Source organism: Lissotriton helveticus, chromosome 7 (assembly GCF_964261635.1).
Source record: "Lissotriton helveticus chromosome 7, aLisHel1.1, whole genome shotgun sequence".
In the NCBI taxonomy this organism is placed as follows: domain Eukaryota; kingdom Metazoa; phylum Chordata; class Amphibia; order Caudata; family Salamandridae; genus Lissotriton; species Lissotriton helveticus.
This window is the reverse complement of record NC_136068.1, coordinates 1,211,962,936-1,212,251,293: the sequence shown is the minus strand read 5'-3', so window position 1 is coordinate 1,212,251,293 and position 288,358 is coordinate 1,211,962,936. Positions and strand designations below refer to the sequence as shown.

The following is a 288,358-nucleotide window of genomic DNA, read 5'->3' as shown; positions in this document are numbered from 1 at the left end:
GTTCACTATTTTTTCGGTAATTTTACTGATTCTGGGAAGGAGGGAGATTGGCCTATAGTTGGCCAAGTCCGACGGGTCCAGTAGAGGTTTTTTGAGAAGGGCTTTGACGACAGCAGCCTTCCAGTTGGGAGGGACCATTCCCTGACACAGTGAAGAGTTGATGAGGTCAGCTGGGGGGGGCGATTGTGGATGCCACTTTTTTGAGGATGCGCATAGTCACCGGGTCGCTGGGCGAACCACTTTTAATTGTGGCGAGCGTTGTCAGGACCTCTTCTACTGATACCGGGCCGAATGTATCTAGGTAGATGTCAGGGATTTCCGGGTGAAGGTTTGAGTCTAGGACAGATATGGGAAGACCATTATCGTCTGCTCTGAGGCTGAATTGGGGTAGAGTGGCGAGGATCTTGTGGATTTTCTCGACGAAGTATTTTGCCAACTTATGGCATTTATCCTCGGAGGTGTTAGGAGCTGGGGGAGGGTCTGGGACTTTGAGTAATTCTTTCATGATGATAAAAGTTTCTCTGGCAGAGAAAGAAGACTTTTTTTTATTCTTTCATCAAAGAATTGGCTTTTGGTGTTGCGTAGGGCGGATTTATAAATTCTTATGGAGGAGCGGAAGACGTCTTTTTTGGATATGGATCCGTCCTTCCTCCAGGTGCGCTCTGTCTTTTTACACTCCTTTCGTAGCAGTTTGAGCTCAGGGGTGTACCAAGGAGCAGGGTTGACTCTTTTGGCTTGTTTCAAGGTGCTTGTTTTGGGGAGAAGAGGGTCGAGTGATTGGGTGAGCCAGGAGTTAAATTGCGCATCAGCAGTAAGTGGATCTAGAGCTAGGGAGGGAAGGGATTCCGTGAGCTTGGAGGAGCATTCTTCAAACGAGAGTTTGGGCCAGCGTCTATCAGTGACCCGGGTTTTGGGAACTTGGGGTGGCGGGACGTTGAGATGCCAGTCAATGGGGACCAAGAAGTGGTCAGTCCATGGCAGTGGGAGGGGGGTAGCGGTTTTGAGGTCGTTGATATTGGTAAAGATGTGGTCCAGAAGATGCCCTTTGTCATGAGTGGCCTCTGAATTCACTAGTCGAAGGTCGTAAGAGGTGAGGTCGAGAAGGAGGTCGGAGGCAGTTAGGTCCTTGGGGTCTAGTAGATGGAGATTGAGGTCTCCCAGGATTAAAAAGTTGGAGGATGTCGTAGCCATTAAGGTGACAGTTTCGACAAGGGCGCTGGAGAACTTGGTGGGGGGTCCCGGTGGGCGATATATGAGTAGCCCAGAGAGGGAGATTATAGGTGAGATTTGTAAGGCGAAGTGGCAGCTTTCGCAGTCTTCGATATTGCCGTTATTTGCTCTGCAGGTGAAGTGCTCCCTATGTATTATTGCCAGGCCACCTCCTCTGCCGAGGGGTCTGTTCTGAGAGTGGATTTGGTAGCCTAGGGGGAGAGCATTAACGATATCGGATTCAGAGTTGGGGGTGAGCCAAGTTTCCGTAAGGAACAGAATGTCGATTGAAAGATCCTGTATGAGGAGGTTTATCTCAAGGGAATGTTTAGGAAGGGACCTACAGTTAAGGAGGCCGAGCTGTAGGCCGTGGCGTCCTGCCTCGGTGAGGGCTGGGTTGCAGAGGGTTTCTCTCCTTTATAGGTGTAATTGCAGTTTCTGTTTTTCATAGGGTTAAGTGAGAGGAGCTTTCCTTGGGTGTAGGTGAGATGATTCTTGGAAGAATTGGGCAGAGAGGCTGGGCCTGGGGCCGGCTGGGCCCGGACGGGCACAGACGGGCTTGCCTTAGGCGCGCCCGCTGCGCCCGTCCGCTGCGCGTCCGAGGTAAACACATTTTTATAGGAAGTGGTAGGGGCGTGGCCTCGTGTGAGTGGGCGTGGCCTGTAGTCAGGTCCGATGATGGCGCCGAGGAAGGATTTCCCTCGCCCGCGGCAGCGTTAACCTCCGCTGCGCGGGGGTAGCTAAGTGAGAGTAAGTGCCCAGAAATGCAAGGAGCAGGTAGGAATAAGTTTTAAAATCAATTCAAAGTTTCAAAGTTACTTTTTTTTAAAATACAACAAACATTTGCTCCCGGCTGTGCCTCAGGAGTGTCAAGGTCCTAAGCTCGGGCTCGTATTCAGCCCGGCTTAAGAAGGCGGGGGGCGTGGCCCCGTGTGAGTGGGCTTGGCCTGTAGTCAGGTCCGATGATGGCGCCGAGGAAGGATTTCCCTCGCCCGTGGCAGCGTTAACCTACGCTGCGCAGGGGTAACCTCTGCTACGCGGGGGTAACCTCCCCTGCACGGGGGTACCTCCTAGAGTGTCCAAGTCTTAGATTACAAAGGTGAAGATGAGTATCACCATTTGCATTAAATATCATGACTCCCTACATTATGGAATTGCAAAGAAATCTGTTAGAAAAATCTATGTAAGATACGCTCCGCAACAATACTTAAATCGAGTGAGAAAATGATCCTATGCTAAAAATTTTCTATATTTATAAAATCCCAAAAGCAAACTAATGACACCCAACAGCACATCCTCGTAGAAGACATGACAAACCAATAAAATGGCAGTGTAAATAAGAACTTACCTTTGGGAGTCCTCGGGAGAGAAACCACTGTCACAAGATCAGCCCATCCAGCCTTGAGAATGCTGTGAAAAATAGGAGATTTCCTAAGACACAGGCTTGCTATCAGGCATGTGTAAAGAGTTATTATTAAATGCGGGCAAGAAGAGTGGGAAAACAACATAAGTGTCATGAATTGGCTATCTGCATAGAGTAACCTTAAAAGGGGTTAGCGTACCGAGTTTATAATGGTTTATTGCCACGGAATGTCGTCTGGAAGATTCACAATAAGTAGATCAGTTTATGCGGCTGAAAGGTACTGCGGGAAGAGAAGCAAAATGAAGTGACTACTTTGAGCCAAAGCTGGAGAAATAATGACCTCCAGTGAAGAACCATGGTTACTCACCCGTCCGACAGCCTTGCTCAAGGGCTACAGAATGGAGCGCAACAAGATGGGATTGTGCCTCAGTGTTCTAGTTAAATACAAACGACTGCGATTGTGCCCTGCGGACAGTGACTGCAGGACAAGCAATCAGGAGGACCTAAGCCTTAAAGACAAAAAACTTGCATATATAAATTGCAGAAGTGGTCATTTGGGGCCATGATACTGACGAATTGCAAAAATTAAATTTAAAACGGTGGTGAAATGTAAAGTAGTTCAATGCAACTTGTAAGAAATCAGGACCTGTTTGAAGTGTCCCCCTATTTTGATAACTAGGTGCTGGCTTTCTAACCCCGACTGCATCCTGAGCTCTTCAAACTAGACCCAGGGCCTGTGCACTGATTACAAGTATATTTGGTAATTAGATATAATTACAACAGACCCCTGTAAGTCTCTAGTATAGAACAAGGCAAGGAGGATTCAAACTACCTAAACGCCCTTAGTATATAATAGGGCAGGGAGGTTTAGAGGCCCACTAGATTTCTCGCACTGGAGTGTGCCCTGCTGTGTCACCTGCTGTCATTTTAAAGGTACCCCTGCTTTGCAGACTGTCTTTACAATTAAATTATATACAAATTCGACTTTGGAATTAAAGCTACTTCTAAAGCAGAAATCACCTTATTTTTACATATAAGTCACCTCTAAGGTCTTCACTATGTGCCCCAGTGGTAGGGTGCCATGTAACTATAAGCAGGGACGTTATAAAAGATGCTTTATATACTATGGTAAGGTAAAAACGGAAAGTTTCATTTTTCCTCCATTGTAGATAATTAGCTCCATAGGCTAACATTGGAATATTTTATTTGAGGATATATATTGACAGGAGTGAGCTAGCAATATCATTTAAGGACTTAAACTGATAGCTATGATGAATCCAACAACTTGCCACTGTTAGATGAATTATCACTATCACACAAAATAAGTTATTAAACTTTATTTTCTGTAAGCCAGGCGAAGCTGTAATGAGGAGTGTAGTGGCCTGCTAGAGAGACAAAGGATGTCCTGTGGGTGGGGAAGTTCAGCTGCAGAAGCAGAAGGAAGGATGAGGGAGGAGTAGCCAAACTGGTCTTCCAAGGGAGAATGACACATTAGGACAGCACAGGCACTCTCCCACATCCTGCACCACCAGCCACACAGAAGCCCCAGCAATTATATTAGTGAAAGGTCTGGAAGGGGAGTGTTAGGGAATCTTAACCTGACAGTGGGTTGGCTTAGCCTGATCTAACATCCAAGGAGAGACTTTCTTTATTTTGGATTTTGGAAGACGAGTGCTTTTCTAGGACAAGAATATGCCACACTTTGGAGTAAGTGGCCATACGCCTAAAGGGCACCCTGCATCCTATTGGTTAGGGGTGCCCCTCTCCTTCACTCCCAGGAACACTGGATAAATATGGAAGAGTTGTCAAGGAACTCAGATCTGCTGCCTGAAGCAAAAAGGAGAAGAAGGACTGCCCTGCTGGAATCCTGATCTGCACCTAAAGTACTGCACTCTGAAGGACTGCGTCTGCTGCACAATCTGATACTACAGCGCTAAAGGCTTTGCCTAGCTTCACAAGGATTAACCCCTTCCACACTCATGACGAGCTGGGCTCGTCATGAGGTAGCCTCCTGCTACGCTCATGACGAGCCCAGCTCGTCATGTAACATGTGTTTTTGTTGATTCCAGCACACAGCGGGAAAATGCATAGCATCGATGTGGTTAAGGAGTGGACCACCTGTAAGGTACAGGTTAACAAAGCCCACCTGCATCATCGTCACCAAGAAGTCCCCAGCCTGGAGTGTGTCCAGTGCACTTTTAAGGATTTGGCCAGGTGCATTGTGGGAATTGTAGTCCCAAACTTCAAAGGACTATCTCAGAGCTTCTATACCCTTGGGGCTCCATTAGGATATCGGGCGGATTGCCTCCGCCAGGGCGGCGGTGGCCACCGCCACCCTGGCGGAGGCAATCCGCCCGACAACCACTCTCGTTTTCCCCTCCGCCTGATTAGGATGGCGGAGGGGACAATGGCGGACGGAAAGACCGTCCGCCGCTTTACCGCCGGGGTCGCCCTGCGACCGCGGCGGTAATAGATTAATATGGTGGCGGTGTCCAATGGACACCGCCAGCCATATTAGGATGGCTTACATTAGGGGCCTTTCCGCGGCGGCAATGCCGCCACGGAAAGGCATGCGGTGATTGCTGCGGGGGCCCCCTGCAGGGCCCCCAGGTTGGCGCCACTGTCAGGGGGGCACATGGGGGGTACCTCTGGTACCCCCCCACATTTGCATTTGCATTTGCAAAGCGGCAGGCACCGCGCGGTGCCTGCCGCTTTGCATATGCAAATGCGAAAAAGCATTTTTTGCATTGTGGCGGGCGGTGCAGAGTGCACCGCCCGCCACAATGCTAAAACTACAGGATGTGCCCGCCACTGTGGCGGGCACATCCTAATTCCCCCCACGGGACCCCCGCCCTTATGGCGGGCGGTCCCGTTCTCCGATAGGGTGGCGGGCGGACAAGGTCCGCCCATCATCCTAATGGGGCCCTTGGTTTTGTGTTTTGGATACTTTGAACCCTCAAGAGGAACTTCAGGAAGAAGTTTCAGAAGTTTGGAACAAGTTTGGGAAAAAGCACCAAGAGGTGACTGACTTGACATCGAGAGTCAAGCTAACCACATCGAACCGCGACCTGGCATGAATTTCAGGTTCATCCTGCTTAAAGCTCCAGAGCTCAAGACTTTCATGAGTTGACCAGGGGCTTCTGCGGAACCAAGCAGACGAAGCCGCTGCAAATCCGGCCTGCTGGAGAGGCCTGCCCGACGTCAAGAGAAAATCCTCTGGAAATGTTTCTAAGTGCGGAGGTAAAATTTTGACCCAGGTCCCCCGCTTTGTGTATCTGACCAGGGCTCCATCGCTGTCTGCCTCAAACTTTGACTTTGTCCCAGTCAAACGTGATCAGATGTCCCAAATTGTCTCTATTGTTCTTTAAGCACTCAAAAGTGTTTATTCTTTAAACATTCACATCCCTGGGTTCCCAGTTTTTGTCAGTTTGATGTCTATTTGTTCATAAAAATATTTTTATTGTGTATTGTGTGCTACTTATTTAATGTATTGGTGTTTTTAAATGCTTTACACACCTGCCTCCTAAGTTACCCATGCCTGCTTGTTGCCAGCTACCAAGGGTTGAGCAAGGGCATCATTAATTATAACCCTTTGTTGTATAACATTTTAGAACCTTATTGTAATTTTCCTGATTCATGCCCTTATATAGGTATAAATCACCATATCCTTATATAGGAATAAGAATAAGAGTCATAACCATATTTAGACATAGCTCATGCAGTCCAAATACGGCAGGGCTACTTCCACTAGTTCCAAAAATCTACAACTATTTCCTGGAAAACTCGGCTTCAGCAGCTAGGGACTTCCCCTTGCTCGGAAACTGACTTTTGCCGTAGCAAACACACAGTAGTCCGGAGCAGTTTGACTACCTACTTGCCCGATGCGCCCTGCTACTGCAAGTGCCGAAGGAAGCCGACCCTTCAGCAGACAAACTGAGAGAGACGCTGTCTTTTCTCCTGCCGAGAAATCCAGCGCCAGTGTTTCCAAGCTACCCTTGCCGGTTGCTGGGAAATCGAGCCCTGAGCTTGACCTTCTTCATTCCAAATCAAGGTACACAGCTGATTAGACCCTAAGAGAAATCTTGGACAGATTCTTGGCAAAAGAATACTACATTTATGCTACACCTCACTTACTTCTTCCCACGTACTAAGCTTAGGTTAGCTACATCGGGGTAGTCGTATTTTAGAAGCACCAGTTGAGTACTTTTAGCCTCTGTTATTTATGTATGTATTTAGCTATGGTTTAGGAACCATACAATGCTCTTACAGTATTATTTTATTCTACTCTTTTTAGTGTATGCATTATATTTTACAACCAGTCTTACGATTGTAGCAGTTCATTTCTTATGCTTGAGAAAGAAGACTGTTCAATAAAACCTTTGATTGAAAAACGCCCGTCGATCTATTTTTCGGCACCTCTGGTGAAACGAAGCATGCACGATTGACTGAGTGAGATATCTATCTATTGTTTCCACGACTCTGAAGATCAGTTTATTCTTGGGGAAACAAAGTTGTCATGTTTATGCGGTTGTCAGAAACTAATCCAGTCTTGTTTATTCGAGAAAGTTTCTAGTGACCTCCGAGCTAGCTGGCACTCACAATTAAGTCTAATATATTCGATAGAGACCTAGTTGACCTCAGTCCTATGTCAAATCTATAGGATATATTATTCCAATGCGCAGAGCCTATTAGGAATATAGGAACTACACTACACCTTGACCTACCCTTTTACTGTGTTTCTGGTCTTCTTACTAGAGGTAGGTCCCTACTTATCATTGCTAATACCCTCTTTCCAACAGAACTACAATGGACATAAAGGAGATACTATGTTCATACAAATTGGCATAGGGGATGTGATGACTATCCACAAACATCATGCCTCTGGAATAGAAGCTGCATGATAAAATCAACATTTGAGCTGTTTATATATTATATTTATTATTATATGATGATGGATTAAGGGATGAACATGTTATACAAGGACTAATGTGTTGAAAAATGAGTGAAAATTGAGTATGTGCTATACCTCCATTAAATAGCAATAAATGAAAGCATGTGATAAAGCCTACCATAAATGAAAGGGTATAAAACAGATAAATAGATGATGAAAGAAACAATTGCAATTATGCAGGGGTTTACTTAGAAAAATGCAGCTTGTCTACAATTATCAGTGGAGTTGAGTCCTTGTTAAATCGAGTCAAATGTATCGATCCATTGTAGTTTCTTATATGATAGTATTGATGATTTGTCACCCCCGAGTCAGGTGGGGTAGATATTCTCTTAGAACTGTATTGTACCCTAATCAGTTTGTTTAGTGGTACCCTTCTCCTACTTAATATCCAGTTTCTTTGTTTTCGAGTTTTAAATAGTAGTGCTCCTGTGTGTTCAGCAGCTTTCCCACAGACTGGTTTTTTCTCTGCCTCCTGTTGGATTCTTCTGAGAAAGAAATACAGTCACAAAAAAGTAGGACATAAAGTACAGTTTGCAGTTAAAACTATACAAACATTGGTAATGGCAATATGTGTTACCTACATGATAAGAGCAGTCTATTGAGTCTTGAGCACACCAACTGAGCAACAACAAAGCGTCAGCAAGTAACAAAAATATGATCTGATAGAAATATACAGACACTAACATCCTTAGTTTATTTTTCCAATCAAAGAATAACATTTCTTATACTTCAGTAACGGCAGCAGTTAAAACGGTGATACATTTAAACCTAACACAATTCATGTGTATAACATTATGTGAAGCATTTAGAACAGTCCTTTGAAACATATGGTCTTCTGATGGTTCAAAATTTACAGCCTGATGATGTTTTGCAAATTGTCAAGAGTGGCCATGACCAGACGAGAAACATCTGGTGCATGTTTTGTTGATGCAAGGTTATGAAGACTGTAACGATATTTATGCAGAAGTTAAGATACAGACATTGTGTCTGAAAAAAAATAGTGAGAGAAACAATATGGCAAAAAAGAGAAGAAAGGGAAACATTTCCAGTAATATGCGGTCTGTAAGTCCCAGTAGTCCTCATATCAAATATTAGTGGGCTAGCAACAACATTGGCACATTTGTAGATTGCACCATGGTGCATTCGAACAAGATGTGAGTTGCTCTGTATAGATAGACCAAAAGAATATGAGTGCGATGTCCCCAGTGTTGCCACATGCAGCAAAAAACAGGAAGAAAAAAGTGAATGATATGTCAGTAAGTAGCGTAACTGCATTGTTGCATGTAGGAATAATCAGAATTCAAAATCTAAAGGGTTCCTAAAAGAAAGTTGTCAGCGACGAGTCAGCGGAATGAAAATGGAAGACAATATAATTGTCCATCTTCACTTCAAAAAGAAGTGTGACAACGCCATAACGGGATGTAGCCTTAGTAATATGGTATGATTAATTATTTGTTGCAAACATGGAACCTAATGCAGTATAAGAGTAAGTTATCCCAACAATTTCAGGTCATCTAGACACTGGAAATTAAAATATATATAATAAAGTAAAAAACAAACCATATTGCAATGTTAAAAAAAGTCCCAATTGCTATACTATGCCCTCAGTAGTCAATGTATGATGTCCTTCAGTGGTAACAAGGACCGTAAATTAACTTGAAACAATGTGGTAAGCCTCCTGTAAGTAAACAAAATGTCTCGCAAGTGACAGAGCATGCACTCTCTCAGGCAAGACTGAAAAAATGAAAAGCTAAGAAGTTACACGTTATGTTGCAAAGTTATATTTTGAAGTTAAGTTTGAGTTAAGAGAAAAGGTCAATAAAACAAGAGACGCTATAGGTAGAAAGCTTACTGGGGCCTTTTGGCACAGTTAAATAGGCATAGATTGACACAAATAGTTGGAGGGAAATCATAGACATGTAGGCAAGGAGGCACAAACATGCACAGGGAGATCCAGGTACAGGGACAAAGAGTATGATAGGCAGTGCTTAATTTGAGCCTGTGGTTTCCGGTGCTCCGCACCAACACTTAATTGGTTTCCGGTGCTTGGCACCGGCGCTTAATTGTCAACAGCACAGGTATGACAGTCTACCACATGGTGATGCTGCTCATCCAATTTAGATTGTTTATTAATACAATATATATAAAAAATTACTAATGCATACCTCCTCAGCCATTCCTTTAGTTATGGGCACCTCGAATAATCTGAACTGTTTCACTTGCAAGCAGATAGTTGCTTTGGTACCGTCATTGGCACTTACATTTTACAAATTAAGCACTGATGATAGGTGCAGAGGCAGAAAGGCCTAGGCAACTACAGGTAAGGATACAGACGCAGGTAGGCGGTAAAACACAGGCATGGGCAGGTACATTCAGACACAAGACTCTCACCTTCAAAATGGTCTGGCTGACGAGGCCTCTCATGGCTTCTACCAGTTTCACATAATGGACAGACAAACACTAACAGTTCTGTTTGACTGTGAGAAGGTTAGAGTTAATGATGTCAGAGTTAAATAGAGTTTCAATATTTAATTTCAAAGTAAAAATATTAAAAGTAAAGTTTACAGTCAAAATAGGCTACGGAAGGGCAAAAGAGTGAAGTTAAAAAGTAAGATTGTACTGCACTATTATATTCAGCTGGCAGAACCAGAATCATGGTATTGGTGCACCTTACTATTGTATATAACATAAGACGATGTGAAATCAAGAAATCAGATTAAAACCTGTCCCATAGTCCAGCTGTCGTGGTTGGTATTTCCCTTTCTTGTGTCGAGTTTGTCAACTCTTCAGCTCCAGCCAGAATCAGTCTAGGTACTCCTACCAAGCTTCAAAGCAATCTCCACCGCAAAGCCCCCCTACACCTCCATCTCTTATTTTGATTTTGACTCCAGTCTTACGTTCTGGTCTCCAAATTCAAAAGAGTAGAGTGCTGGAATGGCCAATCACAGACAGGCATGGCCTGGAAAGTCAGGCGTCTCATGCTCATGCTCTTCCTTCCATACTGTGTGGATTTCCTTTGAAGTATAAGATGCTGGCTCTCCACTTAAAGTATATATGGTGTTCAGAGCACACCTAAAATTAAACTTTTTATCAATCTTTTTATCAAAATATGTCGATCCATGTGCTGCACCTAATGGAGTATGACCTACTTACTCCATGATAACTGTGTAAACATGTGGTTCACTAGTCCCTCGACTAGCTGAAACTTAAGTACGCACTACCTATGTAGTCAATTTCACAATGATACTTCACTCTACAATACATGTGTTTAACAGTTAATCATTACGATTCATTTTTATTTTTATTTTTCAGAAGAACTGATGATCACATTCTTGATTTTTTGTGAGTTCACTGAGAACTTTGAAACAAAAACATTACGATGCGTTTTTTTCTTTTATTTTTGGATTAGCAATGTTCGTCGATCTTGTTTCAATGCTTTCAGTTGTGCTTCATCTAGTAGTTCCTTGGGGTATCCTCTTTTTTTATAGTTTGTTTTGAATTCAGAGATGTACTCCATGCTTTTTTCTTTATTAGATACAACGCGTCGAATTCTCAAAAACTGTGAATAGGGTAAGTTGTTCAGTAGGTTTTGTGAATGAAAACTACAATAGTGCAGTAAACTGTTTCTGTCTGTTTCTTTACGATATAATGTGGTCACAATCTGATTGCCTTGCAGTTCCACGCTCACATCCAAAAATGCTATTTTAGTTTTACTCGTCGTGAATGTTACTTGTATTCTCGGATTTCTTGTGTTCAAAGTTGTTATATTTTCCATCAATTGCGTGTATTCACTTATGTGCTTGTATATTACTATTCTTTTTAGATTACAACATTACCCCTGACGAAGGGACTAGGAACAAGTCCCGAAATGCATTGGGTTTCAACAACTATACAAATGTTGCCCATTGAAGATATTTATGAAGAGATACTGTATATGTATTGAATTTTCAAAAAAATGATGTCTTTATTTTGACTTGAAGCGTATTTCAGTTCTTCTGAAAAATAAAAATGAAAATAAATCGTAATGATTAACTGTTAAACACATGTATTGTAGAGTGAAGTATCATTGTGAACTTGACTACATAGGTAGTGCGTACCTAAGTTTCAGCTAGTCGAGGGACTAGTGAACCACATGTTTACACGGCTCTCCACTTAAAGGCATGAAAAGAAGTTTGAATGCCAGGCAGTTTGGCGTGAATGTGAAAGCCCTTTTATTGAACACCATTTAAGAGGAGTATATAGGGCGTTTCAAGAAAGGCTCCTGATCCATCGGAAGTGGTGTGATTTTATTATCAATGATTAATTTACTATTTTCCTAAAGACAAGGTTTGGGCCCACATAGACATTAGGTCCTCCAATAGATCTTTTAATAGAGATGATAGGGACTAGGCAAATAATAGACAGATGCTATATCCCGCATGAGGACCATCGATGAAGAAATAGCCTAACTAAACAGTTTTGTGATCATACATTTGTAATATTGCACATTAGTAATGACAGATTCAGTATTACTTATCAAGATACCTTTATCTAATATACCAAAATGTCTGAATGGTCAGTAACACAAGTATATTAGTATTTTTCAAACTCCATTATACATTAATACAGGTAATTCGAAATAATGAAACAATGCATAATCAAAATACATCAGTAACAAATGAGAGGGGAGAGAGAGAGAGAGAGAGAGAGAGACAGAGAGAGACAAAAGGAAAAATCATTGCAATATGAATATGCAATTCAGATTTCAGTCGAACCCAGAAGATTTACTAATGCACAGCATGCAAAAGTCAGAATATATCTAACCCTTCGGCCAAATGGGTATAGCTAGAGCAACATCACTAGCCAATGAAGTGCAAAGTTCTCAGGACAGTCATGTTCAGAAATTGCAAGGATAGCCAGCCAGAGTAGCATAGAGAGTACAACAGCAAAGGTATCTCTCCTTTTAGAATCAGCTACTACCAAATTCTTTCCTACAGTAATAGTGATACCCCAAATGTCAAAAGTCCAACCCCTTAAAGTTACATTTGCAAATTCTTCACAATCTCATTGGCTTTCAAAATGAGGTGATCATCATCCGATCCAGCTCATCCAAGTTTCTTTAAACAGTCCATTGTCAATACGAAAGAAGGATAAATATTTAGCACAGAGAGGGAATTCCTAAATATTACTTTGTGCACAACTAAACAAACAAAACAGCATTTCAGAAGTAGTGAAGGACAAAATACATTTATTTTTGGAGCCTACATTTTAAGAAAGAAAATCACTCCAGCAAAGTTTTGAGCCTTTCATAGGAAAACCATAAAATGTAATCTGACAGTTTTCCTAAGGAATAAAATACACTCCATTATAAAGGAAATATAAAGAAAATACATAAGGAATTCGTTATGGCTTTAGATTCATTATTCTGATTAAACTCATAAGCAAAACCTAATTAGGCGCATTATTAATAATTGTCTCGCTCATCTTATAAAGAAAAGATAAGCCTTTCATGAAACATTTTCCATAAGCATTTTTGTTATTACTATTTCATATTTCTACATTAAATCTTTTATAATGCAACATTTTATTCAGGTCACTCTCATAATGTTTTAGTACATATAAAAAACTTTATATTATTCATGCTTTCTGATTGTCTAATGCTACATTTATTACTTAAAGCACCGTGCTTTGTCTTGCACATTTTCACGTAATCTTCTAAAAAGCCACCCATGCTAGTAGTTTTCACACCATTAGTCACTTGTTTTATTAATAACACAAATATGAGCAGATTTGATCGAGCAGGATTATTTCACAAAAATCATGCTTCATCCCTCGAGGAGTAATGACAATAATAATCTGGCCACCCTCACTAATCTTAATATGCTATGCTGACCACACACTGCAAATTTGGTTTTGATAACACGTTGGAAGTAAACTTTACTGAATACATGTAGTACACGATTTAATGGATTACAAAAATGCTCAGAAGCCTGTCTGTAAAAATGTTTACAGGTTAAAGGGGCAGTGGAAATGGTTTCCCATCATCCCAGTATCCAACTACAGTTGTCCAGAGTGAATGCATGTGGGCATAATGTAAAATGATACACCACTTAACACCCACACCAATGTACTCCATGGCTAAATGCAGTCACAAAAATCAGGTTTTACTCTGGACCCTAGATCAGAATCACATCTCATGTTTCTGACTCTGACGTCTTAAGGTAGAGACCATAGAAATTCGGCCAACTGTTTCTAGCCTTCAGCAACGCACTATCATCTTAGCCCTGCTAAAACAACCAGGGCAAGTTGTTAATGTAGATGAGATGCCATGAAAGCACAGTTCTGCATGGTATCACTTAGCTCAACTATACAAAAATGTGCATTTGATGTGGTAAAACTGTGATGTTTAATTGAATTGAATTTGGAATTTATAAAGCGCTACTGTCACTCCCAAGGGAGAATCCTGGTGCTAAGTGGTATAAAAAGTCAGAGGAAGTACTTGTGAGTAAATCAGAGTCTAATACTCTGGGTCAGTGAAGTGGCATTCAGGGTTCTTCAGATAAGAGAGTGACAGATAGGGTCAGATTCCATAAAAAGCCATGTCTTCAGCTGTTTCCGGAAAAGGGGTTCTGAGACAGTATGTCTCAGCTCCATGGGGAGCTGGTTCCAGGCTTTGGTCCCTAAAACGTAAAAGATCTACCACCTTTAGTCTTAAGCTTGAATTGAGGAGGTTTGAGGAGATTTGGGGCTGAAGGTCTCAGAGACCTAGAGGACGTGTAATGTGTAAACGTGGCTGTAGGATAATTAGGACCCACGGCTCTGGCGGCTCTAAAAGTACGCAGGATGATATTAAAACAGACTCTCTTGTGAACTGGTAGCCAATGGAGGGCTTTTAAGGCTGCTGATGCAGAAGAACAACGTGATTGGTACAGTACTAACCTATCGGCTGCTTGTTGGACAACTTGCAGTTTATGAAGGGTTTTTATAATTATACCACAAACGGCCTGGTTATCCTGTAACATTCCACCATTTTACAAATTGAACACTTATCCATTTGATTGGACTTGGGGAAACTTCATAAACTATGCCTTTCTACCTAAGGTAAAATCTTAGATGAAATTGTGACACGAACCTTAAAGGGCATTTCAAACATGATCCACTTTTAAAATTACAATACTGAGATTCACAAAATAGATTAAGTTTTGCAGTTACATGTGAGTTTTGGGAAGGCCTAACTGCTAAATATGCTTGAATTGTGACACACAATCATTGCAAACTTCTAGGTGGCTTGAAATGAGGCAGCTATCTGCAGAGAAATTATTCTACAACCACATTAACATCTTGATTTTAAAACTTAGGGGCATATTCTCAAGGAGCTATCGTTGAGTTACCAGCACTTTATCGCAGCCAAAGTTGCAATAAAACTACCCCCCCATTCACAAGCTGGTGCTAACAGCCCATATCAGCAGTAAACCTGCAATAGCAGCCGCAAAAAAACATCACCACAGATGACCCCCGCAACTATCGCTAATGAGATGCAGAGTAGGCATTACTGTGCCAAAAGCCACGACAACACCACTCCGCAACATTCTCAACGACCAGCCAGATCGGCGATAGGAACCCAAAACAGGCGATAAGACGCATTAGCAACAGGAAAATAACACCTGCTCTGACCAGGTGTAAAGTCAGACAGCCTGCACCAGAAAAGGATACCCAGCCCAGAGCCACACCTGAAGGGCAACAGATGCCATGGAGCCAACGACCATGCAGCTGGGAGCAACAACTCCCACCGCCACCACCCCCAGGACCCCCTTCCCCGGGCACCCAACCGCCCCCAGGCAAAGACATGCCACCTCATGTACCAAATAATCCGCCTGATGTTGCATAATCACATTTGGTGACATGCATGTGTCGTCACAAAAATGAGCATCACACATACACATTCGAATTAACAAACGAAAATGTATTCAAATAAACACAGAACAGAAATGAAGACGCATGGCGATTCTCCTCGGGACAATCTTTAGGTCACAGCATGCAAGACAAAAATCCAGATGAGAAGGTGTGACTTGTGCTCATCAAAGGACAGAGAGAGAGCGAAGGAGAGAAAGAGATACAGAGAGAGAGAAATAGAGGGAGAAAGAAAAAGATGGACAGAGAGGGAGAGAGAGAGAAAGACAGACAGAGAGGGGAGAGAGAGAGAAAGACGGAAAGAGAGGGGGAGAGAGACACAGATGACAGAAGAGATGCACAGGGAGAGACACTGCGCACCCAGACCTTACTGCTCACCTGCTGACACCGGTGTGTCTCCAACCACGTGCCGGTATGTAGTGAAGTTCACCAGGTCCCACATCTGAAACAGATCTGTCATCTGAAACAGAGTCCAGATACATAAATGGCAAAGTACATACAATTGCACACAACATCATCACCTGTCTGCCCCCGCGCACCCGGGCAACTGCACCCCAGCCTCTCCCACCGCCCAGCAGTGCATGTCCGCCCCTGCACACCCAGGCAGCTGCACCCAGCCCCTCCCACCGCCCAGCGGTGCATGCCCGCCTCTACGCACCCAGGCCTCACTGCTCACCTTCTGCCACCGGCGTGTCGTAATGAGGGCCCACCATGTGCCGGTACAAGCCTCAAGCCCAGGGCCCCCGTACATAGCACCCTCCACATCATGCAGCCCCGCTCCACAGGCCACCAGGTCTCACTTTTGATTTTGGGTCCTGATTACACCATGGCAGAGGACATACCAGTGCACCCGGCATCAGGTGGAGGTGCCACTAACTCTACGATCCGAGAGGCGATGCCACGTGGCAGTAGACCCATGCTGCCCGCTGGCTCTGGCCTACACTGCGGTCCAGCAGGGCACACAAATCCTGGGCAGTCCAGACCGCCGGTACTGGGCATCATCGCAGGCTGCACACCCGCTCAGCACTTAAGGCGCCCCTACCTCAGTGCACCGAAAGTCACCGTCCCATGGTGGTGTGCCTTTGCCAGCCGCAGTGATCTTGTGCCACCAAGTCTGTGACCCGCAAGTCATGGACCCTGTATGATTGGGTATCATGGTGCGGACGCCATCATGTCACCTCCGGGCCGGGGAATGTGATGTTGCAGGGCCCTAGGCCCTCATGCATACATGAACACCACACGGATACACCCAGATAGAGGTTGGAAATGGCATCAAGCACATGCGCCCGGCCCTATTTAATGGCAGTGTCACATGTCACATGTCTTGTGACGAGGGTGCGGCATGAGTGTGGTGTCAGTATACACCAGCCCTGAGGGCGTGGCTGTGGCATGCTGACAACTAGACCTGTGACCAGCAGATCACTACAGGGTAGACCTGGGACATGTAGCGTTGTCGTCGCCCCCTCTGGCCGTAAGCAGATTCGGCTGGCCTGGCGTATGCAAGTCCAGGGTAAGGGTGTGAACAATGATCCCAGGGCTCTGGGCGTGGTTCCATATGGGGCTGGACAAGGAAGTAACGAATGCGTGTGTCCCTGTTGTTGTGTCTGCACCACCTGGACCGCATTCGGCAATGTGTCACCCTTTGACCCAAGTTCTACGACATGAGCCACATGGACGTAAGAGGAATTCACTGAGCCTACATTCATCCATAATTCCACACTTTAAAGACCATAGACATGACACATCTGTGTGATTAGGAATGTTTAATGCACATTCAGTAGAGTGTAGCATCTGGAGCAGTACAGGGCCGTGCAAACCCCACATGACGATGTTGGCCAGTGGAGGGCCAGCCAGAGTCTGTCAGGGAATGACAAGTCCAACAGAAGAGGAAGAGTTCAGTCAGCAGTCTGATTGCTGTGCCATTGGCAATCAAACATAATATGGCAGTCCATGTAGAGGTCCAAGGTGAGTGTCGCTAGATGCATCATGGGACAGTGTAAGGTGATGATGCAGAGGGCAGAACCAAGCAGAAACCCTCCATAAGGGGGAGAAGAATGCTACTGCGTCCTTCGTACCACGAAGGCAGGTTCATCCGCACCTTCTTCTACTGCTGTTGCATGTGCCTCACGCGTGGGTGGTGGTGTTCTGTCTCCTGCACTGTGTGGCAGTGACACCTCAGAGGCTGGAGGTGGAATGTCTGCCGCACTGTTTGGCACTGACACTTCAGGTTGCGGAGATGTGGATGTAGTGTTAGCAGCAGCATGCATCATGGCCAGGCCTTGTGGCAGGAATGCCATGAGAGTGGTCTTGGGGTCATTGAGGAACTCAGCTACCACTCGCTGGTGGCAGCCGCTCTTCCCACATTCACCCGGTCCATTGTCTCCAATAACCTCTGCATGTTTCCCAACTCCTGTGTATGTATGTATGTATGTATGTATGTATAACCTACTTATAGAGCGCTACTGTCACCCGACGGGCATCCTGGCGCTGTGATCAAGCAGGTCCCACACCACAGTTAAAAAGCCTTGTCAGCAAAAAGGAGAGTCTATACTGATCTAGGGAACAGATATGTTTTTAATTCTTTTTTAAAAGACAGAAAATTTTCAGCGCCCCTAAGTGACTGAGGTAAGTCGTTCCATAGCTTAGGTGCCGTAAAGCCAAAAGAGCGACCCCCCATTCGCTTTCTCCGAACTTTGGGAACACTAGCCAACGACGCAGAAGCTGACCGAAGGACTCTGGTGGGGGTATACCAGGAGAATAGCTCCTGTAAAGGTAAAGGCCCCAGTCCATGCAAGGCCCAAAAGGCCAAGCATAGAGCTTTAAACTCAATCGCTTGGGGACAGGGAGCCAGTGCAGGTCTCTGAGTGCCAAGGAAGACGAATCAGATCGTCGGCGGGAAAGTGCTAACTTGGCCGCAAAGTTCTGCACTTGTTGCAGCTTACCTATTGCTGTGGAGGGTGCCCCCAGAAGCAGTGCGTTGCAGTAATCAAGTCTGCTCAAGATGACGCTACGCACTACTTCTGGTCTCGCATGAGCCGGGAGCAGAGGGAGAATTTTCCACAAAATACGCAGCAGGCCCATACAGGTGGAAACTGTTTTGTCACTAAAACCATCTAGTTGTAGGGCCGGTCCCATTGTTACGCCCAGATTCCGAACTGCTGTAGCAGCAGCTGGAGTGCCTTGGAAGGACGGGGGCCAAAAATCCTGAGGTAATGGTCGAGGGACTCGGTCCACTGAGCAGTGCAGCACCTCGGTCTTAGTGCTGTTAAATTGCAGCGAGTTGTTACTCAGCCAGGTAGCAGTGGTGACCATGCAACGGTGGAAGGTCTCCCGAGACACCGCATTCTCCCCCTCAAAGGAGAAGATAAGCTTGGTGTCGTCAGCATAGTTGGTGACTGAAATGCCAAAGGATTTAATTAGCTTGACCAGGGGGCGGAGGTAAAGATTGAAAAGAATAGGGCTGATGGCCGAGCCCTGGGGAACTCCCTGCCCAACCCTTTTGATGGCAGATTTAAAGGGGGGCAGGGCCACCACCTGCTGTCTGTTGGTCAAGTATGATACCAACCAATCCCGAGCCAGGCCTGACACACCAGCTTCCTCCAACCTCCTGGACAAGATGGCATGGCTGACCGTATCGAACGCTGCAGACATGTCAAGCAGCACTAAAAAGGCTGCTTGCCCATGGTCTGCCCGCGAACGAAGGTCACTCAAAACAGTCACCAAGGCCGTTTCAGTTCCATGTGCTGGTCTGAACCCAAACTGCGCCGCATCCAGACAACCATTAGCTTCCAAAAAACTGGATAGATGTTTCGTAACCAGTTTTTCCAGACTCTTAATTGGAAAGGGAAGTAATGAAATGGGTCTGTAATTGGCGGGGCAGGAGGGGTCCAGTAATTCTTTTTTTAGCAATGGGGAGACGACCGCCAGCTTCCAGCTGTCTGGAACCTGTGCAGAGTCAAGAGAAAGGCAGCAAACTGCGTGGAGAGGAGGAAACAACTCTTCCCTAAAAGCCTTCCAGAGTTTGTGCGGAAGTACATCAAGTGGAGAACCTGATGAAACACTATCCGCTAAAGCACCAAACTCTGCAAAGGTCGGAAGAGGAAAGCTATCCAGCTTAGCTTTCCCAGTCCCCAACTCAGATGTAAGTGAGTGGTCGGGCTCTGTTGTCATGGGGCCCAAGTTACTCAAGATGGTCGCGATCTTATCTTCAAAGGCCGAAGCCAGTGAGTCGCAAAGTGACTGGGAGGCTGGGATAGCTGTAGTAGCACAGGCTGGTCGAGACATCTCATTGACCATTTTAAACAACGCCTGTGCCTTGTTCGAAGCCAATAGTGAAGTCTCCTCCAAAAACCTCGCTTTTGCACACTTAATCTGTGACTTATAAGCGGTCAACTCCTGTTCATAGAGGACCTTATCTGATTCCAGATAATGTCTCCTCCATCTCCGTTCTGCTCTCTTGCACTGATGTTTAAGTAGGAACAGTTCCCTTGAAAACCATGGCATGGCAATTTTTGTCCTATCCCGCGTTGTCCTTAGCGGCACCAACCTATCCAAGGTGGTTGTAATTTGTTGGATGATGGCATTGTAGCTATCATCCACATTGTCTGCCAGCTGAAAGGCTTCAGGGAGAAGGTTTGGGAGGTTTGTACCTCTCAACAATTTAGGCCATTGTCTCCCAATTTTAACTGGTCCCGTATTACCGATCTTAGGGTAATCCAACGGGAGAGCTACGGAGAAAAGGACTAGGGCGTGGTCCGTCCAGCATTGCGGGAGGATGTTATTAACCCTTACCTGACTAGAGTCAGCAAAAATCAGATCCAGAGCATGCCCCCTCTGATGAGTCTTAGAGAGGACCAGTTGCTCCAGATTAATACTACGGCAGGCCAGGGTAAGATATACAAAGGCGGAGTCCGTTGGTCCATCCGGCCATAGATTAAAATCCCCCAAGACCAACAGTCTGGAGTGGGAACTGGATAGCCCATAGATCAAATCAGTAAGGTCGGACACAGTTGATGTGCCTCCTGCCGGAGGTCTATAGCACAGGAGCCCAGTGAATAGTGCCCCCCCCTGTCCCTTCAGGGAGAAGCCCATCAGTTCATAATCCTTAATTTTCACAGTTTCCAGCTGAGAAAAATCCAGCGAGTCTCTGAATATCAATCCTACTCCTCCCCCCCTAGTCCCAACACGAGGAATATGTCTGATCCTATAGCCTGGAGGACAGGCTTGCTCCAGTTCTAAACCGCTATCTGGCCTCGTCCATGTTTCAGTCATGAACAAGGCGTCTAACTCATATTGTTCTATGAGTAGCGCTATCTCTGTGTGATGCTTGCATAGAGATCTCACATTTAGCAAGCCACAAATCAGAGAGTTGGAATAGTTAGCGGTGATGTTAGGCTGATGTTCTCCCGACCCAGCAGGATTAAAGCCTAGGAGTTCTTCTAGCGTGTAGGTTAAGGGTGTAGAAGAGCCAGGAGAGGTCGGGCCAGGCGCCAGCGCGTCCCGAGCGCGAACGGGCGCAAACGGGCTTACCTCCGGCGCACCTCCGGCGCGCCAACGCTGCGCGCTGGGCCCTCCATCCTATTTATCACCGTAGAGCACGGAAGACCACCTATGCGATCGTCTAGCCCGCCAACAAAGATGGCGCCTAGTCACCGGCCCGCTTTCCCAACCACTCACCCAAGATGGCGGCTTTCGCCTCGATGAAGTCCTCCCAGAGAGCCCTACACGCTAGGTCCCACAAATGTGGGTGAGTTTTCCACCATTTAATGTGCAGGTAAGCCTTACTAAATCGCCCCCCAGGCGGAAGCGCGACTGCGCGAATTAAAGCGCTAGCGTGAAAAGAACAGAAGCCAAGCAATGGCAATTTTAAAATAAGACGCGAGTTAAAATGCTGCCAAAAGCAATTCCACACGCGCAGGTAACAACAAGATCTACATGCCAAGGGACAGGAACACCTTAAATACAAAGATGAGAGGGCAGGGCACTGGAGACCGCCTATGCGATCGTCTAGCCCGCCAAAAAAGATGGCGCCTAGTCACCGGCCCGCTTTCCCAACCACTCACCCAAGATGGCGGCTATCGCCTCGATGAGTCCTCCCAGAGAGCCCTACACGCTAGGTCCCACAAATGTGGGTGAGTTTTCCACCATTTAATGTGCAGGTAAGCCTTACTAAATCGCCCCCCAGGCGGAAGCGCGACTGCGCGAATTAAAGCGCTAGCGTGAAAAGAACAGAAGCCAAGCAATGGCAATTTTAAAATAAGACGCGAGTTAAAATGCTGCCAAAAGCAATTCCACGCGCGCAGGTAACAACAAGTGTGACATTGCTTGAGCCATTCTGACTGGATAGTTATTCTTTTCTCTGAGTCAGGGCTCCAGAATTGTCAGAAATGGTCAGTTGGAGAGCATGGAGTGGACTGTGGGTGTCCGTTAGGGACTGTGAGCGGTCCCTGATGGGACTTAGACACCCATGTATGGCATCTAGTTTATCTGCCATGCAGTCAAAGCCCACCCACACCTGTTCTGCCAGATTCTCCTGGCACCCCACACATGGCGTTGGGAGGCCATGTGTTCTTTGTGGGGGTCCTAGGAGGCAGCGTGGTGGTGGGTGCTGCCTGCTGTGTGGTCTGTGCAAGAGGGCGGGTCTCCTCGTAACAGCTGGGATGCCCTGCACCTGGAGGTGGGCTGCAGAGGCTGTCCACAAGCTGTTGGAGGGCATCAGAGTCGAAGCTGTGGTAGTCCTCTTAGTCACCAGAGAAGAGAGGTTCGGGCTGCTCTGCAGGAGGTGTTGATTCTCTCTCTGCAATGTGAAGGGGAGATGCAGTTTAACAATGTGTCCACATGTATGTTGTCGCATTGTACATGTTTTCATACAGACAGCATGACTGTGTACATTGTGGCTGTTTGGGTGGTGCTGCCTATTTGATGGGGGACTGTGGACATTTCGACAACCTGACATGTGTGTGTTTGAATTTGTACATTATCAACTCACATTTTCCTGCAATGCCAAATGTGATTGGCCAGTGTCTAAACCCTGTCGCCACCAGTTGTGTCCTCTGTTCTGTTGTGGACGTGTTGCAGCTTGTACCACAACGTTGTCAGTGTTGATGTGCCCTGCATGTTATGTGTGTGTGCTGCATTTGAGGGGAGTCACCCCTACAGGTCTGGTTTTGCTGCCCCATCTCCATTTCATGTGATGTGCCCTTGACTTCTGTAACTATGCAGTGCTGAGATGTTGCATACTTGGGTGCATTGGTCTCTTGGTGGGAGTTGCGGGCTGTGGCATGGTTTGTCCGCAGATGTGCTCAGCTCAATTGTACATGTGTGCCATTGTGCCCAGCTCCCCCCATACCCCCAGTCCCTGGTCGTTACTCAGCCTGGTGCTGTTGTGTCCGGTCATGTTGAGTGGTGTCCGGTCCCGTCCCCCAACTCCTGCCACCGTCTCCCTACTGATGACTGTGGACACTATTTCCTCCATATCGTCCATCCCCTCCTGTGGTGCTGGATTCCCACCTCCAGTCTGCATTGCTGCCTTCCGGTTGTTGGTGAGTTTCAGCTTGGTTTTGCGCTTTACATCATTCCAGAGCCTCTTGACTGCTTCCATTGTCCTCTTCAGCACTCCCACTGCATTCACCTTGTCCACAATGGACAACCATAGTCAATTTTTTGTTGCCAATGACACAGTGGAGGTGATGAACAGTTGTTGTTGGTGTTCTACCACCTCTTTTATCATGATCTTGTTTTCCTGCGGACTGAACCTCTTCTTCCTACTCTTCTTCTCCTTGGCCTTCCCTGACCCCGAGGTCCCAGGCAGGTCCTCCGGGGGGCTTGTGGGATTATGGTTCTCTTCCGTACTTGCTCCAGCAACATCCATTGTGCTTCGCTGTTGTTTAGCATTTGTTTGGGTGTTTTTTTGGTACTTTTATGGTGATTTTTCCCACCTGCTGCATGTGAATTGCAGGCCTGTCACTGGTTTTTGCAGGTTTTTGTATTGCGATTGGCCTCATCAAAGCTTTTTTTGCATTATAGTTTCGCTCTTTTGCGGCGGCGCGTTGTTTTAATGCTGTCATTTGACGCATTATCGTGAGACTATCGCAAGGTACCGCCGTGTTGTGAATACTTAGTAGTAGTAGATAAGCTTTATTCGATAAAAGATTTATCACAAAAGCATAACAAAAAACATCCATTTTATATCCATGATAACATTTGTCATTTAAAAACCATCATAAATCATTTCTCAACCATTAAAAAACTTCAATATGTACAAATTAAAAATAAGAGTTATATACAATAGATAATGAAAAAGCACTGTGCATATAAGCAATAAAGAATAGGATAGCAGTTTTAGATCGATAATCATGGTCAACATTCAATTTACAGGTCTTTCACCCTAAAGTCCATCAAGTGTTGGGACCTGCTGCATTCTTGCCTGATACTTTGTTCGCAACTGCCAGGCGGAGCCCAGAAATTTTGATACTCCGCACACTAATGTCAAGGAGGAAGGATCCGTTTTCAGGATGCGTAGTGCAGCAGAGTAATCTGTAAGACCCCAAATTTTACATACTGGTTTAAGCCACTTAGCTCTGGCCCTCTCGTAAGCCGGGCATGCCAGAAAAAAAGTGGGCAATGGACTCAGTATGGTGTGCACAACATTGGCAAGGTGCAGGCACTAAATTAGACCCCTTCCATGATGCTATCACATTATTAAATGGCAGGGTCCCTAATCTCATCTTCATATATAGGGCCCTGTCCCTGAGAACCTGTATAAAGTCAAGATAGGGTTCCAATCTAGGGATATTTTTATGTTCAAAGAACCCTTCAGTAAGTTTCCCAGTTTTTGGGTTGGATAGATCACGCATCTGTACCCAATCCCAGTAAGCACGCTTTAATGCCTGCTTGGGAGGTGGGGTATGACATGCCAATGTCTCTCCAAGACCAATTTTGACCAAAAGCTGTCTAGTATCCACTATCCATTTTACTCTACTCCCTGTGTCAATGGATATCAACTCGTCAAGGGCGGCAGCATAATTGGACAGCTCAGTAGTTCTTCTTAAGCGTGCCCAAAAAAGCAAGGGGCGCAGGCGTGCAATATCTTGGATAGAACGCCTCCCCAAATCATAAAATAAGGGCTTCAGCGGAGTAGAGATGGGAAGCGAGGTGAGGTCTCTTAGAAATTTGTTCTCAGACTTGGCCAAATCGCTGGTGTTCTCCATGCCCCAGATTTCTGCCCCATATAGGGCCGAAGGTAGTGCTTTACCATCATAAATAGCGAGTCCCAGGGCGATTGGTCTGCTTACAGACCGATGTTGTTCTCTCACAATCACCCCGGAAACCCGCTTGTGATTTAAAAGCATCTTGGCCAGATGGAAAGACCAGATGGAAAGACCATTTCATGTTTTTCGAGACCCTGATTCCCAGGTAATCAAAGGAATCCACCACATCCAGAGGGGCACCATTCAGAGTGATGTTATTTCTGAAGCATTTTGAAGGGTTGATAGTCATTAATTTGGTTTTACTAGTGTTGCCTATTAACCCTTGTTCATTACAGAATGAGCTAAATCTGTTTAGGAGCTTCTGGAGGCCACCAGGTGACTTGGAGATCAAGAGAGTGTCGTCGGCAAATAGAAGGGTAGGTGTTTGCTCCCTCGCCAGGGTAGGGGCGTCTGTCGGCTCCCCATTAAGATGATCCACTACCCCATTGATCAAAAGTGAAAAAAGAGTAAGGGCCAACACGCAACCCTGGCATACCCCCCTACTTACCGCAATTCTCTCTGTCAACTCCCCTTGGGAACCCCATACTTAGTTAACATGATGTAATTGTCCTGCGATAGACTCCGATGTTGAAAGTTGCATTAAGCTAATTTTGCAATAGTTATCACATGGTCTTGAGAATATCTCTCTGAGAGGGCAAAACACTAAAGCCACGTATTTACCGAGCTAACAATTTGCAGAGCATATCTACCCGGACTGGGGCCAACAAATAGACTGCAGTCTGAGGCATTGGCTGCGGCCAAAGGAATCTCCCTGCATTCCTGAGAAGGGGTAAAAGCCTTTCACAGAAAGTATGGACAGTGAAGGTACTTGTATGAGTCTGAAAACTGTATTTAGCTTAACAGTGATCCAGTGATCTGGGACTTATAATTTTTTTAGAGTCAAGGCCCAATTTCATTACCCAACAAGTCCCTTCACTCTGAGTTAGCGAATTTTCAAATCAATACCAAACTTACCAAAATCCAATTTGTAATTTCATTTCTAGTATACCCGTCATGGCAATGCAATGTTTTTATAGTTGACAGGGTTAGGCAAACTAATCATTCAAAAAGTATACTTAAAATCTAAAATTTACACCTTCAATAAAAGACAGACTCATTGGTATATTTATAATGCTTTATCTAAATTAATGTGAAATAATGCTCTTCAGTACCAACATACAGTACAAATCATTGATCATCACAAGGCAAGCATTAGAAGAGAAAATGTCAAATTCACATCAATGACAATGCATAAAGGAGTGGAAAGGCGCAGAGAGAAAAGATTCAGAGACAAAATACATTTGCAAATAATTATGCAAATCCAGATTTCGGTCTATTCTAACCCAATTAGGAATAGGAAATCTACTCTCTGACCATGAGAGCAGCAAGGCCCCTCAAGAAGATTTGAAGAGGCAATGACTAAGTCAGGAATCAACAGACAGGAACAATCAGCCCAGGAATAGGAGACAGCAAGCAAGGCCTTCCTTCACACAGGTAAAGCAGCAAACTGACGACAATGACGATCTCCCAAATAGTCTGCCTAAACCCCTCCCCCAAGGCACCTCAATTATACCTTAAGATCCAAATGCCCAACCCACACTTGTACACTTTTATGTAAAGGAAGGAATATTCTACATTTGATTGGTTCAGGAAGGGGGTGTATCATCACACCACTCTCGGGAGGTCCATCTCACTAAATGTCCCATTGTTTTATTTGTTCATCATGTTAGCTTCCACCCCAGGAAATACAATTCAAACCACTATCAAAATGTTCTCTTCCTTCATACCGGTTATGTAGCAAACTTTGTATAACCTTTGTGCCGCTCTTGACTTTCCAGAGGAAGTGTTTCCTCCACTGGATTAATGAATTGTCTTTTCATGCAAACTCTTGGCAGGCACTCATGATTCTTGAAGGAAAACCATTGTCCACCTTCACCTTTGCTTTCGAACTTTTATTTTCAAGCATTTATTCTTTTATTTTATTAACTCCAAAACTTCATGCAGAACAGAAAACCATGCTTCTGTGGAAAACTACACAGACATTATTAATCACTTGAAATGCTTTTTCATTATACACCAATCCAGTGCTGCATCTATCCATGCGCAACCCATATTAAATATATTTTCCTAGCAAACATTAATAACGTGCACAAAACCATCATTAGTTCTTTTTACTTTCGTTATTCAAAAGCATTTGAGGCCTACTTCAGTACTTTAGTACGTGTTTGCGCAGTGGCATTTTGCCTCGCGTTAATCCCTTTTACCACATAATTTTTCACCGCACACTGTTTATAAATGTTATTGAGGGTTCAATTCGAGCAGGTTTTATTTCACAAAAACCCTGCTCCCTTAATCCCCCCTTTGATGGCGTTTTGAGCCGTCACCAAAATACCCACCAATATAAATTGTCACATTTAGAAAGCAGTTAATTCTCTCACGTTTCAGCATTATTCTATCTAAATCCTTCATGACTTCATAGTAATTTCCTTTCATATCCTCTAATTCTATCTCATCTGTCTTTCCCACTCGTGGCCTTCTTTTATCATATGACAAATCTCTCTTGCATCTACAATTTTTATAGAACAAATAAATCATTAGTATCGTTATAGCCACTACAATGATAGGTGTTAGTTTACTCTCTAATACACTATTTCCAAAGCTAGAAAACTAATTACTCACAGAGGAAAAACTCTTACCCAATTTCTCCCAAGCAGCATCAACCTTCAATTCAGCCAAATCTTATTGAAGATTTGTAATATTTTTAATATACCTCTCAAGACTCATACTCTTGTCAGGAATATAAGTGTGACATTGTTGTATTTTCAACATATTACAGACTCCACCCTCTTTAGCCAATAATACATCAAGGGCAAGTCTATTATGTAAAACTATAGTCCTATCGCAACCATCTCAGTATCAAACATTAAAAACCCAACAGCAGTATCTGTCAATAAATGATCAACCACTGTGGACAATTTTCTAGCTTTATGCGAATTCAGAATAACTCCAACTGAAGGTTTCAATGATCCAAAAATATCTCCTACTATTTCATAAAAACTCGCTCCCCTCTTATTACTTATTAGTCCATTCTTTACGTCACTGATTCTATGATTCTTATCCAAATGGTAAACGTTTGGAAATACTATGCCTATATAACAGCATCCACACCAATGTGCAGGCAACCTATAGTAGGCATGTGTGCCACACACATAATATATTCCTGGAAAAACAAGATCAGTTCCTCCTTTTAGTCCCCATCCTCCCGTAATTCGAAAGGTATGATCACATTCACTAGAACTAATGAAATAACTGTTATATTGAGTCTTTTGTCTAAGAAAACAAAGCTTCCCTCTATGATACCAGTCTAGGGTCATGGCAGCATAAATCTCATCTTTCATATAATCTCCTTCTCTAAAAAGCCCATGAAGGTACATGAGACTTTTGTTCAGCAGCTTTTCTCTGAAAATCTTGCCTTCTATCTTCTACCAAGTTAATGAATTCTATTTCTTCAAACTGTAAACAACAAGGGAAGTTGTGTCTAAATGCATATATTGTATCTATTGTATATTCTGCATTTCTAACACTATATATTCTATTCATGTTCTTTCTAATGGGAATTTCTGAAAATACTAAATTTATGTTAGAATAGAAATATTGCATACTTCCCTTCTCATAAAATAGTCTTGTTAATAGACTACTAGACACGCCATAAGTTAAGAGTAGGTGATGATAGGTCACCTCGTCTGAGACAGACGATGGTAATTGCATGCACCTGTCATAACCTCTCGCATCCATTGAATCGACATATTCATACAACAACTTTGTAAAGACATTTAATGAAAAGTCATTGATCGATTTATCATGATGATAGATGCTGTCATCTTTCATCCTCTCTGTTAGTATGTGAATTTTCTTTAAGACTTTTAGAATCTACCTTTTCACTCTTTACACCATTAGTATTATTTTTGTGATTAGTTGCCATTAAGACAGACACAACAACAATTAGTGTTAACGACACCAACATTAATAGTAAAATACTAAATAAGCAAGTATTAATACATCTGTGGTTAAAATTATGATTTTGACGATTTTGATGTCCAGTCTCTGCTGTATTTGCCATTTCTAAATGGAAACATTTGTATCAATTCTAAAAAATCAAACAAATTTAAAACTAAAAAAAACTAAGAAAAACTAAAACATCTATAAAACATCTATAAAATCTATCCAAAGTAGTGTATCCTCACACGTTATGCCTTTCTTCTTCACCCCCTCTTTTTTTATATGTTCTTCTTCAGATCTCTGCTCTGATTCTCTGTAATTCTTTCAATGAATTCTCAAATTTCTGCACCTTAATTTACACAGTTCTTTTAAGGTGGTTCAAAACCATTTCCTTCACTTTGCTCTGTACCAGTATTCTCTTTGATCAGATCTATGTGTTCAATTTCTTCCAACACCACATATGTCCATTCAGGAGCTGTGTATTTCTTGTTTGGAACTCTTATTCTTTTCGTTTTACGAACTGATTCTTCTTCTGACTCACTTTGCTCAGTCTGATTTGGTACTTCAATTATCGTGTCTGATGATTTTTGTTTCAGATTGCATTTCATTTTTTTACTGCTTTTGGCCATATATCACCCTTTCTCTCTTTCTTTTAAAAAAAAAAAAATATATATCTTTTTATTGTTTTTAAGAACAAACAAAGCTTATGTGGTCACACGAACAAGCTACGAAGGCGTACAGTAAGACACATGAAGAGCAATCAGTTACATTCATGTTATAGCAGTGGGATTTTAGCAACTCTAGATAGTTAAGCATCTACCTCAATCGCTGCCCGTCTTGGCTAGGGGGGTTCGCATATGTTGCCTCTATAGTCATTCCATTTACTCCATACCTCCCCCCATTTTTGAGGGCACCCCCGGGCTACATATACAGTTCTTTCTTGTAACATGCACCAGTCCATGTCATGCTTCCATTCCGCGAGACGTGGAGACGTGACTGCCCCCCAGAGTCTCACAATGTTACGTTTTGCCACCATCTGGCCAAGTGTGACCCACAGTCTGCCTCTAGCTGGTAGGTCCGTTGGTTCCCAAATATTCAGGATGCAGCGCTTCGCCTCTGGGTGCAATTCAGCCCCCCAAACCTCCTGTATACATTGCACCACCTTCACCCAATAGGCCTGCAACTAAGCATGAGCGCTAAATCCGCTCCGATCGCGGATTTTGCGAATTTTCGGTAAATTCGCGATCCGCGAACTCTCGCGAATTTGCCGAAAATTCGCAATCCGCGAGCGGCGGATTCCGGGGGCAAAAGTTCAACCATTCCTGGTCTGTTGTAACTAATTTACGATGGCGCCGGCAAGCTGCCAGCGCCATCCTAAGATAGTTACTAAATTAGCTTCAACAGGAAGCTCTAATAGATAAGATAAAGCAGGTCATCGAGCGCCTGCTTTATTTAATCTATTAGAGCTTCCTGTTGAAGCTAATTTTGTAACTATTTTATGATGGCGCTGGCAGCTTGCCGGCGCCATCGTAAATTAGTTACAACAGACCAGGAATGGAATAATACCGTTTTGGAGGCTTGGCAGGTGTGCCTTCTTCCCAAATATACCGTCGAAAATCAGCTGTGACGCTGGACAAAGGCCTTTGCATCTTTGACCTTCACGAGCGCAATCCCCGTGCTGTTATGTGACCAGGAGCTTCTGTCTCTACATCTGCTGCTCTGATCAGTCTCTGACCTTTTATACACACAAGAGCCATGTGCACTCGCTTGGAAGCGCCGTCCGTTTGGCCCCGTCCACACACTCGCGGTGTGCACCGTCTTCCCGCCATTTACCCACTATGATGGGCAGATCACTCAAGGGACCCCTGCGCCCTTCGGCGCGATTGCATAGTAACACACACCTGGTCGCTGTAGACAACTCTCTGGCACTTTAAGCAGCTGTACTGTAGTAAAAGCATTATACATTTACCCAACGAGGTAGCACTTACTGATTATCCAGTAGAAAGTACTCCAGTTGAGTAGAGGTATGGCACAAAACGGTGGCGTCTTCTTGAATAAATACGAAGGGCAGGGTTCAATCTGGCACGATGGTCCTGGCATGGAAGCCCCGCCCCCAAATCCGCCGATCCGCTAAATCCGCGGATTTTGCGGATCCACGATCCGTGAATACGCAAATTCGTGAATCGTGGATCCGCAAAATCCGCCCATGCTTACCTGCAACACCGGACACTCCCATATCATGTGGAAAAAGGAGCCAATCATTCCGCACCCCCTTCTACACCCGTCATCCTCACTCCTGCCCATTCCCTTCAGTCTGGTTATGGAGATGTATACTCTGTGTAAAATGTTTAGTTGAATGAGCCGTAGCCTGGATGAGATAGCAACCTCCTAACCACTTGGATGCTAAGGTACCTGATATTCTCCCATGTAATTTCCATTGAAATCAATGGAAACTCCATGACGAGTTACCCTTGTCATTAGCATCCAAGTGGTTAACCACTTGGATGCTAATGACAAGGGTAACTCTTAAGGGAGGCCAACGCACACCTCCACTCCTCTTCTTCAATTTCCAACCCATCCACCTCCCACCTCCCTTTGAGGCCCTGAAGTAAGTCGGGGAGGTTGTTTATCAGTTTCTTATATGTGAGTGAGATTGCATGTTCAGGCAAATGTCCATCCAACAATCTATCCTCCAGGGGGGAGGCTGGTGTGGGCAGTGTACCGCGTGGGATGTTCTTTTGCAATGCATGACGGACTTGAAGAAATCGAAAGTACTCAGTGTTCGCTAGCTCAAATTTAGATTGTAGGGATGGAAAGGATTTAACCCCGCCTTTGTCCCATAGGTCCCTGATCCGAGAGATGCCTATGAGGTCCCAATTTCGGAATCCCCGAGTGTGACCCAGGAGGCCAAGTTTTTCTGACACCCATAACGGGGTAGCCAATGTGAGCACGTTATGCCAGCCCATCTTCCGCTGCACAATGTGCCAGAGTTGCACAGAGTGGAGCGTCGGCCCCCGTGAGCGCGTATTTGACTGGCCGTGAGTAGAGCACAGCTTCGTAGTTTCCACCAGGCAGGAGCCACCTGTCCATGCCGTACCCCGGGTCGTTGCCGTTGCAATAGGTACCCTGGTTAATTGCCGAAAGATGCGCCGCCCAGTAGTACCTGCGGATGTCGGGTAGGGCTATCCCCCCATCGTATCACCCCAGAGTCAATTTTTGCAGGGCAATTCGTGGTGCGCCAGACCACAATAGGTTCCTCTGCGCCGCCTCTATGGCCGCAAAGTATGAAGACGGAACAAGGTCTGGGTAGTTCTGGAGGGCATATAGAAACCGAGGCAGGACCATAATTTTAAATAGCGCCACCCGGCCCAACAAGGAGATCGGGAGCTTCTGCCAGGTGGTAGAGTCGCGCTTAAGCCTCTGAAGGGGTGGGAGTAAGTTCCTGTCATACATTGCAGCCTTGTCTTTGGATATAAAGATGCCCACATACGTGAAGCCCTTAATGGGACAGTCCCGTGGGGTTGTAGGAGTACTACCTTGGAGGACGTACAGGAGAGATTTACTCCACTTAATACTATATCCGGAGTTCTTCCCAAAATTAGTGACAATATCAAGAGCTACGATCAACGTTCTACGGGGTCGTGAGAGATAGAGGAGGATATCATCGGCGTATAGCGAGATCTTGTCCTCCCAGCAATCTGCCCACCGAATCCCCTTCAGTACAACATCCTGTCTGATCCAGGTGACCAACGGCTCCAGGGAAAGGGCAAACAGAAGGGGCGAGAGCGGACACCCCTGGCGTGTCCCCCTCTCTAGGTTGAAGGCCTCCGAGACCTTATTATTAACAACCACCTGTGCCAGCGGTTTCGAATAGAGGAGTCGCACCCATGAAATAAAGCCGGGGCTGAAGCCCAGTTTACGGAGTACAGCCATCATGTACAGCCATTCAAGGGTATCGAAGGCCATTGTGTTATCCAGTGATACTACCACTGCATTTTCACGTAGTGTGTGACATCTCCCCAGCACCCCGTTCAGACGGCGGAGATTAAGTGCTGTGTTTCGGTGGGGCATAAACCCGGATTGGTACGGGTGGACCAAGGTGGCAAGGACCGGTTGGAGTCTGTTGGCCAAGATCTTCGCTAGTATCTTGGGCATCGCATTCAACTGGGAGATGGGCCTGTAGGAAGCGCACAGCTCCCTGGGCTTACCTTCCTTCGGAATAGCGACAATTGTTGCTAGTCTTTGGTCACGGGGTAACACTCTCTTGGCCCTACTCTCGTCGAACATTCATTTAAGATAGGAGCTGATGCCATCTGTCTTGAGCTTGTATAGCTCTATCGGTAGGCCGTTGGGACCCAGCGTTCTACCAGTGGTAGGTCCCCAATAGCACGCTCCACCTCTGCCGTTGTGAGCGGCGCTTCCAAGAGATCGCGCTCTGTGTCAGAGAGGGCCGGCATCCTCAAATCCGCCAATAGTGCGACCGAGTCTTCCTCCGGGTGGTCAGATCCCTTGCTATAAACTGTCTGGAAGTGACAGGCAAATTCCGTGGCTATGTCTTGTGGCTCAGTGATTACTGTGCCACCCACTGTTCAAATCTCTGCCACTACTCTACTTGCGTTTTGGTTTTTATCGAGCCATGCTAGGAGCTTTCCCGCCTTATCGCCCTGGTCATATATTTTATCTTCTCTAGCGGCCGCCATCTTTTTTGCAGACTCCGTGACCATCACCTGGTATTCCTCGGTTTTCAAGGACAACCTGTGGTGCGCCTCGGGTGTACCCTCACTGCGTACCGTCTCCTCCAGCATCCCAAGGTCAGCCTCGATTTTAACCAGCTGCGCTTCCCTCTCTTTACGCCGACCAGCGATTGCCGCTGAGGACCGTTTTGAAGGCCTCCCATAGAGTGATCGCCGAGTCCACCGAACCATCGCTGGTGTCGAACTAGTTAGCAATAGAGAGAGTCAATGCTTTACGGAGGTCCTCGTTGTGCAGATACCAGGCATTAATAGGCGCGACGCACCCCTCCCGCCTAATTCCTACGGTAATATGTACCAGGACTGGTGAGTGGTCAGAAATACCTCGTGCCAGATGAGTTGCTGCGCGCACCTCTGTGTCATGGTGCAGGGGGGTGAGGATATGATCCAGGCGGGAGAAAGAGTGGTGTGGCCCCGAAAAGAAAGTGTACTGTGTGTCCGCAGGGTGTGCAAGGCGCCATAAATCCGTGAGGCCAAATGTTTCAAGGAAGTCCCCCAGCCATCTCTGTCCCTTAGGCGTATCTCTAGGCGGATGCCTGTCCAAAGCCCCAGACACCACTGCGTTAAAGTCTCCTCCTATAAACAGCTGCCCATCCGGGAGGGCCTGGAGTAGGGTTCCAAGGTCAGTGAATGCCTGCAACTGGAGGCCAGGCGGGACATAGACGGATACCAGAGTTAGCCTGCCCCCTTCCCACTTCCCCGAGAGCGTGGCAAAGCGACCCTGCGGGTCAGTTGCAGTGTGATCTGAAAGGAATGGCAAAGTGCGTCCTTTCTCTCTTTCTTAACCTGTGTTGCCTCTTCTGCTTCAGTAGGTATATATTTACTGTATTGATCCATTGATAGAGCGCATGGTTACACCGCTGGTGTTTACCCGCGCTAGTAGCAGACTCTCAGATGGCAGGATTTGAAAGTAAGGTATATAATACTCAGCCCATGGGCATGTATCAGGAGGTCGAGGGAGTCTATTCTAATTTTCCGGTGGGGAAAAGCCATGTCTTCACCTTTTTTTTTGGAAGGTAACTTCACAGGGCTCTGTTCTTATGTCAACAGGTAATGTGTTCCAGTGCTTAGCTGCCAGGTATCTAAAAGACCGACCACCCATCCTAGCCTCCTTATTCTTGGTACATTTGCTAGTGCCTTTCCTTCGGATCTCAGGTTTCTGCTGGGTGTGTAGGCTCTTACCATTGTTTGAAGGTACTGTGGACCTTTTTTTGCCAAGATTCGGTGGCAGTAGCACATTGTCTTGAACAATATTATTTTCTCCACAAGTAGCCAGTGCAGGTTGGCTAGGGCTTTTGTCATGAATGTTCTTTTAGGGAGATTCAACACTAGGCGGGCTGCTGTGTTTTTCATTGATTGCAGATGCATTTTTTTAGATGAGCCTAAATATAGGACGTTGCCGTAGTCGATCTGAGAGGTGACCACAGCATGTACTATAGTTTTCCTGGCGTTGACCGGTAATAGGTTGAGGACCTTCCTGAAGACTTCAATGTCCGGAAGCATATACCTGTTACTTTTCGGATTTGACTTTCAAAAGTCAATTTGGAGTCAAGCCATACTCCAAGGTTTTTGACTTCTGTTTCAGGGGTTGGAAGTTGGCCAAGCGTCTCAGGCCACCATGCGGATGTCCAGACAGATGGAGCCCTTCCCACCATCATCACCTCTGTTTTGCTGCCATTTAGTTTCAGGCAATGATTGGACATCCATGCTGTTACCTCCTCCAGGCATTAGAAGAATTGGTGGGTAGTGCGATACGGGTTTTGAGATAGTGCCACAAATAGCTGAGTATTGTCAGCATATGATACAATAGACACCTAATGACCTTCCTCTATATCGGCAAGTGGCCCCATGTATAAATTGAACAATGTGGGTCTCAGAATTGAGCCCTGAGGGACTCCTCGTAGTAGGGGAAAACTCTCGGATTTATGTGTGTCTTGCGTGACCGAAACCAGAAGAACAGTCACCCAGGCCCTCGTCACCAGCTGACTGGACTACGGGAACGTCCTCTATGCCGGAACATCTAGAACCATCTCCAGCGCATACAAATGCCTCCGCACGACTCATCCTCAACATCCCCCGCCACAGCCACATCTCAACCCACCTGAGAGACCTCCACTGGCTCCCCGTCAGCAAAAGGATCACGTTCAGAGTACTCACCCACGCACCCAAAGCACTCCACAACTCGGGCCCGGAATACCTCAACAGCCGACTCACGCTCCACACCCCCGCTCGCCATCTCCGCTCAGCCAACCTGGCCCTCGCCTCCATCCCACAGATCCGCAGAGCCACCGCCGGAGGAAGATCCTTCTCCTACCTGGCAGCAAAGACCTGGAACTCCCTCCCCACCCACCTACGACTAACCCAGGACCACCTCAGCTTCAGGAGGCACCCCAAGACCTGGCTCTTCGAGCAGTAGCAGCCCCCCGACCCCCAGCGCCTTGAGACCCTAGCGGGTGAGTAGCGCGCTATACAAATTTTCTGATCGATTGATTGATTGACCTCGAAACCTTGTGACGTCAAGAAGGATACCACCCAACGTAGGGCCATGTTCTTAACACTACACGTCTCAAATCTTTGGAGAAGGAGGCCATGGGAGACGGTGTCAAAAGCTGCACAGAGATCCTACAGGATCAGTGCAGCTGTATGTCCTTCGTCCGCATGTAGTCTTAGGGTTTCTGTGGCTAGGAGCAGAGCTGTCTCAGTGGAATGTGCAGCTCGGAAACCTGATTGTGTGGGATGTAATAGGGCATTTCTGTTGATAAGATTGGTAAGCTGTATGTTTTCAACTTTTTCTGCAATTGTTGCAAAAAAGGGTAGAAGCGGGATGGGGCATAGGTTCTCTAGCACAAAATGACCTATTTGAATTTTGTTCCTTAGTGGGCGAGCCATAGCGTGTTTCCATTCATAGGGGACCTTTTCCGATTGGTAGGAGCGTGTGATTAGCTCCGAGATGAATGGCATAATGCAATTATCTCCCTGCATCAGGATTTCTTGGCATGCTGGGTCCCTTGGGGATCCAGATTTATTTCTGTTAGCTAGCTTCCTCATCTCATCTGATTCTAGCACCTTAAATTCATCTGGGGTTATTCCCTTAAATACTGTATGCAAAGTGCATTCAGTGCTTCTGCCCTGATGTGCTTTTGTAGGGAAGGTGTCATAATAAAATGTTTCCACTTTTCCCGCAAAGAAATCAGCGATTCTATTGCAGGACTCCTCCGAGGTAGTAGGAGGTTCCGTTAATTTTTCAGTTGACTGTAGGGATTGTAGTATGGCGAACATTTCTTTTGAGGAGTTTTTTGCCCTTTCAATCTTTCCGGCATAGAAATCACATCGAGTTGTTTTTATCATTGTGTGGTATATTTTATTTCTATTTTATACTCCTCCTTAATTTTGATACTGTAGTTCTTGCCCCATCTGCATTGCAACTGTTTACAATTTTGATTGGTCTTTATTGATGTCTCATTAAACCATGGTGCTGATGCCTTCGCCCTCTTAGTATTTATTGTGGTCCATGGCGCTACTTCATTCAGTGCTTCTGTTATCAATGTTCCCACTTGTCCATTAGCTATATTTATGTCCTTATCCATTTTGGGCTCATTATTAAGCAGTGCCTGTGTAAACGTATTAGGGATAAAATTGACCCATTTCCTATGAGTAATTATCTGTTTGGGCTTCTTGACCAATGGACCCTGAAACGGGATGAGGAAAGGGATTATATGGTGGTCTGATCAGGGAACTAGCCAAGATGCTCCCTCTTCGATATCTGTTACATTAGTAAATATTGGGTCTAAGATGTGACCCGCTTGGTGTGTTGGAGGGCTAACCTTTTGCACCAAGTTTTTTTTTTTTTTTTAACCAAGAGGCTTTATTCGATCTTTCTTTAGACTATAAAAGAACATAAATAAAACAATCATCCAAGTATAAAAGTCACAAACATGTACCTTGCTACAATTGACACATAATTATAGTGAAAAACAAATCATTTAAACATAATTTCCTATACCAATGTGAGTCTAAATGTGACTGACCATATAAAGTGCATAGTAAAGAAGGTTAGTCTCAATTGCTTGTATAGAGGAAACTCAATCCTATATCGGTCAGACACAAAGAAAGGCAACATTCAAGTGACAAGCGATAGGTACTACCCAGTCTCGCTGTAGAGCAAAAACCTTAAAATGGGTCCTCCATACTCCATGGCTGAAACCAGAGACCCTCCCTAGTCGGATCTATATAATTAAACTTTGATTAGAACTCTGAGTACCTATAAGTGATCTGCGTAAATGCATGTACCCCTTCACAGCATTTAGTGCAGAAATATCATGTATCTGGTTCAGAAACAACATGAGGCAATAAAACAACTTTAAATAAATACAATGACCCGTTTAAAGATGGGACATTTTAATATATTTACGTTTATTGAGGCTCTCCCCAGAAAAAAATTTCCTCAATTGTAGCACATGAATTAAAATGTTGGCTACAGAAAAGCATATCAAGTGTGAGTGCATTTGCTGCAAATTTAACATGGCAGGTCTACACTGCACAAAGGTTCAAATCTTTTAAAAGGGGAACTATAAAATGGAATTACTCCTTTCACTGCTCAGAAAAATCATCACACAGGCTGAATGACAGTGGTAACATCTCACAGTCTTGGGCCCTAAAGGCCACCAACAAATGAACTGTGTTTAATCGAAATCTGGTCAGGAGAAAGCAATGGCAAGTGTAGGTTACCAAGCTTAAAGCGGGCTGCAAACATTGATGGGTCAAAATACAATTGTGCTATAACACTGTCTGTTTCTTAGATTCAGCAATGGGAAATTCAGCTATTGGGGACTCCAAAAAAACTGATTAAAATCCTTTCTGCCTGCACTAGACAATGTTGATGGGTCCTGAAAGAATTGCCCCTTGCCCTGCTTGATACAAATATTATTAAAAAAAAAAAAAAATTATTGGCATTTCAAAAAATTCCATCACTTGCCAAACATGGCAATCATAAAACCATACAGAGCACTGCATTACAACATTCCTCGTCCACAGGTGCTTATACATCAACATATAAAACAATATTGTTATTCACTGTATGTGACATGTACTATACATCAACAGTTGTCGTCTTCAGATACTCAATGAGAAACACCCAATAGTCTCTAGACCTCGACCCCGCAGGCAATTCCTCTTCGTATGTATTCAGAGTGTCCTTGCAATAAATCAAATCTTGAATCCATGTTTTGATCTGCGGTACTCTTTTATCGCCCCAGTCTACTGATACTCTATGTTTAGCCATGAGCAGAGCAATTGCACAGAACTTACGTTTCAAAGCACGGATCCCTGGCATTAGGCCTAACAAACACGTGGGAATAGTACAATCAACATTCGTGCCTATCATAGTGCTCAGCAGTCTCGCCAACTGTACCCAATAATTTGCTACTCCTGCACAGTATCAAGCAAGATGTATGAAATCTGCATTGTCAGCCCCACAGCGTTTACATCTGGAATCCGCACGCTGCCCAAATTTGCAAAGTCTCACTGGGGTATGATAAGTTTGATGGAGATATTTAATATGTATTAGACGCAAATTCCCATTGGGTGTCAGTAAACTTGTCAGTGTCCCTGTCGTGGCCCATTCTTGTTCAGTTAATGGAGTGTCTAAACATATGTTCCACTTCTCTATTGCTTTATGCGCAGTATACGCTATAGTGTCGCCAGTTGCTGCGGTTCTGCTGGGTACGAAGGATATCGTTTTTTAATAGCCCCCTGTAGTCTATGGTAAGTGAATGTAAATAAAAGAGTCTGATTACTTATAAATGACAGGTCCTCCAGTGTTTTGAATACCCCATTACAGTACAGATCACCCATGGTGTCAATACCCACCTGTGTAAGGAGTCCCATTCCCACTTTCTCTTGTGTCACCGACAACTCCGGGTGGTAATTAAGTAACAAAGCAGGAGCATACAATGGCAGTTTATTTGCCTTACGCCCCATCATTTGCCAAGCCTCATTTGTTGTATCTATAGTGTTTATATCTTGGTTGTGGAGCGGTGGCCTACGATGTGTTAGGTCACATTCATTAGTCTCCTCAATCGGGACATCTAGCCACCGTTATCTATTCCACTGCAGCCATGTCACATGTTTCGAACTCTAGGAGTATGGCCTGCCATTCCATTGAGATGTGCGTTGTACGGAGACCTCTGTGCTCTTCCCTGTGCAGTTCAGCCCCTTCTGCCCTCCCCCAGCATATCACCTCCCCATGCCAGTCTCCAGGGTTCAGGGGCCTAGCAGATTTCCATCTCATCATTATCATTCTTTTGGCCAAGAGTAGAGCCAGGTCTACAAAACGGGTGACTGTGCTTTTCTTTTTTTCAGTAGGGCCCAGCCCCAGAATACAGTAAATCGGGGAGGAGTAAGGCCGTGCGGGAGCTATCTTTGTGAGCGTCTCATGAATTGTCCCCCAGTAATGACCCAGCCTAGGGCAGGCCCACATCATGTGCATAAGGTCAGCATCCGCATCCATGCAGCGGGGGCATGTGTCCGCTGTATCAGCGAACATAATGTGTAGGCGGTGGGGGGTAAGATAAGCTCTATGCAGAATCATCAACTGGATGAATTTAAATTTTGGGTTGCGAGACAGCTTTTTAGGGAATTTCCGTGCCTTTTCCCATTCCTTATCCCTGAGCGCTCGCCCCACATCTCGCTCCCAGCGCTCCCGAGTGGACTGTAGGGAGATCACCCTGCTAGTTCGTATGCCAAACGTTAACCATTTGGTTAAGTGGCTGCCGGTTCCCATTAAATATTGCAGTGGATTCGTAAGTGGTTCCGCTCCGTCTCTTGACCAGGTCATTGCAATGTAGTGTGTTACTCGCGCATGCATTAGGAATAAAGCTCTAGGGGTCCGGTGTGCTTGTGCAAAGTCCTCATGTGTCATAATACTGCCGTCTGCGAAGAAGTCACCAACCTGCACAACACCAGAGTCATGCCACGGTTGGAGTGGGCACTCTGTCTGTGTACCTGTCCCCAGGGGGAGTCCCAGTAGGGGTATCGTGGGCACGTAAGGGGTCGTCGTACCCGTGTATTTAATAGCACTTTTCCAGCACCTGATAGCGAGTCGTAGGAGGTGCGACGCCGTTTTTGGCACCATGATGTTTGGTAGTAGAAGGCGATGTATGCTGCCTCGGTCCCTATCTGTCACGGTCATGTCAATTTCATGTAGATTGCGGCCTGCCAGCCAATAAGCCAACCATTGAAATTGCCAAGCTTAGCTATATGCAGTCATGTCTGGGACCCCCATTCCGCCCTGAGAGGTAGGTAATTGCAACTTGGCAAGACTTACACATCTTCTGCCAGGTCCCCAAATTAGTTCGGTCAGCAGTGAATTTATTAATGTAAGGGTGGTCATTGGGATGAGGAGCGGTAGGTTTGTGAAGAAATATATGAGGCGGGGAGGACCACCATCTTGGTAATTGCCACTCTTCCCGGAATTGACAGCGGCAGAGCAGTCCAAAATTTTATTTGGGATTTAAGGGTAGTAAGCGTTTTGCCCAGGTTACCGTCTATTAGATGTTGCGTGTCGCGGTATATTTGAATCCCTAGATATTTGAATGTGGACGTCGCCATCTGGAACCTATATGGGGGGAATTGTAAGTAGGTGGCACCTGCAGTGTCCCCAAAACAGTAGCCATACGATTTTGATTCATTGATGGCGAGTCCCGATATTGTGCGGAATGTTTAGAAGATTTCAGGGATAGGGGTAAGATTGTCTTAATATATAATATTATATCATCGGCATAGGCCGATACTATGTGTGGCACTAAGTTGTGTAATACTCCTCGTGGTGTGGCCAGCACTCGATGCTTGTGCAGTACAGGTTCCTTCGCCAATATAAAGAGTAGGGGCGACAATGGGCAACCCTGCCGCGTGCCTCTAGCGATCCTGCACTGTCCCGATATGCATTTATTGGTGCGGACACGTACCGTCGGACATAGGTATAATAAATTCACCCACGCCAGATATTCAGGCGGTATACCGAATCTCGTCAGAGCCGCAAACATATAATCCCATCTTAAGGAGTCGAATGCCTGCTTCAAATCCAGGGATATGCAGCCCTCGTTCCCACCTCTGGCACCGTCATGTAATATTATTTGGCTCAGTCTTCGGAGGTTAAGCACTGTGCTCCGTCCGGGCACGAAGCCACATTGGTCTGTGTGTATGAGCGCTGGGATGTATTGATTCAGTCTGGTCGTTAGATCTTGCTAAGTATTTTATAGTCCGTATTCAAAAGTGACAACGGCCTGTAACTCGCCATCTGCAGTCTGTCCCTGCCAGGCTTTAGCAGGGATACTATCAAATCCTGCAGGGACGTGGATGGTAGGGCGCCAGACTCCAGTGACTGTCTATATAGGATATGCAGTTGTGGGGCTATTAAGTCAATATACACCACATAGAACTCAGTGCAAGGGGTTTTATTCCTAGGCAAAGCTTTAATCGCCTGTCTAATTTCGGCAGTCGTGATGGGGCGCGCTAGGTCGTCCTGTTGTTCAGGTGTAAGTCCTGTGATGGATAGGTCCTCCATAAAGGACTCAAAGGTCATGTCTGCCAGTGGCGGGTGCGGTGCATATAGGTACGTGTAGTAGTCTTTAAAGCTGGCATTGACTCCTGCCTGCGTCTCCGCCGATTCGCCCTTTTGATTCTGAACTTCTATTATAGGCGCGCTTATAGGTGTATTACGCACTATTCGCGCTAGTAAAGGCCCTGATCTATCAGCCTGCGTGTGTTGTCTAGCCGTGTATTCCCGATAGTCAATGACCCGCAGCTCTTCCAGTGGCTCTGCGTGTTGTATATGTGCCTCCTGGAGCTGTGTAAGCTGATCATTCGTGCCCGCAGCCTCGCTCTCCAGCATCGCCAGTCTACCCTCCACTTCCGTAAGTTTCTCCACTACTTCCTGTCTAATGCCCACCTTCATGCCCATTGCCGCCCCCCGTATTGTCACCTTGAAGGCATCCCATTCCAGCTGTCTGGAGCTAGCCATGCCGGCGTTCTCGCGGAAGAAAGCAGCTATGGCTTCCGATATGGTGGCCCTAAAAACCGGGTCTTCGAGTACCCCCGGCAGTAGCCGTCATGTCAGGGTTGTAGGGGTTGGGACCCTCCCCACTGTAATGTTAGTTCCACTGGGTTATGGTCTGATAGTGTCTTTCCCATATGAATAGCAGAAGTAATGGAGCCTAGGAATGTGTTAGAGCAGAAAAAGCGGTCTAGTCTGGTATGTAATATGTGAGGTGGCGAGTAAAATGTGTATTCCCTATGGTCTGCATGTTTGATTCTCCACGCATCTGCCATGTCCCAGCCCCCTGCCCAGTGTGCTAGTGCCTCTGCCTATTTTCTGCTATCAGTGGAGTGTAGTGGGGGATGGGACCTGTCCAGGGAGATATCCAATACCGCGTTATAGTCTCCTCCCAGGATCCATTCGTATTCGGCCCAATCCGACAATATTCCACTGAGGGTGCTAAGGAACTTTGTTTGCTCTGTATTGGGGGCGTACACACTTCCCAGCACTACAGGGGTACCGTCTAAAGACCCTCGGACAACTACATATCTTCCCTCTTTGTCCACCCGCTGCTCTATTGGTTTAAAAGGGATGGAGTTTCTCATCCATATGGCTGCCCCCCTAGAGAAGGCTGAGTAAGCGGTGGCGAATAATTGCCCTTTCCACTTTTGATGTAATTTGGAGCCTTCTGCCCCGTTTAAGTGGGTTTCCTGCAGACAGGCGATGGCAACTTTCCTCCTATTCAACTGTGCTAGTATTCTATGTCTTTTATGGATCGATCCCATTCCTCGCACATTCCAGGTGCAGAGTGTATACGTGTTAGGCGTCAACATAAGGAGGAGGACTTACTGTGAGTGTCATTCCCAGCCCAGCTAGTGCGTGATACATAATATATTCTGATCTGAGTGCTTTAACTATTCTGAACTTCCCAACTTCAAGGTCCTCGCTTATAACTAGCAGGGGACCAAACATCAGTTACCCAACGTGGGCGGAACTGTGAATCGCAACTGAGCCTTCACCTAGGGGGGTAGGGTCCGGTTGCGTTCACTCTATGGAGGTTCACTTAAAGTTCTTGGGGTTCACCCTGTAATGACAATTAATCCCCGTTCACCTGTACACACCTCCATTAATCTAGATATACAAGTACATACATTACCAATCGACAACTTCAACACAGGCATTTAAAATTCGTTTGCCATTTGCGCTGTAATGCGTGGAAATAATTGTAAGCTAGTGTCCGAGTCCGATACTTCCGTATGGGCGCCAGATTGTAGTTCCGCTCCCGGCTGTTCCTGGGCGTCGTGGGCCGCCAAGGCCGTTGTTGTAAGGAGCGCTGCTCCCATGCCTGTCTCTACCGCAGACAACGCCTGGGCCGGATCCGCGACCGTTGTGCCATTAGTGTGTCCAGCCTGGTTTGTGTGCAGTTCTATCCGGTCCGAGGGGCGATTTCCTTGCGGCTCCGCCAGGGGATCCTGGGAGCCGTTCGGCGCGAGCGTCACCTCCATCCATTCCGACGCCTCCTCCGGGGTGGCGAAAAAGTAGGCTTTGTGGCCATGCATGATTTTTAGACGTGCCGGGAAGAGTAGAGCATATTTCAGGTTGCGGTCTCGCAGCGCCCGTTTCACTCCCATGAAAGTCGATCTGGTTTTCTGCACTGCCGGGGTGAAATCCGGGTAGAGGGATATTCTCTCTGGCAGCCTTAAGGATTGTGTCCCTATCCTTGTAGTGGAGTAATCGCGCGATCAAGGGTCTTGGAGGCGCCCCCGGCCTGGGCGGACACGGAGGCACCCTGTGCGCTCGTTCCACACTGTAGAGTGAGGTAAGGCCCGTTGGTGCCACCACATTTTTGAGCCACTCTTCACTCTTCCACAAACTGGGTCGGGTTTGTCCCCTCGCTGCGTTCCGGAATGCCCAGGATGCGGACATTATTGCGACGCGAGCGCCCTTCGGCATCGTCCACTCTGTCCCTTAGTCCCTTTAGTTGGCGTTCTAGGTTCTCCAGACGTGTGGAATGTTCTATCTGCTGTGGTATCAAGTCATCAAGTGCCTGTTTGTGCTCAGTTACTTTCTCTGCCTTTAGGAGGGATAGCCCTGTGGACATTGAGTCCATGCATGCTTCCAGCGCCTCTCTGGAGGCTCTGATTTCGGAAAGGATTAAGTCCAGTTTAGCCTCTTGGGAGCCCATCCCCGTCGGTGGTATGACTTCATTATTGGATGAGGCCAAGGGGTCCTCCGATCCGGAATGCTGCATGGTGGTGTCCACCGCGGGGTCCGGCTGCCTGGTCCCTTTGCGCCCCATGGTGTTTCTCCGCGCCTGTTTTTGAGCTGCACTCGCGTGTGATGATCCGGTCCCCTCTATCGTTGATGTCACCCCTCACTCCTACTTCGCCAGGGCTTTAGGGGGCGTTCGTTTCAGGCCCAGGGGAGTGCTCGCGGCGTGTGGCGGCCACTGCCCAAGTCACGGGCGTCCACACGCGCCACTCGCCAGTTGCACTGCCGCTCAAGTACTGCCTAGGCGCAGTCCGTCATGGACTCTCTCCGGGTGTGCTCTCCCCACCACAGGGGGATGTGTGTTGGGAAGCTTCACCTGCTCACTGCCCGGATCGTGGTGGCTCCCTCAAGTACTGCCCTCAACAGCAAGTATATGGTGCTGGTGCGGCTCTCTCCTGCTCCGAGCCCGTGCCCCCTCTGTGTGCTCACCCGGTGAGGTGGCTCCACTACCCGCTTGGGTTTTTGCCATCTGTCTCCTAGGCCAGGCCGCTAGCTGGTGCTAGCCCGTTGCCATTTTCCGCCCCGGGGCTGTGCTGGTATTCCCCACAGTGGTGTTTCCTCATGATGTATCTCGTCTGGGGAGTGCAAAGTGAAAGGCTCCTTTTTACTTGTGTGTGTGGGTGCCTCTACGTGTAGCGCTGCCCCACGTTTTATCACCTGTTTTTGGCTCTCCAGGGGGGTTCACACAACCAGGCTGGTCTCACCTTCCTTGATCTCGTTGTAGACTTGATTCCTCGTTGTGCGGCACGGTGTCAGGCGCTTCGGTATAGGCATGTGCTTCCCTCTCGGTCGTGCTATGATGCGCCGGTATTGGGGGCGAAGGCGCCACTCACCCCGCATGCATGGCCAGTGCTGTTCTCAGGCCGCGCGCTCCGCAGGTCATGCCCCACGGACGCCCCTCGCAGCTGCAGTTTGCTCAGGCCCCGCCGTCACTGTGGGCCGTGGTTTCTATTTCGGCTGCAGGCCACACCAGGATCCTGTCTCGGTGGCGCCGATCGGGGCCCTGCCAGGTCCCGTCCTTAGCTGCTTGCCGCCTGCATGATGTCACTCGGCTCCGATTCGGAGGAAGGTGCTCTATGGGCCCGGGGAATACAGGATAATAAGCTTATTTCTAGGGTGGTAGACGGAGCAAACTCAACTCACGTCCGCCATGCTTGGCCGGTAGCCACGCCCCCGAGCATCCCCATACATTGCCACAAGATGCGGAGCTACCTGGTCCACAAAAGCTTTATAGAATTCACCCGTGAAGCCGTCCGGGCCAGGTGCTTTCCCGTTGGGAGGAGATTTATTATTTTGGTGACCTCTTCTACAGTTATTGGTAAAGAAAGATACTGCCTCTGTGCATCAGACAGCCAGACAAGCGCTATATCTTCGCAATATTGCGTGACTTCCTCCGACGAGGCCGTCACTTCCTCAGCATATAGCTTCCCATACGCGGACACAAATTCTTTCAATATTCCCTGAATGTCATGACGCAAAACACCCCCTGCATCCCGGATTGCACGAACCATTGGCGGTGGTTTCCCTTCACAGATCTTAGCTGCTAATGCTGCACCAGGTCTTCCCCCTTCCCCGTAGCATCTTGCGACCTGGCGTTTAGTGACATATCAAAGTTCCTCTCCTGCGCATGTCTGATAGTCCGACAGCGTGAGTCTGATGTCTCCTAATAGTGCCATGTTCTGTGTTTCGGTATACTCGCATTCCAGTTCCCGAAGTTTGGTCTCATGTCTAAGAATCTGCTGCCGTATATCTTTTAAAATACCCGCACTTGTCCATATGCAGATCCCCTTAATGGTAGCCTTGAAGGCTTCCCACAGGAGCCTTGGGTCTTCCATGGTGGGCGCATTCAGCTCGAAGTACTCAGTAATCGCCTTACTAATTATATCAGTGTATACAGAATCAAGCAATGCTTTCCTATTGAACCTCCAACTAAACGGGGGGGCACATAGTGTGGTATTTTGATCTGAAGTAACACCGGATTATGATCGGATAACGTTCTAGGTAGGTGTGAGATGGAGTCCACCCACATTGACATGTCTGAGGAACCCAACCAATAGTCTATCCGGGACCAGCTATTATGTGCAGCCGTTGTGTGTGTGGCCTCCAGCTTCGTAGGGTGCCTCGTTCTCCAGAGGTCTATAAGTTGATCGTCCGACATTGTATCTTTTAGTGTAGCTAGAGCCCGCTTATGTGATTCTACAGATGCTTTCGATCTGTCTACCTCTGCATTCAATGCTATATTAAAGTCTCCCCCCCAAATCAGTGGGACATCCGGTAATTCGTTTATTTTCTGCCTTATGGTAGTAAAGAATTCGGGGTCGTCTATATTTGGTCCATAAATATTCAGCAAGTTAAGCCTCTGCCCCCGAAGCGTCCCTGTTACTGCTACATACCGCCCCTCTTTGTCAGTGTGGGTGTTTTCTACATGGAAGTTTAAACCCTTCCTGATCAATATTAATACCCCCCTAGAGTATGATGAGTATGCAGACCCATGTATCGACTCCGCCCACTTGTGCCCTACTCGACTGTTTGTATTCTGGGCAATATGCGTTTCCTGCAGAAACGCTATATCAATACGTAGTCTTGTGAAGTAGGCCAGTATTTGGCGTATTTGTTTCGGGTCCTTAAGACCCCTAATGTTCCATGTTACAAATTGTAAACGTTCAGACATTATCTTCTCATCTTGCACCATCAATGTAGAAGTGTGGGAGACAACTGATCCTCTAATTCCCAGCGTATATTACCTATGCCCCACATCACTTTGACATCATCCTGTTTGACATTACACCCATGGCTCTGGCAATGTTTCTCAAATGCAGTAGTCCGTAAAACCTTTCCCCAACACCACCCCTCCCACCCCCCATCCACTTCAGCATCCCAAGCATGCCGAAGACACACCCCTTTAACAACAAGCCATGTTTCAAACCCGTAATTGGGGAACACCCTTGCGGGGTCCAACAAATTGGACGTTGCCAGGTGTACAATATCATAGCAAGTAACAGCCCAGTTATGCATAGAACATAAGGCCAAAGGACTGAGCCCAACTAAACAAGGCGTACTCAGCAGAGGTGTAGTACTGCGTCCCAACACATCCAGACTGATCGTTTCCTTACAATGACATTATTTACTATAAATGTTGTGAAACAGTGAACAACAACAGTCCAGTGCACGTCTAAACGTTATCCTCGCTCCAGATTGCAAATCACAAATCCATTCCATATCAGAGCAGTGCAGGTAACGTCTATTATACTTATTACTATATACTCATTATGAGCAACCCACATCAGTAGCTCTGCAAGCCCATTTACTCAGTCGGCTGTCAGTTCCGCACACTTGGTACCAAGGACTGGTTCCTGCATGTATTGGAGACTCTCCATAGCCCCGGCCATTAGTGTTTAGCCACAGCACCCTCCCGACTCCCGGCTGTGCAGTAACAACAATTAGTACCCGCAGCACACCAAACTGTACAACATGGATACTATCCAACCAATTGACAAGAAGCCAAGGTGTGCAATAGTCCCAGGCATAGTCCACAATATTGTTACTACTACATTACCTTACCAGGAACACCTTGTCACGACGTGAGTCCTAGACACTGAGGCACCTTCTCTTACCCATCTGCACTCAGTCTGAATCTTGCTGCTGTTAAGCACGTCTGAGGTCTCGTCTCCACTGTCCCGTCTTTTTAATGTATTCCTGTGCCTCTCTCGGGGATTGAAGAATCTTGGTTTTGCCGACTCGCGTTACCTTCAGTCGGGCTGGGTACAGCATCGCGTACTCTATCCCCAGTTCACGCAACTTTTGTTTCGCAGGTGCAAATTCTTTACATGCTAGCTGGACAGCCATGGTGAAGTCCGGATAAAACTCCAGTTTGTTTCCCTGATACTCAATGCTTTGTTTCTCACGCGCCATTCTCAGGATAACATCCCGGTCTCTGTAATTAAGAAGGCGAGCGACAATAGTCCGTGGGGTCGTACCGGCTTTGGGTCGTGGCGCAAGAGATCTGTGCGCGCGCTCAACGAGGAATACTGTAGATAGTTGTTCTGTTCCAAACACATTACAGATCAGGCCTTCCACGTAACTCTCCATCTTCCCTGTGTTTGTGGACTCCGGAATACCTGCGATTCGTACGTTATTGCGCCTGAACCACGCTTCCAAGTCCTCCATCTTGCTTTTTATTACATCTAACAGTTTGTCCATATCCGAGCATTTCTGAGTGGTGTCGCGGGATTCATCCTCAACTGCGGATATACGGGCTTCAGCCTCCACAAGACGTTCTCCATGCTTGTCCAATTTCGCCGCCATGTTGTCCACCCGCAGCGTTATGGTGTCCAACTTCCCATGCACATCTGGTAGACTTTTTTGAATGGTCTTGAGAACCTGCTCCATACCACTAGCCGGTTCTGAGTCATTGTCCATTTCATTATCAGACTGCGCTGTGGCCTCTTATGTGCTTTTCTTGGCATCAAATGTTAGTTCAGTTTGCAATCTATCAGGTTTACCCATGTTGTCGTGTTCACTGCACTCCGAGGCACTATTGGGCGTATATCTCTCTGCCCCACTATTACACTCCCACTGGCACGTCTATGCAGCTCTTGAACCGATCTCGCCAGCAATCCTGCCCGCAGTTGCTTGTCACAGGCCGCTACAGTGCGTAGGAGCGTCGACGCACATTACACAACCTGTCACTCCCACACTGACAAAAGCCGCATCCGGGTGTGCACTATTCACTATTCACGCGAGGTCCCGGCGCAGAGGACAATCATAGGCCGCAACTGGGGGTAGAGCTCCACGCAGACGGAGGTACGTGCGTGGAGCAGGCGCGCTGCAGAGACACTTACCTGTCGCCTCCCACGGACCTGTAGCAGAGACTGGCCACTAGTGGCAGATCAGACTGAAGAAAAGTGGGCGCTCCAGGCACTGTGCGCTGCGTGCCCCGCGTGGGTGCACCACGTGGCTGAGACATCCAGACAGCAGCGAGTGTGGTGTACTGAAGGTCTGGTGGACGCTCTGTTTGGCGTTCTTGAGGCACCAGCCGATAGCTCCCGGCTGATTGCTACAGGGTGACAGGCCTGCTTGGGGCGCGCAGTGCACTACTGAGGACCTTGGCGCATCCTGGGGGCAGCGGGTGGGGAGTGGCAGTAAGTCACCCTTGGCAATACATCAGGAGTGGGCACCTATTTCATTGCTGCGGCCCCCTCCAAAGACCGGCTCACATGGGGAAACTGGACAAAACACAGCCCAGACTCACGTTTGAGCTGAGGAAGGGGGGACGCCCAGGACACTCTTCGACGTCGGACACAGAACACGATGCTGCCGTGACGCCAAACTCCGCCCTTGAAAAAACTCTAGTTGCTATACAAAATAGTCTACAGTCAATAGACGGTAAAATCGAAGTCTTAACTGGACGGATGGACCCGTTCTCATCGAAACTTGATAAACACACAGTCCGATTAAATGAGGCTGAACAGAGGATATCGGATACGGAGGATGGCCTACGACAAGTTGCGGACAAAACGGGAGAATTCGCTAAGCTATTGGAGGTCATACAGACTAGGAGCGAGGATAGCGAAGCGAGATCCCGCAGGAACAACATTCGCATAATAGGGCTGCCAGAATCCATGAACGTAGGGAAACTGGAGGACTACGTTGAGGCTTTGCTACTGGAAATATGCGGCAAGGATGAACTGTCCCCATTATTCGCTGTCGAGCGCGCACACAGGTCGCAGGCGCGTCCTCCACCGGGTACGCCTCCGAGGCCCATAATCGCCAGGCTGATAAATTTTTGAGACAGGGATACAGTCCTGCGCATCTCTCGACAAAAAGGCTCCATTGACCACCAAGGGAACCCGTTATCGTTTTATCCGGATTTCACGCCCGCTGTCCAGGCAGCGCGCAGGAATACCAAAATGTTAAGAAGCTCCTGCAGAAAGAGCAAATACCGTATGCAATGTTATATCCGGCGAGATTGCGCATCGGAACATTCGAGAAAGGTAAAGTCTTCACGACGCCCAAGCAGGCTATGGACCATGTAAAGTCCCTGCGGCGCCAGCAGCGACAGTCCTCTGCCTCTCCAACATCAGACATTGACGAATGAACAGTAAGGTGGGTATGTTGATCGCTTGCGAAGGCATTACAATGCCCACACCTATACCCAGCTTGAGATGGCGTGTATCCCGAAGTAAGTGTCATGGTAGGCAAACTAACTTAAGGGTGGATACTCACCTGCCGGCACGGGAGAGATTTGGGGAAACACGATGGAATCGATGGCTCCCCTCCCTCTGGATCCCTCGGAGTGGTGGAAGCCGCCATGACCCCCAATGGGTAATCCCCAACCTGATTTTTGGGTAATTACGTTGTTGTTTGTTAGGGAGTTAAATGAGGGACATGTCTTTAGCGATTGGGGTGTGCTGAAGTGGGAGGTGGGAGGGGGGGTTTCTTTTTGTTCTTTCGGATCAAGGGCAATTGTTTCTATTACAATACAACCCAGACACATTGTGAAGAGTTGCACTCACATACAGACTCAAATGCTAGACACATTGCCTTCCACTGAAACCACCATGACGGGAACCACATATAAGGCTATATCGTGGAATGTACGTGGGCTTAACACACCACAGAAGATACGGCAGGTATTATCGTACTTGGATCGACACAATGTCACACTAGCACTATTACAAGAGACTCACCTCACTAAGGTAACGGAGGACACAGTAGCTAGAAAATGGGCGGCGTATAGACTTGCTTCCTCCTACTCCTCATATGCAAGGAGGGTCCTAATATTAATAAAGAGGGGGGTCAACTTCAAGATGCTAGACTTTGCTACAGATGAGGAAGGAAGATGGGCGATGGTACTGGGGAAACTGGGACATGCAACGGTGATGATTATAAGTTTCTATGGCCCAGTTGTGGACGATACAACGGCGTATGGGAACTTATATAGAACATTACGCACATGGCCGGACACAGCTATACTATGGGGAGGGGAACACTCACCTAGATCCTAAGATGGATAAATCAAACCCACACGGGGCTAGGATGGTCAAAGTGGCTGCGTGCGTAAAAACTGGCATGCTAGAATTTGGGCTGGTTGATGCCTGGCGACACAGACACTTAGAGACACTAGCGGGCACACACATCACGCCAGCGACGAACGGATGGTCTAGATTGGACTACTGGCTGGTTAGTGACGAGGTCAACGCTTGGGTGACAGATGTCAAGACACTGCCCAGAACGCTATCAGATCACAACCCGATATTGCTTACAATGACTATCCCTCAAAATCAGTAACCGCCTTTCACATGGAGATTTAGAGCAGAGGCACTTCTCGATTCCACATATGCAGACACGATCAGGGTTGCCATAGTGCGATACTTTGAGGAGAATGTTGGGTCAGTGGATAGCCAAGGGATACTCTGGGAGGCCTTCAAGGCCACGATCAGGGGAACTTGCATTGGCACGTCAGCGGGCATCTTAAAAGACATACGAAATAGGCTACATATGTTGGAAGGCAAGCTGAGAGAGCTGGAGAATCAATATGACACTGACCGTGGTACAGAGACACTAGCACGCATACATGAGCTCGTCGATGAATATAATGAGCTAGCAGACTCAGAGGTCAAGTACATATCAAAACGACACGTAGCTAGGCGATATGGAGAGGGAGGGAGACCGAGCAGATCACTGGCGTCTAAACTAACGTGTAGGACTATGCAACCTCCCATTGACCGTATAGTGGACAGCAATGGAGGGGTACCCCACTCCCCAAAGGCAATCGTGGAGCAATTCCGTACTTTTTATAGCTTGCTGTACACTTCTAGTGGGGGGACCGACAGGAAGGATTTGAATGAGTACTTGGATGACATTGCATGTGCATGGCTATCTGATGTGCATAGGAAATACCTTAGCTTGCCGATAGATATAGAGGATGTAGTGACGGCTATCAAATCACTCCCAAATGGGAAAGCACCGGGCCTGATGGGCTGACTGCAGAATTTTACAAGGCATACGCTACGATATTGCACCTCGCATACTGGCGATGTATGCAGAGGCTTATGAGGCAGGCACACTTCCACCGTCACTACGCCAGGCAATGATTATCACACTACTAAAAAAAGACAAACCCCCGGACGAATGTGAATCTTACCGCCCCCTGTCCCTTATCAACCTAGATGCCAAAATATTAGCGAAGATCTTGGCCACGAAGCTACAGCCGTTAATTCCCCTCCTGGTCCTGCCAGACCAAACAGGGTTTATCCAGACCGATCTACGTCTCTAAACTTACGCACTATATTTGCCATGTTACATGTCTTAAATCCGGACCTACCAGCCGTTGCGGTGTTATTGGATGCCGCAAAGGCGTTTGATTCCATAGAATGGAGTTACATGGTACAGATACTATATAGGATGGGCTTCCCCCCCATGTTTGCTAACTGGGTTCAATTACTATACACTGAGCCTACCGCTAGAGTTCGGATTGGCGGTGTCACATCTGAACCGCTGCGAATAGAACGAGGCACACGACAGGGATGCCCATTATCCTCGTTGTTATTCGCCATTGTGCTGGAACCACTGGCGTGCAAAATCCGTCAGCTACACAGAGCTGCGGCGCTCAATTTTGATAACAGGCCGGTGGGGATTTCACTTTATGCGGACGACATGGTCTTGTACGTCCGTGAACCGTCCGTGTATCTGTTTCCCCTTCTTCGAGAATATGTAAAGTTTAGTCTGCACTCTGGTCTCCACATTAATTGGAAATAAATCGGTGATAATTCCGTTAACCGCTGTTACCAAGTCTCCAATAGTGGAATACCCGCTTGTATGGTCTGACGAACCGGTGAAATACTTGGGAGTGTGGTTACACAGAGATCCGGCAGTGGTCATTGCTGAAAACTACGAGGCGGCCTATGCCTCCTTGGTCACTCATGTTGATAAGTGGCTAGGCTTGCCATTATTGCTAGCGGACCGGATAGCCATTATAAAGATGGTAATATTGCCTAAGTTCTTATATTTGTTCTGCAATGTCCCTGTTCCCCTGACAGTTCACTTCTTTAAAACAGTCCAAACGCAATTATTACGGCTTGTGTGGGGCACAAAACAACCGAGAATCAGCTGGCGCACACTATCACTCCCATACGACAGAGGTGGGTTTAAAGCGCCTGATATGTATATGTATTATCTGTGTTGTCAAGCTCAGTACGCTTACTACTGATTTAAACATCATGCATTCACGCCACACGTGGCGGTAGAACAGGGCGACGCTGCTCCTATACCATTGAAGGGCAATATCACACATTCCCGCAGACACACACCGAGAACAGAGATTGACACAATTGACCTCACCACGGCAGCATGGCAGGCAATTGGGCGGAAGACCCACAAACTCCCCCTTTACGCTCCTGCACTACCCATCGAGGGACATGCTGCTCTATCGGTTGCACAAGACAAGGGATCGATAAAGGCACTGAATGAGGTCGGGATTGTAACTATGGGTGACCTATATGTAGAGGAAACATATATATCTGGGGAGTTCTTAACCTATATAACGAACCCGATGCTGTTGTTTAATTTTACCTGTTACAGGCTGCGACGGGCGGTAAAAGCTCACTATACTGATTTCCCAGCAGAACCTGAAATGTCACTGCCACTCCAATTGCTAATCACGGCCCCTACAAAGAAGAAAATGGTCACTAAACTGTACAAAGCAGTTCAAGCTGACATGCCACACACTGTAGATACTAGCCTAGTGCGATGGAACACTGTACTAGATCCTCCTTTGACGGAGGCAGACTGGGAGCGAATATGCTCGGTCACAGGGCGGCTGACACCAAACAGTAATTTAAGGATTATACGTCTAAAGTTTCTGCACCAGACATACCACACCCCTCACAAACTGTGGAAAATAGGGTTACGCGAGGAGGGGAAGTGCAAAAGATGTGGTTTGGACCCTGCTGGCTTTCTGCATTTGGCTTGGGAATGCGGTCATGTGCATGCATTTTGGGACGATGTTCTGTCTAGTGTTGTAAAGATGACGGGGACTGTGCTGCAAAATACTCCGGCACTGTGCCTGCTGGGACATGCTCCACAGCTGAAAGGTGTCAGGGGGAGACTAGTACAGGTGGCCTTGCTGTTAGCGAAAAGACGAACTTTGTTCACGTGGGACAGCAGAAATCGCCCTAAAGTCGAGGGATGGCTGAAGGATATGGTATACTGCAGGGATCAACTGGAGACATATGCAGAAGAGCTACCCACTGCATCAAAACCCAGAGACATTTGGGCCCCGTTACGAGAATACCTGCTGGCCTGCAGCGAAGGACACTCTGAGTGTGAATCATGAATTATAACGGGGTGAGAGTAGGGAGTCATGCTCATCTACTGGTGTGTTGTTGGGGTATCGAATCCAGATGCACGATTTACGATGTGGTGATAGGCTGATGAGTCGTTGATGATTGTGATGCACTACTCGAAATAGAAATGTCTTGCCATTTGTTTGTGTTTCTGTTACAGTTCACTGCTTTCTGCTCATTTGGCTACCGGGAAATTTGACAAGTATATGTTATGCATCTGCTGTTCGATTCCTGTAAACTGCTGAGTCAGAACAAAAAACAAGAAAAAGTGTCGATATCGATGGCACCACGCCTGCTCCAACATGTATATTGAGTCAAGGTATTCTTTAACGGGAATGCACTCGTATGTTGTTGGTTTTCCTTAGTTTTATGTAGATATGGAGTTGCACGGAACAGCGCTTCATGGCTTGTATTTGCATCGCTGACAGTTACTTGTGACGCGGCCGGCCCATAGCGGTTGTAGGCGGCTTGCTGTGTTACTCTATACTAAGGATATGCCTGGTCCATAAGTTGAATGCTGGTGAAACTGAGGAGGTGCCGGCCACTAGTTGGTTGTAGGCGTCCAGCTGTGTAATATGTTAATGCTAATAAAGGTTTTGAAGACTCAAAAAAAAAATGTTTCTACAGTAGAGAACATCAAGTGACAATTTGTTTTCTTTGTCTCTGTTCCATTATTAATTGAGACGGAATTTTGTGCACAGAAATGAGCCACTTGGTCTGCATATCTGTTCCCACTAGTCACACAATCATTTCCTGATTTATGTGCTGGACATTTGACCACTGCAATCTCTTTGAGCAATTGTAATGCATTCAGCAAATCTTTCACATCTTTACTATTTCTATTTCTAATTGTGGATCCTGAAGAAGTCAGAAATCCACGTTGCATCCACAATTGACCAAAATCATGCACCACCCCAAAACCATATTGACTATCCATAAATATGGTTACTCACAAATTTTTGCCAATTTTACAAGCCCTGGTCAAAGCGACCACTTTAGAAATTTAGACTCAATTCATCCCTTTTGGACAAGATGCTTCAAGAACCATGGCCACTGTCCATACAGCATATGAAGCACACAAAACACCTTTCTCATCTCTCAGGCAAGAACCATCTACAAACATCACGCAATCTGACTCTGACAATGGTACATCTTTTATGTCAGGCCTTGGTTTAGTACACAACTCTGTCACATCCAAACAATCATGTTCTGCTTCATCTTTTACTTCTTCACAACTCGAACTTGGCAACAAAGTCGCTGGATTCTGAGTTGTGCATCTTGTTACTGTCACATTTTCAGCACCCAAAATCACTCTTTTGTAACTAGTCAAAGGACTACTCGTCATGCGTTGAGTTCTCGTACATGTCAAGAAAATTTCAACAGAATGTGGTACATACACTCTCACTAGATGTCCCATCACAATTGATTCACTCTGCTCTACACTCACACAAGTGGCAGCCACTGCTTTCAAGCAACCTGGCAACACTCCAGCCACTGAACCCAAAGTAGCAGAAAAATATGCCACTGGACGACATACCATTCCATGTGTCTGAGTCAGGACTGAAAGTGCACACGCATCTCTCTCACAACAGAACAATGCAAATTGTTTACTATAATCAGGAATATCTAATGCAAGTGCTCAACAAAGACTATCTCACAACTCAACAAAAGCCTTCGTGCTATTTTCATCCAATTGGATTGGATCAACTACATCTTTGTGAGTCAATCTCTGTAATAGCTTGGCAATCAGTGAAAAAAACACTAATCCACTGTCTACAGTGTCCAACCATGCCCAGAAACATTCAAATTTCTTTCTGTGTTCTGGGAGGACCCATTTGCAACATCACAGTAATTCAATCTTGTGATACTTTCCTAACTCCTTTTTCAAATTTGTATCCCAAATATTGAACTTCTTTTTGACAAAACTGCAATTTTTCTGGCGACACTTTATGGCCACCTACTGCCAAATGGTAAAGTAGAGCAATTGTATCTGTCACACATGCTTCTTGTGTCTTCAATGCCACCAATAAGTCATCGGTGTTTTGCACCAATACTGATTCTTCTGGCATAACCAATGACTCCAAACATTGTTTAAGAATCTGATTAAAAATTGAAGGACTCTCTGTATACCCTTGAGGAACTCGGCACCATGCCAAAACGCGGTCTCCAAACCGGAAAGTAAAACAATATTGGCTATCCGGATGCAGAGGTAGCGAGAAAAACACTTGGCACAAATCAATCACTGAGAACCACTACGCATCACAGTGAATTTGGTAAAGAATTACTGCTGGGTTGGGCACTATGGGACAACAAGATACCACAATCTTCCTCAAATATTGCACAATTCTATACTTACCACTTGGTTTCTTAATTCCCATAATAGGTGAATTACAAGGACTCCCTAGTATCTCTCTCAGAATACCCTGCTCAATCATTTGTTCAATTAGAGGAGTAACTCCCTCAATAGTCTCAGGACTCATTTTATACTGTGGTGTTTTTGGAAATTCTGTACCCTGTTTAACCAATATTTGGATAGGATCAACACCCTTTATTAATCCATTGTCTTTCCCTAAGAAATCCCACACATCAGCTGTCATTGTGTCTCTCAATTCAACAGGCAAATCATTTGCTGTATTTAAAGGATACAAATCATTCACTTCTGTCCCTTGCTTTGATAACATCAAACATCCTCATCCGGTGTTTGAAAAGCAATACCATCCGGTGTACAATGGATGGTTCAATTCATTTTATACAGTAAATCTCTACCTAAAAGGTTCACCGGACTTGTGTCACACACCACAAACTGATGCAAATCTCTGAACTTTCCAATATAAACCTCCATTGGTTTTGTCACTGGAGTCTTAATATGCTTATTTGAGACACCTACGACTTGGATAGTATCATTCGAGAAGGGTGGGTTAGGAATTTCTGCTTCTCTTACAGTGGAACAGGTAGCACCAGTGTCCACAAGGAATGAAATATTATTACCTTCCAATTTCCCATCCACAAAAGGACCTGACTGATCTACCTCTAGAGATGCACAAAGCACGCACTCTTCCTCCCCCCTCAGACACTGTCATTGAGATGAATCTGAATCACTCTCGGGACAGTGCAACCAATATTGTGAAACTATTTGCACATTTTGATTCTTACCAACTTGTTCACCCACCTGAAAACCAGCATCTGCACTGTATCTCTGTACTTGAGCATTCACATTATTTGGCATAGGAGCTTGAGGCACTTGTACCTGTGGTACCTGTGATGAAACTACCTGTTGCTGCTGCAGTTGTTGTTGCTTCACAACCACCTCATTCTGCATATGCGGATTGAAATTTTGAACTTACACTTGTTCTTCCAATGTCCTATTCTGCCGCATCCATGACACGGATATTTCTTTTTCATCTCTTCTTTATTACTCTTACCGCTCCCTTTTCTGGGTAATTGCACTTGAACACCACCATTCGGTACAATATTCATAGCCACCTGACCATTTTGAAAATTTGAATTCTGCCCTTTCATCTGAAAACCTGTTTGCGAGCCATCAACAACATTTCAATTTTTCTACTGTGCCACTTTCACCTGTGCCCACATCATTTTCTCTATCCATTTCTTATGTCTTGATTCAATATCATCACTACAGTTCTTTGCGTACCTCAAAATGCTGTCCACTGTCTTATTCTTCCAATAAATGAAATGCTGATGAATCATATTACTAATCGCCAGTTTTAAACCAAACACAAACTTATAGACAAAATGTCACATGTCTTTGTCAGTTATACTCTCAAAAGCACTATACTGTTTAAACACTTGTAAAAACCTTTCATAATAAGCATGTACTGATACTTTTTACTCTTGTGTTGTACTAACAATCTTAACCCAATCCTTTTCTTTTGGGGAAATCTTACTCTTCAAATAAGTAATCACTTGAATAAATGTAATCTATTCTTCTGATGGGGGTCCAGTTTTAACATCTCTGGGATATTCTTATTTTGGCCAACCATCTACAATCTTACACTTAGTCCATAAATCAGCTGGAACTACAATATCAAACAAACCATCCAAATCTTTCCACAAGACCTTTGAAACCTTTACAAATCTCTCTCTCCTGTTTGTACTATTCTACAGGCTTTTCTTTCAACCTGGGAAATTCATTCTTAAAAGAAAATATATCCTGTCTTGACCATGGAATGTGAACATATCCACCACCCAGAACTTCTCTCTTTGGATATATAATTTCAGCAGACTCTGTCTCTGTTGCGGGGTGGGAAGAACTGGACGGAAAATATGAAGGGTTAGTGAAGTTTTTGTTTTACTCAAGAACTGTTTTCTCCATGACACAAGAGAATCAGTGTTATTAGGGTTTTGTGCTTTTTTTTCCTCCCAAGATAGTCCTGTTCGAAGTCCAGACCGGTCTTCTTTCTTGCTTCACGGTCGTCTGGTCCCAGGGAACTCCGTGATGTCGTATGAAAGAGAAGATAGGAGAGCCGGTATGAGAGCGTGAAAAATATCGGTAATTTAGGGACAGGAGTGAAGGAGCACCATACAACGTGTCACACAACTATCAAAAAGTGAAAGGTGCTTAGGGGAAAGGTAGAGGTGGGTGATAGAGAGACCCGGCTGTTACACCATTTGTCTATCCCTCCTCCCGATCCATTCTACAAACTGTCTCCGTACCTTGGTTAGCCACGCTCCTCCTGGAGTGTGGCGGGATGTATCGCGGGGTAGTTCTCCTTTGGCCTCTGCTGAGACTCCAGGAACTCCCTCTGTGCTGACAGGAACTTCCTCCGGTATCTTCTTCTCTTCGAAGGACGCCGCTCCGTAAAACGCCGCAGCCGGGTTCCATGTGGTTTCTTTCACTCCGGTGTTTGTACACATCGACTTCCTGGTCTCGCTGTTCATGAACACTGGGAACTCCATGACATCAACCGGGGGCGGGGTTTCGTGTTCTGATGCTCCCCAATTATAGGGACCTTCCCGGTTATCCATGGATGTATCCTGTAGTGGTGGGGATGGTGAACTCCACTCGTCCTGCTGGGAAAGAACAAGAGGGGAAAAAGGGGAGTTTGTAGTTCCGCAGTCCATGTCATTATTGCATTCTTGATTTGTTGCTCTCACCTGGCTACAGTCTCTCTCAACCGAAGTAAAGGAGATGCAGTCACACACTTACTTGCAAGTGTTTCTTTTTTCTTTTTTGCCAATATACCTTTCCATCGTTCTAAAACACCCCACCTTTTCAGAATATTTATCAACTCCTTTATTTGCAATCGTTTACCAGATGCATTCAAACTATCTTGATCCTTATCACTAAAATCCAACCTATATGTCTTTTGCAAAGCTTTAGATTTTTCAATATCCACTACATATTATTGTGCAGCTTCTGCCAACTTCTCATGCAAATTTTCTGTCTTCAATGTAATATTCTTACACAAGAATAACAACTCTTCATCCTGATACTTACTCAATCTCTCAGGACTTATTGTACCGATAATCTTTTCTTCCAGATCTACTCTCAATCTACCTAAATCTACACTTGGTTTGGACTTATTAGGTGCCATTCCTCTTATAAATTCATCCAACTCCTCTGGCAAAGGTCCCACTAAACCTGAACCTCCTGATATCCAAGTTGTTTCTCTCACATTCAACAATAATTTTCTAGGGTCCATCTGTACACTCCTTTTTGGTGTTTCAGTCACATTTCCATTTACTGGAAGATCAATCAATGACGTTCTCATCTCATTTGACTCTAATCCATCAACATTCCTAAGATCATTCACCTGAACCGTCAATGCATACACTCTCAAAATGTTTTTACCCTCGCTATACAACGGAACTATAGGACCAATTGTCACTGGAACTGACAGCGCTTCTGCATTTAGGCTCATCTGAATATTTTCTGAGTCAACTCTTCTTTTGCTTTCTTAAGCATCTCAATTTCGTTTTCCTGTAAAACTCGCGTAACCTGTGAAGGCTATATAGCCAATGAAATTTGTGAAGCTTGTGAAACCTGTGGAAATTGTGGAACTTGTGAAACGTATATCTCAATTAATGGTGCACTTGGAGTAGTCCCATCCAGACTCTCCTGATACGGTGGACGTCTTTTCAATAACATCTCTTCTAATAACTCATCATCAATTTAATTTGAATCCATATCTAGTTCTGAAATCTCTTCATGATTCTTTTTCTCTTTACACTTTATACCAGCCTGATCCTCAGCAACTATTACTCGGTATAATCCATCTATGCTCACCTCTTTCCTAGATCTTTTCATCTGAGCATCCCACTTAGCCTCTGAATACCATCTCATTGTATTCTGGAATTCTATTCCATTACTATCTCTCTCCTTTCCATATGCCTCATGTTCCCATTCTTCAAGCGCCTCATACTGCATAGGTCTAGGATTTTGTTCAACTAATTCATTTGTCTCCTCAAATTCTCAAAAATTCTCACAATAAAAGTACCATGTTCTGAAAATGCTAAAACTCCATCATCCTCTGTATACCTCACCCAGTTCTCCAACCATGTACAAGTATCATACCCACGCTCTAACACCATAAAAGAAGCAGGCGATCTTAGAGGAGGTATAGGAATTCCCTCTCTAATGACAATCGGTTTATCCTTTTTAAAGAAATCCTGAATTGCTTTTACCAACCTAATTTTCAACTCTCTCTTTACGCTAAACATTTCAAAAATCAAGGATTTCCCTCCGTAATTCCGCTCACTCTATTGGCTTGAACTAGTCGAATGCCAGCGTGACTTTTCATGACATCAGTATTACTCCTACGACTGACCCTAACTTCACAAAATAATATGGTAAAGTACTAAAAAGTTTTTCGAAATAAATTCTTATTAGAAACGACACAAAACTCTGCTATTTTGTCTGCTCCACTAAATAAAGAGATAGTTCAATTACTCAAAGAGATTCCTTTTACTTCTAGTAAAATAACGACCAGCGCCACTCTACTCTCAATCATGTAAAAGAGGTCTTGGTACGCCTTTGGAGGTACTAGCAAAAGTTTCGTAAGAGGACTTTTTGGAAAGAGGTCTAGATAGTCCTTCTGGGATGTACTGGCCAAAGTTTCGGAAGCGGACCTTCACTATTTCATACAATCTTCTTTCAACAGAATAATTCCCTTAGAATAACATCAACATCATTTCACTGTTCGATATTACATCAACAGACAAGGTACTTCTGCAGTGTGATACTTTTCCACACTATTCCTCAGCCCCTGAGTCTAAATATACTTTCTAGGAACTTAGGCAACTCCGTACCGTTCTTCCAGACTTCATAAAACAAAGACACTAACTTTTCAAATTAGTAACCAAAATCAATAATTCAACCATTAATTTGCCAAAATAATCAATACTAACCATCACGCTGCTACCAAAACTGATCCATCGATCTTGAGCTAATAATTTTCTACAGTCAAGGCCCCAATTTCATTACCCAACAAGTCCCTTTACGCTGGGTTAGTGAATTTCCAAACAAATACCAAACTTACCAAAATCCAATTTGTAATTTCATTTCTAGTATACCAATTATGGCGATGCAATCTTTTTATAGTTGACAGGATTTGGCAAAATAATACTTGGTCCAAAAAGTACACTTAATCTAAAATAAACACCTATAATAAAAAACAGACTCATTTGTGTATTTATAATGCTTTATCTAAAATTATGTGAAATAATGCTCTTCAGTACCAATATTCAGGTCACAAGGCAAACAACATCAGAAGAGAAATTGTTACAATGCATAAAGGAGTGGAAAGGCGAAGAGAGAAAAGATTCAGAGACTAAATACATTTGCAAATAATTATGCAAATTCAGATTTCGGTCTATACTAACCCAATTAGGAATGGAAATCTACTCTCTGGCCATGAGAACAGCAAGGCCCCTCAAGAAGATTTGAAGAGGCAAAGACTAAATTAGGAATCAACAGACAGGAACAATCAGCTCAGGAATAGGAGACAGCAAGCAAGGCCTCTCTTCACACAGGTAAGACAGCAAACCCATGATAACAATGATCTCCCAAACAGTATGCCTACACCCCTCCCACCAGTCACCTCAATTATACCTTAAGTCCCAAATGTCCAACCCACACTTGTACACTTGTATGTAAATGAAGGATTATTCTACATTTGATTGGTTAAGAAGGGTTTGTATTGTCACATTACTCTCAGCAGGTCCATCTCACTAAATGTTCCATTGTTTTATTTATTCATCATGTCAGCTTCCACCCCAATTTAAACCACTATCAAAATGTTCTCTTATTTATGCAGGTTATGTAGCTAACTTTGTATAACTTTTGTGCCGCTCTTGCCTTTCTAGAGGAAGTGTTTCCTCCGTTCAATGAATGAATTGTCTTTTCATGTAAACTCTTGGCAGGCACTAAGGATCTTTAAGGACAACCGTTGTCCACCTTCCCCTTTGCTTTCAAACTTTTATTTTGAAGCATTTATTCTTTTATTTTCATTAACCCCATAATTTTATGCAGAGCAGAAAACCATGCTTCTGTAGAAAACAAACACAGGCATTAGTATTAACTTTAAATGCTTTTTTATTATGCACCAACCCAGTGCTGCATCTATAAATGCACAACCCATATTGAATATTATTTTCCTAGCAAACATTATTAACGTGCACAAAAGCAGCATTAGTTCTTTTTAGTTTCGTTTGTCAAAAGCATTTGAGGCCTTCTTCAGTACTTTAGTACGCGTTTTACTGCATAATTTTTCACTGCACACTGTTAATAAATGTTACTGAGGGTTCAATTCGAGCAGGTTTTATTTCACAAAAAGCCTGCTCCATCAACTGTTAAGCCATGTTGTCATTACCAATTACTCGCCACTTCTGTTTGCAAATTATTCCACCTTGTTTTATATCTATACATTGCATGCATTGATCTATATACATTACTATTTGAATGTCTTTTGTCCACAAATTTAAATGCTCTACATTGTGGTTAACAAAGGCCTGCTCGTGGAAATGTGTTCAGTGAAAAGGAAAATAAACTAAACAAAGCGATGTTACAGCTTTTGCAGTGTGGATAAAAGGGTTAGTTAAATTCAAAGTGATGTTGATGAGGACTAATAATCCTGCGTGGGTAGTAGTGCTACTACTAGTTTGAATAGGGTTACTTGACTTGACCAAGAGGCTCATTGTCACATGTGACATTTTCAATCATCAAGGCTTTGTTTTATAAAGTCTCCTTAGGAGCCAAAATTCACTGGACTAGAATCTCACAAAGACAGAGATACCCAGATGCTTCAGTAGGAATCTCACACTCTTACGAACACACACACACACACACACACACACAATTGTACACATACTACGATACATGCAAAGAGCCTTACTTGCAGAGTCATACAAACACAGACCATCACTCATGCTGTCTCACACACATAATTTCTCACAGGTTGATGGCGGTTCAGAGGATAACCCCTAAAATGCGACTCACTATATCATGGCCCAATTCTTCCATAAGGTAAATCTATAAAATATATATCGCCCTGCCCAGTTCTGTTGACTTCTTTAAAGATCATGACTGGTTGTGCACTAACCCTACTGAGCTGAAAGACATCCATGAAAGTAAGAACAATGCTGGCATAAAAAAGATCCATAACATTACTCTTTGTTAAATATAGTCTATGCATTTGAAGTGGACATTTATATCTCTCAGTCTCAGATACTAAAAATCGTAGAAGAAATGAAATCCTTTCTTGCAGCAGGTCCTGACAGAAGGCCACCAAAACTGTCAAAGTGAATGTCCTGTGGTGGACTAGACATCTTAGTGTCAAAATTCCCTGCATCTTTAAAACAGGTTCCATCAGTGATGTCCGTAAGGCCAAATGGAAATAGTTTTTATTCATAAACACATATTTATAAAATGCACAGGCCTGGCTTTGATTTAATAACACATGTAAACACTGGCACAAGGACATGCTTTTTCATCAATTTACCACATTGAAGCCATATGCACTGGTCTTGCCAGTGCTTGTTTTATTGCTGGTAACATACACACGTTTGTCAAACCAATGCTCAGATCACTGTCAAACATGCAAAGTTCTTATGCACACAAGAACATGTAGTAGTGGTAAAGATGTTAGTTGTAATGGCGCTTATGGTGGTCGGGTGACGGTGGTGGTCGTAATGATAATAGTGAATGTGGTAATGTTTGCGTTACTGGTGGTTCTAATGGTGGTTGTGATGATGCTGGGTATTAGGTATAAGGTTGTTCTTGGTAATGGTAGTGATGGTAACAGTGGTGATAATAGATATAGCTGTGCTCAAAGTGATGATGTTAGTAATGCTGGTAGCAGTAATAGCAAAAGTCATGGATATGATTGCAATGATGGCGGTGATAACAGTGATCATGGTGGGAATAATGGTGTTGATGGTAGTGGTGATTCCAATTATGAGGGTAGTGATAGTAGTTTTGGCAACGTTGGTGGTAGTGGTGATAACAGAGATGGTGGTAATGTTGTATTGTTGGTCAGAAGCGGCCCGTGGTGGGAGTGCAGCCGGGCATGGATGTGGGGCGGGCGAGGGGCAGAGTGGGGGAGTAGTAAAGTTCAGAATACGGCTGAATAGAGGTAAGTAAACATATAAATAAATAAAATGAATTTTGTTGCCCGCGCAGCATCGCCAAATGCAATGCAGCGCAAGCAACGAAATTCCTTTTTTTTTCATTTATGTTTACTTACCTCTATTTGGCCGTATTACGTACTTTACTACACCTCACCCTGGCCCTTCCCCGCCTCACGTCATAGCCCGGCAGCACTCCCACCACCGGCCGCTATTGTTGGTGGTGGTAACATTGGTGGTGGGAATTAGGGAAGGGCAGAACTCACGGAATTTCACTTCATGAAATTCCATGGAGTTACACAAAAACTCCTTTGCTGAGTTCCGCCATCAGGCAGATATATGCATGTTGTGCTGCTCGTGCTGCAATTTTGTGCCAGCAGCACTGAAAAATCAGCGTGAACTGCACCATATGGTGCACAAGAGTGTGCAGCCAATTGAGTTGATTATACTGCCACTCGAGTAGAAAATCTACTTGAGCGGCAGCAAATCTATTTGAGAAACAGCCCTCTGACCACTACCGATCACAACCACCCATGAATGCCCCTGTTGTAAAATGTCGCTAGAGGACTTCAAATGTTGCTCGCATTTCTGGAGCCTCATTGGGAAATATTCCGCCACACAGCGATTGGCGGAATTTGGGCAGAACTCTGCATTAAAAGAGTGACGATTAGTTGCCAGATTCCGCCAATTCTGCGTAATAGTGGCACTGGTAGTGGTGGTAATTGTGATACTAATATTGATAAAAGTGGAAGTAATGGTGGAGATGGTAATGGCGGTAATGGCAATGTGGTATTGGTGGTGGTAGTAGTGAAGCATAATGTCAAGATATTAAAAGGTCATGCAATGGCCCTGTATTTCCATTTGTCAAACATTATCCTGCTCGGTGGTTGATTGAAGCTCCACCTACAGAATGAGCAGACTGGTAATTGCATCAGAGTGGCTGGTAAGCAAATAGCATTATGGAGAAATGTTGCCTAGCATGTATGTCTCAGGATTAGCCAGACATGTTTCAGGCAGAGTCAAAGCCAGAAATACTGTGAGCCGCTTGCCATGAGACACTATTACAAGAATGGCAGGCTAGAGCAGGAGCTAATAGGGCTGAACCACCGTGAAGAGGTGAGAAGGAAGGCAATGCAGAGGAGAAGTTGAGCTCGTCATGAGCCGCAGTAACAAGGAGGGCAGGGTAGAAGCTAATGAAACAAGAGCTCAAGAGCTGTTGCAACTGATATTTTGGGGCCAGGCCTTGCTGATGTGTAAACATAAAAAAACAAATTAGGTGGCCATGTGGCAATGTTAAATTACCTAAATACTTGAAAAAGCCTTAACAAAAATACTGATGCAGTGAAAAAAATCCAACACTCATTTGTAAAACCAATAGTTATCTGCTGTAAAAGGCTGAGTTATTGGCTTTGGAAATGTTTTCGGCAACAGCATGCAAATAAATGCATCTAGATACATGCACATGCATGTCTCACATTTTGAAATGAGCGTCTTGTTAATGGAGCCCCATTTCAAGATGGTAGCCATACATCATGATGCATGCATAAGCATTCATCACAGCCCACACCTTTGCGGTGTCATTCTGGTGTCAGACAAATGCATTTTAGCACCACGCTTTTTAGCATTGTCTTTTCTGTAAGCATGATTTGACCCGCCTTACCACTAGTCCATAATGGTATGTTTCTTCAGAAATTACATGCTGTTTATGCAGATGGTCACTTGTAACTAGATCATATGCTGTACGCCTACTGAGGGCAATATCATTGGTAATTATGCTGAGACGAACACGCTATAAATTAACTTGGTCAAATGTTACTATTCACCACATCAAGCTACAAAGGTTATTGAGCAATTAATAACCACAGATTAAAAGAATTGGGATAAGTCCTTAAACCAAATGATAAAATATTACTCTCCAATAATGTCACCTGTGCTAAGATATGGATGCCTGGTGTGGCAGTGGTTCCTTGTCTTTTGTACATTGTTTGTGTTATTATAAGGAGCAACTTGGGGGCACTTTCTTGGTATGAGACTGGGAATGCTGTAAAATTAGAACTGAATGTAATTTGTATTTGGACAAGATTGAAGCAGATAATTTTAACTCAGTATTTCACAATTCCCACTCTAGTATTGCAGTACAGAAAAGTAAACATTTAGGGCCTGATGTACGACCCTTTTTTGCGGCTGCAAAAAAGGGTAACAGCATGTACAAATGCTATTTTGCGAGTCCCTGACTTGCTAAAGAGCATTTGCCACTCTTGCTATTAGAAAGGGGTGTCCCTTCCTAATAGCAAGTCAACATGCTATGTACTAGAGTTTTGCAACCGTATCTGCAGCCACAAAACACTCGCAGTTTACCACCTACTTGAAGTAGGTGGTAAACCACTCTCAAAGGGGAAGGGGTCCCCTTGTGAGTATGTTGGGGAAAAAAATTTAAGAGCAGGCAGTGGTCCCAGAGACTCAAAAAAGTTTAATTTTTCTTCCCTAAATGCATTTAATAAGAAAAAATGCTTTATTAAAAAGCACTCCCAGACATGGTGGTCTGCTGAGCCTGGAAGGGCTGTCATTCCTAATGGGCTCGCAAATTGCGAGAGACTCATTTATATTAATGAGCCTCGCAATTTGCGACCCTATTGGGAATCGCAAACAGTGTGAAATACACTGTTGTACATCGGAAATTGCACCTAGCTAATTGCGAATCGCAAAAGAGTTTCAGTTTTTTGATGCGCAATTTTCTTGGTTGTACATCTGGGCATTGATGCAGATGAAGTCTAAAATGTGCATACATTTTAGCCTGGTTCGGCACTCTTGAAGTAAGGGAGGCTTTGGAGTAAGGTGTCAGGATGCAATACATGATGAGATTAACCTTGTGCGCTGCTCCTGGCGTTGCATCACTCAGAAGCTCATGAGTACGATTGTCTTCAAGAGCAGAGGAGGATGCAATGGTGCTTCGGATGTAGGTTGGGTCTGGACTGATGCCTCATGCCCCAGAATGAGATGTTTCATAAAACATCTGAATAAAGAAAAGAAGGACTACATATCTATAAGCCCACAGGACTTTAACAAGACGTGTCAAAGGTGGCGGGCATCTTTAAAGCACAGGGTGCAAGTTCCCCATGAACTTAAACCCTGTAGGAATTCTGTATTCCATTCTATCGTGAATTAAACTAAAGTGATCTCGGAACCAGAGAAGTATCTTGCAAGGATTAGACTTGCACGTTTTGCAAGAAGTCACACAGTTACAAACAGTATAGTACTTGTTTGTTTGAAAAAAAAGGCATTTATCAGGATTATGAACTCTACTGCAGTATTTACTTCACAAAGAATCACCTCTGTGTGTTATGTGATATTTCCTTACGTTGAAGGTAGTTCTTGTTAGCAAACAAGTTAATGTTAATTCTGATAGTTATTCATTGAGTATATCAAAACATATTTATATTTCTACTAAGAAGCAAGACTGAGTTTCACATTGTAATGCAGAGTGGCAACACAGAAGGGGTCAGCAGATATATCATAGGCAATAATCTGTGCTCAAACAATTGGTATAATCACATCTCTCCTTTCCATTTTAGAAATCACACTCCTGTAGTACAGATTAATCCCAGGTGTGGAACAAGACATGTGAGGATAATGGCTTGTTTTCCCTCTCTTATCCTGTTGCCCCCTTCCAAGGCCTAGTGCATAACATTGCAATAGTCGTGTGGAGGTGCCTGCAGGTTTGAAAAAGTGTGGAATCTACCATTGCTCCTGTTTGATCTATCTTGCGAGGTTACGGCATCCTAACATAAGAAAGGCTTTCCATATTCCAGCAATTAATAGATTTTCATTTAAATCGATTCTACATCAGCGCATGGACCCTGCAAGGAATATATTCATGCAGTCATCAAACTATGTCCTGAACTATACTGTACCATCTGGAGCATGGACCACTCCATGGATGTGTCTGACTTTTTCACAGAGTCTGTATCATGCAGAAGTGTCATACAAATGAAGCTTGGACATATCCCAACCTTTGATGTGGAAGGACAATGGTTGAAGATAAATAGGTGTGTATTATTTGTGGTAATCTGTTATAAACTCTAAAGTTCATGTAAGTTTTAATTGTAAAATTTTGAAAGGTCTACCTATTAAGTACTTAAAGTGTTATACCATTGATTTGGAAAGTCTTGATGAGCAAAATGTTGCTTGTTTATTGAACAATGTATTGTTAACATTGTTACACTACTGCCTTTATAAGGGCATAATCATGCACGAATGCTACTCTTAACCAGCCCTACTCGTCGTTCCGATGCATCACTGAGGACTATGAATGATGCTTTCAAAGGTCATACCAAACTTTCAAACGCACACCTCAAACATATAACTCACAATACCCCAGCTCTTCGGGTCATTCAGAGGTCAATTATTTCTCTAATTCTATGTAGCTTAATCTACATATCGTTTTAGGGCAACATAGTTGTCGAATAGACCGCAGTCTACATTGTAAATGCCCTTTGCCATGGCTCCTTCATAAAAACAAGCATTTGCAATGCAATAGGTCTCGCATTTACGCAAGTTTGAGCTATTGGCATTATAAATGACAATGCTTTTTAGTTATGTTTTGGTTTTTAAAACAAAAGTATAAGGCATTGTCATTTACAATACCAATAGCTCAAACACGCGTAAATGCGAGACCTATTGCATTGCAAATGCTTGTTTGTTACTGGGGACTAGTTTTCTGCAAAACCGGCCCCTTGTCGAAAAAGCGCACGCATCAGCAGTTTTCCTGCCAGCACACTCCATCCACCCGGCCGGTTGGACATAGTTGCCAGGGCTGGTTTGGATCCCAGTCCGGCCCTGCTCCCGGAGGATACCTTAACACCCACCCCACACCTATTCATCACTGGCGTCCCCGGTCAGGTCACCGTTGTGCCAATAAAAGGCATCAGACGCATGTCCCCAAGGCCAGTTATACTCACCAGAATCAAGAGCGTGTGTCATTCATTTATCATCATGTGGGGCTAAAGCCCATGACTTTACAAATACATACATCTTCTTTGTGGAAAGAATACAAAGGAAAACGAGACCTATTGGCTATGCCGATGCTTGTTACACATACTCCCAGTCAGGATATACATGACAAAAGTTGTTAGTAATGGCCCATTAAGAAGTGACTTACTGCTGCTCATGTTTTTAACACTCAAAACAAAGCAGGATTCTTCTCTTGGCCAGAGACTGGCCCCTGGAATTACTTAAGTACCCCCTCGCCCCTTGTGGGGGTCTGCCCCCTATTATGAAGACATCTGCTCTAGTGTGTCAAATATCAGTGACCAGCTGGCTGAAACATATGGTGGACACTTTCCTACAGCGGGTGCAGTTGAAATGGTCAGGGTGGTAGGCATCGTTTCGGAAAATCAAAGGCTGTTCGTCGATGATCAGGTGGCATTTTTGGCAGATATACCTGCCAAGCCTCTTTGCCCTCTCGTGGTTATGGCAGGGACGACAAAGATGCCTATGAAAACTGGAGCAGAGGAGAGACAAGGAAAAAGAGTCAGAGGAGGTCCTTCCTGCTACCATGCTCACTTGGCTGAACGCAATCTTACAAGACATAGCCAGACTAACAACCAGTGCTAAAAAAAGTGTCAGTCTGGCCTGTAACGCAATGTCCTGCTCAGTCCCACCCCAGTTTTCTGGAACAAGATTTGAAATACCAGCTGGAGATTTAAAAACAAAAGCAGGTTCTTTATTCTTCTCTGCATCAGCCACCTCCGTAAGGAACTCCCTTCCAATCATAAGCTCCTCCATCATTATTATGTCTGACAGAACAGTTCAAAACATATGTTTTTTCTACAACATGCTACTATGACGTCCCCGTGACTACTCCATTTACCCTCTTTGCTTTTCTTGCACCATTTTCCTGCTCCGCCCTTTCCACAGTTTGCTGAGTTTGAATGTTGTATATTTCTTATTTAAATGTTCTATGTAACGATCCTTTATTCCACATTAGCAGAGATGATTTATACATTACTGTGATGCTGGTGATACTGTGATGCAGGGGCGTAACACAGGCCCCCGCAGCCCACGCGGTGCGGGGGGGGCCCTAGCTCCAAGGGGCCCCCTCGGCACTGCACTCTGGCCGGAGAGCTCCTGATTGAGCCCGGAGGGGGCCCCCCTAAGTACCGTGCAGGGAGGCCCCCTCACTTTTAGTTACGACAGTGCTGTGATGCTGGTGCTTTCCGAGGGGGACCAGCTAGCCCTGGTTATCGCAAGGACTAACTACTCACAAGCAGATGCAATGAAATCCTTAGAGTCACTCACGGACTTACGGATTCTACAACATGCTTATGGTTAGACCCAAGACATTATGTGTAGTGTGGCTAAACTGCTAACTAAGAGAACTGTTTTTTACTTTTTGCTTTCCCATCTGAACACAACTGTGTGAGCTTGGAGAAAACACTTATTTGCCAATGGCCCGATTCCCTAATTGGCAAACTGGGAACACTTAAAAATTGAATTAAGTTGGTATTAAAAAATATTATTTACATTTTGGGTTACAGCAATGTACTTCCACATTAACTCCCAGTTCAGACGGTGTACTGTTTCCTTTGAGTGAAGCATCAGATCCTAAAAGAGGGGGTGGTCACAGCTACACTCGGAGCTAAAAGGGTTGTTTCTCTGCCATTAGTCATGCCCTTATTCGGGGAGGATTCGGGGACCTCCACTTGCTCGATTCAGAGGGCCAAGAATAAGGAGAAACAGACACTGACTGGTGCAGAAAGGCCCTTATCTAGAATGACACAATCCCCCCAAACAAGGGTTGGGTGCCGGGGCCAAGTCTGGCACAGACCCAGGGTGGCGAGAGAGAGCAGCCACCTGCCATGGCACCCGGCCGCAGTCTCCTCCTCGGCGCCCCTATCCAAGAGCCATTTATGAATAGTGCCATTCTGAGGCCCATTTCCGGGCGTGGATCCGGTCCAGTGCCCCAGAAATAGTCCCTGCTGAGTACATAGAGTGGACGGGAGGCACAGCAGGCCTCCCCTCAAGAATGCAACGTTTCATTAATGGGCCAAGTGCGAAATATACCTAGCTGGGGCTCTCTGGCTGAGGGGTCTTTTAGAGGAGCCATTGTTGGATTTGGAATTGTGAGGGGACATGTGCCCCAAACCTACCAATGACTCTTACATAAGCGCTCGTGCAGCTGGAATGTCCCCTCTGCCGCAATGTAGGGATATGATAAACATCATGCCCCGAGCCATCCCCTTTATATATAGGAGGGACCAGACCAGCCCAGACAGTGCATCCTGCAGGATCTGGTGAAACATCTCGGCTGAGAGCAGGGGGGGAGTTCACCTGCGAGATGAAGCCCCGCCTCGAGCAGAGACTGCTGCTTCCGCCAGCTTTAGAAAGTTGCATTTACACAGCGCTTACTACCCCTGACGAGGCGCTACAGTTTCCCAAAGAAGACAAAACAACAAATAGACATGGACGACTACCCAAAGAATAAGCCAGTCCTGCAGCAATGTCAGTGAGAAGACAGCATAATTTTGACAAGAAGGCGTGCTTTCAGCACCTGCACCCGACAAACACCTGCAATGACTGAAACTATGATGATCTAGTCAATAGCGAGGAGATACCGTCCTACCCCGCTGAGGCATAACACAGTGCTGAGGCCCAGCATACGGGGCTCCATAGCGAGGACACACCGTCCGACACACTGCAGAGAGTAGACACAACTCTTCACCCCACACTGAGACTAGACGCCATCTTTCAGTGCACAGCGAGGGGGGCCTTCTTCGGACCACAGTGAAGTGACAGCACCCCAAGGGGCCAGTGACAGCGAGGACATCTCACCAATCACTCACAGTTAGGAGACCCACTCTACAGAGAGCAGCAAATAGACAGTGTCAGGTGAGAAGGGTGGGCACTGTGATTCTAGAGAGAGTGCGTGTGTTTCGCTTATGAAAGAGAGAGCGAAGAAGAGACAGAAACAGAAGCGGAGTGTCATTTACACAGTTCCGCTTATTCCTCCGTGCGTGCATCACAAGTGAATGCACTGCTGCTTTGGCAAGGTTTGTGTCAGGGCGGGAAAGGGGAAAATTACATGAAAAAAAGCTGGGGCGGGAAAGGGGGAAATAAAATGAACAGAATGTGAAAACAATCAAAGGAGCAAAGTAGGCTCATTAATGTAACATTTTCCACCTCAGCTAACACCTTGCAAAATCTACAACCGGCGCACAGACTTTGACATGCTTGTGAGAAGTCCTAATGTAGTGCCCTCCGGACCCTTCTTCCATATTTGCCAAGTGTAGCACCTGTTTTTAAGTATGAAAAAGAAAATGTACTCCAGAAAAAGAGAAAACATGGCATCTGACGCCATCTACTGGCATCTGCACGGAACATGCCCCTTAATTAATTAATACGGCAGCCTCGCGCTGCAGCAGGGGAGGGGCCCGCGTGATTCCCTTGCGGGAGCGTACGACCATATGGCGCCACCATATGGCGCCACGCGCTCCCGCAAGGAAATCGCCAGACGTGCACGCGTTGCCATTGCAAGCAATGCAACACATGCACGTTTTTGCCCCCAAAGCTGTGCCAATGGCATTAGGTCTCTCTCCTATACAGCGCATGCGCGCTGTGTAGGCGAGACCTAATGATTCAAAATGCCAGTCTTACATTCCTATTCCTGAATGCAACTATAATTGATACATTTCCAGATTGCTTAGCAAAGATGTAAAATAAATACATAGCCCTTTATTGTGAAAAACTCACAAATGATCTGCTGAGACCTGTGGTTGCAGTACGAGACGACCAGTGCAAGGCAGCTGCTGGAGTAGTGTTGCCTTGTGTCACCTCATCCTGTATTTTTTTGTTACAATCTGACAACTTCCCACGGCAGGAAGCAATGCTCACAGATCTGCCAAGTACCACACATCAGGGGTTAGACAAACACATTTTAGTTAAGCGTGGGCGTAAAATCCGTTCCGCTCACGGATTTTGCGGATTTTTGGCAAATTCGCAATCCGCGAACTCTCGCTAATTTGCCGAAAATTCGCAAATTCGCGTGAAGCGGATTTTTTTGCTTGGTCGCACTTGCCAAATAGAATACTATACAATTTTGCGGCGCGCAGCGTTCACTTACCGTCATTCAGCGTTTGAAGAGTTGTTTTTCTCCATGTTTGCGTGTGCTGCGCCATTTTGGATCTTGCTGCGGGATCCCGCGGGAGTTTGTCGACCGCGATTACGTCATCGCGGCTTGCCACCTTGCACAGCGAGAGTTTGTCAACGCGAGTACGTCATAAAGGCCCGTGATCACTCATCGCGGGAGTAAACACTTGCGAACACGTAGATGCGGCGGGCAGCGACAATCTCGCAATTGCGAGATTGCAAAATTTGCAATTTCGCACAAGAAATCCACCAGCAGGCAGCATAAACCTTGAAAATTATGATTTTTATCAGAATAACTCCTCAGGTTGACATTTGCCTGCACTTTTTTCTTGCAAAGAGTCCATTTTTGGGGGGGGGGGGAGGAAGGAAGTGCCCCACAGTCTCCAACTTCTTGTTCCTGTCCAGCAGGCTCCTCCCAGTGCTTTCTTTATGTGCTGGTCACTTTGATTTGGATCTTGACCTGGAAGGATTACTTTTTGTGGATGCTGCTGGATATTTGGATTTGAGGCCTTTTTGACTTTCTTTGGATCACTTTTGGATTAGAAATTTCACAAGTAAGTTTGTTTGGGGCATTACAGTTGCTGCAACTACAATTTTGGAACTTTTTCAGAACATTAAATAAAATATATTGTGGGTAGCCACAGTATCCAGTAGGATCAGGGTTAGTTATGGGTGCATGATGCAACTGTTTTGTTGAATTTCAACATCATTTAGGGCATGGATGGCATTGGATTGTGGTGATTTATGTGTGTTTTTCAATTTTTTGGGGTGTTGTTGGGCCTTTTGCCCAGGGGTACTCACTCAGTGGTGCATGGGCCTAGTCTTTCTGTGTGGTCTCTTTAATGTAAACATCATGGAGGGCATGGATGGCATTGGATTGTGGTGATTTTTGTGTGTTTTTCGATTTTTTTGGCTGTTGTTGGGACCTTTTGCTCAGGGGTACTCACTCAGTGGTGCATGGGCCTAGTCTTTCTGTGGGGTGTCTTGAATGTAAATATCATGGAGGGCATGGATGGCATTGGATGGTGGTGATTTTTGTGTGTTTTTTGATTTTTTGGGGTGTTGATGGGGCATGGCCATGTGGGTGGGGGCCATTTTGAGGCCTGGTCCAGGGCCATGTGGTGGGGGTGAAGGGGCCATTTTGAAATCAGGCAGCGTGCTTTGTGCCATAGGCCTGCATCCAATGTGCCTTGCTTTCATCCATTATGCCCAGGGGTATCCAGTGGTTCATGGGCCTAGTCTTTCTGTGTGGTCTCTTTAATGTAAACATCATGGAGGGCATGGATGGCATTGGATTGTGGTTATTTTTGTGTGTTTTTCGATTTTTTTTGGGCTGTTGTTGGGGCCTTTTGCCCAGGGGTACTCACTCAGTGGTGCATGGGCCTAGTCTTTCTGTGGGGTGTCTTGAATGTAAACATCATGGAGGGCATGGATGGCATTGGATTGTGGTGATTTTTGTGTGTTTTTTGATTTTTTGGGGTGTTGATGGGGCATGGCCATGTGGGTGGGGGCCATTTTGAGGCCTGGTCCAGGGCCATGTGGTGGGGCTGAAGGGGCCATTTTGAATCCAGGCAGTGTGCTTTGTGCCATAGGCCTGCATCCAATGTGCCTTGCTTTCATCCATTATGCCCAGGGGTATCCAGTGGTGCATGGGCCTAGTCTTTCTGTGTGGTCTCTTTAATGTAAACATCATGGAGGGCATGGATGGCATTGGATTGTGGTGATTTTTGTGTGTTTTTCGATTTTTTGGGCCGTTGTTGGGGCCTTTTGCCCAGGGGTACTCACTCAGTGGTGCATGGGCCTAGTCTTTCTGTGGGGTGTCTTGAATGTAAACATCATGGAGGGCATGGATGGCATTGGATTGTGGTGATTTTTGTGTGTTTTTTGATTTTTTGGGGTGTGGAAGGGGCATGGCCATGTGGATGGGGGCCATTTTGAGGCCTGGTCCAGGGCCATGTGGTGGGGGTGAAGGGGCCATTTTGAATCCAGGCAGCGTGCTTTGTGCCATAGGCCTGCATCCAATGTGCCTTGCTTTCATCCATTATGCCCAGGGGTATCCAGTGGTACATGGGCCTAGTCTTTCTGTGTGGTCTCTTTAATGTGAACATCATGGAGGGCATGGATGGCATTGGATTGTGGTGATTTTTGTGTGTTTTTCGATTTTTTTGGCTGTTGTTGGGACCTTTTGCTCAGGAGTACTCACTCAGTGGTGCATGGGCCTAGTCTTTCTGTGGGGTGTCTTGAATGTAAACATCATGGAGGGCATGGATGGCATTGGATTGTGGTGATTTTTGTGTGTTTTTTGATTTTTTTGGGGTGTTGATGGGGCATGGCCATGTGGGTGGGGGCCATTTTGAGGCCTGGTCCAGGGCCATGTGGTGGGGCTGAAGGGGCCATTTTGAATCCAGGCAGTGTGCTTTGTGCCATAGGCCTGCATCCAATGTGCCTTGCTTTCATCCATTATGCCCAGGGGTATCCAGTGGTGCATGGGCCTAGTCTTTCTGTGTGGTCTCTTTAATGTAAACATCATGGAGGGCATGGATGGCATTGGATTGTGGTGATTTTTGTGTGTTTTTCGATTTTTTGGGCCGTTGTTGGGGCCTTTTGCCCAGGGGTACTCACTCAGTGGTGCATAGGCCTAGTCTTTCTGTGGGGTGTCTTGAATGTAAACATCATGGAGGGCATGGATGGCATTGGATTGTGGTGATTTGTGTGCGTTTTTTGATTTTTTGGGGTGTTGAAGGGGCATGGCCATGTGGATGGGGGCCATTTTGAGGCCTGGTCCAGGGCCATGTGGTGGGGGTGAAGGGGCCATTTTGAATCCAGGCAGCGTGCTTTGAAATAGCAGAAACCGGTCCCCGGAAGCTTGTTTCCTTCCCAGTGTAAGAATTGTCTTTTGTAGTCTGGTCTGCCCTGTTCCCATGATGCACTGGGCCAGGGACAGACTAATTTGCATACAGCCGGGTTCTGAAACTGGGATGGTGCAATGAGCTAAAAAACGGTGTTGGATCTAGCCCTGATCTCTTGACTGGGTGAGAGTACTCTGCTTAATTCAGAGACTCTGTCCATCACCACCCCTTGTTGTAAATAATTTTGTCCACCCTAAGCGTGGAAGGGTATACTCAGATGTGAGTCCCTTGCTCATTGCACCATCAGGATTCAAACAAGCCGGGCCGAAGACGCCTGAAATGGCAGAAACCGGTCCCCGGAAGCTTGTTTCCTTCCCAGTGTAAGAATTGCCTTTTGTAGTCTGGTCTGCCCTGTTCCCATGATGCACTGGGCCAGGGACAGACTAATTTGCATACAGCCGGGTTCTGAAACTGGGATGGTGCAATGAGCTAAAAAACGGTGTTGGATCTAGCCCTGATCTCTTAACTGGGTGAGAGTACTCTGCTTAATTCAGAGACTCTGTCCATCACCACCCCTTGTTGTAAATAATTGTGCCATAGGCCTGCATCCAATGTGCCTTGCTTTCATCCATTATGCCCAGGGGTATCCAGTGGTGCATGGGCCTAGTCTTTCTGTGTGGTCTCTTTAATGTAAACATCATGGAGGGCATGGATGGCATTGGATTGTGGTGATTTTTGTGTGTTTTTCGATTTTTTGGGCTGTTGTTGGGGCCTTTTGCCCAGGGGTACTCACTCAGTGGTGCATGGCCCTAGTCTTTCTGTGGGGTGTCTTGAATGTAAACATCATGGAGGGCATGGATGGTATTGGATTGTGGTGATTTTTGTGTGTTTTTCGATTTTTTGGGGTGTTGATGGGGCATGGCCATGTGGGTGGGGGCCATTTTGAGGCCTGGTCCAGGCAGGGCCTGGCCATTTGGGTGGGGGTCTAGGGGCCATTTTGAAGCCAGGCAGTGTGCTTTGTTGTGCCATAGGCCTGCACCCAGTCTGTCATGCTTTCATCCATTATGCCCAGGGGTACTCTGTCAGTGGTGCATTTTATTGGTCTTTCCATTTTGGGGGGTGGGTATAATAAAAATGCTTACTTGCAAACTATTAATTGAAGCGCTACATATGCAACATTTATTTAACTGATGTTCCTCTGGCTTCGTTTGCTTTTAGGTGCAGAAAGACGAATCATCAGCCTCATCGTTCCTCATCAGTGCCAGGAAGAAGTCCTGCTGCGGTGTGTGCAGCACAACGTCACGTGTGGCCACAGACACCTCTGCAACTTCTGCAACTGCGGCCTGCTGTTCTGACATCTGAAGAAGATGGCCCCAAAAAAAGTTTCCCGTAGCTCCTCTAGCAAGAAAGTTGCCAGTAAGGAGCAGAAGAAGCAAGTGGTGCCACTTACCAAGGAGACTGGTGTGCCGACCGCCGCATTTTTTGGGGAAAAAAAAGTATGCCTGCAGCAGCAGCGGGGTCTGCTGGGGACCAAGCTGGGAGCAGCACCTCCACTCCATTGGGCTGAGTGCCACCACCACCACGCCAACTTAGGTCCAAGCCCTTGAGTGCTGCAGAGGCAGCCAGTATAGTTGTTCAATCACCATCGACCAGTGATGTTGGCTCATCGCACACAGGTTGTTGTAACTCATCTGACGAGTGTTCAACAACCACAGCCGCAACAACAACCACATGTGCAAGTACAAGCCCAAGTACATGTGGAAGGAGAGGCGGCGCAAGGAGAGGCCCAAGTACATGTGGAAGGAGAGGCGGCGCAAGGAGAGGCGCAAGCAGAGGTGCATGGAGCGGCACAAGTGCCCACAATAGTTGTTCCTCCCGAAGTAGGGGCACATCAGGAAATCGACATTCAAGCCGAGGTATCACATGAGGAAGCCACTCCTCCTGATGATTCATTGTCTTCCAGATCCCCGGCAAGGAAAAGATCAAGGATGGTGTCTACTTCTTCTTCAAGCCCCCTTGCTTCTGATGATATGGATGAAAATTGGGAACCACAAGTGCTGCCTGAGAGTGAGGCACACCATGATCTGACAAAGGTAGCTAAGCATAAAAGGAAGTTCCCCGAAAGTCTCAGAGTTATGGAGTGTGATGATGACGCTGAAGAAGAAGTGGCGTATACTCCTGCTGATGAAGACTCTCATGACGACGACGCAGTCATCATAGGCGTCACTCCAGCCTCAGCGGGCATGCAGCAAACAGACATTTTTACCCTATCCCGAAATGCTGCTGAGCGTGATGATGGCGACGTGGCAATGGGACCACCACAAATGTAGTTAACTAGTACACCACCACCTACAGCTTCCATATTTTCTCGCCAGAAGGGACCTCCATCCACCTCGACTTCCATTTCCTCAATTAGTGGTGCTGTAAGTGCACAACGTACTAAATTCCAGCAACACACATCCTCCAATTCATCTGGCATTAGCAGCATTCCCAGTATTGCCTCCTCCGCCCCCCACAGACATTTGAAGACCGCAGTTTGGGACTTCTTTAGTGTTAGCCCAACAAGGGAAAACATAGCCATTTGTACCATTTGTAAGGTTCGAATAAGTCGTTGTAAGCTTGGTACCAACTATGGTACCGGAGGCCAGAGAGGTCATCTTGAGAGACAGCACACTGTCAAATGGCATGCGCACCTAAGGGAGATCAAGGATGCCCGAATTGCAAGTCAACAAATTTTATCCGTTGATGTTTCATCTGCTGATGACGAGGAGGAAGAAGCGCCAAACATTTCTTCAGTTACACCCAGTACCCCTGTCAGCAGCACACCCCCTGCAAGATATATGAGCCACACTAAGAGTGTGGGAGAGAGTGATAAACCAATGCGAAAAAGTTCATCATCACTGAGCGTAACTGGGTCGCAGAAGTCATCATCATCCCGTAAAATGGTCCAGCCCACCATTAGAAACATGTTGTTTTCAGAAGCGCCATATGAACGCAACCACCCAACGGCGCGTCTGTATAACACTAAGCTGGCTAAAATGCTAGCGCTGGACCTTCTCCCTTTTTCTTTTGTGGAAGGGGTGGGTTTTCTTGAAATGGTGGCAACTCTCTGCCCTAAATGGAAGGTTCCTAGCCGGTTCTATTTTGCCAGAGTTGCGGTTCCAGCACTACATGAAGATGTGCTGGAGGTGATTGGGGCAGCTTTGCAGAAGAGTGCTGTTCACACTATACATCTGACAACAGACATGTGGACCAGTTGCGCAGCCAGTGATTACATGTGCATCACTGCACACTGGGTCTCTTTTTCAGGGGTTAAAGCAAAGATAAACGCAGGTGTTGACGAGGACAAAGTTTATAAAGCTGCTCGGAAACATGCAACAATAGCCATGTTTGCCATGGAGAAAAGTCATACAGGAGAAAACATTTTGCATGAGTTTAACACAAAGGTCTTTGAATAGCTGTCCCCAAGAAAAACGCATGATTGTTTATGTTTCCAGGGATAATGGTGCCAATGTAGTTAAGGCCATGGATATGGGTAACTATTTCAGAGTGCCATGTTTGGCGCACTGTGTAAACCTGGTTGTTAAAAAATTCTTGAGTGAAGTAAGTCCAGTCTCCGAGTTACTGACCACCTGCCGAAGAATGTGCAAACATGGCAACCATTCTTTTAAGGCCCGGAAGCAGCTGAGGTGCCTGCAACATGAACGTAAAGTGCCAGTGAAAGCACTCATCCAGGAGGTGGCAACACGGAACTCAATCTTCTTCATGCTTGAGCGTCTGTATGAGCAGTATGCGGTAGTCGATCAGTATTTCTTTAAACTGGGTACACCTATGATAGACATCAGGATACAGGTGGAGCAATGGGAGCTAGTTAAAAGCCTGACAGACATGCTTCATCCTTTTGAGGTCTTCACACGTGCTGTCAGCAGGGAGGACTGTAATTTGGGAAAAGCTATCCCATTGTTGCGGATGCTAGAGCACCAACTGAAGGCGGTGTGTTCTAAGTTTGAAAAAGATGGAAAGGAAGAAGCATTAGAGTTGGCGGACAAGTTATTAAACCGCCTACTTCGCGATGATCGTCTTGAAAGGATCCACACAGAACAGCATTACATGTGTGCTACTATTCTGGATCCACGGTACAAAAAGGCAGTGGCAGGCAGAGTATTCTTTCCTTTTGATGACGCAGATGTTACAAAGTACAAACATTGGCTAGCTGTGTCAGCCACTCAGTTTGAAAGAGAACGGCAGGAAATTGAAGGAAAAGGCAGTACATCAGCATCAGCAGGCCGTCCGCAGTCAAAAAAATCCACTTCTGCATTTGTGGCTGTGGCAGAAGTGAGTGATTTTCCCTCTCAGCCGTTAACAACACCAGCAACCGTATCATCTGCACCAGACACAACAGTAATATTGTGTGAAGAAGAGGATTGGCTAACTCAGCTTGGGTTTGCTTCTGAAATGGGCCAAGAAAAAAGTAAGCAAAGTGGAGGAACCCTGGAGAACCTTGAGTCGATGGTACAGGCCTATCTGAATGACTCAAAAGAGGTCCATCTTTCTCATGACCCATTGGCGTATTGGCATGGGAAAACAGATGTGTGGCCAGAGATCACCAACCTGGCTATAAATTACTTGTCTTGCCCACTCGCAAGCGTGTCTTCTGAACGTGTTTTCAGTGCTGCTGGTGGCATTGTAACTTCCAAAAGGACCCGTCTCTCGCCCAAAAATGTGGAGAGGTCAACAATGATCAAGATGAATCAGCACCTCATACCACCAGATTACAAAATATGAGAATGCACGCAGGAAGAAGACGAGGAGGACACCAACTTAGATGAGGGAAGTTCTTCTCTGTTAAGTGACCTACTCCCATCTGAATTCGCAGAGTTTGAGGACGAGCTCTTCTTCCCTGACACTGAGCCCTGAAAATGAGTCAATGAATCATTAACTTTCTTTTTCGCCCTTATTCACTTTTATTCCTGTGTGTCTGTCTTTCTTTGTTTTGCAAAATCTATATAAAAAAACTTTAATCACCTAATCACAGAAACAAGACCATCAGCAGAACTGTCTTCACCTATTTGCTTATTGATTTGAAGGTGCCGCAGTCTGCATTCCTCATGTGCACCAGTTCACAAGAACATGCTCCTCTATCCTCCTCCTCCTCCAGACTCCTATTTCCCTCAAAGCAGATTGCTATATTACACCCAATGAAGAAAGACTCTGCACTTGTGGGGGTGTTCTACTTCTTTGCTGGTGAGTTGACGGGTCTGGGGCATTGCTGTGAAGGTCTAATACCGGATAAAATTGGTTTGGAGAAAATCGGAGCAGAAAAAGATTTTGCGCTTTTGATCACTTGCCTGTCTTTGGGGTGCTGTTTGGCGAGCTTTTAGGTTATTGTGGGTGGGTTTTGGGGTCTGGGAGCACTGCTGGCACAGTCTAATGTTGATTGCATTTGTTTTTCAGGAAATCCATGGTGGAAAAGGGGAGTTAGGGCCTAGCTGCACAGCGTATTTGGACAGAATTGAAGGTAGTAGGCCCATTTTTGCTTTTTTGCCTGTTTGGGGGTGTTCTGCTTTTTTGCGGGTGGCTGTAGGGGTCTGGGGCCATTGCTGGGAATGTTTAATACCGGATAAAAGTGTTTTGGATAAAATACATGGTGAAAAAGTTTTTCACTTTTTATAGTTTTCGCTCTCTTTCGTGTTTTGGGGGGCCTGTTTGGGGGGGTTCCTGGTGTTTGTGGGTGGGTTTTGGGGTTTGGGAGCACTGCTGGGTATGGATAGTTTTGATTGCAAGAGGTTTGAATCAAATCCATGGTGGCAAAGGGGAGTTAGGGCCTAGCTGCAGAGCGCGCGTGGAGTGATTTTGGAAATTTGCCTGAAAATGTCTGTCCCCATTTTTGTAGTTTTGCTTTTTGGCTGTTTGGGGGTCTTCTACTTCTTTCCGCCTGGGTTGACGGGTCTGGGGCCATTGCTGGGAAGGTCGAATACCGTATAAAAGTGGTTTGGAGAAAATCGGAGCAGAAAAAGATTTTGCGCTTTTGATCACTTGCCTGTCTTTGGGGTGCTGTTTGGCGGGCTTTTAGGTTGTTGTGGGTGGGTTTTGGGGTCTGGGAGAACTGCTGGCACAGTCTAATGTTGATTGCATTTGTTTTTTAGGAAATCCATGTTGGAAAAGGGGAGTTAGGGCCTAGCTGCACAGCGTATTTGGACAGAATTGAAGGTAGTAGGCCCATTTTTGCTTTTTGCCTGTTTGGGGGTGTTCTGCTTTTTTGCGGGTGGCTGCAGGGGTCTGGGGCCATTGCTGGGAATGTCTAATACCGGATAAAAGTGTTTTGGATAAAATACATGGTGAAAAAGTTTTTCACTTTTTATAGTTTTTGCTCTCTTTCGTGTTTTGGGGGGCCTGTTTGGGGGGGTTCCTGGTGTTTGTGGGTGGGATTTGGGGTCTGGGAGCACTGCTGGGTATGGATAGTTTTGATTGCAAGAGGTTTGAATCAAATCCATGGTGACAAAGGGGAGTTAGGGCCTAGCTGCAGAGCGCGCGTGGAGTGATTTTGGAAATTTGCCTGAAAATGTCTAAGTCCCCATTTTTGTAGTTTTGCTTTTTGGCTGTTTGGGGGTCTTCTACTTCTTTCCGCCTGGGTTTACGGGTCTGGGGCCATTGATGTGAAGGTCGAATACCGTATAAAAGTGGTTTGGAGAAAATCGGAGCAGAAAAAGATTTTGCTCTTTTGATCACTTGCCTGTCTTTGGGGTGCTGTTTGGCGGGCTTTTAGGTTGTTGTGGGTGGGTTTTGGGGTCTGGGAGCACTGCTGGCACAGTCTAATGTTGATTGCATTTGTTTTTCAGGAAATCCATGGTGGAAAAGTGGAGTTAGGGCCTAGCTGCACAGCGTATTTGGACAGAATTGAAGTTAGTAGGCCCATTTTTGCTTTTTGCCTGTTTGGGGGTGTTCTGCTTTTTTGCGGGTGGCTGCAGGGGTCTGGGGCCATTGCTGGGAATGTCTAATACCGGATAAAAGTGTTTTGGGTAAAATACATGGTGACATTTTTTTTCACCTTTTTACAGTTTTCGCTCTCTTTCGTGTTTTTGGGGGTCTGTTTGGGGGGGTTCCTGGTGTTTGTGGGTGGGTTTTGGGGTCTGGGAGCACTGCTGGGTATGGATAGTTTTGATTGCAAGAGGTTTGAATCAAATCCATGGTGGCAAAGGGGAGTTAGGGCCTATCTGCAGAGCGCGCGTGGAGTGATTTTGGAAATTTGCCTGAAAATGTCTAAGTCCCCATTTTTGTAGTTTTGCTTTTTGGCTGTTTGGGGGTCTTCTACTTCTTTCCGCCTGGGTTGACGGGTCTGGGGCCATTGCTGGGAAGGTCGAATACCGTATAAAAGTGGTTTGGAGAAAATCGGAGCAGAAAAATATTTTGCGCTTTTGATCACTTGCCTGTCTTGTGGTGCTGTTTGGCGGGCTTTTAGGTTGTTGTGGGTGGTTTTTGGGGTCTGGGAGCACTGCTGGCACAGTCTAATGTTGATTGCATTTGTTTTTCAGGAAATCCTTGATGGAAAAGGGAAGTTAGGGCCAAGCTGCACAGCGTATTTGGACAGAATTGAAGGTAGTAGGCCCATTTTTGCTTTTTGCCTGTTTGGGGGTGTTCTGCTTTTTTGCGGGTGGCTGCAGGGGTCTGGGGCCATTGCTGGGAATGTCTAATACCGGATAAAAGTGTTTTGGATAAAATACATGGTGAAAAAGTTTTTCACTTTTTATAGTTTTCGCTCTCTTTTGTGTTTTTGAGGGCCTGTTTGGGGGGTTCCTGGTGTTTGTGGGTGGGTTTTGGGGTCTGGGAGCACTGCTGGGTATGGATAGTTTTGATTGCAAGAGGTTTGAAGCAAATCCATGGTGGCAAAGGAGAGTTAGGGCCTAGCTGCAGAGGGCGCGTGAAGTGATTTTGGAAATTTGCCTGAAAATGTCTAAGTCCCCATTTTTGTAGTTTTACTTTTTGGCTGTTTGGGGGTCTTCTACTTCTTTCCGCCTCGGTTGACGGGTCTGGGGCCATTGCTGGGAAGGTCGAATACCGGATAAAAGTGGTTTGGAGAAAATCGGAGCAGGAAAAGATTTTGCGCTTTTGATCACTTGCCTGTCTTTGGGGTGCTGTTTGGCTGGCTTTTAGGTTGTTGTGGGTGGGTTTTGGGGTCTGGGAGCACTGCTGGCACAGTCTAATGTTGATTGCATTTGTTTTTCAGGAAATCCATGGTGGAAAAGGGGAGTTAGGGCCTAGCTGCAGAGCGCATTTGGACTGAATTCCAGGTAGGCCCAAAGTTTTTTAAGTGTGGCTTTTCCCGGGTTTTTCCTTTTGGCTTGTTGGGGGGTTAAACTTGTTTTCGCCCAGGTTGACAGTTCTGGGGCCATTGCTGGAAAGGTCAAATACTCGAAAGAAAGTGTTTTGGAGGCAATCCCTGGGGGAAAAGTTTTTGCATTTTCTGAGATTTCGATCACTCTACCGTTTTCGGGGGGCTGTTTGTGGGGGTTCCTGGTGTTTGTGGGGGTGTTTGCGAGTCTTGGAGCAATGCTGGGTATGGATACTTTTGCTTGCTTGCAAGTGGTTTGAATACAATCCATGGTGGGTAAGGGGGGATTTGGGCCTACTTTACTTTCAAAGTACGTTTTGTCACCATTTTCTACTAGGCCTCGTTTTTGGAGATCTGATTGGGGTCTTCTACATTATTGCGACTGGGTTTAGTAAGGGTCTGGGAGCACTGCTGGGAAGGTCTAATTTTGTTCTAAAACACAGTTTACAGTACACCTAGCTTGAGGGGAAAGATCCGCTAAATTAATTCGCCCATACTTATTTATCCTTCAAAAGGAGACTCAGACAGAGTAGGCACTTACAAAAATATTGTACTGTCTATTAGGAAACTCAAAGTGTGACGTTTTGCACTACACAGCGTACATACCTTATATTTATTTGTCAGTGGTGTTCTAATATCACTTCCTGTTTTCCCATCACTAATTACAGGCCGGGTTTCAGCCTGTGCAATGGGAAAAAAAGGATGAAGTCAGGTTTCACATTAGCGAGCCGCAATTCAGCATCCGCCAGGCAGGCAGTGGACAGGGTGTCCCCTGGTCACCAACATTGATGGACGGAGCGTCAGATGGAATGGAGGAGTCCCGCTAATAAGAGGAATGGTTGGATGCATGCAACTTACCAAATTCAACAGGACAACTACAAAAACATACAGATACATTATCCGTTCTTTTCTAATTATCTTTTAAGTAATGTTAGTGCAGTGAACTTCTATGAGTGTGACTCTGCATTTCTTTGATCTCTGCTTCTAAATTCATCCCTACAGCCATTCTACAGGTTTTACTTCTGCTATTTTTTAAACCTAATTTAATGTAAGAAGTGTTTCTCTGAGTGCAGAGATAGGCAAGTGAAAACGCATAATTATTACTGCAGCCCTGTACTGTCGCATTCTTTCATTCACGGTTGTCGAAAGTACTACTTACTTTTCAGTAACCATGCATGCAGTAGTGCATGCACTTCCTTTATGTCACTTAAAAGATTTATGGATAGCTTTGTACCCAAAGATTTGTTTATCTTCAATTATTGTTTGTCCATGCTGTGCTTTTTTTTTCTTCTCTCAACAAAACTTTCCCAAAAACCCCCATTCCCATCCATTTTCCAAACCCGAACCCTCTTCCCCCGGGCTGTGTGGTTTTGATTGAAATGTGACTAAATTACAGCAATAATTCCACACACTTGCTGGAGAGGACAAAGTCATAGCAACAGGCTGGTGAAGGAATCCGAGGATATATTCTTACTCAGCTTGACACTGAGTCACTATTGGCAAATGAAAGCAGATTTTCATGTGCGCCATCAACTTGATTGGTCATCAAGAACATCCTCTTCCTAGATGTGGCAAATTATTACGCTGCTGTGTCCTTCACCTTCAGTACTATTTCTTGTAGTAGTAGCCAATGTCAAAGAAATTCAACGCAAGTACTAGTTATACTTTCAATACTTTACCATTTGTTCAGCTACATTGTGGCACTGTTCTAGTGTGCTGTCACCTGCTATATTCTCTATCGTACCGTTCTAATGCTACGGTAAGGACAAACAAGGTTTCATTTTCTTTTTTTTCAGATGCTGCAACTGCCACTGTGTAACACCACAAGTACCACCGCAATGATGACATTTCATCCTCCCAGGATTGCCAACCTTAATCGCCATTTCTCGTGCAGCCAGCCCTGTGCCTAGCCCTATTTCCAAACACAAATTACAGGTAAGATAAGCGTCTGGGGGGAGGTAGTATAATGGAGTATTAGGAGAGACGAGAGACTGACGGTCCTAGTACTATTGCATTCACTTACTCTGTGACAGGCACTTAGTTTTGAAAACATTTGGGCAATTACTAGTACTTACACAATTTGAATCAAGATGCCACTTAAGTTTCAGGAAAACAAACTTACTGTTAAACCCCCACCCACCAGCCTCAAAAGCAGTAAAAAACACGTATGCTAAGATAAAGTTTAAAGTATATTTATATATCCCTAACATAAATAATCTCCCGCAAGACCCAACCCACCCCCCTCCCAAACCCCAACCAATGTCCGTGAAAACTAAGTCCAAAAAAGTAGAAAACCCAACTCCCAATTCCCACCCCCCAGAAGTCTTTAACAAAGGGGCAAGGGACAGTCTCCTCCTACTGCTGGCTGCTGTTGACTTTTCGGGCCAGGTCGGCCTGCTCCTTGCGGAGGGTCTCGAGCAGGGTTTTGGTGTTGAGGAGCTCCTGCTCGAGGTACGACACCCTCAGTGAAAGGCGGTGCACGCGTGCCTTGCACCTGCTGTGGGGGGTAGCTGATTTCTTTGCTGCTCGGCGGTGGCGGGTGGCTGCGGTACCCCAGCTCCGTACCGCTGGAGACCTGCTGTGCTGACTGGCTGACCCAGGGAGCGCGGAGGAGGATGCAGGTGTCGCCGTGCATGTTGTCGACGTACTCTGCGTGTCCTCCTCCTCCTGGGCCACCAGCTGCCGATATTCGGCGACAGTGGCCTCCAGCCTCCGTTGCCGGGCCCTTTTAGCCAGCTCCTTCCGTGTTGGTTTAGAAGGAGCATCTATATGAAGAAAGAAAGACATAGTCTGTAACCAATGCTCTTTAAGATTAACACAAAATGATTCAGCAGAAAGTTGTGTCACAGTAGAACTAGCAACTTGCAAGCACAGTACATAACTATTGTGGCCAGTATCTATCTAACCTCCCACTTCTTCATCCTTGCTCTAACATTAGTGGGAGTTTAAGGAATCAATTCTACGAGCACTATTGACTCACTCCATTAGAGTCGACTATGACAGTACACCAGTCTTATTCTTATTCTTCTCTCTTGTTTAGCAAAATTGGTACGTGAACTTCTGCAAGCCTGCATAATGCCAGCGCAGTCAACTTGCACCCGAGAAAAACAGACGCCCGCCATGATGAGTGAGACAGACTTGCGTTACTGTACCAGTCCAGTACATGCAGGTGGTGATGCTCTTACTTTTCATTTACGGGTGGCACTGAGAATACTCTGTTACAAGGGCTACTGCTTAATTAATTTAACTTTCACCCTACAGTGCCTATGAATACTAGAAAAGGAAAATGAAGAAGATAAATTATCTGATAATCTATCACTGCACATGGTATGTATTTGCTTACATATGGGATGACTTTAGGTGCTTTGCTTTTTATTGAGTGAACAGTGATACATCCACACATGAATGACCGAGTTCTACTAAACTTATTAACAGAGGTAGTGAGTGGCCATCGTAATAGCCGGATATATGCTGTGCTTGCAATACAAACTACTGCTACTATTCATGGTAGTATTCGGACAAAATTACAACTTCTTTTCCTTGCCTTTCCTACACTGGGACGGACGTGCGGGTGCGGTGTTACATGCTCTTCAAAGTAACACGTAGTTCATCCAGTGACCGTCTACTCTCTCTAGATACACATATGCTATCTAAGAGTCAGATAGTACCATGATCCAGGCATCCATGCATTCAAACTATATGTCAATCATTCTTCTTCATGTCTCTCATCTGGACAAACCTTACGTTTTCTCACGGGAAAACAACCTTTTACATTGTATTTGGGAAACCGCAAGCCATACATCCGTGCTTGACTTGCATTTGAATTTCAACCAAAGCATATATTGCGCACACATACAGTTTCTGTTTCACCCACCCAGGCTGTTCTCCTTCCACCCATCCTTGCTTCATCCTTCACCCAGCCATGCATCATATTCCTTCCCAGCCACCTCGGGCACCAATCAAACACGTATCATTCTTCTTCAGGCCACTTTACATTACCTTGATGTTATGGTCAATGAATTATTACGTATATATATTATGTAAATATCCTTCCAGTGATCATTTAATCTTTTACATGTGTAATTCTGAAATGTATCCTGTGTCTTTTTATGATTTTTTTCTAATCGAATAAAAGTAATTGACTGACTGACATTCTTCTTTGTCAGTCATCATTACTTTTAACTTGCTCGTCCTTCCACACTTACTTACACCCTTCTTTCGCCTTTCATTCATCCCTTCCATCAAGTTCATCTCAGATCTGATTTGGATTCTCGAAAAAAAAATCACCGCTGAGTTGAAGTCAATTTAGGGGAGGCTACTACCTGGTTGATAAAAACTTTGTTCTAAATTTGAAAGTCTGCTTAATAGTACAGTAACTTAACTGTAGAACATATATACTACACCCGTGCAGAGAGCACACTATGCAGTCTGCAATCTCAATAAGTAAGGAATATAAGAGCTTACCACTGCCCGCTACTACCGTGGCAACCCGCACAGCAGTTTCGTCCGGCACTTGCACCGCCTCCTCCCCAGAAGTGTCCTCCTCCACCTCCGCGCTGGGCCCAGCACCAGATGTTCCACCTACAACGTACATTTAAGAATGTTAGATGTCATAGAGGTACACCACTCACTAGTATTTTGTCTAGGAATGAAGAAATGTGAATACAGAAACCAATCTAATAATTTGTGACTGTCTACTCTAAAGTAAAAATGTCCCTTTTTCCAGGGAAGGGTGTTGTCTTGTTGCACTTTTTGGCACAACTGATGAATGCTTGCTTTTTAACCCGCACCATTTTTCTCATAACAGACAGAAGCTTCACTTCTAAGAACAAATCATCATCACTAGGACGGAGTGACCAACGATTCAGCACCAAAAAGAAAATTAAAGTTCAAACCAGGTGAGGGCTCGGCTCGCCCACAATAAATGTGTGAAATAAATGACTAAGCACTTTCCCATTTTTAATCAACCGTTTATGTTTTATGACAAGCTTGATTTTAATAAATATTTTTACTTTAAATAAAGCTTTAAAACTTAAATAGACTCTGTGGTTTTTGGTCAAGAGTGGATGAGCAAAAGGTTTTGCAATTTCCAAGCATGAGTCCGTGCCTCTGACACTTCTGGACTCTGACTCTGTACTCTTGTCCTGCGTTGGATAATCATCATTGGGGATCAATCATCAATGAATTCGGGAGCTAAATGACTCTGCCACACTATCTAGTCAGTAAGGAGATTGGGGGTTCTTCAAAGTCTGATATCACTGAGGTATGTGGAAAGTCTACCTGTGCCTATTATAATTGATAAACAATGCACTATTTAGTGTCCATAGTTCTGTTTGTGCAGATTTGTCCCTGCAACAACAGTAGTAGTATGGATTGTCCTCCTATCCAAACCAAAAGTAAAGTAGTATCTTATTCTTTCTTGGTGGTCATTCACCTTTTTATTGTTGGTAATTGTCAAAGCATAAACATTTAGAAGACTTGAAAAGACATTATGGACAATCCCAGAGGACTGCACTCAGTGCATAGAGCTATTGCTGACTAGAATGGGAGTTTCGTTTAACACCTTTTGCCAAATGTGCAATCTTAGATAGCTACACAGACAGATTAATAAGAATAATCTAGTAATACCACAGGGAGCCATAGTAGAGGCAGGATAAGAATTTAGATACAGTCTACAAGAAGATCAAAGACGATTTAGAAAAAATCGAATGAGGAACGCTAGGAAAAAATAGGTACTCTATATTAAAATTAAAACTTACCGGGGCCAGCAAAGGAGCCCTCGCCTGACCGATCCTGGCCTTGAACAGCAGCAGCAGCCGATAACCCCTCCTCCTCTGTCCTCTTGCCCCTTGGGGGAGCTGATGTTCAACATGAAAGAAAGAAAGACCCGAAAACATGGATGATTGTTGTCAACCAAATCAAACATTTCAAAAGAACAATAACAAAATATTTTGGCAAAATAGCAAATAGACAACTATTCCACGGGATATATTGACCTATCTCATGTGGTCTACTATGATGTTAGTATCGCTTGATTTGCGGACCGTCAACTTGGAAAGTTATGTAACTCAATAAACAAACCACTAAAAAGGTTCGCCTAGGACTGGCAGGCAGCAGTCCGCAGCACGCGAAGTGACAGACAAACTCCATCGTGATTGCAGATCAGTGACAACACTAGAAAGTTTCCTACTACATTAACCAGTCATTAAAATACTCAAACTATCAATCCACCACCACTATTTCTTCTTATTGCCAGGTGTACAAAGGAAGGACTGGACTTGAGTCTTTAGGGGCAGATTTACAAGCCCCTTGCGGCTCTTTTGCTCCATTGTTGCGTGACTTTTGTGATGCAGCGGCAGAACAAAAGAGGCGCCATGGTGCGGCGTATATTAACAACGTGACGCATATGGGAGATGCATCACGTTGTAAAGCCCTGGGCCATCAGGGGGCGTTCGGGCGCAAGGGACGGCGTTCCTGCGCAGGAACGCATCCTAAATGTGGCTGAGGGAAATCTACAAGATTTTAATCAGTCACTTTTAGGACAATGATGCGTGACTCAAACCCTGCGCCTGCTTGAAGCAGACGTACGGCTTCACGCAGCATTGGGGAGATAGGGCACGCCAGAGCATTGCTGGAGCTGCGCCATCGTTGCGACGCAACTCCAGCAATGCGCCGCCTTTACGGCACAGATGCGTAACGCTTCGGTGACGTTATGGGCCCATGGTGCGCCGCATTGTAAATACGGCGCACCATGGGTGGTGGTGGCATGGCGCACAATTACTGGCGCATCCCTGCTACTTTGCAGGGATGCGCGGGTAATTGAAAATCTGAACCTTAGTGTCTAGCATTATGCAGTTCTTTAAACTACACTCATACATAATTTCTCAGGCCAATGAAATGAACACAAAATCGAAAACAAATAAGCATAGTAGCAACGCTACTGAGAAGGAGAGCAGTGCACCTGAAATGCACAGAAGATTTTGAAATATAATTTCCTACAATGTAATCGGCAGCATTATTGCTCTTGGTAAAAAACAAAAAATTGCAATATAATAATACACAGAGCAGGAGAAAACAGAGTAGTGATGAAATAGCTAGCTACTACTACTCACCAAGCCCGGGGATCTCGATGCCGAGCAGGTCGAGCAAGTTGCGTTCCCGGTCCAGGAGATCCGTCCAACGGTGGGTGGCCTGGTTGTAGGTGCGCCGGACCCGAGAGTGTTGAAACATGGCCCGGCACACCTTATCCCACTGCTTCCGGCGCTCCCGGAGCCCGTAGCCGCTAGCGATCTTGCCGCCTGCCATGATGGTCCTGTGGAGGCGGCGCTGGACATAAAACACTAGTGCGGCCACCTCCTCCGCGCTAAAGATCTCCCGGGCTGTGACTTGCTCCCCCCTCAAATGCCCGCACGGGAGCCGGGCACGGGGTGCGGGACCTTTCCCCTTCTCAGGCTGCTTCCCGGCTCCCTTTACCATGGTCTGGGCAGAAAGGAAGGTAAATAAGAAATAAGAAATAGAATAGGGAAGAAGAAAAGAAAAGAGTTTTAAAAAGTAGTTTAAAATTAACCTAAAGTAGCAGAAAACACAAAAATATAGAGCTAGAATAATAGAGGGATAGATAATAAGTAAAATAGATCCCAAAAAACTTCAAACAAGCAAGGGATGGCAGAGATTGACAGAGGATAGAGAAAGCATGCCCAGAACTATAGCAATGAATGAAAAACAAGATGGCCGCGCCCGTTCACGACCGCTTGGGTAAGTTTGCGCGAGATTTCCCTCGCGATCACACGCGAACTTGTACTAGCGAGCCGCACACTTTGCGAGATTACACATAGCGCCCGGAAACGGAAATACATCACGCAAACAAGATGGCCGCGCCCATGTACGACCGCTAGGGTAACTTCGCAACGTTGCGCTACAAGCGGCTTGCGAAAACACAAAACATCACGCAAACTAACACGCCGCAAAAAAACCAACTCCTATATTCGCACGAATTCACGGCTTCCGAATTCGATCTCGTGCGTATTTGCGCCCCGCGAATCGCGCGAAATTGCAGAAAAACGATTTTTGCAAAACTGAAAGCACTCAGCAGGTGCAAAAGTTCAATCTTATCATTAGTAACCATTCCCTGTAGTGCTTCCTGAGGGGCCCCTTCAGAGTTCAGTTGCCTACTTGCAACTATTCTATGACCCTGCTCTGACCCTCACAGCAGGCTCAGACAATAGCTACAAGTATGCCACAAAGGTCCTGTTAAAAAAAATTACACTGCAACAGAAAGCAATTACAGATAAGGAAGCAGGTGCAGACTGGAAGTTCAAATTCAGTGACACATTAATCAGCCCCTAATTCATTCATGTCAGTTGAGGCAGGGACAGTGTGCTTTTCCCCCCATAATCTACAGTGATGAACCAGAGGGTGGCATGGGTGAGCCAGAGGGTGGCAGTGGTGAAACAGAGGGTGGCATTGGTGAAAAAGAGGGTGCTGTGATGAACCAGACGTAGAAACAACATGGTCGCGACCGTTGTTACCCGACAAGTAAGTTTGCGTTTGCGAACTGGTAAAAAACCCTCGCTAAATGGCAGAAAAACACAAAAAAAATCAGCAAAATTCGAATTTTGCGGATTGCGAATCCGTAAATACGCAATTTTAAATTTGCCCATACTTAATTTTAGTGCTGGTGTCCACATCACCACACTAAAATGCATTAGTCACGTATTAAAGGTCCTCCGACTTCATGTGTATGAATGAGGCATGCTGGCTTTGAAAATTAAATTAAATTGCAACCAGTACAGGCTTTGCACTGAGCTCCTAACTAAGGGCCTTATTTGGACATTGTTCCGTCTGACAGTCAGGGTATCAGTCCGACCGTGGAATTACAATACAGGTAGTCAGACTGATTTGGGCGGGGGGAAGACCCCCACCACCTCCGCAGTCTCAAGAAACCCATCAAGGCAGTGGTCAGAGCCTAATCTCTACAATGGAGAGCGGTCCTTTCCTGGGGCGCTGCACAAGCTGCAATAGTACTGTTTTTCTACTAAATAGCAACATGATAGGTCATTAGCACATTAGTAGGTTAGGGGGGAATATAGAGGCGATGATAAGATGGGTTCCATGTTCAATGTTGAAAAATACAAGGAAAATGCTAATAAAGCTCAACAGAATTACAGTGTCAGATTAGAGTTTAGAAAATATTAGTTAAGATTGGTCCTGTTGGAAGGGGCTTTTTTTTTTTTTTTTTGTAAACCTTTATTTGTACAAAAAGGAAATACAAATCAGGGCCTACAACCAGACCGGCCGGCCACGATACAATAGAGCAATCCAAAAAATACAGAAGAAAAATATACAGATACAATCAGGATAATATGCAGTCAATACAGTTCGAAAAAGGAAGGGGGGGGGGAGAATCTGGACGGCCCACAAACAGGAAGAAGGAAGGTTAATTTTTATAATATTACAATAAGGAGTATAACAGGCTCGGACACAGTATAAATGAATCCAGGTTCCCAGAGCAAACTATTGGCCATAAGAAAACTAAAGGGGCAGCAATGCGGAAAATTATCACTACAGTCTACAACAGTACGAAAGCAGATGCGGTTAATTCAAATCAACATACAAGTAGACTCATCGTGTGCACCTCTACCACCCAATAGCACAGCAGAGATAGGACGATGGAACCGGAACACTAACATCACTAAAGCCAACCCGTCATACTAACCCTAGGGAGAGAGAGAAAGAGAAGGGGAGGGGAAAGAAAAGGGGGAAAAAGAAAAATACAGACTGAAAGAGAAGAGCGCCGCGCCGAGACAAGCATCCCGTAGTAAGGACACAGAAAGAGCAGGAGTATTAGCAACAAGGAAGGGGTGGGAGTCGGCACTGAAACGCAGCATAGCCACAAAAGGAGGGAAGCAGCAATCCAGACCCCATCCCTATAATACCACGGGAGGCAGGGACAGCCGCGGCGCTCCTATAAAGGGATACAAAAGGGCCATAGAACAAAGGAAAATAAACCGGGAAAGAAACCCATCCCACCCAGCACCCCTGCAGAAGGCTACGGCCTACCCCCCCAGCAGCGTGCCTGTCGCCCTAATCCCGAACCCGAAATGTAGGAAACACGAAAGAGAAAAAGAATAAGGAGACAAAAAGAAAATAAGAAGACAAAAAAGATGTGGGGGAGGAGTGAAGAAGTAAAAACAAAATGGTCGGCCTCAGCCCTCCGCCCAACCAGTCAATCGTAATACGTGTAGACGAAAGCGATACAACTCGAGCATCATAAAACGTACAAGGGGGTCACCCACCGCACTATGCACACGGGAAAGCTCGCCATGGATATGTATACCAGCAATCCATCGGAAGCAATGTATCTCACCCCAGGCCTTCCTTAGCTACATGCAACTCCCACCATACGACAGCGAGAGGCGAACAACTCGGTGCAAGGCAATCACACAAACAAAAAATAGTCCGATGAAGAAGTAGGCCAGGGAGGGCAATCCATAAGCAAAAGATCAAAAGTCCGGGTATACAGTGCAAGTGTCCCAACAATGTTAACAGGGGCAGGAAAAGACAGGAGTTCAGTCTCGCCGCTCGGGAAAGCGGGGGTTCCCCTGCAGAGCAGAAACACGACCTCATCAAGGCAAATAGATGTAGCAAGCCATCATGTTTCTCGGACACTCGAGTAGGATCCGACCCCAGAACGACATCCGGGCCCCCAAACTCCAAACAGTGAAGCGCAGGAGGTTCAGAAGCCAATCGTTCGCATACCTGTCGACGGCCAGTGGCAGTAGTTCTCAACGCGGCCGAGGGGGGTGAGGCAGAAGCATCATCGAGACGAGAGGGGACCGTGAGAGACCGGCCCTCTAAGATGGCGGCGGACCGCACCGATACCCCAGAGGCAATGGGGGTCAAGGCCGCATGCAAGGACCGCAGTGCTTCCAGAACGTCGCCGATTGTAGGATCGAGCACACATGTCCAGGCCCCCGTGCAGTCCAGTAGTCCAGGTCCGCCGTCCGGAGGATATCCACGGTCTATCTCGATGGCCGCCATTTTGTGGAGTCAGGCTCGTCACCACCTCCCATGACTCCCGGATCAGGGCCTCAGATGCGGACCTCCACAGAAACCAAGGGGGTCCCGCTATGGCAGCCTTGGTGCAGAAAGGAGAGCCGCCAAAGTTGGGTTGCAGCCTGCAATACCTTTGGCGTGGTCGAAGAGCAGATCCCGGGCGCGAGGCTCCAGGATGGATGGACGGAGCCGCGGCAGGGGGGGCCCCTTCACACGAGCAGCCCTCAGTGCACCGTGCCCCACACCAGCTCCACGGCCGCCAAGGCAAGTCCGGATCAGGACCACCGGAATGTTCGCACAACGGTCTCCCGCCAGCGGCTCACGCTCTCGGCCGGGGCCGACGCGTACAACAATGCCAGGCTGGGTCCAATAGGCGAGGCCCCGGCTTCATCACCGCGGAGGCCCTGGTTCCTCAGGGGGCACAACTTCGGAGTCGCGGCACGTAGGAGCCTCCAGGTCAGACGGTGAGTCAGAGCAACACGTTGCGTTTCAATCTCTGCTCGAGTGCATCGTCCCGGGGCAGGATATATGGCAGGATTTGCGAGTCAGGCCGGAAGGCTGACGGAGCCGAGCTACAGAGCGACCATTACGATCGCGAGCTTGGCTCCTCCCCCCTTGAGTGCATTTTTGAATGATGTTAACAGAGGGTTAGAGGAAATGTTCACCAGAAGAGGCTTCCAGAACAGAGGCCCCTATAACTAAGGGATCAGAACTTAAATGCAGCACACGAAGGTTTGGATTTTGCCAAAAGGTTTTGTCTGCAGACTCAGCGAGGTAGTTAGGGGAAGAGCCATTTCTGACTTCCCAAAACCAGTTCGGTAAAGTGTATTGATCTCTTGTTTTTAACTCACAGCCAACATGGTGGGTGGTGATGCTGTAAGGTAGGAGTACATCTAGGGGGAATGTAGAGAGCCCTTTTAGCAAAACCTAGAACTTTAGCCAGAGACGTAATCCTCCGGACCAGATAGTAGATAGTTAAAGTAGTCAAATCTGCAAAGGACAGGGCAGAAGATCAGGGTTGAATGGATAGAACTGATAGAGTGTATTTCCTGTATACTCAATGATTTAAATCAGGGTGATATGGCAATGTTTGTAATTACCATGTTCATGCTCATTGAGGGTTTTAAGGATACCCCAATGATTCTGGCTGAAGATGTTCAGGTCTACGGCCTAGATTACAAGAGCTATTTTAAACTGCATTATGCATGCAAACCCCACAATTACAAGTGGGTTGGAGTTTTTCGACCCTCTGAGTTTTACCTCAGTAAATAAAGGCATACCTATTATGTACAGGGTGGCTCACTATACTAAACTAAAATGCGATGCAGCCCGCGCTACGAAATTCGTTTTATTAATTAACCGCATGCGCGCTAGCGGTTTTCCCGCTGCGCGCTCGTCATCCGCGTAGCGCAGGTTACGCCCATGACGAGCTCAGCTCGTCATGAGCGTAGAAGGGGTTAAATTGTTTACTTACCTCCAATTATCCATACTCCGGTTTTTAGCATCCCCCACCCTGCCCCTCCCCCGCCCCACCTTTCGCCTCCCTCCACGGGCCGCGGCTGTACCTGTATCAGACCCAAAGACAAGACTCAGAAGAGATACTTTGACAATGTTTTCCAAACCAGAGACTGGATCTCAGACAGTGAGAAAGGAAACAAATGTATGTAAAACCGGAACTAAGCCTAGTATCTATGTGGATCTATCTGTTTGTGTCTACGTGTGCATGTGACTACATCTACATGACTGCATTTCTACACAATACATGTTTTGGGGCCAAATGTACAACCCTTTTCAGCTGTCGCAAATGGGATTTGGCCGATCGCAAAAAACTGTTGTGGTATGTAAATGTAAAAACCCATTTTGCAAGTTGGTAACCTATTACCATCTCGCAAAATAGGGTTTGTGAGTTGCTATTAAGAAGGGCCATGTCACGGGTATTCCTTCCTAATACCGAGACGCACTTGTGTGTACAATTATTTTGCAAATGCACCTACTTCAAGTAGGTGGTATGCCAGTTGCAAACAGGAAGGGGTCCCTAGGGGACCCCTTCTCCTTTGTGAATGGTTGCAAGAATATTTTTAAGAGCACTGCCTATCCTTAAAAAAGGAAAAGAAAACTTTTCTTTTTTTTTAAACACATCCACTTTTCCTTCAAGGCAAACTAGCTGCATTTGAAAAATTTAGTGGAAAACTATCAGAGAATACCTGGGAGGTTTTTAAGATCAAGGAAGCAGGGAAACGGAGTGACCATTGATGCAAGGATTTGCACCGTGCCTGCCTCCTCACGCTGCTCCCCTAGCCCTTTCCACTCCCCTTGACATACCAATCTCAGATCTATATGCTGAGGCTTGCCGTTGTAGCAATCATTTTGCTCTTTTGTGCAAGTCACAGGTCAAACGAAGAATCACCAGTGATCTTGCCAATGTTGTCAACAATGCTGTACATCAATCCTTTGATTTAGAAACGCCTGGGCACCCTACCACTAATGAGTCTCTCCTGACCGCCATTGAAAAATCTTTGAAAGGGGAGGTGGGTGTTTTAAAATACTTGTTTTCTTCCCTGTCCTCTACAGTCAATCTGTAACAAGGTTCAAGCAGGAACGCAGCAGCCCTTATCTCCCAACAGCACTCAATACCTCCGCTTGGGCCACCATCTTTAATTTATTTATTTTAGAGTTTTATAAACGCGAACCAGACCCGTGAGGGTATCAGAGCACTTTACAGGATTGACAGGTGGTATAAACATTCTTGGGACAGGTGTATACAATTGGGATGGGAACAAGTTGATGCATTATACAAGGAAAGAAATAATAGGCAATAACATATAGCAGATACAGGTGGGATAAAACAGGTAGATACATTATATGAGAGAGCAGCTGTCTCAATTCCCAGGTGGGATGCCCAGAAGTGCCGGGTAGGTAACATCCGGAAGAGCCTTGGGTAATACCGAATAGAAGGAGAAACAAAATCGCTGAGGTGATTGAAATGCAAGCGTTAAGCGAGGAATTTGCCCATAAGGAAAGGTTGGCCTCCTTTTTAAAATGTGTCAAAGATGGAAGTCTTCTGATGGTGGGCGGGAGTGAGTTCCATATTCTTGGGGCGGCCCCTGAGAAGGCATGTTTGTACAGGTTTTTTTTTCGCTGGTGTTCTGGTTGGAGCAAAAGGTCTCTGGCAGATCATAAGTTTCTGGATCCTCCGGATATCACGAGTTTCTGAGTGAGTAAAGCTGGGGTCTTGGAGTATAGCGCCTTGTGAGTGATGCAAGCCAGCTTAATTTGGATTCTGGCCTCCAGAGCAAGACAGTTTAGAGCTTTGACGTGGGGAGAGATATGGTCGAATTTCTTTGACCCAGTTAGGAGTCTGGCGGCGGTTTTGAGGGAGGCTTTCAATGGGGCCAAAGAGTTCTTGGGTAGACCTGCGAGGGTAGAGCACCCATATTCTAGTCTGGAGATGACTAGTGCCTGTGTTGCCATTTTTAGGTCGGTGATGTCAAGGAAAGGTTTCAGATGTCTTAGTAGCTCAGGTGAAATATGGCATTTTTGGCCATGGAGTTGATATGGCCATGCATATTCAAATTGCAGTCTAGGGTTATTCCCAGGGATTTAGCAGAGTCCACAATGGTTGGAGGGCAATTAAACGCTGTGATAGCCTTGATTCTTTCCTGAATGTCTGAATTGGTTTTGGGTGGGAGATAAGGAGAAATTCAGTTTTTTTGCATTATGTTTGAGCTGGTTAGAGGAGAGCCAATGCACCATCAGCTCCAAGGCCTCATTCAGGGAGTGAATGTCCTCAGGGGAAGTGATTTTAATGTAGATCTGTGTGTCGTCGGCATACATGTGACAGGCAATGTTAGTGGTGCGTAGCACCTCTGTGAGCGGTTCCAGGTAAAGATTGAAGAGGGTAGGGGACAAGGTTGATCCTTGGGCGACTCCAACCGTGATCGGAGAGGGTGCGGATAAGTTGCTGTTGATAAGGATTCTCTGTGAGCAATTCTGGAGGAAGGACCTAAACCATTCAAGAACAGTGCCATCCAATCCCATCCAGAATTTGAGGCAGTGCAGGAGGGTTTTGTGGTTGTTGAGGATAGGGTTAGGAGGATTAGAAGACAGGGTTTGCCTTGGTCATGGGCTTATAGGGCATCATCCACGTTGTGAAGGAGGGCGGTTTCCATGCTCTGCCCAGGTCTGAACCTGGATTCGAAGTCATCAAGTAGGTGGAAGTTGATAATGTGTTGGCTCAACTGCTATTGCACACATTGCTCCAGAACTTTCGCTAGGAGTGGGATGTTCAATATCGGTCTAAAGTTGTCAGGTGATGCAGGATCCAGGGTGGGTTTCTTTTAGATGGGGACGACTTGTCTGACTTTGAGAGAGTCAGGTATCGATCCCTGTAGTAGGGATGCAATAATTATTGCAGTCCAGGAAGGGATGATTGCCTGAGAGACGTCAGCTAGGCAGTTAATACAGATGCCTTCTATGAAACCACAATCCCGTCCCCTGGAGAGACTTTTTCTTTGCTCTAATGCAAGGAGGGCTTACTTACTACCACAAAAAACACTGGCAGCCTTCAGCACTTGTCCCCAAGGGAAAATCTGTCCAATTTTGCCTATGAACATGCGCATAGTGGTTTACATGGTAGTGACCTAAAGAACAATATATGTCTAGGTAGGAGGAAACATACGCCTCTCGGCCACATCATGATGACTAATGTTCCAAAGCTGACCAAACACTCAGCTGTAGAGACAATCAATCAATCAATCAAAGCATTTATATAGCGCACTACTCACCCGGAGGGTCTCAAGGCGGTGGGGGGTCCGCTACCGCTCGAACAGCCAGGTCTTGAGCTGCTTCCTGAAGGCGAGGTGGTCTTGGGTCAGGCGGAGGTGGGCCGGGAGGGAATTCTAAGTCTTGGCGGCCAGGTAGGAGAAGGACCTTCCTCCTGTGGTGGCTCTTCGGAAGCGGGGGACGGCGGCGAGGGCGTGGCTGGTTGATCGAAGCTGGCGTTTGGGAGCGTAGAAGTTGAGGCGGCTGTTTAGGTATCCTGGGCCTTGGTTGTGTAGGGCTTTGTGTGTGTGGGTGAGGAGCCGGAAGGTGATTCTTTTGTTGACCGGGAGCCAGTGCTGATCTCTCAGGTGTCCGGATATGTGGCTGCGGCGGGGGATGTCCAGGATGAGTCGTGCTGAGGTGTTCTGGATCCGCTGGAGTCTCTTCTGGAGTTTGGCGGTGGTTCCGGCGTAGAGGGAGTTGCCGTAGTCCAGTCGGCTGGTGACGAGGGCCTGGGTGACCGTCTTCCTGGTCTCGGTAGGGATCCACCGGAAGATCTTACGTAGCATGCGCAGGATGTTGAAGCACGACGAGGAGACTGCGTTGACTTGTCTGGTCATGGAGAGGGAGGAGTCCAGGATGAAGCCCAGGTTGCGTGCGTGGTCTGTTGGTTTGGGTGCGCTGCCCAGGACGGGGGGCCACCAGGAGTCGTCCCAGGTGGAGGGTGAGGATCCCAGTATGAGGACTTCCGTCTTGTCCGAGTTCAGTTTCAGGCGGCTGTTCGACATCCATTTGGCTACGTCTGTCATCCCTTCGTGCAGGTTGGCTCTGGCGGTGGCGGGGTCGTTGGTGAGGGAGAGGATCAGCTGGGTGTCATCGGCGTAGGAGATGATGTTGAGGTTGTGCTGGCGTGCGATGGCTGCGAGGGGGCTCATGTAGACGTTGAAGAGTGTTGGGCTGAGCGAGGAGCCTTGGGGAATGCCGCAGATGACTTCGGTGGCCTCCGATCTGAACGGGGGGAGGCGGACTCTCTGTGTCCTTCCGGCGAGGAAGGAGATGATCCAGTCCCGTGCCTTCTCCTGGATGCCGACGTTGCTGAGGCGCTGTACTAGGGTACGGTGGCAGACAGTGTCGAAGGCCGCGGAGAGGTCCAGGAGGATGAGGGCCGCTGTTTCTCCGTTGTCGAGCAGGGCTCGGATGTCATCGGTAGCTGCGATCAGGGCGGTCTCGGTGCTGTGGTTGGCCCGGAAGCCGGACTGCGAGAGGTCGAGGGAACCATACGTCTCGAGGAAGGCGGCCAGCTGCTTGTTGACGGTCTTCTCGATGACTTTTGCCGGACACGGGAGCAGCGAGATGGGGCGGTAGTTCTTGAGGTCGGTGGGGTCGGCTGATGGTTTCTTAAGTAGAGCGCTGAGTTCGGCATGCTTCCAGCTCTCCGGGAAGGTAGCGGTGTCGAAGGAGGTGTTGACAATGTCCCGCAGGTGGGGTGCGATGGCAGCGTCGGCTTTGTTGAAGACGTGGTGAGGGCAGGGGTCGGTCGGAGATCCGGAGTGGATGGAGTTCATCGTGCGGATGGTGTCTTCGGTGCTGATCGGGGTCCATGTGCGGAGGGTGGTGGTGGGGGGCTGTGGTTCGGTCGTGGCGTGCGTCGGTTGAGTGCTGAAGCTGTTGTGTATGTCCGCGATCTTGTTGTGGAAGTAGGAGGCGAGGGAGTTGCAGAGGTCTTGTGAAGGGGTGATGTCGTTGTTTCCGGCGTTGGGGTGGGAGAGCTCTTTCACGATGTTGAAGAGTTCCTTGCTGTTGTGTGCGTTGTTGTCCAGACGTTCCTTGAATGTGGTTTTCTTGGTGGTGTGGATCAGTTGGTGGTGTTTTCGGGTGGCGAGCTTGAGGGCAGTCATGTTGTCCGGTGTTGGGTCTCTGCGCCAGGTTTTCTCGAGTGCTCTGCAGTTCTTCTTGGAGCTCTTGAGTTCGTCGTTAAACCATGGGGCTTTCTTGCTGCCGGGTCTGCTCGGCGGGGTCTTCAGAGGGGCGAGGTCGTCTGCGCAGTCGCTGATCCACTTCGTGAGGTTGGTGGCCGCTTGGCTGGGGTTCGTTGAGCTGGCGGGAGGGTTCTTGCTCAGGGAAGTAGCGAGCTGGTCTGCAGTGATCTTGTTCCAGCTTCTGCGGGGAACCTGTTGCTGGTGATGGTGGAGCGTGGTCCTCCTGAAGCTGAAGTGGACGCAGCTGTGGTCCGTCCAGTGGAGTCCCGTGGCGTGACTGAAGGTGATGTCCTTGCTGGAAGAGAAGACCGGGTCGAGTGTGTGTCCGGCGTAGTGGGTGGGGGTGGTCACCAGTTGCTTGAGCCCGAGGTTGGCGAGGTTGTCCAGCAGGGTGGTGGTGTTGCGGTCGTTGTTGTTCTCCAGGTGGAAGTTGAGGTCCCCCAGGAGGATGTAGTCGGTGGAGGGGAGGGCGTGTGGGCTGATGAAGTCGGCGATGTCTTCGCTGAATTGGGTGCGTGGTCCCGGGGGTCTGTAGATGAGGGTGCCTCGGAGGGTGGTCTTGGGGTTGACGTGGATCTGGAAGTGCAGGTGTTCGGCGGGTGCGAGGGTGTCGTCGGTGTTGGTCGTGATGCGGATGGTGTTCCTGTGGATGATGGCGATGCCTCCTCCTGTCTGGTTGATGCGGTCTCTCCGGATGATCTTGTAGCCGTCCGGGATGGCGATGGCGATGTCGGGCGCTGAGGAGGCGTTCATCCAGGTTTCCGTGAGGAAGGCGACGTCTGGGGCTGTGGTGTCGAGCAGGTTCCAGAGCTCGATGGCGTGTCTGTGGATGGAGCGGGTGTTGAGCAGGATGCACTTCAGGTGGGTGCTGCTGGAGGTCGGCTTGGTGGGTGCAGGCGTTGCAGCAGAAGGGTCCGTGGGTGCGTCTCGGGGTGGCTTGGTAGCATCCCGGGGATCGGCCGGAGTTGAGTGCGTTGAGGGTGGCGGCGTCGTACGTCCGGCGGGTGGGCTGGGGTCTGCGAGGGCCAGGGGTCCTGGCACTGGGCGCGGTCCAGGCGCGGACGGGCGTAGACGGGCTTACCTTTGGCGCACCTTCGGCGCTCATTCGGTGCTCCCGCTGCGTGCGTCCGCTGCGCGGTCGCTCTGGGGGCGTCATAAGAAGGGGGGCGTGAGGGCGGGTCAGCTGGGCGGCGGCGGGAGCGGCTCGGCCAATGGGCCGGTGGTGGGCGGGGCCTGGGCGAGCAGCGGCGGGAACGGGCGAGCGGCCGGCTCTGCAGTGGCTGGGCCGCTCGTGGGACCAGGGGGGCGTCTGTGGCGGCGGGAAGAAAATGCGGGAAAAGATGCGGCAGGTAGGCTGGAGCAGGGGGCGGCAGGAGGAGCAAGGGGGTGACCCGGCCTGGTGAGAGGCGCAGCGGTCACTCCCGAGCACTCCTAGCTGTCCCCTTAAGAAGGGGGACGTGAGGGCGGGTCAGCTGGGCGGCGGCGGGAGCGGCTCGGCCAATGGGCCGGTGGTGGGCGGGGCCTGGGCGAGCAGCGGCGGGAACGGGCGAGCGGCCGGCTCTGCAGTGGCTGGGCCGCTCGTGGGACCAGGGGGGCGTCTGTGGCGGCGGGAAGAAAATGCGGGAAAAGATGCGGCAGGTAGGCTGGAGACAGAATACTTCTTTAAAAATAAGCTGATTTACTATGTTCGGGGTTGGCCGCTCATTAATCCGAGATGACATCATCTGTGCAAAAAGATCAGCAAACACTAGCCCTGGGTTCAATAACGTAGATTTAATCCTGTCCACCTCTGACCTGGCAAATAATTTGGGTGGTTTAAATGCAAGATCTTCCCTTCCAGGCCAATCAAAAATTCTGTTTATATATAGTAAATACCACGCCCACAGAAGCATTGATGGCCTTACTTCACCTCTTAGTCATATCAATTGACTAGAGAAGGCATCCATTGTACACATACATGTGACCAAGTTACTGCCATCTAGTGATAGCTGATCTAATACTGGTGAGGACAGTGGAGAGCTCGTCTCTTCCTCTTACGTCTGCCCAAAAAATAGTCTTACCAAATCCATCTTTAACTCAGCAAGAGACACCACATTGAACACTAATGTATTACTTTCTGGCACTTTTGAATCCTTTAATCATACTGTTCCAGCCATCAAACATGGACCTGCATGCATCAGCTTGTCTTGGTGCAGTTCCCATGAATGTTTTTTTTAGTTCCACCATACTGAATATGAGGGAATCTGTACGTTTTATGAAAGATGACCGCTCCACACCATAAAATCTTCACCAGCCCCATTTGTCCATCTCAAGAGATCCTATCCCATCGAATATTGCTTAGCGAACCCCTTTACTTATTTCATGGAACATCGCTGAGATAAGGGGAAAATTAGAGGACGTGGACTGGAGTATGTATGCAGACAGTTTTGATTTGTGTTTATTTGAGGAGATGGGGACTAACTCAATGTTTACAGGCATGGATTTAATTCACACAGCAACAATGCTATTCACTCTATAGCAGATAGGCCTGCGTGGCGGTTTATTATATGGGAAAAAATCTAATTGGGTGGTAGTTAGACCTGGCATCATTGGTGTGTGTTTCCCCTGTATTTTTGCCTTTTCCTCCTATGTTTTTGCTATGTGTTGGACTTCGTTTTGCTGGTCTAGATGCTTTGGGCACTTTGCCACTGCTGTTCAGTGCCAAAGTCCAAGTGCTCCCTTTGTAATTTGTTGTTATGGATTGGTGATTCCATGATTGGCATATTTGATTTACTAGTCAGTCCCTAGTACAGTGCACTGTGTGTGCCCAGGGCCTGTCAATCAAATGCTGCTTGTGGGCCTGCAGCACTGATTGTGCCACCCACATAAGCAGCCTGTAAATGTAGTTCAGGCCTGCCATTGCAGAGCCTGTCTGCAGTCTAATACTGCCATGTCGACCTGGCAAGTGCAACTACTTGCCAGGCCATAACCTTCCTTTTTCTTACATGTTAGTCACCCCTAAGGGAGGCCCAAGGTACCCCTGTGGGCATGGTGCAGTGTATACAAAAGGTAGGAAATGCCCTGATGTGTGAGGAATGTCCTGATAGTGAAATATTGCCACTTTCGTTGTTCACTATTGTAAGGCTATCTGTTCCCATAGGATAGAATGGGGAGTTTGCTTATAACATCTTATAAGCACAATTGCCCCTGGGAATCAGATAGGAAAATAAAGTTTAGTATGCCTGAACACAGACTGTTAAAATGGATCTTTTAGTGAGGGTAATTTTTACATTCTGTGTTTAAAAATACCAATTTTTAGAAAGTCAGTATTTTCTTGCCTAGCCATCCAGTGTGCCTCTGTTATGATGTGTATTGACTGTCTGGCTTTGGAGTGACAGGGGCTGGGGATGTGCTTTGGCTCCTGAGAGTCTGGATGAGTCAGTGCTAGTTTGAATAGGCCTGGTCTGCATTTGGAGTGGTGGGAGGAGTAGCGCCTGCACCTGAAAAGGGCTGTGCCTGCCTTCCATAATGATGGCTTCGCCCCCTGTGGTGTGTCTGGAGCCAGGGCTCACACTGACAATGGAGATTGTTAGGTTGTTGTGCCCATACAAAGTGCCCCCCAAAACTGGTTTGGATTGGGCTCATGGCCCTGGGCCAGGAGAGAACAAAGAGATTTACTGTATAAAAAGAGGGGCCCAGAACCCATATTTTTAGATTACTTCTGGGAAATCAAGAGGAACCTTTGTTAAGGAGAAGAGCTAGAGAAACTGAGGAGGAATACTGCCCCTGTACTGTTTGCTGTCTGGGGTTGTGGGGTTGGCCTGCAGTGGCTAATTTCTGCCAAAGAAAGGGAAAAATACTTTGTTGTTTGCTTTGTCCTCTGCTTGAAGAAGATCTCCGAAGCCCTGAAGAATAGTTTGCATCCTGTTCTGAAGTCTGAGAGACACAAAGACTTCATCCCAAGCTCCCCTGAAATTCCATGCTGTGAGTTCTGACCTGCCACGAGGTGCCTGTAGCTGTTCTGTGCCTCTGTTCTGGCTGTTGGGAGCTGGAAAAGAAATGCAACAACAAGAAGCATGACGCATCCGCACCTGTTTCAAGATGCGTCGTTGAAGAAGCTGTTGCAGCGTCTGCCCACAGCTTGAGAAATTGCTGCATACTGCATCGAGTGCACCGGTCTCCGAGGTCCGAGATAACCGCACCGATTCCAATGCAAATCCTGCTGTGCAGATGCAAGAATCCATGCATCGTCTCAGATTGTCGCATCGCATCGAGGTGCCAGGTTTGTCTCATCATTGGGGGACACAGTAAGAAACCGACGCATCACCTCCCCATGCAGTAAGAAACAGACGCATCACCTCCTCTCCAGTAAGAAACCGACGCATCACCTCCCCTGCACAGCAGTAAGGCACCTACGCATTGCCTCCCCCAGAGCAAGGAACCGATGCACCACCTTCCCTGAGTGTAAGGAACCGATGCATCACCTTCCCTGCGACCCTTTTTGTTTATGTGCGTGACGCATTCAAGGTACTTTGTGTGAAAAGTGTCCCATCTGCAATTTGCTTTGAACTGAACTAACTCTACCATTTGAAAGTCATATTTTTATTACTCTATCTGTTGTTTCGATCTTGTTTGGTTTAGCTAAAGAGTACTTTTTTTTCTAAATTGGTTCTGTGTCCATTTGTAGTGTTTTCACTGTATTACTGTATGTGTTCACAAATGCTTTACACACTGCCTATGAGATAAGCCTGTCTGCTCGTGCCAAGCTACCAAGGATGTGAGCAGGGTTTATTTTAGATGTGTATCCCCCTTACCCTGACTAGGAAAAAGGGTCTTTACTTAGACAAAGGTGCCTACCTGTGCCAACTGGAGACCCCGATTTCTAACAGTGGTGATATAAAAAGAAAATACATTGATTCCCCTGACATATTAGCCCTTAGTATATCACCTACGAATAGATCCCTTACCTGATGATAAATATTTATAACAGGTCTACCTCTATCTTCCAGACAACAAACACTTCAAGAATTTTAAACACTTCCCTCGTAGACCAGCCCCCTTCTCATAGAGTAATTGTTACTGGTGATTTACATTCCTGCTTTGAGCCTTGTGCGCCATATATGGACCTCATCAAGGAAGAGAACCACTAATGGGAAATCCCACCCCTCAGTTCTACATGTAAATTTTCTAAAATAAGTGCAGCTGCATTGCAGACCATAGATATCATGGTCTTGCATGGTTTAAGACCTGGGAATGGGCAATTTTCCTCAGACAGTGTCGCAAAGCCCACTTTCACTAGAGAGAATTATAGTAGTCACATCGATGATATCTGGCACCAGATATCAGACCTGTCAATAAGCGACCATTACAATAGTGACCATTTTCCCATTTTACTACTCTGGAAAAAAATTATAAACAATAGAAGAAGGGCCATAGAAAAACAAGACCCCATTGATCCAGTAGTGGTTACTAGCAACAATCACACTGTCAAATGTGAGGCCTTCCTCAGTTCCGAGGAATTATTGAATGTATACCCACTTGTATCATATGAATTTAATGCACAGTTACAAAAGTACTTACCCCAGGACAGATAGAGTCAGCTCATAACAAAATCGCTATAACAGACTGGGCCTCCTATTCGTAAAACACTGCAAAGGGAAAAATGAGTCCTAAACCTGGGTGGTCCAGTGGTTTAACCAAAAATAGCCAAGGGAGCCCTCATTAAAGCTATAAAACATAAGGATAGACTCCTGATTGCTACGGTAAGAAGAAAGTATATTAGTATCATTAGGGCAAGTAAGATCCAGTGGCAAGAGGAAGTCTAGGAAAACCTATAAGTGGCAACCAGAGAAAAAGACAGCAAGCGCTTATGGCAACAGGTATCCTAAAATGGGCGTTCGAATAAATAAAGGCCAGACTGCCACATCGCCCCTGAGGAATGGGTTTTACATTTTGGGGGTGTTTATGAGGTAAAACTCCAATAGCTGAAAAGGAAGTTAATTTAACAATGTTTACCGCTGATGATGGGGACACAGAGCATGAGGACATTTCTCTTAAAGAAACTACTGCAGCTGTACCAGCCAAGAAGCCTGGGAAAGCTCTATAGGAGTGAACCTCAGATTTGGGGCCCATACATAAACTCAGTGTCCAATGCCTTGATGGCAGGAGGCCAGATTCCAGGCTCCTGGTAGGGAGCAATGATAATACCGATCCACAAGAAGGGATATAGAGCTATCCTGAGCAACTACAGACTCATAAGTCTGATTGCCAATATACCGAAAGTCTTCAGCTCTCAAATACTTAGCAGACTATGAGACTGGATGGAGCACAATAAGGTACTATCCCAATTACAGGCGGGGTTCAAGCAAGAAATGAGTACAGTGGACCAAATCAGATGTTTTTTGGCTATTAAGGGTAGAAATGCTCACTTTAAGAATAGGAGACTATTTGTGGCTTTTATGGATCTTCAATACACGTTTGATCTTGTCCCAAGGGCCAAATTATTGGAGACATTGTGTAGGATGGGGTTCTAAGAGGTCTGTTGACCCTAATACAGGAGTATTACATTGTATGCTAACAACTATGCTAGAGTCAGGAGGGGACCTGTGGTTGAATTGTCAGATGAAATACTTATTCAAAGAGGAGTGAGACAAGGGTGCATACTGGCTCCCACGTTCTTCCTTGTATACATCAATGAGGGCTTACCGTGTCTTTTCAAATGTGAAAATGACTCCCCCAAAATTAATGGCTTGAAAATACCTTGATTATTATTTGCAGATGACACTTTGCTGTTACCTAAAAGCCCCTCAGGCTCTTCCACTCTCTTAGAGATGTTCTCGTTATATTGTAGAAATGATGGGCTGGAAATTAATAACAACAAAATGAAGTACTTGGTGTTCAGAGATCACAAGGGAAAAGTTTGATTATTCGGGCGTCCGACTGGAAGACTCGCCCAGATTGGTAGCCCAGCTGTAGAACAGCACCCTTTCCTTAAAACATTGTGCTGGGTCCATTATAAGATTTGCGAATAGGGCACATTCCTCCCCTATTATCCTTACCATGGAAATCTATAGAAGTCAAGTCTGCGGGCGGCCTTTTCTGGGACAGACATCTGGGGCATTGCAATTTTGCATATTCTGGAAATCGCAGAGAATACCTTTCTCAAGACATTACAACAATTTTCCCAAAGCTCTCCCACACTTCCCAACCGTATGGACCTAAACTTGAGATCTATTTCCGATATTGCTGCTCTGAGACCTATCAAGTATTGGCTAAGTATGTGCCAACAGAGGAGCAAGAGCCATACAGGAATGGCTCCAAGGTTTACTGGATGGCTCATGTGCTGACAGGATCCCTTAGTGCTCCCATTTCAAGAGTTGGTTATTCAAGTCAGGCTTAGGGGATTTTTGGTTATAACCCCTAGAGCTCCCATGCAATAATATTGAAAAACTCAAACAGGGATATTGGAATTCTATGTTGGTAGGGAAAATCTCAATGATAGCCTCGGGTAGCCTGACCAATGCTTTCCTATCATTCAAATGCGCTTTTGAGTTTGATATGTACTTAGACATGGTAACTAAACCTTTTGCAAAAGCATTCTATGTTAGGTTCAGACTGGGAACTCTACCATTAACAGCCTTCACTTGTCTAAGGAAAAAGAAGACAGATAGGTCAAATACTTGCCCAATGGGATGCATGGCTGCAGAGTCCATTGAGCATGTCTTATTCTTTTGTGTGCCCTACAAAATACAGAGTATCTGTTGGATTAAACTACTCAGTAAACTGATCCCCTTTAGAGATCATCAAACAGCATTGTGAGTATGTATAACAAACACCAGTGGCCCAGTTGTTTTTTCAATTGTCAATTTTTATCAGCAATATGGTATGTTAGGTCCAAGTAAATTCATGGTTAAGAAATAACGATTGTTTTATTTGAGAATCGCCCGGAGATGTTAATACATCAGAGCCGAGCTTGTTGAAGCTTGTTTTAAAATATTTAACACTTTATTATTTTTAAATGTAATTAAATGTATTTGAATATATGCATTTTATTTCTATATGATTGTATGTTGTTGCCTTTTAAGTTTTTTATGCGCCGAAATAAAGGAATATAATGATGATGCAGCTCCTCTGCAGCACAGCCCAGCCCCCTTCAGCTTGTTTTGTTCTACCTTAAATAGGTGGTGGGACAAAAACAACACAGATCTCTTCCTGCCCTATCATAAACAATCAGCCTTTAAATACAACAATTAGATTTATTTTAAATATAGAACCAAAAACCCTTTACATTACAGCAATCATATTTAACCAAACAAATCTTGGGCCTTTAAACGATAACTATCTGATTTAAGTGAAACAAACTCAAGTTTTCAATAATAACCTGGATGAGCCCTCTAAAAACAACAGTTACCTACAACATAATTGTTGGACCTGACCCTTTGTGCAGGGTTAACCCTGAACCTTTTGCCTTCCTCCTCCCCTTTTTAATTAATTTGTTTCTATTGACTTTAGTACTCTTTACCACTTCTAACCAATGCTAATGTGCATGTGCTCTCTCCCTAAAATGTGGTAACACTTGCTTATCAGCAATTTAACTATTTAATGTACCTATAGGTCCCTAGTAAAGTGCACTCCATGTGTCCAGGGCCTGTAAATTCAATGTAACTAGTTGGCCTGCAGAACTGAGAGTGCCACCCACTGCAGTAGGCCTTTAAACATGTCTTAGGCCTGCCACTGCAGAGCCTGCATGTGCGGTTTTAAATTGCCATGTCAACCTGGCAAGATAACCCTATTGCAAAGCCTAAACCGTCCTTCTAAGGACATATGTCACCCCTTAGGTAGGCCCTGAACAGCCCCATGGGTAGGGTGCAGTGTATTTAAAGAGTTAAACATGCACTTTAAAGTTTTACATGTCCTAGTACTGAAAATGTCTTACATTCGGTCTATCTTGCCATAGGTTAACATTGAAATTACCTTATTACTTCTTATAAGTGTCAGTTCCAATTGGGAATAGATAGGGCCACCAAGTTTGGCGTGTCTGGAATCACAGTTTAAAATCCTCACTTATGGTGAAGTTAGATTTAAATTGTAATTCTGAAAATGCCAGTTTTAGAAAGTTGAAATTTTCTTACCTTAACCATTTGGCGCCTTCTGCCTGTCTGTAAAGACACGTCTGAGGTTGGTGACAGCTGTGCGTTTCGCATTCCCTCCAGACAGTCACACAAAGTGAGCCTTAGGTGTAACTGATGGGCCATCCACATCCTGATGGGTAATCCTGGACAGGATGGGTGGGAGAAGCTGATGCTTACACCTGAATAGGCTGTGCCTGTCCCAATACAAAGCTGTCTCTCACCCTGTAGCAAGTCTGGAGACAGGGCAGGAAGGGCAGGGACCCTGTACACTCCAAAGGCCTCTCTTTGAAGTCTCCCTCACGTCAAAGTGACAACTAGGTATAACTACTGGACTTCTGACAAGCCAACTCAGTACACTACTGGGCCTGAGGATACTTAGCCAGGAAGGACTGTTGTGCTGCTGAAAGGGCTGCCAACCTGCGGGACTTTGCTGTGCCTGCCCTGCTGCCTGCTGCCCTCCTTGCATGGAGTGAGAAGCACTGGACCTTCATCACTACACCCCAGAACCATATTGACTCCAAGGGCTTGTTGGCTTGACTCCTGTTCTGAAGTTTCAGGGACATCAAAGACTTCTAACAACCCTGCTACAGCACCTGCATTCTGTCAGCTGTGAGTCCTGCCCTGCCAATGAGTGCCAATCCAGTCCTGAGCCATTGGAGGTGGGAATTCTGTGCTGTGTCCAATAGATTCCACGCATCGCCGTTGTTGCTTTAGACGGAACTGATGCATCTCTCCTCGATACTGATGTATTGCGGCTGCCACACAGGACAAAGACATTATGTCACCAGCTGCGCGGCTCAATGATCACCTACATCTGAAGGAGCCGATAGCAAGGTATCTCTATTTGCTTGGCTTGGAACCGATGCATCACATACATCCAGATGGATTTATGACAACACTTTGCCTTCTCTGCTCCACAAATCGGGCCCCTTCAATTGCGCAACATGATACTTTTTCAGCAGGGCAAGGTTGGTCCGTGCCTCCAACCCACACTACATCCCCGTTGGTCTCAAGGTTTGGATTTGACACCGTCAAGCGTGACCAGATAGCATTGGTTGACGCTTTATGCTTTTAAGGACTATATTTGCAGATATTCTGGGTGAATTCATAACTCTGGTTCTACGTATTGGATTTTTGTCGTTTTGGTCTTGTTTTGTTCATTACATTAGGCTCTATATTTCTAAGCTGATGTGGATTACTTTTGTGTGGAGGTTTCACAGTCTTACTGTATTAAGAGTTGCAGAAATACTTTACACAATGCCTCTTAAGTTAAACCTGACTGCTCTGTGCCAAAATACCTGAGGGTGAGCACAGGTTAATTTAGGATGTGTGCCTGACTTACCCTGACTAGGACCGCAGTCCCTACTTGGACAGGGTGCATACCTCTGTCAACTAGAGACATCATTTCTAACATTGATGTCAGCGGAAGTATAGGAGTTGCGTTTGTGGAGTGCCTTACAGTAATTTGGGGTAAACTACCTAGCCATACCTAAGAATAATTCAATTGAATTTCCCCTGAAAATAATTTTTAATTTTTCTGTCCTCTCTGATTGGCATTTTTAATGTGTCTATTCTCCCTGATTGGTATTTTTTTTTCAAAATCATGTCTCTGACTGGAGGTTCTACATCTGCATCTGCATCTGCAAACATTGACTTTGAACTGGTCAAACTTGAGAGTGAGGGGTTTGAGCTTTCTATTTGAAGATTTCACCAGGAAGGTGGACCTGCAAAAGGTGATGAGGGTCTGAATAGAAGCTTGTGAAGCAGTACCTGTGACCCTACAGGAGTAACTAGATGATGAGGAGGAGCTGGGCCAGGATTCACTGGAGAATTTGAGACTGCCTGTGATATAGGGGGCCAATATCCTGCTTGTGATAGTGGTTCCCATCAAGGCAGGGATCAGTGTATCTTCCAGAGGCCTGTCCCCAGAGGACCAAAACATTTCTTAAATCGAGTTTTAACTACTGCACGGCCTATCTTTCCCAGATATTAATATTGGGATTACCTTATTACATCTTATAATTGTAATTTCCAATTGTGAAGAGATGGAACCCCCAAGTTTGTTACCTCTGGAATCTCAATTTAATATCCTAATTTATGGTAAAGTTAGATTTGAAATTGTAATTCTGAAAATGTCGAACCTGGTATTTTCTTAATTAGCCAGATGGTGCCTTCTGCCTGTCTCTAAATACACATCTGTGGTTGATGATAGCTGGGCGGTTTTGCATTCCCTCCAGACTGCCACACACAACAGGAGCCTAAGGTGTGACTAATGGGCCATCCACATTATGATGGGCCATCCTGGAGAGGATGGGAGTGAGAAGCTGACACTTACACCAGAATAGGTTGTGCCTGCCCCCACAAAATAGAACTACCTACCCTTTGTAGTGAGTCTGGAGCCGTGGCAGGAAAGACGGGTCCTTAAGCCTGGCTGTTCTGTTCCAAGCTCACCGAGTGTGTGTATCTGAATTACCCTGACTAGGACTGTGGTCTCTATTTGGACAGGGTGCATACCTGTGCAACTAGAGACCCAATTTCTAATAATAATAAAATGTAATTCTGGTAACAATCAGAAAACCAGATACAAAGAGAAATAGTAGCATCCTTTGATGCAAACTACTACATTGCTAAGAGAACTTGGAACAATCAAATTATGCTGACTAACATAAATGCACACACAGCTACTAATATTTTAAACAGCAAGTCAACAGGTGGATACTCGATGTGTGTATCATTTGAAATTGCATGCAGTGACATATTATTTATATTGATCACAAAAACCAGACCTATAATGAGGAATATGGTCCACAACTATGTGGCCTCTATCTGCAGTGAATGAAGCAATAATGTCCATATCAAATTAAAGATCATGAAACCTAAAAGAAATGTAATGCTAACAAATAACACTCTCTATTTCTCTTCCACAAACTATTTCCTGCCAGGACTGCTCTTCTATAGCCCTTCCCGTTATACGTTACTCAGCAAACCTAAAACCAAAACCAAATGTGCACACTGACATCAATGCTTCATAGCAATACACATTATCTAAAAATGCACATCACATATCCCAATACCTGTGATCACTACATCCCACATCACATCGAGTTGCCACACTATCCAAAGCTAAACCTCCCAAAAGCCATCAAATATCAGTCTGCTCAAGTACCCTCAGAAAAAATTAACTCATCTCAACTCAGAGAGCAAGCTCAGAAACATCACATCAAAGCTGCCCTCCGGAACAGTGTGCATACATTCTGTAATGCAGCTTTCGTATTTGCACTCACAGAAACCTTGTTCTGCTAATCCTCTATGCCACTATTCTAACACTAATATTTCTGTATCATCCGCCTTGTTGGAAGAGTAAAAACTGGTGCAGTGGGTTGGTCTTTATCCACAAAGAGTCCCTTAAATGGAAACTGTTTAACTCAATGAATTCCTACTCATTTCCAATGCCTTTCTGTTGGTGGATGTAAATACCATGCTAAACGGCGTAGGCTGAACATTTTATACCACAGCAAAATAATTGTATTGACTATTTCCTTGATTATATCACTGATCAACTCACCTCCTCTCGTGATTAGATTTTACCGGGAGATGTTACCCTCCACTAGGAAAAAGACACAACTATCCAAACATCTCTCCTCTTAGGCCGCCTGTTGGGCAACAATTTAACATTCCATACCCACAATAAAAGCCCTTTGTTGGACCTAAAGAAATACCACATATAAACCTCCAATCCTCTCAAATTAAATAGATCAAATCACTTCCTCATTCATTTTAAAAACCTGTAACACATTCTCTCCATGATAGACCCGTGACAGGAATGATTAAGCCTAAAGATATCAAACATATTGATAGCAAACTCTGACAAAGCCACCATGTCAGACTTTATTGAGCTGATAATACAGGTAAACACAGGCATGCCAATGTGAGCTCTCTCTGTGCAACCTATGCCTTTCTGTGCGTCCTGTATATGTGTGCACATTTGTACATATCTGAGTTTGTCTATTGCCACGTTTTAAATCCAGGTATATTTAACTTTGTGAATTCTTATAAGATTTCAGGGAAATGCAACATTCCATAATACCATAAAATCGTTTAGATGAAGGTAAGAGATGGTGACTTGGCAGATTGTGTGAAGTAATATGTCAGGATTTTCATGCCTGAGATGTTTAGAGAGAGCTCATCTCAATTCGTTTTTCCTAATTATTATCACAGTGTGTTATGTCCTAGGATCCATGCTGCCAAAGCCGCCACTTAAGTCTATCCACATTTTCTATATTTCCTTTCACCTTTAGCTTTAATTGGGCTTTCTAGGAATAGTTGTTATTTCAAAATAAATGCAAGTCATTCGCAGCATTGTTTTCTGAGCTCTTTATTTGTGTTGGGTTTGTGAATTGCATACATTGTAAACAATTTCATGAAGCATGTAGTCAAACACGGGTAAACATATCGATAAGAGGTTTGACGTATAGCTATTGGGATTACAGTGCGTTAGCATATATATTCTAGCACTCTTTGCATACATGTAATACCTAGGTAATTCAATTAGATGTTAATAAAAAGCAATACTACAATGTACATCAATTTAATAGGTATATAGCTAATAAATCCAAATTGACGAATTTAGGTTTTAAGTCCACCTTTACCAGTAACTGATCTGTTATTTCGTTCCATTTTGCAAGCAGGATGTCACTTATTAGACAAATGGAATGGCACGAAGATTGTATAACACATTAGGTTTCAGGACCATACGGTACTATGTATATACTTATATTATCATGCAATTGAAAAGTGTTAGTAATCACACTCCTAATACGTTTTCCTAATGCTATGGCAATGAACAGCTTTTGATGTTTTTCCATCCGAACAAGCTCCAGAATGTTTCATCATAAATCAGCATGCTGATACCTGGAAAGGAAAGAAAAATTTTGTGAAGACATTTTTCAAGACAATGAAAAAATGCTGCTCTTAGTGAGTAACACTATTCGAATGGTAAGAAATTGAACATATATTGGGTTTTTTAATAGAATTTGCTTTTTGTATATGCTTTTATGGTTTCCTAGGAAGACATCGAATGAAGCTTACTTTGAATTGAATTGCACAAAGCTGCTCAACACTGATTTGTGGGGAAAATGCACATTAAAAAAATAGAGAAACGCTAAATTAACATGCCATTGGTTTAACAAGCCATCAGATTTCACAACTGTTGTAGTGGCAAATTAGAAATATTTTAAAAAAATGTATGAATACACCACTTAAAGTACTTTATCTAACATGCTAAACCTTCTTTATTTCTACGAATAGTATACAGCAAATTCACACTCATATGTATTATACTGCAATACATTTTTCTTAATGCAATACTTAATTTCTACACAAAATATACAAACTCAGTCATCTATAAAAAATACTGGACCCACAGGATTATAAAAGTAACAGGAAGAATTATATGGTTAGCTCGATATCCCATGAATGTTGTTTTTGGTAAACAATTCTCTATTGAGAGCTTTCAATGCAGTCATACAAAGAATACACAAAACGGATTCAGTTGGCAATAAAGGAAACTACAATACAGCTGAGGGAGTTCGACACTAGTGAACCGAGCAGGTGGAAGCAAAGGAATGATTATAGAAACATGTGATATAAAAGAAGAGGGAAAAAAGAGTGAAACAGGGCTGTCACACAGGAAGGAAGCTGGAATGTGGGATCCCACAGAGCAAACTGTAGTTGAAGCAACATATGAATGAAAGGACCACTGTTTGAGGTCCTACAGAGGGTACAAATGACGAATTATTCATTTAATTCTTGGTACCTGGAGTCTACGGTGCCATCTAAATCTATTAAGAATGATAGACTATTAGAGCAGTGAAACGGGTATGCTGTTAATCATTCTGCCATGTCTAAGAAACTGTTAAAGATGTCCGATTATCCTGTAACTCGGTATCTCATGGAATGATACATGCTAAAGTTCCATGATCCTTTCCTGCACACCAGGGTTTCAATTGATCGCCAGTGACGCAAGATTCATAGGGGGATATTCACAAAGAAGTGGCTGTGAGAGGCGTTAGTCTTCTTAGCTTAACGCCTCTCACCACCACTTTGGAAACACCAGGGGGTCGATTTGGATCCGGTAAAAAAACACTCCGAATAGTCGTTCGGAGCGTTTTTCCCATACGAATCGTACCCTGCAATGTCCGCCGTACGTACGTCGAAGTACGATTCGTACCAGGAGCCGGACTCCGCACGAATCGTACAGAGAGCGTACGACTCAAATCCCCGTACGAGTCTCCATCAGAACCCGCTGTACGCGAGATCTGTACGTCTCCCGGCTGGTTTTTATGACCCAGCAAGTACGATACGTGTCGGGTACGCACGTACGACCCTTTTTTTACAGGAGCTGTAAACAGCCGTAAAAGCAGAGTACGTGCCGAAACAGGTACGGAACGTACCCCCATGATTGCAGGGGTACGCACCGTACCCCGCGATCAAAGTGTGTGCGCACCGTACCCCATGTTTGCTGGGTGTACGGTGCGTACACCCCATGATCGCGGGGTACGGTGCGTACCCCATGATCGCAGGTGTACGGGGCGTACCCCTGCGATCATGGGGGGTACGCACCGTACGGTGTGTATGTGATTGTGTGCTTTTCCGTACGAATCGCCCTTACCTGACGTGGTCCGTACGGATCGCGTCCTGGTGCCTCGGTCCTGATCGTACTTGTCGGGTCGTACGGCGTGTGTACGAGTCGTACGGGGATGGCTCCGGATACGATTCGTACGGTGTTTATTTTACCGGATTGGAATCGACCCCCAGGCTGTGATGGAGCAAGAATTCGCATGTAAAGCGTCTTGCTCGTATTCAAGAACCTCGCATAACCCTAATAGAATATAACGAACATGTTTGTCTTACTAATTTCCCCTTTATTTCTGACATTTTGGGTATCCTAATGAAGCTTGCCTATGTGTTTACTAACCGTAATACATCTGCCACTAAAATGGCCGCTGCTTGGCGGGGTTTTCTTCTGCGCATTCGTTGGTCACAATCACGTGACGTGACGTACTCGCAGTTCTGGTGGGAATCTTTGCGCTTGTGCACTTGACTTAAGATGGCTGCTATGTGTTCTCACATGCCGAAGCTTGCACTGTCGCTTTCTGCAATCTTGTTCGTTTGCACTAATATTAATGCTATAAGTTAGTATAAAGTAAGGGGAGTCATTTAGGGATTCCTGGTACACAGTGTATTCATTTATTTTCTGTGTTGTAATTTGTTTTCGCTTACTTTTCATGTATCGAAATCTGTGGGCATGAGGGATGGGAATACTCCATATTGAACAGCCTTTCTGCGCATGACAGTCTTCTGCCAGTGGATGAACTCTATGGCATTGAACACTTGCCAACCCGATGTCCCAGCCAAGATGTACCTGGGAAGATGCACCTTCGCCTAGCAGAAGAAGCTGACATGTACTAAATGTATCATAATTCATAGATGCGCTATTGTAATATTGAGACCCAAGTCATGGGAACCCCAAAGTCAATAGGCGGTCCCAAAAGATGCAAATTGGGACTTGTAGAAGTTTATCCTGGTTGGTGTGTTGACCTGTCCTACTTGAGGACCAATCGAAATTGAGGATTCTTCCACTTGCAACATTTGGGGGGTGGTACACTGACCCGAAAACAGTATAACTAGCTTAGGTTTAGCTAGAGAATTTGTCCGACTTGTCCGAATTGCGGACCTGTCACTGACCCAACGCACTCAATAGGTGAATGATACAGAGAGCTGCGGAGCACTCTGTCCGTAATTTCCACAGACCCAAGCGGGGTTTTGAGAACCTTAAGTGCTGGCGGAGCACTTTGCCGGGGGATTCGATAACCCAATCGCGGTTCTGACTGATAGCTGCAGAGAGGGTGTAGCGTAGGCGTTGCTACCAAACTGAGGTGCTGGTCTTTCCTTGGTGGTCCTGTCCTGATCCTAATCTGGTTTCCTGGTCTTGTCTTGGGGTGTCCATTCTGCACCTGCTGTCCTACTGACGACTGTCCTTCCGTGGGGTTTCTCCTGTCCTTAACTGACCCGTGGGGACCCTGTTTTATAAGCGCACACGCTGGGACATTGCTTCTGAGGAGTAACTGTGTATTCAAAGCCTACCGCTCGCGGAACCCGCTTCGCGGAACCCGCTTCGCGGGTCCCGCTTCGTGAGGGAGCCGTTCTGTCATCATCGTGGTTGGCCTGCCTTTAATATCATCGTTTTCCATCCAAGGAACCGTTTGTGGACGATCGAGTGTGTGGGGCTGCGAGCGAGTGCGGGCACAGGACTTCAAGTCCCAGGAGCGCCCGCCAGACCCAATCTGCAGCACCTGGGCCGCTCTCCCTGCATGCTCCTCCCCTTTCATATTGGACACCATAAAACCACCTACGGAGGCCTGCGGCGCGGGAGCGTCCCGGGAGCGTGTCGGGAGAAGCCCGGGACAAGGGCGGGCCCTCTGTGGCCCTCAGAGGCCCAAAGAGACTGGACTTGGCATACCCCCTTGATTAATTGTACCCTACCTGTGTAAGTTGTGATTAAGTTTACCTTGCTTGTTCTGCCATATCTGGCTCTTTGTTATAAATGTCATCTCCACCCTTAAGTACGGGTACAGCCATGCTGGATAAGGCAGGGGGTACGTCTAATGGTACTCTGGACAAATATTTTACTAAGTCAGTGGGGGACGTCCCGAGGGAGATTACTTTAGCAGAACGACGAGCAGAACGCCGTCGTTCTGTAGAAAGTATGAAGATTAGGTTGGTATCACAGTCACCTGCTTCTGTTGCCCCTATTGATCGAGGGAGTCCAAATGGCAATGAAAGCCTATTACAAACGGATAATTTGCCTCTGGTATTTAGAGATAGTCCATCTACTCCCAGCACTTCCCCTAAACCAGATCAAATTGGCCCTTCGCCCATTACCTGCAACAGTACGCCCATAACAACTAAGGCACTGATTACTCCTGCACCCCCGCCCCGCATGAACATACGGAATAAGGCAAAAGGGATTATTCCGCCATCCAGAAATTATGGTCCACCCCCTACTAAAAAAAGGCGCAAAAGGGGGGAATTCATACAACAAAAGCTAAGTCACTCAGACTTTGGCAAAAAGGCAAAGACCATTACTGGGCATGATAAGGCCGTAAAAGCTGTACCAGAGACTACAAACGTAATGTTCCCACCGTTAGCTACTTTGCATTCAAGGGGGGAAGCCCGTACCGCTATCTGCCCAGATGCCATTACGTCCCAAGCAGCCCAAAACCCAGTCACACTGGAAAGTATTGAAAACTTAATAAAGAGCTACTCTTTAGTAATTCTAGAGAGACTGAACAAGGTCGAAGAACGACTTGGGAATTTGGAAAAGGAATTGGGGAAGAAGGATGTTCCTACCTTATCAGCTCCAAATATGGTTATACAAACTAATACATTGCCTGCACAACCCACTACATCTGCCCCTAGTCCTGCTATAAATAAGATCCCAACTACAATGAATTCAATTGATAACAAAGGTGAAAGACAACCATCGACCCTGCCAAAACCACAATCTGCCCAGACCTTGGCTAGTACAGTTTGTAAACCATCAAATGGGATAGGAGAAACATTACTGAAAAGACCATCAAGGGAAGCAGAAGGCACTAGGCACAAGCAGGGAAGACCAAATAGGGCCCCACTTCCAGAATTACCACCGGAAGCAGTACCCTTTGTTGTAGTCCTTACAGGGGTCCCCGTGCTAGAAGAAAACAAGCGGGAAGGCTACGTTCAATTGAAAAATAAGATCATTCATTGGCTCAGGCTAAATAGGCCAATTTCAAGTAGTATTAATGGCGACATCATACATGTTCGCCGAACTCAGTGGTTGGGTGGTAGACACAAGGACACTGAGGGTGATGTGGTGGTTGTGAACTTCAGGGACCCCAATGCTGTTCATTTTATACTAAACTGGCCTGCAGGCAATACTAATAATTGTATTATCCCCCGACCATTAACATACTTCTATCCCAGATCAGTGTTTTTTTCATCTCAGTACCATCCTCCCCAACCCATGCAAACACAAGCCCGTTCTTCAACCGTACATGGTGTTAGGATGAATCCATATGCACCATATCCTTCGTTGGCTTCAGATCCCTATGGTTGGAACCTTGTACCAATTAGGTCCACTTTTTCTTCCAATAGGAGAATGGACCACTTAAATCCATTCACGCCCCTAGAGACCACCAATAGGTATGATATTTTTAGTGGCCTAGACGATTGTGATTGACGCCCTGTGAGCAAAGGGAATGATGGAAGTGGAATCAGCCCCATTAGAACGGATGATAAAGTTGCTGGTGTAGAAGGGATGTGGAGTGTCGGGGTAAATTGTTCAACAATTGCAATACTCCCAACCAACCCGGCAGTAATTGTGGATACACCAGTTTCGAGATCGATCGACAACATCCAGCGACCCGTGCGGCGCGACGACGATCTCCAAGCTCTCACAAGTATAGATGGGGATGGCCGTGTTCACCAGACCTTAGCCACAGTAGTATCTTTAAGGGAGTTTGATGAGTTAGGATCCTTGGGATATCACCAAGATACAGTAACCGGGGCTGTCCCAGGGTGTACAAACGTATCGAATAGACCAATAATATTTACAGTATCGAGGGATGAAAACGCTAGGGTGGAGGACGGAAGAGGATTTGATGTACTGGGAGCTGCAGAAGAAGATTTGTTGAGACGTTCTCCAATGATCGAGGAGACAACATTGGTGGGTCAATCCGCGACCTTGGTCGATGTGACAGAGCCTCTAAGGTTGATCTCCTGGAACATAGCTGGCGTCTCAAAACATCTAAAGGACCCAGAATGGGCAGGATTCGTTGACACTCATGACTTCTGTTTTTTACAGGAGACATGGGCGGTGGTAACACCACATAGAATAGGGTATAAATCGTTTGGAATAGGCGCCACCCCATCTAGGAGTGGAAGGCCTTCGGGGGGCCTATTAATTTGGGTGAAAGTCAATTTGAGGGTACAAATTGAGGTGGTAGACGTAAATTCACCCGATATACTAGTGCTTAAGATCATTACACGTGAAGGGAAAAAACTACACTTAATAAATGTCTACAACAGACCAATACCTCTATCAAAAGTTTCACCTATATTAGCCAAATTAGATTCCTTTTTAAGTGGATTGGATAGTAAAGATGATCACGTTATTTTGGCAGGAGATCTAAACTGTAATTACGAACCAGTCCTGGGGCTCAGTGATATTTTTGAAGATGAGGATCATGCGAATAAAATCCCTGCACTAGAGAACGCCAAACCGACTAAATGTTCGACTTTGGCAGTTCAAATAACAAACATATGTGCGGAGTATTCTCTCAGGGCCTGTAATGGACGGTTACCGTCTGATATCCTGAAAAAACCAACTTTCACTAGAAATAATTACAGGAGCAATTTAGACTTTGTAATTGTTTCTATCCCTATTTGGCACAGTATCCAGGACTTTGAGGTAAAGGATAGATCAGAAAGTGATCATTTTCCCTTGAGTCTATTAATTGAAGCTTCGTTGTTTCAGGGCGTTGTGGGCACAATACTAGCAGATAATTGCGTTAATACGGAGACACATGTTAGTAATAACAGACGAGTCCTCAAATGGCCTTTTATATTGGACCATGGCGAGATCCTGGCGGATATATACACACTCTTTGCAGGGTCTTTTGTCTCTTTTATAGGTCCCAAAGCAATAGAGGGAAATCCTATTTATTTTATGTCATTGCACAAAAAAAATTTAACGATTTAAAAATGCTAGTAACCAAAATGCCCAAAAAAAACCAACAACTAACACAGAATCTGTCCCATAGCAAACCATGGTATGATGGAATCTGTAGGGAATCTAAAAGGGCTCTTATATTAGCTATAAAATCTAATATTTTACCTGATATAAAAACCGCAAGGAATAACTATAAGCAAGTACAAAAGGCCTCCAAAAAAGCTTGGGAGGAAGAATTATGGGCCGACATGTTGTTGGCTGTCAAAACAAATGACAATGTAGGCTTCTGGAGGCTAGTAGCCAATGGGAACCATGTAGGGAGAGTGGCTAAAGACGTCCATTTGGACGAGTTAACATGGGTCAACCATTTCACCAACCTCTACAAAAAGTATGAGGATATTGGAGCCAATGTGGATGCTCCATGTCTTGAATACCCCACAGATTGCATGGGCTTTACAATAGCCGAAACAGAGTCGGCAATCAATCTAGTAAAGACTGGCAAAGCCCCAGGCTTGGATAAGATCCCCGGCGATCTATACAAACATGATCTAACAGTCTGGGCACCATATATAAACTACTTGTGCAATATGTTATCCCTTTGCTTAGATTTCCCTGAAAGTTGGCGGGGGCAGAAATTGTTTTAATTTACAAAAAAGGGGATCGGATGGACCCCTCTAATTACCGGCCAATCAGCTTGATGGACATCCTCCAGAAAATGTATTCACAACACATATTAACTCGTGTCAGTGACTGGATGGATGAGAACTCAATTTTAACGAAATTCCAAGCTGGGTTCCGTAGTAAAGTAAGCACAATTGACCAGATTTTCAGATTCTGCTGCCTCTATTGGAAATATGTACACATCAAAAAGGGTCACATATACGTTGCTTTCGTTGATTTGAGAGCAGCGTTCGATTTAGTGCCGCGCAATCTTCTATGGAAAACACTGAATGCTGTAGGACTGCCAAACAGCCTATTGGTCCAGATAAAAGAACTGCACGAAAGGAATTTTGCGAAAATTCGATGGGGCCCAAACGGGGAATTATCTCAAAAAATCCAAATCGAGCGTGGAGTTCGCCAAGGCTGTGTTTTGGCCCCCACACTATTTTCACTCTTCGTAAATGACATCCCCAAACATCTAGAAGGATGTATAAATGATTCGCCAAAACTGAATGGTGAAAGGGTGACATCATTGTTGTTTGCTGACGACACTTTTCTGATCTCCCAAACAAAAAAAGGTCTCCAAGCATTACTCAATTCTTTTAGTAAATATTGTAGTAAGAAAGGTCTGGAGATAAATGGGAATAAGACCAAATGTATGTCCCTTAATCCACAAAAAACAGCCAAAGGATGTTTAACTTTGGATGGAGCTAAACTAGAATCGGTTTCGCATTTTTCATACTTGGGGGTTACCTTAGATTCCAATCTCTCTTGGAGAGCCCAAAGGGAAAAAAGTAAGCTAGCATTTATTCAGAATGTAAAGCCAATCCTTAGAAAACAAAGTTTGAGCACTAGTAAAGCGGTGTCCCCGGTAGTTGAGCTATTTAAATTCAAGGTCCAACCGACAGCGCTGTATGGCGCAGAAATCTGGGGGCCAGGGTCAAAAGATTCCTTTCGCGTTTTGGACAACAATTTTATGAGGAGTTTGGTGAGGGTCCCAAGAGGTACTCCCCTAGTTCCTCTTGAATTGGATCTTAAAGTCAAAAGAACTGACCATTATACCATTATCCGCCCACTGATGCTTTGGGTTAGACTGTGGAGAGTGCCCGAACTGCAGGATTATAGGGATGGCCTAAAGGAAATTATGGAGTATGGCAATTCATTAACTATCCCATGGCTAAAGCATGTCAAAACTTGGTTTATTGAAATAGGTTTAATTCATTTCTGGGAAAATCCGGAACTTTTACCACCCAACGCAAAATTAATATTAAAAAGGGCATTTTGGAGTTGCATGGTCAACAAGGTAACAAACATTTCGGCTGCTGGAACTCTGGTAACAAATTTTCTCAGCTTCAAGGATGAGCCGTTATTCGAGATTTTTCTCGATGAGATAGAGCCTCCCTTAGCCAAAACCCTTTTTCTAAAACTTAGATATGGCAATCTGTTGACTAAAACAACTTTAGCTCGATGGTCAAGGAGGACAAATGATCCACCCTTGGAGGCTGACGAATTATGTGCCATGTGTGACTGCAACCAGATCAAATCCGAGGCTCACATGTTTTTCTTTTGCCCCGCTTATGCATTACCCAGAAAAAGATGGATTAAACCACTATGCTTACTGTTAGGTTTGAGCTCATGTAACCAGGCTTTAAGAATACTCAAAACTAATACCAACCAAGTAATAATATTTAGTGTTAGCCGATTCTTACATTCAATCTTTTTCTTAAGGAAAAAAAAGGGACAACAGCTATAAATGAATGATGTATATTCCCAAAATTAGAATTAGCAGATGACCCTTTACAAAGGGAGGTTATTTGGTATATTCCAAAGGTGTGCTTAGTTTAGTCAAGATATGTATATTTATAGATGGTTAAAAATGTTTTTATTAATGTAATGTTTTGTGCTTGACTCTTTTATGGCATTTTTGCCGAAATAAAGAAATTTGACTTGACTTGACCCGTGGCCAGGGTTGGTCTTCACACCGTTCTAGGTAAATATAGTGCTGGGAAATCTATTCTGCATCTTTTATTCTTCTTTTGCTTTAATAATGACGTACTCTTGCATATTTGATTTTCCATGTTTTTCGCACTGCTAAATGAGGAGGTCATACATTATCGTTGTTATTCTAGCACCTTCCAATTTTTCCCCATCCCTTAAGTACACTTTTCCATACAGTTCATGATATATAGATGTTCCTTTTTCTTTTCCTTTTTCTTTACCCTCCTTTAGCAAATTGAAGTGATTGCTCTAAATTATTAGCGTGTTCCACTTTCACCCTCTGTTACTTTTTGAGTCTTTATAGACTAACTAAATTCTCGTATTTTGCTCTCTTTTGCCATAGTATATATTTTAGCATGTTCCTTATCTTTCCCCGTCCTTTAGTCACTCCACGTCTAGCTTAAATTCCTGAAATTCTTACTAGCATGTTCCTTGTTTTTACCTTTCTTTAGAATTCTAAATGGTTGGCCTGATTTATTTCCTATATGGATACGTGCTCTTTATAAATCTTAGTCATTGATAGCTTATTGGTTGTAAATCTAATGCTTAATGAAACTGATGAATTTTAGATAAAGGGTTTCAAAACTTCCCGAGTTTGTGGTTATTACATAAGTGCAAATTGAGAAAATAGATTAACTAGTGGTTGTATTTTTGTGTTTGCCTTTCTTTGACAGCTAGCTCCCTGATCCATTGTGGTCATTAGGTACCCGTAGCAGTGGAATGGTAAGTCGGGTACACTGGAAATAAAATAGGAAGGAACAAGGGTTACTGGTAATAGAGTGCAAGGTTACCCGATTAATAAATATGGGGTATTGAAAATGTGTGGGCCCAATGTGCATATGGTAAAATTATAGTCGGGTGACCTGCGCGCTCTAACAGCTGCACCCTATTCACAAGAATGTGGTGCAGACTGGCTTTTCCCCCATCTACGGCGCTAAATCTCATGACTTAATGCCAGAATAGGCACCCTTGCACCAGAGCGGAAGGGTGTCTGCAGGCAGCGAGGTTTGTTAATGCACAGGAAGGTGTCCCTTCCTGTACAATAACAAAACAAAAATGCCAGTTTGCCTTTTCCATGTGTGCTACTACATGCAGCACACAAAGGGGAAAAAATGAGGAGAAATAAAGGTTTTCTCCTCGTTTAGCCACATTAAAGCCTGATTTTTCTAGGTCTTAAGGTTGGAGCTGCCACTTATCATTGCTGCCCTTGATAATAGGTAGTAGCATCAAACTCAATGGGCGTTGCGGTGGCACGGCCATCCCAACACCCACTGCACGCCCCCTTTCAGGCTAAGTTTAGCATTAAAGGAGCCCTATTCTCAAGGCAGCGTTAAGCAACTTACCTTGGTTAAGGGCTTTAATGCTGCCTTGAGAATAGGGCTCTGGCCCTATAGCCACAGCAACGTCAAAAAAAGTGATGGTCCCAGGCCGACAGGGGCTTGAGAATATGCCCCTAGCAGGGTATGCTCAGACGTGAGTTCCTTGCTCACTTTGCCACTGGAGTCAAGCAAGCCCGGCTGAAGACGGCTGTAATGCCAGAAACCGGTCCTGGGAAGCTTGATTCCGGTCCAGGGAAGACATGGCTTTGCAGTTCGGGCTGGACTGTTCCCCTGAGGCACAGGGTCAGACTGATTTGCATATGGCCATGTCTGAACTGGGGTGGCGGAGTGAGCTAAAGAACGGTGATGGATTAAACCCAGATCAGTTGACTGGGGGTGAGTGTTTGTATTGTCAACGCTCCGTCCATCATCACCTTTGGTTTTTCTTTGTTCGTCCTAAGTTGGCAGGGTCTGCTCAGATGTGAGTCCCTTGCTCACTTTGCCACTGGAGTCAAGCAAGCCCGGCTGAAGACGGCTGTAATGCCAGAAACCGGTCCTGGGAAGCTTGATTCCAGTCCAGGGAAGACATGGCTTGGCAGTTCGGGCTGGACTGTTCCCATGAGGCACAGGGTCAGACTGATTTGCATATGCCCATGTCTGAACTGGGGTGGCGGAGTGAGCTAAAGAACGGTGATGGATTAAACCCAGATCAGTTGACTGGGGGTGAGTGTCAGTATTGTCAACGCTCCGTCCATCATCACCTTTGGTTTTTCTTTGTTGGCCCTAAGTTGGCAGGGTATGCTCAGACGTGAGCCCCTTGCTCACTTTGCCACTGGAGTCAAGCAAGCCCGGCTGAAGACGGCTGTAATGCCAGAAACCGGTCCTGGGAAGCTTGATTCCAGTCCAGGGAAGACATGGCTTGGCAGTTCGGGCTGGACTGTTCCCATGAGGCACAGGGTCAGACTGATTTGCATATGGCCATGTCTGAACTGGGGTGGCGGAGTGAGCTAAAGAACGGTAAAGGATTAAACCCAAATCAGTTGACTGGGGGTGAGTGTTTGTATTGTCAACGCTCCGTCCATCATCACCTTTGGTTTTTCTTTGTTCGCCCTAAGTTGGCAGGGTATGCTCAGACGTGAGTCCCTTGCTCACTTTGCCACTGGAGTCAAGCAAGCCCGGCTGAAGACGGCTGTAATGCCAGAAACCGGTCCTGGGAAGCTTGATTCCGGTCCAGGGAAGACATGGCTTGGCAGTTCGGGCTGGACTGTTCCCATGAGGCACAGGGTCAGACTGATTTGCATATGGCCATGTCTGAACTGTGGTGGCGGAGTGAGCTAAAGAACGATGATGGATTAAACCCAGATCAGTTGACTGGGGGTGAGTGTTTGTATTGTCAACGCTCCGTCCATCATTACCTTTGGTTTTTCTTTGTTCGCCCTAAGTTGGCAGGGTATGCTTAGACGTGAGTCCCTTGCTCACTTTGCCACTGGAGTCAAGCAAGCCCGGCTGAAGACGGCTGTAATGCCAGAAACCGGTCCTGGGAAGCTTGATTCCGGTCCAGGGAAGACATGGCTTGGCAGTTCGGGCTGGACTGTTCCCATGAGGCACAGGGTCAGACTGATTTGCATACGGCCATGTCTGAACTGGGGTGGCGGAGTGAGCTAAAGAACGGTGATGGATTAAACCCAGATCAGTTGACTGGGGGTGAGTGTTTGTATTGTCAACGCTCCGTCCATCATCACCTTTGGTTTTTCTTTGTTCGCCCTAAGTTGGCAGGGTATGCTCAGACGTGAGTCCCTTGCTCACTTTGCCACTGGAGTCAAGCAAGCCCGGCTGAAGACGGCTGTAATGCCAGAAACCAGTCCTGGGAAGCTTGATTCCGGTCCAGGGAAGACATGGCTTGGCAGTTCGGGCTGGACTGTTCCCATGAGGCACAGGGTCAGACTGATTTGCATATGGCCATGTCTGAACTGGGGTGGCGGAGTGAGCTAAAGAACGGTGATGGATTAAACCCAGATCAGTTGACTGGGGGTGAGTGTTTGTATTGTCAACGCTCCGTCCATCATCACCTTTGGTTTTTCCTATCAGTCTTGTAGCAGGTTTCAAAACATAGCCAGTGGCTATTCCCATGCTTTGTCACATTTCATTACAATACCAGGAAAGGCAGGGACATGGTATTGGATGTGTAGAGGGTTTCACTCTGGTGAACCACACCTCCAGTGAATCTAGTGAGGACTCAGGTGTGCTGCAAGCAGACAAGAGGGAGTCGAATACTAATTTTGCAGGATCTTAAAATGACAAAAGTTCAGTCAGGACTCCCTTAGGACTTTATCATGCATCATTATTCGGTGCTGCCATTTTCGTTGTAGTGTTTATTTTGCCTGTTTTGAGAATATTATCATAGTCTATAAAAACACCGAAGATAGTGCCAGTTAGTGCTCCCAGTTATTCATAAAGAACAAAATATCATCAGCTAGTGAGGCATTGGGCCTTGTTCTTTTTTTAGACAATGTGATACATGTATGTTTCTCCAGAATTGGTCCGGTATGTGGCAGACGGTGTCAGAGTGGTAAAGGTTTTTATTGAGACATAGAGATATACCATTGGACACAGTATAAAATTTGGACTGCCACTTGTTTTCAATGCAGCCGGTGTGTATTTCTGCCTCCAATCTGGAAGGCAGAGGTATGTCCTATGGATGCCATTGCAGTGTTACAGAATTACAGTAGAATGGTGTTGTATTATGTGGTGAAGCTGGTGAGGCTTCACCTTTCAATACACTTAGAATACTCCAAAGATGGTCCTTGGATTCACAATAATAAATCCTTAGTTCAGTCCAACTAGATTTGAAAGGAGCAGTCAGGCTTTACTAGAGGAACATGTGTTAAGCATTTCAGAGTACCAACATGGACGATAAGTAATTGACATGGCTGGAAAAAAATATGATACCAATTTGTAAAAATAAAGCAGATTTTAATCTAAATTTAGTCACCATAACAAACACGATTAGATACATATAACTGGAATTATACATTTTAGAAGAAAACAAAAAGCACAGCAATTCACTACTTTGTATTGCGGTCAATAGGAAAAAGTGTTAGTGACAATCGATCACTTGCAGGTCGAGTTGCATGTAAGTCAAGGTAAAGGGTAAAGGTGATTTGGGTCCAAGGACTATGCCTCGTCAGTCAGTTCAATTTTTCCTGGCTTAAGAAGCCCAGGTGCAGAGTTGTCCTGGCTGTCCTTACATGTATGTATTTTTATTATGTCCTTTAGCCAGACCTAAAGAGTCATTGAGCCTGCCATAAAACATTCTATTAACTCCTAAATCTTGAGTAATATTTACTTTTTACCTTTTCACCTGCTGAGGTGTTATTTGTATTTTTGTTTTTTTATAGAGAGAGTTTTGTGATGAATTCTAGGGCTTTTATGATACAAAATATTTCTTACTATACAGAAAAAAGGACAGCACCTTGCATCATTCACAGATGGGATATACTGGACCTCCAGGCAATAAAATGTCAAGGTGGAATTTGGATAATGAGGAAGAAATGATACATGGCATCATGTGCATGGTGACTGGTGACTTTCCTTACTGGAGAAGTAAGAAGCATCTAGTTTAATGGAGGGAAGAAGCAGTTTCTTATTGGTACTTCAGAGGAGAAAGGTTTTAGGGAGTTCCCTTAAGGTGCCAGGTGTAGTTAAGGGGGTGGTTGCCGGACTGGTAACCAATAAACCCTGGCAGCGGTAAGCACAGCAGAAAGTTTTTTGCGACGTCTGGAGGTCTTGTGGAACATTGTAGTCGTGGAGGTTGAGACTATGTTTCCCACAATGCACTGGACCATCTACTTCTGGGTGATCCCTTGGAGAGCCCGATGCCGATGGCCAGTGATTCTTCGGTTCCAGTATGTTGTTTTTACCCATGGTTGCCGGGGAATACTGCCACTGGTCCAGGAAAGTCTGGTTATGCCTTAGGCTCTCAAAGGTGTCTCTCTTTCTGGGAGAACCGTGCTTTAGTCCAGTACGAGCCACATGTACAGTTCCAGGAAGGGGGCCACAGGTGCAGAGTATCACACCTTTGGTTTGTGCAGTTCCTGTTGTTACAGACACATGTCTCTTCTTTAGTCCTTGTTGCAATTGATTGCAGAACATAGGTTCTGGTGTCAGGGGTAGTCCTAAAATCCTAGATTTATGGGTGTTGAGGGTGTGGGTGCATGAGGCTGATCCGCCCCTCAGGTGACCACATCTGGGGGCATAGGTCATCTTTTCTACCCAGAACCCACTATTCTACAATTTGTAAAAGTTGCAGAAGTCTTCCTTACCTATACAGATCAAGGAGCCATCCCTAGAGGTGGGACTAGCCTAGCCTATCAGGGAGGCAAGAGTTACCTCCTTCCCAACCAGGCCATTGTTTTGACTCCTGGGAAAGTTGCCACCCTCCTGTATTTATTCTGACCTGTTTTTGTTGGTTTTATGACTCTGGGCACTTTACCATTGCTGATCAGTGCTAAAGTACAGCTGCTCTCTCTTGTAAACTTGGTAAGGTTAGTCTACACCTGTTTGGCATATTTAATTTACCAGTAAGTCCCTTGTAAAGTGGTATACTATATACCCAGGGCCTGTAAATTAAATGCTACTAGTGGGCCTGAAGCGCTGCTTGCACCATCCACAGAAGTAGCCTTTCAAACCAGTCTCAGGCTTCTACTGCTGCATGGCCTACATGTGCAGTTTACTGCCACAGTGACATCCCATTTAAAGTGTTTGCCACATCTGAAACTCCCCTATTAGAACATATAGGTCAACCCTAAGATAGACCCAAGGTAGCCCTATGGGCAGTGTGCTGTGTAGGTAAAAGGTAAGACATGTGCCTTAGCTGTGTGGCATGTCCTGGTTGTGACAAACAGCCTATTTGGGTTCTCACTGCTGTGAGGCTTCCCGTCTCATAAGATTGCATTGGAAATTCACTGATATGTGTTTCAGTGGTAATATCTCATATGAAAGGGGTAACGTGGCCATGTTTGGTATGTTTGGAATAGTCACGATAAACCCTGTTTTCTGGTTAAAGCGGATTTGTTATCACTATTTTAGAAACACTTTTAGAAGTGATCATTTCTGTGTGCTTATGACTCCTTGTGCCCTGCCTGGATGTGTATTCACTGTCTGGTTTTTAAGTGACAAGAACTGGGGATGTGCATTCACTGTAGATAGTCACAAGTGGGGTTGAGGTGTGTCCTGCCTTTCCTGGGTGACTGCTAGTGAACTGAATAGACTTTGTGCACATTTAGTGGTGGGAGGAGTTGTCACCTGCACCTGAATAGGGCAATACCTGCCTTTTATCAATGCTGTCTCTGCACCCCTCTAGTGTGTCTGGAACCAGAGTTGGGTATTGACTGGGGGTGTTGGGCACTTCTAAAGGTGGTTTGAAGTGCCCCCAGAACAAAGACTTAAGGGGTATAAGTACAAGGGCGGTGACTCCATGAGTTAGACACGCTGCTGGCTCTACAGATTACCCCTTGCTAAAAGGAACTGTTATGCTGCCAGGAGGAACCGTCATTGGACTCCCTTGTTTGTTATACTGACTGCAATTATTAAAATTCAATACCACACAGGTAGAGGGTGCACAATAACAGGAATGTGTACATACACAAAATTATACCACTTTTTACCAGCACCGCGGGTGAGGCTGCGTGGGGAAAATCAATGTCTAGCGTAATGCTTTTCTGGCCAGTAATCAATGTATTGGGCTAACCGCCGTCCAGTGTCAAGAATCACGTATGGTTCCCTACTGTCACTCCCACACAAACACTCAATCTGCACCGCTACATGGTGCAACGTATATCGGACAGGTTCGTATGGAAGCACTCACACACACCTGCACTCAGCAACCTAATGTGGTGCAACTGATACCCAGGAGGTCAATTGGTTACGCTCTCCAGACCCCCTGGCCCCAAGCCTTCCTCTGCACTACTATCAGCCCCAACTATCCTACAACCACAGATTGGAGACACCCCGTTCTCACCCCGTGCACAAGCCCACACTTGGTTCAAGTCACTCTTAGTCAAGGTACCACGAAGCAGATGGGGGTAGGCAGCAGGGTCAATTAAGAGGCAGTCAGCAAAAGGGGTTTGGCAGCCACTTAAGAAGTTCACCCAGAGTATGCAGAGCAGATAAGGGCTTAGGGCAATAGACGGTCACACCCAAGGGATCCCCAAGGGACCGCCCACACCAGCCCAGTTCACTGAATCACAGGTGGGATCACAAAGTCTCTTGACCTGCTTCCGTTCTCTGAGGCATTATCCCAGCACTGTCAGTCGCTCTCACCACCCAGGCCAGGGTAAGCAATACTACCTGGTAACACTGTGTCATCGGAGAAGGCCGGGTGAGGAGAGGGCAGTTGGTCCGCAGAAATGAGGTCCTAGTAAGGGTACATTAGATAAATGGAGATTGAAGCAGGGGGGCTCTTGGAAGGTGGAGGATCTCCTTCAGGTACACGTTGATCAGAGTCACCCAAGCCACTCCGGGCACAGCATTGAGTGTGCATTGATACGGGTCACACCAGACCGTTCCTGTCACACAAAACAAAGAGCTGCAAAATCCATACTTCCTTGGAAATGAGGCACAACATCCAGTGCATGTGGATTTTGGCCTCACCAGACAGCTCCGGTCACTCACACAGGCACAAGTTCAGCAATGTCTCACAAGGTAGAATGAAGAACTACTACGGTTAAGCCCTACGTCTGAGGGTAGAAACCAGTGAATTTGACACCACATGCAATCAGCATGCAGTCGAAGTGTCGCACAAAAAAGATGCAGCACATTCGTTGAAGCGGGCCACATTGGGTCCTGCAACTGGTGAATCTGCTCACCTCCAACTAGATGCTTATGAGTGCCAAGTTCTCCACAATGCAGGGGCTACACACATTAGATGCGGGTCAGACTTCGGGACTCTGGTCTCCAGGCACAATTCTTAACTCCAAGCCCATGCAGGGCTACCAACTGGAATCCAGCAGATAATGTGAGGTCTTGAGAGGCCACCGCATGTCAGATGTCACAGGTAGATAGTGTGGGTCCCTCTTAGAAGATCTTTTATGTCCCTGAGGCCTCTGAGAGAATCAGGGGCAAGGTCATCAAGCCCTTGGACAGCCAGTTCAAGGTGCCACACAGCAACAGGTAGTCGGCCTGGGCAAGCCACTATTCAGGGAGAGCACATGGTCCCTTTCAATGGCAGTAATACTCCTTGTGTACAACAGAGTCCTCTGGCAATGTGCACCAAGTAGGTCCGGGTGGTTCGGTCCCTTGTCTCCACAAACATATCTCACCCTTTGCTGCAGAATAGCACCAGTATTTATACTGGAGTGTGTCTTGGAAGTTGGGGGTGGTTCAAAGGGCCTGCCTTTGAACCACAGATGTCTCCCCTAAATTTCAGTCCTGTCTGCCATGATGCCATGGAATGCAGATCTTAATCTTTAGTGGGGCCACGATCTTGTTGTTCCAATTGAGTGCCCAGTGTTTTATAGTTGTTGCTGGGGAATGCCCAAATGTGCTCCCCCAACCTCCAGTCTGAACTGGAGCAAAGCACCAAGGCACACAAAGAGTTATAGGACATAGAAAGGCTCACTTTCTTGTAGTGGCATTTCCATACAAATCATTACCAAGCCACCTTGACCAGAGGCAAGGAGTTGTCACTGTGAATCCAATGATACGAAACATCATGGGGCTGCTCCACTGTTATCCACTATTGCAGACTGAAATGATTTCAACCATTTCCCCAGGTTAGCCTATGGGAAGAGCAAACCTCATAGGTAGTAAAAACATACATGGTTGTTCCTCACTACCTAGACAGAGGACACACATGGTTACCTGGCCTGCCTTTGACCTACCACTCGCTTCACCCCTTAAGACATACTCTAGGGGTACTCGGTGGAAGTGAAAGGTCCTCTTAAGATGACTAGTGACTAACACAGGCCCTTCTGATGAAACGCGCAACTCTGCATATCAGCCTGCCATGGCATGCTGGACACATATTTAAGAGCACCATCGGTGAAGAATTGCACACTAGCATCCCATGGCAGGCTGAACAAGTATGTAAGAGCACCATCAGTGTAAAGCGCACCCCAGACTGTAATGGCAGGATGGACACGAATTTTAGACACAAGATAAGTACCACTTCCTAACGTGTGTAGGACGGCGTGTGCACTTTCACAATGTATTTACAGTGGGAAAGTGCCCAAGGCCCTAAGGCCACCACGAGAGAATCAGCAAAATCCAGGAGGAAAAAGCTCCCTCAAGGGTTCAGGTAGAACAGGCATCCCCCACCCAAAAGAGTGGAGAAGGGTTTTGCTCAGCTTCAATGTAATCCTCCTCACTAAAGCAGAAGAACCTAGACAGACCATCAGCGTTGGAGTGTTCGATGGCAGGTCAGTGCTCCACCCAAAAGTCCACCCCCTGTAGGGAAATAAACCACCTCAACAGCTTTGGATTCTCGCCCCCTCATCTGCATGAGCCAGCGGAGGGGTCTGTGGTCCATTTGAACCTAAAAGTGAGTGCTAAACAAATACAGCCTCAAATTCTTCAGGGCCCAGACCACCTCAAAGGCCTCCCTCTCCATCGCGCTTCACCTTTGTTCCCAGGGGAGTAACCTCCTGGAGATATAGGCTACCGGCTGGTCCAGGCCCTCATCGTTCAACTGAGACTGCACCACCCCATACCGTGTTCAGAGGCGTCCATCTAAGCAATGAATTCTGGAGAGAAGTCATGGGCCGGGAGCACAGGAGCTGTGCAAATGGCCTGTTTGAGGGAGTCAAACGCAGTTTGGCAAGCCACGTCCATATTAAATTCCGCGCCTGCTTCTTTGAGGTCGGCTCTGTTAAAGGGGGTCACAATAGTGTCATATCCCTTGACGAAGCCTTGGGTAGTACCCGGCGAGGCCCAGAAAGGTTCTGCCTCCTATTTGGGTCTCGGGGGGCTCCCAGGCTAGGACAGCTTCCACCTTGGCCTGGAGGGGTTGCACTTTACCACGGCACACTCGGGGTCCCAAGTACACCACAGATCCTGACCCTATTTGGCACTTTAAGGCAATGATAGCCAGGCCTGCTTGCAGTAGGGCCTGTAGTACTTCCTGGAAGTGAAAGAGATGATCCTCCCAAGTATTACTGAAGACGGTTATTTCGTCCCGATTTGCTGCCGAGAAGGGTTCCATACCGGCAAGGACCTGGTTCACCAACCTCTGAAAGGTGGTGGGGACATTCTTTAGCTTGAAGGGCATGACCCTAAATTAATAATACCCTTCCAGAGTGGAGAAGGCAGTTTTCTCATGCGCTGCCTCTGTGAGGACATTCTAGCAGTACCAGGAGGTGAAGTCGCTGATCCTTAAATACTGGGTCACGTACAGCCTGTCGATAAACTCATCGGCTTGTGGAATTGGATGGGCATTGATGGAGCGAGATAGAGAATAACTTTTTATTCCAACTCGTGAAGTCATACTTCCATAAAATAAAATAATCCTATTAATGATTTGTGATGTATTTGTACTAAATCAACTTAGATTAAACTTATACACGCGGGAACATTAACATATGTGCTCATAAATGTGCATTACTGTTGCCTCTTTTTGTTCGTGCAAAAATAATAAATTAATTTTGTCGTTCTGTCATGTCATAACTAACTGCAGCTGAATTTTAAAAGTGGCATGTGCTTATTTTGCCTTCCTTGTCTATGTGATGTCATTCTACTCTCTATAGGTGCATAAAGGATTTCGTGGAATAAAGAAGACTGGTAGATATAAAAATGCTGCTTTATTTGTTTGCTTTGTGCTAGGTAACATTAGACTAAGGGGTGGGTTAAATAATTAGCAAACAAAGGGTGGAAACAGAATGAATAATATTTCCTTCATTAATTTTTTTCTTGTGTTTGTTTATACACATTAGAGAAATTAAGTTGACTGCTTTGGGCCTAGTTCACTCGAGTTTACTAAAATGATGAATTTATTTTCTGCACGGAGCCTGAGATGTCCTTTCTAAAGTTTTCCATCGAAGTAACATTTGTTGAACTGCGATGAGGCTCTGACATTATTCTGGTCGGACGTGGCCAAGGTCAGGAACCGGCAGAAGGAACATTTGATAACTTGGCATCCGAGGAAGTGATATGAAACCAGTGAAAAACTATTACAAATTTGTTGCAAGCAAAGGAAGCCTCGGAGCACGTACAGTAGAGACAATGGAGTCTAAGAAAGTGACGGAACTGATGTTTTGAAATTATGGGGTGACATGTCACTTGTCACTCATGAGCCAATGGGACATCGACTTTTGCAGAAAAATGTACTTTTGCTTAGATTAGCTTAGTGCAGAAAGGATAAAGACCCATGCCCCGTGGATGGGTTACGCTGCTGCTTTCTAACCTTTGGATGAGGGTGTCGTGCTGTCGGACTTTACTTGGAGCACGTAAGAAACCCAAAAGACTTTACTTTATTTCCATTTATTTAGCTTATTTAGGGACTTAGGTTTTGGAAAATGCTGAACTTATAATTCTTTGCAAATAATCTGAATTTTATATGATGCTTACAAATATGCTTATAACAATTCTAATAAAATGCTTAAATAAAACTATATTCTTATAATTCAAATAAATAGCTAATAAATCTTACTTTTGAAAACAAGCTGGTCTTGTCATTTCGGGAGTGCAGGTTATCATTAGCTAGATGCCATCGCCAATGGTGGCCAATTAAATAGTTAGGATTTGTTTAAATAATGTCATTTATTTGCCGCGGATGTATATAAATCTATATAAGTTGTATATAAGTTTAATTAGGCCACATGATTCAGTTGGTCAAAATATGTCAGGTTTTGTTAATGGGTCCATGTTTTTAAGTGGTGATTTTTAGAGTGTGTGGTGAAGTTAGGTAGTGTATTTTATGACATATTTTCTATAGGCCGCTGGATCGATTCTTCTGGTAGCAGATTTTGATGGTTGCTATGATAATCAATGTATTTTGGTATAGGTATAGGATTGATGTTTAACACATGTTGAGTTTGTTTTCCGTGCTATATGTGAGTCGTACCGGTACAGATAGTGTGATGAGAAGGTAGTCACACAGTACATTTGATCCGTTTCAGTGTAGTGGTATCGCCGTGTATCACTAGTGTTGTGGCCGTGCAGGGCTAGGTGTGAATGTTGTATAGTGAGGATTATCTAAGAAATTTGAACAGCATGAGAATAGGGACAATGAGCCCGCTCTAAAACTCACTGTGATAAAAGTAATAGTATATATTCGAGCTTGAATGAAGGATAGGATAACGTCGGTACATGATTATCTATAAACAGGTGAGAGTCCTGTAGGGATACGTGTTTCATATCTATAAACAGGTGAAAGTCCTGTACGGATAACGTCGTTTATTTTATTAACGGTGCATGATATCTATAAACAGGTGAGAGTCCTGTACGGATTTCATGTGTGTTGGATTTTAGGGTCTTTCCGTTTGAAAGTGCGTGATTGTTTTGTAATTATGTTCAAGTTGAACTTTCGAAATAAGTCACTTAGTTGTGCATTCTGGAGGGAAAACGAGTTCATTAATTACTTGGTTGAAGGGTAAAGTAAAAAGATTACTTTACTAGCAAATGTATATTCTGTGAGAATAGCGTCGTCTATTCCACGAAAAGAATTTCTTGTGTAATTGAAATTCTGTCACTTATTAGAGAAACAGACAGATGAGTCTTTCTTGTCGCTGTTAAAATTAATTTTTTTTTCCGAAAAAGCGTTCTTAAAATGGCGCTGTGAAAAGATTTTGTGAAGGAGGGGTGAGAGTTGAGAGTGAGACGCGAGAAACCGCAGCTGCTGTGTACGTCACAGAGCCGCGCTGTGATTGGGCGACATACGTCACGAGCTGTGTTCTAATTGGTTCTTAAAACTCTGACGAGTTGTAAGCTGATTGGCTTTTCAGTAAAACTCTATTTCTATTGGGTGAGCAAAGTGGTGACGTAGCTCAATCCTGATTGGCTTGTTGGTGTGTTTCGCGCACGGATTGGCTGACTTTGCGGAACATCCCGGAAATATTTTACGAACAATTTTATTAATTGAATTTGACTTTTAAAATGAGTTATCATTTTAAACATGTGGAGAAAAAGCCTACGTTGCTTCAGAAACTTAAAAATGTTATTTCACCGGACAAGAAAATAGAAACGCGAGGTGGTAAATTACTTCATAAATATAAAACACCTGCAGCGTATATGGAAGGTGAATATGGTTATCATACTGTTTTGTGGTTTGATATTTGGAAACACTACACAAAGATGATGGTGTTTTGACTTGGCCGGACGATGGTTCTTTTAATGTAAACGTTTTAAGAAATTTAAGAGAAAAGATGAATGCTCTTGTACCAAAGCCGAGACCTACTCAATTTGAAGCTTTAGTTGAATGGGAGGATGAAATGTTTCAACTACAAAGAGAAGCGAGTGGTATTAAAAGACCTCCTAAAATACCAAGCTATAGAAGAGAAACACATGAAGACAGAATGCGAATGTGGAGACAGGGAAGCATGAGTGATGGACTTTATTTAATTAGAGAAATGGTTTTAGGATCTCCTATTGAAAAAAGAATTGAAAAGAAAATTAATGCTCCTGTAGAAAGTGAGACTGAAGATGCAGTTTTAGAAGAAATTTTCACTTCTAATAAAAGAAATGAGCCTTTGAGACCTCCTCAATCATGGTCTACTCCGATGGTTTCTACAGAAACTACACCGAGTGCACCTCCGGTTAGTGAATCTTCTAAACTATATCCAAATAATTCTGAATCTTTTGAAACTCCAGAAAAATTAGAAACTAGGACAAATGCTGATGTCTGTATTGGAGGTAAACATTTTTCGCTAATCCCAAGAGAAAGGGAAGCTCCAAAAAACTATATGAGAGAAGTTAAAATTGAAGGAGTTGAAAATTCTTCTGAATATTTCCGATCAAAAGAAGAATTAATTCGGCAAATGACAAAAGGCATGGAAGCTGTGACAGTTCCAGTAACGATTGGTCCTGTTCAGCCTGTTTTTGAACGAAATGAAATTAACAAAACAGGTTTAATAATTCCTCTAAATGCTGAAATTCAAAAGGTTGCTGAAAAACTTTACTCAGATATATCTGAAGTTAATTCGGGAAAAACGAGAATGCTGATCTGACTTTTAATGAAGGTTCTTTTTACAAATCACCGATGGGTGCAGAATCTGATACTGAAACTTCCGAAATTAGAAAACAAAATACCAAACTTGATGTAGCAAAATTAAAAGCAAATTTGGAAGAGTTAATTATTGGTACAATTGGTCCTGACAGTTTAAAATTTTATCGTGATGATGAACTCCTGTTCATCTGTAAGAGTATTCAGTGGAAAACAAAAAACAAATATGATCAGTTAGAAGAACTGGCAACAGAACTTGAAATTGATTTAAACAGGCAAAAGAATTTTGGAAAACATTATAGATTGGATTTTACAGAAAGGGATATTGAACACTTGAAGTCAATGGGAAGAATAATGCATATAAAAGAATTAATTGTTTACATCAAAAAATTAGGTGAGTTGAGTAAGTGGAGAGTGAAATGGACAAGAAAGAAGGAAGATGAGAAATTAGAAAAATTGTCAAAACAGTTTCCAATGAGAGGAATTGCAGGTGGAGGGTATGTTCATGTCCCTTGGTCAAGACAAGACATTCTATTATTTACAAATGACTTTCCTAGATTAAGAGAAAAGCCTGTTGAGTGGTACCGTCAGGTAGACAGGTTTATAAAAGTCTCAAAAGTTCTGTGGATTGATCTGGATGGATTCTTTGACATTGTTGTCCCATCAGATCTTTGGACAGAATGTAAAATTTCTATAAGTTGGCCAAAAGAGGAACCTGAACGAATTAAAGAAACAGGTGCTCCAGCTCCGATAGTAATGGATTTTTATGAAAAAGTGATTTACTGGTTAAAACAAAAAATTCCGCCAAAAGAGGTTGATTGGGTTAAAATAGATAGAACTAACCAAGAACCGAAAGAATCAGTTCATTCATTTTATGAGAGGTTACTGTTAGTTTTTAAACAATACAGTGGCTATGAGAAATTGGATGAAAAGGATATGAGTCATTTTATCTATAGATTCGTTTATGGTCTCAGACCAGAGGTTGGAGAAATGATCAGAAATAATATTGTTGGTTGGCAATCACTATCAGTTGATGACATTTTAAGAAAAGCTAAATACTGCAGTGATGAGTTAGAAGTGAAGCAGAAAAAGCTCAAGGAGAAAGCGATGTGGGCTCAAGTAAAGGTGGCTGAGCAACAAATTGCTAGTCTTGGAAATAAAAATACTAATTTTATTCAAACTCAAAATTCAAATCAAGGTCAAGGAAAATTTAAATTTAATATTAACAGAAAATGTAATCCTAAAGTTGAAGAATTAAAACAGAAATTACCTTGTTTCAATTGTGGAGAAATTGGACATTGGAGAGACGAGTGTAAGAAACCACCTAGAAATTTTAAAAGTCCATTGTTAAATCCACAGATGCAGAGTGATGTTGATCTGCAGCGACAGCTACAGTTGCAACATAATTTAAATGATTTGAGTCTTCAGCTACAGCTGCAAAACCAATTGAATCACCAGCAAAATCAAATACCGCAACATCCTTTCCCTAATTGTGGGGGAAGTCAAAAATATAATCCAAGTGTGGGATTTCAAGGAGATGATCAGGTAATAAGAACCCAAAGGCAAATTGTGCAAAATGCTTCAGGACAATTTTTGTTAGCTGAGCAACAAGAAAGTGATTCTGATGATTACTTCTGACGGTGCCCGAGAGAGGGGGAAGAGTGTGTTATTGGAGCCACTCTTGAGGTTGACCAGTCTGGTCCATTTGTAAATGGGAAAGTTAATGATGTAGACATCACTTTCTTAGTGGACACTGGTGCTACCCGTTCTACTGTTAGATCAGTGGAAATTGAAAACCTACCTCTCTCTGGGGAAACCATCCAAGTAGTTGGAGTAAGTAATCAACAGATCAGAACGGATCTAACTGATCCAGTACCAGTTGAAATTGGAAATTTTACAGACAAACACAGATTTGTGGTTTGTAATAGCAGTCCAGTGAATTTGTTGGGGAGGGATATATTGTGCAAGATGAATTGCAGAATATATTGTTCTCCTGAGGGAGTTGAACTACAAACAATGGAGGAAGATGGTTTGTATCGAATGACTATGATGTTGGTAGAAACAGAAGAATCGAAATTGTTTCCTACATTTGAAAAAGATAATTTACCAGAAGAGCTCAAACAAACAGTAAAAGCTGAAATTTGGGATTTGACTGGAAATAAGATGGGTCTGATGAAACATGTCGATCCAGTCAAAATTACTTTAAAGCAGGGAATAGAATTTCCAAATATTCCTCAGTATAAAATGAAAGCAGAGACAATTGAGGGAGTTATTCCTGTGATCGAAAAGTTCATTAAACAAGGTGTTTTAAAAGAAATTGAGAGCAGTCCTTGTAATTCACCGATTATGGGAATCAAGAAATCAAGTGGAACATATAGAATTGTTCAGGATTTGAGAAAGATTAATCAGATTGTCGTACCATGTTGTCCTGTGGTTCCAAATCCTGCAGTCATTTTGTACCAGATTCCACATGATGCAGAATGGTATACTGTTATTGATCTTTGCAATGCGTTCTTTACTGTACCATTACATCCTGAGAGTTAAGAAATTTTCGCTTTCAGATTCCAGAGTAGGACTCTCGCATGGTGTAGAATTCCTCAAGGGTATACAGAAAGTCCTTCTATCTTTAATGAGCTGTTAAAAAGATCTTTGGAAGATCTAGATTTACCTGGCAGGTCAACGTTGGTGCAGTATATTGACGATTTGTTGATTGCTGCGAAAACAAGAGAAAATTGTGTGACAGACACGATTATATTGTTAAATCATTTAGCAGATGAGGGACATAAGGTGTCTCCAGCTAAATTGCAGTTTTGTAAACAGGAGGTAAAATATCTAGGTCACAGAATTGCAAAGGGAAAGAGACAAGTGACAGTTGAGAGAATTAAAATGATTCAAGCAATGCAACCTCCAAGAACACAAAGACAGGTCAGAATGTTTCTGGGAATGGTTGGTTACTGTCGACAATGGATAAGTGGATTTTCGGTACTTGCGAAACCACTACAGAGATTGACAAAATCAGATGTAAAAGACCCAATTGTTTTAAACGAAACTGAATTTGAGTCCTTTGAAAATCTAAAAAGAAGCTTGTGTGAAGCTCCAGCTTTAGGCATGCCAAATTATGAGAAAGGTTTTGAACTATATTGCAGTGAAAGAGAGGGATGTGCTTTGTCTGTGTTAATTCAAAGACATGGGAATCTAAAGAAGCCCATTGCATATTTCTAGGCAGTTCTTGATCCAGTTGCTAAAGCCTTACCAGGTTGTTTAAAAGCAGTTGCTGCAACAAGTGTCAGTCTTGAGCAGAGTGAAGGAATCATAATGGGATTTCCTGTGAAAGTTTTTGTTCCTCATTCTGTTGAAATATTACTGACAAGAGGTAAAACTCAGCATTTAACTAGCAGTAGATTGACTAAATATGAAAAAATAATTCTGGGAGCAGATAATGTCTCTATTGCAAGATGTGTGAATCTGAATCCTTCCACATTGTTACCTGATTCTGAAATTATTGATGAAAACGATGTGGAACATGAATGCTTGGATGTTATGGAATACTGCACCAAGCCTAGGCAGGACATTAAAGATGTTCCTTTGCCTGAATCAGATTTCGTTTATTTTGTGGATGGTTCTTGTTTGAGGTCAGAAGGAGGTGTTTTAAAAGCAGCTTATTCAGTTTGTACAGTTGCAGATGTTGAAGAAGCATCATGTCTTGAAGGAATTTGTTCAGCACAGGTGGCTGAATTAATTGCTTTAATTCGTGCTTGCGAAATTTCAAAGGATTTGAGAGTTACCATAATAACTGACAGCCAGTATGGGTACGGAGTTGTGCATGATTATGGACAGCTCTGGTCTCAGAGAGGCTATTTAACTTCAGCAGGGTCACCAATTAAAAATGCAGTGTTTATAAAAAGATTAATTAACGCTATACAATTACCTAAAGAAATTGCTGTGGTTAAGTGTGCAGCACATACAAAAGGTGTGGATTTTATCTCCAAAGGTAATGCTTATGCAGACGAAACAGCTAAATACTGTGCTAAAAATTTTCGTGCTTACAATCGGGAAAAAAGCAAAGAATGTGATTCAAATTCATTGATGCTAACATCGGTAGTTGAAACATGGCAGGAAATCAGGGATTTGCAAAATGAAGCTGATGATGAAGAAAAGGATTCGTGGTTAAAGGCAGAATGTAGACCACGGGATGAGGATGGAGTATGGACTTACAAAGATGGCAGAGTAGTTTTACCAAATTGTTTAATTGCTGTCATGGCCAGATTATATCATGGCCCGGGCCATATTGGAAGAGATTCCATGATCAGACTTTTTAAAGAGATTTGGTTTAATACCAAATTTAGAACTATTGCTGAGTCTTTTTGTCAGAGGTGTTTAACTTGCCAGCAAATGAACCCAAACAGAAAGTCAATTGTGGGTACAGGAATTATAGGTCGAGAGGGTGGTCCTTTCACCAGATTGCAAATGTATTTCATTGAGATGCCCCTACACAATTGTTTGAAATATGTTCTTGTGATTGTTTGTTTATTTTCTAGATGGGTAGAAGCTTTCCCTACTAGACATTGTGATTCAGTTACAGTTGCAAAACTGTTGCTTAGAGAAATCATTCCAAGGTACGGTTTTCCTGTCACTATTGAAAGTGATGGAGGGAGCCATTTTGATAACAAACTTATGAAATTAATTTGTGAAGCATTAAATATTGAGCAGAAAATACACTGTGCATACAGACCAGAGGCATCTGGAGTTGTTGAGCAAATTAATGGAACAAAAACAGGATTGGAAAAATGTGTCTAGATACAGGTGTAAAGTGGACAGATGCTCTTCCACTGGTTCTTATGTCATTAAGGAGTACACCTGATAAGAAGACAGGTTTGAGTCCTCATGAAATTTTAATGGGCAGAGTCATGAGGCAAGCTTTTGTTCCAGTTGGCAAATTGTTGAGCATTAATGACAGTGCTATTTTAGAATATTGCAAGAGACTGTCTGACGTAGTGACTTCTGTGTCTAATCAGGTGGGAACTGAAGCACAATCAGATGAAAAAGTACAGACTCATGATTTGAAACCTGGAGATTGGGTCAGGACAAAAGTTCATCGAAGAAGAAATTGTTTGGTCCCTAGGTGGCAAAAACCTAGGCAGATATTCTAGTTACTACAAATGCAGTAAAATGTAAAGGATTGAAGAGGTGGATACATCCAAGCCACACTATTCCAATTCCTACTCCTGAAAACTCTGATGAAGAGAGTGATTCTACAGATGATTCTGATTCTGAAATAGAAGGTGAAAGAAATCCAGATTCTGAAGATCGACAGAGAGGTCGACATCTGGAAAATCTGCAAGTGAATAAAGACTTGAACAAAGAAGATTTGGGAATCATTGAAATAGACTCTGAAAGTGATGAAGATCTGATTAGAAGAAATTCAGCAGAAGAGTCTGCCAAGAAAGTGAATGGAGTAGAGACTATTGAAAATTTTGAAGACAGAGAAGCTGAATCAATTGAAATTTCTGACCAGGAGAATGTGGAAAAGCAGAGGATAAGCTCTGGAAGAAGGAACAATAAACTAGAAACTGGGAAGTTAAAGGTAATTGAAAGGAGGAGGAGAACGAATTGCCAAGTACCAGTGATGGAAGACAAAGTATAGTTCCTAACGGAGTGAAACTGCCGAGTAGAAAAGTTCCTGTGTCAAGAATCGAAATTTCTGACAGTGACTCTGGAGAAAGTGACGTGAATGATGAAGATGGAAAAGTAAAGAAAAGATCTTGGAAGTCAGAAACAAATGTTTCAGAACCGAAAAGAAAGATCTTGAGAAAAGGTGATTTGTGGCCAAGCGGAAGTGGAAGATTGAGAGTCAGGATAATTAAAAATTCTAAGGAGCAGGTGGATGAAATCACTAGTCAAAAAGAGCCTGAAAAGAAAGCTGAGAAAGGGAGGAAAATAGAAGTAGTGTCTAGAAAAACTAAGAGAGTTGTGAAGCCTAATCAGAAATATAGGTCTCCTGAATGGACTTATCTGATAATTCCTCCTGTTATTGAGATTAATAGTAGCAGCCAGGAAGATGAAATTGAAGAAATTAGTGACAATGATTGAAGTACTGATTTATTAAATTGGGTTTTTAATTTTATTATTTGGCAAAAGGCCGAAGAAATTGTGTTAGGTGACACAAGGTCGAAGAAAACTTGTTTAGCTGAGAAATTTTTTGTGACATAAGGTCGAAGATACATTGTTAGGGTAAAAAAAAAAAATTCTTTTAAAAGGGGGGTGTGTACAAGTACATTTTAGAAATTAATATTTTAAAATAATTTTTGTTTCTTTTTATCTTCTAAGACAAAGTTTAAAAAAAAAAAAATGCCTTACGTTATGGAACGGAGTACTTCGAAATGTTCTATATTCAAGAGATGCTGTAAGATGACTCTGGTGTGTGTGCTCGTGTTAATTCTGCTCTGGTTAGTTTTAGCTGTTGTTATTCCTTTTGAAATCAACAAAAATTTACATAAAGTCAATATGACAAGCAAAGCTTCAATTAGTCAAAACAAACATAGTGCAACAAGCAAAGTTATTGATCACAAACCTGAAATTCATCAGGACAAATCTATTAGCGATTTTTCAAGCAATACATTCACAAGGCTTTTAGGAGAATATGTTAAAGTGATGGATGCTAAAGATTGCTATGTTTGTGTAAAGTTACCTGCTTCTGTTTCTGAGGGAGTAACATATAATATGCTTCCTCTTACATATGGTATAACATGTAGTGTATTAGCTAGTTTGTTTTATCAGACTGGACGTTTAGAATACTATTATTCAAATTTTGATGAAATATTTGCGAACTTAAAAATTGAGGGTGTTTTGAATAAACATAAAAAAGCCAAACAGATGAGGGAATTTTTCTTAGTAACTAACGAAGTCACTTATGAGTATGCTTATAAGAATAATCTAACTTGTAAACTAAGTACTGAAGGAAAGAATTTCCTGAACCTTGTTGAGGAGAGGAGAGCAATTTATAAAAGGAATGAATTAGTTAAGCAGACTAAATCTAGATTCTGGCAAAAAGAAGATGAGAAGCTTAATGGCAAAACTTTTGATAATGTTGCAATTCACATAGATAAACCAGTTAGTGGTAAGCTTTGTATTAGAAGAGATAATACACTTTTTGATAATTATTTTGTGGGTGCTAGTAATTGTGAAGACATTTATCAGATTATGGGAGGTTGGGGATTCAAAGGTGGCAAGGATCCAATTTTTCCTGGGATTTATTTTATTTGTGGTGATAAGGCTTATTATAATCTCCCAGATCATTGGTATGGGACTTGTTTTGTTGGAATTGTTTTTCCAAAGATATTTCATGTTGATAGAAATACAGAAGGATTGTTCAAAATTAATAATCATGTAAATAGATATAGAAGAGAAAGTTTCACAGAAATTTTAGGAGATATTTTTGAAGCAGTGATACCCATAGTAGGTATAACCTTGAATGCAGGGAAAATTAGAAAATTATCCACAATTGTCGATAGATTGTCCACTGATACAGCAGATGGTTTCCAATTAGTGAATGTTGAAGTCATTGCAATTAGAACTATGGAGATGCAAGATCGCCTTGCTTTAGATATACTTCTAGCAAAAGAGGGAGGAGTTTGTGGCATTTTACATGTACAACATTGTTGTACCTACATACCTGACGAAAGTAAAAAAATTGATATGTACATTAAGAATATTACAGAAATGCATTCAGAGATAGTTCCATTAGAAGAGGAAGATTTCTCAGAGCGACTTTCAAAAAGGTTTCAAGCTATAAAAACCTGGTTTCAAGAAATAGGTGGTTCAGTTCTTGGCAAGATTTTAACAACTTTGATTGTGATAATATTTATAATAGTTCTAACAAAAATTGGTTGTTTATTACATAAGAGAAAGAAACAAATGAAAGAAAAGAAGAGAATTTATAAAATAAAAAAGGAAGAAGAAAAAGAAATAGAATTACAAGAATTACATAGGGTTCGTTATGAAAATTGCAGAGATTTTGCAGAAACAAATTTTTAGAATACTAACTCAAGTGAATTTGAATCATTTTCTATTTAGTTTAAATTTTCTAAAATTTGGGTATGGTGTGGTGATTTGTTAATCACCAGATGAGGGAGTTGATGGAGCGAGATAGAGAATAACTTTTTATTCCAACTCGTGAAGTCATACTTCCATAAAATAAAATAATCCTATTAATGTTTTGTGATGTATTTGTACTAAATCAACTTAGATTAAACTTATACACGCGGGAACATTAACATATGTGCTCATAAATGTGCATTACTGTTGCCTCTTTTTGTTCGTGCAAAAATAATAAATTAATTTTGTCGTTCTGTCATGTCATAACTAACTGCAGCTGAATTTTAAAAGTGGCATGTGCTTATTTTGCCTTCCTTGTCTATGTGATGTCATTCTACTCTCTATAGGTGCATAAAGGATTTCGTGGAATAAAGAAGACTGGCAGATATGAAAATGCTGCTTTATTTGTTTGCTTTGTGCTAGGTAACATTAGACTAAGGGGTGGGTTAATAATTAGCAAACAAAGGGTGGAAACAGAATGAATAATATTTCCTTCATTAATTATTGTCTTGTGTTTGTTTATACATTAGAGAAATTAAGTTGACTGCTTTGGGCCTAGTTCACTCGAGTTTACTAAAATGATGAATTTATTTTCTGCACGGAGCCTGAGATGTCCTTTCTAAAGTTTTCCATCGAAGTAACATTTGTTGAACTGCGATGAGGCTCTGACATTATTCTGGTCGGACGTGGCCAAGGTCAGGAACCGGCAGAAGGAACATTTGATAACTTGGCATCCGAGGAAGTGAAATGAAACCAGTGAAAAACTATTACAAATTTGTTGCAAGCAAAGGAAGCCTCGGAGCACGTACAGTAGAGACAATGGAGTCTAAGAAAGTGACGGAACTGATGTTTTGAAATTATGAGGTGACATGTCACTTGTCACTCATGAGCCAATGGGACATCGACTTTTGCAGAAAAATTTACTTTTGCTTAGATTAGCTTAGTGCAGAAAGGTATAAAGACCCATGCCCCGTGGATGGGTTACGCTGCTGCTTTCTAACCTTTGGATGAGGGTGTCGTGCTGTCGGACTTTACTTGGAGCACGTAAGAAACCCAAAAGACTTTACTTTATTTCCATTTATTTAGCTTATTTAGGGACTTAGGTTTTGGAAAATGCTGAACTTATAATTCTTTGCAAATAATCTGAATTTTATATGATGCTTACAAATATGCTTATAACAATTCTAATAAAATGCCTAAATAAAACTATATTCTTATAATTCAAATAAATAGCTAATAAATCTTACTTTTGAAAACAAGCTGGTCTTGTCATTTCGGGAGTGCAGGTTATCATTAGCTAGATGCCATCGCCAATGGTGGCCAATTAAATAGTTAGGATTTGTTTAAATAATGTCATTTATTTGCCGCGGATGTATATAAATGTATATAAGTTGTATATAAGTTTAATTAGGCCACATGATTCAGTTGGTCAAAATATGTCAGGTTTTGTTAATGGGTCCATGTTTTTAAGTGGTGATTTTTAGAGTGTGTGGTGAAGTTAGGTAGTGTATTTTATGACATATTTTCTATAGGCCGCTGGATCAGCATCCATCCTGGTCACTGAGTTCAGCCCCCTATAATCCACACAGAACCTGAGTTCAGGTGTGGTGCCTGCCGTTGCAGCTTTTGGTACCAGAACCACCGGTCTGGTCCTGGGGCTGCTAGAGGTCCATATGACCCCCAATTTTAGCATCTTAGATACCTCTGCTTTGATGCTAGACCTCAACTTATCTGATAACCTGTAAGATTTGCTGTTCACAGGGAGGTTGTCACTTGTGACCACATCATGGGTATACAGGTGGGTCATCCCCGGGATAAGAGAGAACAGAGAGGAAAAGTACTCCAACACTCATTGACACTCCCTCTGCTGGTCCAGAGTGAGAGTGGGGCCTAGGACTACTCCTTCGATCCATCCTTCTCCTTTGAGTCCAGAAGGTAGAGGAGAGGTTGGCTCTCCTCTTCCTCCTCCTATCCGTCACCATTCCTCAGACCTCTCAAAGTGTGGCTTGAGGCAAATGACATGCACTACTCGGAGGGGCTGCCTTGGGATCTTGAGATCCACCAGGTAGGTGGTCTCTCACTTCCTCTTCATCACCTCATAGCGCTCAGTCCATTAGTCCCAGAGGGCCCCCAATTCTACAGCCTCAATCACCCACACTTTAAGCCCATGTGTCAATTCCACAGGAGTGGCTTTCCTGACCTCCTGGCCAGCTTCTAAGTTGTGGGAGGCTTGCTTCCACAACTTGGGCGTTTGGCTCTGGAAGGCCAGCATTTAGCTTACTACATCTCTTGGAGTTCTCTTAGGAGACTTCTCCCAGCCTTCCATGACCAAACTTAGAGGTCCTCTAACTAGGTGCCTGATTAGAAGCTCGAAGGGACTCAAACCCACTCCCTTATAGTACCACATAGTAGCGACTTGTAAAGGTGTTAAAGTCCTTTGCCAATTGGGGATACCAATTCACACATATACATTTTAGGGAGAGAGCCCTGGCACTGGGGCATGGTTAGCAGGCTTCAGTGCACTGTCAGAGGAGAATGAAAACAAGCATCTAGTAGTCCCAATGGGGGCAAGAAGTGGGAGACATCTGCAAAAAGGCCTGGCTTCTTACAATTACCAAACCTCTAGATCTTTATTTTTATGCACTGCTCCCATGGATTTAAGCATGACATACGAGATCAGTTTAAAGGATTTTTGGGGTGCGTTTTATAGGCTCTATACTGGTTTCAGATATATCTGTGCCCGATGATCATCATATATATCGGGATGCCCTACTGTAATACCTTATGTTTATACTGTGACATCGGATGAGAATCATCCTTTTCACCATGTTCATAGAGACACTATTTCAGTCAAGTAAGGGCACATTTAACCTGCATATTAAAGATGACTTGAGTTTAACTTGTTTCTTAATAAAAATTAATAACACCCAATAGGGTTTTGGTGTTTTTACCTTGCTGCAGGGTTAGATCCCTGATAAATCATTCCATCGGAGATGCTTGCTTTTTTGTCCTGTCTCAGAGGAACATCTGTGTCCCTCATTATTTTCCCCTTCAGGAAGTCTTTTCTGCCACCCAAAAAATCTGGATGATTTTGATTTCTGCTGCTCCACTGCAATAATATTTAACATTCACTATTATCTTGCAGACTAGATTTTATCTAACTAGATTCCGGTTTGACACTGTGCCCTTTTTGCTGGCGTTCCCATCACAGTGTGGTTGGGCGAATTACCTCTCTCTTTGTCCAAGTGACAACCTCACAAGTCAAAGCACTTTACACTTTATTTTATTTTGCACTTCATATAAAACAACATGGAGTAGATTTATAATTCCTTTGTTCAAGAAAATTTGCCTATGTACACATGTTGATGATTTTAAATATTTGCAATCATTGGCCACCCCCGACATTTGTAGTGCAATAGCTAGTTACATAAAAGTATCTTTGGCTATTAGGAAAAGATATGAATTAGAACACATTGAGTTGTTCCAGTGAAAACTGTTTTACCCAAAGAGCTGCATGACTTTGGCCTTTTAGGATTTGTTTTTTAAAATAATGTCCAGTTGGCTTATGTATACTGTGATAATGTTTTTTTGTAAATTTGAATTGGTGTTATGAATCACTCCCAGATGCTGAATTTTAGGAAGTGTGTTTATTTGAAGCTATGGTTTTTTGATTAATCCGGAAATTATGGAGGTTTACTTAGTTGTTGTAAAGCCTACTAGAAATGCACCTTATCCTAGGTATTGACAAGATTTATGGATCTCTTATGTGATGTTTTTAAGGTGCTAAATGTTTTTTATTTGTATTCTTTTATGGCTGCTTAAGCCGAATAAAGATTTATTGCCTGACTGACTGACTGATTTCTGTAGTGTCCATTCTCCAGTATATCAAAGGCAGGAAAATGGCATATTCCTTGTCCCAGCACCAGGCTATTATTCATAATGCCTCCTTTTAGAATGTCACAGTGCTGTACATGTAATAAGGCACCGAGGTGAGGAAATAATATTTGATAATGTGCTGTTGAAATATGGAAAAGGAAGGTGACATTTTTCATTTGGATATGTCAACTTCTAGGTGTCAAGTAGACCTCATGTATGTCAAATATCTTTCAATAGAGCCCTGTCACAATTGTTGTACTTCTTCTGGTCATCCTGACTAGAAGGGGATCAAATGCAATTTTCCAATTGCCTCCATCCTCCACTGTGACCTGTGTTCTAATGGATGTCGGCCATGGATATAATCAATTTGGAACCCAGAGCATCTATTTTAAAGAAGGCATACAAGCTCTTATCATTTCTCCAGGTTTTGAGGTTCTTCACTGTTATCGTCTTTGTGAAAAGTCAGGCAGTTCAACAGTTTTTAGAGCGTATAGGTACATAGGCAGTCTGAGATGAAGTTCTTGCACTGCTAATCACTTTACCAGCTCTGTTTCTCTTTTGTTTGTCATATCATATGGGGGGGAATGAATCTTCTGCAGGAGTACTGTGTCTGCAGATGTTGTTTCAAAGTAGTAAGGACTTTCTTTCATTTAATAGTTTGACATTATCTTAAGATATATTAACAGTATCTTATGGTGCCTAGGTCATATGTGGGACCTGGTGCCAAGGGCAAAATTGTGGCAGGTTCTGGAGGCTCTGGGGGTTCCCATGGTTCTGCTGACCGTGATTATGAGACTTCATGAATTAACCTACGCAAAAATTCAGTGGGGTGGTTATGGTAAGGACACTGCTGAATTTCCTGTTGAGCGCGGGGTTCGGCAAGGGTGTTCAATGGCCCCAACCTTGTTTACCTTATTTATTAATGGTATTGTCCCACGCATGTTATCCCAGTCAGTGGATGCTCCCTCTCTTGCAGGTGTAAAAGTTCCTATTTTAATGTTCGCGGATGACACGTTAATTTTATCCAAAACCCCAAGTGGTTTACAACATGCACTGTCCATCTTTGATACCTTTTGTGTGGATCACGGTCTGGAGGTGAATGTGTCTAAAACGAAGCTCATGATTTTTAACCCACATCGTAGTTTTAAGTCCAAAATTGCCATGAGTGGTCGTCCTCTTGATGTGGTAAAGTCATTCACCTACTTGGGGATTCATATAGCGGATGACAATAGGTGGTGTCATCACATTGATATAGCAACTCTACGTCATAAACAACTAGCTGGTGTTATCAATCTGGAACATAGGAAGTCTTTGACTAAACCAGTTAAACTAGCTCTGATGATTTATGAAGCTAAGGCAATCGGGTCTGCGTTATATGGGGCAGAGATGTGGGGGTATGAAAATCTGAGTGCGCTTCAAATATCCGAGAATACATTTTTTAGGTCAATTACTGGTACCCCGAATAGCACTGCCATTACTGCCCTTGAGATATGATCTCGGCAGGAAGCAAATTGTGGACTTAGCCAGACTACGGCCAATCCTATACTGGCGTAGGCTCTGGACTACCCCCGAGCTTTCCCACTATGCGGAAGGCTTTACTGACGTTATTAAAGCAGACTGTTTCCATAAGATTACCTGGTTTAAATCGTTAAAATTGATGTTGTTTGAGCTCGGGTTAAGTGAGCTGTGGGATGACCCATCAGGAGCTTTATTTCCGTCCAAGTCAATCTTAAAGAATATGTTTTGGGAATATGTTGCTAATGTCAGTTTGCGCAATTCTAATAATGGGTCCATGGCTGTTAGTTTTCTGGAGGTCAAATTGTTTCCTGTATTTGAAATGTATTGGGATTCTATATCTAAACCCTTAGACAGGAAACTTCTATTCCAAATGAGAGCGGGTTCACTCCCTCTAAGAATACTAACAGCAAAATGGGGCCCCGGAGGGTCCACTATCTGCCCTGCTTGTGGCTTAGGAAGAGAATCTCTCGGTCACTTTTTGTTTTCCTGCAAAGCTTACAGAGACCCTAGACGAGTCTGGCTGGCACCTATGTGCAGGAACCTTGGTACCACATGCAGTAGAGTTGCGTTGCGTATTTTATGTTCAACCTCCCTCACATGGATTATAATTGCCACTGCAAAATACCTTGGCTGGGCTTGGATAATTAGGCAGAGACTGCTAGTTATGTAACTATTCTCTGCCGATATTAGGCAGAGACTGCTAGTGAATTGACTATTCTTTGCCTATGTATTGTATTAGTGTCTCCACGAAATGTATATTAATGTTTTTAACTTATTGGTTACCCAAAAAAAGATTTTAACAAAGAACTTTTACACCTTCTTATTTGCTTATTAATATTGTGGTTTATCGTTGTATAACTGTTCTTATGGATTTGTAAGTGCTCTGTAACTTCTGATTACTTGTATATTTAATCGTTTTTTAATATGTTTGTATGTCTTGCTTTTATGAGTAATTACTCGGAAAAAAGCACTTTTGAATTGAATTGAATTGCTATTTTAATGTTGCAAATTGAGGGGGGTAGAGAGCCACTAAAACAGTGGCATAGCTAGACCTTTTGAAGCCTGTGGCAGTCAGGGCATTTGCCACTTGTGGCGGCCGCAAGTAAGAGTGCCGGGGGGGTGGTTAAGGTCCCCACATTTGCTGCCCCGCGACGGCTGCTGGTAAGGGGGCGCCTCCCCCAAAACTTGTGCCGGCCAGGGTGGACCACCCCCTCACCCCACTTGCTATGCCACTGCACTCACGGCAATAACTAATTGCTGTGCATGAGTGCAATGATAGTCTTTCAGTAGGATGTGAAGGCACGGAAACATATGATGCATGAAGGAAAAAACAGGGGTCCAGCAAAGATACATTTGTAGAGTAGGACATTGACCAAAAAACACTGTCCCACAGGTCACCTACCAAGAAGCAGGAATGAGTAACCCAGTGGCACCATACCCTAGATTTACTTTTATAAGGTGGGAAATACTTTGTGTGGAATAACCAACTTCAGTGAGGTGGTCAATAATTGTGATCATTATTAAGCTCAAAAGGGTGTTTGAATCTTTGGGCACAACACAGAAAGTGATAAAACATTTAGAGGCTAGAGGCATTTTTAATGGGCCAATAAGGTTGTTATGTGTATAAACTAAATGTGACAAAACATGTCATCAAATGGCAAGGAAAAGGTAAGGCGAGTGTACCAGCATGTATCGATGACATATGGCAAATGTTTTGGCAGCAAGATATAAGAGAGGACACCTTAGTTGATAGTCTGTAGGCTATGGCTCTACCTGATGCAACCAGGTGAAAGTGACCAATAAGCAGTTGCTATCGTGAGACAAAAATGTTAAGGGTGAAAGGCTAAAACCTACATCAGCATAGGGCATTTTTATTTGTTTGTCCTTGTCTTCTAAAGGAGAACAGGATTTGTTTCTAATATTGGAAGTTGTCACAGGTTCTGAATTCTTTAGTTCGGCCTGCTTATGATGTACCTGCGTAGTGTATATTTTTTTGCATTGCACCAGCAACATATTGTGATCAGTTGGCCAGGACTCCTGGACATTGACAGGTCTGTCTGCTACAGACACCGATCAAGTTCACTAGTTTAGTATCTTCCCAAGGAAGTCAAAACTCAAGTGGCCCTTTTAATGCAAGGATGTTGCGGTAAGAATTTCCTGCATCTGATGTTTATTTTATGAGAAAAGTCAGCAGAAATATTCATTGCCTCATCATCAGAGTTAAACAGCCCTCTCTTATTTGCAGACTTCCGAACAATTCTGGACTAGTGATATAGAAGGAAGTATACTACTTCCTGATGTAGAAAGAAACCTGCTAAGATATACCTTAGAGATTTTCTTTTGGTGCGGTTCTGGGGTCAGATCTATTTTACTAGCAGTGTAAATGTGGTAGCCAACAAATGTTAGATTATGTCAGACAGGTATTGAACAATGCATTTTTTTCTACATTTGTCAGAGATGCCATAGAATCTCAAATTATCATGTTGACTTCTGGTCTATAGGTTCACATTTAATCTATTTTGGTTCAGAGTTCTCGACTCTAATCAGGTGTGAGCTGCAAGTCTGTTCCTTGGTTCAAATGCTGCAATGTCAGAGTTGATTGGAAAGGGGTGACCGCTCGGTCCCCCCGAACGTATGGATGGGTGCCCCGAACCCCCCGGAAACCAGTTTTGGCGGGGGGGGCGTAGCCCGGCTGGTATGCCCAAAGCGGCGTAGCCGGGGCGCGCCTTCCCCCGCCCAAGAGGGGTTGTCCTAGACACCTCAATGGAAGACCACGCCCAGTAGGCGTATCGGGGACGGGTACACGCCCTCCCGCAGAAGGATAAAGGAGCGGGAATCCAGAAGATCGGCCTCTTGTTCCTCGGATCGGAAGGCTGCACCCACTCGTTGCTCGTGAGCCCTCGACGGAACAAGCAGCAATTTTGAATGTGGTAATCTTGTTTTTTCTCTTTCAGTTTCGAGGGCCCATAGATTTCAGGACCTCGTGGATCGACCAAGGGCGGAAGACTCGAAACCATGCCTAGCAAGAAAGCGGGAAAGGGCTCCGAGACAGAGAGGATGTTACGCCTGTTGTCGAATCGGATGACTTGTATGGACCGAAAGCTCGGACAAGTCCAATCGCTCGGGAGAGGTTTAGCGGAGGTAAAGAAGCAAGTGGCCGCATTGAACGACCCAGGTCAGCCGAAAAAGGTTATAGGCCCGGCTTTGCCGGGAATAGTCCCCGGGGGAAGAGGGAAGCGGGTCAAAGAAAGGGCGGTTTCGGGGGGGGTCCCAGTCCCAGAGTTACCTCTCATCGCCCCCCTCGTACCGGTCGATAACCCGGTTCAGAACCCAGATGTAGGCCAGCCTATCCCGGTGGTGATCACCTCCGTCGAGGACGATGAAATACCCCCAGAATTGGCCGCACAGTTGACGGCATGGCTCAAAACAAAGGTGGGGGGCACGGCGACCCCGGGAGATCCGGCCGAAGAAGCCAGAGTGTTAATAAAGCAGTTGCGGCAATCGAGAGATGTCGCGAAGGCGAGTGTTCCTCTTGTTCCCCCACAGGTGGCGCCGGGAGTACCAGCAGCTGGTCAAGAAAAGATGGCGGCAACAACAGCCGATCCGGGTAAGCTTGCATTGCCGATGGTGGGGGAGGGCTCGATACCCTCAAGGCGGGAAAAGGTTGCACAGCACATTCCCTTGGCCACGAAGGAGTTAATATGGGGAGACAAGTATGTCAACATGTTTTCATTGTTAACGGACCATCGTGAGATGGAGTATGCTAAAACGCAGAAAGATTTGTGGCACCCTAGTGTCTGGCGCGCCAAGATGGCCGAGTTCAGGGTGACAGTGACGAACTGGGTTAAGGCCTTCTCTATATTTACCGCAGTTATGGGGGAACGTAAACCTGAGGTTATGACTGAGTTGGTTTGCTATCAGAATCGCATTATGGATTTTTATTCAATGTATGAGGGGGAAGAATGGAAAGGCTATGACATGAAGTTCCGTAAAGCAAAAGAATATGATGCTTCTTTGTCTTGGGATTGTTTGGACTCGGTGTCATGGCACAAGCAACTCCTGCCGGGGGCGACAGGTACGTCCTCGCCAGGCGGGAGCGGGTCCGGAGTGGTCCGCCAAAAACCCGGGGTGCCCTTTCGAGCAGGCACAGGTGGGGGCTATCAGCCTAGAGTTGGCGGGAATGGCGGAAAAGGAGGGGTCTGTTGGGGCTTCAATCGAGGCAATTGTAACAGACCGCAGGGGACATGCAAGTTTAAGCATGTGTGTGCCGGCTGTGGGAATTCCTCACACCCGGAAAGTGCATGTAGATCGAAAAATGGCGGGACGGGAGGAAAAGGTGGACCTAAGCAGGAGTGAGGTAGACCTTTGTAACCGATTGCCTACACCCGTTGATCTCATGGTTATGATTCCGTGGTTAAACAAATACCCTGATCATGTATCCGCTGGGGTGTTGAGGAAGGGATTCTTACATGGCTTCCACATCCCGGCTGGGGAAGTTCGGGGGAACTCCTTTTGTAGAAACCTGTTATCGGTACGGCACAACCCAGGCGTGGCAGAAAAGAGAATAGCAAAAGAAGTCAGTTTAGGACGAGTGGCTGGCCCCTTTTCCTGCCCGCCGGTGGCCGAGTTCATATGTTCCCCGTTAGGGGTTGTCCCGAAGAAGGACCCAGGGGAGTTTAGACTCATACATAATCTTTCTGCTCCTAAGGGTTCCTCGGTGAATGATGCCATTGACCCAGAAGTTTGTGCAGTACGATATGCATCGTTCGACGATGCCTTGGCCATGTTGAACCACCTAGGCCCTGGGGCGCTGATGGCGAAATGTGATATCGAATCAGCATTCCGGTTGCTTCCGGTGCACCCGCAGGATCAGCGCCTGCTAGGTTTTGCATTTCAGGGAAGTTATTACATGGATAAATGCATGCCCATGGGTTGCTCCATTTCATGTGCATATTTTGAGATGTTTAGCTGTTTTTTGGAATGGGCATTTACTGAGGCTACAGGGCATAGACATGTTATGCATTATCTGGATGACTTTCTGTTTTTGGGGGCAGCCGGTGATACGAACTGCGCACAGGCGCTGTATGATTTCTGCATCCTCATGAATGAATTTGGTGTCCCATTGGCACCAGGTAAGACGGTCGGACCATCTACTTCACTGGAGTTTCTGGGAATTGAGCTCGATTCTGTGGAGGGGTGTTTCCGACTACCAGTAGACAAAGTGATCAAGTTCCAGGCTTCCTTGATGCAATGCCTGGGTGGGGAGAAAGTGACCCTGCACCAGTTACAACAAACAGTGTGTCAGCTTAATTTTGCCTTAAGGGTGATTCCTATGGCCCGCCCGTTTTCGCGCTCTATCGCGCAAGCTATGGGTGGTCTCAAAGAGGCTCACCACCGTACGAGACTGTCTGGAGAGGTTCGCCAGGATATGCGTATTTGGTTGGCATTTCTGGCGGACTTCAACGGTCGAGTCGTCTGGAGCTCCCCGCCAGAGTATTCGGAGGAATTAGGTCTATGGACCGACTCGGCAGGGAGCGTGGGTTTTGGCGCCATCTTAGGTGATCGATGGTCGGCACAAAAATGGCCAACATGGTGGCACTCCAACGGTCTCACAGGTAACATTGGGTTCCTCGAGTTATTCCCCATCTGGGTTGCTCTGATGACATGGGCTGACGACTTCAGGGGCCGCTCAGTGGTTTTTTGGTCCGACAATATGACTGTTGTTGATTGCATTAACCAACAGGCAGCACGCTGCAAAATGATCTTGAGATTGTTGAAAGAGATTGTGCTGCTTTGCATGAGATTGAATGTACTGTTCAGGGCGAAACATGTGCCAGGTGTACTGAATCATGCGGCTGATGCACTCTCTCGTTCACATATACAGGCATTCAGGGGTTATCTGCCCACAGCAGACCTAGAGGCAGCACCATTCCCAGAAGCAATGTGGCTAATCGGTGCCTCGGATTACAAGACCTCGTGGCAGCGAGTCTAGCCCCCAGGACAAGGAAAGCATACGAAGGAGCGTTTCGTTCCTATTGCACATATTTAGGTCCCACGGGAAGTCCGAATTGGGGTCAGGAGGAATCCTTCCTGGGGTACCTGGTTGCACTACACAGGGAGGGCCGATCAGTGGCAACGGCCGGTAGGCATAGGGCGGCTGTTTCCTTCATGGCCCAGGTACACGGCATAAAAGACCCTACAGGTTCTTTTTTGGTGAAGAAAGCCCTTCGCGGCTGGCAGCGCCTTGAGGGTTGCAAGAAAGATACGAGGCACCCGATTGGCTTAGACAGACTGTCTCTGCTTTTAGCAAAGCTGGATGAGACGTGTTCCTCCCATTACGAAGCAGTTCTGTTCCGGGCAGCGTTCACATTGGCATTCCATGGGGCCATGAGGGTGAGCGAACTTGTCGCAAGGAACAAGAGAGATATGGAGGGAGGCTTGTGCAGGGATCACATCCAAATAAGGGGTGATTCAATGGTAATCACGATAGCCAGGTCCAAGACTGACCAGGGGGCTATGGGAGACAGTGTTGTCGTACAGCGCAGACGTGGGTCCCCCGTTTGCCCGTTGAAGGGTGTGGAAGACTATTTGGCGCTGAGAGCGGCCGCATGGGGGGGGAGTTTGCTCCGACACAAGGATGGCACCCCACTGACGAGATTTCAGTTTCAGAGGGTGCTAGCACTGGCAATCGCTGACGCGGGCATGGACCCGTGCGATTTTGGGACCCACTCCTTTAGGATAGGGGCTGCTACTGAGGCTACAGCCAGGGGTCAGAGTGCTGAGGAAGTGAAACAATTGGGCCGTTGGTCCTCGAACTGCTTCAAGAGGTACGTGCGCTTGCACATGTTGTAAGTGATCAATTGACATACACTCACGTTTTCTGTCTTTTGTTTACTTTGCAGTTTCGCGAACCTGCCACGCAGGGCGGAATTGGAGGTCGACCCTGCATCAAGAGACCAGCGGTCAGAGGTCACCGACTGGAGAGAGGATGGTATGGGTCGTGGGCCACTCATACGTGAGGCGCGCCGGTGACGTATTCAAGGAAGGTGACGCGATTCACGCACCTGGGGAATACGGGTTCAGAGTGGCCTTCCATGGGAAAGGTGGGCTCGTTTATGACAAATTTGAGTCATTTTTCGAGGGACTTTTAGGGCGGCATAGGTCAGCGCCATCATAGTACACCTGGGAGGCAACGACTTGGTGACACTGGGTAGACGAGTGTTACTTGAACGAGTCTTGTTGGCTGTTAGCTGGTTGGCTAAAAGAGTCCCGGGGTGCACGATTGCCTGGTCCCACATGATTCCTAGAAGGAGGTGGCAGGGGGGCCTTTCGGTGTCAGCTCTGAACCATTCGGTTAAACGGGTCAATAATAAGATTGGTAGATTGTTCCGTTCTGCACAGTTGCATGTCATTCCTCATGGGTGTATCCGGGGTGACCATATGTACCGGAACGATGGGGTTCACCTGTCCAGGGAAGGGAATGATTTACTCATAGGAGACTTTGTTGCATGGCTAAGAGGTTTGAGGAAGCATGACCTATAGGAGGAGTTGGGGGGGACCGGATCGTCGGTCAACTATCCGGTCTGTGGCGGTAAGGTCATGATCGGTGAGCAGTAATTTCAAGGTCCCTAGAGTGGGGCGCCACCCACAATGGATGGGAGTGCCCGGGGGAAGACGGCCATTGGCCCCTTCCACGGGGAGGCGGCACCCACTAACGATGGGGCGCCTAGGGGGAGATGGCCATGGGCCCCTCCCAGGGGGGGGAGGTGGTTATATGCCCCTCCTTACTAATTTCCCGGGGGCCGGATATCCGCGACGGCGGATAGAGAGTGTGGGGTTGGGGGGGAGAGTCCACGCTGTCCTTCCTACAGAGACCTCATACGGGAACTCGGACGACCCTTAAGATGGCGTCGAGTAAAAAGGGGGCCCCCACCACGACAAGGGAAGTTACAGTTGGCAATGAGGGTAGAGCCCTCTGCGCATGCGCCGCTCACACAGTGAGGGCGGGAGTTTGGTAGTAGGGATCTGACACCGGTTAGGACCTTGCCGTTGGCCCTTAATGCTAGGATGTACAATTTGAATTAGAGTATATGCATTTCCAGGATGTTAGCCAAAAGTACATGACTGCATCGAAATGTAATAAATGACAAATTGTACATAATGCATAATGATGAAACTTTTAATTAATGTTTTAAATTTGTTTCATATTTTAATAAATACGGCCGGGAGGGTGACTCCCTCCCGTCTTCCAAAAGTTCAACTATTGTCCGACTTCCCATCCTTGGGGATATGTGTTGGGAGGGGGTGGCGGGCATCCCGGCCATATGGAAAGGGGCGACCGCTCGGTCCCCCCGAACGTATGGATGGGTGCCCCGAACCCCCCGGGAAACCAGTTTTGGCGGGGGGGGGGCGTAGCCCGGCTGGTATGCCCAAAGCGGCATAGCCGGGGCGCGCCTTCCCCCGCCCAAGAGGGGTTGTCCTAGACACCTCGTTGGAAGACCACGCCCAGTAGGCGTATCGGGGACGGGTACACGCCCTCCCGCAGAAGGATAAAGGAGCGGGAATCCAGAAGATCGGCCTCTTGTTCCTCGGATCGGAAGGCTGCACCCACTCGTTGCTCGTGAGCCCTCGACGGAACAAGCAGCAATTTTGACCCACCCACCAGCCCCTGATAGCAAATGTTTGGAGGAAAATAAAGTTTTTCTGAGTGATGAAAGTTCAGGCCTTTTTTCCTTGGTACAGAGAATGAAGGAACTTTGAGAATAAAGATTTGGTTTGCATTAGAGAAATGCCTTCATGCAGGAAAGTTCAGTGTTAACAGTAAGATGATGTAAAAAAAAAATTTTTTCTTTTCATAGGTAAAACAACTGTCGTATTTATTTGTCGGGCGGTAAGGTCATGATCGGTGAGCAGTAATTTCAAGGTCCCTAGAGTGGGGCGCCACCCACAATGGATGGGAGCGCCCGGGGGAAGACGACCATTGGCCCCTTCCACGGGGAGGCGGCACCCACTAACGATGGGGCACCTAGGGGGAGATGGCCATGGGCCCCTCCCGGGGGGGGAGGCGGTTATATGCCCCTCCTTACTAATTTCCCGGGGGCCGGATATCCGCGACGGCGGATAGAGAGTGTGGGGTTGGGGGGGAGAGTCCACGCTGTCCTTCCTACAGAGACCTCATACGGGAACTCGGACGACCCTTAAGATGGCGTCGAGTAAAAAGGGGGCCCCCACCACGACAAGGGAAGTTACAGTTGGCAATGAGGGTAGAGCCCTCTGCGCATGCGCCGCTCACACAGTGAGGGCGGGAGTTTGGTAGTAGGGATCTGACACCGGTTAGGACCTTGCCGTTGGCCCTTAATGCTAGGATGTACAATTTGAATTAGAGTATATGCATTTCCAGGATGTTAGCCAAAAGTACATGACTGCATCGAAATGTAATAAATGACAAATTGTACATAATGCATAATGATGAAACTTTTATTTAATGTTTTAAATTTGTTTCATATTTTAATAAATACGGCCGGGAGGGTGACTCCCTCCCGTCTTCCAAAAGTTCAACTATTGTCCGACTTCCCATCCTTGGGGATATGTGTTGGGAGGGGGTGGCGGGCATCCCGGCCATATGATTTTGGACTTAAGAAATGTTGTCCTCCCCTGAGCTGATGGATATCTTAATTATCACCAGCAAAAATCCCACACCAATTCAGAATAGTAGAGTACAATGTAAATGATTATTTAACACCAAAATAACAAAAATCCAATCAGTAGAAATGTATTTATGATTTTTTTACTTTTAAAGTAGAATATAGCGCCTAATATATCAAAGCACCAACTGCAGCATCTAGTCACACATGACTGAGGCAAAGTTGAAAGTAATGGGCAACCATGATGACAAGGCCCTGGCTACATATAGTACCACCTTACTTGGGACTTACAAGTACAGTAAATGTGCCAATTGGGTGTATGCCAATTTTACCATGTTTTGGGGAGTGAGCACAAGCACTCTGGCGCTGGTTAGCAGTGAAAAAGTGCACAGAGTACTACTGCCAACAAAAACAAATTCAGCAACACAGAAGAGCAGAAGGCAAAAGGTTTGGGGACAGATCACCCTAAAGCTGGCAGGTCTAAAAGTCCGCAATATATTCCCACAATATTGCAATAGCACCACATATTACCAACAATATTTTAGTGGAATTCCTTACAAGGCTGCCATTAAACATGCATGCCTAGTAACATTTATATTCGTTTTTAAATTGGCTGAAAAAGGTAAAAGCAACAAATATCTTAGCCATGGGTAAGAGGGATCAAACTATTGTATATGCCAAATTGGTTGATGATTGGTTAAGGGGTTCACATATTAAAGCAAAGTGGATAAACCAATAACAGGATTTTTGTCTACAACATTTGACCACATTTCACAGACATACGAAGCTGACAAGTAAATTTCATTTTCTAAAATGTCTAAAAGTTTGGAAACACATTTAACTTCTCCAGTGATCATGTAAATTCATTTTAAAGCTCTCAGAATGGTAAGCTTTAGTTCTCATATACTGGTAAACGTCAAACTAACCTAGTACTTCTCAATAAAAAAAGGAGGTAAACCTAAACCTGAGGCTTAGATAGAGAAGTGCATTTTGACAGAATTAATTTCTACCAATATGCAATTTTGTATTTCATTATTATAAATGTACAATCCTTGTTTTAGTTTAGGTTTTATGACTTATTTAGATATTAGCAAACGTTTCCATCAAGACAGTGGAGGGGTGTAGCCCACTGCTCTGGTGAATTACAGACCACCAATTTTGTGTACTCCATCAGGCAGGCGTAGGTTTCCCAATGCACTGAAGCTTTGTCTTGGGGTACCATGTTCAATGCACCTGGCAGCAAAGTTTTTTGCTTTTCAAAAACAAACTACCAAAGTGGGAACTTCCTTTCCTTTTGAAAAACAAAAAATAAATGTCCGGGACATACCTTGAATTTTCGGTCACTATTTGGGAATTTATCTTTGTGTTTTAGAACTATGATTCATTTGCTGCCAACATTTGTATTCGAGATTTGTCATCAGTACACATCTTGTAAAGCAAAATCCACACAAACAGCAGAAATATATTACTGCAGAATATACCTCAGTGGACTGGATTCTAGCCCAGAGTAAATACAAGTGGCTGAGAATAATGAAACCAATCCATCCATCCACTTTTATGTTTACCTCAAGGTGCCACTAAATGGAACGGGTATGCTCAGGTGTGGGTCCTCACTATGCCACTGTACTCAAGCTCCACCCTTCTCATGAGGCTCAAATAGAATGAAACTAGTCTGAAGTTGTTTGTGTTCCCATCCAGAAAGGACCTGACATGGTAGTTCAAAATTGGCTCCTCCTATTGGATCAGGACCAAGGTTGACTTGCATATGGCTGATTCCTATCTGAGGAGACATTGTGGTCAAAACATAATGAACTGTATTGCAAGGTCTTAAAAGCTACTAATCTTATGGTGTTAATGTATTCACAGCAATGGTTCATTTTGCACCCAGTCTACAAATACTTTAGTCATAATTGTTTTTTGCATTTGAGTTCTCCGCCCCAATACATTCATTATATACTTTCATTTGTCATCATACTCTTCAATGCCCAAGTATTTTAACAGACTGCCAACTTTAGTGCTCCTGCATACATAGGCACAATGTCCTTCTTTTCAACATTTAATGGAGCTTGCGCTACAAACAGTTCACTTATGTGCATCTTCGCTATAATCATTCATCATCATCTACTACATCCCTCCTCATGCCAGACTTTTAATTGTTATCTCACCTGTCCATAGAAGTGTTATTGCTATTTTCACTAGTTGCATTTATATTTTCATACTCCTCCTGATTTTGCTTCTCATTAAAATACTTTACACATTTTCCATCATCCTATGTCCAATGTCTCTCATAATCCAGAATCCGTTCCCTACCATTGTTATGCTGGTCTCCAATATACTTGGCAGATTTTATGGGTATACATTTATCAATTCAGGGCTAAACGAATGACACTGCATTTGTAATGCTTTTCGAAAGGCCAAATGTACCTACACAATAAAGTTTTAAGTAACTTATGGGCGAAATATTATCATTTCTATAAATATTACACTACCTTCCGAATACATGCTATTTGTACTATGAAGTGTATATATTAGGAACATGGTGTCCAGGCGCGTACTTATAAAAGGAATCAGAAGCAGAAGCAGAACTAGACGAAAAAGGTTTTTAACTTTAACTTAAATATCGCAGGATCATGAATGCAGTGCAAAACCAGGGGCAGTGCGTTCCATGCCAAAGCCCCTTTCCGGGCAATGGAGCTCCCACCCAGCCTTTGGCGGTTGAACCTAGGGATCTGCGACAGAAGTTGAGAGGAAGAACGCAGATGTCTCACTGGGTTATAAAAAGCAAAGCAAATCTTTTCTGTAGGTAGATAGGTCCCAGGCCATGGAGAGCACTATGGGCCATAGCCAAAATTTTGCATTTTATTCGGGACTCCAATGACAGCCAGTACAGAGAACGCAAGTGAGCGCACACTCTGCACCTGCTAGACAAACCCAGCAGGAGTCTGGCAGCCACATTTTGAACTACCTGCAATTTATTCAATAGGTTGCCCGGGATGCCAACATAAAGAGCATTGGCATAGTCCAAACGGGACAAGATCAGAGTGTGGACAACAGTTTCCTTAGCAGGTCTTGGAAGGAGAGGAAGAAACTTCCTCAGAGCTTTCAGAGTGCCGAAGCAGGTCTCAGCCAGCTTTTTGACCTGGGTTGAAAAAGTCAGGTTTTCATTGAACCAGACCCCCAGGTTTTTTTGCAGAGTTTCCCCCTGCGCTGGGCATGGGGAAGCCCTTGCAGTTGTGTTAGCTTTGTTTTCTCCAAGGGCTAATGTTGTTCAGAAAATGTGATTTGAGACGGGGTGTCATACCAGGGTCATAGTCAATAATTCATGAGATCCTTCCTTTCACAACACAATTGAAAATAATTATTTTGCAATGTTTCCATGAACAATTCAGGGGACATAAACCATTACTGCTATTTCAGAGTGTATTTTTTAAAGAATTTAAAAATGGTGTGTGGCTTCCATGCTGAACAAGATGGCAGCAGAATGCTAAACTTCATAATGACTTAGAGCAATTTACTTTAAATAAGCCATCTTTAATCCGCACTTTGACAGCCAAAGCATTTTTTGAAGCTCCACAACATTTCAGCAACATTTTGAGCCAGCAGGTATCAGCACGGAGCGTCTGGTGTGCCCCGGAGTCGTGGCGGTGGTCTCCTGTCAGACTTGTGCAGCCACCATTTCACCTGCACCCCACTTGTGCTATCGGCTCTCCAGTATTTCATCTCGCTGTGTTCAAACTAATGTCCTAGCCGTTTCTAATTGTGCCCTATGCACTGATGCTGCATTTGCCTTCATTTTTAAAGTGCATGAAGGCTGGTTCTATTATTTGGCACTGCAGCTGTGCATGAACATATTCAATCAGCAGACACCATTTTGTCTATGCACTCCTTGTTATTCACATTTCTATTATCTCTACAATTACTTCTTTTCAACATGCTGCCTACTTGCCAGGATTTTCTATGGAATTCTTCCTAATATATAATACAATGGAGTGACTTTCCATTGCTGCATCTTTCTTCTGCTTCCTTTTTTCAATGACTGCATCTGTCCACCTCTCTTCATTAATTCATTGATGGACTAAATATTACATTTCAGAAGATTCCACATTGTTCCGGGCATTATGTCGAAATGGCCAGTGATCTACTTGAATCGTCTAAATCTACTTCTTCAGGCACAAAACCTAAAAGAGTGTAGAGTGATCCTTCATCACCCATTATGTCTTCTCATAATCCTGTTTTGGACACGATCCTTGATGAGGTGCATAGTCTTAAGTCTTTAATGAGTGCCACTAACGAAAAACTTCAACAAATTGAGGAGAAGTGGATCGCTATAGCGGGCAAGTTCTTTGAAATGGAAGAGCATGTTAGCGATCGTCAAGATGTGGACCCCAATAATCCTTTACTAGAGCAAGAGATCCAAAAGCTTAAACTCCACCCTGAATAGCTTGGAAATAGAAACAGAAGGAATAATCTTCACTTATATGGATTACCAGAGAATATTGAGGGTCATGATCATCTTGCTTTTGTGAAGTAATTCTTGCCCGGTCTTTTAAATCTTCAGAATAATCTATCTCTTCATAATCAATGGGCCTATTGCTTGGGTCATCTGCATTTTACTAGACCTAGAAGATTACTGAGGGGAGTAAGCACTTCCACCATGTACTGGTGAATGAAATCCCAGACACTGCCCTGAGAGATACCTGTGCCTGTCAGCCTGCTGTGCATGACAGGCTGGTACTCTCAATCCAGTATGTTCCAGGTGAGACAAAAAGAGTAAGGGTCATCCCAGGGGCAGTTACTGATAGGCTGGTGTCTGTAGTGCCCCTAAAAATAGCTGGTTCCCTAAGGTTGAGAAGGGTGTTAGTCAATAAAGACCTCCCCCTTGACTGTCTCTTTGAAAATGACCACCCAGAGGTTGGTCGCAGCCGAACAGAGGTACTTGCCCAGTCCCAGTCCTCACCAAAAGATTTCTTTTTGGTGGGGGCTGAGCCTGCAGCTAGTGCAGGTAAGCCCCAAAAGAAAGAAAGAGAAAGTGTAAAAAAGGTGGCCAACTGTTGGCCCCTGTTCCAGTGAGCCATGGGCATTCTACCCCAGTAGGGGAGAACTCCATTGGTGTTACTTGTGAAACCCTACCTGCCCCACAAAAAGTGCTGGCTAGTCAGGCAGCTGCTTAACTTTAGTTGTTGGCTCCTCAGCTGAGAGAAAAATAGTTGGAAGAAGGGTGATTGCTACAAGAGATTGTAATGCTCCACTCTAAAGCAGAACACAGGCAACCAGAAACCTATAATCTGGATCCTTCACCTGTCAGGGACGAGCTAAAGATGTGGCTCTGGGCACTGGCAGGTGTCAGTGGCCCTCTGCCTGGTGTTAACCTTCTTAGCTGCACTGTCCTTGGCATGGTGGGCTGACCCCATGTCAAATAATAACTTAGGGCCCCTGATTCTGTTGGCCATGGTGGGGGTTACTCAAGCTGTGGGTAATCTTTTTGGGTAAGATGTGTTGCCCTGGCTAAGACAGAATGAGCAGAGGTGGACTACTCTGCTACCAAACTAAAAAGATTGGATAAAGACACTAAAGAGATAGAAAATGGGCATTTTAAATTGGGTCCTGAAAATGTTGAGGTAGGCCAACTCCCCAGAGGAACTGACATGGACAGGAGGATATAAGGCAGAGTAAGCCCTGCAACACTCCAACCAGTTCCCCTACTCTTCTTTGCCTGTCAGACTAGGAAGACACCTCCAGGTTTGGCTGAGTCACCTGGCCTGTGGGATGTGGGGTGCTTGTGTGAGAAACTGGGTGTCTGTTACAATAACACCTCCCACTTTTTGCCTAGTTGTTGATGCAACTTTGACTGAGGTGTACTGGGTCCATGCCAACAAGGTTCCCAGTACACTGTTCTTTCCCTAAAAATGTCCCACAATTGGCACAACTTCAGCTGTGTTTGTAAGTCCCTAGTAAATCATACTCTGGGTACCTAGGGCATGGCTACTGAACAGGGTCCACTGGGGCTACAGCACGAATTGTGCCAGCCCAGGGAACCATCACCAAGACCATGCACACTGCCCTTGCAGACTGTGTTTCTTGGTGCAGGGAGATCAGAAGAGTCAACATGGCACACAGCACTGTGCCATGCCCTGACACACTGCATGAGATATATGTAAGTCACACCTACTGTAGACCGCACAGCCCTAAGGGAGGGTGCACTATATCCCATGCGTGGTCCTATGAGCAGATATTGCCCTACAATATCTGAGCCATTATTGGATGTTGTAAGGGCACAGGAAAGCCATAAAGAGTGCATGGGCTAGAAACTTGTCATTGTGAGGTTCCTCGCTGCATGATGAGTTCTCTGTACCTGGTACCAAACATATTGTATTAATAAATCCTCACTGAATCCAGTGTGGTATTTATCAATAAATGCACACAGGAGACCCTTTAGATGGTAAACCAAAAAGCACACAGAGAGGCAGCAATAAAGATACATTATACAATGCTTAAATACAGCCAATGAGACACATGTCCTTCTTTTGATATGAAAAAAAGTCCTTCTTTTTATGATCGTTATATCCTGTTGATAAAAGGATGTACAGATCGACAGCCAATATTCTTAATAAATGAAGACCAAAGAAACAGCTAACGTGTTTCGCCCGTAGGCTTCTTCAGGGCTAATCCTCAAGGTAAGCACAGCTAGACTGGTTTCCACTTGAGTAACTATTCAAGAACGTATCTGCTAGTAACAGAAACGATAAGGATGAAGCGTGAGATCACAGGGAAGAATTTGGTACCGAGAAACTGACGAGTCGTGAGACCAATACTGGATCTGCAGGAGTGGTACATATCATAGTACTAACCAAAAATATGCCTGAAATGTCGATACGCTTGTGAAATAGTGAAATATTAACAGGAATTTAGAAAGTATCATTGGGGCATAATAAACTGGAAGCATCTCCCTGTGTTCTCACGCTTCAAGAACATTGGCTGTCGATCTGTACATCCTTTTATCAACAGGATATAACGATAATAAAAAGAAGGACTTTTTTTCATATCAAAAGAAGGACATGTGTCTCATTGGATGTATTTAAGCATTGTATAATGTATCTTTATTGCTGCCTCTCTGTGTGCTTTTTGGTTTGTTCATAATTGTTTAGTCCTGTGGCAGTGGACTAGTGAGGTGGGCAGCATTTGTGGTCATATTCACTAAAAAAACCTCTTGTGTATAGTCAGGTGGTGCAACAGATAAATCCCTTACTGCCATTTCAGTGTTTTTCCACCCTTTAGATGGTCCCCTGAAAACATACCAGACACTGGTGTGTGCATGTTTTATATTTAAACTTATCTAAATATACTTAAAAATTTTCCATCACTTGTGACTAATTCTAATTAAAGATGAAAGCTCTCCCTTGTATTAGTACACTAGTTCACTGGTAGAGAAACTCCGCCAGCATATACAGTATTAAAGAGAGGACATCTGGAAACATCTTCCAGCTTTCTTATAAACTATTCCAAAGACTGAAAACAGCAGAAAACGAGGTGTTGGAAGAAACAATTCAAGCCAATTGCACACAAAGTGCAGAATTCTATCCTCCCTAAATGCAAATCATGAAAGTGCAAAAAAATACAGATCCAACCTCAGCCAGAGCTTCTTTTCATTGCAACCGCTGTCACTGTTATTTGATATCTGACATACAAGAGAAGAAACATTGCATTAATATATTTTACCCTAAGGAAACTCCTGGCCCGTATAATGTTTTTTGTGATAATATCTGGAGGTTATAGAATAGTTTTCTGACACCCTCAATGATGAAATGCAGAGCTCACCCGCAGATACTCAGACCTGTGAGAGCTCCATTCTTGTACACACACAGATATTAGGTGTCGATGCATTGGTACGCTCAGTTGTTTATATGTCTCCGAGTCGTCTGAACAACTTAATGTGTTTATTAATCCCACAGTGTCATCCAAATTTACACCATTCATGATTATTTATGGACAATGATAGCTCGTGATCTGAAAATAAAGATGTGATAGTCATCAGGGAGTTCCCCTCACATCATCTTCCACTCGCACCCTGATCAAAATATTGAAACAGAAAATGTTAATAATGGATTAAGAATAGGGAACACCTTTATTTTACACATCTATCGCTGGATATTTGACCGCTGCTATTCCAAAAGACACGATTCTGCAACCAAATGCAATATTATCGTGTATGCAAAAATCTTACTCTGCGGCCATGAGAGGCAAGGCAGGCGTTCTAAACAGGATTGGCGATGTTTCTGTTGCAGTGGGGCTGGCAGTGGGGGTTCAGCCAATGCTCAAGAAACTGCTCCTCGGATCTCTGCTCCAGTCGCTGAAGGTAAAGCATGTATTCCTGTTGGGAACAGTAACACAGTGTCAGGTATAAATCAGCGTCTAAAAGTATAAATCATAAGCAATTGAGAAACCAATCTTCGTAGACAAATTGCATCGTGTCTCCATAAAGAAGGTCATGTTGATTTACTCTGAAAATCTGACATGCTGTCAGGATGCTGAAAGCACATAGAAGGTATTTGAGTTTTTATATAAATGTGCGCTCATAGTTGCTTCTCTGTCAACATCTTGCCTGTGTTGTACACACCTCTGAGAAAGACGCAAGGTATGTTAGTAAAATCAATGTTAAGTAGAAACAGATCTGTGGGCTAAGTTTGTCTGAATTATAGCTTCAGAGATCATAGTCCCTCTGCTGCTTATTCTTGGAAGTTTCCAGTAATAAATTATGAGTAAAAAGTAGACATTAATATTTACATCTTCACGTGTTATTTTTTAATATGATTGTAACCTTTCAACTTGTCTTGGCTGGAATAGTTGTGTTTTTACGTGTCCAAAAGTATTTTAATGGCATTACAAACTGTAATTTACCAGTACAGTGGCAATTACAGTGCAGTAACTTCACAACCAGAGTTACAGACCACATTTATCCTAAATCTCGAGTGTGGTTTTACCAGAGGATTATAAATACTCCATAGTATAGTAAATACGATCAGTAGTGGGTGATACTACATAGATTTCAGTATAATATTACAGACTTCTAGGCTTTTTGCGGGAATATATTCTACCAGGTTTAGCCTTTTGAATGTGTCCAAGTTGCTACCTACAGCAAATTTGCATTGTGGAATGGTGCATGCAAAACATGCCTCAGTATACTGATTATATAAAAAAAAACTTCCGGTCCACCCAAATCGGCCCCCAGAAGCAACTTATAATATATAGATTTATGACATTCAGCAAGCTTCCACAATATGTATAGCAGATTTTAGAAGTTCTATTAAATCTCAATGAATTTCTTTTGTAGCCACCAGACACATGTTCAAATAATCTTGTGATCATATGCTGAATACTATCAAAGATTTCACCTATTCACCCATTATTTGTGTCGTTAATTTAACTTTGATGAAATATGATCCGGTTTCCTTAAATTGACCCCCTATCCTGTTGCCATATTTTGCACATATTGCAACCACTTAATCTGATTTTTAGCAAGGCAATTGAACAGAGCAGTCCATCTGTGAGGTAGTTAAAGTACCACTTTTGCTTTTCTGGTACTTTATTTTTATATATTTCAATGGTTTTTATCTAGCTATTTCACTGTCCACATAGCACGAAAATCCTATGCAGTTTTAGCGATGGAAGATTAAATTGTTTGGAATTGGAAGTTCTGGACGTGTATCAGTATTATGCACTTTTGGCACATCAGTTTCTTGCTCAATTAAATCTGAGGCCTGTACTATTCATCCTAAAAGACACAACTTCAAAACCAGTTCTTAGAGTTCTTTGAATATTTTATACTGAGATAAATCGTGGATCGTCTGCATGTGAGTGCTATTCAGGCTCTGGCCCTGATGATGGAGGAAGTAGTTTTATGTTCGCATTCAATAAAATCGGTGATTGTAGTGACTCTGTGAAGCCCCACGTTTAGTCCTCATTCCAGAAGATATGAGAGGAAGTCCCTCCTACCAGATCGCCCCAGGATGGAAAGAGTTAAACTTTACAAGTTTGGTGCAGTCATTGGATAAACCTAAAATCTGGACAGTTTTAAATACCAAATGATTTGAATTAAACCAAATTAATCACAGTAAACGGCATAACTCTTCTGGGTGCTCCACAGCATTGCTCAAAGGCATAATTAAGAACCTACAGTTTGATAGACAAAGGGATACAAATTCTTCCAGTGTCTCTACCAGCATTTTTAGATTGTTTATGCAGTAATGTAAATGGTCCCACTGCTCTAACGCAATTACTGAGAGTTCTGGAGCAAAGTCTCCCGCAGTAAAGAGTAGAAATCTGACTTGTGAACATGCCTGGCCAGAGATTACCGGTCCCAGGATGCTTGATTACGGTCCAGGGAAGACATGGCTTGGCAGTTCAGGCTGGACTGTTCCCATAAGGCACAGGGTCAAGACTGATTTGCATATGGCCATGTCTGAACTGGGGTGGTGTGGTGAGCAAAATAACAATGGATTAAACCCAGATCTGTGACTTGGGATGAATGTTTTGCAATGTGCATCATTCCGTCCATCATCCTGTGTGTTTTGCTGTGCACCCTATGTGGGAAGGGTAAGCCCAGACATGGGTCCCGTGCTCGCTACGCCACTGGAGTCAAGCTATCCTGGCTGATGACGGCGATAGCCAGACACCGGTCCTTGGATGCTTGATTCCGGTCCAGGGAAGGCTTGGCAGTTCGGGCTGGACTGTTCCCATGAGGCACTGGTTCAAGACTGATTTGCATATGGCCATGTCTGAACTGGGGTGGTGTGGTGAGCAAAATAACGATGGCTTAAACCCAGATCTGTGACTTGGGATGAATGTTTTGCAATGTGCAACATTCCGTCCATCATCTTGTGTGTTTTGCTGTTCACCCTATGTGGGAAGGGTATGCCCAGACCTGGGTCCCGTGCTCACTACGCCACTGGAGTCAAGCTATCCTGGCTGATGACGGCTGAAAGCCAGAAACCTGTCCTAGGATGCTTGATTCCGGTCCAGGGAAGACATGGCTTGGCAGTCGAGCTGGACTGTTCCCATGAGGCACTGGGTCAAGACTGATTTGCATATGGCCATGTCTGAACTGAGGTGGCGTGGTGAGCAAAATAACGATTGATTTAAGCCAGATCTGTGACTGGGGGTGAATGGTTTGCCAATGTGTAACATTCCGTCCATCATCTTGTGTGTTATGCTGTTCACCCTATGTGGGAAGGGTATACCCAGACATTTTTCCCGTGCTCACTATGCCACTGGAGTCAAGCTATCATTGGCTGATGACGGCTGATAGCCAGAAATCGGTCCTAGTATGATTGATTCCGGTCCAGGGTAGACATGGCATGGCAGTTCGGGCTGGACTGTTCCCATGAGGCACAGGGTCAAGTCTGATTTGCATATGGCCATGTCTGAACGGGTGGCGTGGTGAGCAAAATAACGATGGTTTAAACCCAGATCTGTGACTGGGGGTTAGTGTTTTGCTAATGTGCAACATTCCGTCCATCATCTTGTGTGTTTTGCTGTTCACCCTATATGGGAAGGGTATGCCCAGACGTGTGTCCCGTACTCACTACGCCACTGGAGTCAAGCTATCCTGGCTGATGATGACTGAAGCCAGAAACCGGTCCTAGGATGCTTGATTTCGGTCCAGGGAAGACAGGGCTTGGCAGTTCGGGCTGGACTGTTCCCATGAGGCACAGGGTCAAGTCTGATTTGCATATGGCCATGTCTGAACGGGTGGCGTGGTGAGCAAAATAACGATGGTTTAAACCCAGATCTGTGACTGGGGGTTAGTGTTTTGCTAATGTGCAACATTCCGTCCATCATCTTGTGTGTTTTGCTGTTCACCCTATGTGGGAAGGGTATGCCTAGACGTGGGTCCCGTGCTCACTACGCCACTGGAGTCAAGCTATCCTGGCTGATGACGGCTGATAGCCAGAAATCGGTCCTAGGATGCTTGATTCCGGTCCAAGGAAGACAGGGCTTGGCAGTTCGGGCTGGACTGTTCCCATGAGGCACAGGGTCAAGTCTGATTTGCATATGGCCATGTCTGAACGGGTGGCGTGGTGAGCAAAATAACGATGGTTTAAACCCAGATCTGTGACTGGGGGTTAGTGTTTTGCTAATGTGCAACAGACCGTCCATCATCTTGTGTGTTTTGCTGTTCACCCTATATGGGAAGGGTATGCCCAGACGTGTGTCCCGTACTCACTACGCCACTGGAGTCAAGCTATCCTGGCTGATGATGACTGAAGCCAGAAACCGGTCCTAGGATGCTTGATTTCGGTCCAGGGAAGACATGGCTTGGCAGTTCGGGCTGGAATGTTCCCATGAGGCACAGAGTCAAGACTGATTTGCATTTGGCCATGTCTGAACTGGGGTGGCGTGGTGAGCAAAATAACGATGGATTAAACCCAGATCTGTGACTGGGGTTGAATGCTTTGCCAATGTGCAACATTCCGTCCATCATCTTGTTTGTTTTGCTGTTCATCCTATGTGGGAAGGGTATGCCGAGACGTGGGTCCCGTGCTCACTACGCCACTGGAGTCAAACTATCCTGGCTGATGACAGCTGATAGCCAGAAACTGGTCCTAGGATGCTTAATTTCGGTCCAGGGAAGACATGGCTTGGCAGTTCCGGCTGGACTGTTCCCATGAGGCACAGGGTCAAGACTGATTTGCATATGGCCATGTCTGAACTGGGGTGGCGTGGTGAGGAAAATAACGGGGGGTGAATGGGGGTGAATGTTTTGCCAATGTGCAACATTCCGTCCATCATCTTGTGTGTTTTGATATTTACTTCTAAAGCGCACATTTACCCGGAGATGCCTTGGTGCTATCTCGACTGGAACTTGTAAAGAGTGCTTACTGTGACCTAAAAAGCCATGTTTCGAGGGCTTTCCTAAACTAAAGCTAGGAATTCATCAATTTTATATGAATGGGTATCCGGTTCCAGGTTTTGGATGCGCGTAGCACAAAACTTCTTCCTCTCCAGGAGGAGAGTCTACATTTTGAGACCACAGCATTTTTTGCTGAGGAGGAGCGTAATGTCCTGGGTGGTAAATACCATTTACATTTTACTTTCAAATAGTCTGGACCGATACCGTGAAAGGGCCTTAAAGGTGATGCATTGTGTCTTAAAAGTGGCTATTTGCCTTACTGGCAAACAATGTAGTGTATTTAGTGCCATGAAGGCACTTTGGGACTCCCAACGGCCAAAGTGTAGCCGAATTCTGCAAGATTTGCAATTTAATTATGTGTTGCTGTTGCATGTTTGCTTATAAGCCATTACAGTGGTCAATTCTGGACATGACCATATGGGTGACTACTGTCTTTTGTAGATCTGCTGGGATATAAGGAAAAGTTTTCTTTAAGGTTTTCAGGGTGTAGAAAGCAGTGGAAGAAACCACATTCACCTGGGACCCAAAGGTAAGTTCGTTATTAACGAGTACCCCCAATTTGTGAACTTTCTTGACTGGTGGAGGGGGGAACCCAGTCCCACCAGTTAGCACGAGGAGAACCAGAAGGAGTTTCGGGGACCAAACAGGAAGACTTCTGTTTTCCCTGAATTAAGCTTCAAGAAGTTCCTTGTCATCCAGATGCTAACCACCTGCATACAGTCATGGAATTGGGGACCCTAGCTTTGTTCTTTTTTTGTTAGAGAACCCATGATCTGGGTGTCTTTGGCATAGGATGCAAGGGAAAACCCAAACGATCTGCCAGGCTTGTGATGTAGATGTTGAACATCATTGGGCTTAACGATGAACCTTTTGGAATCCCACAAGGAAGAGAGAATGTCTCAGAAGTGTATTCATTCCGTGCCACTGATTTATCATGAACATAGCATTGGGAGTACCTTATTATATTTTAGAAGTACAACCTTCAATTGGGAAGAGATTAAACTCCCAAGTTTGGTGTCTCTGGAATCACAATTTAAAATCACAACTTATGGTGAAATTACATTTTAAGTTGTGTAATTCTGAAAATATAACTTATAGAAAGTTGGCATTTTCTTCGTTTAGCCATTTGGTGCCTGCTGCCTGTCTTTGGATACACGTCTGGGGTGCGTGACAGCTGGGCTTTGTGCTTTCCCTCTAGACAGCCACACACAATGGGAGCCTGGATGTGACGTAATGGCCTTAACGGGCCATTAACTGGCTTGATGGAGGGGGCACGGATGAGCACTGTCTCACTTACACCTGAATAGACTGTGTATTTTCCATACACAAAGGGCTGCCTTGCCCCCCTGGAGTGAGTCTGGAGCCTAGGGAGGAAGGACAGGGACTCTGTGAACTTCAAAGGCATCTCTTTGTAGTCACCCCCACTTCAAAGGCACAGCTGGGTATAAGTACTTAACCTCTGACACCACCACAGTAGACTACAGGACCTGTGAATAACTATGCCCGGTGAAGGTATGCTGTGCTGCTAAAAGGACTGCCACCCTGCTGGACTGCTGCTCTGGAAGAACTGCTTTTCTGCTGTGGTGCTCTTCTGACTGCTATCCTCTGCCTTGCTGAAGAAGGACTGGACCCATCTCACTTGAACCCAGAAGGACTGCAAGGGCATGCTGGCTTGCCCCCTGTTCTAAGTCTCAGGCACATCAAAGACTTCTCATCAACCTGCAATAGCACCTGGATTTTGCTCCCGTGGACAGAGCATCACCGAATGCACAGTGCATTATTTCCAGTTTCTGATGCATCTCCCACTTTGCACAGTCCTGCCCCAATGCATCGCCTTCAACCCAGCGGGTCAATGACAAAGCATTGCTCCCCACAACTTGACTCCATCAACAACGCATCTGAGGTACTTTTCGACATTCCAAGGCTGGTGCCTAAATCTGACACACGCTCTATCTAAGTCAGCCTGAACTATTAGATTTACCCTGGTCTAGTGCATCCAGATAGCCACAGTTGGAGCTTTATGCTTTTAAGCACTACATTACAGTTTATTAATAAAAAATTCATAGTTCCGGTTATACTTATTGGATTTTTCTCGTTTTAATCTTTTCTTGTTCATAAAAGTAAAAAAAAAAATTCTAAACTGGTGTGTAGTATTTTTGTGGTATTTTCACTGTGTTACTGTTTGAAGTGTTGCACAAATACTTTACATATTGCCTCTTAAATTAAGCCTGAGTGCTTTGTGCTGAGCTACCGAAGGGTGAGCACAGGTTAATTTAGGGTTTGTGCAGACTTACCCTGACTAGGAATGCAGTTCCTGCTTGCACAGGGTGCACACCTCTGCCAACCAGAAGCCCAATTTCTAACAATTGCCGAGAAAAGTTGAAAATCTCAGCAAAAAGCAGAACATCATCAAATAGCAGTCCATGCCCTTGTCATTTCTGGATTAGAATCCAAAAATGTAATTCTGGAAGGCCTCGAGTAAAGAAGTTCTCCAAGTAGGAACGAAACGCGTTGGCTGTTTGTTCTGGATTATAAATAAAGAAGAAAATTAAAAAGAAACTTCAAAATACTCTCATGTTTTGTTTTGTGACTATCTATCTGGTGCTGCCTCCACATTACTCGAAGTCTTTATCTGGAAATCCAGTGGGATCAAAGCACAGCAGGTCCTGGAGGCTTTTTGCACAGAATTTAAGATATTTGAGGGACTTTAAGATTGAGGTGCTCAACTTGTAGTCAGCTGTGGGTGCTATTTGTCGGTCTTAATTCTGGAAGGCCTACCACTTTTCTCACCTAATTTCACTCAGAGAAATTTTAACCTGTGTGTTAAGGTTGAATAATGAATGACCAAAAAGCTGAAAATTGTAATGCTTTTTCTGATCATCGGTGACTGCTCATTCCAACCAGAATCCAAATGAAACTTTGCATGATTGTTCAAAAGACATTACGTAAGAGGAATTTGCCATGCTTTACTAGCTTCTATCTCAGGAGGATCTAGAGGCCTCAGGGGCAAGACTTGTTACTTTTGAACATCCCGAAGCTCAAGACAGCCTTTGCCAGCAGACAGTCCTTCTCAACAGTTTCCATATCAGCATGGAAATGCTTTATAGCCACCCTGGGGAAGCTAACTCCACTCCTGGCATTCAGGAAACAACTCAAGACTCATATGTTCAAGTAATTCCTGTGCCTTTTATTTCCTTGCTGCTATCTCTCTCTCTCACTCCATAACTCAACATTAAACAATGTGTTGTCTCCATCATCCTCCTGACGCAAATGTTTTTTTAGAGATAACTGTTTTGTTGTCAGTTTGTTTTTGCTAAACTGCCCTATTCCACATCTGATGTAACTCATGAACTGTCTTTCTAAAATGGTCATGACTGTACATGTAAACCTCAGAAGCTAATGGTTGTTTCAAGTGAAAGTTCTTCTTATTGAATGGATATTCTCTGGATATCCCCTCCTTTGTTGTTCCCTTTAGTCCTAGCTGTGTCCATTAGTATCTGAAAACAAAGTGATACATTTGCCAGATTTCTGGCATTTTGAAGTTCATACAATGCTAGCTAGAAATCAGACAGTATGCACGTTTCCCAAATCGCTACCGGAATCAATGGTTCTCTCAAATTGTTTATAATATCCACCAGAACAGGTGCATGAGTGACCATTCATTCTGCTGTTTTGTAACTGGAAGTTAAGAGGTAGTTGGATGCCATTTAATATAACCTTGTATCACTTTCAGGACAGATCTTCAGTATAAAGCAGCATACATTTATAGATATCCATGAACTAAATGGTTTTTTAAAACACACTTCCATCTCTGACAAACAAACGAACAACAGACATGGCTAGACACATTTTTCTGTTCTAGCATACAGATGTCTCCACCGGCTAAATATCTATCTATACTGAAGATGTGTGTATGGTAGAAAACTATCCCAGAAAGTTGTATGTCTCTGTACTAATGATAGTTCATAGTTGTGGTTCATTAGTGCTTGTGTTTGCACTAGTCTCTAGACAAAACCAATAAATATGCTGAAAAATAAGGTTTCAACAACACAGACAGGTTAATGGTCTCTTTAAGAACAGTATCTAACAATATCAAAGCTCTAGTGGGAGCAGCGGTGGTGGCTGGGAGGGAATGGGAGTGGCGGGTGGGGGAACTAAATATTATTTTTAAAACACTTACCTCCTCACGGCCACCATCTCCCCTCCGTCATTGGTTTGCTTCCTGACGAGTCCCTGAAGCAGGAAGCACCCAGGCTACCCTAAATCAATCACAAATCTGCAATGCAGCATTATGATTGGTCTGTGCGCCATGGTTCGGCGCTCAGACGGGGACTGTGCATGCTCTCCACCCTGGCTGTGTATCACAGCCCATAGGAGAACATGCTAGTGCACATGACTGTTTGGCCGGCCCAAGACAGCCGGCCAAACCGCCATGCGTGCTTATTGTGTACAAACCACTCCTCCATTGGCTTAGACACCAGCCCTGCCTTGCTTAAATCAAGCTCCATACCTACAAAAAATAAAATGATAATAATTATGTTATTATTATTTTATTTTTCCTTTTCCCTGCTCTGAGAGCAGTGGGCGACGCTCCTCCGCATTAGCGGAGGTGCTGCCCCTGGGAAACAGAGTTGGTGTCTGAATACAGCTTTAAATTAAATTAATTGAGTCACTTTACAGATGAAACGATACTCGGGATGCACGATTTTCTTCTGGGGTTTGCTAAGCAGGCTGCCACAATTCTTCCAGGTCTCAGTACCTCTCACAGGCGCACAGGTGCATCTCCAAGATCTCGTCAGCTCAGTAGCTCAAGGGAGCCTTTTCAAACAGAAGGGGGATGGGAGCACACTGCCTCACCTCCCAGCACAGTTCGCCCCTTAGCATTGTGGCAAATGCTCCTTTGAGCTATGTAGCTGACGAGCTAGTGGAGATGCACCGGTGCCCCTGTGAGAGGTACTGAGACCTGTAAGAATTGTTGCAACCTGCTCAGCAAACCCCAGAAGAAAATCGTTTTTGATCTCTACTGATGAAGGATAAAATCCAGAAACACATGTGTCTAGGGATTTACAACACCAACCTGCACCAACTTTGGTGAACCACTACAGCTAAAATTCAAGTAAGAAATCACTGTAAACTGCATTTACCACAATGCTAAGGGGCTAACTGTGCTGGGAGGTGAGGCAGTGTGCTCCTATCCCCCTTCTGTTTAACATGCGTATGATGGCCTGGGGTTTTCTCTTCTTTTTTGCAGTTGTATCTGCCTGGATGAAAAATAAAGATGTAAAAAAAACACTCTAACGAGATATTGCCTCTGGACTTACCATAATGCTCTAAATTATGTCACCTGACCTGGTAGTAATGTTAGCACAATGGAGGCAGTACTGAGTTACCCCGGATTTATGGTCTAAGTTAAATTTGTGCTGGTGTAAATACCATTGTTGTCTCTACAGAATTTCACACATCCTCCTAGAGTCGTTTCCACTACGGATTATTGGAGATACCTCTCCTGGAAGATATTTTACCAAAATAGTTGATTTACAAACTATGGGAAAATCCATCTGAGGAATTGCAATGGGCAATCTCTGTGACGGAGTTTCTCCATCTATGCAAGGGCACTGAAAATGCATCTTTGATCTTTGGACCCATTGTTGGTGCCCACACTCCTTCCCATCCAAAGGACATGATGTGGGCATCCCAGGACATGATAGCATTCTCCTATTTATTATTTCTGCTATTTTGCCATTTTGTTTGTCGCAAACATATTTGGGAGATAATTTGCTTTTATTTTAGTGGATTTTTTAGACTGTTCCACATTTTGGCCCTCAATTAGAGTGGACTGGTAAATGTTGAGGTATTGATTGCACCAGATAAAATCTGACTCTGCCGAGTTGGAATTTACCAAGGGGTATATTCACAAGACGATGTGATAACTACCACAAGAGTAGCGTAACGCAACTTTCAACATCGCACCCCATTGCGGGAAAATAACCCAGTGTCAACGTGGAATTCACAACACAGCAGTAGCATGCGATAGTCTGCCGAAACCGTGGACAATGTCTGCGATACAACTACCTCGATGGAGACAAAAACACAAACCATGACACCAAAAAACCCGCGATGGGCCCAAGCGCGATGAGGAAACCAGCGATAAGCAGCACCAGGCCTGCAACACAAACCTGGCAGGTAGGAAAAATCACCATAACATAAAAGTAGAAAAAACACCCAATCACAAACTGACCAACACCCAAGCACCATGGAGGCAGCCAGGGTAGGCACAGAGGATGAGCGCAACCCCACAAACAACCCTGGACGACCAGCCCGGGACTTCGGGGACAGGGAAGGACAAGGACAAGAAGAAGAGGAAGACAACATTCAGTCTGCAGGCGAACAGGATCATAGTCATGGAGGTGATGGAACACCATCAACAACTGTTCATCACCTCCAATGTGTCATTGGGCACCAAGAACGGAATATGGCGGGACATCGCAGACAAGGTGAATGCTGTCGGGAGCACAAGAGGACAATGGACAAGATCAAGAGGCGATGAAATGACATCAAGCTGCGGACCAAGGAGAAACTCTCCGCCAACCGGAAGGCAGCAACGCAGACTGGAGGTGGGGGCCCAGCGCCACATCTATATCTGGATAACATGAAGGAGCTGGTGTCGACAGTCATCAGTGTGAAGACTGTGGCCGTAGTCGGGGGATCGGACACTGCTCGACAGGACACAACACAACCACAAACGGGTGAGTGACCACCAGGTACTGGTGGGATGGGTGGAGACGGGCACAATGGCACACATGCACAATCAAGCAGAGCACAGTGCACACCCACAATGACTCTGGGTTCTCGCTTAGATCTACAGACTGTCACAAAGCACAATGCCATGCTGTCTGAATGTCAACATGTACCATGCGGCTACATACATGTGGACACATCGTAATACACCATCTCTCCTTCAAATTGCAGGGGCACCATCAACACCTCCTGCAGAGCAGTCCCAGCCACACTTCACTGATGACAAGGAGGACAACACCAGCATCGACACCCAAGCCATCCAAGTCATCATGGAACTCACCTCCAACTCACCTCCAGGATCAGGGCAGGCCAGCTGCATCGAGGAGACCCCACCCATTACCCAAAGCACCCAGCAGGAGGCACCCACAGCAGGGGCGGTGGGTGAGATTTGAAAGTGGTGGGGCGCAAGGTGATTTGCATACAGCACCGTAGCGAGTGAGCGCAGCGAGCGAGCACGAACCCCTTAAGGGGGGTTTGGGGGGATATCCCCCCCCAAGAAAATTTTGAAAAAAGAGAAGAAAAATCGTGCATTTTCAAGCAAATTTGAGAAAGCAGGAAGGTTAATAAAGCAATTGTGAAAGTGCAGTTATTACATAAATAGATGGCATAACATAGGTAGCTGCTTATACAGTATAACCACAGAGCTTCATACATTCCGTCCTATTACGCTGCTGAATTCAGACTATAAGACTTTCATGGAAATCTGAGCTCTAAGAGTAGAAGAAGTTGCACAGCAGTTGGGAGACAGCCTTTACAAAGCCCTCTGTCCCACTTGTTTTTTGCACCTTTCTGCCCCCTGTTCCACTCGTTTTTGTGCCCTTCTGCCCTCTGTCCCACTCGTTTTTTGTGCCTTTCTGCCCATAGGGGGGGTTCGGAAAATTTTGAAAAAAGAAAGAAAATCGTGCATTTTCAAGCAAATTTGAGAAAGCAGGAAGGTTAATAAAGCAATTGTGGAAGTGCTGCAGTTATTACATTACAAACACACGCCCACACACAGAGACACGCTTTCACATACAGACTCACACACACCCACACATCAATCCACACACACACTCACACAGACACCCCCCCACACACACACACATACACACACACACACACACATATCTAGATAGATTCCACTCTCCACAGTCACTACATGAGGTGCCAGCTCGCTACCACACATGCCTATTCTTTTGAAAAGGCAAATAAAGGATCTAGCATACACACACAGACACACACACTCATGTGTGTGAGTCACACACACACACACACACACACACACACTCATGCAGATTGTGTTCCTGCAGAGCTTGCTGTCGGGCTGTTTGAGCCGAGGCCTAAGTACTTGCAGCCAGTTTTTACAGTCCGTCTTTGTTTACATCTTGGATGTACCCCAAAAGTGAGCACATCCCACCAGCAAAACCGCAAAACCATAAATATTGTAGCAAGGCCAACTCTGAAGCAGTGTAGTCTTACAGGCTAAGGGAAAGATGGAAGCAGCGGGCCCACAAAAATATGGTGGCACTGTGGCAGCCATTGTGTGCTCTTTAGTCAGATTAAAGTGCTTTAACATTAACATAATAGTGTTTAAGTGTATTTAGGTTCCGACAGGATGTGAGGCTGATGCCAGGCTTCCAGGAACAGGGTGCGTGTAACACAGTAACCCAGAAGATGGCAAGGCGTAGAAAATTGCTGACATGAAAATTAAAATTAAGCTACTGCTTCTCCCTAGCCCACGCCATCTCAACCCCTTCATGGAATTCACACTGACTTCACCTCTGTACTGTATAACAGGAAACAGCCCACAAACTTTCCATTTGAATCCCTGAGGTAGCCATAGTGATTTCTTCATGTTAGCTACTCAAACGCCATTGTCTAAAACTAAATCAGTAACCCTGAATGTCCAGACGGCCTGTTCCTGGCTCATTCTTACCAGTTGTGCTATACCCCCAAAATTCCTGTATGTGATCGTTGAACAGGACACTTGATTTACACAACACGACAGTCTGTGACGTTATGTGTCGGCCAAGTCACACACCCACATCTCCCCAGGCCTATATTGGTTACCTATGGTTACAAGCTGCTTTGAATCACTAAGCATACCTAGAATACAAAAACTTTTCATCAGGAAAAAATTAACAAATGCATTCAACAAAGGAACCGCCACTCAAAACTGGCATGCGCCTCAGAGTCCAACCATACATGAATAAAAGCATGGCAAAATAAAACGCAACACAAGTTCCACAGTTGTATTACAGCGTAATGGGAGGCACGGAGGGAAGGAAGCAACACAGAGGGCGCGGGAGAGAAGCACTCTAACTGAGATGAAGGCGAGAGTAACATGTAGCATGGGGGGGTGAAAGTAATAGGGGGGTGTGGCACAATCGTAGTGGCTGGAGGTAGGGGAAGCATCAGGAGGGCACGAGGGAAACGTAATGGGAGTCATGGGTGGGAAGAACCAACACGGGAAGGTGCGGCAATGGAAGCAATCTAATGGGGAGAGACAGAGAGAAACATGGAACGTGGAGGTGGTGGTGGAAGTAACCCAGAGGGCAGGGCGCAATCAAGGCGGAGTTGGGAGAAGCAACAGAAAGGCACAGGGACGGTAGCGAGCGACATGGGAGGCGAGGGTGGGGGGATGCAACACAGAGTGCACCAGGAGGAGGCAAGTAAACCGGTAGGGAAAAAGAGCAATGTATAGTGGAGGAGGAAAAGTAAAAGTGGGAGCGAGCAATGAGAGCGGGCAGGGGAGAAGCAAACGGTCACGAGAGAGTGTAAAACGGAGCGCAGAGAGGGAGGAAAGAAGCACAATAGGGAGGCCCCTATACCACATAATAACACATTAAATATAGGCCCATTAGAACCAGCAAACTGTGGATGTAAACTGCATACTTATTAATGTGGAAAAATGCTAAGATCAGTGAAACTTCGTTTCTGCAGATTACTTCTATGGAAATACAATGTCACTGCAGTTTCCTGATTACTCAAAAGTAAACCTCTAAATGAAAAGCTTAATGTCTAGGGAAAACATGCACTCTTGTTGAAACATGTTAATTCCACCTCGTGCTGCCGAAGATCCCATGACTTAGTGTCGTGTGCACTTCTTGCTGCGGAAATTGCTGGTACAACATTGTGAAGGTGACAATTTGAAAAGGGTGGGAAAGCGCGCAGTGGGTGCATGTGTGTGTGTAAGAGGGGAAGTGTGTGTGTTATGGTGTGAGCGCGTGATTGACAGCTGGGAAATTTACCGTAACCTGCTGTAGAAATGAGTTGTCTGCACAGAGTGACATTCTAATCTTCACTTGTTCGCAACGGTATTAGGTGTGAGGCTGTGAATGTAGCAGCTTTAATCAGAGGAGTCAGTGCAATTTTGCTCATTTTCCTTCGGTTATTATTTTCTCACCACTATGGCTTTTTGTGTGTGTGTTGGGGGAGGGGCTATGGGGAGTTTGAAAAAGGTCGGTGGGATGAATATTAAGAACATATCTGAATTCCCTATTCCCATTTCCTCACCCTTCATTAGCAAAAAACAGCACAACTTCTCCTGGAAAATGCAAATAATGCATCAGTTCGCGCCCTACTACAGGAGGGGAACCATCCTCCATTTCTAGCCGTAGAATATGTAATCACAGGAAAAATTGCCCTCATTTAAAGATATTTTGCTAGCAGCAGATACGTCAACCAAGATTTGCAGCGCCCAGTATGGCACATAAACTGGAGGAGGTGGCGGATTAGGACTAGAAAGTGTGTGCTAATTTATCATTTTATTTATTTATGGATACGTGGTATTTATATAGCAAGAACCTAGCCATAAGGCAGTAGGGGAATTTCCAAGGAGCAAAACACAGATATAGGGAAACAGAGCAGAACACTCCTAGACAAAAGTACTTGAGCAATAGTACAGTAGAATAATACCTGAAAAAGACATTTGGAAACAAAATATTTACTGTATGATCACACTGCACACTGGGGAGGATAAAGGGGCTACAGTCTTGTGGTGTGCTAAGAAGACACGAGTCATGACTCACTTCTCACGACAATCCATAATAAATCGAACCCTGGGACATCAGTAGTAATTGACCTCCACCCCAGGGTTGGGCCCAGTACCCCTGCTTGAAAGGGGTTCTGAAATTACCTTACATAACATGTTTGTGTGTTCGCTAAGGATAAATCCTTCAGCACATCTACGAAATTGGAACCATTGCTAATCTACGGTTGTAAAATGAAAAATCCTTTCCTTAAAAAAACAGGATGGCTAGTACTCCAAGTATTGCGTGGTTAGCTAAGACCTTTCAGTACCTCTTGGAGACAGGTGTGCTCCTTGCTAACCTACCTGTCTTCAAGGTTCAACGAAGTGCCACTCAAAATCATCAGATTTAAAACATCCTCCCACTCCATCCTCCCCAGGCCTCAAGCTCACACATTTCTCTCATTAAGGACCGAAGACCTTGACAGCTTAGACACATGTGACCCACATGCATGCATATGACACAGGGAGACATACTATTGTGGAAATATTTCTTTCTCCAATGTGCATTATTGAATATGAATATGTTGTGATACATTATTAAATCCTCTCATCACAATCTTTATTTATAAGAAGCCTTCTTGAGAGCGGTGGGAATATTCAAATAGTCCAAACAGAGGCCATGCCTAGCTATTTGGAAATAATTATGCAAACAGAAGCAAGCCACCGTGTTTTATTGAGAAGGGAGCTTCCATTTCAGGTTGTTTGGTGAACTTGCAGAGAGATGAGGAGTCGCCACTTCTCTACAGAAGAGACAGTTACACATCTGCTGGTCACTTGCTAGCTGAGGCAACAATTAATTTGCAGATGGCTGACACATGGCACACCTGTGCTTTTTCCCTGTTCAAGGGTTTGCCAATCAACAGGATCTGTAGGACAGGTGTCAGCAAGTTGCTGCAGGCTTAAGACATGTTGGGTACAATTCTAAAGTGCCCAGCTCAGGGAGGTTCACAAAGGCAAATATAAGGGCATCCTATGGGCGATGGAGTAAGTATGGACGAATTTGTTCAGGAAAAACTCTGGGTGATTTGGAGTCTGCTCTAGTGGCTGCTATACATTTTTCCTTTCAGTTGTCCACTGCTCTTCAATGGGTTAGGTGAGTGTGCATTCATGCTTCTTTTTGTGCTATGTACGAAAGTATAGGCCCATGACAGACTGTGTAGAATGGATCTTTTTCTGGCCATGTGTGGGTGGTCAGGCATCCTTTGTAGGTAGTTCAAGGAGGGCATGCCCTGATGGGACACTGAGACTTATTCTTAGTTTTAGGCCGAGCCTGGCGGTGTGGACCTGCTTGCTATTATATACGGAAAACAGGTTACGTGATGGGGGAAGCTTCTTGCCCTTAACTCACCAGTAACAGCTACCCTTAGAATGTGTGTCAACTGAACCCAACAGTCACAAAAAAGGGGCATCGCCAAAATCAGAGACACTCAACATTTTAGTACATCATAAAGCAAGAAATGTGACATCACCGGGTTATTCTGTGCTTAAGCTCTCTCTTTGGGAAATCGGAAAGAACTGTCTTGGGAGCCCGCGTTCACCTGCTACTGAGATGGCTCTTGCATTTAAAATCAAGAGAGCTCTGTTTCTCACTCAAATGATCAAATTGATCAACTCACACATAGCGAACCCGTATCGCATTCAAAAGACAAGGAACATTTCTTTGGCGTTCTGGGCCTTTCTTTCTCAGCAGAGAAGATTCTTTGTCAGGCTTTATAGTCAGAAAGCCCAGCATACACACTGTGACACTGGGTAAAGTGCAAACTTAAAACAATTTAACTAAACTTCTTTCTAAAAACGAATTTTAAAAATGCACAAAGAAAATGATAAATGCTCCAACAGTGGACTAGATCGGTTCCTACTGTATATGGCCGCACTTCCAATAAGCTTAAGAAATTGTCCAGTTTAGACTTTTTTGCTCTGTATGAGACAGTGTGTGCGTGCGTGCGTGTGTGTGTGTGTGAGAGTGAGAGAGAGGTGGCTGTAGGAACTCACCTGACGGCGGCGCCAGGGTCCCGCTGCTGGGGGGCTGCTGTGCTGGCCCCCGCTGCTCAGCTCCCGTCGCAGCTCTGCCCGCAGCTGGAGGTAGCCCCCGAGGGTGACGAGGTGCAGGCGCAGCACCAGAGATAGTGCCAGGAAGCCCTGCAGCACCACCCCCGATGCTCTTAAAGTGAAATCTGACTGAAATAGTGTTGGCTCCCATTTGGATGTACACGTGTCACCTGCATAATCGACTGTCGTTAGTATTCACCATCTATCTTCATTCCCCAATTCCTTCTTAATTTCCTCAATAATCCTTCATATATTCTCCCCTGAAGGTTTTCGAGCAACAAAAGTTTTTTTTCATAGAAACCAAATGCCTGTTTGTTACCCTGAAATGGTAGCCAGCGTCAGTGCCTGTTCTAGCGTGTCCTGCAGTTAACAGCCGCACTCCCGCCAGGGGGCCCTGGGGGTCATGGGCATGGCACCGGAAAGCAGGGGGCAGGGGGGGCTCTCTCCGGGATCTGCTTCAACCAGCAGCCAGCTACTGCCCCATGCCGCAGAGCCGAGAGCCGGGCCCGTGGAGACCAGGGCTAGTGGCAGTCACAGACACTGCTGGGAGAGCCTGGGAGCCGGGTCGGGATGCCAGCGGGTGGGAGAGAGTCGAGAGTCGAGACCTCACCTGTACCTTGACGGTCCGGTCGGTGATTTGAGGCGGGAGTCATTCTATGATATCGAAGTCAGTCACAGTCACAACGTCACAGCGGCGGGCTTCCCGATGATTGACCTGCACACGTGGAGCACTGGACCAGCCAATCCTGGCGCCTAGGAGGGCACCATGACTGCTCGCCCGGTCGGCCCTTTGCAACCCCGGGGGGCTGCGGCCCGCCCCCTGGTCCTTTCTCGAAGGGGAACTTCAGCAGGAAAGTATCTGCGCCTGCGCGGGCAAGTTTATGCCCTAAAATTCACTTGCGCAGGACTGCTGCAGCTGAGTGGACTGTCACTCAAGCTGCAACAGGCCCAGCCCCCTGCGCACTCCGGAAAAGTCGGGTCACGTGACGTGTCTCCCGGCCGGCGGGTAGCGCGATCATATTTTTATTTTATTATAGTGACGACGTGACGACGCGGTGGGTCCATGGGGCTTAGTGGGGCTACGCCCCTACGCCCCAATGGACGCACCGCTACTGACCCACAGCCCTGGCACCGCCAAGACCCCCAGGAACAACACATGGACTTCCAACTCCATGTGCTGCATTGCCAGAGGGAGACCGCAGAGCAGGTGCGGTTGGGCTTCGCAACATCGCAACCAAACTTGACGCCATCCTTGGGTGTGTAGCCCTACTACATGGTCTCCAACGAGCCATGACTGACATTGCTGAAGTCATGACGTGGAGAAAAAAACACCTGTCCACTCAGAGTGGCTCCAGCGATACAAGCAGTGAGCTGGCACACATGCAGAGGCTCATGGAGTAAATGGTGCGGATGGAAGCGGAAAGGATGGCAGCCACCGCTGAACATCAGCGGAATGTAGCTGGGATCTACCATGCCCTGCAGATCCTCATCATGGCATTGCTGCCACAAGGCGTGGCAATGTTGAATGCTGCTGCCCCCACAGCATCCACATCTCCACCCCATGGTGTGCCCATGCCTCCCTGTAAGGCAGGCCTAACCACTCCGGCACCTGAGCTGTCAGTGCCTCCCTGTGTGGCAGATAGACCACCTCTGGCACCTGAGATGTCAGTGCCACACAGTGCAACAGATAGCCCACCTCCGGCATCTGAGGTGTCAGTGCCTCCCAGTGCCGCAGCCGGTACAGCAACACCCCCAGGTGGGGCGCGGCACATATGCGGGGACAAGGACATGGATGGCTAGTGATCAGAACATCTCAGTACCATTAATTTCCGTCACCTGGCCTGTTCCTGGTTGATCCGGCACGTGGCCTCATGACCTTCCACTGACCCCCGATTCACTCAGATACACTCACCTTGGACAGCAACATGGACCGCCACATCCTATTTAATGACCAATGACACAATGACCAGACTGCAGACTGCTCCCCTCCTCTTCCGCAGTACTTGTCTTCCACGGATGGACTCTTGCTGGCCTTCCACGGGCCCAGATAGTGCGGTGCATTCGGCAGTGCCCTGTACTGCTCCAGCTGCCGAAAAGCACTGGATGTGCAATAATGGCGTGAACTGGGGTTGGACAGGGTTTGTGGCAGTCGCTGCATTGCGGCCTGCACAGGTACCCCGCCACGGGACGCTGACTGGGTTTGGACAGGGGTTGTGGCAGTCGCTGCATTGCGGCCTGCACAGGCATCCCACCAAGGGACGCTGACTGAGGTTGGACAGGGTTTGTGGTAGTTGCTACATTGCGGCCTGCCCAGGCACCCCGCCACGGCACGCTAACTGGGGTTGGACAAGGTTTGTGGCAGATGCTGTATTGCGGCCGGGACAGGCCCCCCACCACGGGACAGTGACATATGGTGCACTGAGTCATTGGCACCTTGAGCTGCTGAGTGTGTGTGCAGCCTGAGATAATGGCCCTTCGTGGTAGTCCGGACTGCCCAGGATTTGTGTGCCTTGCTGGACCGCAGTGTAGGTCGCGCCAGCGTCCTGCATGGGCCTACCGCAAAGTGTCCCCGCTTTCGGGGTCACAGAGTTAGTGGCACCCATTGGGCTGAGAGGCTGTGCAGGCTACGATATTGCCAGGTGCCTTGGTTCATACCATGCCATGGTGTAATATAGTCCCAGCACCAGACATGTTACCTGGTGGCCAGTGCAGGGTGGATGCATGGTGCGGAGGGTGACATGTCTGCAGGTGCCTGCCATGTAGCTTGCAGCGGCACGTGGTGGGACCTGCAGTCTACACGCCGGTGGCGGAAGGTGAACAGTGTGGGTCGGGTGTACATGGGCGGGCATGCTCCGATGGGCGACGGGAGGGGCTGGGATGCCTCTGCCTGGGTGTGCATAAGTGGGCGGGCGATGTTGTCTTGTGCAAGTGTGTGTACTGTGCCAGTCATGTCTCTGGACTCTGTTTCAGGCGACGGCTCTGTCTCAGATGTGGGACCTGGTGTGGTGCTATAGGTACCGGCAAGTGGTTGGAGACACACCGGTGGCAGCAGGTGAGCTGTGTGGCCTGGGTGCGCAGGGTCGTCTCTCTCTCTCTCTAAATCTCATCTTCTCTCTCTCTCTCGCACTCTCTCCCTATCTTCTTCTCTCTCTCTCTCTCTATCTCCCTCTCTTCTCACTCTCTCTCCCCCTCTCTTCTTCTCTCTCTCTTTCCCTCTCTCTCTCTCCTCTCTCTCTCTCCCCCTCTCCTCTACTCTCTCTCTCTCTCCCCCCTCATCTTATCTCTCCCCCTTTCTTCTCTCTCTCTCCTTCGCTCTCCCTCTGTCCTTTGATGTGCACAGAACACTCCTTCTCTTCATGTTTTTTTGTCTTGCAGGCTGTAACCTACGGAATGTGTCGAGGGGAGCAGCCAAATGTCTTAATTTGATTTCTGTGTTTTCCATTAAAGTGTAATTGTTTGCTTCGATAGTGAATGTGTGATGTTCATTTCTGTGTCGACACATGCGTGTCACCAGTTGTGATTGTGCGACATCAGGCAGATTATTTGGTACATGTTTAGGTGTAGCTGATGTGGCATGTCTTTGCCTTGGGGGGACCAGGAGGGGTGGGGGTGTGGAGGAGGTCCTGGGTGTGGTGGGGGTGGGTGTTGTGACCCTTTTGGGTGTCCGGTGGGCATAATCAGGGTAAATTTATCACGAGTTTGGCTGCGATAAAGTGCTGTTAATTCGGCGATAGCTCCTTGTGACTATGCCCCCAAGTGTAATAAATATCAAAATGATTTTTTGGGCTCACCATGCGGATTTTGATGCTTACCGCACCAAAATCTGAATGTTCCAGTAAATTCCAGGTATATTTCCAACAATAAATATCTGCATATTTTTCCTGCAGAAATTTGTTACAAAATCCATAATTGCGATATATCACTATTAACCGGGCTTATTATAATAAGGGCCATGTTGTTCACTTAATCACTTCTGGTCATTGGAGTTAAACATTGAAGACCCAACGACGTCAGAAGGGAAGAAATGGATCTAATGTCTTTAGTATCAATCTGCGTTTTACTATTTGCGATTCAATTACGGCATCTACTGCATTCATGGGGCATTTCATGCTCCCACTCTTCTCGAAATCCGTCACTTTAGGGCTAATGGTGGCTCATAAATCGGGGGAAACCATATACGAGTAACATTACCTCAAGTTGCTCTGCGTTCATGGGCACAATGGTTAACACAAGTCTTTTACTAATTCTAACATGACACAGTATTTACATGTTGTAATGCGGTAGGACAGCTTTGAGTAGACTGAATTTTTCACATCTGTGGAATTTTAGTATTGCGCAGCAATATCTCTCCTGTGTAAATTGATTATTACCAGGGCACCATGAGGTTGTTTTCATAAGTAAATTGTGCGGTAGATCAGGGTAACAAATGGAAAAGAAACTCAAGAGTTTCAAATCACAGGTGAAAATCTATGCAAATCCAATTAGTGTTTAATGTGAGACTTTGGTTGTAGCAGGTCAATAAGAAGACTCGACCCAGAGCATGAGAGAGAAAGATGAAAGAAGAAGGTAGAGACATATAGGAAAACAAAGACAAAAGAAGAAAACAGGGATGAAAAGTACCTGCAACAGTGAAATAAAGAGACAGGGAGAGTAGGGTGGGGGAAGAACGAAGAGGAATCAAGACTGTGTAGCCATGGGACCAGGTGTAGAGTTTGGCACACAGGATATTCCTTCACAAATGTGACTGTTAACTCTCGGATCACCCTCTCCCATTCCCCCACCCCCACTTCCAACTCCATCGGCAGACTGCTTCCTCTGATGCCCTTCGGATTAGGGGCAGTTAGAGGAAGGGCGTTATACAACCAATCCTATTTTGGGCGGATGGTGTAATGGCCTTCTTTTCTTTCCATTTCCGCCAGGTAAAACCTGGTTGTGAGGTACACATTATAATAAAATGATCCCCTCAGAAATTATTATTACCACTGTAAAATATGCATAATTTTGATCCACCAATATTGCTCTTGGTTTTCCGCACCCTGGCATTCGGCATCAATAGCGGTAGGATACTAAGAAAAACGTAGGCCCGTGCTCTTATTTTACAAATTATGCAATGTAGATATATTTCTTCACTACCATTACTAACACAATATTGCTTCGGAAAACTGACTGCATTTCCAAATCAAACTCCTTTTTTCTACTTTGCCTCCCAACTTGACTTCTTTTGAAAAGAAAAAAGGCTTTCCTTTATTTTTCTTGATGTGCCACGCTACAATTTGTTGTGACTGCATTAATGCAAGGTGTTGGCAGGCCATCTTACAACGTCACTGTCTCTTCTCTCTGAAGACAGCTGCAGGGCACAGCGGCCGCAGCTCAGTAAAGATTACACTTATTACTCATATGCCAAAGTCACATTGGATCATATTGCAGTTCCAGGATGCCCAAAAGGTCAATAATTGTAAAACATTGTGAAGTTAATTTCTTGTAAGTGTTCTAATATGAATGTGAGTCATTTATCAGGGTGATGCGCTCTCCGTAAAGTCTACGCAAAGAAGGCTCGTCATGACCAGTATTGCATTTTGGGTCAAGGATCTGCATACTATATAATATTATTGTTTGCATGCTTAATCTCAATCTAAACAGGACAAACACCCTTCTCCTGTTTTCTGTCTTCCCACTATTTGAAAATCTGTCATAAATTCATTGTGAGAAATTGGGTTGTTGGTTGTGTGGGGTGTTAACCCTGCACAAGCAACAGGCAAAAATCCCTGTCAGGGTGAACCACAACAGCCACTAAATTAAGAAGGTTTAATGTAGAGGGCATTAATAAAGTGCTCATGCAGCACACAAACAGTATGTGGAAACACAACTTAAGAAAAATCCTACATCAATTCAGAAAAATGGAGTACAATTTATGAAATTATTTGAGACCAAAACGACAAAAATCCCATCAGTAGCACTGAAGATATGCAGTTTTAAACATTTAAGAAAAATAGTGCCTAAACGCACAAAGCGGCAACAGTGGGTATCAGGTCATGCCGAACCGGGACAAAGTCACAAGCTTAGGCCAACCGTGATGGAGCCCCGGCTGGATACAGGGACCAAGTTAGGTCTGCTGAACAAAATACCTTAAATCCAGGCTGTGTAGCACTGTGAGATCCCACGTAGAGGAAGCGTCACACTGCAGGGGTTCCAAGGGGCTGTGGTGCTCCGATGCAAGGTTCTGCTTCGGGATGCTTCACACTACGGCTGGTCCAAGGAGTTGTGGGGCTGTGATGTGAAGCCCTGCATCGGGATGTGTCATGTAGCAGTGTTTTCGAGGAGCTGCTGGACTGCGATGTGAGGGCCTGCATGGAGGTACGTTGCAGAGTGGTGGCTCCGGTGGGTTTCGGGGCAACGCATTGCACTGCGTTGGGTCTGCTAGGACCACAGCTGGGCTGGCAGTGTACCTTCAGGCCCACTTCCAAGGATCCGGGTTTGGTATAGTACCACCTGGGGTGCAAGACACACAGCAGGCAGAGTCCAAGTGCTAAGGATGAGGTGATTGGAGCCTTTTCTGTCCCTGAGGCTCAGCTCAGTAGGCCAGCCAATTAGCCCTAGGAGTCACTCTAGTGGTCATGGCTTCAAGATGCAGGTCCAGTCTTTCTCACTCAGGCAGCAGGGCAGACGGGCACAGAGTAGCAGTTCTTCTTGCAGACCAGCACAGCAGCCCTTCTGAGTCTTTCACAGATCCAGTGTACTCAAGAGTTGTGTCTGAGAGTCCAATATTTATACCTAATGTAAGCTCTGAATTAGGAGAAAGTTCTGGTGGAGGTTTCCAGAGGTGTTTGGAATTTCCTATCTCCCTGCCCTGGCCCCAGAGTATTTGGGGACACAAAAGACAAGTGTCCAAACCTTTGTGAGTGTGCTCAGGCAAAGTCTTTGTGATCTGCAAGTGTGGTAGGTGATAGCTCCACCCCAGTATCAAATAAGAGGTGGCCTATCCTGCCAACACCGTTTCACAAAGATGAACTGCCAGCTACCTGATATATGTGTAAAAGGTTACTTAAGTGGGTGGCACAATAAGTGCTGCATGCCCTCTGCTAGCATTTAATTTACAAACCTTTGGTGCATGTAGTGCTACTTTAGAATGGACTTATCAGTAATGTAAATGTGCCAATTGGGAGTATGCCAATTTCACCATGTTTACTGGAGAGCACAAGCACTTTAGCATTGGTCCTAAAAGCCAAGAAAAACAGGTTCGGCAAAAAGGAAGATGAAGGCAAAAGGTTTGGGGATGACTGTTGGAGATGGCCTTCTCTGCAGGATCACCCCCAAACAGTTTACCTTCCTCCTCCTACTTTTTGCTTTTTCATTTTTGCTGGCCATAGAACTCTGAGCACTTTACCGCTGCTAAACATGGTAACTGTTAGACCTGGCATCTGTGGTGTGATTTCTCCGGACATTTTGCCTTCTGATCTCTGTTTTTTAACTATTTTTGCTGACTATGCTTTTGCTGGATGTAGGAATCTAGGCATTTTACCACTGCTAACCAGTGCTAAAGTGCATGTGCTCTTTATTTAAAACATGATAACATTGGTCTATCCACAATTGGTATATCTGATTTACTTATAAGTCCCTAGTATTGTGCACTACATGTGTTCAAGAACTATAAATCAAATGCTCCAAGTGGGCCTGTAGCACTGATTGTGCCACCCACCTAAGTAGCACTTTAACAATGTCTCAGGCCTGCCAAAGCAGAGCCGTTTTAAGCTTCCATGTTGACCTGGCAAGTCAATCTACTTGCCAGGCCCACACTTTCCTTTTAATTACATATGTCACCCCTAAGGTAGGCCCTGGACAGCCCATGGGTAAAGTGCAGTGTATTTGAAAAGTGTATTTTCACTGCTGACTCATCGCCATCATTGAGAGCATCGACACTGATGCATCGCCGCTGCTGTGCAGCACATCGTCATCACTGCGGCTGCATCGCCACCATTGCATGGATCAGAACCAAAGCATAGCCATCATAGTAGGGATTCCGATCCCTACCATGATCGCCTTGTCTGCACTCCGCATCTTCGATGGCGATGCATAACTAACTAAGGTACTTTTGTGCAGCGGGCCAAGCCTGGTCCCTGTAGCTGGCCGCGCTCCATGGCGGTCAGGCCAAATCTTTGACTTTGTCCCCTTCCAGCACGGCCAGATGTCCCCAGTTGGCACTTTTTGCTGTAAAGCACTATTTGATAGTTTATTCTTTAAAAATGCTTAACTCCAGTTCTTCTAATTGGATGTTTGTTGTTTTGGTCTTTTTGTATTCATTACATTAAGCTCTGCTATTCTAACCAGGTGTGGTACCTTCTCGCATGGTGTTTTCACTGTTTTACTGTTTTATGTGTTGCACAAATAGTTTACACATTGCCTCTAAAGTTAAGACTGACAGCTGTGTGCCTAGCTACCAGGGGTTGAGCACAGGTTAATTTAGTGTGTGCTTGTGACTTGCCCTAACTAGGACTGTTGTTCCTGCTTGAATAGGGTGCATGCATCTGCCAACCAGAACCCCAATTTCTAACAATGACCCTGCAAAAAGGGTCAAGTCTAACATTTATATTATGAGATGGCACCATTTTCCAAACCACTGTACATTGGGGAACAATATTACAAAAATAACCTCACTCTAGTCAGATGAAAGATTGAAATTGGATGTTAAGTCCTTTATTTAGGGTTTGACAGAGTACTCCTTAGTAAATGTGGTGATGTAGCCTGTCCACTATATTGACAGTCTATCCACTCTGTGTAGAGTCGAGCCGAGTCCCAAGTTGCACACCCACTGATTTTGCTAGTGGAAAATTACACCGACAGACTCTTGGCTATCAGTTTAAGTACTGGAAAGCCTGATGGTCCAGAACAGAAGAGAAAAAGAAAATGGCACCCATCACTATGGTGTCAGGGTCGTTGTATTTTGTTTTGTTTTACAAAACCAAGAGTTTGTTTTTGTAAAATAATAAAAGCTGTGCTGAGCAGCTGTATGAAAAATTGCAGCAGCTCCTTAAACTTTCAGTGTCTTCAGAGGAGCCGCAATTGTGCCAGCTCCTCTGAAGAAGATGACGAACTTCACCACCCCCAGCAGATAGCAGGTCCCCGCCAACCTCTAAATGCGGACTAACAGTGAAAAAACACATATATATATATATATATATATATACACACGGTCGCCAGTAGATAGATATAGTTTGGACCTATTATGCATAGCAAATCCGCAACATTCTATTTGGAATAACTTTGGCGCTGATTGACGATTCTTAGTGAAATTTTCAAAACTTTTGGCCAGCTCCGGTTCGCTCCTATCCAGAAAGCTTCACGGTGATTCGTCAAGCGGGGGCCGAGAAAAAAGGGGAGTCCCAAAATGTGTTTTCCCCATGCAATTTCCCATAGGACCTTTAACCGCAGCTACAGCCCGAACTGCTGAACGGAATTACACCAAATTTGGCAAAGAGGTAGTCCTTAGTTCACACTTGTGCCTTTTGCTTAAATGGTATAAATCCGTTCAGTAGTTCCTGAGAAAATGACAGTTAAAGTCAGTTATATTTCTATGGGCGCTGTGGATCCGCGGAGGGATCTGCGTACCCTAAGCAAAGCCTACGCGCATCCTGCCATGCAAGAGCTGTATTTTAATTGGCTGTCAACACTCCAAACCAGGAAGTGTTGCCAGCCATCTTGAGCCTCGATAGAACCGAGGCACAAAAAACCCCCAAAAAAGTCGCAAAATACAAAAAGGGGGCAGGGTAGAAACACCCTGACCCCCTAGGCCTGCTCAGGGGGTCCCACAAGGACCCTCAAGGCCAAACATTTTTATTTTAAACGGGAGGATGCGCGTAGGTTCCGCGCATCCTGCCGATAAAAAAAAAAGAAACGCGGTCTCCCGCGCTAAATATGGTAATTTGCCCACGGGGGGCCAAATCCCGGGGGAATTATCAAAAAAATAGTGTGGGGGGTCCCAATCCCCCCACACTGCCCTGGGGACTGCCACCCCCTGGGGCTCTAACTTAATATATGCAGGGAACTCACTGCCCCCCCCACAGCTCCGGGGACCGCCACCCCCCGGAGCTTGTTTCAAATGGGAGGGGGCACTCAGGCACCCCCAGCCCCTGGGACAGCCACCCCCCAGGGCTTTAAAATATTAACTGGGGGGCTCTGAGGCCCCCAGCCCTGGGGACCGCCACCCCGGGGCTCTAACTTAATATATGCAGGGGGCTCATGGGGCCCCCACACAGCCCTGGGGACTGCCATCCCCGGGGATTGCTTAAAGTGGGTAGGGGGCTCTCAGGCCCCCCCCAGCCCCGGGGAACGCCACCCCCCGGGGCTTCAAAACATTAACTGAGGGGGGCTGTGAGGCCCCCCCAGCACCGGGGACCACCACCCCCCATCTTCAAAATATGGGAGGGGGGCCGCGCGGCCTTGTCTAGGCCCTGGGGACCGCCACCCCCCAGGGCCAGCTCCTGCAGTGTCCCATGGTGCCCCTCCGGGACACTGTAGTTTGCAATGACAGGGCGGGAGATTCGGGGCTCCCACCCAGTCATTGCAAACTTCTTTCCTATTTGGACGAGAGAGCAGGAAACCTGCTCTCTCTTCCAAATAGGAAAGCAGATTGCTTTTCCACAGGGGGAGCAGCATGTTAGTTTTTTTAAAAGAAAGGGCCCCTGGGGATGGGGTCCCCGGGGCCAGAACTGGCCACAGGAGGGGGGCAAGGCAGCCCCCTTCCAAAATAATAATTTAAAAAAGGGCCATGCCCCGGGGGATGGAGTTCCCGGGGCAAATTATGGCCTTGGGAGGGGGGCCACGCAGCCCCCTTCCTGATTTTTTTCATTTTAATTAAAAATTGGGGGCAGGCCCTGGGGGATGGTGTCCCCAGGGCCAATAAATTAGAAAAAGAAGGGGGGCTACACAGCCCCCTTCTTTAAAAAAAAAACAAAAGAAAAACGGGATTGGGCCGGAGGCCACGCCCCCTCCTTAAACCACTCTGCAAATGCCCCCCCTGGTGCGTTTGCAGAGGGGACCGAATTCCCCTTGAATACTAGGGGTCCCTGAGGGCCAACTAGCCCACCAGGAACCTCCAGTATGCACCAGGGGGCTGCGTTGTAGAGAGGTGTTCTGAGGCAACGCCCCTTTATACACTTTAAATAGGGGTTCTGCAAGTTAATCCACCTACAGAAGGCTTCGCAGGTAGCCCGATCACCCTTCCATAGGACAAGGATGTCGTCAATATACCTGCGCCACAGGGTAATGTTGCCAAAGTAGGGATTATGTGCAGATCTGATGACGCCCTCCTCAAAGGTTGCCATGTAAATGCATGCCAGGCTTGGAGCAAATGTAGAACCCATTGAGGTCCCCTGTATCTGGTGGTATAGTTGTGTGCCGTATTGAAAAAAGTTTTCTGTCAGGGCCAGGGAGGCACACCCCATGATGAATGGCACTGGTGTGGGAGAGGACCATTCTTCTAGCAAAAGGGTCGACTCAACTGCCTCCAAAGTGGGGGGATGTTGGTATACAACGCCTCGACATCCATAGTGAGGAGAAGGTCAACATCATCCCTCCCCTCAATGGATTCGACGAGGTGGAGAACATCTCTTGTGTCTTGTAAGAAAGACGGAATTTTTCTGACCACTGGTTGGAGGAAAGAGTCACAAAATTTAGATAAAGGCTCAAGTAGAGAGCCGATACCTGAGACAACCGGCCTTCCCGGTACTGGTAACACCCCTTTATGAATTTTAGGGAGAGTGTAAAAGTATGGGATAACCGGGTCTGTAGTGCTTCATTCTTCGAAATCCACTTGTTCGTTTCGCCCTCCAGCACAAGGCTGGTGATAGTAGTAGCCAATCTCTTTGTGGGGTCTATTGTGGGTGGTCTGTAATGATTGACATTGGAAAGTTGACGTTTACATTCCCTGTCATAGTCACAACTATTTTGAATGACAGTGGCCCCACCCTTGTCTGCTTGTTTGATGACTATGCTGGTGTCATTCCCCAGGGCTAGGACAGCTTGTTTTTCATTTGTGCTCAGATTTTTATAGGAGGAGGTATTAGGTCTGTTGTCCAGACTCCTAAGTACTGCTCGTTCGAAAGTTAGTATCTCAGGGGGAACCATTGAGTCAGTAGGAGTGAAGGTGGAAGGTTTTCGTAACCCAGTATCAGTTTTGTCTTGGTCGGGTTTCTCAGCAAAAAAGGAACGTAGTCGTACCTTCCTAAAAAATTGTTTTACTTCACACATTTCAGTGAAGCTATCAGGGATCGGAGTGGGAACGAAACCCAACCCTTTTTCCAGGATCTCTGTCTCCATTGTATTCAAAGTTCTGTTGGAGAGATTTACAATCAGACTCTTCTGCCTCTGGTTGTGCTCCTGGTTTCCACCATTGTCTGAGCAGTTGGTTGTTCTTGCAATTGTACAGTTTTTTGCCCTCCTCGCCTGCGCCCTCTTCCTCTGCCCCAACCTCTGCCTAAAAAAGGTGGGTTCATCGGGTAGAATTGGGGTGGACCCTGCGGGTAGAAGGGATATTGCTCTAACTAGCAGTCTTTGACTTCTTCCAATATTATCGCTACTTTATAGTATATTCGTGTGCACAAACCACTGGTTGTGTGATTTTATCACCAAACTCGATAAAAAAAAAAAATTATGCCTGTTTTCTCTCTCACTAGGGTTGTTGTATGTGTGTGTGTGTGCATGGATTATATGGGTGCAAATCCACCAGATGGGATCAGCACTCCGCTAATGCCATCTGAGAACTGTGTTCATTTTATTCTCCACAGGTCTAGAAACTTGAGCAGGACCAATCGGTCTGCACCTCGGTATTACCGCCCACAGAAGGTTGTATACCATATTGCAAGTTTCCAACTTTTATCACTTCTTTAATTAATATCTTTTCACTGTGTGGTACACTACACCGAGGTCCTGAGGAATTGCCATTACGGCAAGAAACATGTCAACCATACAAGAGGGTATTAGTTAACTTGCTAGGATAGCTCCAGGGCATTTAGCTCCCTTCCCACCCCTTTTTAACCAAGGAAATCTACCACAAGAATAAAATAGGTTGTGGACTGATTTACCTTTTTTAACTTTACCATTCACTTCACGACCACACTCCCCCACCCTCTCACACGCATGCACCAAATGGCCGGGACAAAAGATCTCCGATAAAGAGCCCCGGTTTCGGGAGCCCGTCAGACATTGCAGCGCCAGTCTGACGAGGAGCAGAACCCATATGATGAAGCATGACACTTACCTGTGTGAGGGTTCTAGTCCCAACTAGGGGATTCCCCCCACTTCCTAGCACACACACCTCTACTCCTACACTCTTCCCGGGGAACTTTGTACTCTCTTTGCATTACGAGTTTATGGACTTGTACACTGGACCCCGTTAAATATCGTCCACCCCTGTCCCCCCCTTTGTTCAAATATTTTTAACATATCCCTGGTCCTTCTGTCCCCAATTTTTGCCGCAAACTTGAAGACACCATAGGAATTTTTGGCCATTTTGTTGCTAATATTAAGAAATTCATTAGTCCATTTTCTGTCTTTAGAGAAGGTGATACCAAGATAGCAAAATGTATCAACTTGTTGCACTTTTTCTCCATCAATAAAAAATGCATTAGTGGATTTGCTTCTAGCCCCACAAGTCATGGTGTACGTTTTCCCCTTGTTGACAATAAGTTTTCTGTCCTTAATAAAGGTGGAAAATCTATCAATTAGGCGTTGTAATCCACACGGGGTTCTTGAAAGCAGTACCGCGTCGTCAGCGTACAATAACACAGGTACTTGAACACCTAGAATCTTGGGAGCATCCGCAGTTACATTTTTTAAAATGGCGTCGATTTCGTTAATAAACAAAATAAAAAGGAGTGGGGCTAAAACGCAGCCCTGTCTGATCTCACGATTTACACCAATTTTGGGGGTACATTCCCCATTTGTACCGTAGCGTACACAAGTTTGTAACTTTTGGTACAGCCTGGCAAGGAAGAAGATTATGCCCTCCGGGGCTCCCAGCTCAAGCAAGGTTGGCCATAATAGAGAGTGGTCAACCATGTTGAATGCGCTACTGAGATCTGCAAAGCAGAGATATAATGTGCCACATTTAGCTTCCGTGTATTTGCCAATCAATAAGTCAAGGTTAATACACTGGTCCACTGTGCCCCGGCCCTTCCTGAATTCATACTGGCTCTCGGCCAAAATGGACTCCTGCTCAACCCACTCCTCTAGTCTAGCCAGCATGACTCTACTCATGATGCGGGGATGGTCAGTTGATTTTATGCCCTTCCGGTTTCCTTAGAAGGGGTGTGGCGTTTTTCCAGCGCCTCCGGGCGCAGGCAGAGGCGTCGCAGGTGCGCCTTGTGACCCCGGGGCTGCTGGTAGTGGTAGTCCTGCTGGCCGTTTCCCTCATGGCGCGCAAAGGCAAAGGAAAGCACCCGGCCGTTCCCCCCACGGCTCTCGGACTGGTGCCGCAGGTAGGTTCCTTCACGTCTCGCACTGCGGCGGGAACTTGCCGTTTTTCTAGCGCCTCCGGGCGCAGGCAGAGGCGTCGCAGGTGCGCCTTGTGACCCCGGGGCTGCTGGTAGTGGTAGTCCCACTGGCCGTTTCCCTCACGGCGCGGAAAGGCAAAGGAAAGCGCCCGGCCGTTCCCCTCACGGCTCTCGGACTGGTGCCGCAGGTAGGTTCCTTCACGTCCCGCACTGCGGCGGGAACTTGCTGTTTTTCTAGCGCCTCTGGGCGCAGGCAGAGGCATCGCAGGTGCACCTTGTGACCCCGGGGCTGCTGGTAGTGGTAGTCCCACTGGCCGTTTCCCTCACGGCGCGGAAAGGCAAAGGAAAGCACCCGGCCGTTCCCGTCACGGCTCTCGGACTGGTGCAGCAGGTAGGTTCCTTCACGTCCCGCACTGCGGCGGGAACTTGACGTTTTTCTAGTGCCTCCGGGTGCAGACAGAGGCATCCCAGGTGCGCCTTGTGACCCCGGGGCTGCTGGTAGTGGTAGTCCCGCTGGCCGTTTCCCTCACGGCACGGAAAGGCAAAGGAAAGCACCCGGACGTTCCCCTCACGGCTCTCAGACTGGTGCAGCAGGTAGGTTCCTTCACGTCCAGTTTGCTACCACTCTGTCTTACTTTATGTAGTTATTTATCTATTTTTCATATTTTTAGCCTTTTATTCCCAATGCTGCACTTTGGAATTAAAATTTCAGAAAAATATGACATTTCCAGCAAAAGCGTCTTTCTTTTTTGGATCCTTTTCACAGGGAAGCAAATAAAAGAAAGGAGAGGAAAGAGAGTGAGAACCCCGTCTTGAAGTCACGGTTTTCATGGGCATCCGCAGGGGGGCAAGGAGGGTCGCTCCAGGGTGGGGGCAAGCCCCCCTCCTTGCCCCCCTCCCCCCCCCGCGAACGCCCATGAACATGGGCACATATGCAGCTAAGGCTAATTTTACATGCTGAAGATGGCTGCCCACAGACACTTGTTTGGTAGAGAAGTGACTGAAATGTCGGAACCATGTGGCAAAAGCTTGTTGACACATTATCTCTGATTTGCATATTTAGCTTCATTTAGATATTCATAAGCTTATTATATATATATATATATATATATATATATATATATATATATATATATATATATATATATATATATATATATCTATATCTATATATATGTAGATATATATATATATATATATTTACGCATAACTCTGCTGACAGCTTTTTGTTTCTCGGCACTGTTCTTGGGTTCTTGGGACACAATAACTTTAAAGTGCAGAAAAATTCTGATCAACTTATTTTCTGGCATGGTAATACTGATGGATGTACTCTCCTGCCACATTAATTCTGATGAACTTTTTCTTGTTATAGTACATTAGATAGCCATTCCATTTCATGCCCCAGCATATATGATGGAATGTGATTTCTCTTGCTATATGACATGGCTTTATTTACCAGATTACCTTGATTACTCCTCTGCTACTAGGAAGTTCTAGCATGCATCTGAACAGCATCTGCCACTATACAAATAAATCATACACACAAAAGCCAATGGGAAGATGCTTGCAATAAGTCTAACCACTGCCAACCGCTCTGGTAGTATTCCAACCCATCATTCTTTTTGCCTACCATGCCACTTCAGACTAGAACCAGACATGTGCAAATCAGTGTGGCCCTGCTCCAATAGGAACAGTGCAGCACAAGCTGCTAAGCCAGGTCCCCTCTGAACCGGAATACAAGCAACCTAAGACTGGCTTCTCCTGATTGGTGCTCTTCAGTCTGGTGTATCTTGATTCCAGTGGCACAGTGACCAAGGGAACCATGTCTGGGCATACCCTTGACCACTTAGGGCATCACATCAAACACACAAAAGGTGATAGGAAGATGCTTGCAATACGGCAAACCACTGGGAATCACTTGAGGTAGCATTCCAACCCATCACTATTTTGCCCATCATTCTTAGACCCAGCCATATGCAAATCAGTCTTGACCCTGCTCCAATAGTAACAGTGCAGTGTGAACTGCCAAGTCTGGGCCTCTCTGAGCCAGACAACAATCAACCTCTTTTGTGTGTTTTACTCTAGATAAATAACAATGTACATAAAGGAATTTTATGTCTCAGAACAATAATCATTCTGGGTGTACTTGCAGATCATGAAACACTGGAATATTTTCAGAAACTCTGCCACCTTATCTGGACTTTTCTCTAATACCTGTGGCTTTTAGCAAGACAAATAATAGGTAAATATTTACCTTTCAGACCATTTCTTTAAAAAATGGAAGAGGTTGCCACCAATCAACCTTAAGTGTAGCACATGTATTCACATTATGGTTTCTGTTGAGTTTTATTGTCGCACAGAGCTCTGAAAAGTATGCATATGGGCTCTGTGCTGCCACACACCAGGAGAAATAATTGGAGGGAACATTGCCTCAGAGTGCATAGATAGATTGTAAGTGACAATTTTGAACTGTGATATTGAGATATACAGTATCAAGGCAGTATGAAATTGTAGAAAGTTGTTCCCAATATTGAATGTAAGAGATATGTAACCTAGCAACAAGGAGTCCCACGCGGAGCTGCCAATGATAATGATAGTAGGATGAACCCCAATGACACCGATGGGCTTCAGTGGGCGGGTGCCCTTGAAAAGCACTGGGCACCTGTTGGTCCCTGAGTGTTGTAAACTTAATACATTTAAGAGTCTTGCATTAGTTTTACTATTTATCGTCAAGTTCTTTAGTGAAAGCATAGAACATTTCAATTACATTATACTTTTTATCTTTGAAAGATTATTTATTAAAAGAATACCCACTTACTGGGATACTTTCTTGACCATATGAGGCATGAATGACATTATATAATAATCATCCATGCAAGAAATATTTACAGCTAAGGTCCTTGTTTACATTTGCACATGATATGTTGGTGCGGTGTACCTTCCAGACAATATTCTTTGTCTTGTGTGCCCTGGAGAGATGACTGAAGGTTTGCCCTCTTGGGCCTGTCCCAAGAACCAGCCTGTGCGCTTTATTGTGGGTTATTAGAGTACTTTCTGTCAATGTGATCAATACATAGCGCCAAGAAACCGTGTGGTGTATGTGCGCTTTATAAATATTTTTAATTTACATATGCCTAGCCAGTCATTTCATTGCTAAGAGCAGTAGCTGAACATGTGAGCAACATTTTAAAGCTGGTCAAGGTATTTTTGTAAGCTCATGTGATACCTTGTAGTTGCTTGCTCAGCCAAAGAGCTCTTTTCCAGTCTTTAGAGTTCTGTGTATCTGTGCAAAGGACCAATATCTGTGACAGTGAATCCGCTGTATGTCAAAGCTAGCAGGTCATAAGCATGTGTGTCAACCATTCAGTGAATACTGCTTTAGGATAGAGATCATGATTAATGCTTTCTCTGGATCATGTGTTGCAGAATGAGGTGAACTTCTCCAAAGACACAGACAGGGAGACAGATTTTTCTGTTGACAAGCAGGTTCACAGTGAGATGTTTACAGGGAATGTTCATGCAATGCTTATTAAACACACCCATCACAAGTCTCAGTGAAACTCTGCTCGACCTCTGGTAGCAATGCCAAAAGCAGCAGGCAATTTGACAGACAAAAGTGCTCTGAGTTCAAGTAGTATCTACAATTATTAAGTCAAGAAAACAACAAAATAAAATTCCCAAAACAATGTAGACAAATAGAGGAACATTTGAGCTAACTTGAGATAATGCTAACTGGTTCTTTTCCATGGCTTCGTTCAACTAAAGTGGTAGGTTTTAACTGTCACTGTCAATTAACTAAAATACCCATGTAAATGTATTTTTGTTTGTTGTAAATTTCTATGTTTTTTCATATAAAGTAAGCTGCTGCCCATCGCAAGTGAAACGGCGCCCAAATCCCCTACTGCCCACGGCCTTTGTTGAGCGACACGGGGTTGGCACATGGCTGACTATATGATGTAAAAATATAAAGGGTGTCATTTTAAGTAAGGCAGGCCAACTGATTTTGTCAAGGGGTCAGAACACTAAAATATAAAAAGAAGGCTATTTTGCGTTATAAAGGGGTCATCACATCAACATCTATAATGCAGACCTGTTGAAAGATCAAAAATATTTTTAAAATGTTCACAGTCTTTTCAGGCCACAAAGCAAAGCCACAGAACCAACCACAAGAGGCCACCGGCGCACTCCAGCTGAAAAGCATACGGCTCCAGCTAGGACTGTTTAAAAAAATAAGGTAAGATCTTCTGGGGTCATATATTCAATGACCCAAGCAATTTATTATGACTTTTTTAATCTTGCGGGGGCTGCTTCACTCCCTGCAGGCCTCCACAACATTAGAAAATAATTGGCGGTGCCCTTGCCTGTTTTAGAGGCACTACCAGGATCCTTTAAATACATATTTTTTTAAAGCCCTTGCAGGGCCTTATGAGGCACTCCAAAGCTAGAGGTGTCATGTGAAATAAGCAGCCTCTCTGCTCATTTCACATTCACTTTTGTTTAGGTTTTTATTCGGAGGGTGGAGCATGCCCCCAGTGATCCCATCACCAAGGCCAATTACATTTTTTTTAATGAGGGGCGCTCTAGAAGGCCTAGGAAGTGGGTGGGGGCATGCACTCCTCCCCTATTAATGAACGTGGTGCCAGGGATGGGGTCACCGGGCAGCAAGAAGTCCCAGGGAGCAGAACCACACTTCCTCCCACAAAAAGTGATGTTACACATCCCACTGGGCACTTTTTAGGGGGTTTTATAACACAGGGAGCTTGCTTTTTATTTTTTATTTTTTATTACCACATATCCATAGATCCTGCGGCAATTTTTTAAAAATACATTTTTGGCACAAGGGGTCTCTCTGTGACCGCTGCACTACACATTCTTGCCTTCTTTCCTCCTTTCTTTTTTGTATTATTTCCTTTTTGTCTCCTTATTTCCTTCTTTCTCTCTTTCTTTCTTTCCTTCTTTCTTTGTCTTCTTTCCATTTTTCTTTCCTTCTTTCTTTCCTTCTTTTGCTCCTGCTTGCCTTCTGTCCTTTTGCCTTTTTTTTCTTTCTTTCTTTCTTTCTTTCTTTCTTTCTTTCTTTCTTTCTTTCTTACTGCGGCTAGGAACAAAAAGTCTAGGAAAATCTTTGGAAGGGAGGCAAATCATGCCAGACCCATTTGGCATCACTAAGTCAGGTGAAGTAGGTAGTATGAAAAGTGTCTTTCGCTCTGCCAGCTGCTTCTGTCCTCCTCACAGAGGGCCAGTTCCCCCTCCTCATAGATAGCTAATACCTGCTACCTGATGAGTTGCTGACAACAACCTGCCCTCCCGGGTGTGAAGTCATGAGACATTGTAGCCATTAAAAAAAACGAAGACCTTAACCCTGGATAAGGTGTAGAGCAGTTCAATAGAAAATATAGACACACATAGTAAGAGCCAACATCTCCAGAGTCATACAGCCCAGTTGCTACGCTTGCCACATTAGGACCAGTCTTAGCAGCAGCACTTCAGTATGAGTACGGGCAGAGATTATATAAACATCAACCATGTGCAAAAGCAAGATATCTGGCAATAGCAGTACTTTACGCTTCAGTTTACACTAAGCCTATTTGTTCACTCACCTTTTTTTGTTTTGTTCTTCCCCTTCTTGGTTTCCTTGGTGCTTTAGCCCTTATTGTTCCCGTGACATGCCAATATCCTGCTTGTTAATTTTGTGCCCCTATTCCTAAACTCTCGCATTGCAGGCGAAGATGGACTGGCCTCGACAACCTCAATGCTGTCAGAGTCTGGGTCATAACACTGGCTCTGAGGCCATTGTGCTCTGGAGAACAGGGCTGATAACTCCATCCAGAAATATGTATTAGGATGCTGGAGGTGAGATCAGTGGCAAAACTCATTCTAATAAAGATACATTTTTTTAAAGAGATACAGGATGCAGACCTTTTTTTTAACATCTTCTAATGTAGTAAATATAATCCATTTTCTTCATTTGGATTGCGTGCAAAATTGCTAAGTGCCTAGCCTCTCGGCACTAAGGTACTATAACAAAGAAGTGGGGCGACCAGTCGTCCCAAGCATATGCACAGCTCATTGATTGCCGTCTTGGCAAGAATGTTTCCAATTATTTTCCATCATATTTTATCTTCATGCTTTCAACCTTGTAATCACTTGTAATCCCACTTTTCTCACACTTCCAATCGAATCCACACGCTCCGTGTATATGCTTATTTTCAAGTTTCTACTGTTCTAGCCGCGCCCATCCGGACCTTTGTGCAAGAACATGACGTGAAGCATAAATTCATTCAAGGCAGTGTTTATTTGATAGACATAACCCAATGCATTTCGGGCTCAACGCCCTTCTTCGGGGGTCAGCTGTACTGTTTTGTTATACAAAGTTTACTTCGGACCTATTTTACAGCAGGTGTCCAGGGTTCACGCCGTGTGTCTATCTTGGTTACTCTCTCTTTTTATTGAAGAGGAATATGTGGGGCTTGTCCAAGCCTCAGTGTCCCGTTTATTATTTATATCAACACTCCGTGGGAGCACTTTATCTTCCACCTCAGATTAATGAATGCCCTTTCCGGTCCTGTATTTGTCGAAGCAGCGTGATCTCTCAGCCTCTTCAGTTCTGTGTGCCTGTGCTTTCCATTTCGAGCGGGTCGTGTTAACCATTCACTCCCTCGCATTCACGGTAAGACCAATTATGGTCTACTCGTGGTCCCGGTCACTTCTTAATCTGCGCTGCTACTCGGTCCACTCGCTTCTCTGTTACACTGCCTTGAATGAATGTATGCTTCACGTCATGTTCTTGCACAAAGGTCCGGATGGGCGCGGCTAGAACAGTAGAAACTTGAAAATAAGCATATACACGGAGCGTGTGGATTCGATTGGAAGTGTGAGAAAAGTGGGATTACAAGTGATTACAAGGTTGAAAGCATGAAGTTAAAATATGATGGAAAATAATTGGAAACATTCTTGCCAAGACGGCAATCAATGAGCTGTGCATATGCTTGGGACGACTGGTCGCCCCACTTCTTTGTTAAAACTCATTCTAAGCCAGTTTTGCTCAGGTAGCACATAATACAAAGTTGATTTTTTTTAAGTTACCAACAAAATAAATTAACTTTGAATCAGTTTGCTAGAATGTTTCTAAGCAGAGAAATAAATTAATGATTTTAACTATACTATGTCCCTATTTATGGGAAATCTATCTTAACCGACACATTGAAAACAGCTTTTGGATATTTAGTCACTATGAGGGCACACTATTTCAAGTAGTGTGCCACTTTTTTAAACCTTTAACCACTTCCGCGCTCATGACGAGCTGAGCTCGTCATGAGCGACGACGCTCGCACACTGATGACGAGCTGAGCTTGTCATGTAACGCGGCTTTTTCAAATCACAGCGCGCAGCGGGAAAACCGCTAGCGCGCATGCGGTTAAGTACCAAGTCCTTTGAGCTTGAAAGGCAAACTTTGGGGTGATATTAATATATACAAATATGTTTTCCTACATGGTAAATGCATTTGTCTTTTTACTAACACAATGCAAGCCTGCCAAAACACACTGGTGTTCCTGGCAGCCAATAATCGTTGTTGCATATGTATAAATACACACTGCAGCCCACATGTGACATTTAACTTTCTGGCCACTGGTTCAATTTCTGCACCAACTTACAATGGCCATACAGGAGTGTTAAAAGCTCCAATTGGGCAAAACCAGTATTACAGTGCTTTATTTGGGGCAGAGCACACTCAATGTGACACACCATACTTCTAATTCCTGCAAAATGTGGGCCATGAAGAAGGTAAACAGCCCAGGCAGATGATGCAGAAAAGGCAGCTTTACTACACTTTTAAATCAGATACCTTAGGTTTTTTTTGTACGCTGTAAACGAATCTAAGGAGCTTTGTGTACTTCACTGAGTTTAGATCTTCAACATGGAGATTGTTACAAGACATCCTGTAACGCCACTGTATGGGGGTCCCAGCTGTGAGCATGTTACCACAAGTTGAAAATCCACTGTATCTGGAGGGAAGAGATCTCAGATTTGAGTTAGTTTGTGTACAAAATAAATCAATGTATATGTAACAGACCCAGGGTGCAATATACCCAGGAAAGTAGAAGGTAGATTTAAGGATAACACGGTGAGCTGTAAAAATATGCGGCCTAATGGACAGTGGAAGTGATTCAACTATAATAACACTGCAATTTATTAAGCATGAGTGTGACATACATTTTAGAGTATGCTGTGGCAAGTGGCAAATGGCAAGTAGTTGTGGTTAGTGAGTCCATTACTCTAGGGACTGCAGAAAGACCTCAAGGTTGGGAGGAGGCTTACTTGGTAGTTAACCTGAGAGATTGCAACAGCAACATTTGTTTGGAGAGCATCTCCTGATAATTAGCTATTGATACTGGCTACATTAGTAAAGGCCAATGTTTTTAGCCTGGTCAACATTTTATCAGGAAATCTTCAGATAAACTTCTGCAGCCATTCCTAACTCAGACTACCTTTGTAACTCCACTTGAAGCTTTTTTCTTTTGTACGACACTCTGTAGTTTGCCATTTAGGGCAGGGACTCAAAAGCTTTTTTAGGGAATTATCTAAGTGCCACATCTACAAGATGACATTCTGTTACACATGAATAGGATGAATAATGTAACAGGGCCCAATGCTGTCTTGAAAAGAGTGCTCTCGAGTGATAAGACAAAAAGCCAAAGAAGATCTCCTTCATGTCAGACCTTGGCCATACTATCTCAACCAAATCGGTAACTCTTAGATCAATTGGTGGAAGTCATTTTAGGGCAAGGATGTAACAGGTAAAGCATAAGTGAATTACTGATCAGAGCTTCTCAGATACTTTCTCCAAAATTGTAAATATATATGTGGTGCTGACTTTCTTCATTTTGGCACTTTCTACTAGTGACAGAACACCAATGAATCATGTGAGGTAGACTACCCTGTCTGTTTCGGTCTCTGTAATTCAGCATGTTTCAATTGGAGCGGGAGATTGAGATAGACTGGAGAGAATACCTAATACTGCAGAACGTTGACCAAAATGTGTCAGTAAAAGGGTGTGAGATGCCAAGGTGATTTAAAAAAAAAAATCATGTGCAGGATGAACTCAATGTACTTGATGACAAATTGTTGAGGGGGTCGGAATGCATTCTAATTGTTTAACATGACGTACTCTCAAGCTGGATCATTATCAAGATACATGTTTGGCGAACATATTGCTGACTCCGCTGAATGAACAAGTGGGGGGAATAAGTGTGAAATTGCAAATTATGTGCAGCCAGCAATAAAATGAAGGAAGTGATTAGTCCATAATTGTTCCAAGAGTACAGTCTTGGCAATGGGAACAGATATTTATGACATTATTGACCATTTTGATACATTGGAAGCAAGAGCGTGATACATTTTGGCATTAATGAATTATCCCTTAAACAGTACTGGCAATTAGTTGTCGACCAGGTGACTATCATTAGATCATAAAGGGTTGTTTTATATGAGAAAGTGATGTAATCATTACTTACAATAGGCTTCGATTTAGCTAAAATGAAAGTTAAACTTTAATCAAACATATTTCCACAGGAATTGTACATATTGTTGCATATAGCCTTCAAGCAAATAGACTTGCTGAAATAGTGCAGAACATATTAAAAAACTGCTTTCTATTGCCAGTGGCTAAGAGAGAATCATTAAGCAGAGTGCTGAGTGTTGGTCACTGCCTCACACTCCCACTGCCATTTCTTTGAATCGAAGTGAGAAAAAAATTAAAATAAGGGGCCCTCAATTGGTTTAGGGAGGTTTTTTGTGGTCTACATGGAAGGGGAAGATCGAGGTAGCTGGGAGAAATAAAAGGGTGCATAGAAGCATTTTAGAAAATGATCATAAGATTATGAAACAGTTGACTAGAAATAATGGTGATTGGGTGGGGACTTTAATTTAATTTATAGAGCATGCGCCTAACTTTATAAAGTAGAGGGGAAAACATTTTTTCTTAAGAGGGGCAGAAGGTGGTGACTGGGATGATAGCTAACTCTCACAAAGGAAGAACTTTGTGAGTAGTCATTAACATTCCTAATGGATGTGCCGCGACACAAAAGGGGAGCCAAAATTGCTAATTGGTTATGAAAAACACAGAAAAGGCTCCATACCGTATGGATGCAGGGCAAGGTTATGTTCAATGGAACAATCTTTTCCAACTGGATTTAAAATGAAAAAAAACTACATTATATTAACATCAACATGACAAAGCAGTAGGTAAAATATAAATTTTTTTATTTTCAAAAAGAAAATTCCAAAGCAGGATTTTCTTTTTGAAAACAAAAAACAATGCCCCCCCCCCTCACCATTTGAGCGTTCTCCCGTCGTGTTTGGGTCATGTAAAAGTTTTCCTTGCCACATTTGTTATGGTGGTATTTGGCATTTGGCAGTGAAAACTGGTAATGTATCCGCCCACTCTAAATAGGGTGGGTAGGCACATACCAAACCTCTGATGGACCTTAGGTCTCTGTTGCCTACACACTGAAGGCCCACCTGATTCTAAACGAGGTGGACGGATCATTAAGTTGTTGATAAGAGTACTCCATCGCTGTTGTAATGCAGTACTCATTCAACCAACATGTAAATCAGGACCTTCGTTACTAATGGCCATATCTTCTACACATATTCATGGACAATCTACAGGGGTTAGCCAAGAGACTGAGAGGTAGTCTTCAAAACCAGCAAGTGTGTACATTTCTTTAAGAATTCAGGGGCTGAATCAGCAAAAAGCAAGTGTCGATATTTGTGTGCACCATGTGTCCTGCCCTTAACTTAGGGACACATTTACTAAGTTTTCATTGCACAGCTACAAAGTTTCTGTGACGCAAGGTGTGATAGGAAGAGGGCAGACAAGTGCCATATGTACTAAGCAATAGCACGGTTGCTCTCTCCGCAGCCCTGGCACGGTTGTATGATCTTACAACGAACTCCGTTGTAACGCATGCCTTTACCACGCATGCGTTACAACGGAATACTATATTCACGCTTTTACTTCTCCACGTTTTTTCCGTGGTGACGTCATAAAAAAAAAAAAAAAACGGCCGTTTCCTTCTCCTGCGCCGCCGATTTCCTGCACATCTCCTCTAAAGGTTAGTTTTTATTTTTACCCTTTACCACACATGCCTTTACTACGTACATCGTAGTAAAAGTATGCGTGGTAAAGGCAGTCGTTGTAACCACGCATGCGTTGTAATGCATGCGTGGTTATGGTTTTCGTTGAATCGGCCTCGTTGTAGTGGCCGTTTCCCCCCTGGCACACTGTAGGCTGTCTTGTGCCAAACACACATCCTCGCACCATAGCGCAAGGGTGCGCCCTCAATTTAAGCATAGGTTTTATACTAGAAGGATACTCTTCCAGTAAAAAAAACACCATGCTTTGACAAAGTTTACTACTTTAAATATGTGCAGAACAGCACACATGCAAGCTGGAAAGCTTTGGAGAAAAGAAAACGTTTCTCAAACATAACACCTGCCTAGAGGATACTTTGGTTATCAATGTTCATAGATAGCGATTTGTGTCAAAATCCATAGTTTGTTGCATGGGAATGATCATGCACCACCCATGATGTGTCCCAGTGATGCAAAGTGGTGCCTAGCACTCCTTTGTGTTACTTTGGGACTCCTTTCCAGCACAATAAACCTATATAACACTTTGCACTGGTGACACAAACTTAGCACAAAGTGTTTATAAATCTTTCCCTTACCATGTAGTAGTGCAAATGTCATAAAAAGCATGCCCCTAGCTCGCTAATATTAAACATATTTACTATTCTGGCAGAAACAGTCTGTGGAGCTCGCAATTTGCTCAATATAAGAAAACCCAAAGAAAATACATAGAAAATGACAATGAGAAATGTCCGCTTTTTCCTCCATTAACTTTAAACAGAAGCTCAGAACAATGCCAGGGCCCGGGGCAGTGTAACATTATTTGAGCAGCGAGCCTCAATAGCTTCGCGCATGAGCTCCAGGCGATCGCTCAGGAGTAAGGCGCCTATTTTTCTAATGCATTGTTAACTTTCCATCCCATTAAAACGAAATGAGCCAAAGTGCGACCCATTAGTCGAAGCACTCAAATAAATCTCACCGAACTGGGTTCAGGAGCACATCATGTGATTGATGCACGCCCTACCTTTGATCACACAGTGAGTACACAAGGCCTTTGGTTATGCAATTGTTCTAAACCTCTATGCACAAATATTGAAACAAAATGGAGGCAACTTTATCCTGCACCTACAAGTCTAATTCCTTCACATTGTTTTATTTACTTAAAACTCTGATTGATGTCTTATCTTATTGCAAGCAGGCCCCTAAAACTATCTGACAGGACCTCTAACACGCCTTGCTACATTCCAACTCATCCACATTTTATGTTTGTTTATTGCTGCTTCCTCCTCCTATCTGTTTGGTGCACAACTATTTCAGAGTAAATATGGTTGAACAGGCCAATCTGCCACTGCTAGAAGGGCTAGACTAACAGGTCAGTGCGCGGGACGGTTTTTTGTCTGTTTGTGGGATTGTTGCATGCTCTGGTGGCCCGGTTTTTACAGTTGTTACAGATGCATTCCCGGATATTACCACAAACATTGCCTGCAGTAAGCACAAAGGTATACAATCTCCCAATCCTTTCAAATCACCTAGTCAAGTCACTGGCCTCTACATCGAATAAAGGCTAGACTCGGGCCTCGAATATTCCTAGTGGATCTACGGAATAGGTTTTGAAACATGATGATTTCTAGTTTTTTTCAGTGTTGTCTTTCTTGCAGTGCAGTCTGTTGTTGTTCTTTGTGCTAATCCTTGCGAGCTTCTGGTCTGTGTGTGGCTACTCAGGATAATACGCCATAATGCAGCAATTAAGTTGCTTTATTTATTGGACGTTTGAGGGTAGCCATTAGTTCCCACATTACGTGGGGGGCAAGAGAGGGACAGTCCTACACTCCGGTCCGTATGTCATGATTTTGTTTATGTCAATGTGTTCCATGAGGGGGGATGTTGATGCTAAGTGACTAGGCTTTCACGAAAGGCTGGGATTGGAAGCTGCCAAGGTACATGTCATTGAGCCAGGTTTGTACTATTTCTTGTTTGTTGTTCTTGGCAAATGATAGGAATTACGTCTTGGTTGGATTGAGCTTCAGGCAGCCGCGGCTGGTAGTTTGAGTACCTGACGGGCGGTGACATGGGAATGGGGAGAGGCAGGGTGGGGGGGGGTGTAGTAATGTATGGATTACGGACCTTAACAGGTAAGTACACATATAAATAAATAAAACAAATTTCGTTGCGTGCACTGCATCACCAAATGCGATGCAGTGCACGCAACAAAATACGCATTCCATATGAGTGCTCGTGTTTTCACTCACTCCGCCCCCTCCTACCTGCCCTCCATGCATGTTTCTTTCTCTCTGAAACCAGGGCGGACTGGGAACGCAACCAGCCCTGGCAATTGAGTTGGGCCGCCAAGCGCGGGGGGTTTGGGTGTGGAAAAAAATGCCATTGGTTTTGTTACAGGGGGCCGATATTGCAGCTAAGCTGCAAAACCACCCTGGTAAAAAAAAAAAAACGTCCCCAGCGGTCCAAAACCGGTGCCCACCCTGGTGGCCCAGCGAGGAAACGCCTGGTGCCAGCTACAGCAAGTCTGACCCTCCCTGCAGCCCACCTCCATCCCTTTAGCTTCTTTCCCCCTCCCACATGCCCCGACCCCTGTTGCTTCTTTTTCCTCTCGAGTCTAATAGCATTAATGCAGAGAGGATGTGGTGTAAAGGCCACAGCTATCAACTTTGGAGCTGGGGGAGCCAGGTTCGTTTCTCAGCATTGCATCAACACCCTGTGATTCTAGGCAAATCACCTAATCCCACCATGCCTACCAGGTGTGGCCAGTACAAGTAGGAGCGGTGGGGTGGGAGTGAGGCAGGGGTAATCAAAATACGACGGGATAGGGAAAATAAAATAAAAACATAATATAACTTGCCTTGCACTCGTCGCATCGCTGACAGTGATGCAGCAAGCGCAAGGTAAGTGGTTTTATTTTATTTTCCCTATCCCTTCGTATGTCGACATCCTCTCCACCCCGCCCCACCACTCTTACCAGTACCAGCCGCACCTGCTGCCTACCAGCAATGAATGTGACCTTGTGTATTGTAACTGGTGCTCAGGTAAAGCACTCCAATACCTTCAGGTCGTGTTTGCACTTTATAAACCTGCAAAAAAAGTACCTTACATTAAGATGCTTTCTGTTTTCGGTCTCAGCTACGCAGCATATGTGCTGTCTCTTCACCCCCTCCCTCTCCATTGAGAGCAGTGCCCCGCCCCTCCTGACACACAAAAAATATCTATAACACGGCCGGCACAGGCCGCGTCATAGCACTTTTTTATGTGACTTTCAGCCACGTGAACAGCAGATGTGCTGCTATATACCATGGCTAAAAGACATTCCCATAAACCACGACAATAGTTAGGGCACTGCCGAGACCGATTGGCTTGCCATTTCTTTTTTCTTGAATGCACCTCACAAAGTTAGTGAAAGGATAAACACTCCTGCAGGGCTCGGTGGGCAGCAGGTGGCATTTGTCAGATGTTTCATGGATAAACACATAACAGCCAGATATAGTGCAGGCAAAACAAAATGCATAAATTACCCTTCCCCTCCTTTGGGGACCTTGGGAAAGGACGGAAGGGTCGACGTGACAGTCCCAAAATGAAGTGGCACACCAAAAATCTATATGCTCTGAGGGACTTCCCCACCCCATAGGACAGAAGGAAACTGATTTTTTTTAAGGACTTTAACCTCGAATATAAATTGAAAGTCCTTATTCTTATTATTTAGCATATTTTGAAGGTCTTTAATCTCTAATATAGGTTAAATGTCTTTTAATTTTAATAATTAGCAAGTGGTCATCACAAATGCGCAAGTTTTGAAATTAAGTGGAAATTTTAATTACAAAAAAAAAACATGGCTGTGTTATGTTTTCCTGAGTTGATGACTGTTTTGATGTACTGTCTTGCTTAAAATGAAAAAATCTTCCTATTGTGCTGTGTTCATGGATTTGACTATTTTTGACCATTCATTGCACATTATAATCGACGTCGCTGTTGATGCAGAGTTTTGCTGAAAACGGCATTGTCGCAGCTTTGTCTCCATCTCCCTAAAGCACTGGTGACATCTAGTGGGCATTTAACAAAAGCAATCCTGAAAAAATGTTCCATTTGAAACTCATTCTACACAGGGATCGTGGTTCAGAAAAAGCATGTCATACGAACAGAAGTTGTTATGTGCCTAGAATAGGAGTCTATTAAGGGACAAACAATAGGTGCTAAGTCACTAGAAGCCAAGCGCAGATTTGTAATTTGAAGACTAGTGACCCATGAAACTTTTAAGAAAGCAGCGAGGCATGCATACATACATTTTCGATATTTTTTATTTTGTTTGTAATCGTGTATTAGAGGATGTCTTGATTTATGTTTTTCTGGTCGCAGGAATACACCGGCACATTCATTTAATTCTTGCTGATCCCCAGAGTGCAGTTTTGAGTTTTGTGTTCGAAAACAGTCCTGGAACACCCATATTGGTGGACTGGTCATCTGTGCACACTCAAGGAATAACCACTTTGACAGAAAAAACACTCATTGGGGCGTTGTTCTCATGTTTGCCTGAGCCTTGTTCCAAAGTGGCTGGATGTATGAATGGGTGTTCTGGTAGTTTATGGCTGAGTTCCTAGTATTGGTGCCAGTGACATGGGGGTACCTGGGGGCATATTACCAAGGAATAGCGATATCTATCTCATTTTTTTTTTATCGCTGCCTATCGCTGGATATGTTAGCGGAGAAAACATGCTATTAGCAACGTTTTTCTCCATTGTGTTAAAATATCCAGCTATTGCGGCGAAATGCGTGAATATCACTGAGAATACAGCGATATTCATGCATTAGCGACGAAATGCTCTTAGCCATGTTATCCACCTCCCATTGGATAACATGGCTAAGAACTGGTCTGGGCAGATGTTGATATTTGGAGATATTCGCGCTTAGCGCGAATATTTCCATCGCTACGCCTGCCTTGCTAATAGGCGATAGCGACATTAGCGACTGCTTTCAGTCGCTAACTGGTTGGGTACGCCCACTTTGCATGTCATTAGCGATAAACATCGCTGACATGCAAAGCGGGCCCCAAACCGCTCGCTATCGCCTAAAAGCTGTCGCTAACATCAGTTAGCGACAGCTTGCTAATAGGGCGATAGAATTATCGCCGCCTAGCGGCGATAATTGCCTATCGCCCTGCTTGATAATATCCCCCTTGGTTTCTTTTAAGGTGATGCTCAGACATACTGGGGCAGATTTACAAGCCCCTTGCGCCACCCGTACGTCACCTTTTGTGTCGTACCAGAGGCGCATTTTCCTGCTCCATATTTACAAGGACAGGAAAAGTCACCCTGCGTGACTTTTCCTGTCCTTGTTAATATGGCCCCTTTGCACGCAGCACTTTGCGTGAAAGGGGTGTTCCATGGGTGTTGCTGTGAGTGTTCCCACGCAACACCCATGGAACAAGACACATTTCCAGAATAGCTGGGCAATTGCCCACTTTACCCATGCCTTAAAACTTTTCCAGAATACAGAACCCGGCGCTCCGAAGCCTAATCGTTCGTGAAAACCTACGGATAAGGATAGAGTTGAGTAAAAAGGAGGATAGAAAATATCTTCACACCAAAGTGGGATAGTTAAGTTTGCATCTATTAAGGTTCGTTAAGGTGCAGATGAACATTAAGGCAACAAACAGCAAATACAACCGCAGTAACAGTATCACAAGTACCTGCAAGGCAGGTGGCCAGATTCTCAGAGTTCATAGAAGTAAATGGGGGTATGTGGAAGTAAGAGGATTTGAGCTGCCCAATAGGCACACATGGGCAACAGCACCAAAGTCTGGCTATCTGTCTCAAATACACCTACATGTTCCAGCTTCCAGGTAGGTTGTCTCTGAGGCACATGAGGAGTTCAGGGGTTCATTTCAAATATCTTGTTATAATCATATTGTAGCATCACAATGTCTGCCCATGAGGGCTACAGCATACTCAGGTGAGTTCAACAGCAAGGAATCCTTGCACGTCCAATTTCAGAAGCAGTTCCATAAGCTCCATTGTTATATAATCAAAGGTAGGCAGCACACCAGTGACTAATCAGTAGAAATGTATCTTTACAATTCAGAAATGTCATACAACTAGCCTGGGATCCGGTTTATTTCCTCAAATAAAAGTTTGGAACACCCTTTCCTCTGTGCGTGCACGGGCTAAAGTTGAACCCTCCAGGGGCTCTTCTCACAAGAAAAACCACCATCTGAATGAAAGTCAGAGAAGAGCAGAGCAGAGAGATGAAGAAGGGGATAGTGTTGTCCTCCGTGGGCAGCATCCATCCTTCTTCTTGCAAACATATACTAGTAACCCTCACTTAGGTATTTGGGTAATGTTTGTGATCCCAAGTTTCAAACAAAGGAATGTTCGTAAAGAGTTCCCGACCATTTCATTTAATAGAAATGGGTGTGCCAAGCACCCCTAAACACTAGAAAAAGCTACCACCAGCCACTGCTCGGTCAAGCAACTTAAAGGGCGCTATCACCTGAGAGGAACGAGTGGGGAGACCATTTGGGGTCTCTCCTCCCAGCGATCACCTAAAATTAGAGACTCTGGGGAGCATTAGATCTGTCGGTTTGGGGGGTCCCTTGAGAATAGGAACGCTTTCCCAAAATTGAAAAATCCAGGAAAACGGCCAGGGCAAAGGAAAATAGCAAGGAACAGCCACTCCTCCGCTTCTGGAATTTCATATCTACTCTGACCAGAAGATACATTTCGAAATCTGCCTTCCGATTCCAGCATTTCCAAGACATTACAGTTTCGGGGAAGTAGACAAGAAGCCTAAAGGAAGTGTGCTTGCCTTAATGTTTCTGTTCACTCCTGGGGATTTTGGCTCTACTTTCCAGATACCTTCCTTCCTTAAACCACTGTGCTGCCCAGGAGGATATAGTGGATCCTTGAAGCGGAAGCCCTTTCTTCAAGAAGGTAAGTGATAGATCCCCACAACCAGCCTTTTGCAAAAAGGTTCACTGAAAAACCATGTACCCTGGGTAACAATTCTGGTCACTATTTTATGATGAAAATCATACAAACCGAGGGCCATATTATCAAGAAAGGGCGATACATTATCGCCGCTTTTATCGGCGGGAAACTGCCGCTGAAGCGGCGATAATGGGCTTGATAATATGCCCTTGTGAATTCCCTTAGAAGCCCAGGTTCTGGTGCTAACCTGGGCTTCTATGGGAATTACAAGGGCATATTATCAAGCCCATTATCGCCGCTTTAGCTGCAGTTTCCTGAAACTCCCCTCATCTTGGAAATGATTCTGCCAAGGAATCTAGGACTTGCAAAGAGGCTTTTTTCTTATGGGGCTCTGAGAATGCACTCAGATGACATTACATTCATTATCTAATATTTAACATACAATGCCCAAGTGGGGCGCTAGAATGCCTACAGCAAGATTGCTGCACCCTAGTGCAGCTCTGCTTGCTGGACACAGCAATCCAACAATTATTCACTCTTTAGACTGCCATCCGCAGCCCTGGAGTGCAGCATAATGTAGAGGTATCCTGTGGAGATTGAATTGTGCTAAGATCGGCTCCCGAAGAAGTTGGCTGACCTGAGAGTGCGGCAGGTTTTTTGAGGTAGTGCGGGCCTAAGCGACAAAAATTGGCGGAGCCGTGCAGACTGGGACCATGGGCCCGTGTCAGCTGCACTGACTGTACCTGCTGCCTGAACTGAGAGTCCGGGTTTGGTGCTGCTGCTGGCCTGGAGTTGGTACTGGAGGTGTGGTATGGACAATATCGAGCCTGGGGAGACCTGAAGGCTTGTTAAGATGACTGAGCAGCAAACTGAAGAGCACCTCTGGGTGATGCTGGCCTGTGGTAGCGGAAGGCCCCGGGCGACTGTGGGGCAGCTGGTGTATTGGCTAGTCTCGCAGTGGCTTGAAAACATGGACCAGGATTGCAGATCGCCTGCCCGGCGTGTGGCGGCACTGGGCTTCAGCAGTGTGAAGACCGGCCCCACTGGCATGCGGTGCACAAGGCAAAAGAGGGGAGTGCCTACCTGGAGTGCGGCGACACTAGGCCTCGGCTGTGAGAAGGCACCAGCCAAAAAGGGGAACGGTCACCTGAAGTGCGTCACAACCAGGCCTCGGCTGGGTGGCGGCCAGGCCTGATTGGCATGCAGTGAGTAACTTTAAGTTTCTCCAGTGGGGGCGCACAATAGACTTGGCCAATTGATACACCTCCCATTGGCTCCAATGGACTGTGGCCCCTCTGTGGTTCTGGGAGTGAACTCAGTTGTGGTGTTTGGCTGATGGACCAGCCCAGGTACCACAGTACCTGGGATGGTCTGAGTGCCTTGCTGGCTGGGCACTGAGATGCATGAATAAATAAACACACTGGCAACAGTGAGCTGGGTGGCCTAAATGGCTTGGAGTAGGCCTCTGAGAAATAGACATATTACTGACTGTGCTGCCCCATGCTGGCCCATCTGAGGATTGGAAAGCCAGAACTGGTGCTGCAATAGCTTGGAGGACTACAGTTTTCAAAAATATCAATCTGTGGGGAAGGGACTTCTGACACTGTGATTTGGCAGCTAGTACTTAACCAGAGAGTGTCGCTGTGACTTGGTGATCCCCTCAGTGGCTATTGCTCTACAATAATCCGTGGGGCAAGAGGAGATGCTGGCCGAAATGGGAAAAACAGATAAGCAGCAATCCAGGCTCACGTGTGAAAACTGGGGTGTCCTCCGAGCACAGCAGGATGTGCTCTTGGACTCCGAGCAGAAGACTCAACATACATGCACCTCAGTGCCTGAAGCTACACTCCTGACTATGCAGCAAAGCATCCAATTGATTGACGGCAAGATAGACACGCTCAATCCAACAATTGTCAGAACAGCACCTTTCCACCATCAATGATGAAATGCAGATGGCCACCACTAAGTGCCTGAATATGAAGAACTGTTTGGAGGTGATTCAAGCCCAGAATGAGGACCTTGAAGTGTAATCACAGCACAACAATCTCAGAATTGTCGGCGTACCAGAACCCACAAACATAGGCCGACTAGAAGCCTATATTGAAAACATGTTGAAAGAAATATTTGAGGCAGAGGAGCTCTCAACAGTGCTGATTGTGGAGCAAGCACACAGGGCTTTGCTGGAGCACCCACCTCCCTGGTTCACACCAAGACCCTTAATAGTCAAATTGTTAAACTATAGGGATAGAGATACAGGGCTTCGTCTGTCCCCCCCCAAAAAAAAACAATCCATCCAATATCAGGAATAAATGTGGCTTTTTTTCCAGACGTTACAATGGCTGTGCAGGTGGTGCACAGAGTTTTCCTCCAAGTAAATAAGAAACTGCAAGCAGCCAATATACAGTATGCAATGCTATACCCAGCTCGACTTCAAGTTGATCATGACAGGAGCCAGAATATCTATACCGACCCAAGAATGGTACTGGAGTTTCTACGGTTGATTCAACACCAGCACAAGAGCTTAATGGATCTCCATCTACCACCCCAGAGGGCAACAGCAAAGGGTACTAACTATGGCAGACTGTGAGTATGGGAGAGTTGGCGGACAGTGGTGCTCAGTAACGTAGGTAAGGAGGCAATCGTACATGGAAAGGAAATTCAGAACTGAGCATACTTGCTGTCTACGACACTGTTAACCTGGGGTTTGATAGCGAAGTGTGGACTGTTAAGGCGCACTTGCACAAAGACCATCATTGAGAAGTAGAGCTTCTACCTATGGCTGTTGACTGAAACTACAAAGGTCACCATTAGTCCCCAGCAACCCCTGTACATTGGGTGGGCTACTTGGCACCTAGTCGCACCACACGGGTATACCCCACTTGATGTTGTATAGTATGCAAGAAACAACAGTTGTGTACGGTCTTCTTGACTTTACCTGTTGGAACAAGGTTGCTGTATTTGATTGGGATGCTTTAGCATAATTGGGGTGCTGAAGTGGGGGTGGGGGCATTTTCTTGTTGTTTGTCGCCAGCACAGTGCATTGTTAATCTGGTGTAGAGTACGTCACTCCATGCTACACTACAATCTATACATTACGGATTCCGCACGGGCAATCTGGTGATACACCACGATCTGTAGGCCACATTAGGTTCCTAACATGGAATATGAGAGGGCTCAATAACCCCAAGGAAATGAGGCAAATAGTGGCATACTGAGACTGCCACTATATACAGATAGCATTGCTACAAGAAACACACATCATAAATTCTACTGATTTAAAAATAGGTGTGTGATGGTTGGCAATGCGTGTGGCCTCAGCAAACTCCTCCTACTCTAGGGGTGTGCTATTATTGGTTAAAAAGGCCACCCCGTTTACATTCACACATTCTGAAATGGATAATATGGGGAAGTATATTATAGTGCAGGGGATACTGAGAGGAACCAAGGTGACGATACTCAATGCATATGGACCCCAATGTTGACAACCCTGAGTTCTACATCAGAGTCTGGGGACGCCTGTGTAAAATGCACCCTACAGTTGTATTCTGGGGGGAATCGTAATATGTATATAGATCCTGCAGTAGACTGGTCTGCCTTCACAGACTTACTATGGCAAACAGTCAGCAATAGGGAAGATTATGGGATTGTAGATATATAGAGGATGTGCCACCCTCACACCAGAGAAAGGACATTTATTTCATCGGTGCACAACACATGGTCTCACTTAAATTATTGGTTGGTGTCACATGAGTTGTGTACATGGACCACACAAGTAAAGCCTTTACCCAGGACATTGTCAGAGCATGCGCCAATGCTACTAGAACTTGCCATCCCTACATATGCATATACAATGTATCAATGGCGACTTCAAGCCACCTCCTACCCAGGGCCGGACTGGCTACCAGGCATTTTGGCATGCTGACGAGCTGGGGGCTAATTTTGTTGATGGGGACCTGCGTGTGCTGAACAAAATTCATTTTGCTTTGTTTATTTCGAAGCACACGAAGGTCTCCATCAACGAAATGAGTCCCCACCGCAGTGACTTCAGCCCCCAGCATGCAAAAATGCCCGGTAACCAGTCAGCCCTGCTCCTACCTGAATCCTGTTTTTAGGGAAGGTATAAGAACAGCGATTTTATGATACTTTCAGGAAAATGAGGGCTCTTTGGAGGTGATTGGAACACTATGGTAAGTGTTTAAGATATCTATGTGAGGAGAGTGTATATTTGACTGGAGGCAGGTGTACTGACATCACTTCGCTCTCAACTAAAAAATAGAGAGAGCAAATTGCAACTTTTGGAGAGAAGCAATTAACTACACCCCGACTTGAGCACATTAGCAGAGATTTGAGAGCAAATCCCCATATATACTGAAACAACAGAGCAAGAAGTGAAACGCATGGCCAGATGATGGACAGCAAGTTCCTATGGGGAGGGAGGAAGACCGGGACGTACATTAGCTTCTAAGGTAAAAGAACCCAAGACACAAGTACACATTTTGGAGACAAAGTCCCACGATGGAAGTGTGTATTAGGATACCCCAGCCATTATGTAACAATTTGTGGACTTCTACTCCCATCCTTATTGGCCATGTGAAGCCACCGTGACTACAGACACTGCAGCATATCTTGACGATGTGACACTAGCATGGCTCTCCCCAGGACAGAGGACATTTTTAGTCCAGCTTGTCATGATCGATGAGGTGAAAGAAGCAATACGCACCTTGCCGAATGGCAAGGTATCATGTTTGGTCGGAATTCCTTGCAGATTCTATAAGACATATACTGACTTATTAGCACCATACCTCCATGCTATGTATGAAGAAGAATATGTTAAACAAATGCTGCCTCCAAGGCTCTGGGAGGCCTTATTAAATACGCTGTTGAAACCAGAGAAGAATGCAGCTTGCTGTGAATCCTATAGACCACTATCACTCATAAACATTGACACCAAAATACTGGTGACAATAATAGCTGCCATGTTATAGCCCCTATTCCCAAGCTAAGTGCTGCCGGATCAATCAGGTTTTGTACCAACGCGCTCGACCTCACAAATCTGCAGACGCTGTCTGCAGTTTTACACCAACTTGATCCAACGATTAAGACAGCAGCTGAGTTATTAGAAGCCGCTAAGACTTTTAATTCTGTACAATGGAACTATATGTTCAAATTGCATCAACTCTTGGGAATGCCACAGGCATTCTTGCGGTGGATACACCGAATATACATGGACCCAATAGCAAGGATAAGAATTAATGGCAATATTTCAGCCCCAGTCCAGATATGTAGGGGGAAAAGCCAGGGCTGCCCTTTATCACCAATACTATTTGCCCTCGCCTTAGAGCCATTGGCATTATTAGGTAGAGCTATACAGCTGCCGCACTTTGCTTTCACCAGTGACCATTTGCCATATCACTCTATGCGGATTATATGGTGCTGTATGGACGTAACTTGTAGAAGCAGTTAGCACCTCTCATCCACAAATATATTAAATATGAAAGGTGTTCGGGTTTGAGAATTAATTGGGACAATTCCATCATATTCCCACTCACGCAAGCCACTGAACTACACGATCTGGATTTCCCACTTGGAAGGTTTAATGAACCTGGTAAATACCTTGGCATATGGGTACACAGAGAACCGGAGATAGTCATTGGTCAGAACTATGGGCTAGAACTTACAAAACTGGAAGAGCATGTGGTTAGATGGATACGGGTGGCTCCATCTTTGCAGATACAGTAGCAATTATGAAAATGGTTATGTTACTCTGCTTTCTATGTATGTTTGTGGACATCCCCATTCTATTAATGAGTGCACTTCTTAAGACCCTTAAGACTTGTATGATGAAACTGGCATGGGCGCGAAAGCAATCAAGGTGGAGCTGGGATACATTAACAAAACCCTATGAACAGGGGGGTTTGGTGCACGGGATATGTACCTATATTTTTTATGGGCACAGGTACAGTGTGCACATTATTGGTAATTTCCTGCACACTATTTAACCCACTTAGCGATAAAAAGGGATGACGCCCACCCAATCCATCTAAGGGTTGTCCTGTATAAACGCACAGAGACTTCACGAATAGAAATAAACACCATACCCAGCACTATGAAAGCCTGGCACAAATTGTGTGTGAGAGCAGACAAAGCTCCAATGTATGCACCGGCACTCTCTTGAAATGCTACCCAGTGATATCTGTCACTCCTGAACCAAGCGCATCAACAATACTAGCTAAAGTGGGGCTGGTGATACTAGGTGAACTATACTCCGAGGAACAGTTCATAACACTAGTGGCCTTCTGTTCAATACAGCCATGTGCCCTCCTAGTGGTCTTTGTCTATATTAGACTGTGAGTGGCGGTCACATCATTGTATCCTCAATTACCGGAAGAACATGCATCGCTGAGAGTGCTACAGGCAATGCTAACATGGAATTCACGCAAATGGTTTATAACATGATTATATAACGCTTCCCAGAGAGAAGGGCCGTGGGGCTAGACCGCACCACTAGATAGATGGAAGGCAGTGCTTGATGCGCCACTTTCGCAAGAAGATTGGAAAGCCTATTGCACATTCACAGTTAGGCTTACAGCCTACTGTAATCTAAGGATAATACATTTTAAATATCTACAGCAAATATGCCATACTCCCCTCAATTTAGACAGATATGGACTCTGCGCTAGCTCCCAATGTACTAGATGTGGGGAAATAGGGGCAGACTTCATGCATTTAGCTTGGTCCTGTGCATTAATACATCAATTTTGGATGAAGGTGTTGCAGGCGTTGACAGACATGGTTAAGGAGAGAGTGAAATGTATCCTTTAGATTTGTCTCCTGCTGCTAGCTAAATCTCTGCAGTCATGCAATCATAAACTGGTGGCCATTACCACACTACCGGCCAAACAATGTAAAGCAATGCACTGGGGGGGGAAACTGCCCCCAAGGTAGATCCTTGGTCACGAGATATAGTGTACTATAGGGGGCCATTGGATACATACGCAGAAGAGCTACCTGCCTCTTCCAAATCTAAGAATATATGGGCAGCAGTTACTGCTTACCGATATGAATTAATCATTGTAAATAGAATACAATTGAGTGGGGGCCTTCTGAGTTGGACCTGCACAGGGAATTGATTGTAACCGAATTTCTCACTATATGATGTGGTATACAACCATGCAATATTTGTCAATATATACTGTAATAAGACTGCACTGTTGTGGTTTTTCTGTTATAAAATGACAAAATAATTTTTTTTAAACATACAATGCCAATGTCCCCAAACAAAAGAGAACATTATCTAAATAGAATGGAGTCAATAGCACTGGACACTAATCCACACTAGCCGGTTATTGTTGAACCTGGCTCTTTTTGCAGGGATATCCCCAAACTTTTTCCGTTTTTCCTCCTATTTTTTAACTTGTTTTTTGGGGCTTTTGGACTCTGGGCACTTTAACACAGCTAACCAGTGCTAAAGTGCATATGCACTCTGTCTACATTGTAGTGGTAATTGGTTCATCCATGAGTGGCATATTTGATTTACTGGTAAGTCCCCAGCAAAGTGCACTGTGTGTGCCCAGAGCCTGTAAATCCAATCCTACTAGTGGGCCTGCAGCCAGCACTGATTGCACCACCCACATGAGTAGCCCTGCAGCAATGTCTCAGACCTGCCACTGCAGTGTATGTGTGGGCAGTCTTAAACTGCCATGTAGAACTGGCAAGTGCACCCACTTGCCAGGGCCAAGACTTCCCTTTTACTACATGTAAGGAATCCCTAAGGTGGGGCCAAGTTAGCCCTATGGGCAGGGTGCAGTGTATTTGAATGATGAGACATGGACTGGTGTGTTTTACATCCCCTGATAGTGAAATACTGCTAATTTCGTTTTCCAGTGTTGCAAGGACTATCTCTTCCATAGATTATCATTGGAGCTGCCTTGTAACCTCTTACAAGTGTAACTTCCAATTGGGAAGAGATAGAGATATGGAGTTTGTGGTCCCTGACCTCACAATTTAAAAATACAACTTTTAGTGAAGTTGGTTTTTAAATTGCGTCTTTGAAAATGGAACAGACGCATCACCTCCCCTGACAGTAAGGAATCGATGCACCGCCTCCCTTGCACTGCAGTAAGGATCCTACACATCACCTTCTATGGCAGTAAGGAACCTACACATCACCGCCGCTGTGAGTAAGGAACTGACACATCACTTTGCTTAAACAGCACCTCCGCTCCCCTGCGTCTGTTTTCATCTTTGATTTGGACGCATCCCAGGTACTTTGTGATAAAAGTGGTGCATCCATAGCTTTCTAAGGACTGAACTATTTGAACCTTTTAGCAGAGATATTTGTGCTTGTGTGTGTTGGATTTTTGTCGTTTTGGTCTTGTTTTATTCAAATAAAGATTGGTTATTTTTGTAAAACCGGTTTGGTGTCCATTTGCAGTGTTTTCACTGTGTTTTTGTGTGTTTGTATACAATGCTTTACACATTGCCTCTGAGATAAACCTAACTGCTTTTACCAAGCTACCAAGGGGGTGAGCAGGGGTTATTTCAGCTGTGTAATCCCCTTACACTGACTATAATAAGTGTCCTTACTTGGACAGCATGCAAGTCACTGCCAACTAGAAACCCCCATTTCTAACACTGGTGGCAGCAGTGGGATAGAACTTGTGTTTGTACCTTGCATACATTGATTGGTGTGCACTACTACCAATCGCAGACCATTACCTACCAGCATACTGTTGTTTCTCGTTATGTTTTTTGCAACTCATTACTTTGATCCACAATCAAATCTCAATCTGGTGAGCCATCCGCAGTACCTGCAGAGTTAGTGTTTGAGTAGGAGAGGTTTGTGCCTCAGCTCGAAAAGTTATTCAGGGATACCAAGTGTTAAGTGTTTTAAAGTGTTTTAAATCTTTAAAAAGAAAAGAGAGTACCCTCTGGCCCCAAGGGAACTGGGTAGAGTAAGCATTATATCTCTAAAGTAGAGAAGCTCTCACTCTAACATTCACACTTATTTCCGCTTAAACCTAGCAACATTGTGTTATATTAGAATGGGATATAACACAATGTTGCTAGGTTTAAGCGGAAATAAGTGTGAATATTAGAGTGAGAGCTTCTCTACTTTAGAGATGTAATACTGTTCCACGTAAAAATTAAAAACCCAGGGAATACTTCACAAGTTTTTTCCTTAAAGTGTTTTAAAGACCGCACTGGAATGGAAGAGCTGCAAAAGGCAATGAGGGCCTGGCTGGCAGCCAGGTAGGTTGGCGGGCACATAGAGGATGGGAGTGATGTTGTAGAGGAAGAAGAACAAAGTCTGCATCTGGGATGACTGGAGGAGCCAGCATCGCCTGTGGAGTGAGGTGGCAGCCTGAATGGTGGAAGAGCTTCCTCCAGAGCTGTCAGTAGTGTTTCCTCTTGGCCTGTCTCCAGAAGGGGCTGGAGCTTAGGCAGCGAGCCAGGAAGCTCTAATTGGAGCTTGCAAAACTCAGGTTGAAACAGAAAAGAGAGAACATTTTGGAGATGAAAGTAAGGAAATTGGAAATAGAGAGAACCAAAATGATTTTTGCTCATGAACTGAGCTTGGGATAGCTGGAGTTGTAAGCCAGGATGGATGAGTCCACCTCAGATGGTGGCAGAGAAAATGTAATGTCCAGTACTGCAGAAAAAGTTCACATACCCGGAGACTTGGTGCCTGACATCAAGAAGGGGAGGACATACACCAGGGGTTCAGAATTATGAGGTAGCTCCAGAGGTGCCCAGGGTCCTTGAGATGGATTGGTAAACTGGCACAGAGAGTCATATTCCGAGTGGTGGGAGGGACACTCTACTGGCTCTAGAAGAGTGTGTCAGGGAGAGGGGTTCCCCCTGGTAAAAGCCCTAGTAAGGAAGGATTGAGTTTCAGGGACAGTCAGATAGTGTTGCACCAGTCTCAGAAGGGTGATATGGGGTACATTTTCAAGGCACTGGATGGTTGGGTGAAGGGTAGTATGGTTAACACATGTGAGGGGATGCACAATTTGAGTGCTGGAGAGTACATGTTCATTCACGATTTTCCAGAGCTATTCTAACACTGGGTGGGTTATGAGTTCACTTGCCCCAGGGAGCTAACACTAGAGACAGACCTTTTGGGGGAAGTCAGAGGGTCTGAAAAGGATTTTGGGAGTGATCCTGAAGTGGTGGCTCAGGTTGTTCCCAATTGAGGAAGGTGGGTGAGGTTCGCAGTAGCCCAGATAGGTCCCAGTGTAGTAGGATGGGACAAGTGTCCCATGTCACTTCCCAGGGTAGGAGGACCACCCAACCGTTACTAAAACACTCTTTAAACTAAAAATCTGATATATCGACTTTGCCAATGGATGTTAAATATAAGTTTGTTAACTACTTATACAGTCTACATTTCAAATCGGAACAAGAAACAGGTTGGTATAACTTATCAAGGCACAGTTACAGCTGCCTTATATGGTGCAGACTCTGCAAGTTTAAATGTAACAACACTTTTTTTTCGCTTTTGGGGCCAATCTCTGGCATGGATTTGACACATGGCTGTTTTCAAGCTCATGTTGTAGGTGGGTGGAGAAAGCTTGATCTGCAGCCTCACATAATTCATTTGGTTTATATTGGTGGACCAAGATGCCGTAAGGTCTGTTCTGCAGGAGAATGTTTGTACTCCAAGTAGCAAAGATTTGCAGGGGGTTGCCCAGTGGCGTGGCTAGACCTACTGCCACCTAGGGTGGACAGTAAGTGTGCTGCCCCGTGCGGGTAAGAGCAGGAGCGGCCGATGTACGACTTATTCTGGGGTGTGGCGGCCAACGGACAACTTCTTCCGGGGGAGGGGGTGGTCTGGCACCAGACTGACGACTTGTTCTCAGGGGGCGGAAATGGTGGTAGCCATCAGACACGACTTGCTCACCTCCACTGCCCCAAAGTACAGTGCCGCCCGGGGCGGACAGCCCCCCGCCCCACTTCCCCTAGTTACACCATTGGTGTTGTCTTTGTTTAATTCAATAGGCACATGACCACTTCGTCTTTAAGAAAGTCTTCAAGACTGAAATCTTCAACAGTACATATGGCTTTGAAGTGCTCAATACTGTGCCATGCACCACGTAGCAACCCTCATGGTGCTTAATGTACAGCAAAAAAGTCCTATTACCATAACATAGGACAGAAAGTCACCCTGCCTTTCCCATTTCCCATATCTCTCTTTTTACCGTTCCACCATTTGCTCTTGGTTTCTTTCCCGTTCTCTCTCTAGCACTCTCCCTTGTCCTATAGTTTCCACTTTCTAGTAGGAACTGCACGTTTGTTGGGCATCGAAAACTTTTGGATGGTGCCAGATTGATTCTGCGCACCCTCTCAGGATATGTTGTCCTAAAGACCAGCTACCCCACAGTGCCACCATAAGTACCCGTAAACCTAGATAGATAGCAATGGTTTTGGCAACCATAGAACATGACAAACCTGATCCTTTCCAGGAATCGTGAAAGAGATTTAAAACCATTTCACTCAGTCACTCGTGCTCTCTTTCTCTCAGAGAAATATACAAGGAATACACAGAAGGGTGTTTTCAATATTTATTGATATTTATTGAACCATCGTGATTTTTGTATAGAATATATCTGCTGCAATGATCAATAGACAGAAGCAAATAAGAGTAATTTGCAATATAGGGACAGCTAACAGTTCCACCATCTTCCTAAACAATGTATATATGCGAACATATAAAACATAATTAGTTTCGAAGGAGTGAATGCGCTCTGCCAAGAATCCCCTTTTGGATGATCCACCTGAAAGGAAAGAATGTAGGCCTCCACATGGTCACAAGTTGGGTATCCCTCCTCGCAGAGTGATCAGGCAGCAACCGGGCTGAGGCTTCAGCGTGTAGTGACCTAGCATATGACAGCAGGTGCTCCTCTGTCTAAAACCTGGAAATGCTTGTTTATTTAAAACAAACCACATCCTTGCTCTGAGCCAAGACCTCTAATCAGGCCGCCATTGTTCATGTTCTATAGATAGTTGTGTCACCACATGGATGACGAACTAACAACTGTAATTGCACAATGTATGTCCAGACCTTGCACGGGATGTTCAAGGTATTGTGATAATGTTCTTACTAAGTGGAGTTTGTAAGCAATGTAGATTCAGAGAAACTAATCCTGCATTGTCACAAACTCAAATGTGTGTTAAAAGTCATCATGTAAATGGGAAGGCAAGTTAGAAAACGTGTACATGTTTAAAATTGGCAACGTTTTTGCCCGGATTTAACTAATACACATGACACCCTTCTGTCCCCATCTTCTGATGCCCCTCTGCTCACTATCTCTCTCCATTTCTTCCTCTCTGATTTTATTCCTATCCATCTTTCTATCAGTTTTGGGATATTTGGTTATACAGTATGTATCTGCCCAGGTAAAGCCCAAAAGTAATACATTTGCTTTTTGTCAGTATTGCCTATTCATTCCAGAATACGACTTGATCTAAATATTTCCCCCATATTCTTATATATTTAGAGACAAGTAATGCATGTTCAAATAGTAGCTTAGTGTAACAACAAATATGCCTTGGTCTACAGCAGAGTACACGAGGCTTGCTTTATACATCTACCCTGTCTGTACACAGCAAGACATAGAAGAATTCAACCTATAAAATACTCAAGTCTCAAGGACAGTCCAGAGGCCGCTGTGCTCTGATAGGTGAAATTATCAAGGGGTTGGAGACTGAGGCCAGATTTAGTGACTTTTCACGCAATGCTGCACTGTGTTGCGTGAAAGAGAGATTGCAGAAATGTGCCGTGTAGTGGTGTCTTGCTGACCTCATATGGAATCTGGAATACTGGTTGTGTGCCAGATTCCAGGACAGACGGTGTGGCCTTGTTAAAACTGGTGAGTCTCAGTTTTCACATCCTGTGAAAGTGATCAGAGTGGGTCATCAAGCTGTAGAGTTGTCTGATGGGAATGTTTGGAGTTTGCCCAAGGTGGTGAAAGTTCCTCAGTGGTTATGGCCAACTGAAACGATTGTTGATTCTTCTGTTAAGTTGTCTCCCAAGCTTTCATGCCATAGAACAAATTGGAGAAAGTCATTTTCCCTATAGGCTGGCAATCCAGATAGGCACCATGTGCAAAGACAATGTCGTCATCCGGCCTGGTGTAAGGATTATCATTTGGACAAGTGGCGTTTCTTTGTGATTTTCTCACTGTTCATATGTACTTCATGTATGCATTACATTGTTCTGCTACACAATATCTTTTGTTAATTTTTTCTTCGTTTTGTTTTATAATGTTGTTGTTGATCTGTTAACGAAGGGGGATGTGTGGTGTCTTGCTGACCTCACCTGGAATCTGGAATACCGGTTGTGTGCCAGATTCCAGGGTAGACGGTTTGGCCCAGGCTTACGAGTAGGAGCTGATCTATATCTCCTCAGAAGAATAACGCTTCATACCTTTATTCATACATGCTGTGATTCTTCAGTCTCCACTTCATTACACATATCTTTTAAGATATGGCGCACTTCTGCTCACTCATAGTGCTTGTGCACTTCAGGCAGCCTAGCACCAAAATAGAAAAGGTGCCTGCATAACAAGAATAGTTTTTTTAAAGGGAGGGATATCTTCTGGCACAAAAACTATCCCTTGAAACATTTTCTCTGCCTATGTGTGCTGCAGAATACAGCACACATAGAAAGAGGAAATAACGAGGAGAACAAAAGATTGTTCTCATTGTTACGCCATCCTCAGGGAGGGGTAACGATTTGACTCAATTCCAGGTTTACACACCTTTGTAAATCTGGGATTCCATGAAAACCACAGGTAGATGCACGGGACAGCCTGTGATCCACCCATGGACATCCCCCCAAAACAAAATGTAATGCACTGCAGTGCAAGCCACTTCATTGCATTACATTTCTTTACAAAGCCATGTAAGGTGACGTAAATCGCCCTTGCGTGACTTTGTAAATATCATATAGTACTTTGCATCCTGGGCACGCCACAATAGTGGTGAAATCACAATGCAAAATGTTAGTAAATCTGGCCTTCGGTTTGTTAATTAGATTGTGCAATTAATTGTATTGAGAGTGCAAGCAAGAGCTAGAAATAGAGGGCAAAGACATTTATGTGCTTTGATGTCTGCATGTGTCCGATGAGAATATCAGATTTTGAATTTTAGTCATTTTCAGGATGACAGCAGACCTCTGCTGGTTGTAGAACTCAGCACAGAGCCTGAGAATGTTCATGTTTGTGAAAAAGATTAAAGCCTTGGACAGGCAGTTTTAAGATGAGCACAGTGCATGGCTCTGCTGTGTAGTGAAGTACACAAAAAGTGATGGATGGAATGCTTGAATTAATCTCAGCCACTGGTAATTACGCGGGCCGCCTCTCAGACCATCGTTATTTTGCACACCATGCCACCTCAATTTGGACCCAGCTAAATGAAATCAACCATGATCTTGCTCCAATGGGAACGGTCCGACCCAATCTGCCAAACCAGGTCCTCCCGGAAATAGAACACAAGGAACCCAGGACCGGTTTTGCCTTGTTATGGGCTCACCAGATGGGTTTAGCTTGGCTCCAGTGACACAGTGTACACGGGATTCATATCTGGGATTACCCATCCAATTTAGGGTGACATACTAAAGTGCACAAAAAGTGATGGATGGAGTGCTTGAATTAACCTCAGCCACTGGTAATTACTCGGGCCACATCCCAGTCCCCTCATTATTTTGCACATCATTCCACCTCAGTTTGGACCCAGCTATTTGCAAATCAGTCATTACACTGTACCAAAGAGAACAGAACAGCCCGAACTTCCAAGCCAGGTCCTCCCTTCTCTGGAACAGAAGCAACCCAGATGCGTAGAATAATTTGCATATAGCTGGGTTCAAACTGAGGTGGTATGGTGTGCAAAATAACTAAGGACTGGGATGCGGCCTGAGTAATTACCACTGGCTGAGATTAATTCAAGGATTCCATCCATCGCATTTTGTATAATTTATTATGTCGCCGTAAGTGAGACGAGTATTCCCAGACATGAGTCCCTTGCACACTGTGTCACTGAAACCAAGCTATACCCGGGTGATGAGCCTATAGCAAGGGCAAATCTGGTCCTGAGTTGATTGTGTTTCAGTTCAGGAAGGATCTTGCTTGGTAGTTTAGGCTGCACTGCTCTTATTGGATCAGAGTCAAGACTGATTTGCATTTGACTCTGCCCAAACTGAGGTGGCATGGTGTGTAAAATATGATGGACTGGGATGTGAGCTGAATAATTACCAGTGGTTGAGATTAATTCAAGCATTCCATCCATCAATTTTGGTATACTTTAGCATGCTCCGTAGTGTAGCGAACATGTAAGATTTTTTTCTAGAGAGCGTAAATGTTGAGGAGTCTTAGCCCTAGTGTGCTGCAACTGAGCTAGAAAGAAAGAGGCTTACTTAATGCTGGAGACAAAGAGCCTTGTCTTCAAAGATTTCCACTACAGAGGAAGGAGAGTGTGGAGGGGGGAGAATGCTAAGTATCGTTTGATGATAAATGGGAATACAATTGACGGCAAACTCTTTACAAGTGAAGAAAGTCTATGCAGATGAATGTGGCTCCCAAATGGATGATAGTAAAATTGGGCAGCAATCCACACCTGAGTAGAGCTTAGATAGATGACTTGCTCTACCTATCCATTTGAAGATACTTAAAAAGGGAATGGACATGGATAGTCTTGCAGTATGATATACAAAAATTCCTAGGGCCATACATTTGACGCTGAGAAGAGCCAATACTACACATTGCAAATACAAAATGCTGGTAATTCCAGTAAAGAACTTTTTCAGACCATAAAGAATTTGACTATAGTTACAAAAGACGACTTCGCTAATCATAACCAAGAGTTTTGCAATGCGCTTGATCATTCATTCAAAACAAAGGTGGATCAAATCTATGATCAGTTTGCCAACTCAAAGTTAAGTAGTAATTTTACAGAACAGGAAGCCACCATTGAAGCGTCTTTTCTAAAATTCACCCCAACATTTTCAACTCAAAGCGCCACGCTTCTTTCAGTTGCCAAATCAGGATCTCCGGATGATTCCTGTTCTCTTCGGATCCTACAAAACATCAGCAATTTCATTAGTCTGCATCTATGCAGGATGTTGAATCAGATAATCTCACAAGGACTTTTTCCTACCACATGGAAACAGGCCTGTTTCCTGCCGCTTCTTAAAAAACCTAATTTGAACACAATTGACCCTGTTACCTATATTCCTATCGAGAGACTCCCTCTTCCAGTAAAAATTATAGAGAAAATAATAAATATTGAACTCTCCACCTTTATCGCAGACAATCAAATCCTAGACCATAGTCAGTTCGGTTTCAGAGCAAATCATAGCACTGAGACGGCTCTGATAAAAACTACAGAAAAAATATGCACTACACTGGATGGCGGAGGGTTGGCAGCTCTTATCCTGCTCGACCTATCCACAGCGTTTGATACTGTGGACCATGCGCTTCTGGTCCAACGCTTAAAAGCCATAGGGATAGGAGGAAAGTCCCTCTCCCTTTTAACATTGTTTTTATCAGACAGAACCCAAACAGTAAACCTAGACAAGCTCAAGTCAGCACCTTTTATTCTGTCTTGTGGGGTTCTTCAGGGCTCCTCGTTGAGCCCTACGCTTTTTAACATTTATGTTTCTGAACTTGCACCGCTGATTAGAAGTTTTAACATGATTCCTACTTCCTATGCCGACAATACCCAGTTGGTAATTTCGACAGTGGATAAGGATGTTAACCACTCCCTCAAATTACATGATTGTATGATCACACTGAGCAGTTGGATGAGTAGGCATTGCTTGAAGTTAAATTCAAGCTAAACTGAAGTGGTTTTGTTGGGAAACATCTTTCCACCTTGGTCTCCAGCTTCGTGGCCAGACACCCTTGGGACCCCTCCCACACCAGTAGTTAAAGCCAAAAATCTTGGTGTCATTATAGACAAGAAACTTAACTTTAAGTCCCAGGTCTCCAAGGTTGTGTCTTCCTCTTATTTTAACATTAAAACCTCCCATTCATTCCCAAAAACATCAGAAAGACGGTTGTGACCTCTCTTATTTTATCAAAACTAGATTACTGTAATGGTCTATATATCAACCTCCAATCCAACCTACTTAGAAGCCTGCAGGCAGTACAAAATGCCACCGCTAGACTCGTCCTGGATGCTCCCAAATATCAGTCTGTTAGGACAGGTATCCAGCATCTGCATTGGCTGCCAGTCGGTCAGCGTGTTAAATTTAAGGCTCTCTGCTGCACAGAGAAGGTCCGAAAATTATCTGGGACCTTTTCAGCTGGTATTCCCAAAATAGACCCCTGCGATCGGCTAATGCCAATTTGATGCCCACTGCTAGAATCAAAAAGTCAAACTGGGGTGGGGGGAGTTTCAGCTATAATACCATCAAGGAATGGAACTCCCTTCCTACACATCTTAGGATGATTCCCTGCCTTCTTGAGTTTAGACAACAACTCAAGACATGGCTCTTTAGAAGCTAGATGTCCTCGCATAGTATGCAGAACCGGAAGCGCCAAGACACAAACGAGTATAAGTGTGATGATAAATGGGAATACAATTGACGGCAAACTCTTTACAAGTGAAGAAAGTCTATGCAGATGAATGTGGCTCCCAAATGGATGATAGTAAAATTGGGCAGCAATCCACACCTGAGTAGAGCTTAGATAGATGACTTGCTCTACCTATCCATTTGAAGATACTTAAAAAGGGAATGGACATGGATAGTCTTGCAGTATGTTATACAAAAATGCCTAGGGCCATACATTTGACGCTGAGAAGAGTCAATACTACACATTGCAAATACAAAATGCTGGTAATTCCAGTAAAGAACTTTTTCAGACCATAAAGAATTTGACTATAGTTACAAAAGACGACTTCGCTAATCATAACCAAGAGTTTTTCAATGCGCTTGCTCATTCATTCAAAACAAAGGTGGATCAAATCTATGATCAGTTTGCCAACTCAAAGTTAAGTAGTAATTTTACAGAACAGGAAGCCACCATTGAAGCGTCTTTTTTAAAATTCACCCCTACATTTTCAACTCAAATAGCCACGCTTCTTTCAGTTGCCAAATCAGGATCTCCGGATGATTCCTGTTCTCTTCGGATCCTACAAAACATCGGCAATTTCATTAGTCTGCATCTATGCAGGATGTTTAATCAGATGATCTCACAAGGACTTTTTCCTACCACATGGAAAAAGGCCTGTTTCCTGCTGCTTCTTAAAAAACCTAATTTGAACACAATTGACCCTGTTAACTATATTCCTATCGAGAGACTCCCTCTTCCAGTGAAAATTATAGGGAAAATAATAAATATTGAACTCTCCACCTTTATCGCAGACAATCAAATCCTAGACCATAGTCAGTTCGGTTTCAGAGCAAATCATAGCACTGTGACGGCTCTGATAAAAACTACAGAAAAATGTGCACTACACTGGATGGCGGAGGGGGGAGTTTCAGCTATAATACCATCAAGGAATGGAACTCCCTTCCTACACATCTTAGGATGATTCCCTGCCTTCTTGAGTTTAGTCAACAACTCAAGACATGGCTTTTTAGAAGCTAGATGTCCTCGCATAGTATGCAGAACCGGAAGCGCCAAGACACAAACGAGTATAAGTGTGCTATATATGTCGCAATAACATAAGAACATAATTATTCCTTCTGATGAGCACTGAAAGCAAAGACTGTAGATTGTACTTCATGCTGCATGTTCGATCTTGTATCTTTTGGTGTGGTTTCCCCTGACTTTTTGCTTTCTGACCTCCTTTTATTGACTTTGTTTTTGCTGGCTTTAGGCCTCTGAGCACTTTACAACTGCTGACCAGTGCTAATGTGCAAGTGCTCTTATCCAAAATGTGATGACAATTGGTTTATCCATGATTGGTATGTTTTGTTCACTTATAAGTCCCTAGTAAAGTGGTATACCATCTAACCTGGTCCTGTAAACCAAATGCTACTAGTGGGCCTGCAGAACTGATTGTGCCACCCACATAAGTAGCCTTTCAAACCTGACTCAGGCCTGCCACTGCAGAGCCTATTGGCGCAGTTTACTGCCACCTCAACTTGGTATTTCCAACTACTTACCAAGCCTTAAATTCACCTTTTATTATCTACCAGTCATCTCTATGGTAGGCCATAGCTAACCCTAGGGGCAGGATGCTGTGTAAGTAAAAGGTAGGATATGTACCTTTTTGTTTTCCTTGAATACCCTTTTTAAGTGTAATTCCTGATTGCAGAGGAGCAGCTGCTTTATGTTTTATATCATTGTATTGGTAATGACAAACCCTCTTTACTGGTAAAGTTGGATCTGGTATTACTAATCTAGAAATGCCACTTTTATAAAGTGGGTATTTCTCTGATATTAGCTCTCTTGTGTGCCATACAGCCTGTCTCCAGTACGTGACAGCTACACGTTGTGCATTCCCTCTAGACAGCAACAAGTACAGGACAATCAGCTGCATCTGCATTCATCTGCATACTGATGTGTCTTCCTGGGCAAGAGTGAGGGGAGGAGCGGACATGTAACCCTGAATAGGTAGTTGCCTGGCCTCACACAAATCACTGATTTACCCCCCACAGATAGGTTGGCAGACAGAGCTGGGTTGCAAGGAGACGTGTGCCCCACAAAGACTTTGCACTGTAGTCGCCTCCACTTCAAGTACACATTTGAATATAAATTTTGGGTCTATGGCCCCCCTCTCTCTAGTTCACTTTGAGATCCTAAGGAGACACTGCAAAGATGAGGAGATGTGCTACAGGAAGGGCTGCCACTTTGCGAGCTGCTTTGCTGTGTTGGCCTACTGCCTGCTGATTGCTGGGCTACAGAAGGGACTACCACTTCGCTACCTTCTCTGCTGTGTTAGCCTGCTGCGTGCTGCCTCTGACCTGGACAGTGAAATGGATTACACCTGTTCTCTACATTCATTTGCAACTAAAGTAACTCCAAAGGCTTGTTGGCTTGCCCCTGTTCAGGAAATCTCGGACCATCAAAGACTTCATTCACACAAACGGCCACTGCTAGGCTCTGCTAATCTGGAGTCTGACTGTCTGACTTGCCCTCAACCAGTCCTATGCTTTCACAGTGTCGACAGCTGCTTTTGGGTATCCACACACATCTGCGTGGTGCACCGATCAAGAACCGCAGTGTCTGCCTGCTCGAACACATACCATTTTGTTTGTTGACTTTGATGAAGCTACAGCACCCTAAGGCAGTCCAGCACAACCCAGTGCCTTCTGCACACATCAAGGAATAACTTTGGAAGCCTTGCTTGCCCGGGGAGAAAGACTTTTCCGATCCACAGCGTGCATCACTGTCATTTCCCCAGTGTAACAGTAAAGAACCTATTGAAAGTGCTAGGGCTCTTTCAGCATTGTATATTCTTTAAGTATCCAGAACTTGAGATACTTTATTGGGATCCTTTTTGTTTTTATCTTGTATTGAAGAGTAAAATAGACACTATTTTCATACCTCATTGTGTAGTCTTTTTGTGGTGTTTTCAGTGTGTTACAGTAGTTACAGTATTTACGTATGTACAAGTGCTTTACACATTGTCTCTTATGTTAAGCCAGACTGCTTTGTGCCAAGCTACCAGAGGGTGAGCACAGGCTGATTTAAATGTATGACTGACTTACCCTGACTACAAATGCGGCCCTTACTTGGACAGGGTGCATACCTCTGCCAACTAGAGTCCTGATTTCTAACACTGCTGTTCTCATTCCTGCATTAATTTGTCTGGTGGCTCCCAGTTAACCAACTTTAACTTCTATACAGTGTAAGTTCCCGGAACATACAACCATTGTTCTCTCTGAGTCAGCATGTATAATTTGAGTTATTAATTTGGTGTCTTAATTAATGGTCAAACCTATTTATTTTTGTCTTTCCAGGGACCAACTTTAGGGTGGTACGGAGCCCAATCCGCCGAAGCAGCCACTGACTGCCAATTTAGCTTTCTTGCTGCAAAGTCTGTCAGAGGCGTCTCATCGCCATTAGCTTCTGATTCCGCAACATTTTGACACATGATAATTATCAGATTAGTAAGAGGAAAGAATGGAAGGTAAGTAAGGTGCGCAGAAAAACGGTGGGCGGCATACTTCGCTCCGCGGTCGGAGTTGGCGGAGTTTTGCAACTCCTCACTCCTCTTAAAAATGCAAAGTTCGGTTAAAAGTTAACTTCGACAACCGCAGAGCAGAATTTACCCGCATGCCGGTGCTCACTCCTGATATTCACACCCTGTAACCCTGTAATCTCTGGTGACTGTACCAAACCCCGACTCCAGAGATGGGTCGGTAAAAGCTTTATAAACATCACAACCAGATTGTGGCACCAGCTGCCAATAAAGTTAAGAAACTCGCCCGACCTGCTCTCCTTCAGGAAAGCCCTAAAGACTTGGTCATATACCTTATAGTCTCCAACCCAGTCCTAGAGCCTTCATTCAAACCATCAGTATGATCATGCGGTTAGTTGCCAAGTGCCTAGACGCCTCAAGGTATTAGTTTTGCTATATAAATAAATAAATAAAATAAATAATCCAATTGCACGGCAAATGAGCAAGCAATACAAATGTATAATCATGACAGCAAGTCACTGCTAAATCTGAGCTTAATGTTGCTGAATTAATAATGACCCCAGCAGTGATTCGTTACAGAGCGCCGATGGGCGCCCAGCCAATCATCAGCCTGCCTGCCTGAACATTCAGCTGTGACCGAGCCTGTTACAAACCTCCTATTACTAGATATTCGTGTGTGCAGCTCCCAAGCTATACCACTGTGCCTAAACCCTGTCATTCACTCACAAAGGTCCACAATATATTATTATCCCATCATATTTTTTTAGTTTAATCAGTGATTCAGCTTCCAAATAACACTTGGATTTGTATTTGTACAAGAGGAAGGATTCTCTACAAAGCTCACTGTGAGATAATGTGAACACCCCATCAGTCAGCCTAAAGATTTCTGAGATCCAAGCATACATTGTAGTTCACGAAAGGCCGAAGGACAGGACTTGTTCCCAAGCACATCCTGCGAATGCAGTATTTCCGACTCATGCACTCCCCGCGCCCCTGCACCATGCCCCCTGTCCCGCTGTCCTGCATGTACTACTACTCACTACTGCTCCATGATTTCAGAAGGTGAGGCTGATCTCAAAGAAGCCCGAGTCCTGCTGGCTGGTCATGGCTGCCGCATGCAGAGAGGCACCGGGAGGCCCTAGGCAGTGGCGTCAGCAGAGCCATCTCATGACTCAGGAGTGGGTCGCTCCACTTCCTGTTTGTTGATGTCGACTGCAGTGACTGTTGGTGACAGAGAGAGATCATGTCAATGTTGCCAGATTGGGCTATTTCCCGCACAATTGGGTGATTTTTTTCCCAATTGTGCGGGAAAAACCCATGCCTGGCGGGTGGCTACTTTTTGGGCTGGTATTAAGCCTGTGTGCACAATTTACTGGCTTGGGCGGGCACCGACCACGATGAGTCCGTGGCGTGCGCCTATCACAGTGGCGCAGAAGGTCCGTTGGCAAATGAGCGCACAGCACGCCCTAACATCAGTGCAGCACAGTGCAAATCATTGGAGGAGGAGGACCCACCAGGGTTGGCCTGTGCGCACATGACGACATACGCCATCTACCCTCCATCACACGAGTGACACGTGAGGCGGCTGGCTGCAGGCAGCCTGCACGTGAAATTGTGTAAGTGCAGTCAAGCGCACCTGCTACACTTGAACATGCGCAGCGCTGCACCAGATCACCACCACCTAGCTTGGAAGCAGTGTGTGCGGGCAGATGTGAGTCCCCAGGGCTGTCAATCTTGTAGCGTGAGGACGCGTGGGACTGTGTCGTTGCGGCCTACGCTGATTGATTGCCACGAGGCTACGACACACACAGTCCTCCTGGCTGCCCTGTCCTGCTTTACTCTGTCCAGCTGAGGTCCCCGAGTCCGGCCGGAGTGAATCTCACTCACTGTGTGTGGACTCGGAGACTAGTGACTAGTCACGCTGACCCTCACCCCACCCACACCAAATGCGGAGTCGCGAGCTCGGAGACGATGTGCAAAGGCCTGGCCGCCGACACCTGGCCTGGCCTGTGTGCTTCTGTGGCCCAGCGGGCTTGTCCCGGGCCTGGCTCCATCCTTCCCAGCTACCTTTGAGAAGTGGGTGGCTTTGGCAGTTGACAGAGCAGTCTGACCGAGAGACTGCAGTGAAGAAGTGAGTCCACAACAAGTGTGACCTGTGTTGTACAGAGGACGTAGACGACCAATGACGAGGTAGGAATGATCATCAAATTATATAAAGCGCAGTACGTCGCCGCCATTAGCATAGCACAAGGTGGCGGCTTGATCAGGGTGGAGGCAATGGCACAGATAAGGATAGCACACATTCCCAAACCTGCCTCACACAAGAAATCGCACAAAATTAGAGTCAATGCTTTCTTCCTCCATTCGTAGGCATCCTCAGCCTGCCACAATCCATATATAAGCGATTTCCCCTGCCTCGCTCCCTCCCCACCACATTAGATCATTCTCTTTCCCCTCCCTCTGTATCAGCACCTCCCTTGCTGGCAGCGAAGCACCTTCCCATCCTGCAGAGGCTATATTAGGTGCCAATGCAATTTCAGGGGGAGGGGGCCCAAGAGAGGGGGACTCTGCCTGGCAATCCAGAAGGGGCGGCCAAGCACAAACTCACTGCTGTGGTCGTACCGAGGGGCAGCTAAAAGTTGTGTGTTCCCCACACCATCAGGCCTAATGCACCACAAGCCAGAGAAGTTGTGTCGGAATGGATTGTTGTGCATAAATGAGTGAGTCCCTTAGTGTGTGTGATGGGGCAAAGCCAGGTGACCTGGAGAGGCCACTTTTTCAGAACAAGTTTAAAGCAAAATTTGTTGAATCTCATAATGCACATTGTCGTGCATCTGTTATGCTTAATTGGTTGCAAACATTTTATGTTGTTAAGGCATCTGCAGAGGTGCCCAGTAAATATCAAGGAATAATAATTGGTGAAAACTCTGGAGATTAAAGTATTTGTTGGAGAGATCTCGGTTTTGTGTAGTCCCAGATCTGAATCAAAGTAGTTTTGAAGGTTAATATGTCTCCTGCTAAGCACTTCATGTAATATGCAGATGACAGATTTATTTTTTAACGTAGCTAGGTTAGTGGGCTACTGCTTTGAACACAGATCCTTTTGGTACTTGCAGTTTATAATTTGTAAGCCTTTTAATATTGCACAGTGAGCTATGTAGGATATGTGACTGCCACATCTTTTAACCCTCCCTGTGTCATGCAACACATCTTGTACAATGATTTACAAACTTGCATGATTTTTTGTCAATGTGTATGGCATGTAAAGCACTCTGACACCCTGCATTACGTTGAGTAGCGCTATAAAAGAAATACAATTGAGTTGTTTAAATTCGGTGTAAATATTATATTTAAATTTTGTGTATATACTTGGACAGACCAATACATTTGACATTCTTACATTTCTCCCTCTATCTGTAAATTGAATAGAATGTATATTTGTCCTTAAAATTGTTTATGATGGCTATTTCTGAATAATTTGAGACTTGCTACTTTGGGCTAGTTTTTGGGCTGAAACTGGTTGCGTTGGGCTTAATTTGGGCTTATACTTGAGCAGCTTTGGGCTTGAGATGGGTCTCAAAATATGGCAATACTGATGATGATGCCGATCAGAATGAATCCGGAAGATGACGGAGGGCAGCTCTGGCTGACACACCGTTATTGGTAAGTGTGTTGCCGGAACTTAGAATAGTATTAGTGACATCCAGCTACACAGAGTGAAGGTAACTGTCTGTATGACATTTCTCCGCTGTGCTTGCAGAACTCAGCTGAGCTTTTTGGTCACTTCACAAAGTTTCACAGAGTGCGACTCCACAAACTCCACCTAGAGACATTTGTTCCAACATTAGGGTGTGCTGGAGCTAAAACCGTTGAAGGAAAGATAGTATTGCTGTACCAGGCCCCTTTTCAATCCAACATGAACGTAGACAGTGAATAGAGACAGCTTGCTAAAAAAAAACATTCCCTATGGTTGAAAAACTTGACAATAATTGTTCAGATATGCTTTTAAAAACCTCTATCAGTGAGTCCTGCAGTCCTGGTCCAATAATGTTGATTTAAGACACATTTGAGACTTCAGGTTTTTTTCCTTTCGAGGTTTGGAAATTGATTTTATTAAGGTATTTTGCCATAATTAGGTATATTGGATTGTATAATGTTCACTGTTTGTTAAAGACTTTTAAATGTCCCTGTTTCCAGCATAAATCTATCACAGGGTCAAAATTGAAATTAAGCTGGCAGTAGTGTTTTTTAATCAGTTCATATATTTATATTCTGTCGAGTTCTTTGTCCCCAAGTTTCCATAGGGTTGATGTCTCATCAGAATGTGTTTGATTTGTTTTAATTCCCTTTTGTGCCTGCCAATCTGCCAGAAGAGCAGAGGCTATGGCCTCCATTTTCCAGGCAGAGAAACACAGACTCCATTCAGAGATGCCTACCTACCTGGTGTCCATCTCTTAAGCCTTCACTGCAACCGCTGGTGTAAAAGCTGCAGAAAAGCCTGAAATGTTTACCAAGAGGACACGTTTGTTACTCCAAACAGGTTTGCTGTATGCACATGGGGCCCAGTACGCCATTTCCCTGCTTAGAACTGTCATGTCAAGCACGACAGTCCTAAGCAGGGGATTCTAGTGACAGTCACCTGGCCGAAACACCACCACAATGACCATGTGGTCCATTGATGAATGTGCTCTCAGGTCAACTGTTTCTGCCAGTAGTGTTTGTTCTCAGATAACCCATATGCATCAAATGCCTCTGGTCAATAAAACACAAAATAAGAGGTCAAGGCACCCTAGGCCTGCACTGGTATGTATGATTGTTCTAGGTAGTATAAAGCAGACAGTGGTAGTGCAAGAGCTGAGAGCCTGACCTACCTAGCTCCCTTAATATTTTGGATAACCAAAATGGATTCAAGATTCAAGAAAGCTTAGCACATACCCATATATTTGGAATGTCAAAAGTGATATAGTACAATACTTAATTTTCAAATCAGAAACAGTATCTCACAAATTTTTATCAAGAAAAGTATATATACATACAGTACAGTCTCGGTGTTTCAATGTACCAAGGGTGGTTCAGCGTGGTCTACAGTGGTTTCTTCGCATCTGCGTATGAGACTGTTTGGTATATACGATTAAGCACTTGCATTCCCTCCTTCGCTGACCTTGTGTAGAAACCAGAAGAAAAGGAATCAAGAAAAACCCAAGTGGGGGTGTGGGGGGGGGGGGGATCTCTGGCAGCTGGTTTCAGCCTTGTGATCGGGGACTTTTTACGGAGGTTTGAGGGTGATCATGTGTTCGTCTAGTGCTCTCCACATTCCCCCCCCTGAGTGGTGGTTCGGTGAGTGGTGTGAGGCTTTGTTGTCTGCCCCTCTCAAGAAGGTGATCCAGTTTAGCCAGCCTTTGAAGGTGGCCTTCCTGGTGTCCTTCCAGTTCGTGAGGATTATTTTCACCGCTGATGTTAAGAGGAGGTCTATCAGGTCTCTATCATCTTTGGCTTTCGGGGTCGGGGCTAATGCTGTCGCAGTGATTTCAGTGATGCTGCCTTGTAGCGTTTGGCCAGTCATTTCAGAGATGAATTGCCTTATCTGGCTCCAGAATTTTCTGACCTTGGAGCAGTGTAGGATTAGGTGTTCCAGGTCCCCTTTCTCTTTGTGGCAGTTCCAGCATTTGTCGTTTTCCCTAATACCGGCAGCTGCCAGACGGGCTGGAGTCCAGAACGCTCTGTGCAGCAGCCAGTATTTCGTCTGGGCAAGCTGTGCGGTTATCTTACGTTTGGTTGCGGTTTGCCATACGGTTAGTTTCTCTTTTTCTGTGAGACGTCTCCCCATGTCTCTTTCCATGTGCTCAAGGGGTTTGTAGTTAAGTCTTGATGTGTGGGGGCTGAGTAGTTTGTAGATGTGGGCCGTTTGGTGTCCTAGCCTGTTTATGTTTGACATGTATTCTATGATAGAGGGCGTGTTTTTGTTGAGATTCGCTTTAGTGATTGTGGTTTTTATTTTTAGGAATGTGTAGAATTCAAGGTTAGGGAGGTTGTACTGGTTTTTGAGTGAGTCAAAAGTGAGGGGCTTCCCTTGTCTCATTAGTTGTTGTGGTGTAGAGATCCTTGCGTGTACCACTCCTTCCTGTCTAGTGTTCTCTCTTTGTACTTGAGCTTCGTGTTGTGCCATATGGAGATCCATTCAGTGTCTCTGATGCTGTGCTCTAGCTTCTTATCTACCTTGAGCAGCGCTGACTTTGTGTTCTTCAGGATAGTGTTGTTAGCCTGGGGGTGTTTGTTTGCAGTTACCATTGCTATCGGGTCCAGGCCTCCTATTATTGCTCTTTCTAGAGACAGCCATGCTGGTTTGTACTCTTGGCTTGGGGCTACCCAGTGGATGCCTTGCCTGGCTAGGCAGGCGGTGTGGAATGTCTTAAAATTGGTGAGGTTTAGGCCCCCCAAGTTCCTGTTTAGTCTGAGTTTCTCGAGGCTTATTCTTGGTTTTTTGTCCCTCCATATGAAGTTGTTGAGTAGTTTGTCTAGTTGTCTGTGGAAGTCATTCGTCGGTGTGAGTGGCAGCATGCTAAGCGTGTAGTTGACTATGGGCGTTAGCATCATTTTCACTGATTCTATTCTCCCCCACCAGCTTATGAATCTGGGAGACCATGTGTCTATGCTCGCTTTCACTTTCTTAAGAAGTCTGCTCTTGTTGTAGTCGAGGGTTGACTTTAGGTCCCTTCCGAAGTATAAGCCTAGGTATTTTAGGTGCTTTGTTTGCCATGTTAGGCCTGAGTTGTTCAGTGACGCTTTTGTGGTGTGGATGTTCAGTGGTTTGCATTCTGACTTGTCCTTATTGAGCTTGTACCCTGAGACTTCAGCATACTCCTCGATGGTGGACATTAGTGCTGCAATGGATGTGTCCGGTTTCTCTGTTATGATCATTACATCATCTGCGTATGCAGCCAGCTTGACCACGGAGTCTTGTATTGGGATACCTCTCATGAGTGTATTGGCCCTAATCATGGCTAGCAGTGGTTCTATGGCTAAGAGGAAGAGGGCCGGTGATAGTGGGCATCCTTGTCTCGTGCCTCTGCCCAGCGTAAATGGGTTTGACGCAGCACCGTTAACTACTACTTTGGCTTTTGGCTTGTTGTAGAGTGCCATTACCATCTTGCTGTATTGATCTCCTAGGCCAAATTTCCTCATGCAGTTGTTTAGGAAGGGCCAGGAGACTCTGTCAAAGGCCTTCTCGGCGTCCAAGGCTATCATTACGGCTGGGGTGTTCTGTCTATCAGGTGGTATAGTAGTCTGGTGTTGTCATTGGATAATCTATTTTTTATGTATCCAACCTGTGAGATGTGGATTATGTTTGGCAGATATGGGTTTAGTCTCATCGCCAGTGCCTTCGCATAGATCTTGCAGTCTGCATTTATTAGAGATATGGGCCGGTAGTTGGCTGGGTATTGGGGGTCTGTGTCGTCTTTGGGGATTACTATTATGTTCGCTTCGGACATTGACTGGGACCTGCTGCCCGTTTGGCTGCAGTGTGTGAATACTTCCACCAGTGTGGGTTTTAGGAGATGTAGGAAGCGCTTGTAGAAGGTGGCAGTGTAGCTGTCAGGACCTGGAGCTTTATTTTCTTTCATTGAGGCTACTGCTCTCTCTATTTCTGGCCCGGTTATTCCGCCTTCTAGCGCTTCCCTCTGATCTGCCGTGAGGCATGGTAAGTCTATTTTCTCTAGGAGACTGGCACCTCCGTCTTGTTTGAGGTTGGTGTCTGTTGTGTAGAGTTCCTCGTAGAATTTCTTGAAGACCTCAAGGATCTCTCTGTTAGCTGTTTGTGACCTGGAGTTGGTGTCTGTTATCGCGGCGATAGCGTGCTGTCTCTGCTTACACTTGAGGTAGGCGGCTAGCGCCTTCCATGCTATGTTCGCTGAGCACAGGTTGATAGACTTATATTTGTTAATCCATCCCCCTGCTCTCTCACTTAGTATTCTGTTCAGCTCATATTTCTTTTTAGACAGTTCTGTCAGCGTATTGCCATCTTTGAGATTAGCTATGTGTCCCTTCTCAAGGTCGGTTACCTGTTGTTCAAGCTCAGCAATTTTTTTGTTCCTTTCTTTGTTCATTCTGGCTTTGATACTTATGATTCTACCTCTCAGTGTTGCTTTTAGCGCGTCCCACAGCACCCCTCTATCTATGTCAGGGGTGTCATTGAGTTCGAGGTATTCTGTGATGGCACCCTCGATTTCTTTAACATTATCGGGATTTTTGAGAATGTCGCTGTTCATTCTCCATCTGCTGCAACGTTCTTCGTTGTGCTTGCCTCTTAGTGTTAGGCTGATGTGAGTGTGGTCTGAGATGGTGATTGCTGATATTTCAGTTTGATCGGTAAGGTGTGTGTGGTCTGCCGATATGAGGATATAGTCTATCCTGCTGTATGAGTTGTGTGGATGGGAGTAGAAGGTGTAGTCTCTTGTGTCTGGGTGTTGCAGTCTCCAGGGGTCTCTAAGTTGGAGTTTGCTACATAAGTTTTTTTGCGTATTTGGTGTTTGGGGTCTTGTGCGTGCTTTGGGTGAGTGTCTGTCGATAGTATCGTCCAGAACCTCATTGAGATCACCGGCAACCACTATAAGCTCGTGTTGTGGAACGTCGCCTAGTTTCTTTTCCACCCCCTCCAAAATTCCTTGTCCTGTGTGTTGGGGCCATAGATATTTGCTACATGTATAGTCTCGTCTCCCCTCTTGAGGGTAGTTATCAGTAGTCTGCCATCCTCGTCAGAGTATGTTCCCTGGACTGTTAGTCTAGATTTCTTGTTTAGTAGGGTGATCACCCCCCTCTTCTTGTGTATGGCTGGAGAGCATGCTTGGTCTGCTATCCAGTTTGCTTTCAGTCGCGATGCGTCCTCCCGTGAGAGTTTCGTCTCCTGAAGGACGCATATGTCACTCTTGAGTTTCGTTAGGTATTCGATCACTTTCCTGCGTTTAACGGGGTGGTTAAGGCCCTTGACGTTAAGCGAAACAATTTTAAGGTCAGTTGAGGTTTGTGCTTTCCTTAATGACGTCATCCCACCCCGTCAGCTGCGCCTATATTTCGGTGGTTTGTGGTGTCTTGTGAGTCGCTCTTCTGTCTACTCTGTGCTCGGTTGCCCGAATACCTGTCTTGAGTTTCCCTCCTGTTTCGCCTCCTGCCTCCTCCTCCCAGGGTGTAGTGTGTCACCTCGAAGAATGAGGCCAAGTGAAGGATAGTGAGAGAGATAGTAAGAAAGGTAGAGAATTTGAGAAACTGTATTTGCCTGGACCCCCCCTTGCCCTTCCCCCCTCTCTCCCCACCCCCCTCCCTCCTTCTTTTGTCTGTCGGGCGTGCAACATCGAAGTTCCTCCTCCCCTCCCACCTCAGTATGCATCAGTAGCGCCGAGCTTAGTGTCCAAATCAGAAGAGTACCATGTTAGAAAAGGATATGGCTCTTTACGGACTTCTCATGGGCACCTTGCTGCGATTGAGGTAGAACAGTTCGAGGTATTCTTATCTTTCTGAGGTAGATGAGTTGCATAGTTCATGAGCTTAAAGTTCAGTCTGTTAGTCTCTCAGGTTTTCATTCCGCTGGCTCCTTCGTTGCTTCCTGTGGATGCTCTCCTCTTTGCAGGGCTGATGTTCGTGTTTTGAGCGTCCATGTCCTCCGTTGGCGGACCTTGCAGGTATCTCTTCAGGTCGATCGGGTCATCAAACGTTTGTGTGTGTCCTCTGTTCGTGATCTTCAATTTGGCAGGTCCCGCGAAAGTGAATGTCATGCCTCTGTTTCGCAGCTTGTCTCTGAGGGCCAGGAACCCCTTCCTGATGTCAACCGTGTGTTTGGAGTAGTCTTGCGTTATTATGAGCTTGTTCCCGTTCCACGTTAGGTTCTTGCCCTTCCTTGCTGTCGCGAAGATTGCCTCGGTGTGGTTGGCTTTTAGTGGCTTAAGTATGATTGGTCTAGGTCCTTGGCCATGTTTTGGTTTGAAGGCTGGCACTCTGTAGGCTCTGTCCACTTCGAACTGTCTGTCGAACTGGATCCCCGTGATCTGAGGTAGCAGCTCCTCTACCAGTGCTATGCAGGATCCCGCACTTTCCTCTGCTCCTTCTGGGACCCCCAGGAGTCTTATGTTGTTCTTCCTAAGGCGATCTTCCTGCTCCGCTAGTTGTTTTTCCATGGTGGATGATTTCTTGGAGACGCCTGCCAGGTGTTTGCTTGTTTGAGCGCAGGTATCTTCGATGTCGCTTATCCTTTTCTCCGCGGCATCTATCCTGCTATTTGTCTTGCTTTGATCCGCTCTAATCCCAGCCAGCTCTAGTTGCATGTTGTCTATGGTCTGCTTGGTCGCTTTGGCGAGGTCGTTCCCTTCATTTATTTTTTTTAATAGCGTTTCTAGTGTGACCTCATGTTTTGAGTCCATCTTTGTTTTTGCTGGTGAGTCCGGCGAGTCTTTTCTCTTCTTGGGCTCGTTGCTGGATTTACCATCTTGGCTTGCCATCTCTTGGACTCCTCTGCCGACCAGGTATGAGTGCGGGCGATTTTCTCTATGCTGGTTGGATACTTCCGCTCTTTTTCTGCCTGCTGGTGTTAGGGTCTCGAGGCGGAACCTGCTGGGTTCACGGATGTTCCTGGTTCTGGTCTTTGCCCCCGCCAGCTCCCCTTGGTTGCTTGTTCCTGTGTTAGGGTGGCGGTGGCATGTGGGGTGCGCGTCGACCATCCAATTGGTTGTTGTTCGTTGTTTCTGCGGGGCTGGGTTAAAGGGCCACCATGGGTGTATGGTCGGCTGCCTCTCTGAGTTCTCCAAGTTCACCCTGCCACCACCTCGTATTGGTTTCTTTCGGCCTTCCCTCTGTCTTGCCTCGCGAGTTTGCGTATTCTGCTTCGTTTCCTTAGTGTGTTGGCAGCGTTTTATGCATGCGCGCGGTTGGCGCTTCCTGTGTCTTTCGCCCGTTCAGTCGCCTCCTGTGTGCGCTCGGTTTCCTTCGCCGCTAACCGAGTTGCTCCAAAATGGCCGCCCCCAATGTCTCCGTGGTGTTCGCGGTTCTTAGCGCTCTCTCCTTATCGGTCTTTATGAGGGGGGAGCTCAGTGCCAGCTGGTGGTGCGGCTGGGCTCGCGCTGACTGCCCTTGCTTCCACTTCGATGTTTGCGCTTGTTGTCCCGTGGAGATGGGAGTGGGAGCGTGGACACGGGAGTGAAGATGGCCGCCCCCAGTTCTCAGTATCACTTTCGGTTTCCCCTTCTCCTTCTCTTGTTCCTACAATCTTCTTTGCCGGGGAGTCTGAGCTTACTTTATGTCGGGGGGGGCAGCTGGGTGTCTACCCGGTCGTGCGTCTGCTTGTTTAGCGCTTAGCTCTCACCTCAGTACTTCCCGATGTTCCGATCTTCTGTTTGTGGTTTTTAGCGGGGGGCCGCCATCTAGTCTCCACTGCTTCACCGCTCCGCTTTACTTCCTTCGTTTTTCCAATTCTCCTGGCAGCCTTTCACTCACTGCTTCCACACCGGGTTGTTCCCTGGATATTTAGACACTCGTTTTGTGTTTTGTTGGCCCACTCGGGATCCTAGAGATGCTCGGTTTCGCCGTTAGTTATCTCAGGTTGGAGGAGGTCCCGGACTCAGACAACCGTCTGCATCGACGTCCAAGCCAAGAAACAGTATCAAACATAATCACGACGAATAAACTCCCAAAGGAAAAATCAATTTGCTGAAGACTTCTATTATGGAAAAAAAAATCTTCTTCCTTTATTTTATTTTGATAGGTGATGTTTCATTCAGTTATTTAAAAACATAATACAAATTCATAGCTGACGCAGCGCGTTTCGTCTCCACCAGACTTCTTCAAGGCTTATTTCTGGTCTTTTATTCGTACTTTTAATTGAATCCTGCTTCAAGGAACGTCCAAAGTTTAAATCACATATTCATGTCATTGATTGAATCATGTTTGTCAAGAAACAAAGAGAATGTCCTCCCAGAGCGGTGTGGTATAGCCCCGATTGTTATTTTTAGAATGAAACGTTCGGTACGATGTCTGAATCTGTTGAAATGCAGGCAGGACTCTGGTCAATGCCTGTCAATTTCCAAGGTGGAAAGGACTCATATACATGGGGCTTGCCCCAGGCAAATCGGTGTTCTCTTCTTCCCCATGCCAATGCTGTCTGCAATTAAGGCCTTCACTCTGAGGGCTTTACATACCCTGATTTGTGAGAAATCCCCCATTTGTGCCCAAATCAGTATTATGAGTCTGATGTTAGTTACATACCCTGCAGGTGTTCTTCCCATGAGACTTTGACCATGTTTTATTTTGCAGGCACACTGCTCAAAGCATGAGTTTTCTTGTGCACCTTGTAATGGAGAAAAACACGCAAAATTAGCTCTTTATTCTGGATTCTGAGCATTGAAACTCAGGCTGATAACTGAATTCATTCCCAGGAAATGCGTCACTGAATGAATGAATTAATGAATTAATATTAGACTTCTAAAGCGCAAAGTTAGCCCAGAGGCGTCAAGGTGCTGCAGGAGGGACTGTCATACAGAAGTAAGAGAAGAGCTCAAACTGACGTCTCTGTAAAGAGCCAAGTCTTGAGAGCCTTGCGGAAAAGAGAGTGAGACACATGTCCAGAAAGATCGCCAGGGAGGGAATTCCATGGCCTGGCAGCAGTAATAGAGAATGCCCTGCCTCCCCATCTAGTCATCTTGAACCTTGGAACTACCAGCAGATTTTTACTAGCTGATCTAAGCTGCTTGGTGGGAACATGGCCCCAGAACTGCCCTATGACGGAATCCGGACCTAGGTCATAAAAAGCCTTTTGGATAAGACATAGGGCTTTAAACAAAATTCTTCAAGTTAAAGGTAGCCAATGCAGCTTGCTGAGGGAGGCCGAGACTGAGTGGTATTCCGGAAGATCCATCACCAGCCTGACTGCTGCATTCTGCTCCAGCTGCAGACGACGAACAAGGCCCTTGCTAATGCCCAGATAAAGGCAATTATAATAGTCCAATCTAGACATCACTAAGGCGATCACCTCCTGCTTTCTGGAGGCGAAAGAAAGGAAATGAGAAATTTTCCTGAGAATACTAATGATCCCAAAGCATGTGGAAACCATTCTGTTAATCTGCAGACTCAGAGAGAAAGAGTTGTCCACTATGACCCCTACATTTTTACCATGGGATACAGGGCAAGGACAGCAACCAAGCATATCTGGCCACCAGTCGCTAGACCAGGTGTTCTGTTGGTTTCCAAGGATCAGGACCTCTGTTTTCCCCATTGAGTTTAAGGTAATTCTCAACCATCCAAGAGGAGACTGCCTGCATGCAGTTTTTTTTAAATTAGAAGCAGATTGTCTAATACTGTGAGTAATAGACACCATGATTTGAGTGTCATCTGCATGGGACTGCACGTCCAATCCAAATGATCTTACAACCCTTGCTAGTGGGGCGACATAGATATTAAAAAGGGTCAGGCTCAGTGAGGAGCCCTGCGGGATTCTGCATGACAGATGATTAGGAGCTTAATAGAATTGGCCAATTTCCACAATCTGAGCACGATCACAGAGGAATGAGGTCAGTAGCTTGAGGGCCATGCCCCCAATCCCTATCTTCCTGAGCCTTTCCACCAGTCCAAAAGGTGATAGGGTATCAAAAGCTGCGGTCAGATTGAGGAGAACCAACAGTGTGGAGTCTCCTGCATCAACCTGAACACGAATATTATCGAATACCGGGGTAAGCGCTGTCTCCATACTATGTTCACCTCTAAAACCATGCTGAGTTGCTAGTACTCCCTTAAATAGGTATTGAGGTGAGAATTCAAATTTTTCTCCAAAATTTTGGCAGGAACTGGTAGCAGGGAGATAGAGCGATAATTCTTTAATCCCGCAGAGTCCAGAGAAGGTTTTTTTAAAAGAGGTTTAACCACTGCATTCTCTCAAGGAATGGGTACTGCCCCACTGAAATAGCTGCAGTAAATACTGAGGTAAGGTGGGGGACAATAGCTTCCCTTCCTATTTTCAGGACCTTCAAAGGGCATTGCTCCATACCCAGATGTAATCCCCCCTAGCAGGTGATCCGTGAGTTCTGGGGACATGGCGGGGAAGGTGAGAGGCTTAGGTAACTCCTCTGTAGTTGCGGAGTAGTTAGAATAAAGATGAAAGGGATTTATGAGGACTGATGGGGCCCTCTCAACATTGGCAGATTACAACAAGGTGTATATATCCATGATTTTAGTGTGGAAAAAATCAGCCATTTATCACAAAGCTCCTGGGACGTGTCCATCAAATCAGAGATAGGAGGAGAAACAAGCAAATTAATAACATTAAAAAGCTCTCTAGCGTAGATGGTGTGAACAAGAGCCGATTATATATAAAGAATAATGTTTGCGTGAGGGAGGCAGATCTAGAGGATTTGTGAAGTTTAGACCAGATTTTGGCCCAAAAAGAAACAGGCCATGAGAGGGCAAAATCAGATTCCCATTGCTCCTCCACTGTAGATTTCAGGCGGGGGGAAGACTTGACACAGCTTTTGTTCACCCGCTATCTCTCGCCCCGAAGAGACATGACTTATGGCTTCCAGTAACTTTATATCTAGATATTTGTGCAAAACGCTCCTTTCACCTACCCCCTCTTCAACAAGAGGTTTCTAAACCCCCTTAAATGCCTTCTCATTCCTTTACCTTCTCCACAGTCATTTTTTCTTTTTACCATCCCCATCATGAACATTACCCATCAATGTGTTACTTATTTGATAGCTTTGTAACTCTCATACTTGCCTTTTCATTGTTATGACTCAATCCTACAATTGTAATTTGCTTTATTTACTCTTGACAACATGTTTTTTTTAATGTATTGACACCTCCTTATATCCTAATAAAATTATTTTGAACTGAAAAAAAGCTCTCTAGGAGATTTAATGAGTTTAGTAGCCTTTGAGTAAAATACTACTTTTTCCTCAATAATGGCCATTCTATATTCCCTCAGGCGTAGTTTGTGTAGCTCTCTACCCACAGGACTGAGGTCTGAGCACCATAACCTTTCCAGCTTACAACAGGACTGCCTCAATTTTCTAAGTCTTTTGGAGAACCATGGGGCAGAGGGCTTTTTTCTTGCTGCGTAATGCTCCTTAAGGGGCGCTAGGGTATCCATGGCTACTAAAAGCCAATTAGAGAAATCAGCAGCCGCTAAGTTAGCATCAGAGTGCAAGGGGGCCTGATAGTTTTTTAAAAAGTTAAGAAGAGCCTCTTTACTGATAAGATTAAGATTTCTCTTTTTCTCTATTATCCTTTTATTAGCGGGGACAGTACCTGGTACCAAAATCTGGTGATTAAAAGGAATGACATAATGGTCTGACCAGGAGAGAGGTATGGTCTCTCCTACCTTGATTCATAAATCGTTGGAAAGTATGCCATCTAATATAAGTCCTGCCACATGGGTGGGGCTCAAGACCAACTGGGGCAACCCACATCAACACAGAGTTTCCAAGAGGGTTTGAGTATCTTTACATGAGGCTTTAACCAGATGAAAATTAAAATCACCCAACAAGGTGAGGTTGGGTCTTGCCAGATATGGTTCTAAAAGGTTGCTAAACTCCTGCATAAATGATGATCGCGGTCCAGGTTGCCGGTAGGTAACAACACCAGTAAAGCTTTCAGTCGGGTTAATTTTTATTGAGAAATATAATGCCTGGTACAGGTGAGGGGACTTAGTGAGTGGCTCAGTACGACAGGTATAGACATCCCTGTAGAGAATGCCCAGACCCCCTCCCATTCTGCCTACCATATCGAATCTAGCTAGGGCATATCCAGATGGAATTGCATCAATAAGATCAAGACCTGAACAACCCCTTGCCCATGTTTCTGTAACAAACATCCAATCTGGCTTGCGAGAGGAGACAAAGTCCCTAAAAGAAATTTTATTTTTAATGAAAAAACCCAAAAATGCATGCTCATGGGGAGGGGACCCAGAGGCATAGCTCTCTAATGGGATACTGCCAGAGCCCACTTGAGACAAACAACAATTACAGGAGGGACAGGAATTAGACTGAATATCAACTGGGGTCTCCAGGTCCACAAAAAGGCAACGAGGAGATACCAGCTGCAGTAGATCTAGGAGTTCTTCCCTTGTGTAGGTACAATTTTTGTTCTCATTTACTGCGAAAAGGCCACGGTTCCTGGTGCTGGGCGCAGTCCAGGCGCGGACAGGCGCAGATGAGCTTGCCTTTGGTGCACCTTTGGCGCACCGGCGCAGCGCCCTCTCCACTTTCGACCCAGCATCCCCTGAAATAGGCTGAGTTGGAAAACAACTAGAGCGCAGCCTACCCCCTGCGACCGGAAGAGAGTCTTGGGAGTATACAAAGAATCCTCACTTCCCTCCGCAGCAAACGGCAAAGCCGCTGCGGACAGTGAAGTGAGGGGAACCACCAAGAAGAATGCTGAGTAAAATGCGGCAATGAAGGGAAGGTAACTCTTAAAAAGGCTTAAAAATGTTAAAAAGGTTAAAATGATATTCCTACACAATTAAAACAGAACACCTACACTGCAAGGCTTCAGAACTAACGTATACTTACAGTGTCCACATGCAAAGTCGGGGTTTCTCCCAAAAATAGATCAGCAATTTGTTGACCGAATGCAGGGGGTCACTGGTGGGTCTTGTTGAATCCCGTGGGGATGTGAGTTGGCTTCTAGTGGACCACACTCACTCCTTGAGGACCAAATGACCTCTATTGGGAAGACCAGTATGCATATCACTTCCAACCTCTGAAGATTATGCTTGGTGATCGAGTGGAGCACAAAACGGAAATGACATGTGTGACCTATGAACAGGACTTCTGGATCACTTCTGCACCCATTGGACAGATATGGCTTACTTTTGGTCGTGCCACTGCTTAGGGTTTTTCACCGGGTGAGAATAAATACCAAGGGGTAACTGTTCTGAAATAAGGGTTCTGATGTTTTCCAACTCCGTTCTACGCTGAGCAGAGCTACTGGTTTGAAGAAATTCTGCTAAATAAATATAACAACTTGTCCAACGGTCGAGGACAACAAAACGCAGTCTCAACATGCTTCTAGGAATAAGTTGAACTGTTTCCGTATCAGTTATCTAAGTAAATAAAAAAATACTTCAGCAAGTGGATACAGAATTAACCATCTCTAAATGGCCACCCAGCATTTCCACCACAGTATTTTGAGAAATAGCTGCTGTGCGAACCAAGGGCTAGATGTAGGTAAATCAGATTTACCGATTCATAAATACCGAATTTTACCGATTCGGTATTCATGAATCGGTAAATCTGATGTAGGTAATTATTCGGTAACAAATACCGAATCTGTAGGATTCAGTAATTACCGATTCGGTAATTACCGAATCGGTATTTGCCATTGATTCCTATGGGCCTTGAAGCCCATAGGAATCAATGGCAAATACTGATTCGGGTAATTACCGAATCGGTAGAAATACCGATTTGCCAAGGGGGACAGGGTGTCACTTTGCCACCCTGTTGCACCCCTGTTTCTGGATTGTGTGCCATGTGACACACAGACATGCCCTTGGGGCATGTCTGTGTGCCACATGGCACAGGTGTACATGCACAGATGTGCATGTACACAGGAATTCGTTATTTACCATGCAATAGTATTACATGGTAAATAACGAATTCTTAGGGGCCTGTGGCACTGTTTACTGTGCCACCTACATATTGATTTACAGAATCGGTAAACTTACTGATTCGGTATTTTACCAATTCTGTACATTTACTGAATCTGTAAATTTACTGATTCTGTAAATCAAAGGCCCCCTATATTACAAAACCCAAATACCGGTCGGTAACGGCCGATATCGGCCGTTACCTACCAGTATTTGGAGTTTGAGATGTAGGGTGTCTGAATTTACAGAATCGGTAAAGTTACAGATTCGGTATATTTACCGATTTGGTAAAATACCGAATCGGTAAATTTACCGATTCTGTAAATCCAGATGTAGGTGGCACTGAAAACAGTGCCACAGGCCCTTAGGAATTTGTTATTTACCACCAAATAATACTTGGTGGTAAATAATGAATTTCTGTATACATGCACATCTGTGCATGTACACCGGTGCCATGTGGCACACATACATGCCCTAAGGGCATGTATGTGTGTCACCTTGCACACAAGCCAGAATCAGGGGTGCAACAGGGTGTCAAAGTGACACCCTGTCCCCCTTGTAAATTCGGTAATTTTACCGAATCGGTATTTACCGATTCGGTAATTACCGAATCTTACCGATTCGGTAATTGAATCGGTAAAAATACCTACATCCCGATTGCCAGTTCTTAAATACCGAATCTGTATGATTCGGTATTTAAGAATCGGTAATCTGGGATTACCTACATCTGGCCCCTAGTGCCTTAACCTCCACAGTAACCAGCTGCACCTGCACCCCCATGGCAGCTAGAGAAATGAAGACCTGTGGGGAACGTCAATACGTGCATTCCAAATAGAAACATTGCTTAACATTTGCTAAGTGACACAGATCACACATATGCTGCATCGCCAAACTGAAAGTGTTGCTTATGGAATCCCACATGCGAATGTGATGAAGTCGCCGTCCACCTCGAGCCTTGTGGGTAGAAAAGCACTACAAACACACAACTAATATTCAGTTTGTGTTGGTGTTTGCTGTCTGTGGAACGGGCACTAATTTTTGAGGACCAGGACTTGATTCGTTTTTTGACCCAAAGCACTACAGAGTCAGCAAATGGAGAAAAGGGAGTAGGAGCAAGGAAAACATTGAGAAAGACAGAAATCTGTGATGAAAAACCCATGTACGAGATAGAGGACCGAAGAGTAGGGTGGTGAAAGAAAGAGGCATGAGGTGGAATCAAAACTAAGCAGGTTTTTATTCGATAGCATGGGCTACTGAGCGTATGTTTTTTTTTTACAAATTGGACACAACCTTCAGCTTCTGAGGCACCAGAAACTGGCAGTGGGTCAGAACCCCACTATTTTTGGGACCAGCAGTTGTTTTCCTTCACGAGACTTTGACCTATAGCAAGGGAGAGAAAAAACACAAAAGGAGGAAAGAAGAAGGAAGAGAGAGATGGAAAAACGTGACAAAGGGACAAAGCAGGGACAAACAAGAACCTGCAAGTATGCAAACAAAGAAGCAGAGGGTCTGCTGGTGAATTAAAGGGGCTTGAGATGGAATCAGTGATACACAGTCCTGGTATTCGGCACGCCTTCATTCAATTGCAAAGCCACGGACATCTGAACAAAACTTTGGCGCCAGAAATCATTATTTTACAAATTGGCCCCTCGTTTCGCTGGTACTTTAGCTGAGGGGCTTTCGGAGGCTACCATCCACATGTTTGAGTGGTCCTGACAAGGGGTGGCATGAATCTTAGGTGCCTGTGGGCAAATTAGTCTTTTGGGAGTGACGTGATATTACCTGCTTCAAGGAATGTAATACCAGCCTCAAAATGCCTTTCTGCATATTAAACTTTGCTGTAAACACGTTTTAGTATATAGATAATCAGTTGTATGCCTCATTAGGAACACGTGAACTTTGAGTGACTGATGCAAACAGATTTACCTACTGCACACTAACCAGGAAAACATCTGTTTTCGCCTTCCATTCATAAATTGGATCCCTTACCAGGTAAAATGTTTTAAAATACCAATGCACTTGGAGAAGTATTTAACAAAAAATTACTTTCTAAATGTCTGGTTCTATTCTGCGGATGAGAATGAACGCAGTAAAAGAGCGCCTCGGCTTTATATGCAACATCAGCCTTTACCCTCATTGGCTCGTCGGGATGTCCAGCTTTCCTGGGCCTGTTGGAACGCTTGCTTCTCAGGACCTGCTTAGCTTGTTTTTCACTTAAAAGCGGCGTCGCATCTAGGAAGAGAAGAAAACGGGTTAAGTCGGAGGGGAGCTGGGAGCGCCGAGTCTATCTGGCAAGCCCGTGATACCTTTCCTATCCCGTCTGTTTCCAGTCAATGCACAGAGTCCCCTTTCATTGCAGGCAATCCCCGGGGGAACCCACATTCCAAGGGCGCGAGAGGAATGCCCGCTCTCTGACAAACTACTTATGTGAGGCGGTAAAGCGCGCGCAGGCGATCCATCAACAGCGCCACATATGAACACTGTTCCCCTCCGCTGAAGAATGCCGTGTCTGTGCCCAGTGGCCGCGTCAGTTCGCACTAAACTATTTACAAGTCACTCGCCTAACATTGCACAACTTTGCCATGCTGGTGATATCAGTCTGAGCGATCGATTATATGTGAAAACTATCAGCCAGGGACCGTTTTTCTTTACATAATTCCAGGCCCCGTAATATTAACATGACAAGCAATGTAAACAGCCAGTTCTCTAAAGTTGAAACATTGTACCTGAATGTGAGTTTATAAAGAGAATGTAGAAATGTGCATTGATCAATTTAAACAGACAGACCAGTTACAAACAGCTGCAAAGACTTTTTAAATATTTGAAACGTGTTTGCTTTACAGGCACACACGGTAACATACACAAACACATGACGACATAGCCATCTATCCTTATACTAATGTGTGTGCATCTACATCTTAATATTTAGGGGTGAGAAACTAATATCAAGTACGCTTGTTCCATAATTAATAAAATATATACTTGCTCGATAGTTCATAACGTATATATATATTTTTTTCAAAGTCCTACCTGTGAACGCGGCCAGTAAGACCAAGAGCAGTAGAAATGCTGCAAACTTCTTCATTTTGCTTCTGCTGTCTGTCGTTCCTTCCTCCCTGTGTCTGTCTCTGTCTCTTGCCTCCTGCTAAGTGAACCGCAGTGACTGCAGCGGAAGCTTCCAGGGGCGCGCACGTCAGTCACATATGTTTGTTCATGCTTTGAGGAATCTCATTTGGTGGACTTTTTTTGCACATCACAGTAGTGCTCTGTCAGGAACTCTGGGGATCGTCAGATGGACTAGCTCCAGTAAAAGAAGATTATGCCGAAGGCTAGCTTTACAACTGCGTTTATGGAGTAAAAGGGCCTTAAACTTGTGGTGATAATCAAATACCTAAGCTATTGTTACCTTTTTGTAGTCAGCAACAGTATCATCTAAAAAAAAATTGGGACCCACGGTCAGAAATATTTTGGGGCCCGGATAGAAATAATTTTGAAATGTATTACTCGTTTGCTAATAATAAAGACCTGTGATGGCAGACAATATTTGCTTAAACATTAGTGATCGTGATATAGAAATAGACAGAAGTGAGACAGAGAAGAAGTTAATCTTCACAGGGGCTCCTTGGACAATGAGGCCCTGGGTAACTGTCCACTTTGCCCATGCTTAAACCGTCTCTGGACTATTTTTAATAATTGCACACACAGCACATCTCAGCCTGTGAATCTTTTAGTCTGCCCTTTTCTAAAACCGAGTGTCTCAACCCTTTACAGAATTTCTGTTGATTACTTTTTTTATCATAGCATATTCTTGGTTAAATGTCAACTTTAAAAAACGTTAAAACACCAACAGCTTACAAATCTGAAAAAACAGCAACCTAATGATTTCCAATATTACTCTTTAGTACCACTATTCATTACTTTACATAGGCAACCAGTTGCATACGCACAGTGAGCAGCTTTCAGTGAGTCGTTTCCATCAGCCACATATATGTGTGTAACGGTTTGCAAACACAAAAGACATGCCTCAGAACTATCCGTTACAGAATTGCTGAGACTAGAACCTATACAATCATAGTGCACCTGTGTTCACGCCCCTGTGAAACTGTGCAAAGACAAACGGTCAAACGGGATTCTCATATATTTGCATCTTCTAGTGGGCATCTCAGTAACTCATAAATACAAGTGTTCACCGTATCGGGTTGATTTCTCAGTATATGGGGCATGAGAGCTTATTATTTATCGAAACAAGACCAAACTTATAACACTTTATAGTACATTCTCTTTTTAGTCCACAAGGCACATCCAAGTCATGCATGAATCCTCAAATTGTAAATAAGACACCCAAATAATACAGAACCTTATGTAATTGTTGTACTTGCCTAGAATAGTATTTTGCAAGCTTATATAGATGAGAGGCAACCATATATGAAATAGAGGGGCACTATTAAATCTACAAATCACAATGGGCGATAGTGAAACATTATCTGTGAAGGCCCCACTATCCAAGCTTTCTAGAGGACAAGTAATTCAACTTCTGGCTGATTCCTCTATGAAACTAGGAGCATTTGTGGAGGTCTCATTAACCCCTATGTCCTCACATGGCAATCTGTTTGGAATGTCCTAGCTATAGCTGCTCCCTTCCTCTTCAAAATCAGCCTCAATCTACTCCCCCTCTTACCCAGTGTCACACATTAGGGATGAGATTTTCATTGGTGCGTCACTCTCTGGTCATTCTAACAGTGGCAGGAAAGCTCCAATTATGTGAAAACACATCCTACTAAAAGCCTTTCCTGACAAGCACTCCATAGTAATTTTATCTGATGGACGTAAGTGTCTATCAATTAATCACTCTCTTTCCCTCCCAACGGTCCTGTTATGGAGATTTCAAGTGATGGTGAAGATGTAATTTCCTCTCCTCTGGAGATTGACATAAATCTAGATTCTGATTAGAAATATGCCAGTCTTCACGTTGGGCACCAACTCCCCTCTAAGTTAGCTTACTCTAAAACATTCTTCCTTCTTTGTCCTTTGAGAAGAGTTTATTTTTCACCCTTGGAAACTCGTCACCTGGAATTCTATGAATAGTTACCTTGAGATCTTGTGTCACAGGTTCCCAGACCCGATAGGGGGGAGAAAGGATCACTAGTCCTGAGTAACCAGGGTTTTGTAATCTAATCGTTTCCTGTTCCGATAAAAAACCCTCATTCACGTACCAAGGCTCGATTGGCGGTGTTTCTTGATTTTCCGTCTTTGTTTTAGCCACGTGACAGCATCATCATTGGGTTTAGTTGTATGCTTCCTCCACCCGGAGGTAACAACTGGTTAATACAGTAGTGATTAGAGAAAAAGGAAGAAGTCTGGTGTTTCTAAAAAGGCTTATAGGTCCAGTAGACGTTAATTTTAATAATTACTAGAGAAAAAGCCTGTTAAAAATAGTTGTTGTGCGTAGAAAGCTGTATTAGGGGGCTTCCGCACTGATTGTCCTTAAAAAGGTCGACATGTTTCAGCCATAGGTTGCCCTTAAGGGGTCGGGTTGTGTTTCATCAGGACCAATTAACTATAGTGAATGAATTAAGAAAAAACATATATGAAATCAACCTTGTTCTGTAGGTTGGGTCTTGGGAAATTTTGGGAAATGCGAAAGGCTTTGAAAGTACCTGTAAAAGGGGATAAAAAGGGGGGAGGGATATGACAATACAAACATATAAATAGCGTCACTGCGCATTATCATGGATGCTGTTGTGCTCTGGCAAGCAGAAGACTAAGAAATGGCAATTCTTTTCTACAAAGGCAAATTTCTTTCATTGCTCACAGGCAAACATCCTCTCATTGTTACAGAGAATCATGTTGATGTTATATGCTCCTCTAATATGTGGATGGTGAGGAGCTGATGCGTATGTGTTGCGCGGCCTCTGGTTCACGTGTAGCGTTTGTGTGAGAGTTCAAAGCGGTAACTTATCGAGGTTATTCTCGTATGTGTTCATAACACCCCTCTGTGGCGTTGACTCATTATGGTTGGTTGGGCATTGGTTGCTAAACCGTCTTGTAAGGGACGACCCTCTCGTGTGTGCTCATAACACCCCTCTGTGGCGTTGACTCATTACGGTTGGATGGGCATTGGTTGTTATAGCGTCTTGTAAGGGACGCCGCTCGGGAGATTTTCCAATTTGAAAGAAGTATTGTGTGTAGTCCGCGCTCGTTAATAAAAAGGCTCGTATGTAGTCCGGGCTCTCTAAATATATTACAAAAATTCAGCTTCGAGTTATTGCAAGGCGCGGCGGAGGGCATTTAAGCTAAGAATTACAAAATTGCTAGCTAGGTCTATGTTTGTAGGCTGGGGGGTAGGACCCGATTGGTGCTCGGAGCGTGATACTTAACCAAGGAGCACCGACACATTTAGAGACATATTATGTTATTGACATGGTGGTATGTTACCTCCTACAGGACACTATGTTTGCATAGTATACCAGTTTAATGCCCCCGCCTCACTCCGTGTAGCGCATACCTTACGGTGTTTGAGTTGACACCTCTTCGGGCGTGCTGAGGGCGTTGCTCCTGCTGGGAAAGTGATAATGCACTTCAAACATTGGGGCGTATTGACGCCCCGGTCCGGACAGGGGCGAAAATACGCCCCTATGTTTGAAGTGATTTTCCACGTCCGTGATTGGGCAGTACACGGCACCGGGCTTGCACGCAAACAGGTTTAAAGAAAAGAAAAAATAAGAATACAATAAAGAAAAAGGAGTGCACTCTGTCACTCGTTTCTGAAAGTGATAATGCGCACATAAAGTATTACATCACAAAATTCTAGATACGTTACGGTTTGGTGTTGGAGATTTCGGGAGTTGCAAGTTCTACCTCGTCTGCAGGTCGGACACGACTTGTGCTGCCTCTGCTTCTCAGACCCCGGAAGCAGAGGCGGTGTAGTTTCTTTCTTCATATAGGCAGTTTCCAAATGTGATGGAAGAAAGACTGACAGTGGGGAATTATTTTATCATATAGTTAACGGAAAATTACAACTCGTAGTGAAAATCACAACTAGTAGTGAAAAAAGAGGGGTGTTCACGGGAAATATGGATCTCTTTATTATCGTTGTTAATTCGGGTGTCATTATCCAGGAGCTTAACCGCCTTGGTGCTCGGTCGGGAGGGGGGGGGATAATCAAAGTTCAATAGGATATCATTGTGCCTTTTTTTCAAAATAAGGGTCTCCATATGTATTAGCAACCCGTCGTTGACATGTGGGGCAGACATGGATGTGGCAATGTGCGGATACTGGAAGGGGCTAGTAGTGTCGTGTAGATTATGTGCTACACTTAGGGGTCGATTAGGATGGCGGATGGACCTGCGTCCGTCCGCCACCCCAGAGTAGGAGGGACCGTCCGCAGGGGCAGCGGCGGTCCCTCCTGTGCAATTAGGATGTGACCGCCACCCTGGCGGTCACATCCTGTATTTTTAACATTGCGGCGGGTGCTGCTTCAAGCAGCGCCCGCCGCAAGGTTAAAAACGAAAGATGTGCATTTGCATGCACAAAGCGGCAGGCACCTCGAGGTGCCTGCTGCTTCGTGCACGTAAATGCAGGGGGGTACCATAGGTACCCCCCATGTGCACCCCCCACCCCCCCTTCACCCCTGGGGGCCCGCAACACGCCCCCAAACAAAAGTCTGTATGCCTTTTCACGGCGGAAATGCCGCCGTGGAAAGGCATAGAAATGCTGACATCCTAATATGCCTGGCGGTGTCTGATAGACACCGCCAGACATGTTAGAGCTTTTCCGCCGCGGTCGGAAAGCGACCGCGGCGGAAAAGCTGCGGACGGTCTTCCTGACCCCCCAGACATCCTAATCTGGCGGGGAGTCTGTGAAGGCTCCGCAGCGGTTTTTCCACATCCTCCGGGCCGGTGGACTCTTCCGCCGGCCCGGAGGATGCGGAAAAACCGCTATCCTAATGAGGGCCTTAGTGTCGGTAAGATGCATTATTGTCGGGTTGACCAGAGTGGAAATAAGAGTTTTGTCTGCATCTGCTGGTAGGTATGGAAGAAGCTTTTTGATTTTCCTTAGAACCAGGAAGGAAGAGGAGACCACTGTATTGACGTGTGGGGGAATGTCAATTTATCGTCAAATATGACTCCAAGGTTTCTGATCTTGGTGACTGGTTCTGGAGGGGGGCCCATATTTTTTGGCCACCAGTTGTCAGACCATCCCAGGGAGAGGTTGCCAAAGATCATGACCTCGGTCTTATCCGAGTTTAATTTTAGGCAGTTCCTCGACAGTCAGTGGCTGATGGCTCGCATGCCGTCCTGGAATCTCGAGGCAACCGCTACCCCATCCTTGTGCACGGCCAACACCAGTTGAGTGTCATCTGCATAGGTGGTTAAACTCAGGTCATGAGATTTTATGACCCTCGCCAAGTCCGACACATAGATGTTAAATAGTGTCGGACTTAGCGATGATCCCTGGGGTACTCCGCACGGCAAGGTGAAGGTAGATGAGTAGAATGTGCCCAGTTTAACCGATTGTGTGCGGTTGGCTAAGAAGGAGGCTAAAAGATCCTTGGCTCGGTGATTGACCCCCAAGGCGGAGACACGGTCGATCAAGATGGAGTGATCGACCGTGTCAAATGCGGCAGATAGGTCCAACAGTATGAGGACAGCCGCCCAGCCTTGGTCTAATATTGTCCTGATTTCATAATGAGTCAACGCCACAGAGGGGTGTTATGAGCTCACACGAGAGGGGCGTCCCTTACGAGACGCTTTAGCAACCAATGCCCAACCAACCATAATGAGTCAACGACACAGAGGGGTGTTATAAGCACATACGAGAATAACCTCAATAAGTTACCGCTTTGCGCTCTCACACAAACGCTACACGTGAACAAGAGGCCGCGCAACACACACACATCAGCTCCTCACCATCCACATATTAGAGGAGCATATAACATCGACATGATTCTCTGTAACAATGAGAGGATGTGTGCCTGTGAGCAATGAGAGAAATTTGCCTTTGTAGAAAAGAATTGCCATTTATGTTTTCTTAGTCTTCTGCTTGCCAGAGCACAACAACATCCATGATAACGCGCAGTGACGCTATTTATATGTTTGTATTGTCATATCCCTTCCCCTTTTCATCCCCTTTTACAGGTACTTTCAAGGCCTTTTGCATTTTCGAAAATTTCCCAAGACCCAACCTACAGTACAAGGTCGATTTCATATATGTTTTTTCTTAATTCACTCACTATAGTTAATTGGTCCTGATGAAAGCCAACCCGACCCCTTAAGGGCAACCTATGGCTGAAACATGTCGACCTTTTTAAGGACAATCAGTGCGGAAGCCCCCTAAGACAGCTCTCTACGCACACCAACTATTTTTAACATGCTTTTTCTCTAGTAATTATTAAAATGAACGTCTACTTCACCTATAAGCCTTTTTAGAAACACCACACTTCTTTCTTTTTCTCTAATCACTACTGTATTAACCAGTGGTTACCTCCGGGTGGAGGAAGCATACAACTAAACCCATTGATGATGCTGTCACGTGGCTAAAACAAAGGCGGATAATCAAGATACACCGCCAATCGAGCCTTGGTACGTGAATGAGGGTTTTTTATCGGAACAGGAAACGATTAGAATACAAAACCCTGGTTAATCAGGACTAGTGATCCTTTCTCCCCCCTATTAATTTTTGATATTGATATTAAGGAAACTGAAGGGATCATAGACTTTTCCTTCTCCCTCACTTGATAAAAGGCAGGTTCCCAGACTTCAGCTTCACAGACCTCAGGGCAACCAAGACAAATATACACTAAGATCAAATGGCCGAGACGCAACCTCAAGGAAAAAGCCTATGTAACTCCAAAGGTAGACCCCAACACATTCTCATTTCCTCATTCCTCTGAAGGTGATCCTAGGAAGGGCATCAACTAAGTCCTCAAACATTGTCAGGATCCTGTTCTGAGTACAGGTGCCCCCTGATCAGGATGCTGCACGTGTTGCATGTGGTGTCATATCTACCAAGATAATTGACCTCACCAGCCTCAAAGAATGGGAGCAAAGAGCACTGTGTCTGATAGGGTGCACTAACGCTACACTCTGTTAAATACAGAAAGTCCAACCATATTTGTTTGGACCCCAAGATTGCAGAAATGGGCATCAACTCTCACTACAACCTTCTTGGAGCTTACCTGGTGCCAGCTTTGAAGTAGGAGAAACTTCTAGACTTCCCCATATCTGGGTCTGTCATTTGCTTCCTTCCACTAGCCTGGCTTCGAGGTGCCTGGGGTGACAATAGATTACTGTGAAATTCGTTGTAAGTGTGCTGAAGCAGCCCCATCGAAGTACAAGTGTGGTAGGTGATAACCCTGCCCCACCCATTCTGACAAGATGGTCCATCCTAAAAAACACCTCATTTTCTTTGTATCACTGTATGGGAAGAATACACAAATGTCAACTGCCAACTACACCTAGTCATGTGACCCAGGATACAGGATGCCGGCACTAAATGTTGGGACACAAAAATGGCAAGTTTCTAAAAGTTATTATAAACTGACGAGGTGAACTCTTTAACCCCAAGAACCAGGGTAATTATATATTGTTGGAAAGTGGGTCATTGGTAGGGGCAAATGTAGGTCTGCCACTGGCAATACGGCCACTAACACATTATAGGGCTCAGAATAGGTCTTAGAAAATTATTCCTACGCTCAACCCTTGGTAGCGTGGCTGCGAGCAGGCAGACTTAACTTCAAAGACAGGTATGCAAAGCATTTAAAAACACCAATTCAGTAAATAATTAAGACATAACACAAAATAAAAATCCAACACCAATTTATAAAAATAGGAAATATTTGTATCTTTTAAATGACACCAAAACGAAAAACAACTACTGTAGGGAACCAGAGATATGAATTTTAAAAGATTAGTCACTTTCTAGTGCTTAGAAATCAACAGTGCCCCTTTTAGTCATTTTGTGGCCTCTGACAGGGACACATTCACCTTCAGAAATTCTTGTGAAGGATCTCTCACCACTCTTGTGCAGCCCCCTCCAGCAGGCTGGGTCCAGTTAGAACTCCTTCCTGAAGTTCTTCTTGCGGGTCCCAAAGTATTCAACACACAATCCAAAGTTCTGGAAATCTCCAAGAGAGTCCTTGAAAGTGTGAGATTTCAATTCCCACACTTTACTTGAACAAAACCCTTACAAATCCACTGGTAGTAGTCCAGGCTGGGGATTCATTAGGTGATGTTCCAGGTGACCTCAGGGAGTCCACTCTTTAGTCTTTTTGAAACACGTTTTATCCACAGGGCTGTAGGTTCAAATGGTTTAAAAAGGTGCAAACTTCAGAGTGCAGGCCTTTGGAAATACACATCAAACTCTTCAGCGCAGACCCATCTGATTTGCTTAAGTTTCAATCAGCAGATCTGAGAGGCACCACCCGTCTCAGTTAATTATTCAGTGTTCTCTGGGGTCAAGCAGGAAGGCACTCCTGTCCAATGAGCTGTAGGGTTCAACCCAAAGGTCTGACCACTTCCTATAGAGTGTGGCAAAATGCTAACCCAGAAACCACTATTCTTCCAAAATTCAATATGTCAGAATTGTCAGCAGGGAGAAGAGCCCTGGCTAGACACACCCCTAGGATTGCTATTCTCCATAGTCCCTCCCCCTTGCATCTGCTCATTCCTTCCTTAATCCTAGCATTTGGCTGAAGGTAAACGGGGGTTCTTCCCTTCACTTGAAGTCCATGGTTTACGACTCCACTCGCTGCTCTGGCATTCCTATGTAACCCCAGGAGTAGTGGGCATAGCGGGGCTACGTGGATGTCCACGGAGTTGCAAGCAAACTCTGTGGACCTCTACTATGTTACCTTACGCCACCCACCTCCATCCCCCCTATATTATCAACAAATCTTTTAAAATTCATATCTCTGGTTCCCTACATTACGAACTAGTAAATTTAAACCACTTATCTGGCATATGGCGTCACCTGGCTGCCCTCCTCCTCTTCCTCGCAGGATCGATGATCCTTGAGAAAATTGCACATGCGCGCGCACACGCGCATGTGCATTTCTTGTGAGAAATGCACGATTGCGTGCACATGCACAGTTTTCTCAAGGATTAACGATACTGCGAGGAAGAGGAGGAGGCAGCCCGGAGACGCCGCATGCTAGGTAAGGGGTTTAAATTTACTAGTTTGTAATGTAGATTTAATTGATAATATAGGGGAGGTGGAAGCGGGGGCTAGCCAACTCCCCTCCGCTGCGGGGTGTGCAGAGATTTGCCTTCTCTGCGTTCTCCGCGGAACGCAGAGGAGGCAAATCTCCGAGGGCGGAGCAGAGGTCTACGCCGGGGGTTATTCCTATGTCCAGCAACCTCTCCTCCCCAAGAGGCTTCGTAACCCCAGGGGTCATTTATCACCTCCTCAAAGCAGCCTGGCTCACCCACTCATCTTTGACCAATCAGGGCAGATCAGTACAGGGTTGAATTATGGCTTACAGACAAAAAAAGTCTTCTAATTTCTTGTCTGTACATTTTACAATAAATTCAACGATACCATATTGTTAGATTTATTATTACCACTCTACTGAGTCCTTTAATCCTAGTTTTATGGCTTTTCTTTCTCCAGTTATTAACTAATATCCTATTCCAATGTTAACCTATGTCATGGGATTTGCAATGGGAAAAGTGACTTGGGCCATTTTTCCAACACCACTGCTTATAAAAACATATTTTACAAGTATGCTACATATATCTACAGGACCCCCACCCCAGGTACACCTAGGTGAGACTTTAGGAGTTCAGAATATGTAAAAATATTGCAGATCCTCCCTCGACAGTGCTCCTACTACCAAAGTCGATTTTGGTCAGCACTTTATCACAATGTGGGGAGTGAAAGGAGCAATCTCACTTTACCCAGGGCATATAAAACTCTCTTTATAAGGGTCTAACTTATAGGTACCTGACCCACCACCCCTGCGACACCTAGGGGAGAACCTAATATGCTCAAACATTGTAGGTTAACCATTTTAAGTGCCCCAAACACAAAAGTCGAGTTTGGGCAAAATGTACTTTTTAAAAGCAGTCCTGCACACAGAGGCACTTTTGAAAATACCTCAGGCTTCAGCAGTGCACACATACAAGTGCAGAAAGGTCTACTGGCCTCTAAACTGCCATGCTCTATTATATACTAGGGACTGATAGGTAGTTTCAATCCCCCTGCCCTAATATGTACTAGGGCCCTATGGGGTCGGTCATACCAATCACAGGGGTACCCCAACCCTTAGTGTACCCTAGTGTATGTAGGTGTTTTCACTGTATTCTAAGTGTTTCAGCATAGCACTGGTCCTGGGCCTGGTTAGCCAGAGCCCAGGGTTAGTCAGAGTCAGTTACCACCAGTACCAGTCAGCAAAAATATGGGGGAGTGCCCAGGGCACAGGATGACTTTGCAACACAGCCCCCCCCAAACAAAAGGTAATTGGTTACTAACCTACACCCTGGTAAGTCCTCACCAGCTAAGTGGATAAACCTGGAAATTCCATCCACATTTGCATGGGCAACCCCAGGTCTGTGTTCCACTGTAAAGTCCATTCCCTGTAGGGAAATGGACCACCTAACAACTTGGGACTCTACCCTCTCATCTACATGAGCCATCTGAGAGGCCTGTGGTCAGTTTGAACACAAAAGTGAGTCCCAAACAAATATGGTCTCAATTTGTTTTTCAGGGACCAAACCACAGCAAAAGCCTCTATCTCAATGGCACTCCACCTCTGCTCTCTCGGAAGAAGCCCCTCCTGCTAATAAAGGCAACTGGCTGATCAAGGACCTCTTCATTTAGCTGTGACAACACTGCCCCAATCCCTTGTTTGGTAGCATCTGTCTGAACTACAAATTCTATTGTGTAATCAGGGGCCAGCAACACTGGTGCTGAACACATAGCAACTTTCAGAGTGTCAAAAGCCGTCTGACACTCTGGGGTCCAATACACCTTTTTGGGCCTCTTCTTAGAAGTGAGTTCTGTTAAGGGCCCCACGATGGTCCCATCATTTTGAACAAACCTTCTATAATACCCTATCAATCTAAGGAATGCCCTGACCTGAGTCTGGGTAACAGGAGCTGTCCAATCAAAAATAGTTTGGATTTTCTCTTGGAGAGGCTGTACATGGCCCCCACCTACAAGGTAAACCAGTTACACCACAGAACTCTGCCCTATTTGGCACTTACTTGCCTTAATAATCAGGTCTGCCTGCTGCATGGCCTGAAGCACTTCCCTTAGGTGGCTTAAGTGATTCCCCCAGGTAGAACTGTATACAGCTATATCATCCAGGCAAGCTGCACTGAACTGTTCCAACCGAGACAAGACTGTTTACCAACCCTTGGAAGATGGCAGGTGCATTCTTTAAGCCAAAGGGCATTACCTTGAACTGATAATGTCCCTATGGTGTGGAGAATGCTGACCTCTCCATTGCTCCATCAGTGAGGGCAATCTGCCAGTAACCTGAAGTCAAATCAAAAGTACTTAGGTATTCATCAGCCCCTAGCCTGTCAATGAGTTCATCAGCTCTAGGTATAGGGTGAGCGTCAGTTTGTGACTGCATTCAATTCTCTGTAGTACACACAGAACCTTAACTCCTTGGGTCCTCCTTGGGAATTAGGTTTAGGTACCAGCACCAATGGACTGGCCCATGGACTCTCAGACGGTTCAATTACCCCCAATTTCAGCATCATAGCAACTTCAGTTTTAATGCTGGCTCTGACATGGTGAGACAACCTGTACAGTTTATTGTTGACAGGTAGGCTGTCACCAGTGTCAATGTGGTACACACACCACTCAGTGATGCCTGGGGCCAAAGATAACAGGCCAGCAAACTGCTCCAGCACTTGCTTACAGTCCCTGTGCTGCAGGTCTGTCATCTTGGGAGAGAGTACCACTCCTTCAACTGACCCATCTTGCATATTAGTGGAAAGGAGGTCAGACAATTGCCAGTTTCCTCCTCCACTCCCTCATCAGTGACCAGTAACATGGTCGTATCCGCCTTGCCATGGTGGGGTTTCAATCTATTCAGAGGCAGGAGGTGGAGGTGCCAATGTCAACCAAATAGGTAACCTCATCCTTCTTTTCTAAGCTTGGATAGGGCCCACTCCACTTGTCATAGAGAGCCCTGGGAGCCACAGGCTGCAAACACCCACACCAATTGTCCTGGAGTATACTCAGGCATAGTAGCCTTCTGATCATACCAGTGCTTCATGAGCTCCTGGCTGGCCTTCAGTTTCCTGTTTGCCTTGTACATGTACTTTGCCATTCTGGATCTCAGGCCTAGCTCATATCAAGCACATTGTCCTTTGCTTCTTTAAGAGGCTTCTCTAAAGACTCTCTCAGCAGGCTTAATTGCCCCCTTACAGGGTGTCCAAACAACAACTCAAAGGGACTCAAACCAACCCCTCTCTGTGTCACCTCCCTGTAAGCAAACTGTAAGCATGGGAGGAGAACATCCCATCTCCTCTTGAGTTTCTCTGACAACCCATTTATCATGCCCTTCATGGTTTTGTTTCATCTCTCAACAAGACCATTTGCTTGTGGGTGATGGGGGGGGGGGGGTGAACTTGTAGTTGATACCACACTCATCCCACGTAGCAGTCAGATAGCTAGACAGGAAGTTCGTGCCCCTATCTGACACCAACTATTTCGGAAAACCGACTCTGGTGAACAAACCAAGCAGTGCTCCAGCCACTCCAGGAGTAGCAATGGTTCGAAGAGGGATTGCTTCAGGGTACCTTGCGGCATGGTCCACTACCACTAAGATATATCTATTCCCTGATGCAGTAGGTGGGTCCAGGGGACCAACAATGTCTATCCTCACCCTTTCAAAAGGAAACCCAACCACTGGCAGTGATATTAGGGGAGCTGTTGTCTTGCCCCCTGCCTTACCACTAGCCTGTCAGGTGATACAGGGGCTGCAAAAATCCTTTACCTTTTCAGACATATGGAGCCAGAAGAAATGGTTCACCAACTGGATCCATGTCTTTGTCTGTCCCAAATGTCAACTGTTGTTTTTGCATTTGTCACCCCGAGTGGGACGGGTATGCTCAGACGTGAGTCCCATGCTCTCCATGCCACTGGTATCAAGCTATCCTGGCTGATGAGGGCTGAAAGCCCGAAACCGGTCCTAGGATACTTGTTTCCAGACCAGGGAGGACCTGGCTTGGCAGTTCGGGCTGGACTGTTCCCATGAGGCACAGGGTCAAGAATGATTTGCATATGGCTGGTTACGAACTGGAATGGCATGGTGAGCAAAAAACAATGGATTTAGGCCCAGATCTCTGTACTGGGGTGTATGTATGGCATTGTTCTGGATTCTGTCCATCAACTGTTGTTTTTGCATTTGTCACCCCGAGTGGGACGGGTATGCTCAGACGTGAGTCCTGTGCTCTCCATGCCACTGGAATCAAGCTATCCTGGCTGATGAGGGCTGAACGCCCGAAACCGGTCCTAGGATGCTAGTTTCCAGTCCAGGGAGGACCTGGCTTGGCAGTTCAGGCTGGACTGTTCCCATGGGGCACAGGGTCAAGACTGATTTGCATATGGCTGTGTTCAAACTGGAATGGCATGGTGAGCAAAAAAATGATGGATTTAGACCCAGATCGCTGTCTGGGGTGAATGTATGACATTGTTCTGCATTCTGTCCATCAACTGTTGTTTTTACATTTGTCACCCTAAGTGGGACAGGTATGCTCAGACGTGAGTCCTGTGCTCTCCATGCCACTGGAATCAAGCTATCCTGGCTGATGAGGGCTGAAAGCCCGAAACCGGTCCTAGGATGCTTGTTTCCAGTCCAGGGAGGACCTGGCTTGGCAGTTCGGGCTGGACTGTTCCCATGGGGCACAGGGTCAAGACTGATTTGCATATTGCTGGGTTCAAACTGGAATGGCATGGTGAGCAAAAAAATTGATGGATTTAGGCCCAGATCTCTGTACTGGGGTGAATGTATGACATTGTTCTGCATTCTGTCCATCAACTGTTGTTTTTGCATTTGTCACCCGAGTGGGACGGGTATGATCAGATGTGAGTCCCGTGCTCTCCATGCCAATGGAATCAAGCTATCCTGGCTGATGAGGGCTGAAAGCCCGAAACCGGTCCTAGGATGCTTGTTTCCAGTCCAGGGAGGACATGGCTTGGCAGTTCGGGCTGGACTGTTCTCATGGGGCACAGGGTCAAGACTGATTTGCATATGGCTAGGTTCAAACTGGAATGGCATGGTGAGCAAAAAAGGTTGGATTTAGGCCCAGATCTCTGTACTGGGGTGAATGTATGACATTGTTCTGCATTCTGTCCATCAACTGTTGTTTTTGCATTTGCCCCAAATGTTCTGCCAAGGGGATATCATGACCCAAAGTCAGGATGAACTCTCTGTGCTTCTGGGGCACCACCAACCTCCTGGTGGCCCCCTCCTTGAGGTTTCTGGCCTCAGTATAAATCATTCCATCTTCCCAGTAGAGTTTGTGAAACCCACTGTAATCCCCCTCCTCTTGGCTAGAGGCAATCCGCCTCAAACTCTCAAGGGTGGGACAGTCTCTCTGTCCCTTACTGAACTCCTCTCTGGAGAGACTGTCATGGTTCTGGGCTGCAGCTCTAGGGGCGCTGTCACATCTCGTGGCAGGCGCTCGTACCGCGCAGTGTCATCTCCTCACAATCTCTGTGGCAAAATGCACTATGTCTGTGGCAAACTGTGCTATGCTAATTCTTTACCTCGATACTGGTGGAAATACCATAAGGGATGTTCACAGAGGGCTTAATGTTGAGACACTTCTTGTTTACTGATTCTGTTGCATGTTTTTTTTCACTTGCGCTAATAATTGTCAAGTTTATTCCATAGTCACACCTCTTGTACGGAGATTTGGCCACGCACGCCTCTTCAGAACATCACTCTCCTCAAGGGCGGTTCCTCTCTATAAAAGGAAGCTACGCCCGACCACACACGCTCGCTATTCTTCGGTTCCTGCTATCAGATCGGAACGGGTGTTGTGATCGGAAGCGGGAGTTCAGATTACAGCATGGCGGTCACCGAAGCAGCCTCAATACAATAAGGGGTATTCCCTATATAACCCAAAATGCATCTGGGAACAATATACTTCAATAACAAAATGATGCTATGGGACCAATATGTATAAGTACTTTTTACAGATAGGTCTATCAATTACCCATCTGAACTTACATAATTTCTCAAAAATAAATCAACTCAGTTATATATTTCATTTACATCCTGAAACCTAAAGAAACCAATCCAAAGATAATATATATTCTTTGTATAATGCGTTTTATTCACTCATATCTTTTTTTGTATATTTATTCTTTTACTTTCCACATTTCTTTTTTCAAACAGAAATACAATTCTTTTGGGTTCTCTAAATCTAAAAAAGCAATATATACAAATTTATCACACAATATATAATTCTCAAAATGAAAAAATGAAAATTATACCACATTATTTACATAATATGTCAAAAATAGCCCCTATTCTTTAGATGGATACTCTATACCTTGTTATCTAAAGAGTATTCCGTAAATTAACTGGTACACCCTACTTTCGCAGTTTCCTTCAAATAGAGTATTTTATTCCTCCTGTTTTAAACTGCTCTTTTCTTAATTATCACCAAATTTAAATTCATTGGGTGTCCGTTTCCAAGGTTGTCGACGCGTTTCAGCCCCCTTTAAATTCTGGGCCTCATCAGGACTTGGGCTTAGGCATACATTCAGAATTATGTTGCACCTATTCAATCAAAAGAACCTTATTACATATCTACATACTGTACCATTATTAAAGAAAAAAACCGTTTAGGCAAAAACATACATACAGGACCAATCTATACCTAAAATACCTAAATTACATATCTACACATTTCCAAGTGTATGCACCAACTACAAAACATATCCTGGAGTGGCAGCAAGCAAGACTCTGACTATTGTGTCCACCAGTGCATTTATTGTGTACACCACCTGTGCGTGCAACGAATTATCTAAGAGGTGTCACTTAACCTGCACATAAACCATCAAGGTGTATATTATGGTGTGTGCTAAAACCACTATAACACGTATTGAAAATGCATATACCAACATTTCGCAAAAACTTTCAACTTGGATTTCGGGAGTCGTGACTGGTAGGGAATATTTATTCTGGATATACACCTTTCCACTTTTCTTCTAAAGCGTTATTTATATAGGACAGTGAGAAAATGAAAGGAACCATTATTCGTTTAAATGGAAACCAAATCAACAACATACAAGCCAATTATAACAATAAAGAGGAAAAAGACAACTACGTCATACAACAGTAACACTCTGCTGTTTCAATGGGTCTGGACTGAAATTACCATCTAGCACCATTTTCTTACCTATATAAATCGAGGATTCACTTGTATAATTTCAAAGGGATTTAACGCCGCATATGCCGCCTCGGTCACTCGGACAAAGTTTGTGTGGCGACAGTCCTACCACGGATCTAAACATCTATATATATATATATATAGAGGGAGACAAAAGAACATGGGACACGATGTAATCTATTTTCGTTCCCATAAACATTGACCGAATGTGTATGTATGCCAGTTGTTATATTTATTACTCGCTCTCACCAGCAACGGCCCAATATATCACACAGGCCCCCTCTCACCTAACAATCCAAATGTGGCGCCATAGTACTCTCGTCTTCTAGTCCCCGTAGATCACCTCTCTCCTCTTCCTAGTTTTGCCGATCACGTGGACCGGAACCCGGATATAATCTCATAATGAAGCGCAAAGACGGACTATGTGTCTGCGTTTCACAACCCTAGTCCACCCAGTATGTCGGGGCAGTAATTACAACTATTCCGACATTACCCAGTGCATTGATGTCTCTGGGAAACACTATAAAGTGAAGTGTTTTTTTTGCTTATAGGGCACTGCGTCATTCATAAAGAAGTTCCCACTACAATCGAAGTCCTAAAAAATATATAATAAATCCATCATATCAATAAGTTTTTAACTGTAGAATTAGGTGGACAACCTGAATCCTACGTGCTGCCAGTCCTCACAATCTAACATCCTAACTTGATGCAATATTTACAACATGAATCATATCAAATATATATATACAAATTTAAACCCTAAGTGAACAATTAAAATTAAAATACAGTTAGCTCTATTTCTCTTATCTGACCCTATTTTGTATTGACCATGTACCATCTATATCTCTATTAAAGCCCACATCTCATCTTTGTCATTTAGACCGTTTCTCGCTGTTTTGTATTTTTCAATAAATCTAGCCTCTAATGTATTTAATTTCCTCTGTAAGTCATCTCCTGCAACATTGGACACCACAATCAGGACCGACCACTGAATATCGTTCTCTAAGTGACCCATGTCTAGGTAATGTTGTACTAATGGAGCCCCATGTACTTTACATTTAATTCTTGATCCGAAGCAGCTTCACTAAACACAGAGGCGTTCAGCTGGCAGCTGATATAGGACTTCAGAGGGCTCTTCTCTTCTCGAACTCGGGTAGGAGAGCTCCAGTTTTTATCTTGTGATAAAGTAATGGCCCAATTAGAACTAAAGACATTCCGATCTAGATTTTCAATGTATAAAGACAGCATGTTTATTTGACCTTTTGATCTGTAAAGTCTTTGGATTTAAGAAAGACAATTTTTAACATTTGAACACTTAAAAGAACAGAGCTGGAATAATCTCGTACAAAGTTGCGAGGCAGGTCCCGCATTTCATCATAATTCCCATCAATGAACAGCAAATGAACAGCAAAGGAACTGTATTAAGGAGAAATGTGCAGTAGTGGAAAATGTAGGTTGGTATAATTGTTTTTTCCTTAAAACAAAGAAGACTAGAGTTAGGTCTGGGAATGTTTTAAGTATACGTCTCTTAATAATTCCTTTGAATTTACTTTGTAGCCTTACAATGCTGCTCTCACTCTCAACAAAGGCTTGGTTAAAGGCAAAGATACAGGTGGTTATTTAACTAGCTTATACACATTATCTGTTCCTAGTTTTAAGGTTGCATTAGATAACAAGTCTTGAACTTATTTTGCAGGTCTCCATCCCAACTATTCTCTACCCAACACCCTTTCCCCACCTGGCCACTCCAATCATCGGTGTCATAACAACATTCAGATTTGGAGCTGCTTGGAGGTGGATCCATTCTAGCATTGTGCAAGCCCTAAGGAAACGTAAGCCCTTTGACAGAATAGCGAGCCCACAGAATTAGTTTCCTCCTGGCTTGCTCGATCCTACAATGGCTACTTTAGATGATATTCTTAAGGCATTAGGGCATGTGCAACAAGAGTTAGCGGATTCTAAGGCACAAACAGCAGCTTTGGCAGATAACGTAGCTATACAGCAGCAGATAATAGAAGTTAGAGAAAAAACAGAGAGGAATCCCTTTGATGTACCTTTAGGGAAATTTACAAGTGTAGTACACACCATGGGGCATGGTGCATCTAATGGTAATTTAACCCCAACTTCTATATCAGTTACTGTTCCTCCCCAAATACCCTTAGCAGCTCCTGAATGTTTCTCTGGTGATCCCACAAAGATTCTGATTTTTCACACTCAAATTGAGCTGCATTTTACATGTAGACCAATGTAATTTCCAGATGCTCAGTCTAAGGTAGCGTTTCTAATCTCCTATTTAATTGGAGATGCAGCATCCTGGGCAGTCCCCCTAGTCCGAGAAGATAACGCTTTCCTATATAACTGGAATGCCTTTGTCAGAGAATTTGAGAAAGTATTTGACAGAAGAACAGCAACTCTTTCTCCTGACAAAGAACTGTTAGAATTACGACAAGGCAATCGAGACTTTATAACATACTTAACACAGTTTAATCGCTTTGTATCAGAAACTAAATTGCCCGAGGAAAAAAGAGCTGCCCTATACTATCAAGGGTTACGTGGACCATGGAGGACATCTCTTTGAACGACCTAAAACACTCAGCAGTGTTGCATCCCTAGAAAATCACAGCGAGCCCATGGAGATTGGATCTGTTCGTTCAGCCTTAACTAAAGAAGAAAAAGAATCACAACGCAAAAATGGATTATGCCTTTATAGCTGAAAGAAGGGGCATTTCGTTATAGAGTGCACAACAAAACCACGGAATAGGAGTATTCCACCAGTAAAAACAGCAAATACCACCATTGCTTCGACGGAAAAATAGTTGCCTCAAAGGATGAGAAGGGGGATCCTTTGAGAGCTTGGCAAATCCTTTCAATAAGTTCTCCTACTGATAGACACGTACCTCACCTAACTTTGGATATGATATTAACAGTTTCACTTGCAAACAAGTATTCCATCTCAGTACTTCTAGATTCAAGGGCAACAGGTAGTTTGTCGATTCAACTTTGGCGCAAAAACTGCTGTTACCATGTGTTTTTAAAAAAAAGGCTGAAATCATCCAAACTGTGGACGGACCGGTATTATCCGCCGGACCTATTACACAACAAACAAAGATCATGCAACTGGAATTCTTTGTTTTCACCTTGCGACATGTTGAAAAAATGTCATTCAATCTGATCAATGCTCCACAGTACGGATTCATTCTTGGTATGCCATGGTTACAGGCTCATAACCCACTGATAGATTTTGCCCAAAGAAAGATAATTGTTTTTTCAAATTCCTGTATTAAAAATTGTGAAGTGACTCCATTTGATCAAGAAGAACAAACTCATACTGTGGATACAGCCATGGACAAAGAAACAGTTCTACCATCTAGATATGAGCGTTTTCAGAGAAGTCTTCAATGAAAAACAAGCAGACACCTTACCCCCTCACCGGGCATATGACTGTCAAATAGATGTAACTCCTGGAGCTGTAATCCTCAATTGTCGAATCTACGCCCTGGCTGAAAAAGAAAACCAACATCTTAGAGAATATCTGGATAAATTCCTGGCCAGCGGTTTTATTAGACCCTCCAAGTCTCCAGCAGCTTCTCCACTTTTTTTTGTGCCAAAGTCCAACGGAGAACTCCACTTGTGTATTGACTATTGAGCATTAAATAAGATCACAGTAAAGAATAAGGCCCTCATTAGGATAGCGGTTTTTCCGCATCCTCCGGGCCGGCGGAAGAGTCCGGCGGCCCGGAGGATGCCGGAAAACCGCTGCGGAGCCTTCACAGACCCCCCGCCAGATTAGGATGGCTGGGGGGTCAGGAAGACCGTCCGCAGCTTTTCCGCCGTGGTCGCTTTCCGACCGCGGCGGAAAAGCTCTAACATGTCTGGCGGTGTCTATCAGACACCGCCAGGCATATTAGGATGTCAGCATTTCTATGCCTTTCCACGGCATCATTTCCGCCGTGAAAAGGCATACGGACTTTTGTTTGGGGGCCCGTTGCGGGCCCCCAGGGGTGAAGGGGGGGTGGGGGGTGCACATGGGGGGTACCCCCCTGCATTTGCGTACACGAATCGGCAGGCACCTCGAGGTGCCTGCCGCTTTGTGCATGCAAATGCACTGCTTTCATTTTTAACCTTGCGGCGGGCGCTGCTTGAAGCAGCACCCGCCGCAATGTTAAAAATACAGGATGTGACCGCCAGGGTGGCGTTCACATCCTAATTGCACAGGAGGGACCGCCGCTGCCCCTGCGGACGGTCCCTCCTACTCTGGGGTGGCGGACGGACGCAGGTCCGTCCGCCATCCTAATCGACCCCTAAATATCCACTTCCACTCATCCCAGTCCTCCTGGATCAAGTAAAAACTGGAGTAATCTACACTAAATTAGATTTAAAAGGAGCTTACCATCTGGTCAGAATGAGAGAAGGGGATGAGTGGAAAACGGTATTCAAAACCAGGAACGGTCTTTTGAATATACCGCAATGCCGTTTGGTCTTTGCAATGCCCCTGCGGCTTTTCAATTTTTCCCCATTAATATTTTACAAGAATATCCAGACAAATGTGCTGTTGTCTATATTGATGACATTCTCATTTACTCAACATCACAGGCACAGCACGAGCAACATGTTTCGACAATCTTAGAACAATTACTCAAAAATGGCCTCTATTGCAAACTAAGCAAGTGCGAGTTTCAAGTCACTCATGTTGAATTCTTAGGTATCATCTTAACTCCTGGGGGTTTCCAGATGGCACAAAGAAAAATTCAAGCGGTTCTGAACTGGCCTAGTCCAAAGAATGTACATGATGTCCAAAGTTTCATGGGCTTTGCAAATTTTTATAGGCGATTCATCAAATCAGTTTTCACAAACAATCGCGCCTATTACCCAGTTACTACGAAAAAATGTCTCCTTTCATTGGAGTCCAGAGGCTCAAGAAGCGCTCGATCTCCTCAAAAAGGCTTTTACATCAGCTCCTGTGTTAGTGCATCCAAATCCTGAAATACCATATATTTTTGAAGCTGATGCCTCAGAAATTGCTCTTGGCGCTATCTTGTCACAAAGAGATGTACATACTGGACAACTGTACCCTGTAGCCTTTATGTCAAAGAAACTATCAGTCGCAGAAAAGAACTACAATATTGCTGAAAAAGAACTTATAGCAATAAAAGAAGCTTTCAAAGAATGGAGACATCATTTATTAGGAGCATGTCATACAATTATGGTATTTACAGATCACTGCAAACTGCAATTTATGAAAACTGCTAGAGTTTTGACTCCAAGACAATTAAGGTGGATGCTCTTCTTCTCTGAATACGATTTGCTTGTAACATATCGTCCAGGTACTGAAAACAGAAAAGCTGGTGCTTTGACTCGTCATGATTCAACCTTAATTCCTGTAACAGAAAAAAAGCAGGCAATAATCAAACCAGAAAAAGTCATTGTCTTATCTCTACCGAAGAGTTTTTGGATACAGTAAGAGATAATTTTCCGATTCAATCCTGGAAGACATGGTTAGCCGAAGATGCAAATAGACAAATTATTCAAGCCTTACCCATCCATGAATCAACCTTATATTTACCTACTGAACAACTACAGAAAACTGTGTTTGATTGGCACCACAATCACCCTTGTGCAGGACTTCCTGGTAAGTTAAAGACTATCACAGCAGTTCAAAGAAATTTCTGGTGGCCAAATTTACCTCAAGACATTGCAAAATGGGTTGCTGATTGTGAAATCTGTGCTCGTAGTAAAAGTGAGCATAAGAAAACAAAAGGTCTGTTGTTACCCTTGCAAACTCCACAAAGACCTTGGAAACACTGGGGCATATTACCAACAAGTAGCGATAATTATCGCTAAATAGGCTTAGCGACGATTGTTTTATCGCTGCCTATCGCTGGATATGTTAGCGGAGAAAACATGCTATTAGCAACGTTTTTCTCCATTGTGCTAAAATATCCAGCGATAGAGGCAAAATGCGTGAATATCGCTGAGAATACAGCGATATTCACGCATTAGCGACAAAATGCTCTTAGCCATGTTATCCACCTCCCATTGGATTGGATAACATGGCTAAGAACTGGTCTGGGGAGGTGTTAGTATTTGGAGATATTCGGGCTTAGCGGGAATATTTCCATCGCTACGCCTGCCTTGCTAATAGGCGATAGCGACGTTAGCGACTGCTTTCAGTCGCTAACTGGTTGGGTACGCCCACTTTGCATGTCATTAGCGATAAACATCGCTGACAAGCAAAGCGGGCCCCAAACCGCTCGCTATCGCCTAAAAGCTGTCGCTAACATCAGTTAGGGACAGCTTGCTAATAGGACGATAGAATTATCGCCGCTTAGCGGCCGAAAACGGACGTTAAAGCGGCGATAATTGCCTATCGCCCTGCTTGAGAATATGCCCCACTGTTCCATAGACTTTATCACAGAACTGCCTGGTGATCAAGGGTACACTTGTATCCTGGTAATCATAGACAGCTTTTCTAAGATGGAACATGTTGTAGCATGTAAGAAAGTACCCTTATCCAGTGAATTAGCAAAACTGTTACTAGTTCATGTTGTGAGTTTGCATGGAATTCCTCAGAAAGTTGTTTCAGACCGTGGAACCCAGTTCACTGCAACATTCTGGTCTCAACGGTGCAAAGCTTTACGGATTTCTCCTGCTCTCTTCACCAGTTACCATCCTCAAACAGATGGCCAGACAGAAAGACTCAACCAAACTTTGAAACAGTATCTGCGTTGTTATTTCAGCTCTGCAAAAGATTCATGGGTGGATCTGTTATGGTTAGCTGAAATTGCTTATAATGCTGCTCATCATTCACCTACTCAGGCCTCATCATTCTATTCAACGTATGGTTTTCATCCAAGTTACCTACTAGTGACTCTCCCCAAGGATGGAATTCTGGTTCCTTCCATCACTACAGGAGTTGAATTTATCCACAGGATTCACTCCCGGATACACCAGCAATTGGAAAGGACAAAGATTAGATACAAGAAAGCAGCAGATAAACACCGTATCTCTGGTCCCTGTTACGCTGCTGGTGACAAGGTATGGCTTTCCACCAAGAACATACCTTTCAAA

The 288,358-nt window shown here is 44.9% G+C and overlaps 1 protein-coding gene across 1 annotated transcript; it reads right to left on the bottom strand.

Annotated features, from left to right (window-relative positions):
- Window positions 1-117,232: 117,232 nt before the first annotated feature.
- C7H17orf67 (chromosome 7 C17orf67 homolog) lies at window positions 117,233-265,108 on the bottom strand. Its single transcript, XM_078650801.1, has 4 exons — window positions 264,960-265,108; window positions 264,061-264,161; window positions 173,127-173,273; window positions 117,233-117,784 (listed from the first exon to the last, which is right to left on the bottom strand). The coding sequence occupies exons 1-3, from the start codon at window positions 265,012-265,014 to the stop codon at window positions 173,157-173,159; spliced, it is 273 nt and encodes a 90-aa protein (XP_078506927.1). The 5' UTR covers window positions 265,015-265,108; the 3' UTR covers window positions 117,233-117,784; window positions 173,127-173,156.
- Between the last annotated feature and the right edge of the window lie 23,250 nt (window positions 265,109-288,358).

Coding starts and splice junctions, on each gene's coding strand:
- C7H17orf67 (XM_078650801.1), bottom strand. CDS start 265,014: ATGAAGAAGTTTGCAGCATTTCTACTGCTCTTGGTCTTACTGGCCGCG. Junction 264,162..264,959: donor CTTACTGGCCGCGTTCACAG/GTAGGACTTTGA, acceptor TTCTCTTCCTAG/ATGCGACGCCGCTTTTAAGT. Junction 173,274..264,060: donor ATCCCGACGAGCCAATGAGG/GTAAAGGCTGAT, acceptor TGTTCCCAACAG/GAATACATGCTTTACCTTCA.